This window comes from Lissotriton vulgaris, chromosome 9 (assembly GCF_964263255.1).
Source record: "Lissotriton vulgaris chromosome 9, aLisVul1.2, whole genome shotgun sequence".
NCBI lineage: Eukaryota > Metazoa > Chordata > Amphibia > Caudata > Salamandridae > Lissotriton > Lissotriton vulgaris.
This window is the reverse complement of record NC_141697.1, coordinates 616,439,407-616,727,764: the sequence shown is the minus strand read 5'-3', so window position 1 is coordinate 616,727,764 and position 288,358 is coordinate 616,439,407. Positions and strand designations below refer to the sequence as shown.

The 288,358-nt window shown below is 45.5% G+C and overlaps 1 long non-coding RNA gene across 1 annotated transcript; it reads right to left on the bottom strand.

Annotated features, from left to right (window-relative positions):
* Positions 1-53,198: 53,198 nt before the first annotated feature.
* LOC147691964 (uncharacterized) lies at positions 53,199-212,177 on the bottom strand. The gene is made up of 20 exons (XR_015299979.1): positions 212,085-212,177; positions 208,051-208,141; positions 203,856-203,946; positions 199,690-199,780; positions 193,866-193,956; positions 189,970-190,060; positions 184,075-184,165; positions 179,472-179,562; positions 173,658-173,748; positions 168,014-168,104; positions 162,207-162,297; positions 157,640-157,730; positions 151,828-151,918; positions 148,062-148,152; positions 145,960-146,049; positions 143,394-143,484; positions 132,355-132,444; positions 129,802-129,903; positions 128,718-128,815; positions 53,199-53,548 (listed from the first exon to the last, which is right to left on the bottom strand). It is a non-coding gene; the product is annotated as an uncharacterized LOC147691964 (long non-coding RNA).
* Positions 212,178-288,358: the final 76,181 nt, after the last annotated feature.

Sequence of the window (288,358 nt, the reverse complement as noted above, 5' to 3'; positions counted from 1 at the left end):
AGTCTTACGCTGTTAGTGCGACTCCATCATGCACCACTGTGTCTCTGGAAGCTTCTTGAATAGCACTCGCCATTTCAGCCCTGATGGTAGGCAAACTCGGTCGTTGGGATGCCGCTGATGTTCTGCGTCTTGAAACCCTGTGCCAGCCGTCCCCAGAGGTGCGTCTCCTGCAGGGTGTGGCGGAGGCCTCCTCTTCCGCGGTGATCCCCAACACCTCGCACGTATCCTGCAGGGACCTCAATTGATGTAGCACACCGTTCCAACGGAAAATAAGCCTGAAAGGGTGACCCCAGGAGTACGGCGTTTCATGTTGTTTCAAGAAGTCCGTTGCGATTTTAAACGCTTTCCTCTTCTGGAGGGTGATGACGGACAGATCTTGATACAAGGCTACAGGGTGTCCTCTAAACGTCAACGAGGGTTTTTTCCTGGCCTCCGCCATGATTCTTTCTTTCAGGGGAAAGTCAGGGAGAAACGCAAGGATATCCGGCGGTGGGCCCGAGGCACGCCTACGAGGCCCCACTCGATGAGCTCTGTCAATCCGCACTGGAAAGTCCGCTGCTTCGCCCAAGATGTCTCTGAAGAGTTCCCTTAGATATTCCGCCACATCTGTCCCCTCTTCCGTGGATGGTACTCCCCGGACCCTGATGTTATTCCGTCTAGAACGGTTCTCCAAGTCTTCGTTGTGGGCCTGGAGGTCCAACTGTTGGTCCCTCAAACGCAGCACCTCCTGTTGTAGTTGCGTGATCTCCTCGTCCTGCCTCTGAGCAGAGCCTTCCACCGTGACCACTCTCTCGCCAAGGCCGTCCACTTCTCTCCGGATCTCTCTGACCTCCCGGGCCACCTCTTGCTTCAACGCCTGGAAGTCGTCTCTCAGAGTCCCAAAAAGCGACTCCAGAAAGGACCGAGTGACTGGGGGATCACTGCCGCCCGTAGCATTGGAGACACTCGCTGCGTTTGGGGACGGTTGGCTCCGGTCGCCCCTGGTTTGAGACCTTCCAAGCATCTCGGGGAGCGTGCGGTCGCCTCGTTTATTGCCCTTCTGACTCGTCATTCTGTCGTCCAGGCCACCTTGCCAAGAACTGGCACCTCGTCGACTGGGCACCGGGGCTCCGCTCGTCTCGTCCGGCTAGAAGGGCTCCACTTCGTGTCGATTCTCCGGGACCCTCCTCGTCTGAGGGGCGACCACAACGACTGGGCGCTGTCACTTCCGGTTTCGCTACAACCAGGGGCAAAAGGTCGGTCCCAGCCGTGCAAACCGGGTCTTCTGGCCCGTTTCTTCCTCGGTCACTGCCCAGTGAGCTACGGTGAAGCGATCATCCCCGACGTAGGTCTCACAGGCTCAACTCTACGCCGTCCGGAGCTTCATCATCACCGAGAGCCAAAATGGCGCCTCCGAGTGATCCTGTAGGCCATTGTTCCCCTTCCAGCGAGGGTATCAGCTATGGACGTCACCCAGCCCGTCTCAAAGTTAGTCACTAGCCGGCCAGATGCGGACTCCTTCACCACAGCAAGAGGGTCCCGAATTCCATCTCGTCACTGCAACACCGTCGCTGCTTATGCGTCCAGCGACCCCGCCCTTCCGGCTCGTGGGTCTCCGATCAGCTAGGCCGAAGCGGCGGCCTCAATTTGATAGGGATCAGCAGCTAGGGGCGCGTCGTCTCCGTCAGCAGCTCGTCCCCTTTCCAGGTCGCAGGTCTCGTCACGGCGCTCAGTGTGGCGCCCTCCGCCGTACCACCACCGGCTTCGACGTGCTTCGGGGAAGAAACTTAGGACAACCGCAGCCAGGACGCCATTTCTCCCTCGCGTCCGGTCTCTGCGTTGTTCAGTGCTCCGGGCCGATTCCTGGGCACTCCAAGGCTAGAGCACGGCTCTGGTGCAGCCCGAACCGTTCCCGCACCTTTCCCCACCCGGTTTCTCACCGATGGGGGGGAGAACAAGCTATATTAAAGGCTCAGGGCCCGGGCCGGGTCAGGAGCTCCGGGAGAAAGCGTCTCCTCACTCCGCCATCTTGGCCACGGCCCCCCGTATTGATGTTTTTTAACGGGTCCAATGAAACGCCACACCAAACCAGTATTGCCTTTTACTGGCTGCCACGCGGCCGGCCCAACATGGGTTGTAGGCGACATGCTGTGTATAAATTACCGCATTATCGCTCCTTTTTAGTTATATGTTTTGCGGCCGGCCCTGAATAGGGTTGTGGGCATAGCACTGTGTGTATCTGACCCGGTGTTCTGTTCCTATCTAGTAAAATAAAAACAGATTTGAAATAAAAATAAGTTATCCCCTGTTTATATTTCTTCATCACCTCCCCTGAAGGAGCTCCTGTCTTTTGGTCTCTAAGGTACTCCTCACTAGGCCAATCTACAGTGATCTTGCACTCAGACCACAAATCAGCTGGAACAATATCAAATAAACCATTTAAATCTTTTAACAATACTTTCGACACCTTCAGGAACCTTTCGACTTCTTGGTACCATTCTACAGGTTTTTCTCTAAGCTTTGGGAAATCATTAGTAAATGATAAAATATCCTGTCGGGACCATGGGACATGTACATAACCTCCTCCTGGTACTTCTCTCATCGGACACAACCTTTCAACCTTTTCTGCTTCTTTTAATAAGTATTCAGAAGACGTTTTATTTACCTGTGCCTCTTCCTTTTTCTTTGTCCATCTAACTTTTCATTTGTCTAAATCTCCCCATTTTCGCAACAACGACAACAATTCCTTTATCTGCAATTTACAACCTGACACATTCATGTTTTCCAGATCTTTGTCAGAAAAATTAGCTCTATATGGTTTCTGCAATACCTTTGATTTGCCAATGTCAATTCCCATTTCCAAAGCCAAATTCATTAACTTTTCATGATATATTTTTGTATTGAGAGTAATACTTCTGCACATAAACAATAATTTGTCTTCATCAAATGAGTTCAGTCTGTCCAATCCCACATTTCTTGCTACCATTTCCTCTAATTCCACCCTTAATTTAAATATGTCCAATACCTTCGGTTGCGTTTTAGGCTCCTCTATGTTTTGAGTCCATCTGTCTAATTCTTCCGGACTTACTACAGTTGCATGCCTCATTCCAGAGGATGTTTCAATATGTACCTCTTTTGAACCTGTAGGTGTAATTTTCCTGTTTGAGTCACTTACTGGTTCTCATATGGGTAAATCCATTAAGAAAATTACTGACTCACATTAACTTGCTTGATCATCAACTATTAGGGTTTCTTTTCTTGGCTGTACTACAGGTGTAGTCAGGACAGGAGTTTTACGATTAACTTGCTTATCTCCATACAAATGAACTACAGGACCTATTGTTACAGGTAACGTCAGGGCTTCAGGACATGTATTTAATTGGGAATTTTTCTGAATTAATTCACTACGCTGTTTATTCAATGTTTCCTTTTCTCTCTCTTGAAGTACCTTTTCTAATGAGGAACTAAAGGTGGGTGTAAAACTGTGCACTAGGAGTAACTCTCTGAGTTTCTTCTTGATAAGGTGGTGGATTTCTAATTAACAAGTCATCTGATAAATCATCATCCGAATCACCACTAGTCATTACATTTTTCATTTTCCCTGTATCTTTACTTCCTGATGGGTTCTCTGTGGTAAAAACAGGATATAATCCTTCCACTAGCATGGACTGTCTCCACCTTTTCATTTGCTTATCTCGTGTCTCTTTTAGGAATCTGGGATAAAACTTACTCCAATTGCTGTCACTTCTGGACCTGTCTCGCTCAAACGCCTCTGTCTCCCATTCTTCTAGAGCTTCATATTGCGTTAATCTTGGTCTGGGATCTAATTTATTCATGCTATTTCTAAAGTTGTACAAAATTCTACCATTAAAGGTACCATATTCTGGAAATGCCAAAATACCGTCTTCCTTAGTGTACTCTATACAGTTCTCTAACCACACACATGTGTGATAGCCCCTTTCTACCATCATGTATGATGCAGGCGTATTAGGTGGTGGAATAATAATCCCTTCTCTAGTTTTAATAACTTTGTCTTTTTTTAAATAATTCTTTATTCTACTAAAAAGTGACATCTTTCTTCTTTCTCCGAACATGATTAAGGTCTTCCTCTAATTTGTTGTTCTCTTGCAAATCCTAAATATTTTCTATCAGGACGGTTTCCTATAACTGCTGGATCTAAATTCCACATATACCGCTATTTCATTTTGTACGTAATGTCAGCGAATTTAATTAACTCAGTATGTTTACTTTGCAGAAATAATTCTCCAATACCGGCGCGTCTCTTAAATTTTTAACGACCAATGAGGTTTAGACTTACAAGCAGCATTAACTAATAATTCCGCAGCTTTTCTGTGACGTGAATCTCACTCTCTGCACTCACCCCTCCTTTAAAATTTTCTCACAACTACACACCCGCTGTTTCTACCAATCCCAGTGCAGCTCTCTATGACGTCAGTGCAGCACCGCGACTGACTCCCTCCTTTGCAAGGTAATACGACAATTCAATTTCTTTCAAAATTCAATTATACATTTCATCAATTGACAACATAAAACATTCGCTACTGTGCCTGATTGACTAAAAGAAAAGATAACTTTTTTTCACAACGAGTAAACCTAATTTCGCCTACTCTTCAGACACTGCGAGTAAAACAACCTTTCATTTACTCTTCACTTAAGCAAAAAGAACCTGCTACTTCTTCAGGATTACCCTTTCTAGGTGATATAAAACCAAAGTTTCACCAGTGAACTTCTCTGCTACCAATCACTCACAATTATACTTAGGAAAAATAAACCCTAACTAGTGCTTCAAGTTTCACCTAACTTTACGAACCTATTCCTTAAGGCAAGTAACCTCACTACAGTGTGGCTTCTATTTACCACCCACTTCCTTTATCCCGGGATATACCAGACAACATTTAACAATACAAACAGATATTGGTTAGTACATAAAAAACAATAAACAATCAATATTCAATAGTCGATACACAACTAACTACCTATTATTAACTAATCCCTAACCATACCACTGCTACCAAGAAAAGTATACTGATAGAGCGCGCAGGTACCAACTAGCTCAATTTTACCATACTCACCTTGGGCCCATATAACATTCCACACATTGAACTAGTAGTCCTGCCTAACCAATTTACTAATTTAATCACTCTATCAGTTTGCCCAGAGGTCTGATTTAGGACTTATACCTGAAACCATGACTTACCAATCCTTGTCACCTTACTATAAGTCCTGTGGATCAGAGAGTTAGCATAGACAGGTAATATTTAAACACATTTACTTTTCTTATAATAACCACAGACTCTGGGAAAGTATTAAAACCTTTATCTAAGAGAGATTTTCTGAGTCAAATGGAAAAGGGCCACAATCTCGTGACCATAAATTTTACAAGCAAGAATATATTCAGCAGGACATAAAGTTTGTAAGAAATCACAGTATCACCTTTAGACATTGGTACCTGGGAAGGGTAAGAAACGGAAATAGCACAAGGACATACCACATTGATTATATTTACCTAGAATGGTGCAATGACCAATCCTGGCCAGGGGCTGGGGCAATGACCAGGACAGACACCCAACTAATCAGGTGCCCACGGGAAAAGACAGGTGCAGATCAGAACAGGTGACCTCAGCTAAGTGCAACACCAGCGTCACACCCATCTGTCTAGGAAAGCCAATTACATGTTTTCCAACTACCAGTCTAAGAAACATCCTATGTTTTTTACCACAGGGATGTAAAAATGTGTCCTGAAGATTTATTGCGCATCTTGCCAGAGTTAAGGAAAGATTTAATGAAGCATCAGTATGCAAAATATTTCTCTTTTGATCCATTTGCTGGAAAGATAAAGGACATTCTTCCTAATAAGAAAGTAACTTGAATAGATGCCTTTCCCCTTTGGTGGTGGGGACAGGTTATATTACTCCCCTCCTTAGAATCAACATTGTCTCCTTTCACAGTTTGGCCATTGAATGTTTGTGGAATTGAAGATGGTAGAACTTTGAAAGGAAAAGAGTATCCACCTCGCACAATGTATAGCACCCAACTGTCATTTTTTGACACTCTTGTAGATGTTGAGCCAAACACACACCCCAACAGGTATGGAGGACAGCTTGGTGGGGATAAGTAAGTTGCTTCTGAGACTTGTACAGTGGTATCCTAGCTGAATTTGTAGGCTGATTTTGCACAGCAGACTTGGAACCATGTCTCTGATGGTACGTATAGTGTTGATGTTGCTGCTGCAGTTCACGCTGATGCTATGCCCACATAGGTCTGTTGTAATAAAGGAATTTTACTGCTAACTTGTTTTGTAGACTCTTTTGGGTTCTACTAGATCTACTGCTTTTAGGGTTTCCTTCTCTGTCATCACATGGAGCATCTCGTCCTCAGTGTGCTAACTCAACATGATGCTATCAGTCAATGGCAGATATGAACAAGTTACTTACCTTTGATAACGACTTATCTGATAGAGACTCCATCTACAAGGAAACTATTGCAATCAGAGAAGACGAACTTCTCTTGCACCGTAATGGCCGAGAGGGATTCTCAGGTGGGACTACGTCCTCCCGAAAGAACGCGATCTGGTGTTTAGATGCACCACAGGACTACAATTCCCTGAATCTGGCAGGTCTCCCTAATACGCACATCTGCTAGCCGGGTGTACCGACATGCTGACACACCAGTGGGCATGGTCTCCTCCTGGAACAACGCGGAAACGCCAGCTTTAAGAACAAGGACGAGACGTTCCTTCGGGGCACAAGCCCGTAGATGCAGATCAAGTAGGTGTTTTTACGGGGCAGGACCCTTGAAGGAGTAAGTACAATAGGGGCAGACTGCTGAAAATTCTGCAAAACAGGTATGCATTGACACTGTAATGCTATTACGAGTGACTAATGGCAAAAGCGGTGCAGTTTTCTTCTTCTTTTGTCTCCCTCCTCATTTGGATTTATAATGGGCACACAATAACCAACAGAGTATGACTACAAGGCTACCCCTGACACGCTGCAGTCCCCAGTGATGTATACACTCTTCCAGTGGGGTAAGGGAGAGAATAGTGTGTGAGAAATATGTGTGTGCATAAAACAATGGTGACTGATTGTAATGATGTGCGGTTTGATGCGAGTGATACTGGAGTGGTTTTTGAATTGACTACACAAACACTAAGGTGTGAATAGTGGCAGAATGTGATTTTTATTGCCACTTCACTGTATATAACACAAAGCAAATTGCTGAAATTGAAGATAGTTCTGGTAAAACGTACCAAGCTGGTATGATGTGTGATATCCTCTACACACCCTCCCTGTTTGACAAGCATGGGTGTTAAAAAGCACTTCACCAATTGGAAGTGTTTATAGTCTAAAAGCAAAGTTGCGCTATGGTTTTCTTTTCTCTGTTTTTTGCATTTACAGATGGAGTAAAGACACATATAAAGGGCAAGATAACTAATCTGGTGCTTTTAATAAGGAGCAGCTATCTGCCCTTATAAGGTAGCAGTGGATAGGTATTTTTCTGTCCCCGAAAACCAGGGAGGATAACCTTTGTATGCTAATGCAGTGGTCACAGCCTTAGTTCTTGTGGAACGAGTACGCACACCCTCAGGGAGTTGCTTCCTGGCCAGTGCATAGCAGATTTAAATGCAGAGGCGATTCCTCAGAAGATGGTCTGTTTCTGCACAGACTTCCCCTTCTTCGCTCTGACTTACTTCACGAAGAGTTGGTTGTCTACTCGGAACTCTCATGCAGTCAAGGTGGAACAACAATTCTATTGTTGGGTTGAGTCGGTGGAGTTGCTTCTCTTCCTTAGAGGGATGTGGCAGAGCATAAAAGGTAGGCAGGGTGATGGGCTGGCCTACATTAAAGGGACTGGCACCTTTGGCAGAAAGAAAGCTCTAGTGTGAAGAACCAGCTTGTCTTGGAAGATGTTTAGCTGTGGAGGCCTTAGGTAACAATGCCTGGCGCTCAATAACCCTCCAGGCAGATGTTATTACCACTACGAAGGCTGTGTTGATGGTAGGGAGCCTGAGAGGACAGTTGTGCAGTGGCTTAAAAGGACCGCATTTCAGAAAGTTGAGTACTAGATTAATGTCACACTGAGGCAGTGAAGGTTGAAACATATGTTGAAGACCTTTCATAAACCTATTTACAACAGGGGATTTGAACTTAGATGGCTGATCTGGCAACTGCAAAAAGGCTAAGATGGCAGAAAAGAAAGCCATTTAAGTGCCCAAAGCAGAGCCCTGCTGGGCAAGAGAAAGAACAAGGATTGGTGGGAAGGTTGAGGTGGTACGATTGGCGCCAGTCCGGATCCATTTGGGGATCCAAGGGGCTTGACTGGTGCCGGAGGGACCTTCCAGAAGGTTACCAGTAAGTGCCCCTCCCAAATGTCCTCCAGTGGGCACAGGCCACCCAAAAATGAGGTGAACGGCATCATAAAACTCTCAAAACTGGACTGCAGTTGTTCCATCCCCCGGAACTGGGCGAGGCACGGAGACAGCCCAGATGTGGTCTCAAATGCACAGTCAAGCCTTGAGTGACAACGCTCCCTTGTCTCATCAGATTACTTTGACAGATGGGGCTAAGTCGAAGACCTCTTCAACTTCTTACTCTTTTTTTATTCTTGTGGGACTTACCATAGGACAACTTCAGCTGGGATGAAGATCGATGGCTCTGTGACCTACCTCATGACCTTCCTATCAACTGGGATCAAGACCATTGTGGCGTCAAACATCGAGTAGCAAGGAGCTTGAGGGATCGCTCCCTCAAGGCCTTGGGGTGCATGGTGCAACAATTGATGCAGGTCTTGTCATTGCTCTCGCTCTCAAGACACCGGAGGCAGACAAGGTGTGGCACCCTCACTGATATTTACCGGTGACAGGTGCCATCCACAGGGCTAGAAGCCAGCATTCCTTGTGGACATCGCTACAACACCATGAGAAAAATCTCAAACAAAACTTCAAAAAAAGCAGAAAAAAGGTCAGTCAAAAAATGACTGGGGGTAGCTGACAGGACTGTAAAGAAAATAATTGACGTCAGCAAGCTGGGTGGAGAAGGTACCGCACAAGTCACTTCCAGCGCAGACGATGATAAAAATGCCACACAAACTGAATGATGCCACCTACCGGCGTGCAGGGGCTACTGCTCACAAAAAATTCTGGAACCAGTCTGAAGCCTGAGGATAATTCGAAGGCAAGGAATCTGCAAGTAAAAGTATCTATCAGATAAAATCTTCAGCAGAGTCTCTGGACCTAGAGCTGCAAGTTAAAGCCAAGGTGTATTTTGCAGGATAATCTCATTGCAAATGAAATTCCAGTGGGCACAGCATCAGGGGAATCTCTCCAATATGGTCCAGATGGTAAACAGTCAAAATATCGAGTAAAAAATATCGAATGGACATAATATCGAGTTTAAAGTATAGAATGGACAAAATATCGAATGGACAGAATATAGACATCAAAAATATCGTTTTTAAGGTAAGTAATGTAATATCGAATAAAAAATATAGAAAGTTAAAATATCGAAGTATATAATATAGGTTATTAAAATTATTGAATTTTTAATAATATCGAATTTTTTATAGTGTTTTTTATGTTATTATATGTGTGAAAAGTGTGTATTTATGTAATAATTTATTTTAATTAATGAATTTTGTTATTTAATTTTTGCGTAACTTAATTCTGTAGCGGGTTGTGGGTTTATAGGGGAATAGGGTGGGAAGTAATTTAATTATAATTAATTAAATATGTAAATGTATTTATTGGTGTTCATTTTTGATTAATTGCTAATTAATTTATATTTGGTAATTAATTACATTTTAATTGGCAATTAATTTTAATTAATTGATTAATTGCGAATTATGTTAATTTTACTAATTTCTTCTCTGTAGCGGGTTGTGGGTTTATAGGGGAATTGGGTGGGAAGTAATTTATTTATAATTAATTAAATATGTAAAATTATTTATTGGTATTTATTTAGAATTAATTGTTAATTAATTTTTTAATGGGTAATTAATTAAATTTTAATTGCCAATTAATTTTATTTAATTGATTAATTGCTAATTATGTTAATTTTACTAATTTATTTTCTGTAGCGGGTTGTGGGTTTATAGGGGAATAGGGTGGGAAGTAATTTATTTATAATTAATTAAATAACTCAATGTATTTAATTGTATTTAATTTGAATTAATTGTTAATTAATTTTTAATTGTTAATTAATTGTTAATTTGTGAATAATTTGTATTAATAGGTAACTAATTGTAATAATTAATTTTAATTTGTAATTTTAATTGATTAATTATTATGGTTGATAGCTTTATTTCGATATGCAGATATATCTTAAAAGCATTACATACATGTATAAAACTGCAAATCATCAATTTAAAAACACATTCAAGAATTAAAACAAGTAAAAAATGCCATTGATACATACAATAAATTAGTCAAAAGTGAATTAAATTGAAATAGACAGTCTTTTAGAGCGAATCAACCATGCCCATTTTAAAAATTTTGAGACACCACAGACTATAGGGGGGGAAGTGTCAGTTAGTAAAATACATTGCGCCACCATGTGCTGGCGTGTCCCCAATAGTCTGAATAGAGGTTTGAGCCAACACCTCCTTGGTCGGGAATAATCAGGGCACTCGAAAAGGATATGTGCCACCGTCTCGAGCCTTGTGGAACAAAGGGCACAATAAGGCGATACTTGCACAGGCATTTTCCATCTGGAAAGGAGATCCCCTATCGGAAGAGTGCCCACTCTGAACTTGAAGTAAAGAGCCCTATCGATTGGCATGGTAATCAAATCCAGATAGGGTTCGTAGGCCACCACGTCCTTGATTCTTAGAAAGGCCGCGGTGGAATTACAGTGACGGGGATTACCGATAAGTTGAGAGGAGACCCATTCCCAATACAGTTTTTTCAGGATAGCCTTAGGTGGGGCAGATTTTGTAGCCCAAGAAGCCCCCAGACCCAGTTCCCCCAAGAGGTTTTTAACATCCCTTAACCACTTGATCTTGTGCCAGCCCCCCATTTCCATCACCTCTGACAGCCCATCGGCATATGATTTCAGTTCTGGGACCCTCCATAAGCGGGCCCATAAAAGCAGCGGCCGGAGGCGAGCCTGATCCTTGATCGATTTACAGCCCACGTCCAAGAGCACCGGAACTGTGGGGGTGCTCAAGGGGAGAGCCAGCAGGTCTTTCAAAAATTTGCTCTCCGACTTGGATAGAGCCTCCAAGTTGCAAAGCCCCCACAGCTCCGCACCGTATAACGCTGCAGTGACTCCTCTTGCTTTGTAAATGTCAATTGCAGGTGCCACGGACTGTTTAGATGAGGCGCGATACTCCCTTAACAGCGCACCCCCCACCCTTTTATGACTAAGAACCATCTTGTTAATATGGGGTGTCCAGCTCATAGTATCGCTCATACGTATTCCCAAATAGTCAAACTCAGAGACTTTCTCGAGAGGGACAGAGTTCAGGACTGGAGCACGTCCTAGTTTCCGTGGTGGGTGCATGATCAGGTATTTTGTCTTATCCACATTGATCACCAAACCCCTTGCCAAACAAAATTCCTGGAAGCGATTCAGAAGCTTCTGGAGACCCTGGGGAGTCTTGGCAATGAGGAGGGTGTCATCTGCAAACAGCATGGTAGGGATCCGTATGCCCCCCCAAGGAGGGTGCATCTGCTGGTTCTTGAAGCAGGTGCTCTACCACACCATTTACGTACAAGGAAAATAGTGTGGGAGCTAGCACACATCCCTGTCGGACGCCCCTGCAGACCGGGATCCTATCAGTCTTTTCCCCATTCTGGCCCCAACGCACCTGGGCATAGTTATCTGTGTGGAGTTTGATCAGGAGCGACAGAATGTAAGGGGGCAGCCCAAGACCCTGCAGAACCCTCCAGAGTTCCTCCCTAGGAACCAGGTCAAAGGCAGTCTTCAAGTCAATGAAGGCAGATAAAGACTGCCTTTGCCCAGCTCCACCACCTTCCAATGCAGTAGCATCAGTCTGAAGACCTGTTCAATGGTCCCCGTTCCTGAGCGGAATCCCACCTGGAAATCAGGGGATTATATATTATATATTAAATTGGTAATTATTTTTAATTAATTTTTTATAGATATTAATTTATATTTTTTTAAATAATATATGAAGTATTTACTTTCCCTACTGTTGCACTCTCTGGAGTGGGAATAGTAATGTTTACTCCTACGCTATCCAACGCTTTTCCTACTGTTGCACTCACTGGAGTGGGAATAGTAATTTTTACCCCTACGCTATCCAACGCTTTCCCTACTGTTGCACCCACTGGAGTGGGACTAGTAATTTTTACCCCTACGCTATCCAACGCTTTCCCTACTGTTGCACTCTTTGGAGTAGGAATAGTCAATTTTACTCCTACGCTATCCAACGCTTTCCCTACGGTTGAACTCTGAATAGTAATTTTTACCGCTACGCTATCCAACGTTTTCCCTACTGTTGCACTCATTGGAGTGGGAATAGCAATTTTAACACTCTTGCTATGCTACGGTAATATTATTGTATATTTTTTTAATAATAATATGTTAATATATATATATATATGTTTTAACAAATAAAATTGTTTTTTTTGTATAACTTAAATTAATTATTTAATAATTTTAAGGTTATTTAAGTATTTTTAAGTATATTTTAGTTATTTATTTTTAATTTTATACTAATTTTAATAAATTCGATATTTTTACAAAGTACATATTTTTAAACGATATTTTTGATTGGATATTTTTGTACTTACCTGTTTGTAGATAGCACTTCGATATTTTTGTAGTCGATATTTTGGAGTCGATATTTTAAATGCCTATATTTTTGTAGTCAATATTATGTCAGTGATCCGGTCCAGATCTCTGAGGGAACTGCAAAAGATATGCAGTGGTGGTTAACAAACACAATTGGGCCAGAGGTAGACCCTTCTCCTATCCCCAACCAGATTTGGCAGTAGTGACAGGCACCGCAGGGTTTGAATCCAGCCTTCCTTGTTAACATCCCTGCCACACCAGGAGACAAGCCTCAAAAAAGCTTTGACAAAAAGTTGAAAAAAGAGAGTAAAAAAGTGACTGAAGTTAGCTCTCGCCGGATCTGTGCTGATTGGCAGAGAAAGAAAAGAACTGACATAAACGCCCATGTGACTTCCAGAATGGACGATGCCATACAGAGCCGAATGACTCCACCTATCGGCATGTAGGTGTACTACTCACAAAACAATTCTGGATCCAGTCAGATGGTTGGGGATAATTCCAGGTTAAGGAATCTGTGACTAGAACTCTCTATCAGATATGCTAATCCATTTGTTTTGCCAGTTCAATCGTTTTTCATTGTATCAATTATGAGGATCCATTTTAATTCCTCCTTAGTGAGTAGCTGCTCCACATTGTAAACTCTTCAGGTAATTTCACAACACTGATCACCTGCCATCTTGTCATTCTCTGTATGGCCTTCAGCAATTAAATGTACTACAGGGGGGCATTGTGGACATTGCAGGAGATACGACTCCGATGTTGACAAATACGTATTCTAATTTATGGGGTAGTTTGCCCAATATACAGTGTAGGAAGCTGGCCTTCTAAGTGATATCAATTAACCTATATACCGTGTAAAGAGTCCAGGGGTTGCCTTACTAATAAACAGGAGCTTGCCATGCAATTCCAAAGTGCTCTATTAGGGAGTAGTGTGGTTGAGAAGTCTTAGGCTTAACTCAGATGAGTGCAAGACATTTATAAAATACACACAGTGATTAATGAGGGACACACAACTCAAGAAGGAGATCCACTGCAATTTATAAAAATACCAACTACCTATAAATATGTTTAGGGATCATAGAAAAATCATCCAGGTAAGTACGTTTTTAAATGTGAATTATTTTCACTTTAAAAGTTTGACAGTGCAATTTCTGAGTTCTGCAATGTTATCCTATGGAAGGGAGAACAAGTTCTGCAAACATGCACAGTACATTCACTTACAGGACCAATCTCCAGGAGTTAAGATGGGTGGTGGGCAAGGTCCAGTTGAAGCATCAGCAGTACACCATCAGCGGCACGAGGTTGGCCGGGTGCAGGGTGCAAATCAGCGTTGGGAGCCCAATGCGTTTCAAGGGGGATCAGTCATTGTAAAAAAAAAGTCTGCAGGTTCTGGCTAGGAAGCCATTCGGGCTGAACCAGCAAATGGGCTCAGGCCTTGTGATGCTTGGCAACACGGGGACACCTTTGGTCATCTTCTGTAAACCGTTGGAAATGGGTGCAGGGGTGTTTTTAGGCATCAGGTTTGTCCTTACCGGAGCATCTTGGTTGAGGAGGCCTGCGTGCAGAGGCTGCCAGCGACGTCATAAGTCCAGAGGGGTGAAACCACAATGGACTCGAACTCTGGAGGGTTGGGGAGCTTTGTTGGCACTGGTGGCCCTCTTCAACTCGGCGCGGAGGCGATGGGTGCAGTGGTGGCTTTGGGTGTCAGGTTTTGGTGGTTCTGCAGGCCTCTAAGTCTTCTCTTTTGGGAATTCTTTAGAACAGGTCCGCTTCTAATGGGAGGTCTTGATTCTTTTTTAAAGGCAGGCAGTCCTCCCAGATTTATGGAGTCAATAGCTGTAGAAAGAGCCGACTTTGGTGCAGTTTTCGCCGAGGGATGCAAACAGACCGGGGGGGCTGGTATAAGGTCAGGTGCTTCTTCTCTCCTCTCTGCTTTTGCAGCTCTTCAGTGTCTTCTCTCTTCTTAGGTCACCAGGATCTGCTTCTCTAGTGCCAGGGACTCCCCTAAACACTGGATTTAGGGGCATTAGGGGAGTGTAGGGTAGTAGCCAATGGGCCTCTGACCTTTGGGGTCACTACGCCCCCTATATGACCACTTCCTTTGGAATGTGGCATAACCCTTTCCCAGAATTCCTAAGCATGCCAGCACAAAGATGGCTACTTCTGAAAAATCATGTCCACCTCATAGAATCCCACATTAGGGGGTAGTACAAGCCTGGAGGTGGCACGCCCACCAGACTAGATAATTTTCCCATCTGTTCAGCTGCCAAGGGGGCTCTGGACAGGGGGCTCCTTTGAGGAGAGCCAGATTTGCATTCCAAAAGCGGCAGCCTCTTTGAAGTTTGCCGGCCCAAGGAGGCTAATCAGCAGTTCATCCTGTGGTAGGGGGTGTTACACCCTCTTACTGAACAGGTTTTTGTTCTGGGTATCCTGAGAGCAAAGGCTCTCAACCTAGGAGGTTAGAACAGCATCTCGGGTGGCAGGCTGGCAGAAAACAGCAAGCACACCAGAGGCTGGTAGGTTTTCAGGGGGCATCAGTGGCATCAGTGTGGGTTTACCAATATGAGATGATGATTACAAAACATCACTATTTTAAGTGAATCCATCATGTAGCTGGGGAACTCATTTTCACCAGTGTCCTGGATCCCTTCCTGTTGTGGTATGTTAGTGTATAGAGACTCAATGTCAATGGTTACTAATGGACATTCTGATTGTGAGAAAGGCATTTCTTCAAATAATTCAATAAAGTCCATAGTGTCCTGTATGTATCAAAGTGTCAAGGGAGTAAAATGTTTTATAAAGACATCTATATATTGTCCTTTGGTTTCCAGTATAGAACCACACCTAGATGCAGTAGGTCTGCCCAAGTGATTGGACTGGTTTTTATGCACTTTTGGCAAGGTGTAAAATCACCGTGGGACAAGGGTTCTTTATATCAGGAAAAGGAATTAATTTTGGCTGAGGATCCCCTCTTCTTTAGCAATTGTTTTGAGTTTAATAATTTCTACCTGGATATCACTGATGTGCTCATTATTTATTCATATATAATGATCCTTATTAGATAACTGGCGATCTGACTTATAGGTATCTATATCCTGTAATACTATGCTGCTCCATTTGTCAGCTGGTTTGATTATCAGAGATGTATTGGTTTTGAGATCATATATAGGGCCCGATTTTGATCTCGCTTGGAAAGCCCTACGGCCGAATCGCGCCTGCAGAGCTTTCCGAGCGACTCAGGCTCCTGCGAGCCCCATTGAAGTCTATGGGAGCGGTATACGCTGCGTACAAAGGCTCCCAAAGACAATAAATGCACGTCTCAGACATGGGCGCCCCCTGTCGCGGGGACACCTCAGTCTCGCCTGCATCATGCATGCACGTGTAGGGGAGACCCTTGGGTCCCACCCAGTGATCGAGTCTTAGGGGCCCGGGTTAAGGAGGGCTCGCTATGGACCTCAGAAGTCCACTTCCAATAACTTTTTTCGAGTCAGAGCCTCTGACTCGATACAGCTGCTCAGCGCGCGCATCGTACTTGGCCATCCGGGAATCCGCCCCATTGCGCTGTGTGTGTCGGCCATGGCAGAGTCGTCTGGAGGGGATCGCTGGCGCGTACGAGTCCCACGGAGTATGAGGCGATTATCGCATCGCACTTGCTCGCTCGTACAGCTTTACGAGTTGCACGGAAATCACGCATACGATTCAGACTCGCTACTGACGGATGCCGCCAGGAGCGTTTTCGAGCAAGATCGGAATCGGGCCCAAAGTCTCACATTCATGTTTGGAAATATATGGTGTGAGGATTTTTCTTTGCTGAAGTTCGTGAATGTCTTAAGACAAGCTTCTCAGAAGTAAGGATTTCACGGGGTGCTATGGGGCGTTGGCGTGGAAATGTAGAGGCAGGTCGCGGTCCTGCGGTATCTGTGCAACCACTTGGTTCTGTTTCGTGATAGAAGTCTGATCTTTCTTGAAAAACTCAATAAGTCAGTTTGTAAATCTAGAAAGTCTACTCATTCCATAGAGACATATGAGAGTACCCGGTTGAGTAGGGAAATAAAAGGGGATGACAAATTATGTGTTGAAAATTCAAATTGGGAATTGGCTGGGGTTCCATTAATCCTGCAGAGAACCCCATTGATAAGGCTTCTGTTGTGTATGTCTCTACCCAGGTGTGTTGTTGTGCCATTTCTAATTTCAAGGACAGTGCACTGAGGTCTGCTAACCAGACCTCCGTGCCAGTGCTCTGTTCCCTAAAAAAAGTTAATGTCTAATTGTAACCCAACAGGCAAGGGCTTTAGCATCCCTATAAGTCCCTAGTAAATGGTAGTCCTGGTACTTAGGGCATTGTTACTAAAGAGTAAGGGCTATAGCCTGACTTATGCCACCCTAAAGGACCCACACACAAATTACATGCAGACTGCCAGTGCAGACTGCATGAAATGGTCCAACCATTCTGAAAACATGATATGGCACACTCACCCTGTGCCATGCCAAAGTGTACTGTATGCACTATAAGTCAACCCCCCCATCAGGTCTTAGAGCCCTAAGGAAGAGTACATTATAGTCAATGTGAGGACATATCTGCATATCTGGGATCTCTAGTCATATTACTAGATATTAAAAGTGCTCCGGGAAGCCATTTTAAGACACTGGCCACTGATCAGCATGAGTTACCCAGCTACACGATGGCTTCACTGACGATACTGGTGTTTGGTATGAAACACCTTGTCTTAATAAATCTGTACTGTTTTTTTCCCTGGAGTTTTATATAGCGCAAGCTTGACCCAAAGGTATTGGGTATCAGAGCGCTTTACATAAGCACCAGTTACGTTACACAAGGACACATTCATTTTTTGTTAGGCACGGGGAGATCAAGTGATTTGCCCAGAATGTTAAGCATCATTGCAGAGACTCGAACTCGGTTTCCCAGATTTGAGATTGACCGCTCTGGCCTGTTCAGCCACATCCTCTCCCCATGTTCCCAGTACTTGATTTATTATAACAGACGGGGATCACTGACAAAATATCGAATGACAAAATATTGTGTTCCCAAAATATCGGGACATAAATATTGAAATCAAAAATATCTACATCCTATCTTCATAATGGTAAATACTAAAATATCGAAAAAAATATAGGAGGTGATTAGTATAGCGGGCGGATCGCCGCCGCACGTATGGCAGTGGTGATCCATACTCCAAAAGTCACCGCCTGCATGACTTTTCCCCGCCACATTAAGATGGCGGGGGGGACCACGGCGGATGGGAAGACCGTCCACCGGTTTTCCGCTGGAAGGCAATCCACCCGATTGCCTATCAGGCGGAAAAGAACAGCAATATAGTGGCGAAGGCACCGCCATCCATATTACTATGATGTCGGAGAAGTGCCTTTCCATGGCGGTGACTCCGCCATGGAAAGGCATGCGGTTTTTCTGTGGGGGACCGTTGCGAGCATCCAGGGTGTTGGGGCGGTGGGGTGTGCACAAGGGGAAATTTGCATGCACAAGGTGACAGGCAACGCACGGGCATGCCACGTTGTGCATGCAAATGCTAAACATGCATATATTGCATTGTGGCGGGTGCTTCTTCCAGCACCCCCTGCCACAATGCAATGTATGCAGGATGCCACCGCCACCGTGGCATCCTAATTGCCGGTGCGGGACCGCCGCACCACTGGCAGCCGTTCCGAGCACCGCTAGGGTGGCGGGCGGAAGTAAGTCCGCCCGCCATCCTAATAGGCCCCACAGTTTTTAAAAATATTGAAGTACAAAACATTGTTTTTTTAAATATATGAAAATAATGTAAAATAAATTAAATAATACATATAACAATTTTTTTTAATAATTATTATAAAATGTTAACAATTATAAGTGATAAATGTAATGTAAAAATACATTAAACATGCATATATAAAATGTAATCTATATATTTACTTAATAATAATTAATAAATAATTATTTTAATAAATTAAACAATGTTAGAAATATATTAAAAATTATACATACATATATATATTACCTACTCGCGGTCGCTAGTAGGTAGTTATAGTTAGGACCTAGTTACCATAGGAAAATCGCAACATTCTATTCCCTATAACTTTGGTGTCGGTTGACGAATCTTCGCAAAATGTTCAAAACTCGTGGCCCGCTCCTATCTTCAAATTGGACTGATTCATCACGCGGTGGCCGAAAAAAAGGGGGGTCCCAAAACGTGTTTTCCCTATGCAATTTTCCATAGGAAACTTTAGACACAGCTAGAAGCCCGAACTGCTGAACGTAATTACACCAAATTTGGCAAAAAGGTGGCCCTTGGTTCAGAAAGATCCCTTTTTGTTAAATTGTGTAAATCCGTTCAGTAGTTTCTGAGAAAACCAAAATTAAAAAAGTTTCAATATCTATGGCCGCGGAGGATCCGCGCACCCTCACGATCACGAGCTTTATGCTAATATGCTATCAACACTCCAAACCAGGAAGTGTTGGCAGCCATCTTGTGCCTCGGTAGAACCGAGACACAAGAAAAGAGAAAAAAGTGCGCAAAACACGAAAAGGGGGCAGGGTTGAAACACCCTGACCCCCTAGGCCTGCTCAGGGGGTCCTAGAAGGACCCTCAGGGCCAATAAATGCGGGATGCGTGGAGAATCCGTGGATCAGGGCAAAAATTTTATAAAACGAAGCGCGGACTCCCGTGCTTCGTTTATTAAAGCCCCCGGGTGGGCCAGGTCCGGGGGCTTGCGGCTCATGCCCTGTCATTGCAAACTCTGCTTTGCTCCATTGAAGCGAGAGCAGGGAAACCTGCTCTCGCTTCAAGGAAGCAAAGCAGATTGCTTTTCCATAAGGGGAGCTGCATGTCAGCAGCTCCCCTTGTGGAAAAGCAATGCCTGCTCCTGCAGGAGGTGGGGAGCCGGCAGGACCGTGGGGGAATTGGGGACCCCCCAATGGTCCCCAACAGATAGGGCCGGACCCGGGGGATGGGGTCCTCAGGGCCAATAGTGGCCCGGGAGAGGGGCCACGCAGCCCCCCTCCCCTTATTATAAAAAAAAGTAAAGGCAGCCCGGCCCCAGGGGATGGGATCCCCGGGGCCATAATAGGCCTGAGGAGGGGGGCCACGCGGCCCCCCCTCCTAAAAATAAAAACAAAAAAGCAATGCCTAGGCCCCGGGGGCTGGGGTTCCTGGGGCCAATAGAGGCCTTAGGAGGGGGCCACGCAGCCCCTCTCCATGATAATAAAAAAATAATTTGGCCATGCACCGGGGGATGGGGTCCCCGCGGCCAGAATCGGCTATGGGAGGGGGCCCACGCGGCCCCCCTCCTGTAACATTTTCATTATTTTTTTTAAATGGGGTGAGGCCCTGGGGGATGGGGTCCCCAGGGCCCATAACATAGAAAAGGAAGGGGAGCTACATAGTCCCCCTTCTTAAAAAAAAAGACCGGCATCGCCCCGGAGGCCCCGCCTCCTCCCTGCAGCACTCTGCAAACGCGACCCCATGTGCGTTGTAAGATGGGGAAGTGTTTCCCCTTGAATACTGGGGGTCCTTTGGGGCCAAATAGCCCACCAGGAACCTCCAGTATGCGCCAGGGAGCTGCTTTGCAGAGAGGTGTTCAGAGGCCACGCCCCTTTTAACACCTCTCTGCAACGCAGCTCTGTGGCAATTACTGGAGGTACATGGTGGGCTTTTTGGACCCCAAGGACCCTCACGATTCAAGGGGCCCAACTAGCCCACCAGATACCTCCTGTAATCGCCACAGAGCTGCATTGCAGAGAGTTGTAAAAAGGGGCATGGCCTCTGAACACCTCCCTGCAACGCAGCTCCCTGGCATATACTGGAGGTTCCTGGTGGGCTAGTTGGCCCCCAGGGTCCCTCAGGGTTAAAGAGGAATTAATTCCCCAACTTAAAACGCACCACAGGCCATGTTTGCACACATGTCACCTTAGGCCCCGGCCACAGAGCGTGTTTACACAGTGGTGAAGGGAGGGGACAGGGCCTGAGGTGACTTGTGCAAACACGCCCTGTGGCGCGTTTTAAGTTGGGGAAATAATTCCCCTTCACTCCTGAGGGCCCCTGGGGGCCAACTAGCCCACCAGGTGCTTCCAGTGAGCGCCACTGCGCTGCGTTGCAGAGAGGTGGACTAGGCTGTGCCCCTTTTTACACCTCTCTGCAACGCAGCTCTGTGGTGCTTACTGGAGGTACCTAGTGGGCTAGTTGGACACTAGGGACCCTCAGGATTAAAGAGGACTTAATCTCCCAAATTAAAACGGCCACTGAGCGTGTTTACACAGTGGTGAAGGGAGGGGACGGGGCCTGATGTGACGTGTGTAAACATGCCCTGTGGCACGTTTTAAGTTGGGGAATTAAGTCCTAATTAATCCTGAGAGTCCCTGGGTCCAACTAGTCCACCATGTACCTCCAGTGAGCACCAAAGAGCTGCGTTGCAGAAAGGTGGTTCGAGGCCATGCCCCATTTTACACGTAACTGCAGTGCAACTCTCTGGCACTTACTGGACATACCTGATGGGTTAGTTGGCCCCAGGGACCCTCAGGATTCAAGGGGACTTTATCCCCCAACTTAAAACGCCCACAGGTCCTGTTTGCACACTTCTTCTCAGGCCCCCCCCCTTCAACAGTGTGCAAACGCACCCCATGGCGCATTTTAAGAGGTAGTTTTAATCCCCCTGCCCTATTATATACTAGGGGCTTACAGAGGAGGTCATGCTAATCACAGGGGTACCCCAAAGCATAGTGTTATCTAGTGTATGTAGGTGTTTCACTGTATTCTAAGCGTCTTTTAGCATACCACTGGCTCTAGGTCTGGTTAGTCAGAGTCAGTTACCACCAGTATCCGTCTGAAAAAGTTGTGGACACAGGATGATTTTGTAACAAGGCCTCTTTCTGCTCCTCTGTTGGTTCTTTCTGCACATGTCTTTCTTCTTCCTGCACCTTTCTTCGTCTTTGAGGACTTTGGTTGCTTCTTCCTACATTTCTTTTGCTTCTTTCTGTGCTTTTTTTCTTCTTTCTTCACATATCCTACCTCTGTAGACATAGTTAGAAAGTAGTATTTAAAAAACCTTTGAAATTCACTTAAAAACCATAGGTTTCAGGCACTTTATAGTTAGGAATTAGCATTTAAAAAACCTTAGAAATACACTGAAAAAAACATAGGTTTCAAGACTGTTATAGTTAGCTGGACATTTCACTCGTACACAACCATTGAAAATCCTCCGTTATAGTTAGTTCTGCTAACTATAACTTCCGCGCCCGCAATGCACTGCTGATAATGTCACATATTACATCATTCATGACATGGTCAGTGACATCACTGATGACATCTCAAATGACATCACTGATCACATCACTGCTAACATCATCCAGTGAATGTTGTTTTGTTTGATTTTTAAATATGTATTATATATATATATAGCAATCTGCATTGAACAATGAGTGGATGTATAGAACAAGTTACTTACCTTCGGTCACGATATATCTGTAAGAAACAGTAGTTAGTATTAGATTCCTTACCTTAGAATATCCCCAGGCGTCAGTCTGGATCCGGAAACTTTTGCATAGCAGTACCCCTGCGCGTCGGTAGGCGTCGTCTGCAGGCGTCCCCTGCGGCTCCGCGTCCTTCGTCGGCGTCGTGCGCCGTGATGACGTCGTTGGAGTATATAGACGCCGCCTCCGCGCGCTGACGTCAGTTTTTTGTACACAGCTTTTCCGCGCCAGAACACGCAGAGCCATGTGAGAACCAACACTGGTGCCATTTGAAACTAGGGCCCTGAAAGGGATGTCCTTAACCCTAGGTATCAGTTCGCAGAACGGGGAGGATGGGTGGGGCGGTAAGGAATCTAATACTAACTACTGTTTCTTACAGATATATCGTTACCGAAGGTAAGTAACTTGTTCATCTGAAAGAAACAGGTTAGTATTAGATTCCTCACCTTAGAATAGATACCCCAGCAATACCAACCCCGGTGGTGGGTCTGCGAACCAATACAATCCTACACCAGAAAGTCCTGGAGGACAGAACGGCCAAAGAAGCCATCCCTCCGGACTTGACTGTCCAGGCAGTAGTGCCTCGCAAAAGTGTGCAGCGAGGCCCACGTAGCCGCCTGGCAAATGTCCTGCAAGGGGACTCCCTGGCCCAGGGCAGTAGTAGCCGCCGTGGCCCGAGTGGAATGGGCCCTCAGCCCAACAGGAGGCTCCTTCCGAGCCAAAGAGTAGCACGCTTTGATGCACAGAACGACCCACCGAGAGATGGTCCGTTTATGTACCGCCCGTCCCTTCTTCGCACCCACGTAGCCAACAAACAGTTGGTCATCCACCCGGAACTGGCATGTGCGATCCATATAAAATGAAAGCGCACGTTTTGGGTCCAGACGATGGAGCCGCTCTTCATCCTTTGAAGGATGCGGAGGCGGGAAGAAGGAGGGGAGGGTGATGGACTGCCCGATGTGAAAAGCAGAAACTACTTTGGGCAGGAAAGAAGGTCTAGTTCTCAGAACCACCTTGTCTGGATGAATGGACAAGAAAGGAGGTTTGACAGAAAGAGCCTGGAGCTCACTCACTCTCCTGGCACAGGTAATGGCAACCAGGAAGGCCGTCTTTAAAGTCAGGAGACGGAGAGGACAGGAATGAAGTGGCTCAAAGGGAGCACACATCAAGAAGGTTAGAACCAGGTTCAAGTCCCACTGAGGCATCACAAACGGAACAGGAGGATACATGTGTGTGATGCCCTTCAAGAATCTTGTTACAATGGGGGACTTGAACAAAGAAGGTTGATCAGGCAGCCTCAGAAAGGCCGAAAGGGCAGAAAGGTAGCCCTTGATAGTGCCCAGAGCAGAGCCCTGCTGGGCAAGGGAAAGAAGGAAGAGAAGAACCTCAGACAGAGGGGCAGAGAGAGGATCCACAGCCTTTGCTGTGAACCATGCCACAAACTTGTTCCACCGACAGGCGTATACCGATTTCGTGGAGGAACGCCTGGCTGCCAGAATCACATCACAGACTTCAGGAGGCAAGTCAAATGGCCTCAACTGCCGCCGCTTAATCTCCACGCATGGAGGTGGAGGCTGGACAGGTTCGGGTGGAGGACCGTCCCCTGCTGCTGCGACAGAAGGTCCTCCTGAAGGGGCAGGCGGATCGGGGGACCGACTGACATGCTGAGTAGCTCGGGCTACCAGTACCTTCGAGCCCAGTCCGGAGCCACAAGGATGACTTGGGCCCGGTCGCGCCTGATCTTCTTCAGCACTCTGGGCAGAAGTGGTATAGGCGGAAAGGCGTATAACAGACCGCAACTCCACTCGCGCCGAAAGGCGTCGCCGTGCGAGTGCCATCTTGGAAACTCCAACGCGCAGAACTGATGACATTGCGCGTTCTCTTCTGTGGCGAATAGATCTAACCAAGGCTCTCCCCATTGCCGAAAGAGGCCTTGCGCCACGTCCGAGCTCAGACGCCATTCGTGATCCATCGAGCACCGACGGCTGAGTTCGTCCGCCCTGGCGTTCAGAGAACCTGCCAGGTGTTGAACCGTCAGAGTCATGCCCTGACGTTCCAGCCATTGCCAGAGGCGCAGAGCCTCCTGGCAAAGGGTCCACGACCCCACCCGCCCTGCTTGTTGCAGTACCACATGGCGGTGGTGTTGTCCGTGAACACCTGCACTACACTCCCGTTGACAAAGGGGAGGAATGCTTTCAGTGCCAAACGAATCGCCCGTAGCTCCAACAGGTTTATATGGAGCCGGGACTCCGCCGGAGACCAGATGCCTCTGATCTCTGCCTCTCCCAAGTGGCCTCCCCAGCTCTGGAGGGACGCGTCCGTCACAACAACGTGCTCCGGTTGGGGAAGGGAGAGGGATCTGCCTCTGACCCAATCGCGGTCCGTAAGCCACCATTGCAGTTGTCTTGCAGTGCCCTCTGAGATCAAGACATGGTCGGACAGATTGCCCTGATGCTGGGCCCACTGAAACTTCAGGTCCCACTGCAGAGCCCGCATCCGCCACCGGGCGTGATGCACCAGAAGGATGCAGGAAGCCATCAGTCCCAGCAGCCGCAGCGTCAACCTGACCGAAACCCGGGATAACGGCTGAAAGATGGGAATCAAAGCCTGTATATCCTGGACTCGCCGTTCCGGAGGATAGACCCGAAACTGCGCCGAGTCGAGAACCGCTCCGATGAAAAGGAGCTTTTGAGAGGGACACAGGTGTGATTTCGGCACATTGATGGAGAACCCCAGCTCATGCAGGAGGTCTGCCGTCATCTGAAGGTGGTGGACGACTGTCTGGGGCGAGCCCGCCTTCAACAACCAGTCGTCTAGATAGGGGAAGACTGAGACCCCCAATCTGCGCAGATGAGCTGCGACCACCGCCATCACCTTGGTGAACACCCGTGGGGCGCTGGTAAGGCCGAAGGGGAGCACGATAAACTGAAAATGCTCGAGGCCTACCGTGAACCGCAGGTAACGCCGGTGGGCCGGCAGGACGGGGATGTGAAAATACGCATCCTGCAAGTCCAACGCTACCATCCAGTCTTGCGGGTCTAGAGCAGCCAAGACCTGAGCTAAAGTCAACATCTTGAACTTCTCCTTCCGGAGGAAGCCGTTGTCGTTCCTTAGATCCAAGATAGGACGTAGGCCCCCCTTGTCCTTCTTGGGTACCAGAAAGTAGTGGGAATAGCAACCAGGACCTACTTCTGGCCCAGGAACGCGCTCGATGGCCCCCTTGGCCAAGAGGGCCGTAACTTCCTCCCTCAGAAGTGCCAAGTGGTCCCCCGACACACAGTGGTTCTGCGGTGGCATGGCTGGAGGAGTTGTCTCGAAGGGGAGGGAGGGCCCCTTCGGACGAGCTGCAGCACCCACCTGTCCGATGTTATTGTGCGCCAGTGGGAGAGGTGATGGCGAACCCTGCCTCCCACCGGCGTCACATGGGCCTGAAAGCACGGACTAGGAGGATTTAGTGGCAGATGCTGCGGGGTAGGTGTGGCCTGACCTCGCCGCTGTCCCCGACCGCCACCACGGCAGTTTCCACGGCCGCCACCGCGTTGATAAATCTGTTGCGGCGCGTGGCTGGCAGCACGTGTGGGACCGCCCCTTCCTTGGCCACGAAAGGAGCGAAACAAACCCGTTTGCTGGCGCTGAGTCGAGAGACCTAAGGACTTGGCCGTGACCCTGGAGTCCTTGAAGCGCTCCAGCGCGTGGTCCGCTTTGTCGCCAAACAGGCGACTGCCATCAAACGACATGTCCATTAAGGCATTCTGGACATCAGCCGAGAAGTTGGCGGATCTCAGCCAGGCGTGGCGACGAATCGCCACCGTCGTTGACATCGCTCTGCCCAGCGAGTCGGTCGTATCAAGACCACACCTGATGAAGTATCTTGCTGCGTCTCGGCCTTCAATCATAGCCTTGCCGAGCTTAGCCCGTACCTCCGGCGGGCATTCAGGCAGCAGGTCCGCGACCGTATCCCACAGAGAGTGGGTGTAGCGGCCCAAGAGGCACGCGGTGTTGCAAGACCGCAGTTCCAGACTCAGGGATGAGAAGACCTTCTTGCCATACTGGTCGTACCTCTTTGATTCCCTGTCGGGCGGAGCCGACGGGAATGCGATCTGGGAGGTTGAGGCCTGGAGCACCAGACTCTCAGGGGTGGGGTGGGTGGACAGAAACTTGGGGTCGTCCGAACACGGACGGTGGCGTCTGGCCACATTCCTATCAACAGGCGAACCTGAAGCGGGCCTGGACCACGTGCCCAAAAGAACGTCAGTTAAGGCCTCGTTGAACGGCAGCAGTGGCTCCTGTGGGCATGACTGCGGTTTGAGTACCTCAGTGAGGATGTTAGTCCTCATGGCCGCGACGGGGAGCACAAGGTTTAAGGACTTGGCAGCCCTCATCAACACCACTGAATAGGCAGCCCCCTCCTCCGTAGCCACGGTAGGTGAGACAAAGCCAGGGTTGGGGGAGTCATCCAGACCACTGGCGTCACCCAAGTCACCCGTCCAGTCCATGTCGTACTGACACTCGCGTGTCAGAGGGTCCTCAGACCCCTCCCAACCCTCTCCGTATTCTACATCCTCACCATACTCGGAATCAACAATGTAGACCGGCTCCTCGTGGGGTTCACAGGCCCCATCGGCGTCGAGCCCGGCGTCGAGCGACGCCGGTCCGACTCCGCGTTCGGATTCGGAGAGGGATTGGGGACGGCGCCGCCCGGAGCCGGCGCCGGAGCACAGGCGCCGGCCGGAGCCGGCGCCGGGGAACCTGCGCCGCACGGGGGCCGCGCGGGGGCGGCGCCAGGGGTTGCCCCGATGGAATCGGCGCCGGAGAAGCCGGTTGACCAGCCGGCATCGACCCCGAGGGCCCCTGCGGCGCCGGGATCGGAGCCGTCGGTGGCGCCGGGGCCGGAGCACCCGACGGCGTCGAGGCAGGGTCACCCGAGCCGCTGGGGCCCTCGGACGGGTTCACAGGGCCCGAAGGCACCGCAAAATCCACCTGAGGAGAAAGAGCCCTCATGGCCACGAGGAACGCTTCTATCTCCTCGGGCGAAGCGCCCTGCCCAGGGACCGCAGGGTATGGAGCAGGCCGCAACGGCGACTCACATGGAGCCGCGGGGTTGGGGCCACCCGAACCCCCGGCCGCGTCGTGCGAGCGTCGGGGGGAGTCGGGGGTACGATGACGACGCCCCGACTTTTTGTGCTTCCTACCTGAGGAACCAGATGAATGGTGACGGCTCCGCGACCGCTCCCTCGATCGCTCCCTTGACCTCCGGCCAGACCGGGACCGCTCTCGACGCAGGGCTGACACCCGGAGCTCGAGCAGCTTGCGGGACCGCTCCCGCCTAGCTTTATTCGTCAAGGCCCGGCAGTCGACGCAGGCGTCCACGTCGTGGTTGGGGCCCAGGCACCGGAGACAGAGTCGGTGATGATCCGTGACCGACATCGTCCGGTGACAGTCGTCACAGTTCTTAAAACCGGGCATCCTACCGGCACCGTAGAAGATTCAAAGATCAAAAAAGATTAAAAAAAACTTGGTCAAAAGACCGGAGTACTGCTCTTCGGAACTGCGCTAACTGGCGCGGAAAAAAGAAGAACTGACGTCAGCGCGCGGAGGAGGCATCTATATACTCCAGCGACGTCATCACGGCGCAGGACGCCGACGACGGACGCGGAGCCGCAGGGGACGCCTGCAGACGACGCCTACCGACGCACAGGGGTACTGCTACGCAAAAGTTTCCGGATCCAGACTGACGCCTGGGGATATTCTAAGGTAAGGAATCTAATACTAACCTGTTTCTTTCAGATAGTGTCTGCATGGAGGATTTAGTAGCTGTGTGATTAACTGTTTAAGTGAGTGCAGATTGCTATATATATAATATATATTTAAAAATCAAACAAAACCGCATTCACTGGATGATGTTAGCAGTGATGTCATTTGAGATGTCATCAGTGATGTCACTGACCATGTCATGAATGATGTAATATGTGACATCATCAGCAGTGCATTGCGGGCGCGCAAGTTATAGTTTGCAGAACTAACTATAACGGAGGAATTTCAATGGTTTTGTACGAGTGAAATGTCCAGCTAACTAATAACAGTAATAAAACCTATGGTTTATTCAGTGAATATATATATATACATACAAAAGATATATGTTGTAAATTAAATATTTGAAATATTTATTATTTTTTAAAACTCCATTTTACACTACATTAAGCACAACAGTAGGGAAAGTGTTGGATAGTGGAGGTGAATAAATTACTATTCCCACTCCAGCAAGTGCAACAGTATGGAAAGTGTTGGGTAACAGAGGGGTAACAATTACTATTCCCACTCCAGCGAGTTCAACAGAAGGGAAAGCGTTGGATAGTGGAGGGGAATAATTTACTTTTCCCACTCCAATAAATGCAACAGTAGGGATTGTTTTGGATAGTGGAGGGGAATTATTTAATATTCCCACTTCGATGAGTGCAACAGTAGGGTAAGTGTTGGATAGCGAAGGGGAAAAAAATTACTATTCCCACTTAATCAAGTGCAACCCTAGGGAAAGTGTTGGGATAGCGGAGACATAAAAATGATTATTCCCACTCCAGCAAGTGCAACAGTAGGGAAAGTGTTGTATAGCAGAGGGATAAAAATTACTATTCTCACTCCAGCAAGTGCAACAGTAGGGAAAGTGTTGGGTAGCGGAGGGGAATAATTTACTATTCCCGCTCCAGCAAGTGCAACTGTAGGGAAAGTGTTGGATAGCGGAGGGATAAAAATGACTACTCCCAATCCAGCAAGTGCAACAGTAGGGAAAGTGTTGGGTAGCGGAGGGGAATAATTTACTATTCCGACTCCAATGAGTGCAACAGTAGGGAAAGTGTTGGATAGCAGAGGGGAATCATTTACTATTCCCACTCCAATAAGTGCAACAGTAGGGAAAGTGTTGGATATCATAGGGGATAACATTACTATTCCCACTCCAGGGTGTGCAATAGTAGGGAAAGTGCTGGATAGCAGGGGGGTAAAAAATACCATTCCCACTCAAGCAAGAGCAACAGTAGGGAAAGTGTTGGATAGCGTAGGGGTAAACATTACTATTCCTACTCCAGCGAGTGCAACAGTTGGGAAAGAGTTGGATAGCGGAGGGTAATAATTTACTATTCCCACTCCAATAAGTGCAACAGTAGGGAAAGTGTTGGATATCATAGGGGATAAAATTACTATTCCCACTCCAGGGTGTGCAACAGTAGGGAAAGTGTTGGATAGCAGGGGGGTAAAAAAATACCATTTCCACTCAAGCAAGAGCAACAGTAGGGAAAGTGTTGGATAGCGTAGGGGTAAAAATTACTATTCCCACTCCAGCGAGTGCAACGGTAGGGAAAGTGTTGGATAGCGGAGGGGAATAATTTACTATTCCCACTCCAATTAATGCAACAGTAGGGAAAGTGTTGGATAGCGGAGGTGAATAATGTACTATTCACACTCCAATGAGCGCAACAGTAGGGAAAGTTTTGGATAGTGAAGGGAAAAAAATGAATATCCACACTCCAGCAAGTGCAACAGTAGGGAAAGTGTTGAACAGTGGAGGCATAAAAATGACTATTCCCACTCCAAGGAGTGCAACAGTAGGGAAAGTGTTGGATAGCGGCGCGGTAAAAATTACTATTCCCACTCCAGCAAGTGCAACAGTAGGGAAAGTGTTGGATAGTGCAGGGGGAATAATTTACTATTCTCACTCCAGCAAGTGCAACAGTAGGGAAAGTGTTGGATAGCTGAGGCATAACAATTACTGTACTCACTCCAGGGAGTGCAACAGTAGGGAAAGTGTTGGATAGCGGAGGGGAATATTTTACTATTCCCACTCCAGCAATTGCAACAGTAAGGAAAGTGTTGGATAGCGGAGGGATAAAAACAACTATTTCCACTCCATCAATTGCAACAATAGGGAAAGTGTTGGATAGCAGAGGGGAATAATTTACTATTCCCACTCCAGCAAGTGCAACAGTAGGGAAAGTGTTGGGTAGCGGAGGGGAATAATTTACTTTTCCCACTCCAGCAAGTGCAACAGTAGGGAAAATGTTGGATAGCGGAGGGATACAAATTACTATTCCTACTCCAGTGAGTGCAACAGTAGGGAAAGTGTTGGATAGCGGAGGGGAAATTCCCACTCCAATGAGTGCAACAGGAGGGAAAGTGTTGGATAGCGGAGGGGATAAAACCAAACATTACGGGGGCGGAGCTAGCTCGCAACCAAGCTGCTTGAGCCGAGAGCTCCCCCGCTTCCAAGAACATCCTGATAATAATCTTGCTGGAAGCGGTGACTGGACAGATCCTGCTGGCCAGTTTCGGTTTATGGAAAGTCTGGGGCGAACTTCGGCCAATTTTCGCCCCCACAGCTTGTCTCCCGGAGCTGTGGCGACCTGCGGTGACTGAGAGTGCGGTGTGGATATGCCAGGATCCATTGGCCAGAGGATTGCAATGGGAGAGGGGGTCCATGGGAAGATAGAAAATCACTGTATGCGTGCGCCATGCATCTTTAAATCGCCGACCCAAAATTAACGATGGCTAGATTGATGCAGATCATCACTAATTTTAGTAAATATTTCGGATATACTATCAACTAGCACAAGTCTTTAATCTACCAGCTCTGGAGTGATGTTCCGCAGCTGCCACTGGGCTGTGCAGCAACCATGGTGCAGACTGGCTTCCGCAACTCAAAGATATATATTACACCTGATGTGGAACGTTTCTTCAAGCGCAATCTGCCCGCTACTTGCCAAATTAAGAAGGGATGTGAGGTGCTGGCAGAGCAGTGCTATTTAAAATGTCACTGTCATGTTTCTTGTACACTTTACAAGACACCACCTATAAGGTCCCCAAGATTAACTTTAAGGCGGTCAAGGCAGAGGTCCAATCGCTGCTGTGAGATGGAGGCCCAGCAAGAATGGTACTGCCCAAACTTACAAGAGGTTGGTATGATGGAGGCATTGCTCTGCTGGATATTAAGAAATATTGCTGGGTGGCTCAGTTGAGCAAGTTTAATGACTGCGCGTTCCTACCGCAGACAAATGGGTGGTCGAGTGGCACCCAGAGAGAGGCCCTATATGGCGGTAGGAAATTGACCGACTTGCCTGACCCTACCAGGGTAGTGGTTAAACTCTGGAAAGCTGTTACAGCATACCTGGGGTGAAAGAACACTGCTACGTAATCAACTCCACTTTGGGATGTGGAGATACTAGGTATCCTATTGAGGCAACTGGGGTTTACCAAGTGAGCCCTTATTGGTATTTCCACAGTGGGGGTTGTCTGGGTTCTAGGAGATGTCGCACTCCTGCCCGACTTAGAGCGAGAATACCATTTAGTGCTTTCTGAGGCTTGTAGATATTAGCAACTCCGGCACGCACTTAGAACAATGCTGCTGAGGGTTACAGAGCTTGCAGAATCCTACCCTTTTGAGGACAGGTTGTTGGGGGATCCCATGCCCAGGAAAGTCATGTCACTGACATTTAAAGAGATTGTAAACCATACCCCTGGTGTCCTACAATACTTGCGGGGACAATGGGACTGGGAGCTTGGGAATTGAAGGAGGCCCTTCGTGCCTCAAGAGAGGTAGCCATATGATCAGGTTTCAATTTAGTGCAGGTTTGGTTTCTCCACCACTCATACAATTCCTGGGCGACCCTGGTTAAGATGGGGAGGGCTACCACTGAGCTGGACTTATGAGATTGTGGACAAACTGGATCCTTCTTCCATATCCTATGGGACTACCCTATAATAAGTGACTTCTGGTCTAACATTGTGGAATCTCTGGTGAGGGAGGGTGGAGGGAGACTAAAGGTCTCTGACAAACAATGTGGTCTGAATATATGAGGTGAAGTGGGGATCGGCAAAGCACAGTAGACATGGATTATACTGGGCATGATGGTGGCGAAGAGGTATGTAGCGAAAGCATGGGGTGCCAGACAGGTCCAGGACCTCGAAGGCATGGAAGTGAGACATGGATGGCCTGGTGCATGTTAGTTGAAAAACTAGGTAATGAGGGTAAGGGACGTCCCCGCGAATGGAAGAAAATATATGGAGTAGTTGGAACTCTGGTAGGGGACTGATCCAAAGGGACTCTGACTTTACTATTGGGAGTGCGACAAGTCAGCAGAGAGCTGCGAGGTAACAGTGAAACAAGTGGGGAGTGCAGATTGTTAGTATGTGGGGCTACAGACAATTCTTGAATGTATCCTAAGATGTGAGACAGTGCTATTGATAACTGATGTTGACGTGATCATAAAATTCTTAATAAAAAGATCTTTAAAAAAAAAAGTTGATCAGAAGTGAATAATGTTATTTCCGGTACTGATCCACCACCAAATTTACTGTAAGTACTGACCCCTCAGTGAAGTTTCCTTTTTCTCCTAAGTGTGATGGTCTGCATTCTGAAGGCTGTAGCTGGTGTCCAAATTCTCACACAGTACATGAGGAAGAGTTCAAGGCCAGGGTGTGGGCTGCATTTAAGTTTTCCAATCTTAAGAGTTGTTAGGCTTGTATGATTTTCCTCTGGTGATGGCTGTTTTCGAATTTTTTTCAATTCGTAAATCTGTATAGGCTAGGATATCTTCACTTAGAAATATGCATGTCGGGGCGTGGCTTGAGCGCCGAGGCGTAATGGCAGACATTGCCTGAGCTCCGCGAGTCGGCGGAACTCTTCTTCACCCTGTAGCCGCTTTACTGCCGTGTTTTTGTCAGGGATGCTGGGCATCGACTCCTGATTCTGCGTTGAGTCATCGGACCGCATTTGGAGCATCTCTCTACCTTGTGCTGCAAGATATGAGCTTTGATGTCTTTTCCGTCAGTTGAGCCGCGGGTGGCCGCCATTTTGGATCGCGGCACCCGCAAATTCTCCTCATTCATTCCTGGTATTTCTTTTTCTCTGCCTTACGCTGCCCTTTTCAAGAGTCTCAATGTTCTGGCAACGCCTTTCTACTGTTTCTTTGTGGGTATGCGTTTTTTTTTGTTTTTGTTGTAGCATTATTAAGCTGAGGCGCGGACGGCCGCCATTTTAACCAGGTCCTATTTCTTCATTGCTGTCTTTTTTGGACATTTCGGATATCGGCAGTGTCTATATGGAGCTTTCTGGGCAATCTATCCCTCAGTGGCATTAATTATTTGGACAATTTTTATCTGATCTTATTGTGGGGAAGGCTGTTGTTGCTAAACAGAGTGCTGTATTTACTGTATTGGTGTTGTGCATCGATTTGGGTATGCACTGACCCTGCCTTCTCTGTTTCTAGCCTGCCCGTGGTAGTATGGCCTTTTTTATCTTCTTTTGAAGCGTGCGTGGCCGCCTCTTTTGGTCGCTGAGCCCATGTTTTGCTATTCACTCATTTGTTATTCCGTCACCATGGTCCTGTTGCAATAATGCTATTTCCTCTATTGTATATTTTATGCCGCTTTCTCCCTACTATGCCACTATCATCTGACGATTTTTATGGTGTTTCCTGAAGAGTGGTAATGCTGATTTTTGAACTTCTTTCTTAACTTTTGCTTTCCACTCCAGTCATACTGACAGTTTGAGTTTGCCAATCTGTTACCATGCCCAATGAATCTCACTTAATCAGATCTTCTGTTACGGGTACGAAACCAAAGAGACACAAAAATGACCTGCCATCTCCGATTCACTCTTCTCCAAACCCAGTTTTCGACTCTATTCTGGAAGAAGTTCGAGGTCTCCAACCGTTTATGTCTGCAACAAACGAAAAACTGCACTTAATAGAGGAGAGATGGATTGTCATAGAGGGCAACGTTTTGGAATTGGAGCAACGTTTTAGTGATATTCAAGATATTTCTACAAAGATTCCATTGCTTGAACAGGAAATTCATAAACTGAAACTACACACAGAGGATCTTGAAAATAGAAATCGTAGAAATAACTTACGCCTTTTTGGCCTTCCGGAAAATGTTGAGGGCTCTAACGTGATACTGTTCCTTCAGAAGTTCCTGCCTGAGCTTTTAGGTCTTCCATCTACTTCTACTCCTCTCAATATACAGAGAGCTCACCGTGTGGGTCGCCTTTCCGTCAACCCTACGAAACCTCGTGGCATAATCATGCTTTTTCTGGAGTTTACTGAACTAATGACTATTTTGAAGGCGGCCAAGGTCAAGCGTCGTCTTGTTTGGTCTGGTCATAACATTTACATCTCACAAGATATCTCCAATGCAACTAATGCCCGTCATAAGGAATTCCTTGCTCTACGCCCTCAGATGAGACAGCTTAATATTCAGTACAGAATCCTTCATCCATGCCTCTGCCAGGTTACTTATGATGGGCGCTCACACTCTTTTGATGATCCTGACGAACAAGTTACTTACCTTCGGTAACGATATATCTGTAAGAAACATTAGTTAGTATTAGATTCCTTACCTTAGAATATCCCCAGGCGTCAGTCTGGATCCGGAAACTTTTGCGTAGCAGTACCCCTGCGCGTCGGTAGGCGTCGTCTGCAGGCGTCCCCTGCGGCTCCGCGTCCGTCGTTGGCGTCGTGCGCCGTGATGACGTCGCTGGAGTATATAGACGCCGCCTCCGCGCGCTGACGTCAGTTCTTTGCACACAGCTTTTCCGCGCCAGAACACGCAGAGCCATGTGAGAACCAACACTGGTGCCATTTGAAACTAGGGCCCTGAAAGGGATGTCCTTAACCCTAGGTATCAGTTCGCAGAACGGGGAGGATGGGTGGGTTCGGTAAGGAATCTAATACTAACTAATGTTTCTTACAGATATATCGTTACCGAAGGTAAGTAACTTGTTTATCTGAAAGAAACACGTTAGTATTAGATTCCTTACCTTAGAATAGATACCCCAGCAATACCAACCCCGGTGGTGGGTCTGTGAACCAATACATTCCTACACCAGAAAGTCCTGGAGGACAGAACGGCCAAAGAAGCCATCCCTCCGGACTTGACTGTCCAGGGAGTAGTGCCTCGCAAAGGTGTGCAGCGAGGCCCACGTAGCCGCCTGGCAAATGTCCTGCAAGGGGACTCCCCGGCCCAGGGCAGTAGTAGCCGCCGTGGCCCGAGTGGAATGGGCCCTCAGCCCAACAGGAGGCTCCTTCCGAGCCAAAGAGTAGCACGCTTTGATGCACAGAACGACCCACCGAGAGATGGTCCGTTTATGTACCGCCCGTCCCTTCTTCGCACCCACGTAGCCAACAAACAGTTGGTCATCCACCCGGAACTGGCGCGTGCGATCCACATAAAATGAAAGCGCACGTTTTGGGTCCAGACGATGGAGCCGCTCTTCATCCTTTGAAGGATGCGGAGGCGGGAAGAAGGAGGGGAGGGTGATGGACTGCCCGATGTGAAAAGCAGAAACTACTTTGGGCAGGAAAGAAGGTCTAGTCCTGAGAACCACCTTGTCAGGATGAATGGACAGGAAAGGAGGTTCGACAGAAAGAGCCTGGAGCTCACTCACTCTCCTGGCAGAGGTGATGGCAACCAGGAAAGCCGTCTTTAAAGCCAGGAGACGGAGAGGACAAGAATGAAGGGGCTCAAAGGGAGCACACATCAAAAAGGTTAGAACCAGGTTCAAGTCCCACTGAGGCATCACAAACGGAACAGGTGGATACATGTGTGTGATGCCCTTCAAGAATCTCATTACAATTGGGGACTTGAACAAAGAAGGCTGATCAGGAAGCCTTAGAAAGGCTGAAAGGGCCGAAAGGTAGCCCTTGATAGTGCCCAGAGCAGAGCCCTGCTGGGCAAGAGAGAGAAGAAACAGAAGAACCTCGGAAAGAGGGGCAGAAAGAGGATCCACAGCCTTTGCTGTGCACCATGCCACAAATCTGTTCCACTGACAGGCGTATACCAACTTTGTGGAGGGACGCCTGGCTGCCAGAATTACATCACAGACTTCAGGAGGCAAGTCAAATGGCCTCAACTGCCGCCGCTCAATCTCCAAGCATGGAGGTGGAGACTGGACAGGTTCGGGTGGAGGACCGTCCCCTGCTGCTGCGACAGAAGGTCCTCCTGAAGGGGCAGGCGGATCGGGGGACCGACTGACATGCTGAGTAGCTCGGGATACCAGTACCTTCGAGCCCAGTCCGGAGCCACAAGGATAACTTGGGCTCGGTCGCGCCTGATCTTCTTCAGCACTCTGGGCAGAAGTGGTATAGGCGGAAAGGCGTATAACAGACCGCAACTCCACTCGCGCCGAAAGGCGTCGCCGTGCGAGCGCCGTCTTGGAAACTCCAACGCGCAGAACTGATGACATTGCGCATTCTCTTCTGTGGCGAATAGATCTAACCAAGGCTCTCCCCATTGCAGAAAGAGGCCTTGCGCCACGTCCGAGTTCAGACGCCATTCGTGATCCATCGAGCACCGACGGCTGAGTTCGTCCGCCCTGACGTTCAGAGAACCCGCCAGGTGTTGAACCGTCAAAGTCACGCCCTGATGTTCCAGCCACTGCCAGAGGCGCAGAGCCTCCTGGCAAAGGGTCCACGACCCCACCCCGCCCTGTTTGTTGCAGTACCACATGGCGGTGGTGTTGTCTGTGAACACCTGCACTACACTCCCGTTGACAAAGGGGAAGAAGGCCTTCAGTGCTAGACGAATCGCCCGTAGCTCCAACAGGTTGATATGGAGCCGGGACTCCGCCGGAGACCAGATGCCTCTGATCTCTGCCTCTCCCAAGTGGCCACCCCAGCCCTGGAGGGACGCGTCTGTCACGACAACGTGCTCCGGTTGGGGTAGGGAGAGGGATCTGCCTCTGACCCAATCGTGGTCTGTAAGCCACCACTGCAGTTGTCTCGCAGTGCCCTCCGAGATCAAGACGTGGTTGGACAAGTTGCCCTGATGCTTGGCCCACTGAAACTTCAGGTCCCACTGCAGAGCCGCATCCGCCACCGGGCGTGATGCACCAGAAGGATGCAGGAAGCCATCAGCCCCAGCAGCCGCAGCGTCAACCTGACCGAAACCCGGGATAGCGGCTGAAAGATGGGAATCAAAGCCTGTATATCCCGGACCCGCCGTTCCGGAGGATAAACTCGAAACTGCGCCGAGTCCAGAACCGCTCCGATGAAAAGGAGCTTCTGAGAGGGACACAGGTGTGATTTCGGCACATTGATGGAGAACCCCAGGCCGTGCAAGAGGTCTGCCGTCATGTGAAGGTGGTGGACGACTGTCTGGGGCGAGCCCGCCTTCAACAACCAGTCGTCTAGGTAGGGGAAGACTGAAACCCCTAACCTGCGCAGATGGGCTGCGACCACCGCCATCACCTTTGTGAACACCCGTGGGGCGCTGGTAAGGCCGAAGGGGAGCACGATAAACTGAAAGTGCTCCTGGCCTACCGTGAACCGCAGGTAACGCCGGTGGGCCGGCAGGACGGGGATGTGAAAATACGCATCCTGCAAGTCCAACGCTACCATCCAGTCTTGCGGGTCTAGAGCAGCCAAGACCTGAGCTAATGTCAACATCTTGAACTTCTCCTTCCGGAGGAAGCCGTTGACGTTCCGTAGATCCAAGATAGGACGTAGGCCCCCTTTGTCCTTCTTGGGCACCAGAAAGTAGTGGGAATAGCAACCACGCCCTACTTCTGGCCCAGGAACGCGCTCAGTGGCCCCCTTGGCCAAGAGGGCCGTAACTTCCTCCTGCAGAAGTGTCAAGTGGTCGCCCGACACACGGTGGTTCTGCGGTGGCATGGCTGGAGGAGTGGTCTCGAAGGGGAGGGAGTAGCCCCTTCGGACGAGTTGCAGCACCCACCTGTCCGATGTGATTGTGCGCCAGCGGGCGTGGTGATGGCGAACCCTGCCACCCACTGGCGTCACATGGGCCTGAAAGCACGGACTAGGAGGATTTGGAGGCAGATGCTGCTGGGGGAGGCGTGGCCTGACCCCGCCGTTGACCCCGACCGCCTCCACGGCGGTTTCCACGGCCGCCACCGCGTTGAAAAGATTGTTGCGGCGCGTGGCTGGCAGCACGTGTGGGGACGCCCCTTCCTTGGCCACAAAAGGAGCGAAACGAACCCGTTTGCTGGCGCTAGGTCGAGAGACCCAAGGACTTGGCCGTGACCCTGGAGTCCTTGAAGCGTTCCAGCGCGTGGTCCGCCTTGTCACCAAACAGGCGACAGCCATCGAACGGCATGTCCATCAAGGCATTCTGGACATCTGCCGAAAAGTTGGCGGATCTCAGCCAGGCGTGGCGACGAATCGCCACCGTCGTGGACATCGCTCTGCCTAGCGAGTCGGTCGTATCAAGACCACACCGTATGGAATATTTTGCTGCATCTCGGCCCTCAGCCACAGCCTTGCCGAGTTTCGCCCGCACCTCCATGGGGCATTCTGTCAGCAGTTCCGCGACCGTATCCCACACAGAGTGGGTGTAGCGGCCCAAGAGGCAAGCGGTGTTGCAAGACCGCAGTCCCAAACTCAGGGACGAGAAGACCTTCTTGCCATACTGGTCATACCTCTTAGATTCCCGGTCGGGCGGGGCCGACGGGAATGCGGTCTGGGAGGTCGAGGCCTGGATCACCAGACTCTCAGGGGTGGGATGGGTGGACAGGAACTTGGGGTCGTCCGGACAAGGACGGTGGCGTCTGGCCACGTTCCGATCAACAGGCGAACCTGAAGAGGGCCTGGACCACGTGCCCAACAAAACGTCTGACAAAGCTTCGTTAAACGGCAGCAGTGGCTCCTGTGGGCATGACTGCGGTTTGAAGACCTCAGTGAGGATGTTAGGCCTCACGGCCGCGACGGGGAGCTCAAGGTGTAAGGCCTTGGCAGCCCTCATCAACACCACTGAATAAGCAGCTCCCTCCTCCGATGCCACGGAAGGAGGAGAGACAAAGCCAGGGTTAGGAGAGTCGTCCAGACCACTGGCATCCCCCAAATCACCTGTCCAGTCCACGTCATACTGGCACTCACGTGACAGAGGGTCCTCAGACCCCTCCCAACCTTCCCCGTATTCTTCATCATCTCCATATTCGGAGTCAACGATGTAGACCGGCTCCTCGGGGTTCACAGGCCCCATCGGCGTCGAGCCCGGAGTCGAGCGACGCCGGTTCGACTCCGCGTCCTGAGTCGGGGAGGGTATGGGGACGACGCTGCCCGGAGCCGGCGCCGGAGCCCCGGCGCCGGCTGGAGCCGGCACAGGAGAACCGGCGCCGCGCGGGGACGGCGTCGGGGGTAACCCCGATGGAATCGGCGCCGGAGCGGCCGGCACACCACCCGGCGTCGACCCCGAAGGCCCTTGCGGCGCCGGGGTCGGAGCCGTCGGCGGCACCGGGGCCGGAGCACCCGATGGCGTCGAGTCAGGGACACCCGAACCGCCAGGGCCCCCAGACGGTAGCACTGGGCCCGAAGGCGCCGTAGGCCCCGTCGGAGAAGTGAGCGCCCTCATGGCCATGAGGAACGCCTCAATCTCCTCAGGCGTCGCATCTTGCCCAGGGACCGGAGGGTATGGAGCAGGCCGCGCCGGCGACTCTCGCGGAGCCGCGGGGTTGGGGTCACCCGAACCCCCGGCCGCGTCGTGCGAGCGTCGGGGGGAGTCGGGGGTACGATGACGACGCCCCGACTTCTTGTGTTTCTTACCTGAAGAGCCCGACGAATGGTGACGACTTCCGGAGCGTCCGGCGCGGCTCCGCGACCGCTCCCTCGAACGCTCCCTGGACCTCCGGCCGGACCGGGACCGCTCCCGACGCGGGGCCGACACCCGGAGCTCGAGTAGCTTGCGGGACCGCTCCCGTCTAGCCTTATTAGTCAGAGCCCGGCAATCGACGCAGGCGTCCACGTCGTGGTCGGGGCCCAGGCGCCGGAGGCAGAGTCGGTGATGGTCCGTGACCGACATCGTGCGGTCACAACTGTCACAATTCTTGAAACCGGGCATCCTACCAGGCACCAAAAAGATATAGAAAGTTGACAAAACTTGGTCAAAAGACCGGTGTACTGCTCTTCGGATCTGCGCTTACTGGCGCGGAAAAAAGAAGAACTGACGTCAGCGCGCGGAGGCGGCGTCTATATACTCCAGCGACGTCATCACGGCGCACGACGCCAACGACGGACGCGGAGCCGCAGGGGACGCCTGCAGACGACGCCTACCGACGCGCAGGGGTACTGCTACGCAAAAGTTTCCGGATCCAGACTGACGCCTGGGGATATTCTAAGGTAAGGAATCTAATACTACTGTGTTTCTTTCAGATAAGCTCAAAACCTTTCTTCGTGACTTCTCCTCCAATGGAATGGATACAAACTCCTGATTTCTCTCTGATGCTTGTCTCTTTTAACTCTTCAGGAATGGTTCTTTAAATTTATTTGTTTCGCTTACTCACGTCTTTCTGACATTGATTGTATTTCTTTCCTTCTGATTCTTTGTATTATTCTTATTTTTGTATCCTTCTTTGGATAATCCTCTCTAATCTTCTTTCCTTAGTACTCTCTTTTGCCTTGACGCTCTTCTTTATGAGTCTTTACCTCCTATATCTTATTTCTCTTGTGATCCGCCTTGCCTTGTGCCACCATGCTTCCTCTTCATTATCTTCTCTTCCTACAGGTCTGGCTGTTTTGCCTTGATCTGTCTGTTCATCTTTCTTTTTTTGCTTTATTCTCTTCTTCCTCCTCTTTATCTTTTTCCGATCTCTCTTTGATTGTAATCTTTTTGTTTTTCTGTATTTCAATTTATTCCTTAGTGTTCTTTGTTATTGCCTTTGGGTTCGTGTATCCTAGTACTGTTTTTTTTTTGCTGATTTGTCCTCCTGCAATTTCTCTGTACGGTGTGTTCTTTTTTGTTTGATATGTAATTTTTTTGTGGTGTATTTTCCCTTACAGTTTTGCCCTTGAGATGTGTCACCTCCAACTGTGTTCTACCCTCCTTTACCTCCATTATGTGTAATTTTGTTACATGGAACGTACGTGGTCTTGGGAATCCAATCAAGCGACAAAAGGTACTGTCTCAACTTGATTCAGACATTTCTTTTCTTCAAGAACCTCATTGTAATGATGGGGAATCTCTTAAACTAAAAAGACAATGGGTGGGCCAAGTTGTTTTTTTTCCTGCTATCCGCAAATAAGTATGTTGCTATACTGTTCCATAAAGCTTTAGCAGTACACATTTTATCCTCACAATGTGATGATGATGGACGATGGGTAATGGCTAAGATTGTGATACAAAATAAAACGTTGGTTCTATTAAATATCAATGGCCCTGTTAAGCCTCATCCCAAATTTTGGAACGATATTAAAGTCCTCCTTTCTTCAATTGATTGTCCCAATATTATTGTTGCCGGCGACTTTAACCAATGGTTAGATCCCTTTTCAGATAGAGTATCCAAATGTAAATTTCAACCCGATAAATCTCACAAAGCTTTTCAGTCAGCCATTGCCTCTCGTCCATTATATGATGTTTGGAAGACTTGTAAATCTGCTCCGGTTGGGGTAGGGAGAGGGATCTGCCTCTGACCCAATCGTGGTCTGTAAGCCACCACTGCAGTTGTCTCGCAGTGCCCTCCGAGATCAAGACGTGGTTGGACAAGTTGCCCTGATGCTTGGCCCACTGAAACTTCAGGTCCCACTGCAGAGCCGCATCCGCCACCGGGCGTGATGCACCAGAAGGATGCAGGAAGCCATCAGCCCCAGCAGCCGCAGCGTCAACCTGACCGAAACCCGGGATAGCGGCTGAAAGATGGGAATCAAAGCCTGTATATCCCGGACCCGCCGTTCCGGAGGATAAACTCGAAACTGCGCCGAGTCCAGAACCGCTCCGATGAAAAGGAGCTTCTGAGAGGGACACAGGTGTGATTTCGGCACATTGATGGAGAACCCCAGGCCGTGCAAGAGGTCTGCCGTCATCTGAAGGTGGTGGACGACTGTCTGGGGCGAGCCCGCCTTCAACAACCAGTCGTCTAGGTAGGGGAAGACTGAAACCCCTAACCTGCGCAGATGGGCTGCGACCACCGCCATCACCTTTGTGAACACCCGTGGGGCGCTGGTAAGGCCGAAGGGGAGCACGATAAACTGAAAGTGCTCCTGGCCTACCGTGAACCGCAGGTAACGCCGGTGGGCCGGCAGGACGGGGATGTGAAAATACGCATCCTGCAAGTCCAACGCTACCATCCAGTCTTGCGGGTCTAGAGCAGCCAAGACCTGAGCTAATGTCAACATCTTGAACTTCTCCTTCCGGAGGAAGCCGTTGACGTTCCGTAGATCCAAGATAGGACGTAGGCCCCCTTTGTCCTTCTTGGGCACCAGAAAGTAGTGGGAATAGCAACCACGCCCTACTTCTGGCCCAGGAACGCGCTCAGTGGCCCCCTTGGCCAAGAGGGCCGTAACTTCCTCCTGCAGAAGTGTCAAGTGGTCGCCCGACACACGGTGGTTCTGCGGTGGCATGGCTGGAGGAGTGGTCTCGAAGGGGAGGGAGTAGCCCCTTCGGACGAGTTGCAGCACCCACCTGTCCGATGTGATTGTGCGCCAGCGGGCGTGGTGATGGCGAACCCTGCCACCCACTGGCGTCACATGGGCCTGAAAGCACGGACTAGGAGGATTTGGAGGCAGATGCTGCGGGGGGAGGCGTGGCCTGACCCCGCCGTTGACCCCGACCGCCTCCACGGCGGTTTCCACGGCCGCCACCGCGTTGAAAAGATTGTTGCGGCGCGTGGCTGGCAGCACGTGTGGGGACGCCCCTTCCTTGGCCACAAAAGGAGCGAAACGAACCCGTTTGCTGGCGCTAGGTCGAGAGACCCAAGGACTTGGCCGTGACCCTGGAGTCCTTGAAGCGTTCCAGCGCGTGGTCCGCCTTGTCACCAAACAGGCGACAGCCATCGAACGGCATGTCCATCAAGGCATTCTGGACATCTGCCGAAAAGTTGGCGGATCTCAGCCAGGCGTGGCGACGAATCGCCACCGTCGTGGACATCGCTCTGCCTAGCGAGTCGGTCGTATCAAGACCACACCGTATGGAATATTTTGCTGCATCTCGGCCCTCAGCCACAGCCTTGCCGAGTTTCGCCCGCACCTCCATGGGGCATTCTGTCAGCAGTTCCGCGACCGTATCCCACACAGAGTGGGTGTAGCGGCCCAAGAGGCAAGCGGTGTTGCAAGACCGCAGTCCCAAACTCAGGGACGAGAAGACCTTCTTGCCATACTGGTCATACCTCTTAGATTCCCGGTCGGGCGGGGCCGACGGGAATGCGGTCTGGGAGGTCGAGGCCTGGATCACCAGACTCTCAGGGGTGGGATGGGTGGACAGGAACTTGGGGTCGTCCGGACAAGGACGGTGGCGTCTGGCCACGTTCCGATCAACAGGCGAACCTGAAGAGGGCCTGGACCACGTGCCCAACAAAACGTCTGACAAAGCTTCGTTAAACGGCAGCAGTGGCTCCTGTGGGCATGACTGCGGTTTGAAGACCTCAGTGAGGATGTTAGGCCTCACGGCCGCGACGGGGAGCTCAAGGTGTAAGGCCTTGGCAGCCCTCATCAACACCACTGAATAAGCAGCTCCCTCCTCCGATGCCACGGAAGGAGGAGAGACAAAGCCAGGGTTAGGAGAGTCGTCCAGACCACTGGCATCCCCCAAATCACCTGTCCAGTCCACGTCATACTGGCACTCACGTGACAGAGGGTCCTCAGACCCCTCCCAACCTTCCCCGTATTCTTCATCATCTCCATATTCGGAGTCAACGATGTAGACCGGCTCCTCGGGGTTCACAGGCCCCATCGGCGTCGAGCCCGGAGTCGAGCGACGCCGGTTCGACTCCGCGTCCTGAGTCGGGGAGGGTATGGGGACGACGCTGCCCGGAGCCGGCGCCGGAGCCCCGGCGCCGGCTGGAGCCGGCACAGGAGAACCGGCGCCGCGCGGGGACGGCGTCGGGGGTAACCCCGATGGAATCGGCGCCGGAGCGGCCGGCACACCACCCGGCGTCGACCCCGAAGGCCCTTGCGGCGCCGGGGTCGGAGCCGTCGGCGGCACCGGGGCCGGAGCACCCGATGGCGTCGAGTCAGGGACACCCGAACCGCCAGGGCCCCCAGACGGTAGCACTGGGCCCGAAGGCGCCGTAGGCCCCGTCGGAGAAGTGAGCGCCCTCATGGCCATGAGGAACGCCTCAATCTCCTCAGGCGTCGCATCTTGCCCAGGGACCGGAGGGTATGGAGCAGGCCGCGCCGGCGACTCTCGCGGAGCCGCGGGGTTGGGGTCACCCGAACCCCCGGCCGCGTCGTGCGAGCGTCGGGGGGAGTCGGGGGTACGATGACGACGCCCCGACTTCTTGTGTTTCTTACCTGAAGAGCCCGACGAATGGTGACGACTTCCGGAGCGTCCGGCGCGGCTCCGCGACCGCTCCCTCGAACGCTCCCTGGACCTCCGGCCGGACGGGACCGCTCCCGACGCGGGGCCGACACCCGGAGCTCGAGTAGCTTGCGGGACCGCTCCCGTCTAGCCTTATTAGTCAGAGCCCGGCAATCGACGCAGGCGTCCACGTCGTGGTCGGGGCCCAGGCGCCGGAGGCAGAGTCGGTGATGGTCCGTGACCGACATCGTGCGGTCACAACTGTCACAATTCTTGAAACCGGGCATCCTACCAGGCACCAAAAAGATATAGAAAGTTGACAAAACTTGGTCAAAAGACCGGTGTACTGCTCTTCGGATCTGCGCTTACTGGCGCGGAAAAAAGAAGAACTGACGTCAGCGCGCGGAGGCGGCGTCTATATACTCCAGCGACGTCATCACGGCGCACGACGCCAACGACGGACGCGGAGCCGCAGGGGACGCCTGCAGACGACGCCTACCGACGCGCAGGGGTACTGCTACGCAAAAGTTTCCGGATCCAGACTGACGCCTGGGGATATTCTAAGGTAAGGAATCTAATACTACTGTGTTTCTTTCAGATAAGCTCAAAACCTTTCTTCGTGACTTCTCCTCCAATGGAATGGATACAAACTCCTGATTTCTCTCTGATGCTTGTCTCTTTTAACTCTTCAGGAATGGTTCTTTAAATTTATTTGTTTCGCTTACTCACGTCTTTCTGACATTGATTGTATTTCTTTCCTTCTGATTCTTTGTATTATTCTTATTTTTGTATCCTTCTTTGGATAATCCTCTCTAATCTTCTTTCCTTAGTACTCTCTTTTGCCTTGACGCTCTTCTTTATGAGTCTTTACCTCCTATATCTTATTTCTCTTGTGATCCGCCTTGCCTTGTGCCACCATGCTTCCTCTTCATTATCTTCTCTTCCTACAGGTCTGGCTGTTTTGCCTTGATCTGTCTGTTCATCTTTCTTTTTTTGCTTTATTCTCTTCTTCCTCCTCTTTATCTTTTTCCGATCTCTCTTTGATTGTAATCTTTTTGTTTTTCTGTATTTCAATTTATTCCTTAGTGTTCTTTGTTATTGCCTTTGGGTTCGTGTATCCTAGTACTGTTTTTTTTTTGCTGATTTGTCCTCCTGCAATTTCTCTGTACGGTGTGTTCTTTTTTGTTTGATATGTAATTTTTTTGTGGTGTATTTTCCCTTACAGTTTTGCCCTTGAGATGTGTCACCTCCAACTGTGTTCTACCCTCCTTTACCTCCATTATGTGTAATTTTGTTACATGGAACGTACGTGGTCTTGGGAATCCAATCAAGCGACAAAAGGTACTGTCTCAACTTGATTCAGACATTTCTTTTCTTCAAGAACCTCATTGTAATGATGGGGAATCTCTTAAACTAAAAAGACAATGGGTGGGCCAAGTTGTTTTTTTTCCTGCTATCCGCAAATAAGTATGTTGCTATACTGTTCCATAAAGCTTTAGCAGTACACATTTTATCCTCACAATGTGATGATGATGGACGATGGGTAATGGCTAAGATTGTGATACAAAATAAAACGTTGGTTCTATTAAATATCAATGGCCCTGTTAAGCCTCATCCCAAATTTTGGAACGATATTAAAGTCCTCCTTTCTTCAATTGATTGTCCCAATATTATTGTTGCCGGCGACTTTAACCAATGGTTAGATCCCTTTTCAGATAGAGTATCCAAATGTAAATTTCAACCCGATAAATCTCACAAAGCTTTTCAGTCAGCCATTGCCTCTCGTCCATTATATGATGTTTGGAAGACTTGTAAATCTGACTTAACTGAATTTACTTTTTTTATAATGTACATCACACCCGCTCCAGAATTGATTATATTTTGACCAGTAAATGTTTGCTCCCTTCTCTCCAAAAATCTGAAATTGGTTCCATTTCATATCAGATCATGCTCCTGTTTATGCTGTTTTGGACCTTACACATATCTCCCCTCAATTTAGCCGATGGAAACGTAATACCTTTTTGTCGAATGACACAGTTTTTCTCAAAGAAGCTTCCTCTTTCATTAATGAATTTTTTAGTCCTAATGAACCATCAGACACCTCTGTTCCTAACAATTGGGATGCTTTTAAGGCTGCTTTTCGAGCATTTACCATCTCTTTTGTATTGAAGAAGAAGAAATCCACCAGAAAGAAATATGAAGATCAACTACCACAACTCAAAAACGTAGTACATACATACTTGCTCTCCCGCTCCTCTAATGCCCTTCATGATTTAATTAAGGCTAAATCTGAGCTTAACAAATTGGCAACGACTGATGCATGTCACATTTTGCTTAAGATTAAATCCAAGTACCATGGTGGGCAAAACAAAGCGGGGAAAATGTTAGCTAACTATTTAAAGATTAAATCTGAACGTAAGACTATTGGCCCTATTCTTAATTAATCTACTAATAAACTAGTATCATCGGACAAAGATATTGCTGAGGTTTTCCATTATTACTATAAATCTCTTTATTCCGATGATACATTGCCCACTGATTTGAACTTAAACACCTTCTTTTCAGGCCTCCCCTCCCCTCCACCTATACCTGATGAATTTAATGCGTTAGAAAAAGATATTACTCCTCAAGAGATAACTAATGCCATTAAAGCCCTAAAGAAATCAAAAGCCCCGCGTCCTGCTGGCTTATCTGTTGAATTTTACAATACCTTTAATTCCATTTTTGGCCCTAAACTTCTTCAACTTTTTAACTCATTTATTGCTGACGCAAAAGCGTCTGGGTCTTTTATGGATGCTTTAATTGTTATCATACCCAAACCTGATAAGGATCATTCCTATTGTAAAATTTGTCGTCCTATATCGTTAATTAATTATGACTGTAAAATCTTTGCCAAAATTCTCGCATAACGACTTGACACTATTATTCCTTTCTTGATTAAGACTGATCAAGTTGGATTTATGAAGGGCAGATTAGCATCTGATAATGCTCGGATGTTTGCTAATATCATTTCCTATGGCAAAAAATATAAATCTCCCCTTGCATCTCCCCTTAGATGCCGAAAAGGCCATTGAACGTATTACTTGGCAATTTATGTTTCACACTCTTAAATGGTTTGGTTTTGGACCCTCTTTTATTTCTTATATTAAGCTTTTGTACTCTTGTCCTCGAGCCAGCATTTTTGTTAATAATCACTTCTCTAGTTCATTTTCTCTTACCAGAGGATCAAGGCAAGATTGCCCCCTTTCCCCTTTACTTTTTATCCTCTGCCTTGAACCTTTCCTAGAACACATCTGTATTAATTCTCAGATTGCTGGTTTTAAACATAACTCTGTAGAAACTAAATTATCTGCTTATGCAGATGACATACTCATTTATATGTCCAATCCCACTGACTCCCTTCCTCATTTTTTAAATGAGGTTCGATTTTATTCCAGTGTCTCCGGATAGAAACTTAACCTCTCAAAACTTAAGTGTTACCCCTAAATTCCTCATGTTATCAATTTATGTTCTGTGATACTAACTTTGCTTGGTGGCCCTCTAAAATTAAATACCTTGGCATTTGGTTTTCGTCTTCCCTACACGACACACTTAAATTCACTCTTGATGCATTACTAAATAAAATTCAATCACTCCTCCTCATTTGGTCACCCCTTTATCTATCCTGGTGGGGCAGATTAGATACTATTAAAATGATGATTGTGCCTCATGTTTTATATACATTGTCTATGCTTCCTGTTAAAATTCCCAATACATATTTTTCTAAAATAAATTCTATTTGCATAAAATTTTTATGGAATAATAAACATCCACAAATTGATCTACACAAGCTTATACGCCCTAAGGATGAGGGTGGTGTGCGTTTTCCAAATTTTACTGCTTATCATTCTGCTTTTTTGATTAAACAATCATTTTCATTAGCGTATGATTTTGTGGACAGCCCTGTTCCCAATTGGGTTCATTTTGAACGCTCGCTCTTGAAAGATTTCTCTTTTCAACAGGTAATTTTTATGTCAAATTGTACCATATTGTCTACAAATCCCAGTTTAAAATACTCCTGAGCTTTGCTATACAATACTTTTTCTAAGGATTTTACTGCTCTCCAATGCTTTTAGTCTTCCAGTGTAAATTACAATACATTTCTCAAATATAAAGGTAAATCATTTTACTACAAATACTGGAAGGAAAAGGGTATTGTTTTTGTTCATCAATTATTGCACAACTTCTCTATTATGTCCTTCTCTACCTTACAGGTACATTATCAATTACCTGATTCCTCTCTTAATGAGTATGATATTATTCTTAATGCCATACAATCTCATCTTTTTACTTTTTCCTCCCATCTCATGTACCGTCTATATCCCCTTCCACACCTTTATATTCTTTATTATCAACTCACAGACCTAAAGCCGCTATTGTATATAAGTTATTATTGTCAATTGTTGTTGAACGCCCTAAGTCTCCAATTGAGAATGCATGGGTAACAGATTTATCCGTTTCTTTATCTGTTATTACCTGGGACAAACTATGGTCCAAATTATTTAAAGTTTCTGCTGCTGCTCGTATAACTCAATCTTTGTATTTTATTTATCAAAGGGCACTTATTACTCCTATTAACATTTGTAAATTTTCACCTCCATCATCTCAATTATGTTGGTCATGTTCCACTGAAACGGGCACGTTAATAATAATAAATAATAATAATAATAATAATAATGATAATAATAATATAATAATAATAATAATAATAATAATAATAATAAAAGATTTGTAAAGCGCATGGCTGCACAACTGTGTATCCCCGCGCTAATTGCCAACAAAACTCACAGAGAATACATATGGGGCGGTCACAGAAAACAATTATTGAGGAAAGAGGTGGGTTTTTAGTTTGGCTCTGAAAAGAGTCTCTGAGGGTTCCATTCTTAAATGAACAGGTAGAGCATTCCAATGTTTTCCTCCAAGATATCGAAAAGAGCGGCCGCCTATTTTTGCTCTGTGGACACGTGGGATTTTGAATTGTGACATTCCTGAGGACCTAAGGTCTCTGGTTGGGCGGTGGATAGTCAGAAGATCTCTTAGATAGGTGGGACCTTTGTTATGGGCAATTTTATGGGCATAGCAAAGGCTCTTGAATTTGATTCTTTCCCTAACAGGGAGCCAGTGCAATTTGGACAAGGCCGCCTTGGCAGATGTTCTTTTGGGAAGGCCCAGTACCATGCGTGCGGCCGCATTTTGTAAGCATTGAAGCTGGTGAAGATGTTTTTGGTTCAGTCCTAATAGGAGAACATTCCCATAGTCCAAATGAGGTGTAATAAGCGCATGTACGATGGTTTTTCTAGCTTCAATAGGGATGAGATCAATGATTTTTCTTAAAATTCTTAGCGTACCGATGCATTTGCCTATTATTTTGTTAACTTGGGATTTTCCTGACAAATCAGAGTCGATCATAATCCCAAGGTTTTTCACCTTTTCAACAGGGTGTGGAAAATTGCCCAATGTTGTGGGCCACCACGCCTGCGACCATAGAGAGGTTTTATTTCCTACTACCAACACCTCTGTTTTATCTCCATTCAGCCGGAGGCAGTTGTTATCCATCCACATGGCGACAGCAGCCATGCATTCTGAGAAATTGGAGGCATATTTCTCGGTGTCAGGAGTGAGCTTAAACATGAGCTGGGTGTCATCGGCGTAACTAACAATGCCCACCCCAAAGTTCTTTACGACCTGAGCCAGGGGCTCCATATAGATATTGAACAGTGTGGGGCTCAAACTGGAGCCCTGTGGAACCCCATAGCTCACGTCTCGAGAAGATGATTTAAAGGGTGGGCAGTGTATCTGAAAAGATCTTTTCGTAAGGAAAGATTTAATCCACGCCAGAGCATGGTCTTTCACTCCGATGTCTGAGAGTCGGGACAGCAGCGTGGCATGTAGCACAGTGTCAAAAGCTGCGCTTAAGTCTAGCATGACCAACGCTGCTGTCTCACCCTCGTCCACCATCTTGCGGATGTATTCTGTGGAATACAAAACAGCTGATTCCGTGGAATGGTTAGATCTAAAGCCGGATTGAGTAGGGTGGAGTACGTTTTCTGATTCTAAAAAAGCCATCAGTTGTTTATTTACTACTTTTTCAATTATCTTGGCACATTGTGGCAAGAGGGAAATTGGCCTAAGATTTTGAAATTGGGTAACCGGGATGTTGGGCTTTTTTTTGAGAGGGATAACTTGAGCAGTTTTCCAAGTTTCCGGAACATAGCATTCTTTAAAAGAGAGGGTTATCATCTGACTTATTTGATCCATGAGGGTGTGATCCATGATATCCTTGCTTTTTTCTAGAGGGCACACATCGTTAGGGGAGCCAGAGTGGAAACTATTAATTATGCTAGACAGGTTTTTTTTGTCAGGTGTGTTAAATTGGGTGAGAAAGGTTTTTTGAGAGGGGGACGTTTCCTTTCCGGATGTAGAGGGGATGGGAAAGGTAGCGTGAATTTTCTCTACTTTTTGGACAAAGAAATCCGCTATTTGTTCGCATAAATTGTTGGAGTATGTGTCCTGGATATCTAATCTAGAGGTATCTGTAAGTTCCTTATATATCCGGAATAGTTCTTTTGTAGGATTGGTGGCTTCTTCGATTCTGCTTTGATAAAAGAGACTTTTTTCCTCTCTTATTAATCTCTGGTAAGATTTTAGTTCCAGTTTATAGGTTTCCTTAAGTTCAGTAGAATAATTTTTTCTCCATTTTCTTTCAATCGCTTTGCAGCGGGCTTTAGCTGTCTTTAATTTTTCTGAGAACCAAGGTTCAGATTTTGTTCTCCTGACTGGGGGCTTGGAAGTCCATGGGGCAATTTTATCTAGTGCCATGCTCAGCCATAGTTCATAATTATTCCAGGTGTCTTGTAGGGATTGTCCTGGTGGTGGGGGATGAGTCTTTAATTCGTTGATAAAACGTTCAGGGGTGTAATTTTTCCAGTTACGACGCTTAGTGTACAGGGGTTTGTTCACACTATTCGTAGTCTTATTGGTAGGTATGTTAAAAGTAATCATGTAGTGATCAGACCAAATTATTGGAACGGGGGGATGTATTTCGACACCTTCCCAGGTGGCAAAGACAGGGTCAAGAAGGTGACCATGTTGGTGTGTGGGAAGGGTAGAAAGCAGTGTTATTCCCAGTGCATGGAGAGCTGTCTTGAGTAATTGGGCTTCCTTAGCATGAGTGTCTTCGAAGTGAAGATTCAGGTCACCTAGAATCATAAAGTTGTTATATTTTATGGCTAATTGCGTGGCTGTTTCTATGAGCTGGTTACAGAAAGTGGTAGCATTGCCCGGGGGCCGATAAATGAGAAGACCAATAATGGTCATTGACGGATTCACTTTTATAGAGAATGTTCCACTTTCACTATTAATAATGGCTCTATTAGTGAGGGTGCACTCCAATTCCTTTTTGAAAATCATTGCAAGACCTCCGCCCCGCTGTTTGGGTCTGTCGATTCTCAATAAGCTGTAATTCAAAGGGACTGTCTCTAGTATATCGGGGGATGATGATTCCTCTAACCAAGTTTCAGTAAGAAACAGAACGTCAAAGTCTTGTTTCTGTAGTAGTTCACGTAGTTCCAATTTATGTTTTATCATGGATCTACAGTTTAATAGCATCAATTTTAGGTTAGGCACATGGGAATTGCAGTATGGAACAGTCTGAAATAGATGATTACATGTAGTACATTGTGGTGGAAGCGCATTAGGGTCCGCGGAGTGCCAACATGGTTTAATAGGGGTCTTACCTATTTCTAGTAGAGTAGCGCGTGTGTAATGGGTTCGCTGTTGAGAGTTCGCCCTATTAGTTGCCAGAGCTAAGTCATTGGGTCCAGGGTGTCCTGCCCCGCGCCCCGGTCGATCGCGGACGGGCGCAGACGGGCAGGACTCTGGCTTGACTCCGGCGTTACTAGTAGTCAATTTATGGGCATGTTTTCAGTCATTTATGTCTCCTCTCCCACCTCTTCAATGTAAATGAGGGAGGGATCTGAAGATCAGCATGAATGAAAATATGCCTATACTGAAAATAAATCTCCATCATAGAATGGCAGAACTTAGATTTGCACCCAGAAATGTATGTGTACAGATATTTCTCCATGTAGATTTACCTTTGTGAAACTGGCCCACTGTGTTTAGAATTCCTCTAGTAACTGCAAACAGAACCTAAAATGTTCCTTGGACAAGCAATGACTTTTACATCTTGATATAATGGCCGCATAAGATTACAGATGTCTCAGCAGTGTTAACAGAACATTTTCCATGAAAAATCTTCCAAGATTTTTTCTGGCACTAGATCAAGATATCTGCCAACCACATAGTTTTTTTGCACATCACTGGCAATTACAAGGTGCTGGCTATAACTAGGTGCCACATACAGTTCTCCAGTTAGCCTTGAGTAGCATATATCTAGTTGCATTGATCACACTGCAATGCACTATGAATAACATAGAATAGGAAACAATAAAAACAGTTGTACTGTGATCTTCTGTGCCACCAGTGTATGAGAGAGAACATAATAAAAACTGAATTAAGTTAAAACCAACAGAAAGCAAGCACTATTTTGAGATTGAATTAAGTGCTTTCCCAATGTGTTATTTAACTGTTCTTAGTGCATCTAACACTGCTAAGGTATACACTGGTTTTAGGAACATAAATTGCAATAGATAAAGTAGAATACCCTTTCACAAATAGTAAAGTCATATTATGTAAAAGGACCAGTGATTTTTTACTTACATTTACAGAAAATGAAAAATAATGTACATAGAAACATTTATTTATAAAGGCCAATACATAATGCATCATGTACAGCAACAAAAGGCAGAAGGACAGTGAGAAATAACTATTTCTTCTTTCAGCAGATCAATCGTTACGAAAGCTGCTGATCACTCTTTCTGGAATTCCAATGCACTTCTGTCCTCTGCCCACTGGAAGGTTTCAAATCATTGTGGGACAACTGATTCCAAGAGATGTTCTGCCAAAATTTTTCCGCAATCCTCAAATGTCAGTCCAATGCTTTCCTTGAGCTGTATTAATAATTTGCCATCCGATCTTCAAAACACTATTAAAAAGAAACACAGGTAAGCTTCAGCCATCAAAAGTAGCAATATATTTAGAAGATTGATGAGGACAACGCATGTGTCCGCCTCTCGGAACATGGTGAATCAACTGCTTTATTTAGTGACTTGATTTATTTGTAGGTTGTGTAATGCAAGAATAACAAACTGTGTTCAGGAACTTGAACCTTTTAAAAAGTGTACGTAAATATATCTGAAAGTAGAGATTTGTAGACAGATAAAGGGAAATCATTTCCAAGACTGAGAAAGTGTTTAGAACTGAAGAATTTTCCTACATGCATAGGCATGGTACATGGGTTGCAACAAGAGTTTAATATGCAGACACATCCATTAGTTTTCAAAGAATATTAAGGAAATTTACTTTAATTAAAGAATGGAATATTCATGTGGTATTTCAAGAAAAATATTTTTAAACAGCTAAACGAGATGGTTATGTAAAATACCCTATTTTACACAAAATGGTACCTATTAAACAAATTTCAACACAAACCCGGACCCATACAGATTGTCTGCCATTGCTCCTTACTTATCCTGCAATAGAAGAATATCTGCCAGACCAGGGATATCCAGAGGGTCAGAAATCTGGATGTACATCAATTGCTCCTCTTAAGCCCCCTGATGATTAGATTCTCTAAAACACTACTTGATGTGTGCAGTTATTGGTAAAACTGTTGATGAGAACTTCAAAAATGGACCCACTCCACGTAGTGACAAGTCTGACTCTCAATCATGTCTAGGGGTGCAGGTGAAATATTTGCAAACTGACTGTTATCTGAACATCATTATCCAGTTTGATATGTTAAACATTACAAGAGGTATTATGCCGATGGTAGAAGTAATGCGCTCCACTACCCTCTGGAAAGTTGCCTCGCCTGAGCATGTTCAGTGTTGGAGTGATAGAAGGGAACTTCTCTGGGAGGCAGATTTTTGTTGGACGTGTGTCTGAAACAATCTTTACAGAGATACATCTTTAAGAAGGAATTTGAAATGTACTGGTGATTCGTTACTCGTACCTCGAGCAAATAATTGACACCTACTGCAATAAACTGTGTCTGCCAAATCATGATATTGAGATAAGAAATGCTGAAAAATTACTTGACAAAATATTCTCTTTTAATTTGAGAAGTCAGGGGAGATCAAATGTTGCCTACGTCGTAGGACGTTTGCTGGACAAATAAGAAGGCACAGTTGAGGGCAAGTTCCATGTGTGATCATTTAGTGGTCATTGATTTCAATGCTGATATACCTTCATCTACAGTTACTTTTATCTTTGTGCGGCATGCAGTACGTTTGGATAAAGCTGGGGTAGACTATGTAAAATTGTTGTATAGGATTTTAGGACCCCAGTGTATTTTTCCCAATTCATACCCCCTTATATAGGTATAAATCACCCTATCCTTATATAGGCATAGAAATCATAACCATATTTATACATTGCTCATGCAGTCCAAATACGGCATGGCTACTTCCACTAGTTCCGAAAAGCCACAACGATTTCTTGGAAAACTCGCCTTCAGCAGTCAGGGACTTCCCCTTGCTTGAATATTGATTTGTCCAAGAACGTATGGAGTTTTCAAAGAACTGAGACTCTTTGATGACGTTATTATGTGCAACCTTATGTCAAACTCGGCACCTTCAAGGTTTAAATATGCCCACACTTGCCCTAGCAAGCACACGGTGGTTTGGAGCAGTTCGACTATCTACTTGCCCCACGCAGCTCGCTACAGCAAGTGCCGAAGGAAGTCGACCCTCCAGCAAACGCACTGAGAGAGAGGCGCTGTCTTTTCTCTTGCCGAGAAATCCAGCTCCAGTGTTTCCAAGCTACCCTTGCGGGTTGTTGGGAAATCAAGTCCTGAGACAGAGAGATACCAAACCTCCTTCATTCTAAACGAAGATACGGAGCTGAATAGACCCTAAGAGAAATCTTGGATAGATTCTTGGCAAAAAGAATACTAAAACTATGCTACATCACACTTACTTCTTCCCTCGTACTAGACCTAGGTTAGGTACCTCGGGGTAGGCGTATTTTAGAAGCACCAGTTGAGTACTTTTAGTCTTAATTTATTCATGTATGTATTCTATGTATTTTATGGCTTAGAAACCATAGCATGTTTTTACAGTATTATTTCATAATACTCTTCTTGCTGTACGCATTATACTTTGCAGCCAGTATTACGATTGTAGCAGTTAATTTCTTCTGCATGAGAAAAAAGACTGTTCAATAAATACCTTTGATAGAAAACGCCCGTCTCTCTATTCCTCTGCACCTCTGGTGAAACGAAGCATGCACGATTGACTGAGTAAAATATCTATCTATTGTTTCCACAACTCTGAAGATACGTTTTATCTTGGGGAAACAAAGTTGTCATGTTTATGCGGTTGTCAGCGACTAATCCCTTCTTGTTAATTCGAGAAAGTTTCTAGTGACCTCTGAGCTAGCTGGCAAGCACAATTAAGTCTAATATATTCAATAGAGACCTAGTCGACCTCAGTCCTACGTCTAATCTATAGGATATATTATTCCAATACGCAGAGCCTATTGGGAATATAGGAACTACACTACAACATTGTTATGATTGCTGTTGTTATTCTTAGAAGTAGAAGTACAAGCGGCAGCATTTCTATTAATGTTATTACAGGTTTGTTGTTGCAGCAGCACACCGAGTGAGCAGGGTAGTCCAGTGAGAGTAAAGCTTGCTGTTGAAACAGAAAAGTCAACTCACCCTTCAGAATTTTTGAAATTGAGTCGCATTGGTTTCAGTGGTAGTAACACCGTTGTGTGCTATGCTACTAAAAAAGGCAGAAGTGCTGTATAAAGTTCTGCAGATAAAAACAAGCTATTGATATTAGGGCATCCAATTTATGTGTTATATACTATAGCACATAAGCCTCTTAAGGTAGCATGGTACAGCTGAATATGAAAGATGTCACATATGCATTTATTCCTGAAAGCCTCTATAAAAGAGTGCCTCACTTTTTGCCTCTATACCAGGCCAAACAGCAGGTCATGCGCAAGATTTCTCCAGCATCACTCTACCTGAGACATTTCGCATTTTCACACTGGCAATGTTTATGACCATGAAACCCATACTGGAGTAGATTTTGAACCACCCACAACACAATGGAACAGAATATGACGCGATGTAAAATAAGAAATATTCCCCACTCAACACAGGCACCCTGCTCCCATTGAGTCACTTAGTTAACATCCTATACACTAACTTCCTTTTGATCTGTTTAAAATGTGAGACCTCGAGTCCGAAGCATCCACTAAATTTTAAGGGATGCCAAACACAACTTGAGATACAACCTGGAATGCAGAGTCACTTTCTTTCTCTGCTTCCCTACAATAACTCCAAGTGGGGGCAGTGTTTGCACAAACTTTGGCCCCATGTGAGGGCAAGCTGTAGATCTGTGGGGATCCTGAACAAAGGGAGAGTGATCATGATTAATGAATCATTGTGCATCATCTTATACAAACCCATCCATCTAACATCAAGCAGATATACTGCAGACCTACCACCTCCGACTCCACCCTCTCCAATGCCAACATCAAAACAGGACCAATTGTTTTGCAAGCTCCTGTGGGTTTCTGTCACCTCCAAACACATCTCCACTTCTATGGCATCCAGATGTAATAATTCATTGCTAGTGCACCATGCTGTACTGCCTACTCTGATATTTCACTGAGGTGCATCCAAAAATCGTAGTGAGTGAAATGGCAGTAAGAGATGTTCTGGCAAAACTTTCAGTCTGAGCTTTGCCACACTGTCCATCTCTGAAACTGGACCATATTAAAGAATATTTACCATTTTCCAAAGGCTTTAACTCTGTCTCTACCAGGTTAGATATTTCCTCCAGCATTTGCAGAATCTCCCTTTCAATGTTTGCATTATTTAGCCAGTATACTCTTAAATGTTGCTATGATTGTGAGGTTGATACTGCCTTTGAGAGCAGCCTAAACCGTTCAGTAGTTGTCTATATCTGCATCCAGCCATTACTTTGTGCTTATAGCCCTCGAGCTGATCAGCTGACCTTGCTAAAGTAATGATCTAGCGGTTGCCTTTCAGGAGATAAGACTGTTCGCCTGATTGTAGTGCTTATGAAAAGTACCTGATGAAAAACGATCTCAGATGCAAATAATGTTTCTTTCTACAGTTGTATATCCTCAGATTGTTGTATCCAATCTCAAAAAATCATCCTCTGTAGTCCAATGAAAATTGACCTTGACTCAAAAATGTAGGGCCTGATTTAGATCTTGGTGGATGGGTTACCCAGCCACAATGGTGACGGATAGCCTGTCCTCAGAAAAAATATAAATCCCTTAGGCTATAATGGGATTTATGTTTCCACGGAAGGGCTATCCGTCACGATGGACCAACCTGTCCGCCAAGATCTAAATCAGGCTCTTAGTTGTTGCCTCTTCTTTTCTTCCAAATAATTATCTTCTTACGTTTCATCCTCTACATGCCTTCTTTCTGAGCACAGCTTAATCTAAATCACATGCATGTCTGCATGTCTGCCTTAATCCAGATCATTGTATTTCTGGAAATTGCCTACACCTCAAATCAAAGATCAAAATCTCTCTATTTAAAAGTCAGACCCCTGCAATCTAACAATAGCCAATCACCTTTAGCCCATATACCAATATAAGCAACACTTTGCATAAATTCACATACCCCTCCCCCACAAAATAATGTATGTAACTCTTGTTAATTTAATCCATAACATAGAAACTGGAGGAAATGCATGGAATGGTACCTTAAGAGCAGAAGTCCAGTCCCAATAACTAACAAAACTGCTGAAAAACCCAGTATTAACCTCTGGTCTCGAAGCACGTGCTGCTCTCCATGAAGTTTTTCTGTGCCTCATCAGGGATAGTAAGCACTGAACACATACAATTACAATACAATAGACAACCCTCCTGGCTCACTAATACCATAATCCTCATCACCTGGGCACTCGACTTTAGCTTTTACAGCCTAAGTATTAATTCCCTTATACTGCTTGATACTCCTGAACTCTTTTAAGATACAACTGCTATGAGACATGTCCATTACCCAGTCCTGTAGCAGTCTATAGCAATTAAACCACCCATCATCACCTAAATAGACATGGAATAACTGAAGACATATGCCACATGCCACTGACAAAAGGAAGACTAGTTTAGTTCCCCACCGCAGGCCCCAACAAGCTACTGCTTCTTGACATCTCACCATGATGAGCAACCTACTTACCTCTGGTAACACTCTTAACGGTGGATTCACATAATGCTGTCTAGTGTTTTTTGTATCAAGCAAACAATTGAGGATGATGTCATGGTAACTGAGAAGTGTTTTCCACGAAAGATTGTGTATATTAGATTTATACAATGTTTCGAAAGGAGGGTCCATCAACCCTGAAAGGACTACATTCAGAACCAGACGCGAAGATGTGCTTGTAGAAGGGTGGACTTTGATTTTAATGACCTCAGAAAAAAAATCTATCAGTGCAGAAATAGCAAAACAGTGTTTTTGAAAAAGGATATTTGAAACTTAATGGATCAATGCATAGCATGTATGAGGGTAACTCTTCTTGCCCAGGTATCATATACACTTTTACTTCCATTCGAAGACTTAGGAAATCTTGAAGCAGGTCAGTTGCCCTCAGAGGACAGGCAGCCAAGTTCAGCAAAGGAAGGCAGTAATGCAGGATGTGTGCTTTGAGTCTGGATTGGAGATCAAGCCTAGATGAAAATCTCATGTACAGCAATAATGAAAATAGGAAGATGTCTTGAAAGTAATATCAGAATATTCACAAAATATCAGAGGGAACAGGACCATATCTAATCTGGATTCTTCCAACCTGAGAAAGGACAAATAAAGTTGGCGGTGATCTCAGAGGGGGAGGAGGGGCGAGCTAACATAAAAACTTTGACTAGCTCTTCAAAAGAACATTCTTCTTGGAGTTGGGTTACAGTACCTGGACAGGTCTCATTGTTATGTGTGTTGCTGCTGGAATGAAGCAAACTATTGTGATCAGAAGGCCTTGCAGCAGATATAGTTGCTGCTTTATTTGGTTCGCTGTGGATGGTCCTTTAATTAGCTCCACCCCGCTTAATTGGGCAGCAGTAAATGTTAGTGTTTTGAATGTTTAAACCATCACTTTCATAACTATTACTAAAGCAATAAAAAGACTTGGAATCTATATGGGCAAACTTCGGATCATATCATGTTACTATGATAGGTATTTTCCTTGAAATATGATAGATTTGTCAGGTGATCCATGTGAACTCCAACCCTAACTGCAGAGTCATGTTAATACTAAATGAAGACGAAGTTGCTTCTGGAATGTTATTCCACAGATCATGTGTTAATCTGAAAACACCAGCTAAGATATTAAACCATCCTGGGTGTTTTCCTTAGGTTTTCATAATATCTCTCAGATGTTATCATCAGTAAACAGAGAGAAAAAACACACTTGTAGAGGTCTTCTGCAGCTACACATGAGACAGACAATGTGATAATAAAGAAAGCCACAAATTCAAGAAAATACAGGAGCTGTCTGGCTGAAGTCCAACAACTGGCTTCAAGAACTATATCATTTTGGTGGCTAGAAGTGTCTTTATAGAGAACACTCAATTCCGAAACTGGTCTCCCATCCTGGCTATTCTGCACTAAAAGGGATTTGACTTTCTCTGGCATACATGAATTATAAATGTTTGAAACGTTCAATGACTGTGTGAAAATCCCATGGAACTTTCTGGCAAGTGTTTGATTCCAGGATCTGGTCATCCACCATAGGTCTCTGAGGTAGGCCACTGGAAGTGCCTTGAATTAGAAAAAGGCAACTTGGAGAACATACTGCAAAGTTGATATGGAGTGCTTCCTCAAAACATCCTAGCTTGACTGTTACCAAAATCCTTCCGTCATCATCAGACTTCTAAATGACATTTCCTAACACAATGGACACTTAGCTGTGGGATAAATGTCAGCAAGGCAAGTTGTGCAGAAAACGTTTGTTTTCCTCAGTTTTTTTCTCCACCAGAGGCGGCGTATCAGAAAGATCTGAAAATAAGCCACCCGAAGAGAAAGCCTGGAAAAATAAACTTTACTTCTACGGAAAATGGTTTTAATAAAGTACAATCTACATTGTTAAAGCAAGGGAAAAAAACGACTTCAAATATGGTTGAAAGTAAAAAACTGAAAAGAGCAAAGCCTGGTGTTCAATGATCCTTGCTCCCCGGGGTGAAAAAAGATATGAGGAATATTTATGCTGTAGCTGAACTCTCAAGCACTCTGCCCAACTTAAACTCACAATGTAAAATGACCACTCCATGAAGCAAATGCATAGTTATCAAATAACTTTCTCCTTTCAGAAGGTAGAGTATAAAAAGCCCTAAACAGATCACGAGCTTATCTGAATTTTCACATATACCAAAGAAAAAGAATTGGTACCATCATGTATGTACATGTAAAATATTTAGGGAAAGGTTTTTGTTTTTATAACATATATCCTGGGATCTACAAATAGGTGGAGATATGATAGAGTTACGAACATTAATTAAGAACATAAATGATGTGGAACAGAGCTTTAGATCACTGCAGACCTACATCATTCACAAGTTATGCGCCAAGAAACACCTCTAGATTCTGCAAAGTCTTAAGATTTATGGACATCAAGTGGGTGACAAAGGTCTAAGGCCTCTAATACAACTTGAAATCATACCCAGTGAAAGGGGTTCTACACACCTTGAAATCATACCCAGCGAAAGGGGCTCTAGCTAGTTCTGTTGTATAATGTGGCAGAACTTTAAACTAGGACTTGCTCTTTAAAGAAAAAAAACAAAAAACCTGCAAAAGGTATGAACATACATACTGCTTGTTCACAATAAAATTTCGAAATTGACAAAGTGAGCACACCTAGATATAGCAAACTGTTCCTTGTAGAAAGAAACACAAACTACAGGCGTGGACAGGATGTTGTGAGCTTATAAACCAGAGACACCAGCAGTTTGGGTCAGCCTACTAGTGCTGAGATGTGCACACATTTGTTTACACCAATCTGCAACACAGAGAGGAGCAAACAAACCCAGAGAGGAATCTGAAGGAAAAGAAAAACTCCAGCTTAGGATTTGAGAGGAAAAAGATCAAATAAAAAAAGAACTGAAGCAGATATATGGGTCGGGGAAATGTCGGGGTCAAGCGTACACTTAAGCTTCCAAGGTATTTCTTCTTTGGTTTGCAAGATACTGTAGTCCATAGTCACAGCACAACATTTACGATACACGTAGAGAAAGGCGCACTGAGAAGAAGTGAATCCACCAGATCCAATTCTTCTCTCTTTTTTACTGTGCATCTTTGAGATACACCACAATAGGTCTGACCACCAGCTACCAGGTCAAGGATTGCATGTGGTCGGAGAAGTTAGTAGTGAGGTTAACCGTCCATGTAGTTTCTCGAAAGCATAGAAAGATCATTACATTCTTAGAACGACTGGCATGATTTCACAAATAAACACTGTGCTCCAACTATTTTGGCTCGGGATAAAGCTATAAATGCTATTAGATGCACTTGCCTATCCTTCCAGAAACTGCAAGGAAAACTCTGTTCGACCAAAACCCACTGCAACCAATGGTAAGTGAAGTAGACGATACCCCTTCAAAATTCACGAGTGTGAACAGTACTCTACTAACTGCACAGGTACACAAAACTAAACCAGACTCTGATCTACAATACAAATCTTTAGAAAGTCATACCCTGGACTAATGAAAACCAATGCAATGCCATATGACAGATTGTGCGTTACAAAAGTGCTAACTACTAGTAATAGCAACTAACCACAACAGTAAAGACGTGTGCACAACAGAGCCCCAATAACTGGGTCATTTGCTTCAATCAGAAAGCGGATGTCCAGATGTAAAATAACTCCTTGACAAATATCTCCCCTCCACTTAGCTGAATTAATCATTTAATTATGTTTTCCCAATAGTGGACAAAATCGTAAATTAGCTCCCTTTGAATGTGGGTCAATACTAAATAAACGGGGAAAAGATAATTAATTACCTCCTGGTCAGTTACACTGCAAACTCAAATCCCGACTTTCTATAAAACGTATTGTGTGCGCTATCAAGCTGGATATTTTATTTCTGGTCCTCTGATAGATATTTCAGAGGGCCTGCTGGTTCTACTCTGAACTACAGGACAACATTCAGTTTCTTATTTTTACTATGATCATTTAACATAATCCTCTTTCTTTAAGTAAATAAAGTAAAAATCACGAATCAAAAGGGCCAGACAAGATTAATATACAGTGGATGTAAAGTCTGCAATATCAAAAGATATATTAAGCAAAATATAATTAGTATTAGAAAACTGTGGAAAAATCAGGAGACGATCTTATTATAGAAAGTACATCTCTTTTTTTCTGTACTATGAACTGTAAAAAAACACAAATTAACATTACTGCTCAAGAGGTGCTTCTAATGTTGCACTTGTACATGATTCCCCTAAACCCTGTCAAAATATCTAACTCTGCAGTTAGTCTGCCACATGCTTTGATGAAAAAAACTGTGCCAAGCAGAAAATAAATGCAATATGTTCCCAACATCCACCGATACCAACGCCTTTGTTTACGTACAAAAGAACAAAGGCAGCTCATTTATGTAACATCAATATTATGTTTTCATTATACAACTTCTCAGCTTTGCCATACTACTGGATAAGAACTGGACCAAAAGACTTCAGCATTAAAAACGTAACAAGCATTGGCTAAGCCAATAGGTCTCAGCAAAGCCCGAGCTATTGGCCTTGTCAATGTGAATGTCTTTTAGCCATGTTATCTAGCAGCACATCTGCTGTTCGGTACTTTTGCACTAGTTTCAACCAATCCGATTTCTCCCTCCAATTCTTTAGGTCTCGCCTACGCAGCGCACATGCACTGCAAAGGAGGGCCTTTAGCCGTTGTTCTGGTCATTTTCAAGCACACACTTATGCGTGTGGCGGCATCCACCTTGCGGGAGCGCGCAGGGGCGCGCCACAAGCACGAGTGCAGTGCTTGAAAATGAGCTGACTGCCGTTCCAAGTGCGTGCGCACACACCACTCGCGGGTGCACCCCTCCGCCTCCCCGCTGCAGCCTGCACGCTTTAAAAAAAAAAACCTTTCAGCGTGAGGAGCGCGCGCTTGTTGTTGCTATGCATTGTGTGCAGTCTTTGGACGGTGTCTGTAGCAGTATTGCCTGGTTGATTCAATAGGGATTCCTTGTTATTCTGCGACCTGGTGTCGACGAGATGCTGTCAAGCTGTTTAATTAGCAGGATTCGGGTTCTTTTAATGAAATGTTGGATTTCCGACGCACCAACATCCTGGGTTGCAGCTCTAACCTAAATTGAACGTAAAGTGGGATCAGCAGACAGAAGCGGAGGCCTAGCAAGCTTCTGTGTTAACCTCTTGTGTTCCGAGAGCATCGATAGGAGCACGTGGCTTTCAACAGATATATTACGAAACCCTGATGCGTAGCAAGCCGCTGCCTCTGTGTGGGAAAATCCGATCAGCAAGACATTACACGGGAGCTGCGATTCCATTGCCGAGCAGCCTTCTTTCACCCCATCACCGAGCAGCCTTCTTTCATCCCATCACCGAGCAGCCTTCTTTCAAAGCATCACCTGCAGCCTTCTTTCATAGCATCGTTCTCCTTCACTCCATCGTCTCCTCCACCTCCCTTTCCTAGGAAAGATCCCTTTGAGCCCGCCAGCTACCAGCCCGCATCTGAAATCAGGTTGATAGCTCTAGTGGTTAACATCCCTGCTGCTAAGATATTTTTAAATATAAGATAGATCAGACCCGTAGGATAGGACCTTAAGTGGGATGAAACTACTGGAGGTCTCACATAGGGGTGTGGTCTCTGTAATTAAGGGCGGGCTTGGAACACTAAGCTAAAAATCTGTGCTTAGCATAGTGTGCTGCTGCCCCAGAGATATTTTGCTGCTTCTGTCCTTTCATCCAGATATATAACACAACAAGTAACATTATACCTTCAACAAGCAAGGGGCTTTGTAAATGGTTGCAATTTGCATAAGATACATAAGCAACTATCACTTCGTTTGTAGATAATATTCAAAATGCTGCTCGCTCTTGTGGGGGAGGTTGTGGCGTAAGGCTAGTGCAGCAATCCTTTGAGCTGAGATACAGGCATGAGCCTGACGTCGTCATTCAAATAATGAGCATGCTCTTGTGTAATGTAACAGGTGCTCATGTAAAGCGCTCCAAGTTTGCGCTATATAAATATGAACAACAGGTCTCTTTGAAGTTACATTAAAGGCAGAAAATGGAGAGCCCGATAGTGACCCGCCTCGGCACCTGCTTTAAAAAACTGCCAGAGCCGAGCAGGGCAGGACCCGGCCCACTTAAAGCCCTGCAGTAGGGCCAATGTGCGTTTCTGCGCGTGACTTGCCTTTTTACAGTTTTATTAGTGTTTGAGGCAGTGACATTTCCTATCGGAACATAGTACACAAGGACAAAATCGTGGTTATGTAAAGCAAGGGTTTTAACAAAGCGAAGTGGCTTCCTGTTGTATTGCATATATGACCCCGATATAGCGTCTTTACTTTCTAACATGTCTGACACACCCGTTCTTTCTTCTGAGGCAGCTGAAGAGCTCAATTGACTCGGGTAAAAGGCAGCAGCTAACGGACTTTAAAAATAGTGGGGTAGAGAAGCAGGTTTGGTGGGGTGGGAGGCTTTAATTACCTTTCAAATAATCTCTGTTAGAGGTGTTTGTGGTAGATGGCTCCCAGGATCGGACTAAGACAGAAAATAGATCAAAGCACCAACATAAAAGTGGCTCCCACCAGTGAATTAGAAAGCAAACAAATGGTCTTTGTTTGCAAACTGGGATTGTTTCTAAACGTGTAAACACACGGTATATTACTGTTTTGCAAAAAAATAAAGACTGCATGGCTTTGAGCTTGCAGCATGCAATGTTTGTGGTAATATCAAGTAAAACAACAATAAAAACCGTCCTGCTGGCCATTAAAATGTCGATAAACAGCCCACAAAGTCCCACTCACTGGCCTGTCAGACTAGCCCTTTGGATATTTCCTGATTGCCCTGGTGGTCTCCTCCACAAAAGAATAGAACAAGCATTTGGAATGCAATAGGTCTCGCAGTTACCCGAGTTTAAGCTAATGACAATGCCTTTTATTTATGTTTTTAAAAAGGCATTATTTGCAATGTCAATAGCTCAAACACGCATTAATGCGGGACCTATTGCATTGCAAATGCTTGTTTTTAAATGTGAACACTAAGCCCCACGCTGCCTAATGTCTCAATTTGTTTACAACTATAGCAGAAATATGTAACTGAAGTGCAAATGTATTCCTTCTGTTGTGTGTTTCCAGCACGGCCCATTGTAGTTTTACCTATGTTAGCCTAATTGTGCATTTTGTGGGCCACATTTTCTCTTGTACATGTGACTATATAAACATGCTTGCTTTTGTGTCACACTGTACTTTCACACGGATCCTGCAAATGTTTTCGTGTTCTGTTCTTTTCCTGGGATTTAGTCTGAACACCATGAACAAGGTCAAACAACAATACCCCTTCTAACTCTCTGGTCAGACATTAGCCCCTAGACATAACACGAGAACACAGCTGCAGTTTGTGAGAACACGTCATAAAGCTGACCACAAGAGTTTATGTACACGCACGGAGCAAGGGTTCTGGGACAAGATTTGTCAGCTGAGATGTAGAATGTCCATCTTTATATGCTAAGGTATGGGGTCTGCCGCTAATCTCAGTGTTCTTTGATAAATAATCATTCAGCTTCAGTAGAAAGAGAGGGGGGTTTAGGATATTATGTCTTATAACATGACAGGGCTTTTTATGGTATATGGTTTATTGACCATGCTAACAGAATTTTCGGTATGCATATGTTTTCTAATTGTGGCACGAATACTGCATTTTAGGACAAAATAGTTTAAATAACTGTTCTAAACTTCCTTTGTGTCTCTTTTTTATCTTAGTGTGGACGAGTCCGAGTGAGAGGGCGAAAGGGTGTGTTCGGTTACTGTGATCCCTGAGAGGGTCGTGAGTGTTGTGCTCTGGGGTGCCAATTCACTTGCTTCTCTGGTAAGGTTAGGAAGGCAAAAGAGGCACTACAGCGAGTCGGACTCGGGTCATAGGTACTGAGGTGGTACGGTTACTCAGTCCCTAAGAGCTTGAGTCTCACTAGCTATAGTGCCTGAGCAGAATCCCTGCAACACTTCTATTGAGCAAGCTACATCAAATGGCTACTATTACCTCACAGAAATAAGCAGGCGGATATTGCTTCGCCATCTAATAATAAACCATGCATATCGGACAACTCAATTATAGGGGCAAGTCTACCAATGCACTTACCCAAAGCCATCTGAAATGCTGCACTGGAAAACTATCTATACCTGGTTAAAGTGGTCTCAAATCTGAGCGCGACGCTTGATTTCAATTTATGATTTAAGCTGGAAGAAGCAGTATTTTGGAAAGGTTTCTTTTTTTAATGTGAAAGTACCAGTCGGGTACATTCAACCATGGCCCTTCTTTTACCTCAACAAAGCAAACAGCACCATTCTTGGCCTACACAAATGCTTAATTTACAGTCTAAGATCTCCAGATGGGACATAATCTACCTGTTATAATAGTTATTTAGCTGCAAAGAAGCATCACTGGTTCATGGATTTCAACAAGTGCAGACTTCAAGAATGCTGCCTGACCCACAACGAATACCTCAAAATAAGGACATATTTTTCTTGTTGAATTATATATTAATATTCCAAACTCAGGGATTCAAAACTTATTCCAGACCCACAGCCATTACCAATGCCCTATGGCGTGTTAAGGGGGAGACTACAGTCTTTGTCTTATATTTAATGTGGTACTACAGGTCGGGACAAATCCTGATTGAGTAGGGTGCACAATATCCTACAAGTAGGGCTGTAGTCTGTTGACCAATATTATTCTGAGGATTTTATAATCCACATTCAGGATGGAGAGAAGTCTCTAGGACAATACCAGATCCCCCTCCAGGGTTTTAAGAGTGGTAATAGTGGAGCCTCCCGCATTGTGAGAGAAAGAGTTCCCCCATCCCACACAGCAAAGCACATCTCCTATAAACAACCCCACTCTCCACGGGTCTCCATGCGGTCCAAGCATTCATAACATATGTATGCATTGCCTGGAGCCCACGACTGGGAACAGCTCTATAGAGTCGGGCATAATAGTCTTGAAATTCTGAATTGATATCTGCCTGGGTATATGCCAGAGTCCCATAGGCTTGAACAAGAGACAGTATTTGCTGGCAGCCACAGCTTGTCCCCTTTGCTCTGGGTTTTCGTGATATACTGTTGACAGTCAAACCCCCTCAGCCTTCCCAGGAGTTCCAAAAGTATCTCCTACGCCTCCAATATCTGCTGACTGCCAGCAAGGTCACAGGGCTCTCCCTCTTTATTTGATTAAGTATCCATCCTGACTAGTGATTTAGTTCAGTAATTGCACCTGGATCACTTTCGCTGGCACCAGGAAATGGCCTCTGACCACCATCTTAAAGGCCTCCCACTCCACAATGGAAGAGGAGCAGTCCCTTCGTTCACCAAATTTTGTTTCACATAATGAACTCCACTGAGACGTGAAACACAGGCCATTCAAGAATTTCTGCTGACATTCACTAGGTCAGGAAATGTGTTCAAGGGGAATCCCACTGGAAAGCGAGAATGAAAGAGTTATGATCTGAGTTTGTTTTGGCAAGGTTTTCCATGTGTAGGACCCTCTGGCGGAGTGAACCCCTGTAAAGGAGTACATCTAGCAGCACAGAGAGGTTGTGTGTCCCTGAGTAAAAGGAATATTCTCTAAGTTGGGGATTATACTTTCTGCAGACATCAACAAGGTCCTACTCCCTTATCCGGTCCCAATAGGCCCTTGCCACTGTGTATGTCAATGTGGTGGGAAGGGGGGATGTGCCATGTCTGAGGATGGGTTCGATATGCAGGTAAAGTCCCTTCCCACCACCAAAGGCTAAGGGTGGGGAGATGTGGGGTCATTGAAAAGGTAGGCTGATCAAAGTTAGAAGCATACAAGTTTATGAACGCCACATCGCTCCATTCAAGCTTGCCTCCCAGTACAATATAACACCCCTAGGGATTGAGGATCGTATGTTGTGGAAGAAAGGGCACCCCTGTTAGGATCCAAGTGAACACTCCACGAGCAAAGGCAGAATAAGTAGTATAGAACACCCTCCCCTGCCAACTTTCCTGTAAGGGCAGACCCTCAGATTTGGTGAGGTGGATTTCCTGCAGCATCGCAACCTCCACCTTGCAGCACTTGATGTAGCCCTGAACTTTATATCATTTAAAAGGGGAGTTAAGACCCCGTACATTCCAAGTGAGTAGCCTTATATCAGAGTAGGTGTCACCTATCAAACATTGTTTCGATCCACCGCATCAGGGGGTCCCCATCAAGTTAAATAAATAGCTTAGCAGGAAACAGTAGGGCATGCTGAGTTCTCAGTTGTCTGAGCTTCCCCTTCGCTGCCATAAAAGAATTCCTCTGTCACTGCGCAGCCATTGTGAAATCAGGGAAAATGGAGACTCTGGCATTATCCACAATATAGGGCATAGCAGTACATGCTTGTTGAAGTATAAAGTCTCGATGCCGCTAGAACAACAGTGAAGCAACGACAGGGCATGGAGGTGCATTTGGTTTTGCAGGAACCCTAAGTGCCCTCTCAATGGCGAATTCTTAGACAGTCCCTCTGGTGCAATGGCCTCCTGTAGTCAGTCCTTCAGGTAAGTGAGCATCGATGAGCCCTCCACTCGCTCTGGCAGGCCAATCACCCAAATGTTGTTCCTCAGAGCCCTGCCCTCCTGCTCCTTAATGCTTGTTTCCAGTACCCTGATCCCCTTGTCAATGCATTTAGGTCGGTTGACATGGCCTAGACATGAGGCCTAGTGTCTTCAGCTCCTCCTTAACCTATTTTAGACGGTCTGTAATTTTGCAATGATCATCCCATAACAGGCCATGTCCACCACCAACGTGTCAATTTTGGACTCCAAGACATCTCGTGTGGAGTCATTGGCGGACTCCATAGTGTTGAGCTTGTCCTTTTGAGTGGAGGGCATGCTCCTCCCCGGGGCACAGCTCTTGTCACTTTCACTATGGTGTTGGGTTTTCCCAATTGCTAGGCCTGTGGTAGGTGGGCAGGGCTTAGAGGCACAGTGCACCGAGAAATCGCTGCTGGGGAGAAGAAACACAACTAATCTCAAACGAGGGCAAAGGGGAGAACTAAGGGGTGACAGAGTCTAACTTAAGCGGGAGGCATGTCTCAGCATTACAGATCGCCACTTGCGGGGAGGATTTATGTATGGATCAGCAAACGGGTGAAGGGGCAAAGTTAGGGCAAAATGCTGGGGCACAGCAGCAACCATAGGTGGGCCCTGATACTCATCTCCATCCTTAGGACCCCTACAGGGACAGCAGCAACCTCAAGGACATACTCTAAGAACCCAGCCACACCAAACCTCCTCTGGACACTAATGGAGAGGGAGAGGAGGCTATATTAAGAAGGGCCCGTCATTGGCCTCCACGCCAAACAAGTCCGGTAAGGCAGCGGTCAGAGCTCCAATGCCAACAGACCCAGCCTCCAGCCGCCAGGGTGCCTGTCTCTCACCAGCCAGCTTATATCCCCAGTAAGCTGTACAATAAGTCAAGGGTGGTGACACAGCCAGCGAAACGCAGCCGCAGGAAGCCACAAACCCAGGCCCCAGTCCCATAGTGTGGTGAGAGGCTCCTTAAAACAAGCAGGACCTGTGTGAGGCATTGACCTCAGCAGGCCGCCCTCTGAGCCGTGCCAGCACCCTCTGCGCGTTGTGTGCTCATCTGTTCCCCAACTTCCCCTGTGCAGCAAGGGAGGGTCCAATTGGGTTAGGCAGCACATCCAGGGGCCCTAGGGTACTTCTGGGGTATCAGAATGAGGTTAAAATTCCAGGCCTGATAGAGTACCATTCTAGATGTGGCTATCCTGCATGGCGGCTAGCTCCGTCCCCACGGTGTTTATTTATTTATTAATTTTTCAAAACCTTTATTGACAAATTCACTATAATCACAATACATTTTGCATCAGATCAGAGCATTGTACACAGTAGGTTATTAGTCGAATATCATGAATGTAATGACAATACCATCAAGAGTCGAATTCCGTGAGGCACTGCTATGGCACCATAACTAACATATTTGTTAAAGGAGGTAGGGGACACCACTATAGGGATGGGGGCAAGCACGATCAGAAGGGGAAGCAGGGGGGATAGAGGGAGGTATTTACTGACCAGCACCAGCGGCTGCCGCATGAGTGCCGGCGGGGAGCGCGGGGGAGGCAGCGCGGCTCAAATGGGGCCAGGTATTAAGATATGTCACTAAGGGCCACCATATATCAATTGGGAGAGATCTAGTGGGAAGTAAGTCCCAGAATTCAGATAGCAAGGTCTGACATCTCGAGGCATCTTCAAGCCAGTGAGCGAACCGGGGCGCTGGTCTGCGACCCCAGCACATGGCCGCCCTACGCCTAGCCCGGACGAGCAGCATTGCGATCAGGTGGCGAGAAGCATTCGGGCAAAATCTAACAAAGCCTAGCAGACCCAACGGTTGGTCGGGCTATTCCAGTGCAGAGGTAATCTCTGAAATGGTGGTGCATACCGCCTGCCAGAAATCTGACACCATAGAGCACAACCACGCTAGATGAACAAAATCCGCCGCAGGGGCGGCGCAACGCATGCAACTATTGTTAGGTATGAGTCCCAATTTGTGGAGCTGAGCATGAGTGCGATATAGTCTATGCAAATATTTGAAATGGATAAGACGGAGCCGATAGTTGGGTGACAGTTTCTTCGTCTGATTGCAGCAGTAGAGCCGTTAGCCTGGGCGATTTCCATGCCCAAGTCCTCGCCCCGTGCTATGCATGCACGATCCGTGGAGATGGTGGTGTATTATAACGTGAGGGCGTTTTATTTAGTGACTATTTTATGAGAAGTAGGGGATGTATATTTGAAATCAAGAGCAGGCATCGACGGTGGAGGGTGGGGGAACGCTGGATGTAAATTCATACATATAGCATGTAACTGATAAAAGAGTAAAATGTCCAACGGACCAGAAGAGGTGGGAAGAGGGAAGAAAGTGTCACCGGGATAAAGATCTGCCAATGTCATCAGACCCAATCGGGAGGCATGTTTAGACATACCGGTTGGTTGGAAAGGGGAAAAGCAGGATGCCGTACAATCGGCAAGGCGTTAGCCGAGAGCATCGGGGCGTTGGAGAGTTGGCGCAGTCTGGACCAGGCCCAGCGCAGGGTCTCGACCGTGTCCACCTCTGCATGCGGGCGACTCGCCGGGGCAAACAGGGCATTAGTCAGCGGGCAGGGAGATGTGATGTCAGTCTCCAGAGCCATGTGTGGCTGATAAGGAGAGGGGTGAAACCAAAAATGCAGAAAGCTGGCCTGGGCACTTAAGGCGTGAAGCTTAAAATTGGGAGCGCCCATACCTTCTACCGACATGGGGAGAATGAGGATATCGTACGCAATCCTGAGCTGCTTGCCGGCCCAGACAAGAGAGATGATTAAGGAGCGAATTTTACAAAAGAAATGGGCGGTGAGGAGAATGGGGATATTTAAAAAGAGGTAAAGGAACTTCGGGAGAACCACCATCTTGGCAATGGCTATACTGCCAACGAGGGACAGCGGGAGCCAACTCCAATGCAGAATTTTAGACTCCAGCCAATCCACTGCACGCCCAAAGTTGGCCCTCCAGAGGTCATCCAAGTCCCTGCTCAATCAGATACTTAGGTAGCGGGTGGGGCCAGAGGCCCAAACAAAGGGAAAATCTGGCGTAAATGGTTTGGTGGCATCCGTAAGCGGGAACAACACTGACTTGCTCCAGTTCACCTGTATGCCTGACAATCCACCGAAACGTATTATCTCACGCACAAGAGGGCTGAGAATGTCTTGGGGGTGCCGAACATACAATGTGATGTCGTCAGCATACAGGGAGACCAGGAGGAAGCGGGCCGAAAAATCTATACCCCTCTGAGTATGATGCTGCCGGAGTCTGGCCGCGAGAGGCTCCATTGCAATGGCGAAGCATAGGTGATAGAGGGCATCCCTGCCGCGTTCGATCAAGATAGGATCCGAAACCTGACCATTTCTACGAAGACGAGCAGAGGGGCGAGAGTAGCGAAGAGATATCTTTCGTATGAACATATTGCTAAATCCAAGGCGTGGTAAAAGAAAAAATAGAAAGGGCCATTCAACCATATTGAACGCCTTAGTGGCGTCGAGAAGTGCGACCACAGCAGGGAGACTGGGATTGATTTGATGAAGAACCGAAAAAAATAGTTCTGAGGTTATGGAAGGTGACCTGGCCAGGGATGAAACCAGGCTGGTCAGGTAGTGCAATGAGGGGCATGAGGAGGAGAAGGCAGGAGGCCACTAATTTTGCAAAGATGTTATTGTCAATATTAATGAGTGAGAGGGGGCGGTAGGATTCGCAGCAGTCAGCTGGTTTATCCGGCTTGAGTAGTAGCCTTATCATTGCCTCACGGAGGGACTGAGGGAAGAGCCCATTCTCGAAAGAATTGTTGTACATGGCAGCCAGATGTGGTTCTAAGAGCAATGTGAAAGTCTTATAGAAAGAAGCAAGGTATGCGGTTTATGGCAGCAAGTATCTCCTCCTTGGTGAAGGGCGCGTCTAAGAATTTCGGATGATAATCCTCCAACCAGACCAACGCGATGGTTTCAAAATATTGTTCGAAGGCCTCACGCGCGGAGGGGGGAACTGGCGGTGTATAGTTGCGAGTAATAGTCCGTGAAACTAGCCTTGATTTCCTTAGGAGAGTTGGTTCTAGTGGGGCCAACATCTCGCAGAGCCGTAATATACGATGCGGCAAGTAGGTTGGCTATGGTCTTTCCAGGCCGATCACCTTCCCTGAAGCAACGGGCTCGGGCCTCTCTGCCCAGGAAGACGAGTTTTCTGTCGCCCTCTTCAGTAAATTCAGTATGCTTTTGCCTTAAGAGCACGAGGGTCTCAGGCCTGGGGAGGGCCGATTGAGCAGCATCCCGAGCCCTAATTTCAGTTTCCAGCTTATCCAATGTGGTGCGGATGGAACGCAGGACCCCGGCCTGTTTGGAGATGCACTCGCCCGTATTACTGTTTTGAAGCCATCCCACAGGGTGGAAGCCGAATTCACTGAACCAACATTTAAATCAAAATAGTTGGTGATCGCTGTTTGGATTTTGTCGCAAAAGACGGTATCGCGGAGTGCATACGGAGGGAGCCGCCATGTGAATGCTCGCTGTGTAGAGTGAGGGAGATGGAGACAAATTTTAACCGGAGCATGATCCGAGAAAGAGCGAGCCATATGAGTAGCGGAGGTGAGGCAAATGAGGACATCCGGAGAGGTGATCCATAAATCAATGCGTGACCAGCAGACCCGAGTACCCGTGACACAGGTGCCCTCTCGGGCATCTGGCCACACATGACGCCAGGCATCATGTAAAGAGTTGTCCGTAAGAAAGGACTGAAGTAAAGTGGTGGCGTGAGGATGGGAAGAATGGGGGCCAGAACGGTCCAAGGCCGCCGAAAGGGTAACATTAAAATCCCCCTTCCCCAAAGAAGGGCCGCCAGGCCCAGGGAAAAATAAGGTGCCATATATGGGTAAAAAGATCAGGATCGTCCGAGTTAGGGCCGTACACTGCAGCGATCGTCATGGGTTGGGACAACAAGGAGAATCATATATCGACCGCCAGGATCCGTAAGTACCTGAATAGTATGCCAGGGGAGACCCCCACGTATCAGAATGGAAACCCCGTTTGTGTAGGAGTAATAATACGAGGAATGAGATTCCCCCCAATAGCGCGATTGGAGTCTGGAGGAGGTCTCAGGCAGAAGGTGGGTCTCCTGCAAGAGACAAAAGTCTACCTTGTGCCACTGCAGGTGAGAATGGATGAGCCTGGCTTTTCGGTGATCATTAAGACAACAAAATTGTGTCAGTCATGTTGTGCTGTGCCTAGGTGAAATGAGGCACAGAGCAAGAATGGCAGGAATGGGATAAGACCAGTTGGTGTGCTGCAGCAAATTGGTTCCAACCGAAAGGGGGGCAGGATTGACGCCCTAAGCAGATAGTTGGACAAGTTGGAGGCAAGCAGCATGAGAAGGCCCATGCATAGGGGAGACCTCCGATGCGCAGATATCAGAGAACAAATAAAAGGGGGGGGGAGCAGAGCCAATCGGACAGAGGAGTAAAACGTACACATTCTTGCTGCAGAAGAAAACAATTATAGTGATGAAGTGATGCATTTGGGTTACAAAAGACGAATAAAGACAAAACAACAAAACCCCAACCCCCATAAAACGGTGGGTAAACCTGCAGAACCCCCCACCTCGACCCCACCTGCTCCACCGAACCTTCAGCGATCTTGAGTCAAGAATCTGCCAGAGTAAGAGTAAACAAAGTGTAGGCAATTGTAGTTGAAAAACCCGCTGCCCAACTGATCCTCCCACCTTTGCAGCCCAGAAAACGTTCCCAGAAGACCGGCCACCCGCACACCCACTCCAACCCCCCAATCAGGCAGAGATTCAACCCCACCCCAGCAACCCAAAAAGCAAACCCAAAAGGACCGCCAACCCCGCACCCACTCCAACCCCCCAAACAGGCTGAGATACCACCTCAACCCACCCCAGGAACCTGCAACTGGGAAGAAAGGAAACAACATTAAGAGAGGGAATTATCCCGTGAGGGCATGGCAGGACTCAGCGTACACCCCTGCAGTAAAGCAGGGTGGTCAAGCTAGAAGAACATCAGACAACGTTTAGGAGAAATGACAGTTTACATGTCACAGCATTTTAATCATTATCACTAAGGTGTCCAGTAGTGGCAAGCTGAGAGCTAGATGGAGAAGAGCGTGATGATTTGTTGAGTTTCTTGGCAAAGGCTAAAGCATCTCTGGGGTCAGGGAACACAAGTATTTTTGCGCCTGCCTGACTCTCAACTTTGCCGGATAGGCCAGTGGATAAGAGACCTCATGTTTTTGAAGAATCCGCTTTGCAGGAAGGAACTCACGCCGGGCAACCTGGACAGTAAGAGTGTAATCCGGGTAAAACAAAAATGAGTTACCTTGGTGAGTGATTTTGCCCATGTCGCGTACTTACCGGAAAATAGCATCCCGATCTCTAAAATTTAGGATTTTTGAGATGATGTGGCGAGGCGGCAGTCCGGGACCAGGTCGTGGGCCAAGGAAACGATGTGCGCGTTCAACAATAACATCTGAGGAGAGAACGTCACTGAAAAGCTCCTTGACAAGTTGCTCCACATAGTCCTCCATGCTGGAGATATTGGTAGATTCTGGAACACCAGTTATGCGGAGATTGCTCCGACGAAAGAGCGCTCCAAATCTTCATTTTTCTCACGAATGACCGCTAGAACTTTGTCCATTTGCAACAGTTTCTCGTGATCTTGTGTGGTGACATCCTCGACATCCGAGACCCTGGATTCGACGGGGAAGAGACGATTGTCGTGGGAGTCAACACGAGCCTTCACCGAGTCCAGGCAGTCGGAGAGTTGGTCCAGTTGAGTTGCAATGCCGGTGACCGTTGATTTCACATCAAGCATGATTGCCTTTAGGTCGTCATCCCAAGCAGGAGTCACATCCATGATAGGTACAGAGTCACCACCATCCGAAATTGCTCCGTCTTGGCGAGTCGACCTGCGTTGTTCAAATGCAATTTTAGGCTGCTTTGGATCTGTCCTCACCATGATAATAAAAACCAGAAGACAGGCCGCACCAAGTGGCAGAAGAGATGTGGAGCCACCTAGATGAGCTACAGAAGTGAGTACGACAGGCGGGCTTCCCCCTCACAACGGGTGTGAACCAGACCAGGAGAGACAGACAAAGTGTCAAAGGGTGAGGACAGCCACGGCCGGCTACTGGGAGCAGTAGGCACAAGAATAATGACGGAGAGGTGTGACTCTGAGCATAGTCGGAGGAACTCCCGCAAATACAGTGAATGTCCCCACCAGCGCTGTGCTTCACTGGATCAGAGGACACAAAGGAAGGCTAGCAGGCATACCAAACACCTCAATGATCCCGCAGCGTAAAAAACCTCCCCGGAGAGCCAGTGACGGCGGGGTTGTGCGGATGGCTGAAAAGACAGGAAGAAGTGCAGGATGGCTCCTCAGTGCCAAAAACGTCTTCTGTGAAAGCGCTGAGCGAACAATGCGCAGATGTGCAGTCCAAGGGCAGCAACACGTCTAGATCTACCAGGTGCGGCCCAGGCCCCCAAGCAGAAACAGGTGTGAAGGACTGGGTTCTTTGGACCCAGCGGTGCCAGGGCACAACACCTGAAACCTTCGTGGGTAACCTGCTCCGGCGTACAAATCACAGAGACACGGGACACTTCCTTCGGCGTCAAAGAGTCAAGGTTTATTTACTGCAGGGAACACAGAAGTCACAAGAAGTACATCGAGTGTAGTTCGGGGAGACTGCTTCAAATTGTATTTGTGGATCGCTCCTTTTATACAGTTTCTACCCATAGGATAACATGATACACAATAGTTTACAACCTGGTTCCCACAAGTCGCTCTCAGAGGGGTCGCTTAGATCACTTTGAAACACACAAGATCCGGAACATAAGTGCGGAAACATTTGGCGGTTCCCAACTGTAAAAACCCATCTTCCCACCATTAGCAAATTCCAATCAGCAGTAAAGTAGATCGAAACAGGAACGAAGACAGGTGCAGAGGAAGACGGAGACAGTGGGGAGATCGGAAAGGGTGTAAAAGGGGAGTGTCGAGAAGCACGAGATACAGGCATCAAAGGGACGTGCCTAATGAGATGCACAACTGAGACAATAAGCCCGTGCGGCAAGATGAGCCTCGAGCGGCGCCATCTGTTTTACAGTAGCATCCCCCTCGTCATAAAGACACTTTCAAAGAACATGTGTCTTCCGCAAATATCTTGGGAGTCCCAGGGTCGCGAAGCGGACAGCGTCCGTTCGCTGGCTACTTGAGGGCAAGAGACAAAATGGATGCCGTATCTAAGATGGAACCCGTGGGTACAGATGACAAACCCACATAACAAACGAACGGTTTAAGTTAGCACAGCGAAACTGCGCACACTTGCTAAACTCGTCATTTGCGGTTCATAGATACTAGACTCGACCATATTCGTGTGAGTCGAAAACACCACTTACAATTGTCACGGAACCTCAGACGCTCCTTTTGCCCTCATGTAGGCAAGCACTAGTCGGAATCATACTCGATATTCATCAGACCATCAAGATGTCGTTGTAGCATAGCTCTGTCCAACCGAGTCCCCTTGGTAACAGATGGTTGTCTCATACACGTTGTAGCACAGAGGCCACATAAGGCAGGACCACACTGCACACAAAGGCAACACGTGAACAGGAACACTACCACAACCCCGATGATCATCAGAATCTTCCAACCCCAAGTCGACACCAGGCCCCAAAACCAACCAAGTAGCGTCCAATCCCCTACATCCACGTGTATGGATTCGGAGATCTTGTGCAACTTCGAGATGGCTTGATAGACAGTAGGAGCATTATCTGGAATGAAAATGCAACAGCTCGAATGGATCACTTTACATACCCCACCGCGATCTGCTAAGACAACATCTAAAACCATACGGTTTTGTAATGTCATAAGTCTCTCCGCCTGAAGTTCTGTGGTGATATTACCAAGGGCACTGGCAGTAATGTTAGCTGTCGATTCTACCACTCGAGTCAAATGTCTCAGGTTCCTACTATTAACCATAGGTCCCCAAAACGGGAGGAAACCCTTGAAAAAGTCTCCTGCCTCTTGACCGGCAGTATCCTCTTCACTAATTACGCCTCGTACAACTCTAGTCTTATGATAATCGGCATCTACAGTAAACGTCGGAGGCAACAGATTTGCAACAAAACATGAGCCCATGAAGTCTGCGGGCAACCATGTGTATGCACGATCATGACAGATGAAGTACGTACCCTTGGCAGCCAGAAGCACAGGGATCGGGGACATTGACAGAACGTAACTTTCAGTGCAAGCACTTACTCCAAGTGAGGCTTGCGAGCCACGACCCACAAGACAAAGATTACCAGTGTGGGGTACGACCCATATTGGAGACGAGCTTTTAAGCTGCTTTTCATTAGTGAACGTACTATATTCCCCTTTATTCGGTGCCCTATAGGCTTGTACCTCTGCCTTAGGGATGAGATAAGCATCATAGATCTCATCTTCCAAATCCTGTATTATCATCGATACCACCCACTGCCATGAGGTAGGACCCGGTTTGGGGGAACGTTCTGGAGAGGGGTGGAAACCTAGTGCGCTTCGAAGCATTGTTTGGTATGCTCGAGCTGACCCTTGGGAACTATACGGTAACACCAGATATGGAATTCCCTTACCCGTAGTATGTGGCATCAACCCACACACCCAACAATTAGTAGTGTTAACCACTAACTGATGCTGATGGAGGAGCTGGATAAAGGAATTGTTGCGGAATTCTACACGTCTAGCCTGTTCGTGTTCTGGTAACATATGAAAGGAATGAGGAGAAGCAGTAGAAGTAATGTTAGGGTAAGGAGTAGGAGTAGGGGTAGGAAGTAAGAAGTAAGACATAGTGTAATACACCCCACCCGCCAAAAATGCAGAAGCAGTTAAAAACAGTACAAACAATTGGAATACAAAACATTTAGTACGACTAAGTTTCTGCAGTTTGACTCTATACGCCTGCGTTCCTTCCAAATCGTTCAGCTTTGAAAATGCCATTTCCCTACGACCGTCCGCAACGTTTCTTGACGCACTTCGTTCTGTGCAGCAATAGTCAATTCCCAGGAGTTCCTAGGAACCGACGGCCTTTAACCTAGCGTCAAGACCTACTGTCCAGAAGGAAGTACGCGCGCGGCCCTACGGCCCTCAATACACAATATGTATTTATTTAGCACAATAATTCAGCTGTGGAAGGAAAAAGATACAAGGAAGAAGCTTGATATATATATATATACAAAACAATTTTCAATGATACGAATGTTCAAAGTTGATCATGGGAAACGAAGATATTGCAGTTATCAATTTCAGCAAAGCAAGCAAAAATTTTTATTTGTCCTTAGTGTGAGAACGCAAAGAATATCGATGTTTCCCGGGACGTGTCTGCACGTCGAACAAAGGATCTGTCGAAGAGACAGCGTCCTGTTGATTAGTTTGCTGATTTGGTCTTGAGTCTTTTGCTGACAATGTTCCAACAATGGCTTTCTGCTGCACTGAGTGTTCACCAACAAGTTGTGCGTCACTGAAAGGTACAAACGCCGGCAATGTCGCTGCTTCTGTTGACGCAATGCCTTTCCTCACCCACGGGTCTGCCGGCAAAGGAATAGGGACTCGCTTACAATGGGTAGCATGTACCCAGTTCTTCCGTCCCTCAAGACGAACGGCAGTCCTCGTGGCCAAAAGCACCTGGTGAGGTCCAACAAAGCGGGGGTCCAGATTCTTCTTGCGCGAAAAATTTCGGGTGACAACCCAATCACCAGGCTGGAGCTGGTGGCCTGGACCCTCCGTCTGCGTCGGCAAGGCGTCGTAAACCTGTTGATGAATTAACCTCAGTTTAGCAGTCAAGTCATGTAAGTAGTCAATCAACATCGGGTACTCAAGATCAACGAATATACCTGGCCTAGGAACCCCCCACACATTCGCAGGACGGCCGAACACTATTTCATAGGGACTAAGCCCTATTCGGGAGTGTACAGTCGCCCTAGTTGACAGTAATGCTAGAGGCAAAGCGTCAGGCCACGAAAGTCCAGTCGTAGCCTGGATCTTCGCTAATTTTAGTTTAAGGGTGCCATTGTACCCTTCAACCAATCCAGCTGACTGGGGATGATTGGCGCTATGGAATTTCTGATTAATTCCAAGGCCCTTACACACACTCCTCATCACACTTCCAACAAACTCACTTCCGTTATCTGACCACACGACTCTAGGCATTCCATACCGAGGAAAGTATTCCTTCAGTAGGATTTTCGCAGTAGACAAGGCAGTATTATCTTTGAGGGGATAGGCCTCGATCCATCGGGAGAATGCGCAAACCACAACCAAAACGTATTTCAGGTTATTGCATCGCTCCATATGGATGAAGTCCAATTGGATCACCTCAAAGGGATACGAAGGAGGAGCAAAACTGCCAGGGGGAGTTGGGGTTCCTTTGCCAGGATTGTACATTATACACACCATACAATTCTTCACCAAACGTTCAGCACACTTAGTAATTCCATCATTCTTCCACACATCAGCCAACAACTTGCAAATACCTTTCGCGCTAATATGTGCTAACCCATGTGCCATTTGCACAACGGCCAGTACATACGCATCAGGCAACATCCATCTTTTCTGATCTGACAAATCAATCCAGCAACCATTCACATCCAACCTTCCCGTACTTTCTTTCCACTTCATCTTTTCAGTGTCGGTGGCCTCATTCTGAATTGCTTTCACACTCTCTATAGTATTCTCACACATACTTGATTCTGTAGGCCACCTAACCGAATTCGTCACATACATTCGAGTGCTAAGGTTCCGGGCAGTCTCCTTAGCAATCTCATCTGCAAACGCATTACCACGACCAACATCATCCGTCGCCTTACGATGCGCACTACATTTAACAATTGCAACTTGAGCAGGCAAAGTCAATGCATCCAAAAGATCGTTCACAAGCTGGCCATGCTGTATTTTCGTGCCATGTGACGTCAAGAAACCACGTTCTCGCCACAATCGTCCGAAACTATGCGCTACACCGAAAGCATACTGACTATCGGTGTACACATTCACACGTTTACCTTTTGCTAATACACATGCTCTAGTAAGAGCGATCAGCTCTGCAGCTTGGGCAGAATTCTGATTCAATCTCGCAGTCTCAACAACAGTATTCAATGTCACCACAGCATAAGCAGTAGTCACATCACCATTCGGCAATTTAAAACATGACCCATCCACATACAGGATGCCATCCGGGTCTTCCAATGGGGTGTTTTTAAGGTCCACACGACCTTTTGTTTCCTCCTCTGTACGCAAGTAGCAGTCATGTTCTGCTACTACATCTGACTCTGCACTAATTGGTAACAAAGTTGCCGGATTTAGGACATTACAACGTTTTATCTGAATGTGGCTTGCCAAGAGCGTCAATTCGTACCCAGATAACCTCGCACTCGTCAAGTGCTGAGTTTTCGTACGGTTCAAAAGAGTATCGACTGCATGCGGAACCATCACCGTAAGCATATTATCCATGACCAATCCTGCTGATTGTCGGATGGAGACCGCAGCTGCCGCAGTTGCTCTCAAACAACTCGGCAATGCTCTAGCTACTGGGTCTAAGGTCGAGGAAAAATATGCACATGGACGTTGCTTACCACCAAAAGGTTGCGTTAAGACGCTTAAAGCACAACCTTCCCTCTCGTGAACATATAACGTGAACGGCTTGCTGTAATCAGGGGTACCTAACACAGGGGCCGAACACAATGAATCACGTAATTCAGAAAAACTTTTCTGACATTCTTCCGTCCATGGTAAAGGAGTCGAAACATCCTTGCACGTAAGAGCCACCAATGGTTTCGCTAGCAATGAAAAATTAGGAATCCACTGCCTGCAGTACGATGTGATACCTAGAAAGGCACGCACATCTCTTTGGGTTTGTGGCACAGCCATGCGCGCAATCGCTGCAATTCTCTCTGGGGTCAATCTCCTTCCCTCCTTTGACAATAAGTGACCTAGATAGGTTACTTCTTGACAACAATATTGGAGTTTAGAAGGTGACACCTTGTGATTTAACTCACAGAGATGTTGCAGCAACGACACTGTAGCAATTTTGCAAATGTCCTGAGTATCAGCAGCCACCAATAAGTCGTCGACGTATTGGATTAAAGCCGCACCAACCGGCAACCTAAACGCATCTAGTTGACCCTTCAAAGCTTGACTGTAAATCGATGGACTTTCACAGTAGCCCTGAGGAGCGCGTTTGAACCGGAAGCTACGTCCACCAAGAGAGAAACCGAAAAGGTCCCTGCTCTCTTCGGCAATCGGGATGCTGAAAAACGCATTTTTCAAATCAATCACCGAAAACCATGAAGCCGTAGCTGGAATCAGAGTCAGTAGCGCCGTAATGTCAGGCACAACAGGGAATTGAGGAACCACAATTTTATTCACCTCCCGTAAATCAATAACAAAACGATAAACAGGCGGTTTGGTAGGATCAGTACGTTTAAGAATGGGCAGTACAGGACTATTGCACACGTTTCCCCGAGTTTCTTCAATGACATCTTTCTCGATCAAATCATAGATGATCGCTAACAAAGCTCGTTCACCATCCAGGGAGATACGATATTGGGGAATACGTGGCAATCGCACATTCGATTTCAACTGAACAACATAAGGGGAGATATCAAGTAGGCCCACGTCGTTTGGACCCGTCGCCCACAAAGATGCAGGAAGAGAACTCAATTCCGGTGGAAGCTTATCGAGGGACAAATACATGGGAGAGACTACCCTCTCTCCTAACGTAAGCTTTATACCCGCAGGAGAACAATACAAAGTCGCATACAAGCGTTTAAGCAAATCCAGACCCAAAAGATTTTCACCACAACCAGTGGTTAAAATCAACGGAGCTTCGAGCTCACGAGGCCCAATTTTAAGGGGCAAAGGGCGCGAAACTGGATTGCTAACGGGGGCGCCAGAGAATCCAACAGATACATTTGTTAAGCCAGACAAAGGTGCGCCAGGGAGTTTCGAATGCATGATAGAACTTTTCGCTGCACCAGTGTCCAACAGAAAAGGCTCAACGACGCCCGATGTAGCAACTGCGACGTAAGGCCCTCTCTGATCAACCGGAACTGATACCACTCCCTCTCCTTGTCTTTGGCTGTCCTAGTAATTACTATCGTCAGTTCCCTGATCGACGTAATAATCGTCTACATTGTACTGCGCAGATCGTCCTTGCGATGATCCACGTTGGTCGAAACAATTATTAGAATTTGACGAGTTATCAGAACAGTCGTTCTGAGCACCACGACCTCTACCACGTGATGCGTGCTGTGCACCACCACGACCTCCTCTAGACGAATTACCACCACTACGGTCATTTAAAGCAGGACAATTGAATTTAATGTGTCCCTCCTGTCTACAATAAGCACATTGGTTGTACCCCAATGAAGATCTCTGAAAAGATGAATCATTACGCGGCTGCGATCGATTTGATTGCGACTGCGATCTATTCTGCTGAGGCGCATTCTGATTAGAACGCGGCGGATATGCTTGTTGTAACAACACTTTAGTTTTCAGCTCTTTCGTCTTTTTATCGGCACGGTCATTTTCCTCTTTTTCTCTATTTTCGTAATATTGTGCCGTAGCCAGAATCTGAGCTGAGGTAGAAACGGCCCATGAACTTTCTGAATTTTTCAATTTATTGCACAAGTCGGGCAATAAGTTCGATACAAATTTATCCACAAACAACCTCTGTCCACCCTCAGTACCCATATCCTGCCCACTATGATCGACGAATGTTTCCTCGAACCTCGTAAAGAAGTCTGAAACACTCTCATCTTTCTTCTGCTTACAGGCTGACAACTTGTCCCAATTTACCCTCATAGCTGGCATAAGCGTTTTCATTAACGTAATGATTCGCTGGGGAAGAAGTTCAATCAACTGATCGGGTTTAGTAGCAGCCACTTGTCCAGCGTCTGCCGCTGTAATGGCAGCCCAATCACCACCTAATTCATTCGCGTGATCTTGGTGACGAATCTTGGCCCATACCGGTTGCGGTACGACATTGCCAAACAACATGTCGATATCGGCCAGATTCATTATCGTAGCGTCTACGAGCTGCGATAATTCTTTGTAATACCCCGCAGGATTTTTGCGAGGATCAGGCAAAGTTTGTTTCACCTGAAGCACTTCCGATCGTTTCCAAGGGAGGTGTATCCACACTCTCTGGAAATGTGCTGGTATTGGAGCATTAGCATTAGTATTATCAGCGGGTACCCAAACTGGCGGAACTTCTCGCATAGGATATTGGCCAGACCCATCTCGTTGTTCAATGTCCTCAACGAACAATGCATGAGGAATAGGAGCAGGACGAAGAGATAGCAACCGTTCAATAGCACGTCGGACATTAGTATCGACTATCAGTCCAGTTGCGAACTGAAGCCGAAGATTAGACAGGGCGGTCAGCACCTCGTCAGGCGCAACAGCCGCTATCTGATCATGTAAGAACTTGCACATTTCATCAAACACATATCTCTGAGTAGGTATGTTGAATTGATCAAACGTTTCGAGGACAACACGAGGTGGATTTCTAACAGGGTTTATCATCCAACCCATCGCCATATTGTATAGCGCAACACGTTCTCTATTACCAGGAAGCTGGCTACGTCTCTGTGGACCATCAGAACCTGCAGACCCAAAAACAGGTCCGAGCGACTGAAAGAAGTTTGTCGCAAGGGGAGAATCACGATTACGAGTAGAGGGAGAAGAGTAAGACACAGGACTAACAAGAGAAGGAGTAGAGACGTTAGCAGCAACAGGGGTTAACAACACAGGAGCAGTAGCGTGAGCAGTAGCGGGAACAGGAGTATGTGGAAGCGGAGGAGCAGTAGGAATAGAAAGAGGCAAAGGAGCAGGAACAGTCGGAAGAGCAAGTGCAGGTTGAGGAACTGGTGGAACAGGTACGGCAGGGACCACAGGAGCTGCGGTACCCTGTACGTACGGAGGTGGCGACTTCATAAGATAGGACATTAAAGAATCCTCAACTGCCTCTTCCTTCTTATCCGACTCCGTAGACAAAACAGGATAGCATTTGTCTATGGACATACGCTGTAATCTCTCAAACACTTCCTTATCCTTATCCTCCTTATCACGCTGAAACTGCTCAGCTTTCTTCACTATAGTAGCAACAGTATCTCGCTGACTACGTTTATTTTGTCTGATCTCTTTCTGTCGGGCTTCTTTGCGCCAGAACCGAAAGGCATCAAACATGGCCGGCCTTGATTTACGTTCGAACAACTTTATTTCCAAATTATCTAAGATCGACGCTTCGAAGCTACCGTGAGGTGGCCAACGAAGATCGCCGTCTTTCTTTGTATATTTGATCCAATAATCGTTAAAAGCAATCGGGCCTAGCCCATGTTTGCTATATAGGTCATAAGTAGGAGTTCCAACCGGAGGTATCGGACACGAGTCCTCCAGCAGGGAATCCGCACCACAAGGTCTAAAGCAACTGAACAAAGTACTGCGACCAGGCATCTTGCACACTAGCCGAGTTTCACAAACTTCAAGGGTTACGGGATTTACCAAGTCCCAGCAAGAACAAAACCCTCGGTCTTTGGCGGCTGCAGTCGTCAAACAAATACAACAACAACAAAGTACGCTAGCAAAGTGTCACCGACAAAAACACTCACACAGCGTGTACAACAAAGACACCCGCTAAAGTGTCTACAACAAAAACACTCGCTAAAGTGTTTACAACAAAGACACTCGCTAAAGTGTCTACAACCAAGAACTCTGGGAGCGACCCACAAATACTTAACTCAAAGATCAATGGCGTCCTCAGGAAGGCCCGTCAATCGTCTCGCTATACCAAGGTCTACGCCAGGCGCCAAAACAGGTCTACAGTCAGGGTAGCAGTCCGTCGCAGCCGTTAGGAGGCGGGAATCTTCGCGGGAAAAGTCTTCGGGCCACTTATTTCGACAACAGGATCGATGAAGCGGGGTGCACCTTCCCTCGGAGATTTCACACGAAGTTCCTCACGATCGTCAGGCTTGGACCGGTACCACTGATGCAGCCCCACGTTGGGCGCCAACTGAAGGACTGGGTTCTTTGGACCCAGCGGTGCCAGGGCACAACACCTGAAACCTTCGTGGGTAACCTGCTCCGGCGTACAAATCACAGAGACACGGGACACTTCCTTCGGCGTCAAAGAGTCAAGGTTTATTTACTGCAGGGAACACAGAAGTCACAAGAAGTACATCGAGTGTAGTTCGGGGAGACTGCTTCAAATTGTATTTGTGGATCGCTCCTTTTATACAGTTTCTACCCATAGGATAACATGATACACAATAGTTTACAACCTGGTTCCCACAAGTCGCTCTCAGAGGGGTCGCTTAGATCACTTTGAAACACACAAGATCCGGAACATAAGTGCGGAAACATTTGGCGGTTCCCAACTGTAAAAACCCATCTTCCCACCATTAGCAAATTCCAATCAGCAGTAAAGTAGATCGAAACAGGAACGAAGACAGGTGCAGAGGAAGACGGAGACAGTGGGGAGATCGGAAAGGGTGTAAAAGGGGAGTGTCGAGAAGCACGAGATACAGGCATCAAAGGGACGTGCCTAATGAGATGCACAACTGAGACAATAAGCCCGTGCGGCAAGATGAGCCTCGAGCGGCGCCATCTGTTTTACAGTAGCATCCCCCTCGTCATAAAGACACTTTCAAAGAACATGTGTCTTCCGCAAATATCTTGGGAGTCCCAGGGTCGCGAAGCGGACAGCGTCCGTTCGCTGGCTACTTGAGGGCAAGAGACAAAATGGATGCCGTATCTAAGATGGAACCCGTGGGTACAGATGACAAACCCACATAACAAACGAACGGTTTAAGTTAGCACAGCGAAACTGCGCACACTTGCTAAACTCGTCATTTGCGGTTCATAGATACTAGACTCGACCATATTCGTGTGAGTCGAAAACACCACTTACAATTGTCACGGAACCTCAGGTGCAGCTAGCAAAAATGAGCAGGTCCCCCTCCAGGGGAAGGCGACAAGTGAGGCGCCTGGCCGGCGCAGTTTATGGATCCGCAACAGTTTTCAGGCACCAGCGGCGGGGGCCCAAGAATGGCTGGCAAGGTGGGCTGCTGAGAGGCGTCGCAGAGAAAGATCCCAGGGTCCCGAGTCAAGGCCCGACCCAAGGAGCCGAAGCAGTGTTGCACCACAGGAAGGTCCCACCAGGCAGTGTAGGAGGCCCAGAGGCCAGCACCCCCGAGCAGGGAATGATGTACCGGCATTCAGTGATGATTAGGCCTGTGTCACCCGGGCCGCTGACGGAAGGATCAAGGGAGAAGTGGAGGTGAGGGCACCCTGCACACCACAGCAGGTGGGAGGCTGGTGGACGCGCGCCAACCGAGGGCCTTACCAGCAGGGAGACACAGGGGGTTCACCGCCCCCGTCACCCGGCCCAGGCACGCACGGCCACAGTGGAGTGCGACCGGGTTGAGGGAGAAAATAGCACCTTAACCGCAGTGTCTGGGGCCGGGCGGCGCAGCCCGCGAACACCCCATCCTGCCAGAGAATGCCAGCATGGCGGCGTCACTCACCGGATCTCGCGGCGTGGAGTCCACCATCTTCCTGCAGGCGGTAGGGAGTTTTGAGAGCCCCGCTCGGGAGACGATGGAGGAGGGCCAAATCCTGTCAGCCTCGGCGCGCAGAGCAGGTGTTGACGTCGGGCAATGTTTCTCGATCTCTAGTTAACACCAGGAGACCGGAGCAGGAGCAAACGGCTACACCAGAAACTCTGAATCAGGAAATGCAGTTAGAAACCAGGTTAAATAAAATTGTCTGCAGGATGGTGTTGAATAATGAAGCTTGGCCGGCAGAGCCCAATCAGAGTGCGGCCATCTTGCAGCCAGCCAAGCCACGCCCCCACAGTGTTCATTTACTTTATAGTATGAGGACCTCAGTGAAATTTGACAATTTATTTATTTATTTGCAGTTACTTAAAAGCATTTAAATAATAACACCAATGGTACAACCTTAAGTACATTAGTAGTACTGTATTGCACATATATTAGGATAAAATTGTTACTCATAAAAGAAGTATTCACGCTATGTCCTTACTAAGAATAAAACCATTGATATCAATGTTAAAATATAACTTACACTAGCAGCTAGTAGTCGTCTTTTCCTTGTCAAAATGCCAATGCGAGGGTTTGAGCAGAATCGGGTCAGCTCCTAGGAGAAAGAATGGCAAAGGCAAGTTTGTGGTTGGGATGCTAAGTGCAAAGCCAAAGCTGAGGGTCGAGTAGGGGCTGATCGAGGGCTGCTCCGATTCGGTGAGGACCAGTATCCTTTGGACATGTACAGCAGATGCTGTTGATCGGGGGCCCAAAGTACGTGGTACCCTGCTGTTACTTCTGTATTGGCCAGACTGGCCTGGTGTGTCAATGGATTGCTCAACCAACAGCTGGTAACTAGCATTGTCAAAGTGGTTTCTTGCATAGATGTTCAAGGTGCGCTTTAATGAAAATAGATTAGAGCAAGGAGTGGTTAAGCAGCATGCGGGTAGGTGGCTGCCCAATCCCCATGGGCAGACTAGCGAAGAAAAAAGTACGGGGTGTACAGATTGGTAAACCTGTCTAACAGGGTTTCGTGTGTCAGTAAAACTCTGGGGCGTGCCATGAAATAGTCAGTCGGTAGCAGATGTGGAAAGGGCTGAGCAAGGGAATAGTAGGTCTTCTAGGTTTTTCACATATATGCCACACCTTGCTTGAGTATGAATGTCTGTTTGGGAGAAACATAGTGCTGACGCCACCGGGCATGTATGGATGCCCCTTTTTAAATAGAGTGGCTTCGGAAGAGATGTCCTGGGGACGTCAAGGGAAGGACAGATGCACATGAGGTGGAGCCATGATTCAGTCATATAGTTGCATAGTCTGCAGACCCCCTCCTCTCCACATGGGGCCCATTGGTTAAGGTCCGTGATTCACAGGCCTAGGAGGTGCATAAACATGATATTCCTACTGGCCAATTGGTTTAGGCTGTCTGAGAGGTATGGTTGAGGCATCCCTGGTAAATAAGAATAATTCAAGGCAGACAAAATAGTTGAGATTTTTAAGGACCGAATGTCCTGTTGATATGAAATTTGTCTCACGTTCTTGTTTATAACCCCTTTCCAGGCTATGTAGGGGATGGAGTCCGATTTTAGCGCTGTTTTTTAAATTTGTAGAGATGTAGCTTTTTGTATTTGTTGGTTCCATGGGTTCCCAGGGCTCTCGAAGGTTTCTTTTAAGTGGGCTTTGAGAGCGTTATTCGGGGCTCTTATGTAGAATTTCAGGTTATCAGCCTTGCATGTTAGTGAATATAGGGACGGCTCAGGCACTGCGCAGAGCCTGGTTAAAGCTTGTCAGGCTGTGTGTTATAGCTCCGGCTCTCTTTTCCAGGTGCAGCTAGATGGACTAATGGTCTAAAAGACTTGCTAAACTATATCCCCAAATAGTTGTACTTCGGTGTAGTTTTGATTGTGGCAGCTCCAATACTCCAGGTTAAAAATGTATTTTGTGGCAGCGTCCGATAATCAGGACCTTGGTCTTGTCCTGAATAATTTTAAGAGTTGCTTTGTAATTTTCGTAGAGCCTGCTCAGGGCACGTTGGAGTCCGGATTTGGAATGGTCCATTATGACGATATTGTCAGCATATTGTAAGATGGGCAATTTCGAGTAGCCCAGTTGTGGAGGGAGCAAGCTGCTATTTTCCAAACATCTTCTAAGATCAGCTGTGTAGATGTTGAACAGGAGGGGTGCAAGAACGTATTCTTGCTTCAGGCCATCTGAGGTGGTAATTTTTGTAGAAACGGTCGAAGGGCCAACACCTATCTATTTTTGTCCAGAGGGATGAGAGTTCTAAGCAGGCTCTTCCGCCAGAGAGTGGACTACTTTGTCAAAAGCAGCACTGTAGTCTATAAACCAACAGCAAAGAGGAAGTCAACTTTTTTGGGATGCTCGATGACTCAGGATTGCTAGCACAGTGATGTTGTCGATTGCGGAGGTGGCTACGCGAAACCTAGTTTGGAAATAGGATAGGATGTTTTTTTCCACAACCCATTCTTCCAACGATGTGAGGACACACCGAGAATAGACCTTCGTGTCTAGATCTAATAAGGCAATGAGTCAGTAGTTGGAAGGAAAGGTGGGGTCCCCCTTTTTGAAAATTGGGCATAAGGTCAAGCCTCTTCACGAGTCGGGGATCCGTGCTGCGATGTAGACATGGTTAAAGAGGGAGGTTAGCAACTTAGCCCAGTCTTCCAGGGCACATTTGAATGTAATAGCAGGGAGGCCGTTGGTGCCGGTGGGTTCGTTATTTTTCATGTTTTTCAAGAATCTGCGTTCATGGCCCGGGGTGGTCAGAGCGTGGGTTTCCACTGATGTGTTGTCGTTTGTCCCTCTGCTAGTAACGTAGATGGACCTTGGTGAAATGCTGTTGGAAATGCAATGTCTAATACTGAGAAGAAGTTCCCTTGAATGAGATATTCAATAAAACAACTTAATTAACAAATCAATTAGGACAATAAAGTTAAAAAAATTGTACACAATTTATTAATATTACAAAATATATTAAGAAACACAAGTGGGCAAAAGCGCCATTGTACACAAATAAAAACAAATAAATTGGAGGAAAAATTGTTAAAACCGTTTTTTGACATACATGGAGATCAAAATCGACCAGCAATATTGATACATGGAAAGGGGAACAGACAACAGTACGACATCCAATTGTTACAGTACTAGGTGTACATTCAAACTCAATGTGATACCCATGTGCTGTGCACAGTTTTTATATTGTATCAACACGGGTATCCGAGTCTAGGAATTGTACTTGAAAATGCGTCGACGCGTTTCGGTGGTTGAAATAGTTTTGGACCACCTTTATCAAGACTCTATCTTTTGTCTGTCGTGTATCTGGGGTCAAGAACGATCACCCTTTAAATTCTTGTTTGGATAAACTCCCTGTACGTTCAGTTGTGGAAATGTGCGCTTAAGGATAAGTGGGTTGACATCAGTTTTCCTTCACACTTTTATTTGACTGACTTCAGTTTATCGGTTTAAAAGTCCTGCAGATAAACGTGACGCGCTTGGCGATACTGCTCGTTAAAGAGCGTCTTTTCCTGTTTAAAAGAAGTGGAAACCAGGGGCGCTTTCGTCTTGTCCTCCCGGCGAAAACAATTGTTTCCCTATTCGGCCGAAGAGAACTGCCTGCTTCTCTGGTTTCAGTCCGGAAATGCAATGTCCCCAGCATGATGTACAGTAGTTTTCTCCTGCACGGTCTACTAAATGTGTGTGTCTGGTATCATGGTTTTTAATTTTTGTCTCTGGTGTTAAGCTAATCTAGTGGGTGCGCATAGGCCTAGGCCTGTTCCTTGACATGAGTTAGACTCTGTGATATACAGAGGACGCCAAGCCACTCTCATTGATACACAGTTTACTAGTGGCCCAGCCAGGGTTTTAGCGCATACAGTAATGGCGACAGTGTACTATGTTGTGTGAATCCATAGTTGTGGCTAGAACTTTTTAACTGTATCACTGGAGAGGAGGCCTGCTAGCCCACTCATTTAAAGTTCTGCTTCTCTGTCCTTACTCAACTCTTAGCGCACACAGTGAAAATATATTTCTGACACTACTGAACCTAGAAGGATGAGACTTAGACAGTAAAGTGACGGAAGAGGAGACAAGGCTAATTTAGAAATGTGATTAGGCCTTTTAGTGGGAAAGGAGCCTCTGATTCGTCTTCCTGAAATACTGCCATTGGTAGATGGTGGGGGTGAAAGGTGGGCTGCAAATTATGTTGTGCTGGGTGAAAGGGGTCTTTAGGCCCAGCCTTTTCTCTTTACTTGATCATACTTCTCGTTTGGCTGCGGACATCCAAGTGAAGATACATCACACCTATGTTCGATGTGTGTTGCCAGTACTCCAGCCTTGAGTACCCAAATGCTGTGCCTATAGAGCAGCCTGGAAAGGACACTTAAAAGGAGAACCATCCCAAACTGGTTCTGAAAGTTCAGACAAAAGATACACATCTCTTGTCAGAAGTTATTCTATCCAAGAGGTAGTCACTGCCCCATGTGTTGTTCCAGTTCCATGTTCTCTATACCCATGGGAGGGAGTGCTTCACAGAGTACACGTAGGACTGCTGTGCAAACAGAGCTGGTGTCTGCCTTACATCCCTCTTACCAGACATCACCTGAGACTATCCCTTGCTAAAAGTGTGATTTAGCTTTTCTGAAGTGCCTAGAAGTCAGCCTATCTGCTGAGAGAGGGAAGTAGTCTGCAAACTCTACAGAACGAGTGACTGTTCAAGAGGGGCAATTTATAATGTGAACCCGATACTGGTGGGGTCTGCCAGAAGGGGAAGAATGAGGAAAGCAATATATGTACCCCTGTGCCAGCAGGCAACAAATTCCACCAGCAGTTCCTGGCTGAAACTGTGATTGACCAGAGGATTGTCATAGCAAAGTTAGTAATGGGATCTGAGTTTGTAAGGCATGTACCTCCATTGTACCTAGGGATAAACTGCATGCACCTGCCAGCTGAGCCTGGAAGAAACCGCGGCTTGACTTTACCTGTCATGCCAGTATTAACTATGGCCTGAAATGAGCAGCCTTGCCCGAGAGTGTCATCGCAATGCCCTTGAAAGCCAACCTGCATGTGGGCAGGAAGAGAGTGGCATCAGTGTTGTCACACTGAGAACATGTCCAACACTTCCATATGTGATCCATCCTTTTGAGGGGACTGCCATCCCTGTCTGCGAAACTGCTTTCTAAAGTTATCAGAGAAGTGAAACAGTAGCCTCAGAAAAACGTCTCTTCTGCTAAGCAGGCGATAACAGACAATGAGGTGGCTCTGCGACAGCTGTCTGTGCGCGCTCTCAGAATGGGAGAAAAATTGCACGGAGAGCATGCCAGGCAACTGCCCACTTGAACCAAATCCAAACTGGAGTGAGCAGCCTCGCCTCAATGATGAGAGCTGTAAATGTAAAACTGTGAGAGACTGACCACACATTGTACTGGACTAAACTGCACCTGATCCCAATCAGGCTATTACTTTGGCCTTTGGGGTGATCTGCCTATGACTAGAAAATGGATCTGGAAAGAAGTAACAGGTAGAGGTGCCACCCGGCCTCATTGCTCAGACCACTAAATCTGTGTGTAGTATTTAGCTCTAGTGTGCATTAAAGTACTTTCTGCTTGGAAGTAAAGCACTAGATTGGATAATCATCTATTGCGAGGCTGTATCTTTAAGTTGTGAGCTCGAGCCACTCCACGCTACCTGAGAAGCCTGAAACTGCTCACCATCACTTCTGCTGAGAGTCAAGTGTTGGAGTTGTACTTGACCCATCGTTTGCAAAGTCATTGTAGGGCGGACTACAGAAGATCAGAGGCAAATTACCTCAAACCCCAGAGTCAAGGCTCAATAGCCCCTGCTTGCCCAGTGCCCCCACCCCACCTCCAAAAATGTTGGAGAGAACCCAAACACAACTTTTACCTTCAAATTTGCAAATGTCGGAATTCCACCAATTTTCCAATACTGCTTAAGATACTCATGGCTGAGATTTGAATTTGCAAATGCCTTCATTTGCTTCGCATAAACAAACTAAAGGGTGAAAATGGTTTATCTACAGCAGGCAGAGTTCCAGGCAGCCTTAATGTAATGTAAAATATCAAATCAAGAGTGAACGCTGTATATTCAACAGTGCTATGACATGGACCAATTCTGCCACCACTGCTCCTCGATTCAAGCAGGAGACTAAGGGCCAGATGTAGGTAATCCTAATTTACCGATTGTAAAATACCGAATTTTACCGATTCGGTATTTTATAATCCGTAAATGCTATGTAGGAAATAATTCTGTGTGTATTACCGAATCGGTACGATTCAGTATTTACCGAATCGGTATTTACCGATTACGTAATTCCCATTCATTCCTATGGGCCTGGAGGCCCATAGAAATGAATGGGATTTACCGAATCGGTAAATACCGATTCGGTAATGGGGGAAACACATTTAAGAGTGGCAGTGTGTCACATTGACACCCTGTTGCATCCCTGAATCGTGCATGTGAGCACATGTGGCACACATGTATGTCTGCCACATGGCACTTTAGGAAATGCACAAAAATGCTTTTCCAAAGGTTTTCGATATTTGCCACCAACTTTTAGTTGGTGGTAAATACTGAATCCTTAACTATGCAATTCACTCATTTGAGTGCTCCCTACATTGCAGATTCGGTAATTTACCGATTCGGTATGTTAAGGAATCGGTAATTTACCGATTCCTTAAAATACCGATTCGGTAAATTACTGAATCTGTCAATTGGCCACCTACATCTCAAAAGCCTAATACCAGTCGGTAACAGCCGAAATTCAGTAATTTCGGCCGTTACCGACCGGTATTAGGCTACCTACATCTGGCTCTTACGGCCACATGCATCATCCCGGCCTTTTGCGAATTCCAAATTGCGAAAAATAGGGAATCGCAATTTGGAATTCGCAAAATGGGATGCATGTATATTTTCGCAAAATATTTGCGATTCGGTAAAAATAGCAATTTTTACCGAATCGCAAATACTATGGGAATTCCAAAGTGCGAATTCGCAATTCCCATTGATTCCTATGGGCCAAAAGGCCCATAGGGATCAATGGGAAGGCTTTAACAAATTGCGATTTTCTTTTTGAAAATCGCAATTTGTTAATGCATTCCAAGGGTGCAGAGGGGGGACCCCCCCCTGCACCCCAGAAATGTAATTTGAAGTGCATGTTTCACACACACATGTCCTAAGGACATGTGTGTCTGAAACATGAAAGTTTAAAAAATGCATTTTTGAGCATTTTCAAAACTTTTCGCAAATTACCACGAGGTTCAACCTCGTGGTAATTTGCACCTTCTAATTGCTAATTCACAATTAGAAAAACAATCATGCATTGCTTTTAAGGAATCGCAAATTTGCGATTCCTTAAAAGCAATCGCATATTTGGAAATCGCTAAAAATAGCGAATTTCACAAAAATGCATGATGCATCCCAAAAACTTATTTAGGAAGTGCAAAGGCCGAATTTACCGATTCGCACCGTTTGCACTTCCTAAATAGGTTGATGCATGTGGGGGTTAGTTTCTTACATCGCTCAAGTTTAATGGGTCTTCCCTGCATATACTTCTATTTTTCAGTCTATCCTTCACTCTTCTGCTACTATCGAATTGGTCTAACATAATGTCCACATAACCTTCAATCTTTATCTGTTCACTCATTCCGCTCTTTTTTACTGGCTTTGTTGCTATTTTGAAATGTATCCACTTAACTGCCCACTCCCCTACCTCTTCTTTAATCTTTTCCCATAAGCAATTATGCAACTTTCGCTCAGCATCTGTTTTTCCTCTTTGCAGTATATGTCCCTGTGTACCTTCCAGGTTTGGTATTTTGTCCCCCCCCCCCCCCCTTCTCCCATTCCTCATTTATTAAATACAAAATTGGTTTCTATTATTTTCAAGTATTCCCCCCTTCCTTCCCTTAGGCCCACATTATGAGTTGGCCAGTAAAATGGGGCCTGATTACATCCGTTATCAGCATCGATTTACAAGTTATTTCGAGATTTTGGATGAGAATGGGGAATAACATATGGATCATGACATTACCAGATACTTAACAACATGAGACTCACGAATTCGGGGGCCCTTTCACTCTAATTTCCACCTTCTCACTCTAACTTCCACCTGCTGAAATGGATATAGAGAGTTTTGTTTTCTACAGGTAGAAATCTGTAATTATTGTAATAATTCCATAGAAAAAGCAGGAACATGACTCCGCAAAACTCTGAATGAGGATCCAAATGTTTATCCACAAGACTCTTGGCTTCCATAATTTTGTATTGGCATGATAGTAAAAATTTAAAGTCGCTGTGACCACAAAGACGACAGATTAAACAAAATTCGAAAGTGGTCAGAACTCATTGGACAACTTTACACACGATACGTTAATGATGAAGGTAGAGGTTTTTGAAGTCTGTGTGATTTTATGTGTTCAAAAAACACAAGGGTACCACAAAAGATGGAGAGACTAACAATGTGATTGTTAGGCGGCTGTAAGATCCTCTTTCCCTCGAAACGTGGGAGAAAGTACACTTTAAAGGGTACTGAAAGCTATGAAGCGCAAGAAAATCACATTCTAGGGGAAAAGTCGCCCACAAATTATGTAGTCCTGGAATACAGACAAATTCTTCACAGGTCAAATTACCAACAAACTTATAGTTAAAGAAAAAAGTAGTTGCCACGTGGAGACGAACATTGCATAACGAGGAAAGAATGCTGAGGCCAGACCACTGGATTTGAATCATTTCACTCTGGAACCAACAGTCCGAATCCTCTTTAGTGACAGGAAAAAAGAATAGGGGACTTGTAAAAAGATCAAACGAGAAAAAGTTACATCCATGGACCCCACAATAACGGCTTCATTTAAGGATGGGAGGTATTGCAAAAATGGAGGCGAATTAATTTGTGCCAATTTTTGCACAGATACTGCTTCAGAGTTGAGACAATCTCGTTTGCTCTCGTTACAGCGCTGCGTTTTTACACCATCTGTCAAAAACCAAGCGTTTAACATTCAAAAAGTAGTAACAAGTTCCCATCCGGTGAGATGAGTATTTTTTGGGATTTTTGGGATGCTGCCCCCCCCCCCCCCAAGTGCTCCCCCTGTAACCCCACCCCTCGCCAACTCCCCCTGTGCCCTACCCCCCCATGAGGAACCCTCCCTTCCAATAGGCAAAGCCTATTTGGCTAGGCTCCCTCACCTGGATGCAGTTTTATTTTCAATTTAATTTTGTGGATAATCTATCATGAAATAATCTCTATATTGCGGCTTTGGCGCATATTGCCAACCAAGCAGCATACTTCAAAAAGAGGAAGAAAAGAGGGGAAAAAGCGAAATGAAAGGAAGAGAAAGGGGAAGAAGGGCCAGGGAAAAGAGAGCTTCTATCCACTGCCTATTCACCTATTCCCTGCCTATTCGCTGCCAAGTAAAGCGTGGGCAGCCAGGTGGCCTACAGAGAGAGAGTACGGCTGTAAATGTTCCACAAAGACGGTGAGATGAGGAGTAAAAAAAAAAAAAAACAAGTTCCCATCCGGTTTGCTGCTCCAGATAGGCTTAATTTTATCTGCAATAGCTTACATCGGGTCGAAAAGCTGATCGATGGTGCAAGCGTTATTTACGCCTTGGAATTTATGTACCTGAAATTACCATCAAATTTCAAATAAGCTCCAATAATTTCTACGCCATGGGCAGCTTCTTGCCCCTTCGCCATTTGATTCAGGTTTGTTTCAAAGAGGCTTTTCGAATGTCAAAATCATCCAAATAGTTCATTTCAATGTGCAAGCAGCAGGTAGCTCGAAGTAGCAAAGCCGCCATTTGAAAATATGCAAGCACTAAAGCCGTGTCAAGGTTTTCAGGATGCCTCAATGTCAAAAACGATTTTTCCTGTGCTCAGCAGTTCACAATTGAACCTTCTGCATTCTTTGTCAGATCAGCTGTCTGAAAAACTAAACAGAGGTTTATACCATAAACTTTTCCATAGTATTAATCACTAGATATGGATAAACCCTGAATCTGTGATTAGCAAGCTCTGCACTGTCACTTGTGAGAGTGAGATGTCTGCTGACTTTCAGTACAGTTTTCCATTCTCGGCTCTTGTACTACAATTGCTCACAAATTATGTGAAAGCATACCAACATACAGGCCAAGGCACAGATGTTACACTACAAAAAAAGCATGACTGCAATTCTCAAACGGGGAACCGGGTCTAACTGTGGATGGAACCCCAAAAGTCAGTTTGCAGGACTCAAAATGAGAGGCACTGCTTGTAAATTGACACTTAATTATTGGGCTATTTCATTAGTGCCCCTTCAGAACCTACATTTTGCTAGCTGTGAAAACTGTACTGCAAAATTAAAGATTTGGCCACACCTTTATTCAATCTTTCCGAGTGGGCACACACCCAACAGTGGCGGCTCCTCTGCTAAGGCAGAGGAGCATTGCCCCACTGCTTTTCAGCAGTATAAAAAATATAATGATACTAACACGATTTTATTATCATTTTAATTTTCCCTGCTGAGACAGTTTTGCGGGCCTGGGCTTCTCTGCTCACAGAGCAGGGGGAGGAGTGGAGGGCATGACGTGTTGGCCCGGCCATACAGTCATGCACACTTAGCATGTTCTCCCCCAGGCTGTATTGCACAGCCAGGGTGGAGAACATGCTCCCAGTCCCTGTCTGAGCGCTGATCCACGGCGCTCAGACCAATCAGGACACTGCTGACAGCAGCGTTGTGATTGGCTTATGGGAGTCTGGGGGTTATTATTTCCGTTCCAGTCGAACTCGTCGGGTAGAGACACGGAGTGATGATGGAGGAGAGACGCGGTTATGAGGTAAGTTTATTTTTATTTTTAGACCCGCCCCCCCGCCTGCCAACACCTGATCCATGCCAGCCGCCAGTGACACCCAAACCCTCATAAAGAAAGTTGGTTTCGAATGGCCAGTGCAGTTGGACGCCCATATTTACATTTCACCAGCTGCCACTACCCTCTGGATAATAGCGAATTGGCTAAGGTTTGTACAGAAGACTAGAATCAGTGGGAGCTTCTCTGTCCCACACCATAGGATGATAAGAATCCAGGGAAATCCAGATACGTCAGCCTTCTAAAGTAGGTTTGTGTACAATCCACCCTGTGACGTGATTGCACCTGAGACGACCTAAGAGAGCCATGTGAACACGTTACTTTTTTTAAAGCAAACCTGGGCTTATGACTCAAAGACTTCTTACATTTGTTTTTTATTGTTTTGAGTATATTTTTGGATTGAGTTTTCCAAATAAACATACAATTGACATTATTACATCTGCATCATACTATTGTCTACCTTATTTTCTATGAAAGTAAACCCAGAGTAAAACAAACCAATAATAGACAACTATATCCAAACACAGGATATTTCCTTAATCAGTAGGCGAGCTCTCCTCTTTTTTTCCCCACAACACTGCAACTATATCTTACAGAGTCGACAAGGGGCCAGATTCACAACTGTAGTCTAGGTGCAGCCATTCAGTTTTCCCAACAAATCCAATCCATGTAATGGCTCATAATTTGCCCAATAAACCCTTACCCTTATATCTACATTAGATTGTTCGGTAGCAGTCCATTACCAAATTTCCTCTGTGCCTAGACCACCCCGAGAGATGTGCAGCCACCCCAGTTACTGTAGATCATATTGTTTATTATCAGGTAAAAGTTTTCCTCATGGAGACCTGGTTCCCAATGGGTCAGAGAGAGCCTGTATAATCTCGCCATATTCTATCAAATCTTGTGGTAACTTATCTCATATCACTATTTTCATTTGTCCATTCTATTATATCGTGGAACCAACCAACCATGAGCCCTGCCCTAAAACTCGTCCAATGGATAATAATTTGTTTACTATCTATAATTGAACCCAGTCTGAAAAAACTTCTTATATTTGTAGTAATAAAGCCTTCTAGTACATCTTTTGTTTAAGCGTGGGATTCTTAACCCAAGGCTTTCGCATGGGATTGTATGAAAACATCTTTGTTCATGGAGTTGAGGCTTTCACATTCAGCTTCACAAAATATAACTGCCTGTCGCTTCTTTCCTTGGTTCACCCTCTTTCCCCTTTCTGGATGGAGTCTGAGGTTGAACGCCATGGGGGAGACAACTTCAAAGGATGCTGTTGGCATCTTTTTAAACTTCTCGATGTCCTGGTATCAGTGAAATTGCTGGGGTCTGTCTTTCCATACTTTGAGGCATTTACTTTGCCCATGCAACCCCAATGCCTACTAATGCAATACAGAAAGTATTTTACTTTATAACACACAGGAGTTTAGAGAAGATTCTTTCTAATGGAGACGACAAAGCCTCCTCTATCTGCCATGATCCCAAAGGAATATAGCTGGCCTACTTGTTGGCTCCAGGTCCAAATTCAGCCACAGTGATGTTTTAACCTTCAACCCAGGGAGACTTGACCTAAGTTACTTCACTATTAAATCCCTCACTGCAGTGTACTCTTTCTGCCACCTGGCAATCACAGGGAGTGTCCACAATCATGTGGGAAGTCCTTGGGCCTCTTAGGCACATTAGTATCCAAAGTACTCTTTTGAAAATTCCCTCTTATGAGAAGCCTCCTTTTTCATGCTTCTGTCTCAGATGTCCTGCAATGCTCTAGCAATAATGACTTGGGGCAGATGGGTTGACATGGATGATATTTCAGGTACCCCCAAATTTGAAGTTCCCCGGGTTTTCCTTATCATTTAATGGTGTATGGTATAGTCGCACCTATAGGAACTGATCCTGCCATGATGTAAGAATGCTTTATACTTTTCACTGATAAGAACAATGGTGGAAATGTATACATTGAAGCTCTAATCTGTGCAGAGGTGAGTGGGCCACAAAGATGGCATCCATCTGTATCATTCTAGATCAACAATCCATTGGCATCAGGCCTCCAGAAGTGCCACAGAAATTAGCAGAGTGTTCAGTGTTGGTCACTGAACCCCTTAGGCCTCGTCACCTACCCAAGTCCACCTCCGGGGACTTGTTCTTTTTAAATGAAAGGGGAGGTGGCAGTATGGCTCTCTTCCCATGGGCTTGTGAGGCCCTGGGGACCAGATCCTCCAGGGCCATTTATTTTAATCAGAGGGGACGAGGGCAGCATGGCCCCCCTCCTAGAGCCTTGTTAGGCCATAGAGACCCCATAACCCGGTGCCCTCATTACTTAAAGGTGGGTGTCCTAGGGCCCAACCAGGTCACACACCATATACTTGTTGGGGCCCTGGGGGAGCCCTAAGGCCCCTCCAGCCCAAGACAGCTCCTCACATGTAGACGGGCCCAGCGCTGCTCCCACCTGGAGGCAGCAGCTATTAATGCTGCTCACCCACGGGCGGGAGCAATATTTTGATCTGTTTTTATGCCCGCATCAGTGCAGGCAGGGAAACAAACCAAAAGTCTGCTGCCAGGCGGCGGGAGCATTTTCAAAGAACCCGCTGGCTGCAAGAATACTTTGTGTTTGCTCCAGTGTGGCAGGAGATTTGAAAATGGTCCCGCCAAGGGGAGAAAGCACAGGCTTTCCTGTCCACCCTGGTGAGGGCAGGGAAACCGCTATGTCCCAGGGGTGAGCTACCCGGGATATAGCTTGTGAGCCAGCCCCAGAGGATGGGGTCCCTGGGGTCATTAATGGCTTTGGGAAGGGGGCGAAGCAGCTCTCCTCCCTTTTAAAAATGTTAGCAGCCCAGGGAGATGGGGTTCTCTGGGCCCTTAGTGGCTCGGGGAGGTAGCCCCTCCCTTTAAAAATACTCCAGACCCTGGGAGATGGGGTCCCCAAGGCCGAAAACAGCCCGGAGAGGAGAGGCACATGTCGCCCTCCGACAAAAAAACATCGGTCGCACCAAAAGCGGCTCTGTGAGGTTGGCCACATGCACCCTCCTCTTGAAGAATATGTAGGCCCTTGCCTACCAGCAGACCTGGGGCAGGGGGGGGGCGGGGCGGTCAGGGTATCCCTACACTGTCCCCTCCCCATACTTTTTAGGACTCAGGATTGAATCCTAAGATGGCTGCCACCACTTCCTGGTTGATGTGGTGGCAGCCAATCAGATCTCAGCTTGAGATCTGTTGTCTGTTGAGCTACCTACAGGTACAAAGTATTTGAGAATGAATGCTCAAAAACTACTGAAACAGATTAACTCCAAAACACAAAAAGCACTCTGACTGGACCAACATCTAGCTTTCTGCCAAATTTGGTATATATCCACTCCGCGTTTTAGGATTTGGCCGTGTCTGAACTTCCTATGGGAAAATGAATGGGGAAAACGCATTTTGGGACCCCCAATTTTTCTCTGCCACCGTTTGACGGATGCGCAAACTAGTCAAACAGTGCACTTCTTGGGAAAGTTTCATGGAGATTCGTCCTGTATGCAAAAGTTATTAGCAATACAAAAAAAATGCATTTCCTGTGGAAACATGACTCTTACTATAACTACCCAGTGGCGACTGCTATTTGGTGTTATATATATATATATATAAAGGGTCAAATTCTTAAGGGATGAGAGACTATAGATATATGTAGAGTATACACATATGCTAAAAAATGTAACGGTGCGATGCACAAGGACTCTAGTAAGAGTAAAAGTACCAGGGAGGAGGTTACTATTGTGAGTGGAGCTTCCAGTGCTGCTCTTTGCAGTAGTGAATCTGACTTGGACAATCCATCCACGTTTAGACAATTTAATGAGTCCAAATCACCATCTATTTTACAGGAGCTCAAGAGAATAAGAATGCTCCAGTTTCAATTGGGAGGCAGTGATCAAGAAAGGGAAACATTTAGAAAAGAACTAGCGGACAGAAGGGTGGAAGAACAAGGAACCAACATAGACAAAGACAAAGAGGGAGTCAGCTCCAGGGCAAAGAGAATGAGAAAAACCAAGACATAGATAATATAGTAGTGAATCTCTCAGATCGAGTACTGACCGAAGAGGACATGTCAGTTCTTAATCAGGGACTTAGTTTTGCTCCAACCAACAAATTTAATGATCTTTTGGCTAAGGAGGATTTGGTGAAATTTGTTTGTCAGCTTGAGTTGAAAAAAAAACTCCTTCTTGATAAACCTAGTAAGAAACAAGCAGTACCCATAGTAAAGGAAGCCAGTCACATATTGATTAATAAATTGTATGACATTGCACTCGTTATGACCTTAGAATAACAACAAGAATGTGACATTTAAGATTTGGAATTACAATTGGAAATTGATACAGAGGCTGTAAATCTAGTGGTCCGAAGCACAAATTTAACTTCATGCTTCAGGCAAAGCAGATCATGTGATGGATTTTTCCCAGAATCTTATTAGTAATGATTTTGATTTGCACAAAGTGACTGCTGATAAATCTAATTTGAATACATATGAGTTAAAAGCTTTATGTGATCTGAGGAATGATAGATCTATCATTATTAAGGAAGCTGGTAAGGGTGGCAATGCTGTAATGCACAAGTTACTTACCTTCGTTATCGATATATCTGTAAGAAACATTAGTTGGTGTTAGATTCCTTAACTTAGAATATCCCCAGGCGTCAGACTGGATCCGGAAAGTTTTCGTCAGCAGTACCCCTGCACGTCGGTAGACGTCGTCTGCGGCTCCGTGTCCGTCGTCGTGATCGCAGGGATGACGTCGCTGGAGTACTTAGACGCCCCCCTCGCGCGCTGACATCAGTTCTGTACATAGCTTTCCGCGCCAGGAACACAGAGCCATGCAAGAAACCGACACTGGTGCCATGAAACTAGGGCCCTGAAAGGGATGTCCTTAACACTAGATATCGGTTCGCAGAACGGGGAGGATGGGTGGGGCGGTAAGGAATCTAACACTAACTAATGTTTCTTACAGCTATATCGTTACCGAAGGTAAGTAACTTGTGCATCTGAAAGAAACACGTTAGTGTTAGATTCCTTACCTTAGAATACATACCCCAGCAATGCCAACCCCAGTGGTGGGTCTGCAAACCAAAATCACACCAGAAAGTCCTGGAGAACGGAACAGCCTAAGAAGCCGTCCCTCTGGACTTGACTGTCCAGGCAGTAATGCTTGGCAAATGTGTGCAGCGAGGCCCATATAGCTGCCTGATAAATGTCTTGCAAAGGGACTCCCCGTCCCAAGGCAGTAGTAGCCGCCGTGGCCCCAGTGGAATGAGCGCGCAGCCCCTCAGGAGGATCATTTTTAGCCAAGAATAACAGATCTTTATGTACAAAATGACCCACCGAGAGATGGTTCGTTTGTGCACCGCCCGTCCCTTCTTAGCGCCTACGTAGCCAACAAAAGTTGGTCTTCCACCCGGAACTGTTGTGTGCAGTTTAGGTAAAAGGAAAGCGCACGTTTTGGGGCCAGACGGTGGAGCCTCTCTTCCTCTTTCGAAGGATGTGGGGGCGGAAAGAAGGTGGGCAAGGTAATAGTCTGGCCGATGTGAAAGGCAGTAACCACCTTGGGTAGAAAAGAAGGTCGAGTCCTCAGAACAACCTTGTCCGGATGGACAGAGAGGAAAGGACGCTTAGAAGAAAGAGCCTGGAGCTCACTCACTCTCCTGGCAGAGGTGATGGCAACCAGGAAAGCAGTCTTGAGAGTCAGAAGACGAAGAGGACAGTTATGAAATGGCTCAAAGGGAGAACATATCAGATAGGTTAACACCAGATTCAAGTCCCACTGAGGCATTACAAAGGGAACAGGAGGAAACATGTGAGCAATGCCTTTCAAGAATCTATTTACAACAGGGTACTTGAAAAGAGAAGGCTGATCAGGAAGCCTCAAGAAGGCTGAAACAGCTGAAAGATATCCCTTAATGGTGCCCAGAGCAGAGCCCTGCTGGTCCTGGTAAAGAAGAAAGAGGAAACCTCAGAAAGAGGGGCGGAAAGGGGATCCACAGCCTTTGCTGTGCACCATGCCACAAATTTGTTCCACCTACAGGCGTATACAGATTTTGAGGAGGGACGCCTGGCTGCCAGAATGACATCACAGACTTCAGGAGGCAAGTCAAATGGCATCAACTGCCGCCGCTCAATCTCCACGCATGTAGGTGGAGGCTGGACAGGTTCGGGTGGAGGACCGTCCCCTGTTGCTGCGACAGAAGATCCTCCTGAAGAGGCAGTCGAATCGGGAGATCGATTGACAGACTGAGTAGCTCGGGATACCAGTATCTTCATGCCCAATCTGGAGCCACTAGGATGACTTGGGCCCGGTCGCGCCTGATCTTCTTCAGCACTCTGGGCAGAAGTGGTATAGGCGGAAAGGCGTATAACAGACCGCAACTCCACTCACAACGAAAAACGTCGCCGAGCGAGTGCCACCTTGGAAATTCCAATGTGCAGAACTGATAACATTGCGCGTTGTCTTCGGTGGCGAATAGATCTAACCAAGGTTCTCCCCACTGCTAAAAGAGACCTTGCGCCACGTCCGAGTTCAGACGCCACTCGTGATCCATCATGCACCGACCTGAGTTCGTCCACCCTGGCGTTCAGAGAACCTGCCAGGTGCTGATCCATCAGGGTGATGCCCTGATGTTCCAGCCATACCCAGAGGCGCAGAGCCTCCTGACAAAGGGTCCACAACCCCACCCCGCCCTGTTTGTTGCAATACCACATGGCGGTGTTGTTGTCCGTGAACACCTGCACTACACTTGCCCGGACAGAGGGAAGGAATACCTTCAGTGCAAGTCAGATCGCCCGCAGCTCCAGAAGGTTGATATGGAGTCGGGACTCCGCCGGAGACCAGAGGCCTCTGATCTCCGCCTCTCCCATGTGGCCCCCCCATCCCAGGAGGGATGCATCCGTCACCACCGTGTGCTACGGTTGGGGTAGGGAGAGGAATCAGCCACTGACCCAATCGTGGTCCATGAGCCACCACTGCAACTGTCTTGCAGTGCCCTCCGAGATCAGGACGTGGTCGGACAGGTTGCCCTGATGTTGTGCCCACTGGAACTTCAGGTCCCACTGCAGAGCCCGCATCCGCCACCTGGCGTGATGTACCAGCAGGATGCAGGAGGCCATCAGACCCAGCAGCCGTAGTGCCATTCTGACCGAAACTCGGGATAAAGGCTGAAAGATCGGAATCAGAGCCTGAATATCCCGAACCCGCTACTCGGGAGGATAAACCCTAAACTGCACCGAGTCCAGAACCGCTCCTATGAAGAAGAGATTCTGGGAGGGACTCAGATGTGACTTCGGCACATTGATGGAGAACTCCAGTGAATGCAGGAGGTCGGCCGTTGTCTGGAGGTGGGGGATGACTGTTTGCGGCGAGCCCGCCTTCTACCACCAGTCATCGAGATAGGGAAAGACTGAAAACGCTATTCTGCGCAGATGAGCTGCGACCATCGTCATCACTTTCGTGAACACCCAAGGGGCACTGGTAAGGCCGAAGGGGAGCACAGTAAACTGAAAGTGCTCGTGGCCTACTGTGAACCGCAGGTAACGCCAGTGGGCCGGCAGGACGGGAATGTGGAAATAAGCATCCTGCAAGTCCAACGCGCTACCATCCAGTCTCCAGGGTCTAGGGCAGCCAAAACCTGAGCTAACAACAGCATCTTGAATTTCTCCTTCCGGAGGAAGACGTTGACACTCTTGAGGTCCAAGAGAGGGCGTAGGCCCCCTTTGCCCTTCTTGGGAACCAGAACCCCGTCCTACTTCTGGGCCAGGAACGCGCTCAATGGGCCCCTTGACCAGGAGGGTCGTAACATCCTCCTGTAGAAGTTGCAATTAATCCCCCCGACATGCGGTGGTACTGCGGTGGCATGGCTGGAGGGGTCGTCTCGAAGGGGAGGGAGTAGCCCCTTCGGACGATTTGCAGCAGCCACCTGTCCGAAGTGATGGTATGCCAGTGGAGCAGGTGATGGCAAACTCTGCCTCCAACTGGTGTGGAATAGGCCTGAAAGCTCGGACTAGGAAGGCTTTGAGGCAGATGCTACTGGAGCGGTTGTGGACTGACCGGCTTTCTGTCCCCCTGTGCCGCGGCAGAATGCACATCCACGCTGAGGTTGGTTCTGCCGCCTGTGGCTGGACGAAAGTGCGGGGGATGCCCGTTCCGTGGCCACGAAAGGGGCGAAAAGCAGAAGTTTGCTGGCGCTGGGCCGACAGGCCCAAGGACTTGGCCGTAGCCCTGGAGTCCTTAAAGCGCTCCAGCGAGCTATCTGCCTTGTCGCCAAAAGGCGACGGCCATCAAAAGGCATGTCCACGAGAGTGCTCTGGACACCCCCTGAAAAGTTTGTGGACCTCAGCCAGGAATGACGACCAATCGCCACCATCATTGCAATCGCTCTGCCCAGCGAGTCCATGGTGTCAAGTCCACATCGAATGGAATACCGTGCAGCGTCCCGCTCCTCAGCAAGAGCCTGGACGAGCCGTGTCCTGGGCTCCTCTGGACACTGGGGCAGCACGTCTGCCTCCTTATCCCACAGAGAGTTGGTGTAACGGTCGGAAAGGCATGCAGTATTAATGGACTGCAACCCTAGACTGATGGAGGAAAACAGTTTCTTGCCAAACTGTTCCAGCCTTTTGGATTCCCGGTCCTTAGGTGCGGTCAGGAAGGCGGTTTGGGACATGGAGGCCAGGATAACCAGACTTTCAGGGGTGGGGTGGGTGGACAGAAAGCAGGGGTCGCTCGGAGCAGGCGGTGGGGCCGGGCCACGATCCGATCCACAGGAGGGACTGTGGTGGGCTTGGACCAAGTACCCATCAGAACGTCAGTGAGGGCCTCATTTAACTGCAGCAGAGGCTCCGAACAGCTTACTGGAGGTTGAAGCACCTCAGTGAGGAGGTTAGCCCTCAGGGCCGCTGCAGGGAGCTCAAGGCCCAAGGCCTTGGCCGCCTTGCGCAGCACCACAGCATAAGTAGCTCCCTCCTCCGTAGCCACGGATGGAGGAGAGAGAAAACCAGTGTCAGGCGAAGTGTCTAGACCACTGGCCTCCCCTATATCATCTGCCCAGTCCTGATTTAACTGGCACTGCTGTGCCAGAGGGTCCTCAGACCCCTCCCAGTCCTCCCCTTTATCCGTGTCCTAATAAACAGGCAGAAATGACGGAGCCAGGGCATAGGTAAAGAACTCACCAGTCGGCGTCGGAGCCGGCCGACGATGGCACGGGGCGGAGGAGTCGTGAGGTCAACCGGCGTCGACCGGGATACAGGCCGAAAGAGAGTCCTCATGACCACGAGGAAGTCTCGAATCTGCTCCGGAGTCACATTGAGCTCAGGGACCGGAGGGTGTGGGGCTTGATGCGACAGTGCTGGCTCCGCCGGAGCCTCAAGGGCGGCACCACCTGAACCGTCGGCCAAGTCGCGGGACCGGTGAGGTCAAAGAACGATGGTGTTTCCTCGACTTCTTTTTGACATGCCTCGACTTGAGTGCGAGGACTTGGATCCTGACAATTGGTGATGACTTCGGCTTCGCGACCGGTCCCTCGATCTCCTCCTCAACCGGGACCTCGAGCGGCACGGAGCCGACTGCCAGAGCACGAGTAGCTTACGGGAACGCTCCCGCCTAGCCTTCGACGTCAAGGTCCGGCAGTCGGGGCACGACTTGTCATCGTGGTCGGCCCCTAAACAGTAGAGACACTGGCGGTGGGGGTCGGTAACTGACATCAGTCGGTGACAGGCGTCACACGGCTTGAACCCGGGCATTCCTACCGGCACCAGGAGTCGAGTCGAAAATGTCCAAAAAGTTAGTAAAAAAAAATGACTTAGGGTACGCTCTTCCCGGATTTGCGCTTGCTGGCGCGGAGAAAAGGAGAACTGACGTCAGCGCGTGAGGGCGGAGTCTAAGTACTCCAGCAACGTCATCCCGGCGATCACGACGACGGACACGGAGCCGCAGACGACTCCTACCAGACGCAGGGGTACTGCTGAAGAAAACTTTTCGGATCCAGTCTGACGCCTGGGGATATTCTGAGGAAAGGAATCTAACACTAACGTGTTTCTTTCAGATAATGAACTATAAAGAGTATGATCATGAGGCACATCGACAACTTAAAGACAGAACTAACTATGCCATGGTAGAAGTAGGAGGCCGTGATCAATCTAAAGCCATGATTAAAAGTAAATTGAACATTTATGCAGATTAACAACTTATTGACATTGAGGAATTTAGCTATCTATGGGTTGAGAATGCCAAAACGCCTGTGATACATTTCTTGCCCAAAATTCATAAAGGTCGGAACATACCACCTGGCCGTCCGATTATTGCTGCCACTGGGGGACTAAATGAGCACATTTCTGAATATATTGATATGTTTCTAGCTTCATTTGTTAAAACTTTGCCTTCGCACACCAAAGACACTAAGGGATTTCATAAACTAATGAATGATGTCACATGGGATCCAGATTACTATATAGTAATCATAGATATGAACGGTCTATACATACTAGTAAAGAACATACGTTTGGATTGGAAGCTATAAGGGACTTTCTGTATACTAAATCAGCCAGCTTTCTTTTACACTCTTGTATGTTAATTGATCTGTACCAACAGTTTCTGTTTGTACCAAAATTACCTGTATCAACAGCTGCGGGGTTCATCGATAGGGTCCAGTTTTGCTTCCTCCTATGCCAACCTATTTATGGGGTGGTATGAGAGGAAGGACACCTGGACTGGTCCATGACATGAAAGTGATAAAGTTATTTACTGGGGACGATATATTGATGACATTTTTTGTAATTTGTAAAGGTGATGAGAAGGATCTTACTGCTTATCATAGTTTTCTGAAAAACAATGTATTTTTATTTTTATACTTCTCTTTATTAAACATGCACTAGAGCATACATAAGATTTCATTGTCAAGCAGCCAAATACATTTGAAGTGTCATTGGTATATAGTAATAAATGTATCTAATTCACTAACTAGAAATCTATTTCAAGCTGTATTGTTTGGTCTATAATGTGTGGTCATTCTTGAGGTCTCCCACCCGTGTATAGAGGGAGGGGGTGCATACATTTCCCATGTAGGTATTCCATTTTACCTAGATTTTCTCCCATTTTTTTAGGGCAACCCCTTCCTTCATAGACCGCCCTCTCCGTCACAAATCACCAGTCCATGTCCTTCTTCCCTTCTGCTAGAGCTGGTGCAGTCGACCCCCCCATTTACGAGAGTCCGGGGATCCGAGTTGTAAAGCTGAGTATAATCTGCGTAGGTTATACGAGGTGTTGCCGGAGGGGATGAGTCAGTTTTGGGCTGGATGGACCAGGTGGTTCATATGTGGGAGTAGTCGATTTGCTTGGAATTTACTTAATAATTTAAAGTCAGTGTTAAGCATGGACACGCTTAAAATCTTTCACCCCAGTATCAGGGCCCGTTGTTTTAGGGAGTGGTATCACCAATGCTGATTGCGTAGAGGCTGGCAAATGTCCCAGTCGGAGAGCCTCGTTATACATAGTCACCAGGTGGGGGGCCAGTCCTGCTCCATATTTTGCGTAGAACTCGGCCGGGAGGCCATCAGGGCCCGGCGTTTTACCGCCCACCATCAAAGCATTGGCGCCCCTGACTTCTTGTAAAGTAACGGGGCCATCCAACTCCTCCGCAATTTTGTCATCAACAGCACGAAGATCTAGTGGGGCCAGGAAAGAGCTAAGCCCCGCCTGTGGGGCACCCTGTGGGGTGGTGTATAATCGTTCATAGTATCTCTGGAAGAGATCATTAATCTTGCCCAGGTCAAATTTAGTTGTGCTGTATCGGTCTTAATGCGAGTTATTGGGGAACCCCGGGACTCAGGCCTAATTAGCCACACCAGTAAGTGTCCAGCCTTCCCGTCCTCGTTCTGCACTCTATCCATATACGCCCTATTGTCATGGGACCGCAGTTGCTCCAGAACCTCATCATATTGTTTCAGTGTGGTCAATAGCTGCGCATGTGCCTGTGTGCCCGGACCCTGCATATTGTCCAGTGTATGCAATTCTCCCTCCAAGCCCAAAAGCGCCCGGTGCAGCTCCCTCTGTATTCCAGTCGTCTGCCTCATGCAGTGCCCCCTCACCACCATCTTAAATGCCTCCCATTCTACCAATAAAGTAGACGCTGTGAGTGCGTTCTTGGCAAAATATGTATCTATCATGGATCACAGGGATTCCGCAATCGGTGGATCCTCCAGTGACGTGGGGATAAGCTTCCACATAGGGATTTGGGGCCTTTGCCCATAGGGTTGGTATGACATTAACAGAGGCTACGGTCTGAGAATGTCCGACCAAGATATTCAGTATGTTTAACAGAACGACCGATTGTTAGGAAGCACCAGAATGCATCCAATCTCGTATGGAGATGGTGTATGTGGGAGTAAAAGGAGTGTTCCCTGTCTCTACTATGTTGAAGCCGCCATATGTCTTGTAGTTCCAAGTGTGCCATCCACTCCAGCAGTCCAGCCGCTGTCCTGTGTACCTGGGACCCCAAGAGGGGGGTGAGTTCGGTCCAGCTGTACATCAGCTACACAACTGAAATCCCCCCCAACACCATCTGTCCCACTTTTATGTCAGCTACGCGGGCAGAGAGGGAGGATAAATAGGCAATTTAGTCTTGGTTGGGGGCATAGCAGCAGCCCAGTGTAATCTCCTGGCCTAGTAATTTCCCCATAAGGAACACATATCTTACCCCTGTATCAATTGATGTGCGTGATGCATTGAAGGGTACTCCTGGACGGATCCATATCAGCACCCACCGGGCGTATGCTGAAAATGTAGTGGCAAAGATCTGCCCTCTTCATCTCCTGCACAAGTTTCCCATCTCTCCCTGGGTGAGATGTGTCTCCTGCAGGAGCGCTATCTGTATACCCAGACGTTTCAAGTAGTTATGGTATGTGTGGCGCTTGAACATGGACTCCATCCCCCTAATATTCCTTGTAAGTAGCTTCAGGTCCTGGTGTGTGCCTGCCATCTTGTATGTTCCAAGCTCCCTCCCATCTGGTGTTTCCCACCCCATCTAGGTCATTAAAAAACGGAAGTGAGGCATCCCCGCATGCATGAGGAACAAAACAAATCAAACACAAAAGGTCCCAACTTACAACAACTCCCTGGCCCCAGAGCACCAGAGCATTCTGGCAATGGCCAGCTTCCCAAACTCCAAATACATCATAGTGCAAAACAGTGTAGGCCCAAACCAGTCACAGTAAGAGCCTTCAGGGAGTCGTGGTTGCATAAGACAGCGCACTGCGATGAGTACAGCAATATTATAAAGAACATTGTGATGTGTAGCAGTGCCCAAGGTATGTGACCAGTCATAGCAGGCTGTCCCTTATTATATGATTTAATCTGCAGTGTTCGGGGTCACCACTGGGATCTCCAAACTATTCCTGTCGGAAGTGTCTGATTCTGAGCCCTCGGTCCCCTTCATGGATCTCGATCCCGCCTCTGAAGGGGAACCACTATTCTGGGCGATCTCAGCCACCGCCTGCAGCGCCGCGGCGCTCTGTCGCTCCGTCTGTGAGGAATTTGGTTTCTTTGCCCCTAAGCGATCAGATCTTCGCTGGGATCATTTCCTGGCTCTTGTCACCCGATGGGGTTTTGGTGCCGGCCCCGGGGGGGTGTCTCCGTTCGATAGACCTCCATCTAATCCCAGGACATTTTGGGATCATCACAGAAGTGAGTCTTACCATCTAAGACAATGCGGAGCCGGGCAGGGAACAGAAGAGAGTACTGGAGGTCCTCATCTCTAAGTGTTTTGTTGACCTCCAGGAACAAGGCACGCTTCCGCTGGACCTCCTGGGTGTAGTCAGGGAACATCAAGACTTTGGCATTATTTATCACAAAGGGGCCATCTGTGCGAGCTTTCTACAATAGGATTTCTCTATCCCTATAATGCAATAGTCTAGCCACCACCGGTCAAGAGGGCGGGCCGGCACCTGATGCGCCCTTTCCAGGGTGAAGATGATGTCAGAGCCACCGGGGCCACCACCTCCCTGAGCCACGGATCCAAATACGCCACCATATAACCATTCTCGATCCCTTCCGGTAGACCAAGGATCCGTACTTTATTTCGACAACTGCGTCCTTCTCCATCCTCAGCTCGACGTTCTAGGATCCAGTCCCTGTCAGTAAGTTCCGCTACCTGCTGCGTGAGGGCCTTTGGTGCAGGAGATAGCTCCTCAAGTCCAGACTCCACCTCTTTCACCCTTTCACTTAACTTTTGATGCTCTGCGCTGAGGAGTCCGAAGCCCACCATCACTGTGCTGATGTCCTGGTGTAGCATAGCATTCGTGTCTGAAATGGCCTCCAGAATCTTAAACAATTGCAGATGAATAGGGTCTGATTTTGATTGGGGCTCAGGGCTGCCCATGCTTGTTCCTGAAGATCCTCCTAATGCTCTGGGGTGTTCCCAGTGTGTTTCACTTGTGATTTACCCATTGCCACGGCTACAGCGACCCGCAGCTCGCCTGTGGCCACCAGTTCCTGTGTGTGCCCGTTGTGTGTGTGGGGGGGATCACCCAGCCTGTTGAGTGCAAAAGGAAATGATTCTACCCCCAAGTGTAGTAGGAGTGTTGGGTCTCAGGCTGATCACTACACCCTTATATGGCGCCACGGGCTAGCAAATATACCATGGGCATCATACCTCTGCCCCATCCATGCCTCAGGGCCCAGTTCCATCGCGCAGCCTCACCACCCTTCCACTAAGCTTCAAGTCAGGCCTCAGGAGCCAGAGGCGCTCTCATTTCAACTCCCAACAGCTTTGGGGAGATTCACAAGTTGGGGGCCAGATTTGCCCTCTCCTCCAAGACCTCCGACTCCAGCAGTCCCAGGGCCTACGCACTGATTATAAAGCAGGAGCCTTCCCAATCCTCATGCGCCGGTGTTAACAAATCGCTGTCTTGTGTGTTCACCAACGCCGAGTGCAGGCAGTGTCTCGGGTTATTGACAGAAGGAAAGGGAAACAGCGTTTACAATGCTATAAACACAACGCGGAAACTTTACAACATGGTCATTACAACAACCGCGTTGTTACCACGCTGGCCACTACATCACAAGTCGTATCAATGACTTTCTGTAGGGGCGTGCAACACCAGGGAATGTGTTGGATTTTAAATCCAACACCTTCCATGCTGTTGCTGAAACTGGAGTAGGAATAGTAATTAATACTATTTCTAAGTCCAGAGCTCCCCCTACAGCAAGCCATTGATACGACTTGCGATGCAAAAACACATGTGGAAACAACGCGGTCGTTGTAATCACAGCATTGTAAAGGCATGCGTTGTAAAGGCATGCTTTGCAACATCACATATTCGAAGAAAAGTCTTGCAGCCTAACTCCCCTCCAATTTGTGCATGTCTAGTCCGGCTCACTCTATAGTAGGCATCACTTTGTGAGGGTAGTAGCTTAAGAGATGCTGCAGCTGTTTCTGGACTCTTTGTGGCTTACGGTTGTTGTCATGCCTTTTTTTCGCTACAGATTGCCGAGGGCAACAATGGCGCAATCAGATGAGGAAGGTCACAAACAGCCCACCACTCTGCTCTTCAAATGCCACACTCCAGGAAGGCAGACCACCACAGGGCCCTGCTGTTTGGAGTTTCTCTCTATAGGCCCGAATGTGGCTCAAGTCGGTGTGCACAGTCCAATGGAGAGTTGATGTTGATTCAGGAGGTCTGCTTCATCTGCTTTTGCCACGCTGCCAGCCACCCTGGGCCGTTGAGGTGTCTAATTAGCAATGTTAACAGGATAGCTTAAGATTTTTAGGCACTGACCAATGAACTTCGCAAGATTACGCCCATCATATTGGCTGTTCTGGTCATGCCTTCATTTTGTTCTGTTTTTTTAGCTTTTTGCAAGATACCAAGCAGTTCACTGACAACAGGAGTGGAGACAGGCTGGATGGTGACAAATAAGATGAAGATATCCAGGAAACTTTACTCCTACTGCTGCCTAATAGGTTCTTCATCAGTTTGGCACAGGGCAGCCACTAACTGCCTAAGAAGATCAACCTGTTAGTCTGTCACCTAGCTTGTCAAAAATATTCCCCTGACTCCCTTTCTAACACCAGCCAGGATTAGTATCAACATGACTCTTGAATGCTCTTGACATACCCATGTATGCTGACCAACGGCATGTACACAAATGTTAAAATGATCAGAGGAGCAGTAATAAGGTCCTCCCTCAATCCGTGACCAGAATCTAGCAGCCTTGATCCTAAAAAAAATATGGCAAATTTCAATTCCTTCCCATAAATGCTGTTATTACACCAGCATCTCTATCACCACCCTCTGTGTCTCATTTTAGAACCCCCCCTATAAGAAACATATTCAATTAATTATTTTCCGGTGGTCACAGACTTGACAAATAGGGTTGAATAAAGGCCTCAGCGCAGTATCTAAGCATGTCATCACGTACAGGCTAAATAAAATGGTGGAACTCCCTCATTGGGTGGCATTATTAGATATGTTTGACATTTTACCACCCAAGCTATTTATAAATGGAATGATTATCAGGTATGCATATACCCAAAACAACATGTGGGCTCTTGTTGATGTGGGGGGACACCTAATCAGTAGTGTTATCACAACAGCGTTTGGCCGACACATACATATACATGAAAAAGTAAACAAATGACACAAACAGGAGAATTTACTCCACCGAAGAACATACTGGTGTTGATTAAAAATACATCTACCTGCATGAGACAATTAGTGGGTGAGGCCACAAGGGGCTTTGAGCGACATCCCATACAAGGAGTTTTTTTAGAGGTCCATTATATGTCTTTGTATCTCCGGAGAGGTGAATGATACCATTCTTCACACAGATTGTTCACTATCGAATTGGATGCAGGATTAAGAGATATTACTACTAAGGGTCAACAGGGCAGGCTGAGGTAATAAATTGTGATGTAAAATCAACCCTTGTACAGATATAGTCTGTATGAATATCGGTATTCCTTATTTCTTTTTTGAGGTAATAGTCATGTATGGAGGGATTATTTAGCGTGTACTTCTTTCCCTTAAGTGTGTAGCGATGGGGTATTTACTGCATCCAATAAATATCAATACGTCAGGGTGGGGTATTTACCAGGTGTGGCAAATATCTCCTATTCTGAGTTTTGGCATGAGATTGAGGCATTGCATGCAGGATTGGTATTTAATGCACAAAATTCCAGATGTTTATCTTTTTTTTTTTAAATCTTTCTCTAATAGATTTAGATAGCAAACCACCAAAGAAAAAACCTCTTCCACTTAAACGAGTATGACGTACTTGTGGAGGGTCTTTTTGCTTCTTTTAAAATATGCATACAATCAGGAGGCAGATTTAAATGTCCGTATTGCAGGACCTCAGGAGCCATGCTGTCAAGTTCAGTGAGGGAAGGTTGGGATGAAGAATCCTCTCTCCCATCTTGGTCAGCAGGTCCAGCCTGCAAGGTAGTCTGCTGTGTGGAAGTACCAACAGATGTAGAAGGTCCGGGTACTACCACTGCCGTGGCCAGTCTGGAGCTATCAGAATCATGGTCATGTTGGATCTTAGTAGCTTGGACACCACCTTCGGGATCAGTCGCAGAGGAGGAAAGGTGTAGGCATATGTCCATGACCAGTCCATCAAGAGAGCATTCCCCCTGGACGGTGGAATCTGGACGCGAAGGCGTGGCATTTTGTGTTTTTGTCGTCCGCGAATGGATCTATTTCCGGACGACCCCAACGATGGAAAAGGTCCGCCACCACCTCGTCGTGTAGCACCCAGTCTGGCTGATCTTCGAAGTGCCTGCTGAGTGCGTCTGCCTTGACATTTAGCTCTCCTGGAAGATGCACCGCTACCACCGAGAGGTTCCAGGCGAGAAGCCAGTGCCAGATCGCTTGTGACTCCAGGGAGAGAGGACGGGACCGAGTTCCACCCTGCTTGTTCAGGTAGAACATGGTCGTCGTGTTGTCGGTCTGGACCAGGACTGAATCGGACTCGATTGCAGGCAGGAAAGCTTTCAGAGCCAGATGGACTGCTCGTAACTCCAGCATGTTGATGCGGTAGGCCTGTTCTTTCGCCGACCACCGTCCTTGAATCTGAAGGTACCTCATGTGTGCCCCCAGCCTTGCAGAGACGCGTCTGTCACCACCGATTGCACTGGTAGTGGCTGGTGAAAAGGGACTCCCACCATCAGATTCTGCTGCTGAGTCCACCATGAGAGGGAGGATCTCACCGCCTCGGAGACAGAGATCTGATCCTCCCAGCGACCTGTCGAGTGATCCCACTGGTCCTCCAGAGTCTGCGACAAAGGACGCATCCTCAGCCTGGCGTTGGGAATGAGAAAGATGCAGGACGCCATGGATCCTAGCAGGGATGCTACCTGTCGGACTGTCGGATTCTGCACCTGGAGCAGAAGCCTGCATCTCTGTCTCATGGAAGACAGTCTCTCCTCCGAAGGATACGCTCTTCCCACGCTTCTGTCCAGGACAGAGCCGAGGTAGTGGATGGACTGGTTGGACTGCTGCACTGACTTGTCCATGTTGACATGCAGCCCGAGGTCGTGCAGCTGCTGCAGACAGACCTGGAAGTTGTGACTCACTTGCAGTGGGGATGGACCTTTTAGCAGCCAGTCGTCCAAGTATGGATAGACGAAGAGTCCTTTTCTGTGAAGAAAGGCTGCCACCACTGCCATGCATTTGGTGAAGACTCGCGGAGCCGACTTCAGTCCAAAGGGCAGGACCTTGTACTGATAATGTTTGTGGCCGACCACAAACCGCAGGTACTTCCGATGACGTTTTGTAATGGAGATGTGGAAGTACACATCATGGAGGTCCACCGAACACATCCAATCCCCTACTTGCAGATGTGGACATATTTGGTGAAGGACCAACATGTGAAACTTCTCCTTCACTATGACCTTGTTCAGAAGTCGAAGGTCCAGAATTGGTCAAAACTTGTCCTTCTGATCATTTTTGCGGGACAAGAAAGTATCTGGAGTAAACTCCTTTTCCTCTTTGAGAGGATGGAACCTCCTCTATTGCCTGCTTTTGGAGAAGAGCTCTCACCTCTTTTCGAAGCAGCTTTAACTGATGAGGACGAGAGTTTTTTTGTGGTATGTCCTTCGGAAGCGCACTGAAACGTAGCGCATATCCATTGCGTAGTATATTCAGCACCCAGCGATCTCCTGTGATGGTTGCCCACTCTGCTAGATGTTGAGAAGCACTTCCTCCCAATGGAGTGGGCAACGGCGGCGGAGGAAGCCACTGCTCATGACTTCCCGCCTCTCGTCGTGGTAGAGGACTGCTGATGGTGACCACCTCTACCTCTGTTGGACTTTTCCTCTCAAAACTGGGTCTTCTCCTGGTTCTTGTTTTGGGACCACTGAGAGGTTTGAACCCTCTGTTGAGGCCCCTTGCGTTGGTTGGATTTGTAGCGGCGCTTAAACTCCTTCTTTTTCTCCAACCCAACCGCCTTGACCGTGTCCAACTCGGTTTTCATCCTATTCATCTCTTCGTCAGCGTGAGTGCCGAAGAGAGAAGAGCCAGAGAACGGGAGGTTCATGATTCTTTGCTGAGCATCTGGCTTCAGACCTGTTAATCGCAACCAGGACGATCTCCTGGCGCATACTCCATGCGCGAAAGAGTGCGCTGATAGCATTGCACCATCTGCCGCCGTGCTTATCACCTGGTTAGCCACCAAAGATCCCTCTGTGACTATTTCAGCGAAATCCTTTTGGTCTTCCTTTGGGAGCTTGGTTTTGAAACACTCCAAAGAGTCCCAGAGAGCTCTATCATACCTGCCAAGCAACGCAGCCGCGCTGGAGATTTTAAGGGATGCAGCAGCAGAAGTGCAGGCCCTGCGACCCCACGAGTCCTGGGACCTGCTCTCTTTGTCTGGTGGAACAGAAGAAGTGGCCGAAACAGTATGTGTCTTCTTCGCTGCCGTCACAATGACAGAGTCTGCAGGAGGATCCGTCTTGACGAAGACTGGATCCGAGGAAGCCGGCTTGTATTTCTTCAAGAGACGAGCCGGCACCGCCTTAATGGTTGCTGGAGTTAAAAAAGTGTCCATGACCGGTTCAAGGATCCCAGGAACCAATGGTAGCAAAGGTCAAGATGCTGTCTTCTGATGGAGTCTCAAAAATCACTGTTGTCGTGACTTGCGGGACAGACATCTCAATATTGAGCTTCTGCGCCCCTCTCTGCAGAACCTCATGGTAGGTGTTAATGTCATCTATGTGAGAGACCCTGGAAATCGGGCTGTCCGATAGTGTGGGGGAGTAATCCTTCCTGGGGGATCGGGTAGAGGAAGTCGAGGAAGTAGATGGTGTTCTCCTACTTCGTCTGTGTGCACTACTTCTCCTTTCCCTCGATCTCACAGTGCGTTCCTCGCGTCTCGGAGAACGTGACCTGTTGTGCCTTCTCTCTGGAGACCTCTCATGCCTGTGTCTAGGAGGGCTCGCTCTGTCCGCTTCGTCTACCAGTCTCTGAAGAGGAGACCTATGCACAGAACTGGCATACTCCTGCATCCGCCTTGCTGCCCCAGAGTCCTGCCAATGACTTACAGGTAGATACCATCTTGGGGACAACTGAACCGCAGCAGGAGCCTCTTTTAGTCTTGAAGGAGACTTGCGGACGCGTGTAGCAGGTTCCGAGGTGGCAGACCTGGAAGAAGCCCTTCTGGAAGAATTAGAGGACGAATGGCGCGAGGCTGATACCGTCACCAGGACCACCGATCCATCTCCAGACCTCACTGAGGCTTGTCTCGACGTCGAACGTGCTCTCGACGTTGAACCTGCACGCACTCCAGACGTCGATCTAGGTTCCTGCCGTGTTCTCGACGTCGAACGCCATCTCGACGGCGACCGGTGCCAATGAGAAGCATGCGAGTGCTGTCTCGACGTCGAACGGCGATGAGAAGCCGACGACAGAAGACGTCTCTCACTCGACACAGAGTGTCTTCTAGACGACGGCAGAGCTGTATCCAGTCTCGAAGTCGAAGGTCTGTGAGACGACGGCGGAGGGGTTTTTCTCGCCCTCGACGCTGAACACCGTTGAGACGACGACAGAGACCTCATCCTCGACGCCGATCGTCGCCCAGTTGACGACGGCGGAGGGGTCCTAGTTCTCGACGTCGATCGCTCATGGGACTGTGATGACAGAAGAGAGCCTGCCCTCGGCACCGAACGCCTTGCCGAAGCCGACGGAGGAACTTTGCACTTCGACGCCGATCGTCGCCGAGTTGATGACAGCGGAGGGGTTTTGATCCTCGACGCCGATCGTCGCCAGGTTGACGACGGCGGAGGGGTGACATTCCTCGACGCCGATATGACGACGGTGGAGGGTCTCTGCTCCTCGACGCCGATCGTCACCGGGTTGACGCCGGCGGAGGGGTCCTGTCTCTCGACGCCGATCGCCACCGGGTTGACAACGGCGGAGGATCTCGAATCTTCGACGACGATGACGTACCTTTTCTCGACGGGGAGCCCGCTGTAGAGGGTCTTTTCTTCAATAAATGACCCACTTGAAGATCTTCTTTCAGCGCCGAGCCCGACGCTGAGGCTGAAGGACGCCAGGACTTACTTCTAGAAGATGTTCTAGACCTCTTGGAGCCCTTCCTCTAGACTTCTCTGCCAGGCCATAAATGCGAATTCTTTCCGTGTCCTTCAAAGTTCTTCTGGACAGGTTCTGGCAGTGAGGGCAGGCCTTTGGGTCATGATCTTCAGGGAGACAAAGAACACAGACTTCATGAGAGTCTGTTTTGGCCTTCTTTTTACTACAAGAAGGGCAGGAGTCAAAAAGAGATGGCATTTTAAGGTGTTAAAAATGCCCCAACCTGTCAAAAAAAAGACAGCCTCTTACTTCTACAGATGAAAAACGTCGAAGTAAGGAATAAAAGTTGTCAAAAGTGAAAACTGACCTAACTGTCACCCCTGAGGCATGATGGGAAGCTGGGGCTCAGGGGTGCCTTTAAGGCACGGTGTCAGTTTATTGCATGCAGTTACAGGTTAGCTTTTCAGTCTTTTTTAGACTGTGTGTTTGCAATGCAGCCTGGGAGCTTCCTATGCTTTCAGTGTTTTATAAGAATTTCTACTGCTTTCTGAGCATTAAAACAGTTTTGAAAACAAACTGTGTTGTTGTTTCTCATGTTTCTAATGCATGTTATTCATATATGGTGGAAATTCTTTACAGCATGTTTCAGCTCTGGTGTTTAGTAGGCTGCAATTGCTTATTTATACATATATATATATGGATATATATATATGGATATATATATATGTGGGGCACATATAGTATAGTGTTTCCGGGGTCCCGCGCATGGGCGGGAATATTCTAATGCTTATGACTATTGATGAAGATCCCCTGGAAGAGAAAATATTTTTACTTGTAAGCGCTGTTGGACAAATTAAAAGCCTAGATCCTAAATATATATTTATTTGATGTGTTTGTGTAGTGTAGAGTTAGTCAAGCGGGTAGAGAAGCAATTAATAGATAACAAGGAAAACATTCATAACAATACAAATATTCAGAAACGGTTAATGCAAACAGAAGCAGAGGGAGAAAGTTAAAGTTTTAGGTGGAGCTAGGTTGTAAGTTCGCAATTTTGGGGCTGATTAGGATGGCCACACCTATTGGAAACGGTACGCCTGACAGGCTGTCGGCGGTCCTGATATAGGCATTACAATGTGACCACCACTGCGGCGGTCGCGATGCCTTATTTTGTTTTGCAACGGGTGCTGCTCGCTTCAGCACAAGCGGCAAGACAAAAAGGGGTCACAGCACATATCCCTGCACTAAGTGGCAGGAACCACATGGTGCAGGTATGTGTCCGGGGCACCATAGGTGCCCCCCAGGGCCCATGTCTGAGGTCCAGGGGGAAGGGGGCTCGCTACAAGCCCTTAAAGTCTCTTTCTGCCTGCCTTTTCATGGCGGGTTACCTGCCATGAAAAGACGGACGGAAAGGGACATCATAATTCCTCCGGTAGTGCCTGGTAGGCACCGCCACCGTTGTAGGGATATTATTCCCGTGCGACACACCGGCAGGCTCAAGGAGCCCATCGGATGTGTGGCGGTCAGTTGTTCCGACCGCCAACAAACCGCCCACCATCCTAATGTGGTGGGCGGGAAGCTTGCTTAGGATGGCGGTGTGTCGGCCACCGATGGGCTGTCGGTGGCGGTCTCACTGCCATCCAATTCAGACCCTAAGTGAGATGACTTGTAGTGAGAAAGTTAAAATAAAAAATGGGTACTTTTAAATGTTAAAATGCAAAAAGCAAGAAATAGAAAAAGTTAGAAATCTAACAGAAACGCAAGCCCTGAGTGAGGCCACTGGGGCTCTGATGTAGTATGAATATTTAACAAAATGAACAGAAAACGTAATGTAAAAAAATGTCTATCCAGATGGGTGAAGAAATTCTTCCATGTCCATAAATACACGATAGCCATAGAGGTTAGTCTTCAACAAAGTTTATTCTTCACATAGAGAACATCCAGCCCAGCCATAGCGTTTCGTCCTTTAAAAAGGATCTCCATCAGGGAATGATTAAAGGTTTCTTTTTAGGTCGAGCTAGAGTTGCGCATGCGTAGTATGCGGTCTAGCTCGACAACTATTGTATTCAGTTTCCTGGGAATCTGAGACAGGAGATGGGCGCGAGCGCCGATTTCTCCTCGTGGGCGCGCACGGCGCCGTGCCCATCTCCTGTTTCACATTCACAGCCTCTCTCAATCACACACAGCCACACTCAGGCATGCGCCCAAACACACATGCCGGCACAATGCATCATGACGCACTTACAGACACACAGCCCCACATATACACACGCACAGCTAACAGACATGCAATCACACATATACATACACACGCACAGCTACACCCACACACGCGCACACCCCCCCACTCCCCCCTCCCCTGCCGCCACCCCCACTACACCTAAACCCCACTTACCGCATCAGCGCAACTCCGGACTTCAGCCGCCACCGCGGGGCTCTTCCTCGGGCATGGGAGCCCCGCGTCTCCACTGCTCCTCTCCTCGCCAGCCACTCCGTGGGCGCGAGCTTCCAGCACAAAACGGAAGTTCCACCCCACGGCCATTTTCGTAATGCGCACGTCTTGTTCTTTTAATGTGAGAGAGTCTGTGCTTAGTAGGCCATATTAACATCAAATTAAACAGGGTGGAGGCATTCTTTATGGGATTCGACATTTTGTTACTATTCATATATGAGACACATAGGCCCTCAAATACGGAGGAAAGAGAGAGAAAATAAGTGCTCTTATCCTTACATTGGAAGAGACTAACTAGAAGCTACGCCCTTCCAAGATGGCACCTACTTTAGTTACATTGTCTGGTACCTCTTCCATGACTGGCAGCTGGTAACCTGTGCATGCTAGACTTTCGGGACGTCTCCAGATGGGCGCGTGCGCGCGGAGCCCCCGTTCGTGGCCACTCTTCCCGTCTCGCGCTAGGGCGTGTGCCGTCTGCGCCAGGGCAAGGGAGTCAGCGCACGCTGCAGGTGGAGCATTGCACCCCAAGGTCCTCTCCGGCTGCAGCATGGCTGTACTCAGCTCCCGGGCACTGCGGGCAGCGCTGGCAGCCCTGGCCGTGGTCATTCAGCTGCTGCAAACGTGGCTGAGCTCCAAGACCTACCTCTTCAGCCAGAAGGACATCGCAGAGCTGGCCAAGCAGCATGCAGGTGAGAGCCCGCTGTAGCCTGTAGGAGGGAAGCTGCACAGATGGGGGTCCCAAAGGCAGCATGAGAATAGTTGACAGTTCATCTGGTTTACAGGGCATCACAGTTCCAGTCCTGGGTTTCATTTAACATTTGATTTCTAAAATCAGTGAATTCTAGAGGATGTAGTGTTATTTTACTTCCTTTAAAATGGCGAGAATTAACTGTCTACATAACTGGCAACTTTCAGCACACGACTCTGATACAATGGCTGGTATTAAAAACTGAAGAAAACTCTGAATTAATTTACCGAGCTTAAAGATGTAGCGCTGTTCTCGCAGATCTGCCCCGCTTCCCCAGTCTTTACTTCTTTGCATGATCCAAGCTCAGCGACCGATGCACATATCTTAAACGTAGCTGTTGTGCCTGTTTACTCCGCGGAGACATGTACATGTCAATCAGCATTTAAAACTAGAATGAATACGGCTTTAAAAAAAATATATATATATATATATATTTCTGCATGGAGTAAATGCCGGATGTGGCTAAAAATATAGCTCAAGATGTAGGGACTGTAGATGGCATGTGGAGAGAGGGGATCCAGAGAGTTCTGAGGCTAAGGGGTGACAAAAGTAAGTGAAACTGATGACATTTATACAGATTGTCCTGCACCTGAACTACCTGTTTGCATGTCTCTAGGCCCAAATTTAGGTGCTCAGTTGTAGACCAGTGGCTGCATCTCCTGTTTCTTTATTAGTTAGTACAGTTGAATTGAGTCAATGTCTTTGTAATTTGTATCCGTAAACATAATCTGTCCGATTACACCATGAAATACACAGTATGTCCTATCTTGATGGGACAGCACCTTTCTTTGAAAAGGTTAATTTGGCCCCAAGGCCATTGCTATTAGCAGATCATCTTGTTTTCTTATTAAATTCCTTCATCCACTCATGACTTACTTAAGGAACCCTTCATAGACATAGGTATTTTGTGGAGCTTAAGTTGACTGTATTAAAAAAAGTTGCTACTTTAAATGTTAGATGCTGCTGCTGCTTGTCTGCAATGAGGTGTCCTGCTAGGTCTTGGTTTTCCAAGAAATCCAGGCTTGTTTGGCTCTCCCTGAGCATTTTATTTTGTACTTCCTCACCACATGGCCAGGGCTGCAGTGCTTTTTTGAGTGAGTGGAAAAGTAATTGAACTTGTTCATAGATCATTTTGTTGATCAGTAAAATTCCTTCATTTAGCGAATATTGACTTGGTCGAAACTTAATGCCAACTTAGCTCAGTTGAAAAGGGATTTGAAGCAGGGTCCATTTTGTTATTTGACCATGTGTTGTCTGACCTTGAATATTTGTACAGTGAGATCATGTCTTTCTGAAGCTTGATGCTTTTAAGCAGTGATTCTGTTGCCCCTGTGTCTAACGTGTTTTGGTCTTGCAAGGCTCAGTGAAAGCATGGGAAATTGTGTTATCTATTCTCTTTTGAATCATAACTTACACTACATTTTTATTGGATTTCATCTTGTCTAGAAACTTTAAATAATGAAACCAAATTCAAAATTACTTAATTCCTTCCTCACCGAATCAGATGTAGGTTCTCCACCTATGAGGTGTAGGGTTTTGCTGCAATTTTACAGTATATCTACGGGTGTCCTATTGTCCTTGGCCCCGTCATTAGAATTGGGGCTGAATATCACTTTCACAGATCCCTTTCCACGGGACACTGAACAGTGACTCCATGTGCCTTTCCCTGCTTTCCCATAAATTCTTTGTTCCTATTATTAGATGGCCATTAAGTGTTGGCCACATTCTTTCGGGCTAGTATCTACAGCAAAGCCTCTTCTGTGATGTCTGTGGTTTCTTCCTGTCCAACTCAGCAGAGGTACTTTGTTGATGAGTTATCCTTTTTGTTGCATGCCTGTGAGTGGCACGCCTTTCTTTAATTTCTGCGTCTGTGTGTGCGCTTCCATGGTTGTGTTGCGGAAGGCTTGAGATAGTTGCAGCCATTTTGTTCAAGCCTTTCTCTGGCTTTGACCAAAGATTCTAGTATCCCATACAGAGGCCACTACTTCGTTACTCACACACCCTTTCACCCTCACACACCCTCTCACCCTCACACACACTCACCCTCACACACACCCACCCTCACACATACTCACCCACCCTCGCCTCACCCACCCCTACACACCCTCACACCACCTCACCCTCACACCCCTACACCCCGTCACACCCTCACCCTCACACACCCTCTCACCCTAACACACCCTCGCCCTCACTCACCCTCTCACCCCCTCACCCTAACACCCCCTCACCCCTCACACACCTTCTCACCCTCACACTCCCTCACCCTCACACCCCCTCACCCTCACACCCCCTCACCCCTCACACCCCCTCACCCCTCACACCCCCTCACCCCTCACACCCCCTCACGCCTCAAACCCCCACACCCTCACCCCCCACACCCTGTCACCCTCACACACACTCTCACCCTCACACACACTCTCACCCTCACACACACTGCTGCACGCCACACACTGCTGCACGCCACACACTGCTGCACACCTCACACTGCTGCACGCTGCACACTGCTGCATTACTCATACTACTGCATGCTGCACACTGCTGCCCGCCTCACACTGCTGCCACCACCACATCACTCACGGACACCACCACATCACTCACAGACACCACCACATCACTCACGGACACCACCACATCACTCGCGGACACCACCACATCACTCACGGACACCACCACATCACTCAGGGACACCACCACATCACTCAGGGACACCACACATCACTCAGGGACACCACCACATCACTCAGGGACACCACACATCACTCAGGGACACCACCACATCACTCAGGGACACCACCACATCACTCAGGGACACCACCACATCACTCAGGGACACCACCACATCACTCAGGGACACCACCACATCACTCTAATACACCACCACATCACTCAGGGACACCACCACATCACTCTAATACACCACCACATCACTCAGCCCAACCACATCATCACTCAGCACCACAACAGCATCACTCAGCACCACAACAGCACTGTCCTTGCTTGCTACCAACAAGCATTTCCATAGCCAATAGGAATCGCATTAAGAAAGTGTAAGCTATTGGCTTTGTAGAGAACAATGCTATTAATTTATATATTTTCAAAACCAACACATATTAAAATAAATTGTAATTTACAGTACCAATAGCACACACTTTCCTAATGCGAGACCTATTGCATTGCAAATGCTTGTTATGATTGTCACCATATGTGGAGTGCTGCCTGTACACTGCTAGATGAACAGATTCTTGCAGACCATTGCTGAAAGTAACACTGAGAAGGGCTAGGAATTGCAAATTGATACGAATGTTTTACAAGTAAATAGCACGGGAATAGATATGTATTTGTGCAGAAACAAAGAACTGTAGGATAATATTGGTTATAGTTAAAAGGTAAGGTAACATTTGCACTGTTAAGCCAGACCTAAACATCCATGTAGGTTGATGACTGCCCTCCTCGCATCTGTGCTGCTGCCAGAGAAAAACACCATAAATTATTGAGACGCTTTAATAAAATTACCACTGGGGTGTGCCCCTGAAAGTTCAAGCTCAAGCAGACGGATAAATAAACATCATGATTACAGCTGTGTGTTGGGCAAGCATATTTTTGTGGAAGCACACAACTCTGCCCAATCAAAACATGTACTCCTGGCTCTCCACAAGTGGAAGGAGCCAAGGCACCTCTCTAGTGATGCTCACATATTTGTTTGGCGAAAGCTACGCTGTTAAGCCAGGCCATAAAAAATAGGAACTCAAATTCAGAACGTCTTTGTAATAGCGATAGTTGACGTTAGAAATGGACAGAACAAGTGGCTATAGATTAATCATTTTTTATAAGAATGCACATGAGAGATAGAGATGTGAGCACCTTTTGTAGCCAATTACATTATCACAGTAGCGCTTTGAAGAGATGCCATTTATTGTATGCAACCTCATCAACACCCTGCAAACAGAAGGTCTGGTAATTAAAGTGCAATTTAAACATTCACAGGTTACACAATACTTCACAGCACCTACATCTTGCGGTTTAAACATTTAAATAGTCTTTGATTAATGAACATCATTGAAAACCAACCTCTTGACCACTAAGAAGCCCCGATACTGAAAATTCTACTAGAAAATATCTAGTGGTTTAAAAACAGTTATTGTGAAAATAATCTAGTGGTTTAAAAACAGTTATTGTGAAAATAATCTAGTGGTTTAAAAACAGTTACTGTGAAAATATCAGCCACAGTAAATTCAAAGTATCATTCACAGTAAAATGCTCTGAGGACAAATAAAAGAAGATACATTCTTTAAGCAATTGAATAGAAATGTGAAGATATAAGGGCAGAAAGGAAACCCAATTTCATTAAATACAAAAATATTGAAAACAATTCCTACTTTACTGGCACTTTTCCTCTCTGGCAGAGTGAGAATTCAGCACTAACGCCCCCACTACCAGAAATGTGCCTCTTAAACTTGCAAGGTGAGAAGGATTGTACAAAAGTGGCCTATGGAAGCCTGAGTTTAGGCTCAGAAACCGCTATGAACCACTCTGAATAAAATCTAGTAAAGAAAGTCCACTCTAAGATGTCCACCGATGTGAACATTATGAGGCACCTATTTTTGATTTACAGTTCTAACATGGTGGGTGGCTGATATAGTTAGAACGATTACATGAAATGTTAAAAGAAAAATCAGCAACAATCAAATCAGCAGCAGTTTGTAGCTTCCGGGCCCTCAAACAAATATACAAATATTGGAACATGGGAGCGGGGCCTTTCAAGGGAGTGAAAAGTGAGCACATGCAGGAGGAGGAAGGGCGGGTAAGGTGGAGGGAGAAGGCAAGTAAACACAGTTGCTCAATATTAAATTAAAAAAGAAAGTTCCCTCAAGTTTGCAATAGAAGGATACAAGTCATCCAATACGAACACTGTGAGACGCATGCTTCTAGGCAGGACAAACACAAGAAAAGGGAGGAAACCCATTGTATCATGAGCAGACAATTGAGCAGACAATTTAGATGGACAACAAAGCTATCCAATCACGAGAAAGAGGCTGACCCAAACCCCACTCAAAGTATATCTTATGTATTGGAAAAATTATTCTTGTTGCCCGTCTAAATACAAATGCTACAATACAATGCGAACATTAAAAGTACCTGTATGTTGAAACTGGCTCACTGATCCTTCCTCTCCCATCTTCACCGCTGTTCGGTCTGGAACTGAACTTACTCCGAAAGCAGGTCAGAAACTGCTCCTGAAAAAAGACATGCACGTGCTTTAGATTAAAACTGAGGCATTTCAGTGTGCGTGATCACTTTTCTGTTGGCCTGCACAAAACAGAGTATGCGGCAAAAAAGTTACAGTTTTTGCTTCAGACAAAAATGTTCAAACTTTAAGGGAATTCTCTTCGTGAGCATTCAAATCCATTGTTTGTAACTCTTGTGTGCGCTGTAGCACATGGAAACACGCCACGGCCTAATTATACTCTAGATGCTATAAGAGTTTAAGGATGAAACAGGATTACAAGCAAAATCATGAGGACAACATGTTTGCACACGACTGAACGGGTAGAGCATGGGCAATTACTTCTTTTCCCCTATATGGAGGTCAGCAGATTGGTCTCCGTAAATACCGAAGCCGAGAAATCAGCATTTACGCAATAAACAATTTTCCCCCAGGGTGGCAGGGATATTGTAATCCCTTGCACCACAAACAATTGCCATACAATGAAATCTCGGGCTATACCTCGGACATTAGCTATCTGGAGGACAATCCTACATAAGAACTCCAGGTATTACCTGACACCTTAGGCCAGATCTGAGGTTTTATACAGCGGCACTTTGAAACGCAGGACCTGTTAAGGATGTCTGGCAGGTCACCAAGCTACCTGGTGGCTATGGGCTGCAATCTCTCTGGAGGAAAATTAACAGTAATTCATCTGAATGTTTAATATGACAATGAAGAAAAAAGAAGCCAGTGTCTAGTTCATTAAATAATACCCTGAAACTAAGAATCGCAGCAGTGACATTTCATACAACATATGTTCACGATGCTGTGAAATACCAACAGTCAGATAAACAAAGGAGACTCCAAAAGGAATTTACAACAGCATTTACAGGAGATAGAAACTAATAAAGCATAGAATATGGTATGTTTTCAGGTCAGGCTGTAAATATTAAAGCAACACTAAAGTTATTAGAAACCAAAAACAACCAAAACACTAGCACTGAAGGGAACTACCTTGTGTGTGGATGTGCTCACTGTGACAGAGCAAAATGCAGTCACTCAAAGTGACAATAGAAGGTGGCTGAAGTAGGCTGACCGACTGCCCCACGCTGCATGCTGTAGTGGGCTGAAGCAAGATGTGAATGACAACAGAACATTAAATGAAGAAAGGTGGCTCAAAATACCTTTAAGTAAATACATTATACATATCATTTTAGAAAATTCAAAAGGTCTTGGCTAACACCAAACCAAAAATTGCAGCCAGAGTCCAATTCATTAAATAAGAACCAAGAACGAAACACATTTTAGCAGTGACATTTCATGCAACAAAGGTTCACAATGCTTCAATTTGTCATTTGACCTTTTAACAACACACCCTGCCTTAATGTTGGAATCTTTTATCGCCAATCCAGATTGGCCTTACTGAAAAGCTGTGAAGATTCAATTCAACACCCTGCAAGTGGCTGATCTCACAAGGTGGTAATTAAAGTGCAACATAGTCACGTGAAAGAGATGGTGTACTTTACAATGCCTGTCTCCAAAGTCAAGGTTCTCAAAAAGTATATATTTATTAAAATCGAAGTCTATGGCAGAGAACCCCTGGGATACCCGGTCCTCGATTTCACCATTCTGGTAAGCATTGCATGCTTTCCTCTGGTGGAGGCTCATCCGAAAAGTCCCCTGAGCGGAGCTCAATATGCTTTGCATCCCCACCAGTTACAGGGGGACACTGTATCGGTATTCCCACTCCCAACATTACCAATACCATTGGGACCGCAATTTAGGATACAGGAATACCGCAGAATTACAAACTGTACCCCGAGACTCCACTGAAGAATTGGTAATTACTGTGGTGCTGGGAAATACAGTGTTTGACGACCTCTGATAACTCCCCATTTTCCACCCTTCCATACACCAAATTTCACCAGCTTTTACCTCGTGAAATGTCTGGGTGTAGGAGTGCTGCAGAGATGCTGTATTCCTCGTCCCTTGCATTTTCCAATACAGTGTTTCAGGCCGAAACAGGAATCACACTGAACTCATAAAGGAGGCCAAAGTTTTCACTCATTTAACGAAAAGACTAAGGCCTAGATGTAGGTAATTTTATTTTACCACTTCTTAAATACCGAATTTTACCGATTCGGTATTTAAGAAGTGGTAAAATAGAGGGGGGGGATGTAGGTATTACAGAATCGGTAAATACAGAATCGTTAAGATTCGGTATTTACCGATTCTGTAAATACCGAATCGGTAATGCCCATTGATTCCTATGGGCATTGAAGCCAATAGGAATCAATGGGCATTTACCGATTTGGTAAATACCGATTCTAGCAAGGGTGCAGGGGGTGTCACTTTGACACCCTCTAGCACCCCAAATACAGGCATGTGTGCCATGTGGCACACAGACATGCCCTAAGGGCATGTCTGTCTGTCACATGGCATAGGTGTGCATGCACACCTGGATTCGGTATTTTACCACCAAATTGGATTGGGTGGTAAAATACCGATTCTGAAAGGCCTCTTGGACTCAGAAGAGTCCCACCTACATCTAGAAGTAACCGATTCGGTATTTTACACATTCAGTAAATTTACCGATTCGGTAAATTTACCGAATCAGTAAAATTGGCCCCCTACATCCAAAAAACCCATTTACCGGTCGGTAACTACCGAAATCGTCCGACCGGACGGTAAATGGTCACCTACATCTGGCCCCTAGTCCCATATTAAAATGATATGATGTGAGTGGGGTTGGTAACAACTGTTACATTCAGAGAATGGTTTCTTTTTTAAGTTTAAAAGTTTATTAAAGAAGAAGTTGTGATAACAAAATAATATAACATCAAATAAGCGAATTCACAATGTAATATAACAGCAAATAAGTGAAGCCACAATATAAGAATATTGTAAGTATAAAATAAATTGAAAAGTATCAGAAGAGAGGGAAAAAGGGGGGGAGTGAAAAACTGTAATCATCATTGCATAAATCAGAAAAAATGGGAAGCATATTGAAACCATAAACAGTGGAAGATACAATAGTTAATAGACTATATAAAAAGGAGTATTACTGATTGACTAAGGAATCTAGGACTATGCTTAAGTAAAAAGACAACAAACAAAAACAATCAAGGAGGTTTTCTAACTTCATCCGAAGAGTTAACTGTACCAGTGGCAGATGAGGCTATATCCGTTAGGTAAGTGGATAAAGGGAGCCATAACAGGTCTCTTTTAATCAATACTGATATAGGCACATTATTGCTTGCATCCAGTCTATGATGAAAACAAACAGCTTTCCACCAGGCTCTAAAAGTAACTTTATCTGCTTGTTTCCAATTGGAGGTTATTAAATGAAGGGTGATTGCTATTAATAAATCAATTAAAGAAGGGTTAGGAGTCGGATGTGGCCATGAAGGTGATAAGTGGTTTCTTTTTTTAACTCTACATTGAACATGCAGAAAGAAAAGTAGCACAATCCGATTCAGTAAGGCAGGTTTACTTTCAGATGGTGTCAAGCAGTGTGAATGTGATCCCAAATGCTACAATTCCATACAATGCAAACTTCTAAAGTACCTTCTGTAGGAAGGTCCTTAGTCCTTTCTCTTCCATCTGCACTGCTATTCGGTGGGAAACCGTGCCCCTCAAGCAGGTCAGAAACGGCTCCTGAAAAAAGACAAGCACATGCTTTAGACGTGAACGGAGGCCTCTCAGCCTGTTATCACTTTCCTGTTCGCCTTCATAAAAGGTTTTGATCATTATGACACAGGCGTAGAGTCCGGGGCAAAAAACAAGTGACACACCTGCTAGAAACAAACATTTTACATTGAAGGGAATTCGATTTGTGAACATTCGATTCCACAGTTTTTAACTCTGTCTGTGCCACAGCACAGGGAGACACAGCTTATACTCTAGACGCAGAAAACATTTATGGATGAAACTGGATTATGAAAAAAATAATTAATGAGGACATAAGTTTGGACACACTTTAACAGGAAAAACATGGGCAAGTTCCACTTCATCCCTGTGACAAGGGCAGACTGGCCATGAGCGGGACATGAAGCGGTAAGGCCGGATGTCATGAAAACGCAAACAAAACAGGTGATGGACCGAATGTGGATCAATGTCACACATTCATCCCAGTCCAAAGATCTGGGCCCAAATCCATCGTTTTTTTGCACTCCACACCACCCTGGGTTAGACAATGGCGATATGCAAATCAGCTCTGACCCTGTGCCCCATGGGAACAGTCCAGTCCGAACTACAAAAGCCATGTCCTTCCCAGAACGGAATCAAGCATCCGAGGACAGGACCGGTTTCGAGGTAACACCTCTCATCAGCCCGGCTAGCTTGACTCCAGTGGTGTGGAGTGCCTGGGACCCACGTCTGAGCATCCCCAGCGCACTTATGGCGGAATTTGCAAACAAAACAGGTGATGGACCGAATGTGGATCAATGTCACACACTCATCCCAGTCCAAAGATCTGGGCCCAAATCCATCGTTTTTTTGCACTCCACACCACCCTGGGTTAGACAATGGCGATATGCAAATCAGCTCTGACCCTGTGCCCCATGGGAACAGTCCAGTCCGAACTACAAAAGCCATGTCATGAAAACAACACAGTATCTCCTTTTCTTTTCCAACAACAGGATAACTGGACTGACCCGGGTTTTCCACCCTATTCCGAGGACGACGAAAAAGAACACTGTTTCTTTAATTGGGGAGAGCCCACTCTGAACCTCGCCTGGAATGATGACGAGGAAGGGGCTGGGCCGTCAAAACCAGGAAGCCGGGAGAGAACTGTGTGTGTGTACACCGGAGGAATCGGAGTAGGCGAGAGCGTGGAGATCAGCCCGAAGCAGACAGAATACGGAGGAGGAGGAGAGGAGCTTGAAGACGTGTCGGAGCCAGGAGGCCAACGTCCCCGTGGGTCGCCCAGCCACGTTCCAGGAGGAGCGTGACTAGCGCATGTATGCAAACATTTCAAGGGTTGGGTGGGCAGAAGGGGAAGACCTCTGCGGTAGATAACCCCCTTCCTTCTATCCTGGTATCCCCGCCCGAGCACACACCCCACTTGTAGATACTGACGGCGCACTGAGTGTTTCCTCACTTACCCTCCTTCATCACAGTTTAAGTTGTTGAGCACCATACTCAAACCGAGCCCTTTTGTTTGTTTTCCTACATGCCTCCCTAAGATGGATCCTCAACCTGACGGCCCTGCACGGGAGTGCAGAAGGAGAGGACGGATCTCACTGAGGGACAGGGAGCCGCCCGAGAAGACATCAGAGCCCCCTCTACCCTATTACAGACCAGTGCCTTATCAAATAAGGGTGTTTAGGCCAATAAAACACTTGTCAACCCCAAGTAAAGTCCCTGTGCTTCCTCCCGCCTTACCACAACTGGTGGAGAATGCGGGCAGCCTGACCGCCATCTGCGACACCAAGATGGATATCCTAATCCAACACCTGGTGAAGGGCCAGGAGCAGCTCGGATGGGCATTAGAGCAACAACTTGACTCTGCCAGGCAGATAGAGACACGTTCAAAAATACCATCTCGGCCCAAATCGAGGGCTTACATGAGATGATGACAGATCCCTCCCACCCTGCACCTCCGGAACAGCGAAACCCCACCTCAGGAGCCTCTGGTATTTCACTACAGAAGTACGTGTCAGGGGAGGAACCTGACGCTTTCTTGTTAAACTTTGAACGAGCTGCCCGGGCCTGTGGATTGCCACTGGAGAAATGGACGTTCTTTCTAGCACCCTTGTTAACCGTGGAGGCACAAGCCGCCTACCAGGTGGCCAATGCAGATGGAAACACCCCATATAACGAGATAAAAATGGTGATACTTGATCACCTAGGACTGGACGCAGAAGCTTGTCGGGTGCGTTTCTGCAGGGAGCGGGGCTTGCCTGGGGAAAACCCCCAAACCCTCTTTTTCCGCTTGAAGATGGCAGCGGATAATTGGCTAATGCCAAACACAAGCAGCAAGGAAGAAATCATGAACAAAATCTATCTAGAGCAGTATTTAGACCCTCTTCCTTTCAACACTCAGAAATGGTTGCGTCAGCACTCGCATCTTACGCCGGAACAAGCAATTGACATGGCCGCCACCTTTTCTCGAGCCCAGCCAAAACTATATGGTGGAGAACTTGAAAAACCAAATAAACCCCTAACCAGCAAATTTGAGAAGAGACCTCGCATAGCAACGGAAGCCATCAATCCACGGGCAAATAGACCGGAAATCCCCTTGTTTAAAGGGCCCCAATGCTTTGAATGTGGGGCCGGGGGACATATCGCCAGACTCTTCCCCCAGAGAAAACCAGCTGAAGAACCGATGGAAGTGGGATACATACCCAAGACAATTCTTTACACCGCTGAGCTGGGGAATGCATTTCACGTGAGTGTACGGGTGAATGGAAAAGAGATAAAAGCCCTTCTCGACTCAGGTTGCCGGCAATCTGTAATACAGGGGGTGCTTATAAAACCCAACCAGGTGGTCCCCGATACCATGGTACCTATTAGATGTGTTCATGGCGATGTCAAGCCCTACCCGGTTGCGTCTATATCCCTAGACCTGTCAGATGGTAGGACTTATGTGATACGGGTTGGGGTGATGGAGTTGTTGCCCGAAGAATTGATTATAGGGACGGACAATCATATGTTTCTAGACCTGTTCATACATACCTTACAGGGCCAGACTAAATCTCATCCCCAGGTTCCCTTGAGACAGAAAGCCAACACTCCCATGCCAGCGCTGATAACCCCTGAGCCCTTGACAAAAGTTTCAGATTCGCCCAAGCGAATGATGCTTCCTTATTCAACGCTTGGGAACAGGCCCACAGTACACAGGAATGCAATAACCCTGTTTATCCCCGGTTTCTCATCAAGGATGGTCTCTTGTACCGTCAGGGCAATAAAGAGGAACCCCATCAGCTCCTAGTACCCTTGACATTCAGGGAACAAATCATGTTCTTCGCTCATTCACACCTAACAGCAGGACATGTGGGGAGTGAAAAAACTACTCAAAATGTCTGAAGACATTTTTTTGGGCCTGGGATATATAGTGACATAAAGACCCATTGTCAAGCATGTGACGTCTGTGAGAAGAGGAACCCTCATCACCCCCAAGCGGTGCCTCTACAGCCTCTCCCCATAATTGGGATCCCATTTGAGAGAGTAGGGATGGACCTGATAGGACCCCTACCGAAGACAGGACATGGGAATCAATACGCGCTGGTCATCATAGACTATGCCACTAGATTTCCAGAAGTATTTCTGCTGAGAGCACCAACAACGCGATTGATTTCCGAAAAATTCCTAGCACTGTTCTCTTGAGTAGGGTTCCCCAAAGAGATCCTGACTGAACAGGGCACCCCATTCGTGTTAAAACTAATGAGGGAAGTTTGTGGATTGCTAAACCTTCGGCAGATTAGAACATCAGCCTACCACCCCCAAACCGACGGCCTCGTCGAAAGGTATAATGGGACCCTTAAGTCCACCCTAAGGAAAATGCTTGAAGTAAGCGGAAGAGAGTGGGACCAACTGTTACCTCTCGCCCTATATGTCATAAGAGGTCAAAAACAGAGAAGCTAGGATGTTCGTCCTTTGAAATGCTGTATGGGCTCCAACCACAATCATAATTGGAAATGACTAAAGAAGCCTGGAAAAGAGAGGAGGGAGAGGAGAAACATAGTATGTTAGAATATACCCAGGTACTTAAAGCAAAACTAGGAAAACAGAGATTTGGCGTATTCCAATTTGGAGAGAATCAAGGAAAACAGAAAATGTATTATGACCGAGGGAAGAAATGGAGAAAGTTGGAAATCAACGATTGGGTCCTGGTGTTGTTACCATCAAGCACCAAGAATTTCCAAGCTGAATGGATGGGACCCTACAAAGTCGTCGGAACCATAGGGAAAACCAGTTATAAGATACAAGTGTTGGCACGGAAGATTCAGACATACCACATAAACCTATTGAAAAAGTGGTTGGGACCCCTTCCAAAAGCAACCCATCTCACCCTACCAACCCTCCCCATCTCTTCATCTACCCTAGGCGACTTAGTGATCAATGAAGAACTCAGAGAACAAGAAAAGAAGGACCTACAGAATACCTTAAGACCATTTGCCTCATTGTTCTCCAATACACCTGGAAAAATCACCTTGATCGAACATCGGATTGAAACAGCCCCGGGGAAAATCATAAAGCAACGCCCCTACCGCATACCCAAGGCAAAGAGGGCAGCAATCAAGAAGGAGGTACAAGAGATGTTACACCTGGGCGTCATAAGACCATCAAGGAACGAGTGGTCTTCCTCAATCGTTATGGTGCCAAAACCAGACGGGAGCACCCGATTTTGTATGGATTTCCGCGCCCTGAATGACATATCTTCCTTTGACGCCTATCCTCTCCCTAGGATAGATGAGCTCATAGAAAAACTAGGAGAAGCAAAATATATAACCACCTTGGACCTGACCAAAGGTTATTGGCAGGTACCCCTGAGAGAGGAAGACCGGATGAAGACCGCTTTTGCCACCCTGGATGGACTATTCAAATTTAATGTGCTCCCCTTCGGACTTCATGGGGCCCCGGCAACGTTTCAACGACTCATGAACACAATCCTTCGAGACCATCAGTCATTTACATCAGCCTACTTGGACGACATAGTCGTGTTCAGCCCAGATTGGGAAACCCATATACGCCACCTCCCAACCATCTTGGGTGTATTAGAACAGGCCGGATTACTCGTACACTCAAAAAAATCGAGGGTTGCATATCAAAAAGTGAAATACTTAGGCTACATGTTAGGACACGGTATGATAGAACCCCAGATTGAGAAAATCATAGCCATCGCAGAAACCCCCTTTCCTGGCAGTAAGAGAGAAATTAGAGCATTTCTAGGTTTGATTGGGTACTATCGCTGTTTCACCCCCCAATTTTCCGAAGTAGCAGCCCCTCTGACAGACACCCTTAAACAAAATGTGAAAGCCGAGGTCCTCTCACATCCCACTCCGGAAATGTGGAAAGCATTCAATGCGTTAAAAAAGGTCATAACCACCAGTCCCGTGCTATCCTCCCCTGACTTCAACCGGCCCTTCATACTCTACACTGATGCCTCAGACTATGCAATAGGGGCCGTCTGCCACAGCTATCTCCTGAGGGTATAGACCATCCCATTCTATACATAAGCAGGAAGCTTTTTCCCTGAGAATTGAAATATCCTACGATCGAGAAGGAGTGTCTAGCAATAAAATGGGCTGTAGACAAGCTGCAATACTATCTCGAGGGACACCCATTCACCCTTTACACTGATCATGCGGCCCTCCAGTGGATGAGTAGAAACATCTCTCTGAATCCAAGAGTACTTCGCTGGTTTCTTTCCCTTTAAGCCTTCTCATTCACGCTGAAACACCGCAAAGGTACAGAAAACGGTAGTGCAGACTACCTCTCCAGGTTTCCTCTCCCCAATCGGGAGAATCCAGGGGTGGTGGTGTGTGACAAGGGCGGACTGGCCATGAGCGGGACACAAAGTGGTAAGGCCGGATGTCATGAAAACAACACAGTATCTCCTTTTCTTTTCCAACAACAGGATAACTGGACTGACCCAGGTTTTCCACCCTATTCCGAGGACGACGAAAAAGAACACTGTTTCTTTAATTGGGAGAGCCCACTCTGAACCCCGCCTGGAATGATGACGAGGAAGGGGCTGGGCCGTCAAAACCAGGAAGCCGGGAGAACAGTGTGTGTGTACACCGCAGGAGTCGGAGTAGGCGAGAGCGTGAAGATCAGCCTGAACCAGACGGAATACGGAGGATGAGGAGAGGAGCTTGAAGAAGCGTGGGAGCCGGGAGGCCAACGTCCCCATGGGTCGCCAGCCACGTTCCAGGAGGAGCGTGGCTAGCGCAGGTACGCAAACATTTCACCGGTTGGGTGGGCAGAAGGGGAAGACCTCCGCAATAGATAACCCCGTTTCTTCTATCCCGGTATCCCCGCCCGAGCACACACCCCACTTGTAGATACTGACAGCGCACCGAGTGTTTCCTCACTGCATCAAGATGCAAGAAAATTACTGGCATCATTTCTGAATGACAGGACCTTTACAGTGGAACTGGGAAAATTCAAATCTAAGTCGTTCAGCTCCCCGTGTGGGGTTCCACAGGGGTCGTCACTGAGCGCGACACTTTTTAACCTTTATGTAGCACCATTACCTGGGATCATCAGAGCATGTGGGTTCTTTCCAGTATCCTATGCAGATGATACCCAAATCGTGGTCTCAATTACAGATGACACACTAGACACGGCAAATAAGTTTAAGAACTGTATGGAGCAGGTTAGTCTATGGATGGAGAGAAACTGCTTAAAACTCAATGGGGAAAAAAGTGAAGTGATGATGCTGGGCTCAAAGACAAATATATGGTCGCCAGATTAGTGGACGGACAATCTTAGTGACTGTCCCTCACTTGCTGAGAAAGTTAAAAACCTAGGCATTATGCTGGATAACAGACTTATATTTAACACTCAAGTCAACAAACTGGTAGCCACAATGTGGTTTATTCTAAAAATTATTAGGAAGCTGCTGCCCTACATACCTAAGGACTCTCGGAAAACGGTAGTTACCACACTAGCTTTGTCTAGGCTTGATTATGGGAATGCACTATATGCCGGGTTGCAGACCCAATATCTATCCAAACTACAACGGCTGCAAAATTCGGCGGCAAGGCTAATACTAGATATCCCGAGATCAGAGCACATTTCCCATCACTTGGACACGCTTCACTGGCTCCCTATGGCGAAGCGGATAAGATTTAAATCTTTATGTCTCACGTACAAAGCACTCTAGGGTTCGGGCGCACTATTCCTCAGATCTCACCTTAAGCCATACGTTCCAAAGAGGGAGCTACGATCCAGCCAAACAAAACTAATACAAATGTCTCGGTTCAAGCAGGCTAGGTTGGGTGGCAGAAGCTTCCTACTGCATGCCGCTAAGGACTGGCACCGACTCCCCCTTGTTATTAAGAACAGCACCTCCCTGCTATCTGTTAGGAAAGAAGTGAAAACTTGGCTGTTCAAGTCCAGATAGGCAGCCCAGCATCCACTTTCTGCCTCACGCTCTGCCGCAGTTATTTCCCCAGCGCCAAGACACCCATGGGCATACGAGCGCTTTATAAAACCATAAATCAAGTCAAATCAAAATCACTTACCCTCCCTCATCATAGTTTAAGTTGTTGAGCACCATACTCAAACGAGTCTTTTTGTTAGTTTTCCTACACGCCTCCCCAAGATGGATCCTCGACCTGAGGACCCTGCACGGGAGTGCAAAAGGAGAGAACGGATCTCGCCGAGGGACAGGGAGCCGCCCGAGAAGACATCAGAGCCCCCTCTACCCTATTACCGACCAGTGCCTTATCAAAAAAAGGTGTTTAGGCCAATAAAACACTTGTCAACCCCAAGTAAAGTCTCTGTGCCTCCTCCCACCTTACCACAATCCCTTATTAGGAGATCAACAGCTTTGCTGGAGTAAACTCATAGTGAAGTCAGCCAATAGCTGGAATATTGCCCCTTGATGTATGCGTGTGGAAAAATGTGAATGATACAACCACAGACGAATGGATGAATTGTGGCTAAAACTAAAAGTAACTATGTTACACACATATTTTTTGTAAAAACCAAAGGTTTTGGGTAACACAAACCTAAAAATGGCAATTATTCTGCCGAGTGAGGGAGAGAGAGAAAAAAAGGAGTGTTAGGAAAAGAAAGGAAAGAAGAAAGAATAAGGAAGTGAAGAAAAAGGAAGTAAAAAAGAAAGAAGGAAAGAAGATGAATATAGAAATGACAAAAAGAAATAAAAAAAGTAAATAAAGTAAAGAAGAAATGGACAAACAAAATAGGAAATTAGCAGAGGAAATAAAAAGGAAAAAGAAAAGAACGAAGAAAGGAAAACAAGCAAGAAATAGGGAAGGAATGAAAGGCTAGATAGAAGGAAGTAAAGAAGACAAGAATAAAGGAAAGAAGAAAAGAAAGAAGGATAATTAAAGGAAAGAAAGAACAAAAGAAATGAAGAAAGGGAAAGAAGTAAAGAAAAAAGTAACATAATGAAGAAAGCAGAGAAGAAAAGGAAGGAAAGGAGTCAGAAAGAAAAAGAAAGACTATGAGAAAGAAGGAAAGAGAGAAAACGGAAAGGCAGGAAAGAATGCAAGAAAGGAAAAAATCAAACAAATCTCAGAAAGAAGAAAAGTAGGAAAGAAAGCAAGACAGAAGGAAAGTAAAAAGGAAGGGAATAAGACAGGAAAGAAAGGCAAGAAAGAGAGGAAAGAAATAGTAAGATATAGGAAAAAAGGAAAGAACGCAAGCATTTAGGAAAGAATGAATGAATGGAAGAGGAAAGAAAGGAAAGGAAGCACAAACAAAAGAAGGAAATAAAGAATGAAAGAAAGAAGGATACAATGGAAAGAGGTAGAATGACAAAGGAACGAAAGAAGAAAAAAGCAATAAGAGAAGGAAAGCAGAAAGAAAGAAAAAAGAAAGGAAATGGTGAAAAGGAAGGAAAGACAAAAGGTGGGAAAGAAATAAAGAAATATAGAAAGAAAGAAAAAAGAAAGAGAGGAAATAAAAAAGAAGATATAGGAAAGCAAGCAAGAATTAGGAAAGACCGAATGAATGAATGAAAGAGGAAACAAAGAAAAGAAAGGAAAGAAGGCATGAAAGAAAGCACAAACAAAAGAAGGAAAAAAGGAATGAAAGAAAGAAGGATACAATGGAAAGAGAAGTAGAATGACAAAGGAACAAAAGAAGAAAAAAGCGATTTGAGAAGGAAAGCAGAAAGAAAGAAAAATGGTGAAAAGGAAGGAAAGAAAGAAGGCGAGAAAGAAAGACATATGAAAAAGAAAGAAAAAAAGACAGAACAAGGGTCACCAATAAAATACAATAAAGTCCTGTTTTCTTTCTGGGCAACGGTTGTTGAAGAACCACTTGTGAAATTAAGTCCAGAATAAATGTGTTCTGAAGAATTATCCGCTTATGAATTCCCATCTATAATACTGAAGTTTTTCGGTTTGTATACTGCATGCATAGTAAAAAGAGGCTATCTTATAGTTCCAATGGATGAAATCTGTTATGCTGTGAAATACCACCAGTGAGATAAACAAAGGAGACGCCAAAAGGAATTTACAACAGCATTGGCAGGAGACAGGAACTAATAAAGCATGGAATATGGCCTGTTTTCAGATCAGGCTCTAAAAACTAAAACATAACTTAAGTTATTATAAAGCAAAAATAAGCAAAACACTGGCACTGAAGGGATCTACCTTGTGTGTAGGTATGCTCGCTGTGACAGAGCAAAATGCACACACTCAAAGTTGAAATAGCCAGTGGCTGAAGTAGGCTGACCGACTGCCCCACGCTGCATGCTGTAGTGGGCGTATGCAAGAAATGAATGACAAAAGAACAATTGACGAAGAAGTGTGGCGGAAAACCCCTTTAAGTAAATACATTATACATATACTTTTAGTAAAATCAAAAGGTTTTGGCTAACACCAAACCTAAAATTGCAGCCAGAGTCCAATTCATAAAACAAGAACCAGAAACGAACAACACCTTAGCAGTGACATTTCATGCAACAAACGTTCACAATGCTTCAATTTGCCATTTGACCTTTAATGACACACAGAGCCTTAGTGTTGGAATCTTCTATCGCCAATCCAGTATGGCCTTACTGGACAACTGTGAAGATTCACTTCAATGTATGCACCCTCGTCAACACCCTGCAAGTGGCTGATCTTACAAGGTGGTAATTAAAGTGCAACGTAGTCAAGTGTAAGAGATGGTGTACTTTACAATGCCCGTCTCCAAAGTCAAGGTTGTCAAAAAGGTTCTCAAAAAGTATATATTTATTACAATCGAAGTCTATGGCGGAGAACCCCTGGGATTCCCGGTCCTCGATGTCACCATTCTGGTAAGCATTGCATGAATTCCTCTGGTGGAGACTCACCGGTAAAGTCCCCTGAGAGGAGCTCAATATGCTTTGCATCCCCACCAGTTACAGGGGTACACTACATCGGTATTCCCACTCCCAAAATTACCAATACAATGGGATCCGCACTTTGGGATACAGGAATATGGCAGAATTACAAACTGTACCCTGAAACTCCCCTGAAGTATTAGTAATTACTGTGGTGCTGGGAAATACAGTGTTTGATGACCTTTGATAATACCCCATTTTCCACCCTTCCATACACCAGATTTCAACAGCCTTTACCACGTGAAATGTCTGGGTGTAGGAGTGCTGCAGAGATGCTGTATTCCTTGTCCTTTGGATTTTCCAAAACAGTGTTTCAGGCCGAAACAGGAATCACACTAAACTCATAAAGGAGGCCAACGTTTTTACTCATTTAATAAAGAGACTGGGTCCAATATTAGGATTATATAATGTGAATTGGGTTGGTAACAACTGTTACATTCAGAGAATGCTTTCTTTTTCTACTCTACATTGAACATGCAGAAAGAAAAATAACATCTTACTATTCAGTAAGGCAGGTTTACTTTCAGATGGTGTCAAGCAGTGTGAATGTGATCCCAAATGCTACAATACCATACAATGCAAACTTCTAAAGTACCTTCCTGTACGTAGGTCCTTAGTCCTTTCTCTTCCATCTGCACTGCTGTTCAGTGGGAAACCGTGCTTCTCAAGCAGGTCAGAAACTGCTCCTGAAAAAAGACAAGCACATGCTTTAGACGTGAACGGAGGCCTCTCAGTCACTTTCCTGTTCGCCTTCACAAAAGGTTTTGATCATTATGACACAGGCGCAGAGTCTGGGGCAAAAAAGTACCTGCTTGAAACAAACCTTTTACATTGAAGAGAATTCGATTTGTGAACATTCGATTCCACAGTTTTTAACTCTGCCTGTGCCACAGCACAGGGACGTAAACGAAAAGATTTTCCTTTCTGTGCAAACCGCTACTATTAGACTCTAAACCTTATAATACATTTAAAGTGGAACCTGAAATATATACCTCAACACAAAACTATTAAAATATTTGTTTTGATTTTATTAAAAACTGGCAGTTTAATGCCAAAATGTCATGATCATTATACACATACAATACAAGATACAAATGTAAAAAAAAAAATCTTATTACATACAATACAAAATATACATATCAATCAATGGTAAAGTAGTCCTTTTGTCGACGCGTTTCGGTGTCTTGATCTTATTTTGTGAACACCTTCCTCAGGACAGGTAAGTAAAATCTAAAAACATTTCAAATTTAAAGAAGCATATATCTTTAATTCTTCTAGTTATCCTTAGACTTGAACCATTTATTGCCTTTAGGTTATTCTTTTAGAATGTTCAATGGGGAATGGACGTGTTTGTCTCACGCAGGGTTTATTTCAAGCAATAGGGGTCATCCTTCTCTGATTTAGATGCTCTTGGAGTTTTCAATTCTCCTTCTAAGTTTTATTCCAGACGTTCTTTATTCCGGTTATACCACCATGCAATTATGGATATGCATTAGTAGAAGTACCCCTTGCGTATGGTGAAACAGCGTCCTCATCGGCCTCCTTCCGTCTTCTTACACAGCACAGGGAGACACACCTTATACTCTAGATGCAGGAAATATTTATGGATGAAACTGGATTATAAAAAAATAAATTAACGAGGAGATAAGTTTGGACCCGCTGGAACAGGGAAAATATGGACAAGTTCCACTTCATCCCTTATAAGGAGATCACCAGCTTTGCTGGAGTAAATGTTACATTTGTGCAAACAGCATTTACACAGTTCACAATTTGCCCCAGGATGTAAGGCATGTTGTAACCGGAGCTCATGCCCCATAAACACTCAGCACACAATGAAATCTGGGGTAAACCTCTCACATTAGTTATCTGAAGGGCAGTCATAATACCTAAGCGCTCTAGGTATTGTGTGACACTTTAGGCCAAACCTAAGGTTGTACACGCAGCACTTTAAAATGAAGGACCTGTTGTGGATGTCAGACATATCATCGATATACGTGGGGGCCTTGGGCGGCGAAATCTCTGTAGAAAAATGTATATTTAGTGGGATGAATATTCAACGTGACAATGTGAAACAAGCACTGGCAAAGCCATTAGGTCTGGCATTGTCCAACAGTTTTTTGTAAAATCTTGTTTTGCTATGATTTTTGCAAAGATTTGTTGTTCGGGAAGCTGCTGTGTATTCATCAATCTAAGAAAAAAAACCTTGACTAAAGGCAAATATATTTTTGGTCTAAAAAAACACATTACCATGTTACTCGCTGGCACTGAAGGGAACTACTTTCTGTATGGCTGTGATTCCTTTGTGAAAGGGCAGCATGCTGTAACTCATAGTGAAGTCAGACAATAGCTGGAGCATTGCCCCTTGATTTATGCTTGAGTGGATTGTAGAAAAATTTGAATGATACATCCACAGACAAATGGATGAAATATGGCTAAAACCCCCTAAAAGTAACTACGTCAAACACTTCATTTTTGTAAAAATAAAAGGATTTGGGTAACACAAACCTAAAAATGGCAATCGTTCAGCCGAGTGAGGTAATCAGGGAGAGCGAGAAAGAAAGGAGTGGTAGAAAAAGGAAGGAAAGAAGAAAGAACAAGGAAGTGAAGAAAAAGGAAGGAAAAGGAAAAAAGGAATATAGAACTGAAAAAAGAAAGCAAATAAAGAAAAGAAGAAATGGAGGAACAAACTAAGAAAATATATAAAGGAAATAAATACTGTGGTGCTGTGAAATATAGTGTTTTACGACCTCTGATAATTCCCCATTTCCACCCTTCCATACACCAAATTTCACCAGCGTTTACCTCGTGAAATGTCTGGGTGTAGGAGTGCTGCATAGATGCTGTATTCCTCGTCCCTTGCATTATCCAAAACAGTGTTTCAGGCCGAAACAGGAATCACACTGAACTCATAAAGGAGGCCAAAGTGTTCACTCATTTAACGAAGAGACTAGGTCCCATATTAAAATGATATGATGTGAGTGGGGTTGGTAACAACTGCTACATTCAGGGAATGCTTTTTTTATTTAACTCTACATTGAACATGCAGAAAGAAAGGTAACGTTATACGATTTACTAAGGCAGGTTTACTTTCACATGGTGTCAAGCAGGGTGAATGTGATCCCAAATGCTACAATACGATACAATGCAGACATCTAAAGTACCTTTTTGTATCAAGTCCTTAGTCCTTTCTCTTCCACCTGCACTGCTGTTCGGTGGGAAACCGTGCTTCTCAAGCAGGTCAGAAACTGCTCCTGAAAAAAGACAAGCACATGCTTTAGACGCGAACGGAGGCCTCTCAGTCTGTGTTATCACTTTCCTCTTCGCCTTCACAAAAGGTTTTGATCATTATGACACTGGCGCAGAGACCAGGGCACAAAACAAGTGACAGACATGCTTGAAAGAAACTTTTTACATTGAAGGGAATTCGATTTGTGAACATTCGATTCCACAGTTTTTAACTCTGTCTGTGCCACAGCACAGGGAGGCACATCTTATACTCTAGACACAGGAAACATTTATGGGTGAAACTGGATTATAAAAAAAATAATTAATGAGGACATACGTTTGTTTGGACACAATACAACAGGGAAAACATGGGCAAGTTCCACTTCATCCCTTATTAGGAGATCAACAGCTTTGCTGGAGTAAACTCATAGTGAAGTCAGCCAATAGCTGGAATATTGCCCCTTGATGTATGCTTGAGTGGGGAGTGCAAAAATGTGAATTATACAACCACAGACGAATGGATGAATTGTGACTAAAACAAACTAAAAGTAAGTACGTCGCACACATAATTTTTGTAAAAACAAAAGGTTTTGCGTAACACAAACCTAAAAATGGCAATCGTTCTGCCGAGTGAGGGAGAGAGAGAAAGAAAGGAGTGGTAGAAAAAGGAAGGACAGAAGAAAGAATAAAGAAGTCCAGAAAAAGGAATTAAAAAAAGAAAGAAGATAAATATAGAAATGAAAAAAAGAAAGAAAGAAAATAAAGTAAAGAAGAAATGGGCAAAGAAAATGAGAAAATAGGAGAGGAAATCAAAAGGAAGAAGAAAAGAACGAAGAAAGGAAAAAAAGTAAGAAAAGGGGAAGGAATGAAAGGCCAGATAGAAGGAAGTAAAGAAGACAAGAAGGATTAATGAAGGAGGATAAATAAAGGAAAGAAAAAACAAAAGAAATGAAGAAAAGGAGAGAAGTAAAGAACAAGCATTTACAATGCAATGGTCTCGGCATTGTTAAAGTTAGAGCTATTGGCAATGCTCATGACATTATTTTTATTTATGTTTTTGTTTTTAAAACATAAATAAATGGCATTGTCATTTACCATGCCAATAGCTTAATGGCTCGCAAATGCGAGACCTATTGCATTTGCACTCACAGAGCCACACACACAAAGCCACCCACCCACACATAGAGAGCCACCCACAGTCATTCACATAGAGCCACCCACCCACACACAGAGCCACTCACTCACAGAGCCACCCACCCACACACAGAGCCCCCCACCCACACACAAGGCCACCCACACACACACAGAGCCACCCACACACACACAGAGCCACCCACACACACAGAGCCACCTACAAAAAAAGCTACCTACAGAGCCACACACACAGACAGAGCCACCCACACACAGACAGAGCCACACAGAGACAGAGCCATCCACACACAGAGCCACACACACAGAGCCACACACACAGAGACAGAGCCACACACAGCCACCCACACACACACCGAGCCAACAACACATACACAGAGCCACCCACACACACAGAGCCACACACACAGAGCCACCCACACACACATACAGAGCCACCCACACAGAGCCACCCACACACACACACAGAGCCACCCTCACACACACCGAGCCACCCACACACACACAGAGCCACCCACACACACAGAGTCACCCACACACACAGAGCCACCCACATACACATACAGAGCCACCCACAGAGAGCCACCCACACAGAGCCACTCACACACAGACCCGCACACACACACACCGAGCCACCCACACACACACAGAGCCACTCACAAACACACAGAACCACCCACACACACAGAGCCACCCACCCACACACAGAGCCACCCACACACACAAGCGAGTGGAGGGGGGTGTTAAGGTTGGCAGAGGGCACAGAAAGGACAGAGGTTACTGGCACCCATGCTCTAGGCGAGTGTGGCGGATGCTAGTGTTGGCAGAGGGCACACAAATGCTAGATCCCAAATGCTAGAATACCATACAATGCAAACTTCTAAAGTACCTTCCTGTACGTAGGTCCTTAGTCCTTTTTCTTCCATCTGCACTGCTGTTCAGTGGGAAACCGTGCTTCTCAAGCAGGTCAGAAACTGCTCCTGAAAAAAGACAAGCACATGCTTTAGACGTGAACGGAGGCCTCTCAGTCACTTTCCTGTTCGCCTTCACAAAAGGTTTTGATCATTATACTCTAGATGCAGGAAATATTTATGGATGAAACTGGATTATAAAAAAATAAATTAACGAGGAGATAAGTTTGGACCCGCTGGAACAGGGAAAATGTGGACAAGTTCCACTTCATCCCTTATAAGGAGATCACCAGCTTTGCTGGAGTAAATGTTACATTTGTGCAAACAGCATTTACACAGTTCACAATTTGCCCCCAGGATGTAAGGCATGTTGTAACCGGAGCTCATGCCCCATAAACACTCAGCACACAATGAAATCTGGGGTAAACCTCTCACATTAGTTATCTGAAGGGCAGTCATAATACCTAAGCGCTCTAGGTATTGTGTGACACTTTAGGCCAAACCTAAGGTTGTACACCGCAGCACTTTAAAATGAAGGACCTGTTGTGGATGTCAGACATATCATCGATATACGTGGGGGCCTTGGGCTGCGAAATCTCTGTAGAAAAATGTATATTTAGTGGGATGAATATTCAACGTGACAATGTGAAACAAGCACTGGCAAAGCCATTAGGTCTGGCATTGTCCAACAGCTTTTTGTAAAACCTTGTTTTGCTATGATTTTTGCAAAGATTTGTTGTTCGGGAAGCTGCTGTGTATTCATCAATCTAAGAAAAAAAACCTTGACTAAAGGCAAATATATTTTTGGTCTAAAAAAACACATTACCATGTTACTCGCTGGCACTGAAGGGAACTACTTTCTGTATGGCTGTGATTCCTTTGTGAAAGGGCAGCATGCTGTAACTCATAGTGAAGTCAGACAATAGCTGGAGCATTGCCCCTTGATTTATGCTTGAGTGGATTGTAGAAAAATTTGAATGATACATCCACAGACAAATGGATGAAATATGGCTAAAACCCCCTAAAAGTAACTACGTCAAACACATCATTTTTGTAAAAATAAAAGGATTTGGGTAACACAAACCTAAAAATGGCAATCGTTCAGCCGAGTGAGGTAATCAGGGAGAGCGAGAAAGAAAGGAGTGGTAGAAAAAGGAAGGAAAGACGAAAGAACAAGGAAGTGAAGGAAAAGGAAGGAAAAGGAAAAAAGGAAAGAAGATAAATATAGAACTGAAAAAAGAAAGCAAATAAAGAAAAGAAGAAATGGAGGAACAAAATAAGAAAATATATAGAGGAAATAAAAAGAAAGGATAAAAGAACGAAGAAAAGAGGGAAAGCAAGAATAAGGGAAGGAATAAAAGGCCAGATAGAAGGAAGGAAAGAAGAAAAACAGAAGGAAAAATAAAGGAAAGAAGGAATGGAGGGAAAATAAAGGAAAGAAAGAACAAAAGAAATGAAGAAAAGGAGAGAACAAAAATAAAAAAGTAATGAAATGAAGGCAGCAGAGAAGAAAAGGAAGGAAAGAAGGAGACAGAAAGATAAAGAAGGATTACGAGAAAAAGAGGAAAGAAAGAAAACAGAAAGGCAGGAAAGAATGCAAGAAAGGAAAAAATGAAAAAGCCTCAGAAATAAGGAAAGCAGGAAAGAAAGCAAGAAAGAAGGAAAGGAAAAAGGAAGGAAATAGGACAGAAAAAAAATTAAAGAAAAGCAAGAAAGAAAGAATGGAAAGAAAAAAGATATAGGAAAAAAGGAAAGCAAGCAAGATTTTAGGAAAGAATGAATGAATGAATGATAGAGGTAAGAAAGAAAAGAAAGGAAAGAAGGAAAGAAAGAAAGCACCAACAAAAGAAGGAATGAAAGAAAGAAGGATACAATGGAAAGAGAGGTAGAATGACAAACAAAAAAAGAAAAAAAGCAGTAAGAGAAGAAAAGCAGAAAGAAAGAAAAAAGAAAAAAAAAAGTGAAAAGGAAGGAAAGAAAGAAGGCAAGAAAGAAATATAGAAACAAAAAAAAGAAAGAAAGAACAAGTGCTGCCAATAAAACACAATACCATCCTGTTTTCTTTCTGGGCAACAGTTGTTGAAGAAGCACTGGTGAAATTAAGTCCAGAATAAATGTATTCTGAAGAAATGTCCGCTAATGAATTCCCATCTATAATATTGAAGTTTTCGGTTTGTGCACTGAATGCATAGTAACATGAGGCTATCTTATTACAGAACAGTTTTCAGTGGATGCAGTCTGTTATGCTGTGAAATACCAGCAGACAGATAAACAAAGGAGACTCCAAAAGGAATTTACAACAGCATTGGCAGGGGACATGAACTAATAAAGCATGGAATATGGCCTGTTTTCAGGTCAGGCTCTAAAAACTAAAGCATAACTAAAGTCATTATAAAGCAAAAACAAGCAAAACACTGGCACTGAAGGGAACTACCATGTGTGTGGGTATGCTCGCTGTAACAGAGCAAAATGCAGACACTAAAAGTTAAAATATCCAGTGGCTGAAGTAGGCTGACCCACTGCACCACGCTGCATGCTGTAGTGGGCGTAAGAAAGATATGAATAACAACAGAACAATGGACGAAGAAAGGTGGCTAAAAACCCCTTTAAGTAAATGCATTATACATATCCTTTTAGTAAAATCAAACGATCTTGGCTAACACCAAACCTAAAATTGCAGCCAGAGTCCAATTCATTAAATTAGAACCAGAAACAAACAACGCCTTAGCAGTGACATTTCATGCAACAAACGTTCACAATGCTTCAATTTGCCATTTGACCTTTAATGATACACAGAGCCTTACTGTTGGAATCTTTTATCGCCAATCCAGTATGGTCTTACTGGACAGCTGTGAAGATTCCCTTTAATGTATGCACCCTCGTCAACACCCTGCAAGTGACTGATCTCACAAGGTGGTAATTAAAGTGCAACGTAGTCATGTATAAGAGACGGTGTCCTTTACAATGCCTGTCTCCAAAGTCAAGGTTGTCAAAAAGGTTCTCAAAAAGAATATATTTATTACAATCGAAGTCTATGGCGGAGAACCCCTGGGATACCCGGTCCTCGATTTCACCATTCTGGTAAGCATTGCATGCTTTCCTCTGGTGGAGACTCACCTGTAAAGTCCCCTGAGAGGAGCTCAATATGCTTTGCATCCCCACCAGTTACAGGGGGACACTACATCGGTATTCCCACTCCCAAAATTACCAATACCAGGGGGGACCGCAATTTAGGATACAGGAATACCGCAGAATTACAAACTGTACCCTGAGACTCCCCTGAAGAATTGGTAATTACTGTGGTGCTGTGAAATATAGTGTTTTAGGACCTCTGATAATTCCCCATTTCCACCCTTCCATACACCAAATTTCACCAGCGTTTACCTCGTGAAATGTCTGGGTGTAGGAGTGCTGCAGAGATGCTGTATTCCTCGTCCCTTGCATTATCCAAAACAGTGTTTCAGGCCGAAACAGGAATCACACTGAACTCATAAAGGAAGCCAAAGTGTTCACTCATTTAACGAAGAGACTAGGTCCCATATTAAAATGATATGATGTGAGTGGGGTTGGTAACAACTGCTACATTCAGGGAATGCTTTTTTTAATTTAACTCTACATTGAACATGCAGAAAGAAAGGTAACGTTATACGATTTACTAAGGCAGGTTTACTTTCACATGGTGTCAAGCAGGGTGAATGTGATCCCAAATGCTACAATACGATACAATGCAGACATCTAAAGTACCTTTTTGTACGAAGGTCCTTAGTCCTTTCTCTTCCACCTGCACTGCTGTTCAGTGGGAAACCGTGCTTCTCAAGCAGGTCAGAAACTGCTCCTGAAAAAAGACAAGCACATGCTTTAGACGCGAACGGAGGCCTCTCAGTCTGTGTTATCACTTTCCTCTACGCCTTCACAAAAGGTTTTGATCATTATGACACTGGCGCAGAGACCAGGGCACAAAACAAGTGATAGACATGCTTGAAAGAAACTTTTTACATTGAAGGGAATTCGATTTGTGAACATTCGATTCCACAGTTTTTAACTCTGTCTGTGCCGCAGCACAGGGAGACACATCTTATACTCTAGACACAGGAAACATTTATGGGTGAAACTGGATTATAAAAAAAATAATTAATGAGGACATACGTTTGTTTGGACACAATACAACAGGGAAAACATGGGCAAGTTCCACTTCATCCCTTATTAGGAGATCAACAGCTTTGCTGGAGTAAACTCATAGTGAAGTCAGCCAATAGCTGGAATATTGCCCCTTGATGTATGCTTGAGTGGGGAGTGCAAAAATGTGAATTATACAACCACAGACGAATGGATGAATTGTGACTAAAACAAACTAAAAGTAAGTACGTCGCACACATAATTTTTGTAAAAACAAAAGGTTTTGCGTAACACAAACCTAAAAATGGCAATCGTTCTGCCGAGTGAGGGAGAGAGAGAATGAAAGGAGTGGTAGAAAAAGGAAGGACAGAAGAAAGAATAAGGAAGTCCAGAAAAAGGAATTAAAAAAAGAAAGAAGATAAATATAGAAATGAAAAAAAGAAAGAAAGAAAATAAAGTAAAGAAGAAATGGACAAAGAAAATAAGAAAATAGGAGAGGAAATCAAAAGGAAGAAGAAAAGAACGAAGAAAGGAAAAAAAGTAAGAAAAAGGGAAGGAATGAAAGGCCCGATAGAAGGAAGTAAAGAAGACAAGAAGGATTAATGAAGGAGGATAAATAAAGGAAAGAAAAAACAAAAGAAATGAAGAAAAGGAGAGAAGTAAAGAACAAGCATTTACAATGCAATGGTCTCGGCATTGTTAAAGTTAGAGCTATTGGCAATGCTCATGACATTATTTTTATTTATGTTTTTGTTTTTAAAACATAAATAAATGGCATTGTCATTTACCATGCCAATAGCTTAATGGCTCGCAAATGCGAGACCTATTGCATTTGCACTCACAGAGCCACACACACAAAGCCACCCACCCACACATAGAGAGCCACCCACAGTCATTCACATAGAGCCACCCACCCACACACAGAGCCACTCACTCACAGAGCCACCCACCCACACACAGACCCCCCACCCACACACAAGGCCACCCACACACACACAGAGCCACCCACACACACACAGAGCCACCCACACACACAGAGCCACCTACAAAAAAAGCTACCTACAGAGCCACACACACAGACAGAGCCACCCACACACAGACAGAGCCACACAGAGACAGAGCCATCCACACACAGAGCCACACACACAGAGCCACACACACAGAGACAGAGCCACACACAGCCACCCACACACACACCGAGCCAACAACACATACACAGAGCCACCCACACACACAGAGCCACACACACAGAGCCACCCACACACACATACAGAGCCACCCACACAGAGCCACCCACACACACACACAGAGCCACCCTCACACACACCGAGCCACCCACACACACACAGAGCCACCCACACACACAGAGTCACCCACACACACAGAGCCACCCACACACACATACAGAGCCACCCACAGAGAGCCACCCACACAGAGCCACTCACACACAGACCCACACACACACACACACCGAGCCACCCACACACACACAGAGCCACTCACAAACACACAGAACCACCCACACACACAGAGCCACCCACCCACACACAGAGCCACCCACACACACTCACAGAGCCACCCACACAGAGCCACCCACACACACACAGAGCCACCCACACACACAAGCGAGTGGAGGGGGGTGTTAAGGTTGGCAGAGGGCACAGAAAGGACAGAGGTTACTGGCACCCATGCTCTAGGCGAGTGTGGCGGATGCTAGTGTTGGCAGAGGGCACACAAAGGACAGGGGTGACTGGCACGAGTGGTGGAGGGAGGATGCTAGGGTTGGAAGAGGGCACAGATGACATTAAGGGGATGTACGTGTGCGGCTGGGTATGTGGGACTCGGCCTGGTGACTCTGCCAGCGGCCAGCCCCCTCCGGCCTCCCTCGTGCCACAGTTAGCAGGCACACACTCTCCTTCCGTCCTCCCCCCACGGCGGCGCCCTCAGCGGTGACAGTGTTAACGCGCAGAGGCCATAAGGAAAGGCCTGGAAAGCCGAGCCCCGGCGTGTTGCGGCACAGCAGGCCCCGCTTTATTTATAACCACAGGAACATTTGAAATATGTGTGCACGCTGCTTCCTCGCACCCCCGCCTGCTGCGCTCCAGAACGCAGCACTGGACCCAAAACAACAAACACACCAGCAGAGCTGCAGCAGTCCGCGGGCACACCTATGCACGAGTCCTGGCACAGCGTGCACACCTATGCACAAGTACCAGCACAGCGTGCACACCTCTGCACAAGTACCAGCACAGCGGGCACACCTATGCACGAGGCAGGGGCACCGCCTGCACTGTAGGAGCCTGCGTGCACTGTAGGAGCCCGCGTGCACACCTCTGGGGACTTCACCTGTGGACTTCCTGCCTCGAGGTAAGGAAGGCTTGGTAAATCTACAATAAAGTTTTAAACGTGGCAGCGCATTGCAGATTTTAAGACCCTCACCTGCATGTTTCAGAACCTCCTTAAGTTACTTGTGGCTGAGACGAGCGACACTGCATACTGATTGAAGCAACACGTGGGGCGCCTTGAAGTTACGATTCTGCTTTCTAGGTGCTTCAGGGCTTTAGATGCTGTTTCCCGATTAGCTGCTGGTACAATGCCTTGCGTAATGGTATCAGAGATTTTAGATTCCTCAGAAATTAAAATGGCTTTCCTTAGATTTATAAAGTGCATAATATTATAGTGAGACTATAGGAAGCGAATGTGAAGGGGGTTTGATTCAAAGTCATTTGCACATGCATATCTAACTATCTGACCACTAAAAGAGAACTTTCAAGACAGAAGGACAGAAGGCCCGACTCACGGATCAAAGTGACCTCATGCCAGGCCACGTCTATCACTGAATGCTCCTTAACGAGTGAACATCACGCGAGGGATACGGGTCTGCTCACGCTGCCTGCACGTGCCAGTCGGCCCTCTGACTGGTTAATAAGGAACACCAATCAGAGAGCCAACATGCACGTGCAGGCCTTGTGATGAGGGGCGTGCTCTCTACCCATGACGTCAGGTAGAGAAAGTACAGCAAAAACACACCCCTCTAGCTCAAAAAGACGGGGCTTGAACGGAGTGACGCCGCTCTCCTCCAATGGCTGGCCTCCGTTTAGGAAGCCAGCCAATGGAGAAGAGGGGCGGGTTCAAGCCCCCTATACTGTAAACATAAATTCTCGACTGCGCGACACTGCTGCGCAGTGCACGCTAGGCCGAGACCTAAAAAAGTAACGAAATGAAGGAAGCAGAGAAGAAAACGAAGGAAAGAAGGAGACAGAAATAGAAAGAAAGACTATGAGAAAGAAGGAAAGAAAGAAAACGGAAAGGCAGGTAAGAATGCAAGAAAGGAAAAAATGAAAAAATCTCAGAAAGAAGGAAAATAGGAAAAAAAGCAAGACAGAAGGAAGGCAACAGGAAGGGAATAACACAGGAAAGAAAGGCAAGAAAGAAAGAGAAGAATGAAAAAAGAAGATATAGGAAAAAAGGAAAGCACACAAGCATTTAGGAAAGGATGAATGAATGAAAGAGGAAAGAAAGGAAAGAAAGCACAAACAAAAGAAGGAAATAAAGAATGAAAGAAAGGAGGATACAATGGAAAGAGGTAGAATGACAAAGGAACAAAAGAAGAAAAAAGCAATAAGACAAGGAAAGTAGAAAGAAAGAAAAATGGTGAAAAGGAAGGAAAGAAAGAAGGCGAGAAAGAAAGAAAGAAATATAAAAAAGAAAGAAAAAAAAGAAAGACAGAACAAGTGCTACCAATAAAACACAATAAAGTCCTGTTTTCATTCTGGGCAACGGTTGTTGAAGAACCACTGGTGAAATTAGGTCCAGAATAAATGTGTTCTGAAGAATTGTCCGCTTATGAATTCCAATCTATAATATTGAAGTTTTCGGTTTGTATACTGCATGCATAGTAAAAAGAGGCTATCTTATATTTCCAATGGATGCAATCTGTTATGCTGTGAAATACCACCAGTCAGATAAACAAAGGCGACGCTAAAAGGAATTTACAACAGCATTGGCAGGAGACCGGAACTAATAAAGCATGGAATATGGCCTGTTTTCAGGTCAGGTTCTAAAAACTGAAACATAACTAAAGTTATTATACAGCAAAAACAAGCAAAACACTGGCACTGAAGGGAACTACCTTGTGTGTGGGTATGCTCGCTGTGACAGAGCAAAATGCAGACACTCAAAGTTGAAATAGCCAGTGGCTGAAGTATGCTGACCGACTGCCCCACGCTGCATGCCATAGTGTGCGTATGCAAGACATGAATGACAACAGAACAATGGACCAAGAAAGGTGGCAGAAAACCCCTTTAGGAAAATACATTATACATATCCTTTTAGTAAAATCAAAAGGTTTTGGCTAACACCAACCCTAAAATTGCAGCCAGAGTCCAATTCATGAAATAAGAACCAGAAACGAACAACACCTTAGCATTGACATTTCATGAAACAAACGTTCACAATGCTTCAATTTGTCATTTGACCTTTAATGACATACAGAGCCTTAGTGTTGGAATCTTCTATCGCCAATCCAGTATGGCCTTACTGGACAGCTGTGAAGATTCACTTCAATGTATGCACCCTCGTCAACACCCTGCAAGTGGCGGATCTCACAAGGTGGTAATTAAAGTGCAACGTAGTCAAGTGTAAGAGATGGTGTACTTTACAATGCCCGTCTCCAAAGTCAAGGTTGTCAAAAAGGTTCTCAAAAAGTATATATTTATTACAATCGAAGTCTATGGCGGAGAACCCCTTGGATTCCCGGTCCTCGATGTCACCATTCTGGTAAGCATTGCATGAATTCCTCTGGTGGAGACTCACCGGTAAAGTCCCCTGAGAGGAGCTCAATATGCTTTGCATCCCCACCAGTTACAGGGGTACACTACATCGGTATTCCCACTCCCAAAATTACCAATACAATGGGATCCGCAATTTGGGATACAGGAATATGGCAGAATTACAAACTGTACCCTGAAACTCCCCTGAAGTATTGGTAATTACTGTGGTGCTGGGAAATACAGTGTTTGATGACCTTTGATAATACCCCATTTTCCACCCTTCCATACACCAAATTTCAACAGCCTTTACCACGTGAAATGTCTGGGTGTAGGAGTGCTGCAGAGATGCTGTATTCCTTGTCCTTTGGATTTTCCAAAACAGTGTTTCAGGCCGAAACAGGAATCACACTAAACTCATAAAGGAGGCCAACGTTTTTACTCATTTAATAAAGAGACTGGGTCCAATATTAGGATTATATAATGTGAATTGGGTTGGTAATAACTGTTACATTCAGAGAATGCTTTCTTTTTCTACTCTACATTGAACATGCAGAAAGAAAAATAACATCTTACTATTCAGTAAGGCAGGTTTACTTTCAGATGGTGTCAAGCAATGTGAATGTGATCCCAAATGCTACAATACCATACAATGCAAACTTCTAAAGTACCTTCCTGTAAGTAGGTCCTTAGTCCTTTCTCTTCCATCTGCACTGCTGTTCAGTGGGAAACCGTGCTTCTCAAGCAGGTCAGAAACTGCTCCTGAAAAAAGACAAGCACATGCTTTAGACGTGAACGGAGGCCTCTCAGCCACTTTCCTGTTCGCCTTCACAAAAGGTTTTGATCATTATGACACAGGCGCAGAGTCTGGGGCAAAAAAGTACCTGCTTGAAACAAACCTTTTACATTGAAGGGAATTCGATTTGTGAACATTCGATTCCACAGTTTTTAACTCTGCCTGTGCCACAGCACAGGGACGTAAACAAAAAGATTTTCCTTTCTGTGCAAACCGCTACTATTAGACTCTAAACCTAATCATACATTTAAAGTGGAACCTGAAATATATACCTCAACACAAAACTATTAAAATATTTGTTTCGATTTTATTAAAAACTGGCAGTTTAATGCCAAAATGTCATGATCATTATACACATACAATACAAGATACAAATGTAAAAAAAAATTCTTATTACATACAATACAAAATATACATATCAATCAATGGTAAAGTAGTCCTTTTGTCGACGCGTTTCGGTGTCTTGATCTTATTTTGTGAACATCTTCCTCAGGACAGGTAAGTAAAATCTAAAAACATTTCAAATTTAAAGAAGCATATATCTTTAATTCTTCTAGTTATCCTTAGACTTGAACCATTTATTGCCTTTAGGTTATTCTTTTAGAATGTTCAATGGGGCATGGACGTGTTTGTCTCACGCAAGGCTTATTTCAAGCAATAGGGGTCATCCTTCTCTGATTTAGATGCTCTTGGAGTTTTCAATTCTCCTTCTAAGTTTTATTCCGGACGTTCTTTATTCCGGTTATACCACCATGCAATTATGGATATGCATTAGTAGAAGTACCCCTTGCGTATGGTGAAACAGCGTCCTCATCGGCCTCCTTCCGTCTTCTTACACAGCACAGGGAGACACACCTTATACTCTAGATGCAGGAAATATTTATGGATGAAACTGGATTATAAAAAAATAAATTAACGAGGAGATAAGTTTGGACCCGCTGGAACAGGGAAAATGTGGACAAGTTCCACTTCATCCCTTATAAGGAGATCACCAGATTTGCTGGAGTAAATGTTACATTTGTGCAAACAGCATTTACACAGTTCACAATTTGCCCCCAGGATGTAAGGCATGTTGTAACCGGAGCTCATGCCCCATAAACACTCAGCACACAATGAAATCTGGGGTAAACCTCTCACATTAGTTATCTGAAGGGCAGTCATAATACCTAAGCGCTCTAGGTATTGTGTGACACTTTAGGCCAAACCTAAGGTTGTACACCGCAGCACTTTAAAATGAAGGACCTGTTGTGGATGTCAGACATATCATCGATATACGTGGGGGCCTTGGGCTGCGAAATCTCTGTAGAAAAATGTATATTTAGTGGGATGAATATTCAACGTGACAATGTGAAACAAGCACTGGCAAAGCCATTAGGTCTGGCATTGTCCAACAGCTTTTTGTAAAATCTTGTTTTGCTATGATTTTTGCAAAGATTTGTTGTTCGGGAAGCTGCTGTGTATTCATCAATCTAAGAAAAAAAACCTTGACTAAAGGCAAATATATTTTTGGGCTAAAAAAAACACATTACCATGTTACTCGCTGGCACTGAAGGGAACTACTTTCTGTATGGCTGTGATTCCTTTGTGAAAGGGCAGCATGCTGTAACTCATAGTGAAGTCAGACAATAGCTGGAGCATTGCCCCTTGATTTATGCTTGAGTGGATTGTAGAAAAATTTGAATGATACATCCACAGACAAATGGATGAAATATGGCTAAAACCCCCTAAAAGTAACTACGTCAAACACATCATTTTTGTAAAAATAAAAGGATTTAGGTAACACAAACCTAAAAATGGCAATCGTTCAGCCGAGTGAGGTAATCAGGGAGAGCGAGAAAGAAAGGAGTGGTAGAAAAAGGAAAGAAAGACGAAAGAACAAGGAAGTGAAGAAAAAGGAAGGAAAAGGAAAAAAGGAAAGAAGATAAATATAGAACTGAAAAAAGAAAGCAAATAAAGAAAAGAAGAAATGGAGGAACAAAATAAGAAAATATATAGAGGAAATAAAAAGAAAGGATAAAAGAAAGAAGAAAAGAGGGAAAGCAAGAATAAGGGAAGGAATAAAAGGCCAGATAGAAGGAAGGAAAGAAGAAAAACGGAAGGAAAAATAAAGGAAAGAAGGAATGGAGGGAAAATAAAGGAAAGAAAGAACAAAAGAAATGAAGAAAAGGAGAGAACAAAAATAAAAAAGTAATGAAATGAAGGAAGCAGAGAAGAAAAGGAAGGAAAGAAGGAGACAGAAAGATAAAGAAGGATTACGAGAAAAAAGGAAAGAAAGAAAACAGAAAGGCAGGAAAGAATGCAAGAAAGGAAAAAATGAAAAAGCCTCAGAAATAAGGAAAGCAGGAAAGAAAGCAAGAAAGAAGGAAAGGAAAAAGGAAGGAAATAGGACAGAAAAAAAATTAAAGAAAAGCAAGAAAGAAAGAATGGAAAGAAAAAAGATATAGGAAAAAAGGAAAGCAAGCAAGATTTTAGGAAAGAATGAATGAATGAATGATAGAGGTAAGAAAGAAAAGAAAGGAAAGAAGGAAAGAAAGAAAGCACAAACAAAAGAAGGAATGAAAGAAAGAAGGATACAATGGAAAGAGAGGTAGAATGACAAACAAAAAAAGAAAAAAAGCAGTAAGAGAAGAAAAGCAGAAAGAAAGAAAAAAGAAAAAAAAGTGAAAAGGAAGGAAAGAAAGAAGGCAAGAAAGAAATATAGAAACAAAAAAAAGAAAGAAAGAACAAGTGCTGCCAATAAAACGCAATACCATCCTGTTTTCTTTCTGGGCAACAGTTGTTGAAGAAGCACTGGTGAAATTAAGTCCAGAATAAATGTATTCTGAAGAAATGTCCGCTAATGAATTCCCATCTATAATATTGAAGTTTTCGGTTTGTGCACTGAATGCATAGTAACATGAGGCTATCTTATTACAGAACAGTTTTCAGTGGATGCAGTCTGTTATGCTGTGAAATACCAGCAGACAGATAAACAAAGGAGACTCCAAAAGGAATTTACAACAGCATTGGCAGGGGACATGAACTAATAAAGCATGGAATATGGCCTGTTTTCAGGTCAGGCTCTAAAAACTAAAGCATAACTAAAGTCATTATAAAGCAAAAACAAGCAAAACACTGGCACTGAAGGGAACTACCATGTGTGTGGGTATGCTCGCTGTAACAGAGCAAAATGCAGACACTAAAAGTTAAAATATCCAGTGGCTGAAGTAGGCTGACCCACTGCACCACGCTGCATGCTGTAGTGGGCGTAAGAAAGATATGAATAACAACAGAAAAATGGACGAAGAAAGGTGGCTAAAAACCCCTTTAAGTAAATGCATTATACATATCCTTTTAGTAAAATCAAACGATCTTGGCTAACACCAAACCTAAAATTGCAGCCAGAGTCCAATTCATTAAATTAGAACCAGAAACAAACAACGCCTTAGCAGTGACATTTCATGCAACAAACGTTCACAATGCTTCAATTTGCCATTTGACCTTTAATGACACACAGAGCCTTACTGTTGGAATCTTTTATCGCCAATCCAGTATGGCCTTACTGGACAGCTGTGAAGATTCCCTTTAATGTATGCACCCTCGTCAACACCCTGCAAGTGACTGATCTCACAAGGTGGTAATTAAAGTGCAACGTAGTCATGTATAAGAGACGGTGTCCTTTACAATGCCTGTCTCCAAAGTCAAGGTTGTCAAAAAGGTTCTCAAAAAGAATATATTTATTACAATCGAAGTCTATGGCGGGGAACCCCTGGGATACCCGGTCCTCGATTTCACCATTCTGGTAAGCATTACATGCTTTCCTCTGGTGGAGACTCACCTGTAAAGTCCCCTGAGAGGAGCTCAATATGCTTTGCATCCCCACCAGTTACAGGGGGACACTACATCGGTATTCCCACTCCCAAAATTACCAATACCATGGGGACCGCAATTTAGGATACAGGAATACCGCAGAATTACAAACTGTACCCTGAGACTCCCCTGAAGAATTGGTAATTACTGTGGTGCTGTGAAATACAGTGTTTTACGACCTCTGATAATTCCCCATTTCCACCCTTCCATACACAAAATTTCACCAGCGTTTACCTCGTGAAATGTCTGGGTGTAGGAGTGCTGCAGAGATGCTGTATTCCTCGTCCCTTGCATTATCCAAAACAGTGTTTCAGGCCGAAACAGGAATCACACTGAACTCATAAAGGAGGCCAAAGTGTTCACTCATTTAACGAAGAGACTAGGTCCCATATTAAAATGATATGATGTGAGTGGGGTTGGTAACAACTGCTACATTCAGGGAATGCTTTCTTTTTTTAACTCTACATTGAACATGCAGAAAGAAAGGTAACATTATACGATTTACTAAGGCAGGTTTACTTTCACATGGTGTCAAGCAGGGTGAATGTGATCCCAAATGCTACAATACGATACAATGCAGACATCTAAAGTACCTTTTTGTACGAAGGTCCTTAGTCCTTTCTCTTCCACCTGCACTGCTGTTCGGTGGGAAACCGTGCTTCTCAAGCAGGTCAGAAACTGCTCCTGAAAAAAGACATGCACGTGCTTTAGACGCGAACGGAGGCCTCTCAGTCTGTGTTATCACTTTCCTCTTCGCCTTCACAAAAGGTTTTGATCATTATGACACTGGCGCAGAGACCAGGGCACAAAACAAGTGACAGACATGCTTGAAAGAAACTTTTTACATTGAAGGGAATTCGATTTGTGAACATTCGATTCCACAGTTTTTAACTCTGTCTGTGCCACAGCACAGGGAGACACATCTTATACTCTAGACACAGGAAACATTTATGGGTGAAACTGGATTATAAAAAAAATAATTAATGAGGACATACGTTTGTTTGGACACAATACAACCGGGAAAACATGGGCAAGTTCCACTTCATCCCTTATTAGGAGATCAACAGCTTTGCTGGAGTAAACTCATAGTGAAGTCAGCCAATAGCTGGAATATTGCCCCTTGATGTATGCTTGAGTGGGGAGTGCAAAAATGTGAATTGTACAACCACAGACGAATAGATGAATTGTGACTAAAACAAACTAAAAGTAAGTACGTCGCACACATAATTTTTGTAAAAACAAAAGGTTTTGCGTAACACAAACCTAAAAATGGCAATCGTTCTGCCGAGTGAGGGAGAGTGAGAAAGAAAGGAGTGGTAGAAAAAGGAAGGACAGAAGAAAGAATAAGGAAGTCCAGAAAAAGGAATTAAAAAAAGAAAGAAGATAAATATAGAAATGAAAAAAAGAAAGAAAGAAAATAAAGTAAAGAAGAAATGGACAAACAAAATAAGAAAATAGCAGAGGAAATCAAAAGGAAGAAGAAAAGAACGAAGAAAGGAAAAAAAGTAAGAAAAAGGGAAGGAATGAAAGGCTAGATAGAAGGAAGTAAAGAAGACAAGAAGGAATAATAAAGGAGGATAAATAAAGGAAAGAAAGAACAAAAGAAATGAAGAAAAGGAGAGAAGTAAAGAACAAGCATTTACAATACAATGGTCTCGGCATTGTTAAAGTTAGAGCTATTGGCAATGCTCATGACATTATTTTCATTTATGTTTTTGTTTTTAAAACATAAATAAATTGCATTGTCATTTACCATGCCAATAGCTTAATGGCTCGCAAATGCGAGACCTATTGCATTTGCACTCACAGAGCCACACACACAAAGCCACCCACCCACACATAGAGAGCCACCCACAGTCATTCACATAGAGCCACCCACCCACACACAGAGCCACACACTCACAGAGCCACCCACCCACACACAGAGCCCCCCACCCACACACAAGGCCACCCACACACACACAGAGCCACCCACACACACACAGAGCCACCCACACACACAGAGCCGCCTACAAAAATAGCTACCTACAGAGCCACACACACACAGAGCCACACACACAGACAGAGCCACCCACACACAGACAGAGCCACACACACAGAGCCATCCACACACAGAGCCACACACACACAGACAGAGCCACACACAGCCACCCACACACACACCGAGCCAACAACACATACACAGAGCCACCCACACACACAGAGCCATACACACAGAGCCACCCACACACACATACAGAGCCACCCACACAGAGCCACCCACACACACACACAGAGCCACCCTCACACACACCGAGCCACCCACACACACACAGAGCCACCCGCACACACACAGAGTCACCCACACACACAGAGCCACCCACACACACATACAGAGCCACCCACAGAGAGCCACCCACAAAGAGCCACTCACACACAGACCCACACACACACACACCGAGCCACCCACACACACACAGAGCCACTCACAAACACACAGAACCACCCACACACACAGAGCCACCCACCCACACAGCCACCCACACACACTCACAGAGCCACCCACACAGAGCCACCCACACACACACAGAGCCACCCACACACACAAGCGAGTGGAGGGGGGTGTTAAGGTTGGCAGAGGGCACAGAAAGGACAGAGGTTACTGGCACCCATGCTCTAGGCGAGTGTGGCGGATGCTAGTGTTGGCAGAGGGCACAGAAAGGACAGGGGTGACTGGCACGAGTGGTGGAGGGAGGATGCTAGGGTTGGAAGAGGGCACAGATGACATTAAGGGGATGTACATGTGCGGCTGGGTATGTGGGACTCGGCCTGGTGACTCTGCCAGCGGCTAGCCCCCTCCGGCCTCCCTCGTGCCACAGTTAGCAGGCACACACTCTCCTTCCGTCCTCCCCCCACGGCGGCGCCCTCAGCGGTGACAGTGTTAACGCGCAGAGGCCATAAGGAAAGGCCTGGAAAGCCGAGCCCCGGCGTGTTGCGGCACAGCAGGCCCCGCTTTATTTATAACCACAGGAACATTTGAAATATGTGTGCACGCTGCTTCCTCGCACCCCAGCCTGCTGCGCTCCAGAACGCAGCACTGGACCCAAAACAACAAACACACCAGCAGAGCTGCAGCAGTCCGCGGGCACACCTATGCACGAGTCCTGGCACAGCGTGCACACCTATGCACAAGTACCAGCACAGCGTGCACACCTCTGCACAAGTACCAGCACAGCGGGCACACCTATGCACGAGTAGGGGCACCGCGTGCACTGTAGGAGCCTGCGTGCACTGTAGGAGCCCGCGTGCACACCTCTGGGGACTTCACCTGTGGACTTTCTGCCTCGAGGTAAGGAAGGCTTGGTAAATCTACAATAAAGTTTTAAACGTGGCAGCGCATTGCAGATTTTAAGACCCTCACCTGCACGTTTCAGAACCTCCTTAAGTTACTTGTGGCTGAGACGAGCGACACTGCACACTGATTGAAGCAACACGCGGGGCGCCTTGAAGTTACGATTCTGCTTTCTAGGTGCTTCAGGGCTTTAGATGCTGTTTCCCGATTAGCTGCTGGTACAATGCCTTGCGTAATGGTATCAGAGATTTTAGATTCCTCACAAATTAAAATGGCTTTCCTTAGATTTATAAAGTGCATAATATTATAGTGAGACTATAGGAAGCGAATGTGAAGGGGGTTTGATTCAAAGTCATTTGCACATGCATATCTAACTATCTGACCACTAAAAAGGCAACTTTCAAGACAGAAGGACAGAAGGCCCGACTCACGGATCAAAGCGACCTCATGCCACGCCACGTCTATCACTGAATGCTCCTTAACGAGTGAACATCACGCGAGGGATACGGGTCTGCTCACGCTGCCTGCACGTGCCAGTCGGCCCTCTGACTGGTTAATAAGGAACACCAATCAGAGAGCCGACATGCACGTGCAGGCCTTGTGATGAGGGGCGTGCTCTCTACCCATGACGTCAGGTAGAGAAAGTACAGCAAAAACACACCCCTCTAGCTCAAAAAGACGGGGCTTGAACGGAGTGACGCCCCTCTCCTCCAATGGCTGGCCTCCGTTTAGGAAGCCAGCCAATGGAGAAGAGGGGCGGGTTCAAGCCCCTATACTGTAAACATAAATTCTCGGCTGCGCGACACTGCTGCGCAGTGCACGCTAGGCCGAGACCTAAAAAAGTAATGAAATGAAGGAAGCAGAGAAGAAAACGAAGGAAATAAGGAGACAGAAATAGAAAGAAAGACTATGAGAAAGAAGGAAAGAAAGAAAACGGAAAGGCAGGTAAGAATGCAAGAAAGGAAAAAATGAAAAAATCTCAGAAAGAAGGAAAATAGGAAAGAAAGCAAGACAGAAGGAAGGCAAACAGGAAGGGAATAACACAGGAAAGAAAGGGAAGAAAGAAAGAGAAGAATGAAAAAAGAAGATATAGGAAAAAAGGAAAGCACACAAGCATTTAGGAAAGGATGAATGAATGAAAGAGGAAATAAAGGAAAGAAAGCACAAACAAAAGAAGGAAATAAAGAATGAAAGAAAGGAGGATACAATGGAAAGAGGTAGAATGACAAAGGAACAAAAGAAGAAAAAAGCAATAAGACAAGGAAAGTAGAAAGAAAGAAAAATGGTGAAAAGGAAGGAAAGAAAGAAGGCAAGAAAGAAAGAAAGAAATATAAAAAAGAAAGAAAAAAAAGAAAGACAGAACAAGTGCTACCAATAAAACACAATAAAGTCCTGTTTTCATTCTGGGCAACGGTTGTTGAAGAACCACTGGTGAAATTAGGTCCAGAATGAATGTGTTCTGAAGAATTGTGCGCTTATGAATTCCCATCTATAATATTGAAGTTTTCGGTTTGTATACTGCATGCATAGTAAAAAGAGGCTATCTTATATTTCCAATGGATGCAATCTGTTATGCTGTGAAATACCACCAGTCAGATAAACAAAGGAGACGCTAAAAGGAATTTACAACAGCATTGGCAGGAGACCGGAACTAATAAAGCATGGAATATGGCCTGTTTTCAGGTCAGGTTCTAAAAACTAAAACATAACTAAAGTTATTATACAGCAAAAACAAGCAAAACACTGGCACTGAAGGGAACTACCTTGTGTGTGGGTATGCTCGCTGTGACAGAGCAAAATGCAGACACTCAAAGTTGAAATAGCCAGTGGCTGAGGTAGGCTGACCGACTGCCCCACGCTGCATGCCATAGTGTGCGTATGCAAGACATAAATGACAACAGAACAATGGACCAAGAAAGGTGGCAGAAAACCCCTTAAGGAAAATACATTATACATATCCTTTTAGTAAAATCAAAAGGTTTTGGCTAACACCAACCCTAAAATTGCAGCCAGAGTCCAATTCATGAAATAAGAACCAGAAACAAACAACACCTTAGCATTGACATTTCATGAAACAAACGTTCACAATGCTTCAATTTGTCATTTGACCTTTAATGACATACAGAGCCTTAGTGTTGGAATCTTCTATCGCCAATCCAGTATGGCCTTACTGGACAGCTGTGAAGATTCACTTCAATGTATGCACCCTCGTCAACACCCTGCAAGTGGCTGATCTCACAAGGTGGTAATTAAAGTGCAACGTAGTCAACTGTAAGAGATGGTGTACTTTACAATGCCCGTCTCCAAAGTCAAGGTTGTCAAAAAGGTTCTCAAAAAGTATATATTTATTACAATCGAAGTCTATGGCGGAGAACCCCTGGGATTCCCGGTCCTCGATGTCACCATTCTGGTAAGCATTGCATAAATTCCTCTGGTGGAGACTCACGGGTAAAGTCCCCTGAGAGGAGCTCAATATGCTTTGCATCCCCACCAGTTACAGGGGTACACTACATCGGTATTCCCACTCCCAAAATTACCAATACAATGGGATCCGCAATTTGGGATACAGGAATATGGCAGAATTACAAACTGTACCCTGAAACTCCCCTGAAGTATTGGTAATTACTGTGGTGCTGGGAAATAGTGTTTGATGACCTTTGATAATACCCCATTTTCCACCCTTCCATACACCAGATTTCAACAGCCTTTACCACGTGAAATGTCTGGGTGTAGGAGTGCTGCAGAGATGCTGTATTCCTTGTCCTTTGGATTTTCCAAAACAGTATTTCAGGCCGAAACAGGAATCACACTAAACTCATAAAGGAGGCCAACGTTTTTACTCATTTAATAAAGAGACTGGGTCCAATATTAGGATTATATAATGTGAATTGGGTTGGTAACAACTGTTACATTCAGAGAATGCTTTCTTTTTCTACTCTACATTGAACATGCAGAAAGAAAAATAACATCTTACTATTCAGTAAGGCAGGTTTACTTTCAGATGGTGTCAAGCAATGTGAATGTGATCCCAAATGCTAGAATACCATACAATGCAAACTTCTAAAGTACCTTCCTGTACGTAGGTCCTTAGTCCTTTCTCTTCCATCTGCACTGCTGTTCAGTGGGAAACCGTGCTTCTCAAGCAGGTCAGAAACTGCTCCTGAAAAAAGACAAGCACATGCTTTAGACGTGAACGGAGGCCTCTCAGTCAATTTCCTGTTCGCCTTCACAAAAGGTTTTGATCATTATGACACAGGCGCAGAGTCTGGGGCAAAAAATTACCTGCTTGAAACAAACCTTTTACATTGAAGGGAATTCGATTTGTGAACATTCGATTCCACAGTTTTTAACTCTGCCTGTGCCACAGCACAGGGACATAAACAAAAAGATTTTCCTTTCTGTGCAAACCGCTACTATTAGACTCTAAACCTAATCATACATTTAAAGTGGAACCTGAAATATATACCTCAACACAAAACTATTAAAATATTTGTTTCGATTTTATTAAAAACTGACAGTTTAATGCCAAAATGTCATGATCATTATACACATACAATACAAGATACAAATGTAAAAAAAAATTCTTATTACATACAATACAAAATATACATATCAATCAATGGTAAAGTAGTCCTTTTGTCGACGCGTTTCGGTGTCTTGATCTTATTTTGTGAACACCTTCCTCAGGACAGGTAAGTAAAATCTAAAAACATTTCAAATTTAAAGAAGCATATATCTTTAATTCTTCTAGTTATCCTTAGACTTGAACCATTTATTGCCTTTAGGTTATTCTTTTAGAATGTTCAATGGGGCATGGACGTGTTTGTCTCACGCAAGGTTTATTTCAAGCTATAGGGGTCATCCTTCTCTGATTTAGATGCTCTTGGAGTTTTCAATTCTCCTTCTAAGTTTTATTCCGGACGTTCTTTATTCCGGTTATACCACCATGCAATTATGGATATGCATTAGTAGAAGTACCCCTTGCGTATGGTGAAACAGCGTCCTCATCGGCCTCCTTCCGTCTTCTTACACAGCACAGGGAGACACACCTTATACTCTAGATGCAGGGAATATTTATGGATGAAACTGGATTATAAAAAAATAAATTAACGAGGAGATAAGTTTGGACCCGCTGGAACAGGGAAAATATGGACAAGTTCCACTTCATCCCTTATAAGGAGATCACCAGCTTTGCTGGAGTAAATGTTACATTTGTGCAAACAGCATTTACACAGTTCACAATTTGCCCCCAGGATGTAAGGCATGTTGTAACCGGAGCTCATGCCCCATAAACACTCAGCACACAATGAAATCTGGGGTAAACCTCTCACATTAGTTATCTGAAGGGTAGTCATAATTCCTAAGCGCTCTAGGTATTGTGTGACACTTTAGGCCAAACCTAAGGTTGTACACCACAGCACTTTAAAATGAAGGACCTGTTGTGGATGTCAGACATATCATCGATATACGTGGGGGCCTTGGGCTGCGAAATCTCTGTAAAAAAATGTATATTTAGTGGGATGAATATTCAACGTGACAATGTGAAACAAGCACTGGCAAAGCCATTAGGTCTGGCATTGTCCAACAGCTTTTTGTAAAATCTTGTTTTGCTATGATTTTTGCAAATATTTGATGTTCGGTAAGCTGCTGTGTATTCATCAATCTAAGAAAAAAAACCTTGATTAAAGGCAAATATATTTTTGGTCTAAAAAAAACACATTACCATGTTACTCGCTGGCACTGAAGGGAACTACTTTCTGTATGGCTGTGATTCCTTTGTGAAAGGGCAGCATGCTGTAACTCATAGTGAAGTCAGACAATAGCTGGAGCATTGCCCCTTGATTTATGCTTGAGTGGATTGTAGAAAAATTTGAATGATACATCCACAGACAAATGGATGAAATATGGCTAAAACACCCTAAAAGTAACTACGTCAAACACATCATTTTTGTAAAAATAAAAGGATTTGGGTAACACAAACCTTAAAATGGAAATCGTTCAGCCGAGTGAGGTAATCAGGGAGAGCGAGAAAGAAAGGAGTGGTAGAAAAAGGAAGGAAAGAAGAAAGAACAAGGAAGTGAAGAAAAAGGAAGGAAAAGGAAAAAAGGAAAGAAGATAAATATAGAACTGAAAAAAGAAAGCAAATAAAGAAAAGAAGAAATGGAGGAACAAAATAAGAAAATATATAGAGGAAATAAAAAGAAAGGATAAAAGAACGAAGAAAAGAGGGAAAGCAAGAATAAGGGAAGGAATAAAAGGCCAGATAGAAGGAAGGAAAGAAGAAAAACAGAAGGAAAAATAAAGGAAAGAAGGAATGGAGGAAAAATAAAGGAAAGAAAGAACAAAAGAAATGAAGAAAAGGAGAGAACAAAAATAAAAAAGTAATGAAATGAAGGAAGCAGAGAAGAAAAGGAAGGAAAGAAGGAGACAGAAAGATAAAGAAGGATTACGAGAAAAAAGGAAAGAAAGAAAACAGAAAGGCAGGAAAGAATGCAAGAAAGGAAAAAATGAAAAAGTCTCAGAAATAAGGAAAGCAGGAAAGAAAGCAAGAAAGAAGGAAAGGAAAAAGGAAGGAAATAGGACAGAAAAAAATTAAAGAAAAGCAAGAAAGAAAGAATCGAAAGAAAAAAGATATAGGAAAAAAGGAAAGCAAGCAAGATTTTAGGAAAGAATGAACGAATGAATGATAGAGGTAAGAAAGAAAAGAAAGGAAAGAAGGCAAGAAAGAAAGCACAAACAAAAGAAGGAATGAAAGAAAGAAGGATACAATGGAAAGAGAGGTATAATGACAAACAAAAGAAGAAAAAAATCAGTAAGAGAAGAAAAGCAGAAAGAAAGAAAAAAGAAAAAAAACGGTGAAAAGGAAGGAAAGAAAGAAGGCAAGAAAGAAATATAGAAACAAAAAAAAGAAAGAAAGAACAAGTGCTGCCGATAAAACACAATACCATCCTGTTTTCTTTCTGGGCAACAGTTGTTGAAGAAGCACTGGTGAAATTAAGTCCCCCTAAAAGTAACTACGTCAAACACATCATTTTTGTAAAAATAAAAGGATTTGGGTAACACAAACCTAAAAATGGCAATCGTTCAGCCGAGTGAGGTAATCAGGGAGAGCGAGAAAGAAAGGAGTGGTAGAAAAAGGAAGGAAAGAAGAAAGAACAAGGAAGTGAAGAAAAAGGAAGGAAAAGAAAAAAAGGAAAGAAGATAAATATAGAACTGAAAAAAAGAAAGCCAATAAAGAAAAGAAGAAATGGAGGAACAAAATAAGAAAATATATAGAGGAAATAAAAAGAAAGGATAAAAGAACGAAGAAAAGAGGGAAAGCAAGAATAAGGGAAGGAATAAAAGGCCAGATAGAAGGAAGGAAAGAAGAAAAACGGAAGGAAAAATAAAGGAAAGAAGGAATGGAGGGAAAATAAAGGAAAGAAAGAACAAAAGAATGAAGAAAATGAGAGAAGAAAATAAAAAAGTAATGAAATGAAGGAAGCAGAGAAGAAAAGGAAGGAAAGGAGGAGACAGAAAGATAAAGAAAGAAGGAAAGAAAGAAGGAAAGAAAGAAAACAGAAAGGCAGGAAAGAATGCAAGAAAGGAAAAATGAAAAAGTCTCAGAAATAAGGAAAGCAGGAAAGAAAGCAAGAAAGAAGGAAAGGAAAAAGCAAGGAAATAGGACAGAAAAAAATTAAAGAAAAGCAAGAAAGAAAGAATGGAAAGAAAAAAGATATAGGAAAAAAGGAAAGCAAGCAAGATTTTAGGAAAGAATGAATGATAGAGGTAAGAAAGAAAAGAAAGGAAAGAAGGAAAGAAAGAAAGCACAAACAAAAGAAGGAATGAAAGAAAGAAGGATACAATGGAAAGAGAGGTAGAATGACAAACAAAAAAAGAAAAAAAGCAGTAAGAGAAGAAAAGCAGAAAGAAAGAAAAAAGAAACAAAAAAAGTGAAAAGGAAGGAAAGAAAGAAGGCAAGAAAGAAATATAGAAACAAAAAAAAGAAAGAAAGAACAAGTGCTGCCAATAAAACACAAAACCATCCTGTTTTCTTTCTGGGCAACAGTTGTTGAAGAAGCACTGGTGAAATTAAGTCCAGAATAAATGTATTCTGAAGAAATGTCCGCCAATGAATTCCCATCTATAATATTGAAGTTTTCGGTTTGTGCACTGAATGCATAGTAACATGAGGCTATCTTATTACAGAACAGTTTTCAGTGGATGCAGTCTGTTATGCTGTGAAATACCAGCAGACAGATAAACAAAGGAGACTCCAAAAGGAATTTACAACAGCATTGGCAGGGGACATGAACTAATAAAGCATGGAATATGGCCTGTTTTCAGGTCAGGCTCTAAAAACTAAAGCATAACTAAAGTCATTATAAAGCAAAAACAAGCAAAACACTGGCACTGAAGGGAACTACCATGTGTGTGGGTATGCTCGCTGTAACAGAGCAAAATGCAGACACTAAAAGTTAAAATATCCAGTGGCTGAAGTAGGCTGACCCACTGCACCACGCTGCATGCTGTAGTGGGCGTAAGAAAGATATGAATAACAACAGAACAATGGACGAAGAAAGGTGGCTAAAACCCCCTTAAGTAAATGCATTATACATATCCTTTTAGTAAAATCAAAAGATCTTGGCTAACACCAAACCTAAAATTGCAGCCAGAGTCCAATTCATTAAATTAGAACCAGAAACAAACAACGCCTTAGCAGTGACATTTCATGCAACAAACGTTCACAATGCTTCAATTTGCCATTTGACCTTTAATGACACACAGAGCCTTACTGTTGGAATCTTTTATCGCCAATCCAGTATGGCCTTACTGGACAGCTGTGAAGATTCCCTTTAATGTATGCACCCTCGTCAACACCCTGCAAGTGACTGATCTCACAAGGTGGTAATTAAAGTGCAACGTAGTCATGTATAAGAGACGGTGTCCTTTACAATGCCTGTCTCCAAAGTCAAGGTTGTCAAAAAGGTTCTCAAAAAGAATATATTTATTACAATCGAAGTCTATGGCGGAGAACCCCTGGGATACCCGGTCCTCGATTTCACCATTCTGGTAAGCATTGCATGCTTTCCTCTGGTGGAGACTCACCTGTAAAGTCCCCTGAGAGAAGCTCAATATGCTTTGCATCCCCACCAGTTACAGGGGGACACTACATCGGTATTCCCACTCCCAAAATTACCAATACCATGGGGACCGCAATTTAGGATACAGGAATACCGCAGAATTACAAACTGTACCCTGAGACTCCCCTGAAGAATTGGTAATTACTGTGGTGCTGTGAAATATAGTGTTTTACGACCTCTGATAATTCCCCATTTCCACCCTTCCATACACCAAATTTCACCAGCGTTTACCTCGTGAAATGTCTGGGTGTAGGAGTGCTGCAGAGATGCTGTATTCCTCGTCCCTTGCATTATCCAAAACAGTGTTTCAGGCCGAAACAGGAATCACACTGAACTCATAAAGGAGGCCAAAGTGTTCACTCATTTAACGAAGAAACTAGGTCCCATATTAAAATGATATGATGTGAGTGGGGTTGGTAACAACTGCTACATTCAGGGAATGCTTTTTTTATTTAACTCTACATTGAACATGCAGAAAGAAAGGTAACGTTATACGATTTACTAAGGCAGGTTTACTTTCACATGGTGTCAAGCAGGGTGAATGTGATCCCAAATGCTACAATACGATACAATGCAGACATCTAAAGTACCTTTTTGTACGAAGGTCCTTAGTCCTTTCTCTTCCACCTGCACTGCTGTTCGGTGGGAAACCGTGCTTCTCAAGCAGGTCAGAAACTGCTCCTGAAAAAAGACAAGCACATGCTTTAGACGCGACTGGAGGCCTCTCAGTCTGTGTTATCACTTTCCTCTTCGCCTTCACAAAAGGTTTTGATCATTATGACACTGGCGCAGAGACCAGGGCACAAAACAAGTGACAGACATGCTTGAAAGAAACTTTTTAGATTGAAGGGAATTCGATGTGTGAACATTCGATTCCACAGTTTTTAACTCTGTCTGTGCCACAGCACAGGGAGACACATCTTATACTCTAGACACAGGAAACATTTATGGGTGAAACTGGATTATAAAAAAAATAATTAATGAGGACATAAGTTTGGACACAATACAACAGGGAAAACATGGGCAAGTTCCACTTCATCCCTTATTAGATCAACAGCTTTGCTGGAGTAAACTCATAGTGAAGTCAGCCAATAGCTGGAATATTGCCCCTTGATGTATGCTTGAGTGGGGAGTGCAAAAATGTGAATTATACAACCACACACGAATGGATGAATTGTGACTAAAACAAACTAAAAGTAAGTACGTCACACACATAATTTTTGTAAAAACAAAAGGTTTTGCGTAACACAAACCTAAAAATGGCAATCGTTCTGCCGAGTGAGGGAGAGAGAGAAAGAAAGGAGTGGTAGAAAAAGGAAGGACAGAAGAAAGAATAAGGAAGTCCAGAAAAAGGAATTAAAAGAAGAAAGAAGATAAATATAGAAATGAAAAAAAGAAAGAAAGAAAATAAAGTAAAGAAGAAATGGACAAAGAAAATAAGAAAATAGCAGAGGAAATCAAAAGGAAGAAGAAAAGAACGAAGAAAGGAAAAAAAGTAAGAAAAAGGGAAGGAATGAAAGGCCAGATAGAAGGAAGTAAAGAAGACAAGAAGGATTAATAAGGGAGGATAAATAAAGGAAAGAAAGAACAAAAGAAATGAAGAAAAGGAGAGAAGTAAAGAACAAGCATTTACAATGCAATGGTCTCGGCATTGTTAAAGTTGGAGCTATTGGCAATGCTCATGACATTATTTTTATTTATGTTTTTGTTTTTAAAATATAAATAAATGGCATTGTCATTTACCATGCCAATAGCTTAATGGCTCGCAAATGCGAGACCTATTGCATTTGCACTCACAGAGCCACACACACAAAGCCACCCACCCACACATAGAGAGCCACCCACAGTCATTCACATAGAGCCACCCACCCACACACAGAGCCACACACTCACAGAGCCACCCACCCACACACAGAGCCCCCCACCCACACACAAGGCCACCCACACACACACATAGCCACCCACACACACACAGAGCCACCCACACACACAGAGCCACCTACAAAAAAAGCTACCCACAGAGCCACACACACACAGAGCCACACACAAAGACAGAGCCACCCACACACAGACAGAGCCACACAGAGACAGAGCCATCCACACACAGAGCCACACACACAGAGCCACACACACACAGACAGAGCCACACACAGCCACCCACACACACACCGAGCCAACAACACATACACAGAGCCACCCACACACACAGAGCCACACACACAGAGCTACCCACACACACAGAGCCACCCACACACACATACAGAGCCACCCACACAGAGCCACCCACACACACACACACACACACACACACCGAGCCACCCTCACACACACCGAGCCACCCACACACACACAGAGCCACCCACACACACACAGAGTCACCCACACACACAGAGCCCCCCACACACACATACAGAGCCACCCACAGAGAGCCACCCACACAGAGCCACTCACACACAGACCCACACACACACACACCGAGCCACCCACACACACACAGAGCCACTCACAAACACACAGAACCTCCCACACACACAGAGCCACCCACCCACACACAGAGCCACCCACACACACTTACAGAGCCACCCACACAGAGCCACCCACACACACACACAGAGCCACCCACACACACAAGCGAGTGGAGGGGGGTGTTAAGGTTGGCAGAGGGCACAGAAAGGACAGAGGTTACTGGCACCCATGCTCCAGGCGATTGTGGCGGATGCTAGTGTTGGCAGAGGGCACAGAAAGGACAGGGGTGACTGGCACGAGTGGTGGAGGGAGGATGCTAGGGTTGGAAGAGGGCACAGATGACATTAAGGGGATGTACGTGTGCGGCTGGGTATGTGGGACTCGGCCTGGTGACTCTGCCAATGACCAGCCCCCTCCGGCCTCCCTCGTGCCACAGTTAGCAGGCACACACTCTCCTTCCGTCCTCCCCCCACGGCGGCGCCCTCAGCGGTGACAGTGTTAACGCGCAGAGGCCATAAGGAAAGGCCTGGAAAGCCGAGCCCCGGCGTGTTGCGGCACAGCAGGCCCCGCTTTATTTATAACCACAGGAACATTTGAAATATGTGTGCACGCTGCTTCCTCGCACCCCCTCCTGCTGCGCTCCAGAACGCAGCACTGGACCCAAAACAACAAACACACCAGCAGAGCTGCAGCAGTCCGCGGGCACACCTATGCACGAGTCCTGGCACAGCGTGCACACCTATGCACAAGTACCAGCACAGCGTGCACACCTCTGCACAAGTACCAGCACAGCGGGCACACCTATGCACGAGTAGGGGCACCGCGTGCACTGTAGGAGCCTGCGTGCACTGTAGGAGCCCGCGTGCACACCTCTGGGGACTTCACCCGTGGACTTCCTGCCTCGAGGTAAGGAAGGGTTGGTAAATCTACAATAAAGTTTTAAACGTGGCAGCGCATTGCAGATTTTAAGACCCTCACCTGCACGTTTCAGAACCTCCTTAAGTTACTTGTGGCTGAGACGAGCGACACTGCACACTGATTGAAGCAACACGTGGGGCGCCTTGAAGTTACGATTCTGCTTTCTAGGTGCTTCATGGCTTTAGATGCTGTTTCCCGACTAGCTGCTGGTACAATGCCTTGCGTAATGGTATCAGAGATTTTAGATTCCTCACAAAATTAAAATGGCTTTCCTTAGATTAATAAAGTGCATAATATTATAGTGAGACTATAGGAAGCGAATGTGAAGGGGGTTTGATTCAAAGTCATTTGCACATGCATATCTAACTATCTGACCACTAAAAAGGCAACTTTCAAGACAGAAGGACAGAAGGCCCGACTCACAGATCAAAGCGACCTCATGCCACGCCACGTCTACCACTGAATGCTCCTTAACGAGTGAACATCACGTGAGGGATACGGGTCTGCTCACGCTGCCTGCACGTGCCGGTCGGCCCTCTGATTGGTTAATAAGGAACACCAATCAGAGAGCCGACATGCACGTGCAGGCCTTGTGATGAGGGGCGTGCTCTCTACCCATGACGTCAGGTAGAGAAAGTACAGCAAAAACACACCCCTCTAGCTCAAAAAGACGGGGCTTGAACGGAGTGACGCCCCTCTCCTCCAATGGTTCAAGCCCCCTATACTGTAAACATAAATTCTCGGCTGCGCGACACTGCTGCGCAGTGCACGCTAGGCCGAGACCTAAAAAAGTAACGAAATGAAGGAAGCAGAGAAGAAAACGAAGGAAAGAAGGAGACAGAAATAGAAAGAAAGACTATGATAAAGAAGGAAAGAAAGAAAACGGAAAGGCAGGTAAGAATGCAAGAAAGGAAAAAATGAAAAAATCTCAGAAAGAAAGAAAATAGGAAAGAAAGCAAGACAGAAGGAAGGCAAACAGGAAGGGAATAACACAGGAAAGAAAGGCAAGAAAGAAAGAGAAGAATGAAAAAAGAAGATATAGGAAAAAAGGAAAGCACACAAGCATTTAGGAAAGGATGAATGAATGAAAGAGGAAATAAAGGAAAGAAAGCACAAACAAAAGAAGGAAATAAAGAATGAAAGAAAGGAGGATACAATGGAAAGAGGTAGAATGACAAAGGAACAAAAGAAGAAAAAAGCAATAAGACAAGGAAAGTAGAAAGAAAGAAAAATGGTGAAAAGGAAGGAAAGAAAGAAGGCGAGAAAGAAAGAAAGAAATATAAAAAAGAAAGAAAAAAAAGAAAGACAGAACAAGTGCTACCAATAAAACACAATAAAGTCCTGTTTTCATTCTGGGCAACGGTTGTTGAAGAACCACTGGTGAAATTAGGTCCAGAATAAATGTGTTCTGAAGAATTGTCCGCTTATGAATTCCCATCTATAATATTGAGGTTTTCGGTTTGTATACTGCATGCATAGTAAAAAGAGGCTATCTTATATTTCCAATGGATGCAATCTGTTATGCTGTGAAATACCACCAGTCAGATAAACAAAGGAGACGCTAAAAGGAATTTACAACAGCATTGGCAGGAGACCGGAACTAATAAAGCATGGAATATGGCCTGTTTTCAGGTCAGGTTCTAAAAACTAAAACATACCTAAAGTTATTATACAGCAAAAACAAGCAAAACACTGGCACTGAAGGGAACTACCTTGTGTGTGGGTATGCTCGCTGTGACAGAGCAAAATGCAGACACTCAAAGTTGAAATAGCCAGTGGCTGAAGTAGGCTGACCGACTGCCCCACGCTGCATGCCATAGTGTGGGTATGCAAGACATGAATGACAACAGAACAATGGACCAAGAAAGGTGGCAGAAAACCTCTTTAGGAAAATACATTATACATATCCTTTTAGTAAAATGAAAAGGTTTTGGCTAACACCAACCCTAAAATTGCAGCCAGAGTCCAATTCATGAAAAAAGGACCAGAAACGAACAACACCTTAGCTTTGACATTTCATGAAACAAACGTTCACAATGCTTCAATTTGTCATTTGACCTTTAATAACACACAGAGCCTTAGTGTCGGAATATTTTATCGCCAATCCAGTATGGCCTTACCGGACAGCTGTGAAGATTCACTTCAATGTATGCACCCTCGTCAACACCCTGCAAGTGGCTGATCTCACAAGGTGGTAATTAAAGTGCAACGTAGTCATGTGTAAGAGATGGTGTACTTTACAATGCCCGTCTCCAAAGTCAAGGTTGTCAAAAAGGTTCTCAAAAAGTATATATTTATTACAATCGAAGTCTATGGCGGAGAACCCCTGGGATTCCCGGTCCTCGATTTCACCATTCTGGTAAGCATTGCATGAATTCCTCTGGTGGAGACTCACCGGTAAAGTCCCCTGAGAGGAGCTCAATATGCTTTGCATCCCCACCAGTTACAGGGGTACACTACATCGGTATTCCCACTCCCAAAATTACCAATACAATGGGATCCGCAATTTGGGATACAGGAATATGGCAGAATTACAAACTGTACACTGAAACTCCCTTGAAGTATTGGTAATTACTGTGGTGCTGGGAAATACAGTGTTTGATGACCTTTGATAATACCCCATTTTCCACCCTTCCATACACCAGATTTCAACAGCCTTTACCACGTGAAATGTCTGGGTGTAGGAGTGCTGCAGAGATGCTGTATTCCTTGTCCTTTGGATTTTCCAAAACAGTGTTTCAGGCCGAAACAGGAATCACACTAAACTCATAAAGGAGGCCAACGTTTTTACTCATTTAATAAAGAGACTGGGTCCAATATTAGGATTATATAATGTGAATTGGGTTGGTAACAACTGTTACATTCAGAGAATGCTTTCTTTTTTTACTCTACATTGAACATGCAGAAAGAAAAATAACATCTTACTATTCAGTAAGGCAGGTTTACTTTCAGATGGTGTCAAGCAGTGTGAATGTGATCCCAAATGCTACAATACCATACAATGCAAACTTCTAAAGTACCTTCCTGTACGTAGGTCCTTAGTCCTTTCTCTTCCATCTGCACTGCTGTTCAGTGTGAAACCGTGCTTCTCAAGCAGGTCAGAAACTGCTCCTGAAAAAAGACAAGCACATGCTTTAGACGTGAACGGAGGCCTCTCAGTCAATTTCCTGTTCGCCTTCACAAAAGGTTTTGATCATTATGACACAGGCGCAGAGTCTGGGGCAAAAAAGTACCTGCTTGAAACAAACCTTTTACATTGAAGGGAATTCGATTGGTGATCATTCGATTCCACAGTTTTTAACTCTGCCTGTGCCACAGCACAGGGAGACACACCTTATACTCTAAATGCAGGAAATATTTATGGATGAAACTGGATTATAAAAAACATAAATTAACGAGGAGATAAGTTTGGACCCGCTGGAACAGGGAAAATATGGGCAAGTTCCACTTCATCCCTTATAAGGAGATCACCAGCTTTGCTGGAGTAAATGTTACATTTGTGCAAACAGCATTTACACAGTTCACAATTTGCCCCCAGGATGTAAGGCATGTTGTAACCGGAGCTCATGCCCCATAAACACTCAGCACACAATGAAATCTGGGGTAAACCTCTCACATTAGTTATCTGAAGGGCAGTCATAATACCTAAGCGCTCTAGGTATTGTGTGACACTTTAGGCCAAACCTAAGGTTGTACACCGCAGCACTTTAAAATGAAGGACCTGTTGTGGATGTCAGACATATCATCGATATACGTGGGGGCCTTGGGCTGCGAAATCTCTGTAGAAAAATGTATATTTAGTGGGATGAATATTCAACGTGACAATGTGAAACAAGCACTGGCAAAGCCATTAGGTCTGGCATTGTCCTACAGCTTTTTGTCAAATCTTGTTTTGCTATGATTTTTGCAAAGATTTGTTGTTCGGGAAGCTGCTGTGTATTAATCAATCTAAGAAAAAAAACCTTGACTAAAGGCAAATATATTTTTGGTCTAAAAAAGACACATTACCATGTTACTCGCTGGCATTGAAGGGAACTACTTTCTGTATGGCTGTGATTCCTTTGTGAAAGGGCAGCATGCTGTAACTCATAGTGAAGTCAGACAATAGCTGGAGCATTGCCCCTTGATTTATGCTTGAGTGGATTGTAGAAAAATTTGAATGATACATCCACAGACAAATGGATGAAATATGGCTAAAACTCCCTAAAAGTAACTACGTCAAACACATCATTTTTGTAAAAATAAAAGGATTTGGGTAACACAAACCTAAAAATGGCAATCGTTCAGCCGAGTGAGGTAATCAGGCAGAGCGAGAAAGAAAGGAGTGGTAGAAAAAGGAAGGAAAGAAGAAAGAACAAGGAAGTGAAGAAAAAGGAAGGAAAAGAAAAAAAGGAAAGAAGATAAATATAGAACTGAAAAAAAGAAAGCAAATAAAGAAAAGAAGAAATGGAGGAACAAAATAAGAAAATATATAGAGGAAATAAAAAGAAAGGATAAAAGAACGAAGAAAAGAGGGAAAGCAAGAATAAGGGAAGGAATAAAAGGCCAGATAGAAGGAAGGAAAGAAGAAAAACGGAAGGAAAAATAAAGGAAAGAAGGAATGGAGGGAAAATAAAGGAAAGAAAGAACAAAAGAATGAAGAAAATGAGAGAAGAAAATAAAAAAGTAATGAAATGAAGGAAGCAGAGAAGAAAAGGAAGGAAAGGAGGAGACAGAAAGATAAAGAAAGATTACGAGATAGAAGGAAAGAAAGAAAACAGAAAGGCAGGAAAGAATGCAAGAAAGGAAAAATGAAAAAGTCTCAGAAATAAGGAAAGCAGGAAAGAAAGCAAAAAGAAGGAAAGGAAAAAGGAAGGAAATAGGACAGAAAATTTTTTAAAGAAAAGCAAGAAAGAAAGAATGGAAAGAAAAAAGATATAGGAAAAAAGGAAAGCAAGCAAGATTTTATGAAAGAATGAATGAATGAATGATAGAGGTAAGAAAGAAAAGAAAGGAAAGAAGGAAAGAAAGAAAGCACAAACAAAAGAAGGAATGAAAGAAAGAAGAATACAATGGAAAGAGAGGTAGAATGACAAACAAAAAAAGAAAAAAAGCAGTAAGAGAAGAAAAGCAGAAAGAAAGAAAAAAGAAAAAAAAAAGTGAAAAGGAAGGAAAGAAAGAAGGCAAGAAAGAAATATAGAAACAAAAAAAAGAAAGAAAGAACAAGTGCTGCCAATAAAACACAAAACCATCCTGTTTTCTTTCTGGGCAACAGTTGTTGAAGAAGCACTGGTGAAATTAAGTCCAGAATAAATGTATTCTGAAGAAATGTCCGCTAATGAATTCCCATCTATAATATTGAAGTTTTCGGTTTGTGCACTGAATGCATAGTAACATGAGGCTATCTTATTACAGAACAGTTTTCAGTGGATGCAGTCTGTTATGCTGTGAAATACCAGCAAATGAATTTGGAAGGGCAACTGCACTCTTTTAGATCAGTTTTAGAGCATTAAATCGGTATGTGTGCTGTGTTGGTATATAGCCTGCAAACTATGACTTGTGAAGTATTTTAGGCCTGGTTGAGAACCAGGACACCAGCACGCACTACTCAATGTACAATTTGAACGTTAATACATTTATTTAAAGTTTCATCAGTAAGTCAACTTAAATCAGCATAACATTTATATCCATGTTACATTTGTTGGAAGCGCATATTGATTAATCAACATATACAAAACTGTAGTTAATTATGTGTTATACATCACAATGACAATATATTTGATATCCACCCAATGCATTTCGGGGCACGAGCCCCTTCGTCAGGGGTCGCAAACTAGGTGGAGAAGTATAGCATATTACATTTCTGAATGAAGATGGTTATCATCTGTGCGCTTGGGTTAAAGAAGGGGCTTATATATGCTGACTTTAAAACAGGGAGCCTGCGAGTCCTACCGGTGGCGCGTCAGACTCAGCTAGTGCTCAAAAAAGTAGAGAGACCGAAATCGAGTGTTTGAGGATCCCGTCTCGGCGTCTTGTCCGCTAATGAATTCCCATCTATAATATTGAAGTTTTCGGTTTGTGCACTGAATGCATAGTAACATGAGGCTATCTTATTACAGAACAGTTTTCAGTGGATGCAGTCAGTTATGCTGTGAAATACCAGCAGACAGATAAACAAAGGAGACTCCAAAAGGAATTTACAACAGCATTGGCAGGGAACATGAACTAATAAAGCATGGAATATGGCCTGTTTTCAGGTCAGGCTCTAAAAACTAAAGCATAACTAAAGTCATTATAAAGCAAAAACAAGCAAAACACTGGCACTGAAGGGAACTACCATGTGTGTGGGTATGCTCGCTGTAACAGAGCAAAATGCAGACACTAAAAGTTAAAATATCCAGTGGCTGAAGTAGGCTGACCCACTGCACCACGCTGCATGCTGTAGTGGGCGTAAGAAAGATATGAATAACAACAGAACAATGGACGAAGAAAGGTGGCTAAAACCCCCTTAAGTAAATGCATTATACATATCCTTTTAGTAAAATCAAAAGATCTTGGCTAACACCAAACCTAAAATTGCAGCCAGAGTCCAATTCATTAAATTAGAACCAGAAACAAACAACGCCTTAGCAGTGACATTTCATGCAACAAACGTTCACAATGCTTCAATTTGCCATTTGACCTTTAATGACACACAGAGCCTTACTGTTGGAATCTTTTATCGCCAATCCAGTATGGCCTTACTGGACAGCTGTGAAGATTCCCTTTAATGTATGCACCCTCGTCAACACCCTGCAAGTGACTGATCTCACAAGGTGGTAATTAAAGTGCAACGTAGTCATGTATAAGAGACGGTGTCCTTTACAATGCCTGTCTCCAAAGTCAAGGTTGTCAAAAAGGTTCTCAAAAAGAATATATTTATTACAATCGAAGTCTATGGCGGAGAACCCCTGGGATACCCGGTCCTCGATTTCACCATTCTGGTAAGCATTGCATGCTTTCCTCTGGTGGAGACTCACCTGTAAAGTCCCCTGAGAGGAGCTCAATATGCTTTGCATCCCCACCAGTTACAGGGGGACACTACATCGGTATTCCCACTCCCAAAATTACCAATACCATGGGGACCGCAATTTAGGATACAGGAATACCGCAGAATTACAAACTGTACCCTGAGACTCCCCTGAAGAATTGGTAATTACTGTGGTGCTGTGAAATATAGTATTTTACGACCTCTGATAATTCCCCATTTCCACCCTTCCATACACCAAATTTCACCAGCGTTTACCTCGTGAAATGTCTGGGTGTAGGAGTGCTGCAGAGATGCTGTATTCCTCGTCCCTTGCATTATCCAAAACAGTGTTTCAGGCCGAAACAGGAATCACACTGAACTCATAAAGGAGGCCAAAGTGTTCACTCATTTAACGAAGAAACTAGGTCCCATATTAAAATGATATGATGTGAGTGGGGTTGGTAACAACTGCTACATTCAGGGAATGCTTTTTTTATTTAACTCTACATTGAACATGCAGAAAGAAAGGTAACGTTATACGATTTACTAAGGCAGGTTTACTTTCACATGGTGTCAAGCAGGGTGAATGTGATCCCAAATGCTACAATACGATACAATGCAGACATCTAAAGTACCTTTTTGTACGAAGGTCCTTAGTCCTTTCTCTTCCACCTGCACTGCTGTTCGGTGGGAAACCGTGCTTCTCAAGCAGGTCAGAAACTGCTCCTGAAAAAAGACAAGCACATGCTTTAGACGCGAACGGAGGCCTCTCAGTCTGTGTTATCACTTTCCTCTTCGCCTTCACAAAAGGTTTTGATCATTATGACACTGGCGCAGAGACCAGGGCACAAAACAAGTGACAGACATGCTTGAAAGAAACTTTTTACATTGAAGGGAATTCGATTTGTGAACATTCGATTCCACAGTTTTTAACTCTGTCTGTGCCACAGCACAGGGAGACACATCTTATACTCTAGACACAGGAAACATTTATGGGTGAAACTGGATTATAAAAAAAATAATTAATGAGGACATAAGTTTGGACACAATACAACAGGGAAAACATGGGCAAGTTCCACTTCATCCCTTATTAGATCAACAGCTTTGCTGGAGTAAACTCATAGTGAAGTCAGCCAATAGCTGGAATATTGCCCCTTGATGTATGCTTGAGTGGGGAGTGGAAAAATGTGAATTATACAACCACACACGAATGGATGAATTGTGACTAAAACAAACTAAAAGTAAGTACGTCACACACATAATTTTTGTAAAAACAAAAGGTTTTGCGTAACACAAACCTAAAAATGGCAATCGTTCTGCCGAGTGAGGGAGAGAGAGAAAGAAAGGAGTGGTAGAAAAAGGAAGGACAGAAGAAAGAATAAGGAAGTCCAGAAAAAGGAATTAAAAGAAGAAAGAAGATAAATATAGAAATGAAAAAAAGAAAGAAAGAAAATAAAGTAAAGAAGAAATGGACAAAGAAAATAAGAAAATAGCAGAGGAAATCAAAAGGAAGAAGAAAAGAACGAAGAAAGGAAAAAAAGTAAGAAAAAGGGAAGGAATGAAAGGCCAGATAGAAGGAAGTAAAGAAGACAAGAAGGATTAATGAAGGAGGATAAATAAAGGAAAGAAAGAACAAAAGAAATGAAGAAAAGGAGAGAAGTAAAGAACAAGCATTTACAATGCAATGGTCTCGGCATTGTTAAAGTTAGAGCTATTGGCAATGCTCATGACATTATTTTTATTTATGTTTTTGTTTTTAAAACATAAATAAATGGCATTGTCATTTACCATGCCAATAGCTTAATGGCTCGCAAATGCGAGACCTATTGCATTTGCACTCACAGAGCCACACACACAAAGCCACCCACCCACACATAGAGAGCCACCCACAGTCATTCACATAGAGCCACCCACCCACACACAGAGCCACACACTCACAGAGCCACCCACCCACACACAGAGCCCCCCACCCACACACAAGGCCACCCACACACACACATAGCCACCCACACCAACACAGAGCCACCCACACACACAGAGCCACCTACAAAAAAAGCTACCCACAGAGCCACACACACACACAGCCACACACACAGACAGAGCCACCCACACACAGACAGAGCCACACAGAGACAGAGCTATCCACACACAGAGCCACACACACAGAGCCACACACACACAGACAGAGCCACACACAGCCACCCACACACACACCGAGCCAACAACACATACACAGAGCCACCCACACACACAGAGCCACACACACAGAGCTACCCACACACACACAGAGCCACCCACACACACATACAGAGCCACCCACACAGAGTCACCCACACACACACACACACACACACCCACACACACACACACACACACAGAGCCACCCTCACACACACGGAGCCACCCACACACACACAGAGCCACCCACACACACACAGAGTCACCCACACACACAGAGCCACCCACACACACATACAGAGCCACCCACAGAGAGCCACCCACACAAAGCCACTCACACACAGACCCACACACACACACACCGAGCCACCCACACACACACAGAGCCACTCACAAACACACAGAACCACCCACACACACAGAGCCACCCACCCACACACAGAGCCACCCACACACACTTACAGAGCCACCCACACAGAGCCACCCACACACACACAGAGCCACCCACACACACAAGCGAGTGGAGGGGGGTGTTAAGGTTGGCAGAGGGCACAGAAAGGACAGAGGTTACTGGCACCCATGCTCCAGGCGAGTGTGGCGGATGCTAGTGTTGGCAGAGGGCACAGAAAGGACAGGGGTGACTGGCACGAGTGGTGGAGGGAGGATGCTAGGGTTGGAAGAGGGCACAGATGACATTAAGGGGATGTACGTGTGCGGCTGGGTATGTGGGACTCGGCCTGGTGACTCTGCCAGCGACCAGCCCCCTCCGGCCTCCCTCGTGCCACAGTTAGCAGGCACACACTCTCCTTCCGTCCTCCCCCCACGGCGGCGCCCTCAGCGGTGACAGTGTTAACGCGCAGAGGCCATAAGGAAAGGCCTGGAAAGCCGAGCCCCGGCGTGTTGCGGCACAGCAGGCCCCGCTTTATTTATAACCACAGGAACATTTGAAATATGTGTGCACGCTGCTTCCTTGCACCCCCGCCTGCTGCGCTCCAGAACGCAGCACTGGACCCAAAACAACAAACACACCAGCAGAGCTGCAGCAGTCCGCGGGCACACCTATGCACGAGTCCTGGCACAGCGTGCACACCTATGCACAAGTACCAGCACAGCGTGCACACCTCTGCACAAGTACCAGCACAGCGGGCACACCTATGCACGAGTAGGGGCACCGCGTGCACTGTAGGAGCCTGCGTGCACTGTAGGAGCCTGCGTGCACTGTAGGAGCCCGCGTGCACACCTCTGGGGACTTCACCCGTGGACTTCCTGCCTTTAGGTAAGGAAGGGTTGGTAAATCTACAATAAAGTTTTAAACGTGGCAGCGCATTGCAGATTTTAAGACCCTCACCTGCATGTTTCAGAACCTCCTTAAGTTACTTGTGGCTGAGACGAGCGACACTGCACACTGATTGAAGCAACACGTGGGGCGCCTTGAAGTTACGATTCTGCTTTCTAGGTGCTTCAGGGCTTTAGATGCTGTTTCCCGACTAGCTGCTGGTACAATGCCTTGCGTAATGGTATCAGAGATTTTAGATTCCTCACAAAATTAAAATGGCTTTCCTTAGATTAATAAAGTGCATAATATTATAGTGAGACTATAGGAAGCGAATGTGAAGGGGGTTTGATTCAAAGTCATTTGCACATGCATATCTAACTATCTGACCACTAAAAAGGCAACTTTCAAGACAGAAGGACAGAAGGCCCGACTCACGGATCAAAGCGACCTCATGCCACGCCACGTCTACCACTGAATGCTCCTTAACGAGTGAACATCACGCGAGGGATACGGGTCTGCTTACGCTGCCTGCACGTGCCGGTCGGCCCTCTGATTGGTTAATAAGGAACACCAATCAGAGAGCCGACATGCACGTGCAGGCCTTGTGATGAGGGGCGTGCTCTCTACCCATGACGTCAGGTAGAGAAAGTACAGCAAAAACACACCCCTCTAGCTCAAAAAGACAGGGCTTGAACGGAGTGACGCCCCTCTCCTCCAATGGCTGGCCTCCGTTTAGGAAGCCAGCCAATGGAGAAGAGGGGCGGGTTCAAGCCCCCTATACTGTAAACATAAATTCTCGGCTGCGCGACACTGCTGCGCAGTGCACGCTAGGCCGAGACCTAAAAAAGTAACGAAATGAAGGAAGCAGAGAAGAAAACGAAGGAAAGAAGGAGACAGAAATAGAAAGAAAGACTATGATAAAGAAGGAAAGAAAGAAAACGGAAAGGCAGGTAAGAATGCAAGAAAGGAAAAAATGGAAAATCTCAGAAAGAAAGAAAATAGGAAAGAAAGCAAGACAGAAGGAAGGCAAACAGGAAGGGAATAACACAGGAAAGAAAGGCAAGAAAGAAAGAGAAGAATGAAAAAAGAAGATATAGGAAAAAAGGAAAGCACACAAGCATTTAGGAAAGGATGAATGAATGAAAGAGGAAATAAAGGAAAGAAAGCACAAACAAAAGAAGGAAATAAAGAATGAAAGAAAGGAGGATACAATGGAAAGAGGTAGAATGACAAAGGAACAAAAGAAGAAAAAAGCAATAAGACAAGGAAAGTAGAAAGAAAGAAAAATGTTGAAAAGGAAGGAAAGAAAGAAGGCGAGAAAGAAAGAAAGAAATATAAAAAAGAAAGAAAAAAAAGAAAGACAGAACAAGTGCTACCAATAAAACACAATAAAGTCCTGTTTTTATTCTGGGCAACGGTTGTTGAAGAACCACTGGTGAAATTAGGTCCAGAATAAATGTGTTCTGAAGAATTGTCCGCTTATGAATTCCCATCTATAATATTGAACTTTTCGGTTTGTATACTGCATGCATAGTAAAAAGAGGCTATCTTATATTTCCAATGGATGCAATCTGTTATGCTGTGAAATACCACCAGTCAGATAAACAAAGGAGACGCTAAAAGGAATTTACAACAGCATTGGCAGGAGACCGGAACTAATAAAGCATGGAATATGGCCTGTTTTCAGGTCAGGTTCTAAAAACTAAAACATAACTAAAGTTATTATACAGCAAAAACAAGCAAAACACTGGCACTGAAGGGAACTACCTTGTGTGTGGGTATGCTCGCTGTGACAGAGCAAAATGCAGACACTCAAAGTTGAAATAGCCAGTGGCTGAAGTAGGCTGACCGACTGCCCCACGCTGCATGCCATAGTGTGCGTATGCAAGACATGAATGACAACAGAACAATGGACCAAGAAAGGTGGCAGAAAACCCCTTTAGGAAAATACATTATAAATATCCTTTTAGTAAAATCAAAAGGTTTTGGCTAACACCAACCCTAAAATTGCAGCCAGAGTCCAATTCATGAAATAAGAACCAGAAACGAACAACACCTTAGCATTGACATTTCATGAAACAAACGTTCACAAATGCTTCAATTTGTCATTTGACCTTTAATAACACACAGAGCCTTAGTGTCGGAATCTTTTATCGCCAATCCAGTATGGCCTAACTGGACAGCTGTGAAGATTCACTTCAATGTATGCACCCTCGTCAACACCCTGCAAGTGGCTGATCTCACAAGGTGGTAATTAAAGTGCAACATAGTCATGTGTAAGAGATGGTGTACTTTACAATGCCCGTCTCCAAAGTCAAGGTTGTCAAAAAGTTTCTCAAAAAGTATATATTTATTACAATCGCAGTCTATGGCGGAGAACCCCTGGGATTCCCGGTCCTCGATTTCACCATTCTGGTAAGCATTGCATGAATTCCTCTGGTGGAGACTCACAGGTAAAGTCCCCTGAGAGGAGCTCAATATGCTTTGCATCCCCACCAGTTACAGGGGTACACTACATCGGTATTCCCACTCCCAAAATTACCAATACAATGGGATCCGCAATTTGGGATACAGGAATATGGCAGAATTACAAACTGTACCCTGAAACTCCCCTGAAGTATTGGTAATTACTGTGGTGCTGGGAAATACAGTGTTTGATGACCTTTGATAATACCCCATTTTCCACCCTTCCATACACCAGATTTCAATAGCCTTTACCACGTGAAATGTCTGTGTGTAGGAGTGCTGCAGAGATGCTGTATTCCTTGTCCTTTGGATTTTCCAAAACAGTGCTTCAGGCCGAAACAGGAATCACACTAAACTCATAAAGGAGGCCAAAGTTTTTACTCATTTAATAAAGAGACTGGGTCCAATATTAGGATTATATAATGTGAATTGGGTTGGTAACAACTGTTACATTCAGAGAATGCTTTCTTTTTTTACTCTACATTGAACATGCAGAAAGAAAAATAACATCTTACTATTCAGTAAGGCAGGTTTACTTTCAGATGGTGTCAAGCAGTGTGAATGTGATCCCAAATGCTACAATACCATACAATGCAAACTTCTAAAGTACCTTCCTGTACGTAGGTCCTTAGTCCTTTCTCTTCCATCTGCACTGCTGTTCAGTGTGAAACCGTGCTTCTCAAGCAGGTCAGAAACTGCTCCTGAAAAAAGACAAGCACATGCTTTAGACATCAACGGAGGCCTCTCAGTCACTTTCCTGTTCGCCTTCACAAAAGGTTTTGATCATTATGACACAGGCGCAGAGTCTGGGGCAAAAAAGTACCTGCTTGAAACAAACCTTTTACATTGAAGGGAATTCGATTTGTGATCATTCGATTCCACAGTTTTTAACTCTGCCTGTGCCACAGCACAGGGAGACACACCTTATACTCTAGATGCAGGAAATATTTATGGATGAAACTGGATTATAAAAAACATAAAATAACGAGGAGATAAGTTTGGACCCGCTGGAACAGGGAAAATATGGGCAAGTTCCACTTCATCCCTTATAAGGAGATCACCAGCTTTACTGGAGTAAATGTTACATTTGTGCAAACAGCATTTACACAGTTCACAATTTGCCCCCAGGATGTAAGGCATGTTGTAACCGGAGCTCATGCCCCTTAAACACTCAGCACACAATGAAATCTGGGGTAAACCTCTCACATTAGTTATCTGAAGGGCAGTCATAATACCTAAGCGCTCTAGGTATTGTGTGACACTTTAGGCCAAACCTAAGGTTGTACACCGCAGCACTTTAAAATGAAGGACCTGTTGTGGATGTCAGATATATCATCGATCTACGTGGGGGCCTTGGGCTGCGAAATCTCTGTAGAAAAATGTATATTTAGTGGGATGAATATTCAACGTGACAATGTGAAACAAGCACTGGCAAAGCCATTAGGTGTGGCATTGTCCTACAGCTTTTTGTCAAATCTTGTTTTGCTATGATTTTTGCAAAGATTTGTTGTTCGGGAAGCTGCTGTGTATTCATCAATCTAAGAAAAAAAACCTTGACTAAAGGCAAATATATTTTTGGTCTAAAAAAGACACATTACCATGTTACTCGCTGGCACTGAAGGGAACTACTTTCTGTATGGCTGTGATTCCTTTGTGAAAGGGCAGCATGCTGTAACTCATAGTGAAGTCAGACAATAGCTGGAGCATTGCCCCTTGATTTATGCTTGAGTGGATTGTAGAAAAATTTGAATGATACATCCACAGACAAATGGATGAAATATGGCTAAAACCCCCTAAAAGTAACTACGTCAAACACATCATTTTTGTAAAAATAAAAGGATTTGGGTAACACAAACCTAAAAATGGCAATCGTTCAGCCGAGTGAGGTAATCAGGGAGAGCGAGAAAGAAAGGAGTGGTAGAAAAAGGAAGGAAAGAAGAAAGAACAAGGAAGTGAAGAAAAAGGAAGGAAAAGAAAAAAAGGAAAGAAGATAAATATAGAACTGAAAAAAAGAAAGCAAATAAAGAAAAGAAGAAATGGAGGAACAAAATAAGAAAATATATAGAGGAAATAAAAAGAAAGGATAAAAGAACGAAGAAAAGAGGGAAAGCAAGAATAAGGGAAGGAATAAAAGGCCAGATAGAAGGAAGGAAAGAAGAAAAACGGAAGGAAAAATAAAGGAAAGAAGGAATGGAGGGAAAACAAAGGAAAGAAAGAACAAAAGAATGAAGAAAATGAGAGAAGAAAATGAAAAAGTAATGAAATGAAGGAAGCAGAGAAGAAAAGGAAGGAAAGGAGGAGACAGAAAGATAAAGAAAGATTACGAGAAAGAAGGAAAGAAAGAAAACAGAAAGGCAGGAAAGAATGCAAGAAAGGAAAAATGAAAAAGTCTCAGAAATAAGGAAAGCAGGAAAGAAAGCAAGAAAGAAGGAAAGGAAAAAGGAAGGAAATAGGACAGAAAAAAAATTAAAGAAAAGCAAGAAAGAAAGAATGGAAAGAAAAAAGATATAGGAAAAAAGGAAAGCAAGCAAGATTTTAGGAAAGAATGAATGAATGAATGATAGAGGTAAGAAAGAAAAAAAAGGAAAGAAGGAAAGAAAGAACAAACAAAGGAAGGAATGAAAGAAAGAAGGATACAATGGAAAGAGAGGTAGAATGACAAACAAAAAAAGAAAAAAAGCAGTAAGAGAAGAAAAGCAGAAAGAAAGAAAAAAGAAAAAAAAAGTGAAAAGGAAGGAAAGAAAGAAGGCAAGAAAGAAATATAGAAACGAAAAAAAAGAAAGAAAGAACAAGTGCTGCCAATAAAACACAATACCAGCCTGTTTTTTTTCTGGGCAACAGTTGTTGAAGAAGCACTGGTGAAATTCAGTCCAGAATAAATGTATTCTGAAGAAATGTCCGCTAATGAATTCCCATCTATAATATTGAAGTTTTCGGTTTGTGCACTGAATGCATAGTAACATGAGGCTATCTTATTACAGAACAGTTTTCAGTGGATGCAGTCAGTTATGCTGTGAAATACCAGCAGACAGATAAACAAAGGAGACTCCAAAAGGAATTTACAACAGCATTGGCAGGGGACATGAACTAATAAAGCATGGAATATGGCCTGTTTTCAGGTCAGGCTCTAAAAACTAAAGCATAACTAAAGTCATTATAAAGCAAAAACAAGCAAAACACTGGCACTGAAGGGAACTACCATGTGTGTGGGTATGCTCGCTGTAACAGAGCAAAATGCAGACACTAAAAGTTAAAATATCCAGTGGCTGAAGTAGGCTGACCCACTGCACCACGCTGCATGCTGTAGTGGGCGTAAGAAAGATATGAATAACAACAGAACAATGGACGAAGAAAGGTGGCTAAAAACCCTTTAAGTAAATGCATTATACATATCCTTTTAGTAAAATCAAAAGATCTTGGCTAACACCAAACCTAAAATTGCAGCCAGAGTCCAATTCATTAAATTAGAACCAGAAACAAACAACGCCTTAGCAGTGACATTTCATGCAACAAACGTTCACAATGCTTCAATTTGTAATTTGACCTTTAATGACACACAGAGCCTTACTGTTGGAATCTTTTATCGCCAATCCAGTATGGCCTTACTGGACAGCTGTGAAGATTCCCTTTAATGTATGCACCCTCGTCAACACCCTGCAAGTGACTGATCTCACAAGGTGGTAATTAAAGTGCAACGTAGTCATGTATAAGAGACGGTGTCCTTTACAATGCCTGTCTCCAAAGTCAAGGTTGTCAAAAAGGTTCTCAAAAAGAATATATTTATTACAATCGAAGTCTATGGCGGAGAACCCCTGGGATACCTGGTCCTCGATTTCACCATTCTGGTAAGCATTGCATGCTTTCCTCTGGTGGAGACTCACCTGTAAAGTCCCCTGAGAGGAGCTCAATATGCTCTGCATCCCCACCAGTTACAGGGGGACACTACATCGGTATTCCCACTCCCAAAATTACCAATACCATGGGGACCGCAATTTAGGATACAGGAATACCGCAGAATTACAAACTGTACCCTGAGACTCCCCTGAAGAATTGGTAATTACTGTGGTGCTGTGAAATACAGTGTTTTACGACCTCTGATAATTCCCCATTTCCACCCTTCCATACACCAAATTTCACCAGCGTTTACCTTGTGAAATGTCTGGGTGTAGGAGTGCTGCAGAGATGCTGTATTCCTCGTCCGTTGCATTATCCAAAACAGTGTTTCAGGCCGAAACAGGAATCACACTGAACTCATAAAGGAGGCCAAAGTGTTCACTCATTTAACGAAGAGACTAGGTCCCATATTAAAATGATATGATGTGAGTGGGGTTGGTAACAACTGCTACATTCAGGGAATGCTTTCTTTTTTTAACTCTACATTGAACATGCAGAAAGAAAGGTAACATTATACGATTTACTAAGGCAGGTTTACTTTCACATGGTGTCAAGCAGGGTGAATGTGATCCCAAATGCTACAATACGATACAATGCAGACATCTAAAGTACCTTTTTGTACGAAGGTCCTTAGTCCTTTCTCTTCCACCTGCACTGCTGTTCGGTGGGAAACCGTGCTTCTCAAGCAGGTCAGAAACTGCTCCTGAAAAAAGACATGCACATGCTTTAGACGCGAACGGAGGCCTCTCAGTCTGTGTTATCACTTTCCTCTTCGCCTTCACAAAAGGTTTTGATCATTATGACACTGGCGCAGAGACCAGGGCACAAAATAAGTGACAGACATGCTTGAAAGAACCTTTTTACATTGAAGGGAATTCGATTTGTGAACATTCAATTCCACAGTTTTTAACTCTGTCTGTGCCACAGCACAGGGAGACACATCCTATACTCTAGACACAGGAAACATTTATGGGTGAAACTGGATTATAAAAAAAATAATTAATGAGGACATACGTTTGTTTGGACACAATACAACAGGGAAAACATGGGCAAGTTCCACTTCATCCCTTATTAGGAGATCAACAGCTTTGCTGGAGTAAACTCATAGTGAAGTCAGCCAATAGCTGGAATATTGCCCCTTGATGTATGCTTGAGTGGGGAGTGCAAAAATGTGAATTATACAACCACAGACGAATGGATGAATTGTGACTAAAACAAACTAAAAGTAAGTACGTCGCACACATAATTTTTGTCAAAACAAAAGGTTTTGCGTAACACAAACCTAAAAATGGCAATCGTTCTGCCGAGTGAGGGAGAGAGAGAAAGAAAGGAGTGGTAGAAAAAGGAAGGACAGAAGAAAGAATAAGGAAGTCCAGAAAAAGGAATTAAAAAAAGAAAGAAGATAAATATAGAAAAGAAAGAAAGAAAATAAAGTAAAGAAGAAATGGACAAACAAAATAAGAAAATAGCGGAGGAAATAAAAAGTATGAAGAAAAGAACGAAGAAAGGAAAAAAAGTAAGAAAAAGGGAAGGAATGAAAGGCCAGATAGAAGGAAGTAAAGAAGACAAGAAGGAATAATAAAGGAGGATAAATAAAGGAAAGAAAGAACAAAAGAAATGAAGAAAAGGAGAGAAGTAAAGAACAAGCATTTACAATGCAATGGTCTTGGCATTGTTAAAGTTAGAGCTATTGGCAATGCTCATGACATTATTTTTATTTATGTTTTTGTTTTTAAAACATAAATAAATGGCATTGTCATTTACAATGCCAATAGCTTAATGGCTCGCAAATGCGAGACCTATTGCATTTGCACTCACAGAGCCACACACACAAAGCCACCCACCCACACATAGAGAGCCACCCACACAGTCATTCACATAGAGCCACCCACCCACACACAGAGCCACACACTCACAGAGCCACCCACCCACACACAGAGCCCCCCACCCACACACAAGGCCACCCACACACACACAGAGCCACCCACACACACACAGAGCCACCCACACACACAGAGCCACCTACAAAAAAGCTACCCACAGAGCTACACACGCACAGAGCCACACACACAGACAGAGCCACCCACACACAGACAGAGCCACACAGAGACAGAGCCATCTACACACAGAGCCACACACACAGAGCCACACACAGCCACCCCCACACACACCGAGCCAACAACACATACACAGAGCCACCCACACACACAGAGCCACACACACAGAGCCACCCACACACACACAGAGCCACCCACACACACATACAGAGCCACCTACACAGAGCCACCCACACACACACACACACACACACACACACAGAGCCACCCTCACACACACCGAGCCACCCACACACACACAGAGCCACCCACACACACAGAGTCACCCACACACACAGAGCCACCCACACACACATACAGAGCCACCCACAGAGAGCCACCCACACAGAGCCACTCACACACAGACCCACACACACACACACCGAGCCACCCACACACACACAGAGCCACTCACAAACACACAGAACCACCCACACACACAGAGCCACCCACCCACACACAGAGCCACCCACACACACTTACAGAGCCACCCACACACACACAGAGCCACCCACACACACAAGCGAGTGGAGGGGGGTGTTAAGGTTGGCAGAGGGCACAGAAAGGACAGAGGTTACTGGCACCCATGCTCCAGGCGAGTGTGGCGGATGCTAGTGTTGGCAGAGGGCACAGAAAGGACAGGGGTGACTGGCACGAGTGGTGGAGGGAGGATGCTAGGGTTGGAAGAGGGCACAGATGACATTAAGGGGATGTACGTGTGCGGCTGGGTATGTGGGACTCGGCCTGGTGACTCTGCCAGCGACCAGCCCCCTCCGGCCTCCCTCGTGCCACAGTTAGCAGGCACACACTCTCCTTCCGTCCTCCCCCCACGGCGGCGCCCTCAGCGGTGACAGTGTTAACGCGCAGAGGCCATAAGGAAAGGCCTGGAAAGCCGACCCCCGGCGTGTTGCGGCACAGCAGGCCCGCTTTATTTATAACCACAGGAACATTTGAAATATGTGTGCACGCTGCTTCCTCGCACCCCCGCCTGCTGCGCTCCAGAACGCAGCACTGGACCCAAAACAGCAAACACACCAGCAGAGCTGCAGCAGTCCGCGGGCACACCTATGCACGAGTCCTGGCACAGCGTGCACACCTATGCACAAGTACCAGCACAGCGTGCACACCTCTGCACAAGTACCAGCACAGCGGGCACACCTATGCACGAGTAGGGGCACCGCGTGCACTGTAGGAGCCTGCGTGCACTGTAGGAGCCCGCGTGCACACCTCTGGGGACTTCACCCGTGGACTTCCTGCCTCTAGGTAAGGAAGGGTTGGTAAATCTACAATAAAGTTTTAAACGTGGCAGCGCATTGCAGATTTTAAGACCCTCACCTGCATGTTTCAGAACCTCCTTAAGTTACTTGTGGCTGAGACGAGCGACACTGCACACTGATTGAAGCAACACGTGGGGCGCCTTGAAGTTACGATTCTGCTTTCTAGGTGCTTCAGGGCTTTAGATGCTGTTTCCCGACTAGCTGCTGGTACAATGCCTTGCGTAATGGTATCAGAGATTTTAGATTCCTCACAAAATTAAAATGGCTTTCCTTAGATTAATAAAGTGCATAATATTATAGTGAGACTATAGGAAGCGAATGTGAAGGGGGTTTGATTCAAAGTCATTTGCACATGCATATCTAACTATCTGACCACTAAAAAGGCAACTTTCAAGACAGAAGGACAGAAGGCCCGACTCACGGATCAAAGCGACCTCATGCCACGCCACGTCTACCACTGAATGCTCCTTAACGAGTGAACATCACGCGAGGGATACGGGTCTGCTCACGCTGCCTGCACGTGCCGGTCGGCCCTCTGATTGGTTAATAAGGAACACCAATCAGAGAGCCGACATGCACGTGCAGGCCTTGTGATGAGGGGCGTGCTCTCTACCCATGACGTCAGGTAGAGAAAGTACAGCAAAAACACACCCCTCTAGCTCAAAAAGACGGGGCTTGAACGGAGTGACGCCCCTCTCCTCCAATGGCTGGCCTCCGTTTAGGAAGCCAGCCAATGGAGAAGAGGGGCGGGTTCAAGCCCCCTATACTGTAAACATAAATTCTCGGCTGCGCGACACTGCTGCGCAGTGCACGCTAGGCCGAGACCTAAAAAAGTAACGAAATGATGGAAGCAGAGAAGAAAACGAAGGAAAAAAGGAGACAGAAATAGAAAGAAAGACTATGAGAAAGAAGGAAAGAAAGAAAACGGAAAGGCAGGTAAGAATGCAAGAAAGGAAAAAATGAAAAAATCTCAGAAAGAAGGAAAATAGGAAAGAAAGCAAGACAGAAGGAAGGCAAACAGGAAGGGAATAACACAGGAAAGAAAGGCAAGAAAGAAAGAGAAGAATGAAAAAAGAAGATATAGGAAAAAAGGAAAGAACACAAGCATTTAGGAAAGGATGAATGAATGAAAGAGGAAATAAAGGAAAGAAAGCACAAACAAAAGAAGGAAATAAAGAATGAAAGAAAGGAGGATACAATGGAAAGAGGTAGAATGACAAAGGAACAAAAGAAGAAAAAAGCAATAAGACAAGGAAAGTAGAAAGAAAGAAAAATGGTGAAAAGGAAGGAAAGAAAGAAGGCGAGAAAGAAAGAAAGAAATATAAAAAAGAAAGAAAAAAAAGAAAGACAGAACAAGTGCTACTAATAAAACACAATAAAGTCCTGTTTTCATTCTGGGCAACGGTTGTTGAAGAACCACTGGTGAAATTAGGTCCAGAATAAATGTGTTCTGAAGAATTGTCCGCTTATGAATTCCCATCTATAATATTGAAGTTTTCGGTTTGTATACTGCATGCATAGTAAAAAGAGGCTATCTTATATTTCCAATGGATGCAATCTGTTATGCTGTGAAATACCACCAGTCAGATAAACAAAGGAGACGCTAAAAGGAATTTACAACAGCATTGGCAGGAGACCAAAACTAATAAAGGAATGGAATATGGCCTGTTTTCAGGTCAGGTTCTAAAAACTAAAACATAACTAAAGTTATTATACAGCAAAAACAAGCAAAACACTGGCACTGAAGGGAACTACCTTGTGTGTGGGTATGCTCGCTGTGACAGAGCAAAATGCAGACACTCAAAGTTGAAATAGCCAGTGGCTGAAGTAGGCTGACCGACTGCCCCACGCTGCATGCCATAGTGTGCGTATGCAAGACATGAATGACAACAGAACAATGGACCAAGAAAGGTGGCAGAAAACCCCTTTAGGAAAATACATTATACATATCCTTTTAGTAAAATCAAAAGGTTTTGGCTAACACCAACCCTAAAATTGCAGCCAGAGTCCAATTCATGAAATAAGAACCAGAAACGAACAACACCTTAGCATTGACATTTCATGAAACAAACGTTCACAATGCTTCAATTTGTCATTTGACCTTTAATAACACACAGAGCCTTAGTGTCGGAATCTTTTATCGCCAATCCAGTATGGCCTAACTGGACAGCTGTGAAGATTCACTTCAATGTATGCACCCTCGTCAACACCCTGCAAGTGGCTGATCTCACAAGGTGGTAATTAAAGTGCAACATAGTCATGTGTAAGAGATGGTGTACTTTACAATGCCCGTCTCCAAAGTCAAGGTTGTCAAAAAGTTTCTCAAAAAGTATATATTTATTACAATCGACGTCTATGGCAGAGAACCCCTGGGATTCCCGGTCCTCGATTTCACTATTCTGGTAAGCATTGCATGAATTCCTCTGGTGGAGACTCACAGGTAAAGTCCCCTGAGAGGAGCTCAATATGCTTTGCATCCCCACCAGTTACAGGGGTACACTACATCGGTATTCCCACTCCCAAAATTACCAATACAATGGGATCCGCAATTTGGGATACAGGAATATGGCAGAATTACAAACTGTACCCTGAAACTCCCCTGAAGTATTGGTAATTACTGTGGTGCTGGGAAATACAGTGTTTGATGACCTTTGATAATACCCCATTTTCCACCCTTCCATACACCAGATTTCAACAGCCTTTACCACGTGAAATGTCTGGGTGTAGGAGTGCTGCAGAGATGCTGTATTCCTTGTCCTTTGGATTTTCCAAAACAGTGTTTCAGGCCGAAACAGGAATCACACTAAACTCATAAAGGAGGCCAACGTTTTTACTCATTTAATAAAGAGACTGGGTCCAATATTAGGATTATATAATGTGAATTGGGTTGGTAACAACTGTTACATTCAGAGAATGCTTTCTTTTTTTACTCTACATTGAACATGCAGAAAGAAAAATAACATCTTACTATTCAGTAAGGCAGGTTTACTTTCAGATGGTGTCAAGCAGTGTGAATGTGATCCCAAATGCTACAATACCATACAATGCAAACTTCTAAAGTACCTTCCTGTACGTAGGTCCTTAGTCCTTTCTCTTCCATCTGCACTGGTGTTCAGTGTGAAACCGTGCTTCTCAAGCAGGTCAGAAACTGCTCCTGAAAAAAGACAAGCACATGCTTTAGACATCAACGGAGGCCTCTCAGTCAATTTCCTGTTCGCCTTCACAAAAGGTTTTGATCATTATGACACAGGCGCAGAGTCTGGGGCAAAAAAGTACCTGCTTGAAACAAACCTTTTACATTGAAGGGAATTCGATTTGTGATCATTCGATTCCACAGTTTTTAACTCTGCCTGTGCCACAGCACAGGGAGACACACCTTATACTCTAGATGCAGGAAATATTTATGGATGAAACTGGATTATAAAAAACATAAAATAACGAGGAGATAAGTTTGGACCCGCTGGAACAGGGAAAATATGGGCAAGTTCCACTTCATCCCTTATAAGGAGATCACCAGCTTTGCTGGAGTAAATGTTACATTTGTGCAAACAGCATTTACACAGTTCACAATTTGCCCCCAGGATGTAAGGCATGTTGTAACCAGAGCTCATGCCCCATAAACACTCAGCACACAATGAAATCTGGGGTAAACCTCTCACATTAGTTATCTGAAGGGCAGTCATAATACCTAAGCGCTCTAGGTATTGTGTGACACTTTAGGCCAAACCTAAGGTTGTACACCACAGCACTTTAAAATGAAGGACCTGTTGTGGATGTCAGACATATCATCGATCTACGTGGGGGCCTTGGGCTGCGAAATCTCTGTAGAAAAATTTATATTTAGTGGGATGAATATTCAACGTGACAATGTGAAACAAGCACTGGCAAAGCCATTAGGTCTGGCATTGTCCTACAGCTTTTTGTCAAATCTTGTTTTGCTATGATTTTTGCAAAGATTTGTTGTTCGGGAAGCTGCTGTGTATTCATCAATCTAAGAAAAAAAACCTTGACTAAAGGCAAATATATTTTTGGTCTAAAAAAGACACATTACAATGTTACTCGCTGGCACTGAAGGGAACTACTTTCTGTATGGCTGTGATTCCTTTGTGAAAGGGCAGCATGCTATAACTCATAGTGAAGTCAGACAATAGCTGGAGCATTGCCCCTTGATTTATGCTTGAGTGGATTGTAGAAAAATTTGAATGATACATCCACAGACAAATGGATGAAATATGGCTAAAACCCCCTAAAAGTAACTACGTCAAACACATCATTTTTGTAAAAATAAAAGGATTTGGGTAACACAAACCTAAAAATGGCAATCGTTCAGCCGAGTGAGGTAATCAGGGAGAGCGAGAAAGAAAGGAGTGGTAGAAAAAGGAAGGAAAGAAGAAAGAACAAGGAAGTGAAGAAAAAGGAAGGAAAAGAAAAAAAGGAAAGAAGATAAATATAGAAACTGAAAAAAAGAAAGCAAATAAAGAAAAGAAGAAATGGAGGAACAAAATAAGAAAATATATAGAGGAAATAAAAAGAAAGGATAAAAGAACGAAGAAAAGAGGGAAAGCAAGAATAAGGGAAGGAATAAAAGGCCAGATAGAAGGAAGGAAAGAAGAAAAACGGAAGGAAAAATAAAGGAAAGAAGGAATGGAGGGAAAATAAAGGAAAGAAAGAACAAAATAATGAAGAACATGAGAGAAGAAAATAAAAAAGTAATGAAATGAAGGAAGCAGAGAAGAAAAGGAAGGAAAGAAGGAGACAGAAAGATAAAGAAAGATTACGAGAAATAAGGAAAGAAAGAAAACAGAAAGGCAGGAAAGAATGCAAGAAAGGAAAAATGAAAAAGTCTCAGAAATAAGGAAAGCAGGAAAGAAAGCAAGAAAGAAGGAAAGGAAAAAGGAAGGAAATAGGAGAGAAAAAAAATTAAAGAAAAGCAAGAAAGAAAGAATGGAAAGAAAAAAGATATAGGAAAAAAGGAAAGCAAGCAAGATTTTAGGAAAGAATGAATAAATGAATGATAGAGGTAAGAAAGAAAAGAAAGGAAAGAAGGAAAGAAAGAAAGCACAAACAAAAGAAGGAATGAAAGAAAGAAGGATACAATGGAAAGAGAGGTAGAATGACAAACAAAAAAAGAAAAAAAGAAGTAAGAGAAGAAAAGCAGAAAGAAAGAAAAAAGAAAAAAAAAGGTGAAAAGGAAGGAAAGAAAGAAGGCAAGAAAGAAATATAGAAACAAAAAAAAGAAAGAAAGAACAAGTGCTGCCAATAAAACACAATACCATCCTGTTTTCTTTCTGGGAAACAGTTGTTGAAGAAGCACTGGTGAAATTAAGTCCAGAATAAATGTATTCTGAAGAAATGTCCGCTAATGAATTCCCATCTATAATATTGAAGTTTTCGGTTTGTGCACTGAATGCATAGTAACATGAGGCTATCTTATTACAGAACAGTTTTCAGTGGAAGCAGTCTGTTATGCTGTGAAATACCAGCAGACAGATAAACAAAGGAGACTCCAAAAGGAATTTACAACAGCATTGGCAGGGGACATGAACTAATAAAGCATGGAATATGGCCTGTTTTCAGGTCAGGCTCTAAAAACTAAAGCATAACTAAAGTCATTATAAAGCAAAAACAAGCAAAACACTGGCACTGAAGGGAACTACCATGTGTGTGGGTATGCTCGCTGTAACAGAGCAAAATGCAGACACTAAAAGTTAAAATATCCAGTGGCTGAAGTAGGCTGACCCACTGCACCACGCTGCATGCTGTAGTGGGCGTAAGAAAGATATGAATAACAACAGAACAATGGACGAAGAAAGGTGGCTAAAAACCCCTTTAAGTAAATGCATTATACATATCCTTTTAGTAAAATCAAACGATCTTGGCTAACACCAAACCTAAAATTGCAGCCAGAGTCCAATTCATTAAATTAGAACCAGAAACAAACAACGCCTTAGCAGTGACATTTCATGCAACAAACGTTCACAATGCTTCAATTTGCCATTTGACCTTTAATGACACACAGAGCCTTACTGTTGGAATCTTTTATCGCCAATCCAGTATGGCCTTACTGGACAGCTGTGAAGATTCCCTTTAATGTATGCACCCTCGTCAACACCCTGCAAGTGACTGATCTCACAAGGTGGTAATTAAAGTGCAACGTAGTCATGTATAAGAGACGGTGTCCTTTACAATGCCTGTCTCCAAAGTCACGGTTGTCAAAAAGGTTCTCAAAAAGAATATATTTATTACAATCGAAGTCTATGGCGGAGAACCCCTGGGATACCCGGTCCTCGATTTCACCATTCTGGTAAGCATTGCATGCTTTCCTCAGGTGGAGACTCACCTGTAAAGTCCCCTGAGAGGAGCTCAATATGCTTTGCATCCCCAACAGTTACAGGGGGACACTACATCGGTATTCCCACTCCCAAAATTACCAATACCATGGGGAGCGCAATTTAGGATACAGGAATACCGCAGAATTACAAACTGTACCCTGAGACTCCCCTGAAGAATTGGTAATTACTGTGGTGCTGTGAAATACAGGGGCATATTATCAAGCCTGTGCGCTAAAATTATCGCCGCTTTATCGGCCGAAAACGGCCGATAAAGCGGCGATAATGGGCTTGATAATATGCTCTATCGAATTCCAATCGAAGCACATGTTAGATGTGAAGACATCTAACATGGGCTTCGATTGGAATTCCACAGAGCATATTATCAAGCCCATTATCGCCGCTTTATCGTCCGTTTTCGGCCGATAAAGCGGCGATAATTTTAGCGCACAGGCTTGATAATATGCCCCACAGTGTTTTACGACCTCTGACAATTCCCCATTTCCACCCTTCCATACACCAAATTTCACCAGCGTTTACCTCGTGAAATGTCTGGGTGTAGGAGTGCTGCAGAGATGCTGTATTCCTCGTCCCTTGCATAATCCAAAACAGTGTTTCAGGCCGAAACAGGAATCACACTGAACTCATAAAGGAGGCCAAAGTGTTCACTCATTTAACGAAGAGACTAAAGTCCCATATTAAAATGATATGATGTGAGTGGGGTTGGTAACAACTGCTACATTCAGGGAATGCTTTCTTTTTTTAACTCTACATTGAACATGCAGAAAGAAAGGTAACATTATACGATTTACTAAGGCAGGTTTACTTTCACATGGTGTCAAGCAGGGTGAATGTGATCCCAAATGCTACAATACGATACAATGCAGACATCTAAAGTACCTTTTTGTACGAAGGTCCTTAGTCCTTTCTCTTCCACCTGCACTGCTGTTCGGTGGGAAACCGTGCTTCTCAAGCAGGTCAGAAACTGCTCCTGAAAAAAGACATGCACATGCTTTAGACGCGAACGGAGGCCTCTCAGTCTGTGTTATCACTTTCCTCTTCGCCTTCACAAAAGGTTTTGATCATTATGACACTGGCGCAGAGACCAGGGCACAAAACAAGTGACAGACATGCTTGAAAGAAACTTTTTACATTGAAGGGAATTCGATTTGTGAACATTCGATTCCAAAGTTTTTAACTCTGTCTGTGCCACAGCACAGGGAGACACACATCTTATACTCTAGACACAGGAAACATTTATGGGTGAAACTGGATTATAAAAAAAATAATTAATGAGGACATACGTTTGTTTGGACACAATACAACAGGGAAAACATGGGCAAGTTCCACTTCATCCCTTATTAGGAGATCAACAGCTTTGCTGGAGTAAACTCATAGTGAGGTCAGCCAATAGCTGGAATATTGCCCCTTGATGTATGCTTGAGTGGGGAGTGCAAAAATGTGAATTATACAACCACAGACGAATGGATGAATTGTGACTAAAACAAACTAAAAGTAAGTACGTCGCACACATAATTTTTGTAAAAACAAAAGGTTTTGCGTAACACAAACCTAAAAATGGCAATCGTTCTGCCGAGTGAGGGAGAGAGAGAAAGAAAGGAGTGGTAGAAAAAGGAAGGACAGAAGAAAGAATAAGGAAGTCCAGAAAAAGGAATGAAAAAAAGAAAGAAGATAAATATAGAAATGAAAAAAAGAAAGAAAGAAAATAAAGTAAAGAAGAAATGGACAAACAAAATAAGAAAATAGCAGAGGAAATCAAAAGGAAGAAGAAAAGAACGAAGAAAGGAAAAAAAGTAAGAAAAAGGGAAGGAATGAAAGGCCAGATAGAAGGAAGTAAAGAAGACAAGAAGGAATAATAAAGGAGGATAAATAAAGGAAAGGAAGAACAAAAGAAATGAAGAAAAGGAGAGAAGTAAAGAACAAGTATTTACAATGCAATGGTCTCGGCATTGTTAAAGTTAGAGCTATTGGCAATGCTCATGACATTATTTTTATTTATGTTTTTGTTTTTAAAACATAAATAAATGGCATTGTCATTTACAATGCCAATAGCTTAATGGCTCGCAAATGCGAGACCTATTGCATTTGCACTCACAGAGCCACACACACAAAGCCACCCACCCACACATAGAGAGCCACCCACACAGTCATTCACATAGAGCCACCCACCCACACACAGAGCCACACACTCACAGAGCCACCCACCCACACACAGAGCCCCCCACCCACACACAAGGCCACCCACACACACACAGAGCCACCCACACACACACACAGAGCCACCTACACACACAGAGCCACCTACAAAAAAAGCTACCCACAGAGCCACACACGCAAAGAGCCACACACACAGACAGAGCCACCCACACACAGACAGAGCCACACAGAGACAGAGCCATCTACACACAGAGCCACACACACAGAGCCACACACACACAGACAGAGCCACACACAGCCACCCCCACACACACCGAGCCAACAACACATACACAGAGCCACCCACACACACAGAGCAACACACACAGAGCCACCCACACACACTTAGAGCCACCCACACACAAATACAGAGCCACCCACACAGAGCCACACACACACACACACACACCCACAGAGCCACCCTCACACACCGAGCCACCCACACACACACAGAGCCACCCACACACACACAGAGCCACCCACACACACAGAGCCACCCACACACACATACAGAGCCACCCACACAGAGCCACTCACACACAGACCCACACACACACACACCGATCCACCCACACACACACAGAGCCACTCACAAACACACAGAACCACCCACACACACAGAGCCACCCACCCACACACAGAGCCACCCACACACACTTACAGAGCCACCCACACAGAGCCACCCACACACACACAGCGCCACCCACACACACAAGCGAGTGGAGGGGGGTGTTAAGGTTGGCAGAGGGCACAGAAAGGACAGAGGTTACTGGCACCCATGCTCCAGGCGAGTGTGGCGGATGCTAGTGTTGGCAGAGGGCACAGAAAGGACAGGGGTGACTGGCACGAGTGGTGGAGGGAGGATGCTAGGGTTGGAAGAGGGCACAGATGACATTAAGGGGATGTACGTGTGCGGCTGGGTATGTGGGACTCGGCCTGGTGACTCTGCCAGCGGCCAGCCCCCTCCGGCCTCCCTCGTGCCACAGTTAGCAGGCACACACTCTCCTTCCGTCCTCCCCCCACGGCGGCGCCCTCAGCGGTGACAGTGTTAACGCACAGAGGCCATAAGGAAAGGCCTGGAAAGCCGAGCCCCGGCGTGTTGCGGCACAGCAGGCCCCGCTTTATTTATAACCACAGGAACATTTGAAATATGTGTGCACGCTGCTTCCTTGCACCCCCGCCTGCTGCGCTCCAGAACGCAGCACTGGACCCAAAACAACAAACACACCAGCAGAGCTGCAGCAGTCCGCGAGCACACCTATGCACGAGTCCTGGCACAGCGGGCACACCTATGCACAAGTACCAGCACAGCGTGCACACCTCTGCACAAGTACCAGCACAGCGGGCACACCTATGCACGAGTAGGGGCACCGCGTGCACTGTAGGAGCCCGCGTGCACACCTCTGGGGACTTCCTGCCTCGAGGTAAGGAAGGCTTGGTAAATCTACAATAAAGTTTTAAACGTGGCAGCGCATTGCAGATTTTAAGACCCTCACCTGCACGTTTCAGAACATAACTAAAGTTATTATACAGCAAAAACAAGCAAAACACTGGCACTGAAGGGAACTACCTTGTGTGTGGGTATGCTCGCTGTGACAGAGCAAAATGCAGACACTCAAAGTTGAAATAGCCAGTGGCTAAAGTAGGCTGACCGACTGCCCCACGCTGCATGCCATAGTGTGCGTATGCAAGACATGAATGACAACAGAACAATGGACCAAGAAAGGTGGCAGAAAACCCCTTTAGGAAAATAGATTATACATATCCTTTTAGTAAAATCAAAAAGTTTTGGCTTACACCAACCCGAAAATTGCAGCCAGAGTCCAATTCATGAAATAAGAACCAGAAATGAACAACACCTTAGCATTGACATTTCATGAAACAAACGTTCACAATGCTTCAATTTGTCATTTGACCTTTAATAACACACAGAGCCTTAGTGTCGGATACTTTTATCACCAATCCAGTATGGCCTTACTGGACAGCTGTGAAGATTCACTTCAATGTATGCACCCTCGTCAACACCCTGCAAGTGGCTGATCTCACAAGGTGGTAATTAAAGTGCAACGTAGTCATGTGTAAGAGATGGTGTACTTTACAATGCCCGTCTCCAAAGTCAAGGTTGTCAAAAAGGTTCTCAAAAAGTATATATTTATTACAATCGAAGTCTATGGCGGAGAACCCCTGGGATTCCGGGTCCTCGATTTCACCATTCTGGTAAGCATTGCATGAATTCCTCTGGTGGAAACTCACCGGTAAAGTCCCCTGAGAGGAGCTCAATATGCTTTGCATCCCCACCAGTTACAGGGGTACACTACATCGGTATTCCCACTCCCAAAATTACCAATACAATGGGATCCGCAATTTGGGATACAGGAATATGGCAGAATTACAAACTGTACCCTGAAACTCCCCTGAAGTATTGGTAATTACTGTGGTGCTGGGAAATACAGTGTTTGATGACCTTTGATAATACCCCATTTTCCACCCTTCCATACACCAGATTTCAACAGCCTTTACCACGTGAAATGTCTGTGTGTAGGAGTGCTGCAGAGATGCTGTATTGCTTGTCCTTTGGATTTTCCAAAACAGTGCTTCAGGCCGAAACAGGAATCACACTAAACTCATAAAGGAGGCCAACGTTTTTACTCATTTAATAAAGAGACTGGGTCCAATATTAGGATTATATAATGTGAATTGGGTTGGTAACAACTGTTACATTCAGAGAATGCTTTCTTTTTTTACTCTACATTGAACATGCAGAAAGAAAAATAACATCTTACTATTCAGTAAGGCAGGTTTACTTTCAGATGGTGTCAAGCAGTGTGAATGTGATCCCAAATGCTACAATACAGTACAATGCAAACTTCTAAAGTACCTTCCTGTACGTAGGTCCTTAGTCATTTCTCTTCCATCTGCACTGCTGTTCAGTGGGAAACCGTGCTTCTCAAGCAGGTCAGAAACTGCTCCTGAAAAAAGACAAGCACATGCTTTAGACGTGAACGGAGGCCTCTCAGTCACTTTCCTGTTCGCCTTCACAAAAGGTTTTGATCATTATGACACAGGCGCAGAGTCTGGGGCAAAAAAGTACCTGCTTGAAACAAACCTTTTACATTGAAGGGAATTCGATTTGTGATCATTCGATTCCAAAGTTTTTAACACTGCCTGTGCCACAGCACAGGGAGACACACCTTATACTCTAGATGCAGGAAATATTTATGGATGAAACTGGATTATAAAAAAAAAAAATTAAAGAGGAGATAAGTTTGGACCCGCTGGAACAGGGAAAATATGGGCAAGTTACACTTCATCCCTTATAAGGAGATCACCAGCTTTGCTGGAGTAAATGTTACATTTGTGCAAACAGCATTTACACAGTTCACAATTTGCCCCCAGGATGTAAGGCATGTTGTAACCGGAGCTCATGCCCCATAAACACTCAGCACACAATGAAATCTGGGGTAAACCTCTCACATTAGTTATCTGAAGGGCAGTCATAATACCTAAGCGCTCTAGGTATTGTGTGACACTTTAGGCCAAACCTAAGGTTGTACACCGCAGCACTTTAAAATGAAGGACCTGTTGTGGATGTCAGACATATCATCGATCTACGTGGGGGCCTTGGGCTGCGAAATCTCTGTAGAAATATTTATATTTAGTGGGATGAATATTCAACGTGACAATGTGAAACAAGCACTGGCAAAGCCATTAGGTCTGGCATTGTCCTACAGCTTTTTGTCAAATCTTGTTTTGCAATGATTTTTGCAAAGATTTGTTGTTCGGGAAGCTGCTGTGTATTCATCAATCTATGAAAAAAAAACTTGACTAAAAGCAAAAATATTTTTGGTCTAAAAAAAAACACATTACCATGTTACTCCCTGGCACTGAAGGGAACTACTTTCTGTATGGCTGTGCTTCCCTTGTGAAAGGGCAGCATGCTGTAACTCATGGTGAAGTCAGCCAATAGCTGGAACATTGCCCCTTGATTTATGCTTGAGTGGATTGTAGAACAATTTGAATGATACAGACAAATAGATGAAATGTGGCTAAAAACCCCTACAAGGAACTACGTCAAACACATCATTTTTGTAAAAACAAAAGGTTTTGGGTAACACAAACCTAAAAATAGCAATCGTTCTGCCGAGTGATGGAGAGAGGTAATGAGAGAGAGAGAGAAAGAAAGGAGTGGTAGAAAAAGGAAGGAACGAAGAAAGAATAAGGAAGTGAAGAAAAATGAAGTAAAAAAGAAAGAAGGAAAGAAGATAAATATAGCAATGAAAAAAGAAAGAAAGAAAATAAAGTAAAGAAGAAATGGACGAACGAAATAAGAAAATAGCAGAGGAAATAAAAAGAAAGAAGAAAAGAACGAAGAAATGAAAAAAACAGCAAGAAAAGGGGAAGGCATGAAAGCCCAGAAAGAAGGAAGTAAAGAAGACAAGAAGGAAGGAAAGAAGAAAAGAAAGAAGGATAAATAAAGGAAAGAGAGAACCAAAGAAATGAAGACAATGACAGAAGTAAGTAAAAAAGTAACGAAATGAAGGAATCAGAGAAGAAAAGGAAGGAAATAAGGAGAGAGTAAGAAAGACTATGAGAAAGAAGGAAAGAAAGAAAACAGAAAGGCAGGAAAGAATGCAAGAAAGGAAAAAATGAAAACATCTCAGAAAGAAAGCAAGACAGAAGGAAAGTAAAAAGGAAGGTTATAAGACAGGAAAGAAAAAAGAAGATATAGGAAAAAAGGAAAGCATGCAAGAATTTAGGAAATAATGAATGAATGAAAGAGGAAAGAAAGCACAAACAAAAGAAGGAAAGAAAGAATGAAAGAAAGAAGGATACAATGGAAAGAGGTAGAATGACAAAGGAACGAAAGAAGAAAAAAGCAATAAGGGAAGGAAAGCAGAAGGAAAGAAAAAAGAAAGGAAATGGTGAAAAGGAAGGAAAGACAAAAGGTGAGAAAAAAATAAAGAAGTATAGAAAGAAAGAAAAAAGAAGATATAGCAAAAAGGGAAAGCAAGCAAGAATTAGGAAAGAATGAATGAATGAATGAATGAAAGAGAAAACAAAGAAAAGAAAGGAAAGAAGGGATGAAAGAAAGCACAAACAAAAGAAGGAAATAAAGAATGAATGAAGAGAGGATACAATGGAAAGAGGTAGAATGACAAAGGAACAAAAGAAGAAAAAAGCATTAGAAGAAGGAAAGCAGAAAGAAAGATAAATGGTGAAAAGGAAGGAAAGAAAGAAGGTGAGAAAGAAAGAAAGAAATATAAAAACGAAAGAAAAAAAAGAAAGACAGAACAAGTGCTACCAATAAACACAATAAAGTCCTATTTTCTTTCTGGGCAACAGTTGTTGAAGAACCACTGGTGAAATTAAGTCGAGAATAAATGTGTTCTGAAGAATTGTCCGCTTATGAATTCCCATCTATAATATTGAAGTTTTCGGTTTGTATACTGCATGCATAGTAAAAAGAGGCTATCTTATATTTCCAATGGATGCAATCTGTTATGCTGTGAAATACCACCAGGCAGATAAACAAAGGCGACGCTAAAAGGAATTTACAACAGCATTGGCAGGAGACCTGAACTAATAAAGCATGGATTATGGCCTGTGTTCAGGTCAGGTTTTAAAAACTAAAACATAACTAAAGTTATTATACAGCAAAAACAAGCAAAACACTGGCACTAAAGGGAACTATCTTGTGTGTTGGTATGCTCGCTGTGACAGAGCAAAATGCAGACACTCAAAGTTGAAATAGCCAGTGGCTGAAGTAGGCTGACCGACTGCCCCACGCTGCATGCTATAGTGTGCGTATGCAAGATATGAATGACAACAGAACAACGGACGAAGAAAGGTGGCAGAAAACCCCTTTAGGAAAATACATTATACATATCCTTTTAGTAAAATCAAAAGGTTTTGGCTAACACCAACCCTAAAATTGCAGCCAGAGTCCAATTCATGAAATTCTAACCAGAAACGAACAACACCTTAGCATTGACATTTCATGCAACAAACGTTCACAATGCTTCAATTTGTCATTTCACCTTTAATGACACACAGAGCCTTAGTGTCGGACTCTTTTATCGCCAATCCAGTATGGCCTTACTGGACAGCTGTGAAGATTCACTTTAATGTATGCACCCTCGTCAACACCCAGGTCTCCAAAGTCAAGGTTCTCAAAAAGTATATATTTATTACAATCAAAGTCTTTGGAGGAGAATCCCAGGGACACCCGGTCCTCGATTTCACCATTCTGGTAAGCATTGCATGCTTTCCTATGGTGGAAACTCGCCCGAAAAGTCCCCTGAGAGGAGCTCAATTGCTTTGCATCCACACCAGTTACAGGGGGACACTGCATCGGTATTCCCACTCCCAAAATTACCAATACCATTGGGACCGTAATTTAGGATACAGGAATACCACAGGATTACAAACTGTACCCTGAGACTCCCCTGAAGAATTGGTAATTACTGTGGTGCTGGGAAATACAGTGTTTAACGACCTCTGATAACTCTCCTATTTCCACCCTTCCATACACCAAATTTCACCAGCTTTTACCTCGTGAAATGTCTGGGTGTAGGTTTGCTGCAGAGATGCTGTATTCCTCGTCCCTTGCATTTTTCCAAAACAGAGTTTCAGGCCGAAACAGGAATCACACTGAACTGATAACGGAGGCCAAAGTTTCCACTCATTTAACGAAGAGACTAGGTCCCATATTAAAATATGATGTGAGTGGGGTTGGTAACAACTGTTACATTCAGAGAATGCTTTCTTTTTTTTTTAACTCTACATTGAACATGCAGAAAGAAAGGTAACATTATACGATTTAATAAGGCAGGTTTACTTTCAGATGGTGTCAAGCAGTGTGAATGTGATCCCAAATGCTACAATACCATACAATGCAAACTTCTAAAGTACCTTTCTGTACGAAGGTCCTTAGTCCTTCCTCTTCCATCTGCACTGCTGTTCGGAGGGAAACCGTGCTTCTCAAGCAGGTCAGAAACTGCTCCTGAAAAAAGACAAGCACATGCTTTAGACGTGAACGGAGGCCTCTCAGTCTGTGTTATCACTTTCCTCTTCACCTTCACAAAAAAATGTGATCATTATGACACAGGAACAATGTTCGGGGCAGAAAAGTGACAGACCTGCTTAAAACAAACTTTTTACATTGAAGGGAATTCGATTTGTGAACATTCGATTCCACAGTTATTAACTCTGTTCGTGCCACAGCACAGGGAGACACACCTTATACTCTAGACGCAGGAAACATTTATGGATTAAACTGGATTATAAAAAAATTATAATTAATGAGCACATAAGTTTGGACCAGCTGGAACAAGGAACACATGGGCAAGTTCCACTTGATCCCTTATTAGGGGATCACCAGCTTTGCTGGAGTAATTGTTACATTTGTGCAAACAGCATTTACGCAATAAACAATTTGTCCCCGGTGTAAGGCATGTGGTAACCGGAGCTCATGCCCCATAAACATTTAGCACACAATGAAATCTGGGGCTAAACCTCTCACATTAGTTATCTGAAGGTCAGCCATAATACCTAAGTGCTCTAGGTATTGTGCGACACTTTAGGCCAAACCTAAGGTTGTACAATGAAGCACTTTAAAATGAAGGACCTGTTATGGATGTCAGACATATCATCGATCTACGTGGGGGCTATGGGCTGCGAAATCTCTGTGGAACAATTAATAATTACTGGGATTAATATTCAACGTGACAATGTGAAACAAGCACTGGCAAAGCCATTAGGTCTGGCATTGTCAACCAGCTTTTGGTCAAATCTTGTTTTGCTATGATTGTTGCAAAGATTTGTTGTTCTGGAAGCAGCTGTGTATTCATCAATCTAAGAAAAAAAACCTTGACTAAAGGCAAAAATATTTTTGGTCTAAAAAAAAAAACCACATTACCATGTTACTCCCTGGCACTGAAGGGAACTACTTTCTGTATGGCTGAGCTTCCCTTGTGAAGGGGCAGCATGCTGCAACTCAGAGTGAAGTCAGCCAATACCCTGAACATTGCCCCTTGATTTATGCTTGAGTGGATTATAGAACAATTTGAATGATACATCCACAGACAAATAGATGAAATGTGGCTAAAAACCCCTACTAGTAACTACGTCAAACACATAATTTTTGTAAAAACAAAAGGTTTTGGGTAACTCAAACCTAAAAATGGCAATCGTTCGGCCGAGTGAGGGAGAGAGGTAATGAGGGAGAGAGAGAAAGAAAGGAGTGGTAGAAAAAGGAAGGAACGAAGAAAGAATAAGTAAGTGAAGAAAAATGAAGTAAAAAAGAAAGAAGGAAAGAAGATAAATATAGAAATGAAAAAAGAAAGAAAGAAAATAGAGTAAAGAAGAAATGGACGAACAAAATAAGAAAATAGCAGAGGAAATAAAAAGAAAGAAGAAAAGAACGAAGAAATGAAAAAAAAGCAAGAAACAGGGAAGGCATGAAAGCCCAGAAAGAAGGAAGTAAAGAAGACAAGAAGGAAGGAAAGAAGAAAAGAAAGAAGGATAAATGAAGGAAAGAGAGAACAAAATAAATGAAGACAAGGAGAGAAGTAAGGAAATAGTAACGAAATGAAGGAAGCAGAGAAGAAAAGGAAGGAAATAAGGAGACAGAAAGAGAAAGAAAGACTATGAGAAAGAAGGAAAGAAAGAAAACGGAAAGGCAGGAAAGAATGCAAGAAAGGAAAAAATGAAAACATCTCAGAAAGAAAGCAAGACAGAAGGAAAGTAAAAAGGAAGGTTATAAGACAGGAAAGAAAAAAGAAGATATGGGAAAGAAGGAAAGCTTGCAAGAATTTAGGAAATAATGAATGAATGAAAGAGGAAAGAAAGGAAAGAAAGCACAAACAAAAGAAGGAAATAAAGAATGAAAGAAAGAAGGATACTTTGGAAAGAGGTAGAATGACAAAGGAACGAAAGAAGAAAAAAGCAATAAGAGAAGGAAAGCAGAAGGAAAGAAAAAAGAAAGGAAATGGTGAAAAGGAATCAAAGACAAAAGGTGAGAAAGAAATAAAGAAATATAGAAAGAAAGAAAAAAGAAAGAGAGGAAAGAAAAAAGAAGATATAGGAAAAAAGGAAAGCAAGCAAGAATCAGGAAAGAATGAATGAATGAATGAAAGAGAAAACAAAGAAAAGAAAGGAAAGAAGGCATGAAAGAAAGCACAAACAAAAGAAGGAAATAAAGAATGAAAGAAGGAAGGATACAATGGAAAGAGGTAGAATGACAAAGGAACAAAAGAAGAAAAAAGCATTAGAAGAAGGAAAGCAGAAAGAAAGATAAATAGTGAAAAGGAAGGAAAGAAAGAAGGCAAGAAAGAAAGAAAGAAATGTAAAAAAGAAAGAAAAAAAAGAAAGACAGAACAAGTGCTACCAATGAAACACAATAAAATCTTGTTTTCTTTCTGGGCAACGGTTGTTGAAGAACCACTGCTGAAATTAAATCGAGAATAAATGTGTTCTGAAGAATTGTCCGCTTATGAATTCTCATCTATAATATTGAAGTTTTCGGTTTGTATACTGCGTGCATAGTAAAAAGAGGCTATCTTATATTTCCAATGGATGCAATCTGTTATGCTGTGAAATACCACCAGGCAGATAAACAAAGGCGACGCTAAAAGGAATTTACAACAGCTTTGGCAGGAGACCGGAACTAATAAAGCATGGATTATGGCCTGTGTTCAGGTCAGGTTTTAAAAACTAAAACATAACTAAAGTTATTATACAGCAAAAACAAGCAAAACACTGGCACTGAAGGGAACTATCTTGTGTGTTGGTATGCTCGCTGTGAGAGAGCAAAATGCAGACACTCAAAGTTGAAATAGCCAGTGGCTGAAGTAGGCTGACCGACTACCCCACGCTGCATGCTATAGTGTGCGTATGCAAGATATGAATGACAACAGAACAACGGACGAAGAAAGGTGGCAGAAAACCCCTTTAGGGAAATACATTATACATATCCTTTTAGTAAAATCAAAAGGTTTTGGCTAACACCAACCCTAAAATTGCAGCCGGAGTCCAATTCATGAAATTAGAACCAGAAATGAACAACACCTTAGCATTGACATTTCATGCAACAAACGTTCACAATGCTTTAATTTGTCATTTGACCTTTAATGACACACAGAGCCTTAGTGTCGGTATCTTTTATTGCCAATTCAGTATGGCCTTACTGGACAGCTGTGAAGATTTACTTTAACCCCTTGTATGCTTGTGACGGAACCGCTCCGTCACAAGCCACGGGTGAGCTGTGCTTGTGACGGAACGGTTCCGTCACGGCCCGCTCGGCGCGCCTGCGCAGCGCTGATTTCGCACCTGCGCTGCGCGTTCCATTGAGCGGGCGCGTTCGTGACGGAACCGTTCCGTCACAAGCACAGCTCACCCGCGAGCCGTGACGGAGCGGTTCCGTCACAAGCACGTGACCACCGTGCGGCCGCCCTACCCCCTTAGCGCTGCGGCAGAATAGCCGCAGCGAAGGGGTTAATGTATGCACCCTCGTCAACACCCTGTAAGTGGCTGATCTCACAAGGTGGTAATTAAAGTGCAACATAGTCATGTATAAGAGATGGTGTACTTTACAATGCCTGTCTCCAAAGTCAAGGTTCTCAAAAAGTATATATTTATTACAATCGAAGTCTTTGGAGGAGAATCCCAGGGACACCCAGTCCTCGATTTCACCATTCTGGTAAGCATTTCATGCTTTCCTCTGGTGGAAACTCGCCCGAAAAGTCCCCTGAGAGGAGCTCAATATGCTTTGCATCCACACCAGTTACAGGGGGACACTGCATCGGTATTCCCACTCCCAAAATTACCAATACCTATGGGTCTGCAATTTAGGATGCAGGAATACCGCAGAATTACAAACTGTACCCTGAGACTCGCCTGAAGAATTGGTAATTACTGTGGGGCTGGGAAATACAGTGTTTGACGACCTCTGATAACTCCCTATTTTCCACCCTTCCATACACCAAATGTCACTAGCTTTTACCTCGTGAAATGTCTGGGTGTAGGAGTGCTGCAGAGATGCTGTATTTTTCGTCCCTTGTATTTTTCCTAAACAGGGTTTCAGACCGAAACAGGAATCACACTGAACTGATAAAGGAGGCCAAAGTTTTCACTCATTTAACGAAGAGACTAGGTCCCATATTAAAATGATATGATGTGATTGGGGTTGGTAACAACTGTTACATTCAGAGAATGCTTTCTTTTTTTAACTCTACATTGAACATGCAGAAAGAAAGGTAACATTATACGATTTAGTAAGGCAGGTTTACTTTCAGATGGTGTCAAGCAGTGTGAAAGTGATCCCAAATTCTACAATACCATACAATGAAAACTTCTAAAGTACCTTTCTGTACGAAGGTCCTTAGTCCTTTCCCTTCCATCTTCACAGCTGTTCCGTGGGAAACCATGCTTCTCAAGCTCCGCCTGGGAGTTGAGAGAGCCCGGTAGATGAATGGCCACTATAGACAAGTCTCTCGCTAGAAGCCAGTGCCATATGGTTTAAGACTCTATGGAGAGTGTTCTTGATCGGGTATCGCCCTGTTTGTTCAAGTAATACATTGTTGTTGTATTGTCCGTTTGAATTAGAATGGACTGAGACTTGAACGACGGGAATAGTGACTTGAGAGCTAGATGTACAGCTCTCAGCTCTAGCAATTTGATGTGGTAACTCTTTTCTGAGTGGGACCATAGACCTTGTACTTGTAGAGGACGCATATGAGAACCTCATCCCTGGAGAGAGGCGTCCGTGACTATCGTCTTTGTTGGAGGGTCCTGGTGAAAAGGGACTCCCTTCATCAGGTGTGATCGCTTCATCCACCACCGGATGGAGTCTCTGGCTGATTGGCGGAGAACACATGATCCTACCAGCACCCTAATACTTGCATCCACTGGTCTTCCAAGCATTGTTGCAATGGACGCATGTGTAATCGTGCGTTTGGTACTATAAAGATGCATGATGCCGTCGAGCCCAGCAGTGATGCCACCTGTCGAACTGTCAGGAGATGCGCGTGAAGGAGGTTCAGGCATTTTTCTTGGATTGTGGACAACCTCTCCTCCGAAGAACACACGCTTGCTTTTTCGGTATCCAGGAAGGAGCGTTGAGTTGGATTTAGTATGGATTTCTTGAAATTGACATGAAGGCCCAAGTTGTTGAGAAGCTGAAGGCAGCACGACAGATGATCCTGCAGCAGTGTAGGAGATGAACTCTTCAGGAGCCAGTCGTCCAGGTATGGATATATGAAAATGTTCTGCTCGCGGAGAAAAGCGGCCACCACAGCCATACATTTGGAGAATGTTCGGGGGCTGATTTGATTTCGAACGGGAGAACTGAGTATTGGTAATGTACTTGAAACCGTAGAAATGTGCGATGTTTCTTTGATACTGGCACGTGGAAGTATGCATCCTGTAAGTCGATGGAGCGCATCTAATCTCCTTGATGAAGCTGTGGGAATATTGATGGAGTGCTAACATTCGAAATTTCTCTCTGCGAATGTATTTGTTCAATAGTCTCAAGTCCAGTATCGGTCTATATTCTGTGGTGGGGCCTCTTTTCTGCACGAGGAAGTAGCGAGAGTAGACTCCTTGACTTTGTTGATGGATGGAAACTTTTTGTATTGCTCCTTTCCTTAATAAGGTGTTTACCTCAGTTTGCAACAATCGATGGTCGTGGTGAGAAATACATCTCGGAGGTATAGATGGAGGAGGAGTTCTGAACCCTCGAAGATAGCCGTTTTTTACAATACTGATGACCCATTTGTCTTTTGTTATACGTTTCCACTCCTCCAGATGTAACGAAACACTTCCTCCCACCAGAGTGGACAACAGCTTTGGAGGAAGACACACCTCATTGCTTTTGTGGCTGCTTTGGTGCTGTTGACTGTTGATTGTTCGCATCTCTACCTCATCCCGGTCTACGTTGTTGAAATTGGGACATTTGCTGCGTCTGACCGTGGGTCTGCGAGGTCCAGTTAGAGGTTTGAACCCCCTGCTGGAAAGGGCTTTTGTCATAAGAACGGAACCAACAACAGAATTTCTTCTTTTCGAGGCCTACAGCCTTGAGGGCATCTAACTTAGTTTTCATTTTTGCCATTTTGTCGTCTGCATGTGAATCGAACAACGACGAGCCATTGAAGGGCAGATTGACTATCTTTCTTTGAGCATCAGGCTTGAGACCTGTGAGTCGAAGCCATGCTGATCTTCTAGAGCAAATACCATGTGCGTATCCATGGGCTGCCAAGTCTGCAGAATCGGCAGCTGTACTAATGATCTGGTTTACTACCAGCCCTCTTTCCTGTAAAATCTCTTGGAAATCCCGTTGGTCGTCTTTGGGTAATTTCTCATATCGTCCCAGTAGAGCGGCTGCCCTAGCCACTCTCATGACAGATCCAGACGTACTGCACATTCTGCTTCCCAAAGAGTCCATGTTTTTGCTGTCCTTCTCTGGAGGAGTAGATGAGATGGAAGTATTGGAATGAGCCTTTCTGGCGGCGGCAACTATAAGGGAGTCTGGTGGCGGGTCAAACCAAAGGAGCAAAGGATCTTGGTCTGGGGCCTTGTACTTTTTTAAAATTCTTGCGGGACCCGAGCCCACTGTGGCAGGTCTCAAAAAGGTTTTCATCGCCAGCTCTAACAATCCTGGCACCAAAGGAAGAAGAGGCTTTGCGGAAGCTCGGTGGTCCAGAGTTTTAAATATGATAGAAGTAGTCACCTGAGGAACAGTCATGGTTATATTCAACTTGCTGGCACCTCTACAGAGCACCTCGTTGAATGTCCCAATATCATCAACTGGGGAAACCCTGGTTGGTGGCATTGACAAGATAATTGGTGAGTAGTTTCTATACAAAGACCTTGTTGATAGGGTCGTTGTAGGTGACCTCCGTCTTCTCCTTGGTGTATGCGATCAGCTGGACCTTGTGTGCTCTTTTGACCGTGAACGCTGTCTTAAAGGAGATCTGGATCGCCTCGGGGACCTACCAGCAGAAGGTCGTGAGGATTCCGTGGAAGGAGGTCTCTCAGAAGGCCGGGGTTGGATTTTCCAGTGCCTTATGTCCTCGAACCATCTTGGTGACATGTTGATAGGAGGAGACTTGTTTCTGTTAGTCGGAGAGCCCTCCGTGTAATCTGTTTAATAGTGATATCAGGCGAGGAAGAAGCTTCCCTCGACGTCAGGCGCTGTGATCTCGACGTCAGTCTTTTTATGTCTTCAGCAGGAACAAATTGTCTGTCTCTCAACGTCTATCGTATCGACGTCGAACAAGAATGAGCTACCATCGACGAAGACCGTGGCGGCGACACACTTGACGGTGGAGACCTATGAGAAGAAGCTCTCAACGTCAGTCTCTTCGACGTCGACCGCTGGTGTACATGCGGCATCTTCGACGTCGATTTTGTCAAAGGTGATTGTGACCTCGACGTAGACCGCTGATGGGTCCGAGAGGGTGATCTGGAGTGTCTTGATGCCGACCTTAGAGAAGGAGGTGGAGATCTCGACGTCGACCTTTGACTTGATCTCGACGGGCGCTTTGACGTCTATCATGCTTCGAGCCCGAAGCATGTCTCAACGTTGACTCACTGTAACGATTGCCGACATCACGCCAGGCAAGATGGCGGCTCTGGAACACGCATGCGCAAGGAGGTCAGGCAAGCTTAAAGCCTGACTCTCCTCTGATACCAGCGCTTCTCGTTCTAGTTGAGATCCGCTTCCTGTCGTCTCCACTTCCGGGGACCGTTGCTTCCCTTCACTCCCTACGTCGGGTCTTCCAAAGCTGTGCTTCCTCGCTGCTTGCACCAGACGCCCGTCTTCGTGCACTTTTGACTCGTCTCCTTGCTGGTTTTGTACGCCGCCCGCACCTTTGGATCCTGTAATTCCCGCTCCATTGGATATTTGTACTTTGCTTTTCACTATTACTCCTGAGTTGGACTGGGACACTCTCATTCCCCGCACCCCTCTGGCTGACCAAACTTTCGAGTCCTTGCTCTCATTGGTGGACCGGACACTGGGGTTCGGCGTTCCGCTGACTGGCCGGACTATTGGGTGCCTGGTTCCGCTGGTCAGCCGGATGTCTGGGCGGTTTGTTTCGCCTTCTGGCCAGACTCCTTGGCCTCTGTTCCCGTCGGCCAGCCGGACCTGGAAGCTGTCTCTAACAGGACACTCTGGGACCACCAGACCGTGGACACGGTAACAGCGCTGCATTTTGTGTTATTTCTTTAATAACGTTATTTGGGTACTGCTTAAGAGTTTCCTGAACATGACAAGAGGGTCTCTCATCCCGTAATGTTCCGGATGCTGTCAGATGCACAGGGAGAAATCCACAGGATATAATTTATTCCATAGTATTGAGATAGTGCAGGTGGGCTGCTTATTTTTAGTACTAGATATATACTGGAGTGTAGCATATTTGTATATTCACAACTTTATTTCTTTCTATGCAGTCAGACACTCGCTCAACACTACACCTTTTATCTTCATTTCTACGCAAGAGAAGGGACCAGTAAGGTAATCATAGAGATAATCCTTTGAGTATAGTCCATAGAGTGAATAAATAAAAAATTATCTTCTAACCTATTGTCCGTATCTTTCAGCCTTTTTGTTTATGACGAGAAGACCTTTGGAGTTTGCTTTGTGTCAAGGGCTCTCTACCCCATCTTCCCTTGTTTTGTTTCCCTTCTTTCCCTGGATTACCATTGTTGATTGGCAATAGTCAATCCCAATAGGGGATTGGGGGAAGTTGTGGACCTTTCTTCAGTTCTGTGGCGTTTCCGCAGAAACTAAGGTGAGAACCTGACACTCATTCTCGACGGTGATCTTGTCTTTGACGTCGATCTCACTTGCGTCGTTGGTCTCGACGACGTGATGTGATATTACTTCTAGCATCTGGTGATGTAGATCTTTGCTGTTTTTTCTGAGAGGAGGGCTCTCAAGAGGTATGCCGACTTTCTGGGCCGCTTTTCTGAAGTTTTCCTCTCTCCATCAAACCAAGAAGTCTGATCTTCCCTTTGTCTTTCAATGTTCTTCTTGAAAGTTGAAGGCAGTGGTATTAGGTCTTTGTGTCGTGAAAAGAAGGTAGGCCCACGAGGCAGACCGAATTAGGGTCAGATTTGGCCATTTCTTCCCACAGGAAGGACATTTATAAAATAAAGGTGTCATTTCTGACTTAAATGAATGACCATTTTGTCAGAAAAGGCTGATAAATACCACCAGTAACTAGAAATGTCGAATAAAGTATTTAGAAAATAAATTCAGACTGGAAAAACTCAAAATCAGCTAAGCTAAAGCTCAAGATTCCTCACAGAAAGAGCCGGAAAAAAGAACTAACCTAACTGTCTCCTGTGATGCATTATGGAAGCAGAGGGTTCCTGGAGGCCTTAAAGGCAAAGTGCTCAGGGTCTCTGAGGCCTTAAAGGCGAGGTGACAGTTTTCTTTTCTGTACAAGGATGTTATTTATTTACGCAGACTTTCTTATGCTAATTGTCTGCCATTACCTGTTTTCTTTTATGAAAATAAAAGGTTATTGCAGAATGCTATTACTGTGCATGTCCTTCCCTTACATTATATGTATATGTGTTATTTTCATACTAGGGAAATACATGAAACTTTGGCTTCTTAGCCTATTGGATATGTATGGGGCTGCATATTTTTATGTTATACATGTATATGCGTGTGTGTTTATTTAGTACTATGTACCCCTTTTCTAAACATACACATATATATGTATTTTTTTGTATATGCTCCGGGTTCCCGCATGTGGGCGGAGATAATTCAGTGCTTATGACTATTGATGAGTATCCCCTGGAAGAGAACATGAGACTATCATTAAATTAGAATACAAGATCATTCAATTATCCATCCTTCATAAGTACATTACAGTCAATTATGTTGCCATATTTTCTCGCCATTCCAGTATGGCCTCACTAGACAACTATGAACAGATGCCATTTAATCTATGCACCCTCGTCAACACCCTGCAAGTGGCTGGGTTGCAAGCTGGTAATTAAAGTGCAACTTTCACTGCCGTTTTTACAGTAAAACTATATTTTCCAAAGCTTAGCAGAATCTTATGTTTATGTAGGTAGGGAAAACTCTTGAGCAGTACCTCATTCTGCCCTACCCCAGATCTCATCATTCAGGCACACCAGGTAGATCTGTCAAACTTCCTGAGAGGAAATCCATGATTTCTATGTTTCTATAACAGAGAATTATACCCTGAAAGAAAATGACTTTTGCACAAAGTGCAATGCCTTTAAAAGGTGAAACTGTGTCCTTCTGATGCAGCTGTGTGCCTTTTCCTAGTGGTTGATGGCAGCCGATCCATAAATTAGTTAATTCAACAGAGGCCCTTTTACGAGTAGGCATATTAAGAGGGCCAGCCTAATGCTCTCTCTGCCTCTCACCCTGTTTAAAATCCTGACTACTTTTTCTTAACTCCACCTCTCACTTACCTCTTAAGGTGTGAGGAAATAAGTCTGAAAGTATATGTGTACATGAGATGTTACATTGTTTCACCCATTTTCAGTCCCTGTATGGACGGGTACGTAGCCCAGTGTATCTTAGTATTTTTAGTGCCTGAATGAGATGTGCAACATTACAATGGAACAGAGCAGAGACCTTCCATGTTTTAACTTACTGAATAGAGTGAGTACAAGCAGAGCAGCTTGTGGCCTGTAAGCAGATCTCACTTCACACAGGAAGGCCAATGCCACGGCGTCGTGCTCACACCATGGTTAGAGAAAATGTTCTCTTTGCCAAGCCCCTGCAACCTGATTTTGTCAGGACCGGAAGCGAAGATTAGGCATTTGACTTCATTTAGTTCCATACTCTGGCAGTGTTACAAGTCCCAAAAAAATGTACTAACAGCAGATTAAAACAAACAGAGTAACATGTGAAATAACTACAAGTCCAGAGGCATGAACATACTCCCCAACATCCACCAATCAGAAGCACTTTCCCACATAACCTGAGCTGTTACCCTGGAAAAGTCCTCATTTATTCCTACTTTGGCGGCATTTAAGTACCTCTTGGGGGACTTTTACAGTTTGTGTTATTGGCTTGACTTCCCTTGTTGTTTGTTTGACTATTGTTTTTTGTTTCAGTGTGTCCTCCACCGGGACAGCTCATCAGTGTAGTTCTTATTCTTAGTTGTTGCGGTGTGGTCCTCCAACAACCAGAAGGCACTCGGATGCGGGTCTTTAAAAGCACCACTCACATGGGAGACAGAGGTTTGCCTTCGGCAGTGGTTTTCCCCACGTTTACACTCCTCTGTTCTGTTTTACGCTCAGGAGAGTAACAATAACCTGAGATTAGCGCAGTTCACGTTTGGCGACCAGTGATGGTCCCCTGGTTCTGATCTGGAGTTTCCTTATTGAGCGTCAAAGTAGACTGCAAAATTGGTAAACCACTTTTTTTTCTATTTTTTTTTTTTTTACTTATCTTAGTTCTAAGCCCTATGGTAGAGATGTATGAAGAAGAATTCTACGAGGAGGGCACTTAGTACCCTGATAAAGGTCTCTCTGAGGTCACAGACTCTTCAGTGAAGAGGACGGTTTTTGAGGCCCTGCAGTTCCTGACCAGACTTTTGATGTTCTTCGAAGCCTACCATCCCAAACTCTTCTCTAGGGTGGGAGAATCACCTTAGTAGGTTCCTCTCAAACTACAACCACAGGCGCTGACAGTTCAACGGAAACAACCAGAAAGGCTAAGTCAAAGGCCAAGCATGTAGGAGAAGAACAGCATGATGCCTTAGCACATCTAAAAAATGCATTTCTGAAACACACCCTGCCAGCAGATAGTTTACCCTCCTTCATGGACACTGTTAAGGATTCTTTCAATAAGGGCCAAGGGATTGACACTAGTTTGAAAGGAGGGATCTCTGATGAAGAGTTTGGTCTTAGTCGCCCCCGGCGACCGTCCACACCATGTAAGCATCTATGAGTAGTGAATCTAGCTTTTAATCACTAAGAATTTGTATATGTTGGACCCAGAAGATTTCTACCACCCCAGGTCCTCAGAGCGGTCCTCCAAAACAGAAAGTTGCCAAAAACATGGGGCACAGACTAAGAAAATCACTCTATAAGGGGTCACAGGCCATCTAAGGGTGGAGGGCCTGCACCTTATTCTAGAGAGAAAGATGGTGGCAACTCTCAAAACTGATAGCAAGATCACCACTTTTTCCCCAAGTTCAGTAAGGATCCCAAAAAAGGGATCAAGATCAGCAAATTGTGGATGGCTTGTCAAGGCAAGTTACCTGCTATGTTGGGCATTCTCACTAAGATCCCGGACATGGCTGAAGAGGCTAAGGTTTCTGGCTATCTCACTTCTACTGATATCCTATGTGGCGGGGCGCCATGTGCTATATACTTCCTCAGCAATGTCAACTGAAAACAAGTGCTACCTTCTGATCAAAATAGACTTCAAGATGAGGGAGGTCGCGACTGCAGGGGCTGGCCCAGTAGTGAATGGGGACCTTTTAAGGGAGTCTTTCTTAAGTCTGGCATGAAGAGGGTCACTTACCCAAAAATGTCTGCACTAGCCAGCAGATGTAGAGGTGTTTGGCCAGCCACCCCTTTGCGTGAGGTTTCCAGAAGGTGCAGTAGTTCAAAGAATCCAGACAGTTTTAGTTCCAGACCACGTTTGGACCCTTCCTCCCTTCCAAGAGAGGTTGAAGTAGAGCCAGGGATGCCTTTAGAGCTGCGGACAATGTCCTAGGCAGTGGTAATGGTAAGAGTTGCTCCTCCTTCCCATATAAAGATAGGGGGAAGTTCCTTCCAGCTTAGGGGGTTTTCACTCTGAAAGCTTGGATTTTGCCGACCATAACAGGCTTTCACATAGTTCTATTGTGCCCCAAAACAGGTATTTCAACCCAGACCACTGCTTTTTCTAAGGAACAAAGTAGGGTGATGGATGCAGAAATTGCAAGCTTAGAATCCAAACGGGCTATTGTGAGGTCGGGCCTTCTTCCCAGGGGATTTCAAAGCAACACTTTCCTGGTACCGGAGAATGGTTTTTGTCCCAAAAAACATTCTCAGGGAGTTCAATGGCTCGGTTGCCTATCATCATTTCAAAATCTGAGGGGATTCATCTCCTTTGGATATCCTTCAGCAAATCAACTGCATGTTGAGGGCATACTTGAAGGCCGTCTACCTAACCATCCGATATTTAAACATCAGCCTTGGCTCTTACAGTCTGCTGGTGGAGTCAAATCTTTAAATTCACTGTCTTAACCTTCAGCAGCTTGGTGTTTCACCAAGCCCCTAAGATAATTGGTGGGGATACTTCAGAACCAAGGGTGTCAGGCTGACAGTATATCTAGACAACTTGCTTCTGATAGACCAGTTGCAAGAGCCTGCAACCTCAACTTGGTGTTGCAGTTGACAGTCTCCAGAGTGTTAGATTTGTAAACAACGAGAAGAAATGTGATCTCACTGCCAGTAAAACCATCCCCTTTCTGGGTTTCTTGATCCATTCACTGACTGCAACTTTGCACCTCCAGGACCCACATATATTGGCCATCAAGAGGGATTTACAGAAGACTCTTTCCCTAACACAAGCTGAAATGACTGGTGGGTCTCATATCGTCCTCTATCAAGGAAGCCTTCCTGGGGCTCCTCCACTATTGAGTGCTCCAACGAATGAAGGCTGCAAGCCTGTGGAGAGGCTGCCTACCTGTGGAGTGAATCTACTTTTGGATGGCTAGATCACATGAAGGCCTGGAACAGGATAGCAATATTGAAGAACATCCCAGACATCATAACAGAGTTGGATGCCAACCATTCAAGTTGGGGCACCCGTTACGGAGACACCTCCACTGGAGGACAATGGTCAGTGAACAAGCTGGAGTTCCATGTTAACTGACTGAAGGCACTGGTTGGCTCTTTTGCAGTGAGGTGGATAGCAAAGTTCTGGACATCCTGATGCGTTCTTCTGAGAATGAGCAATATGACCATAGTCCGCAACATCAACCGCCTGGGTGGGACAAAGGATATAGTGTTGACAAAATTAGGCAAGGATTACAGGCATTTTTGACTGTCCAAATGAATCTTCACGGCATCTCGAATGTACTGGCAGCTTGGAATGTCAGATTCCTGGAGGACCCAATCAACTGGATGCTGAACTGCACCAACTTCCTAAAGTTGATAGACACATGCAGGCATTGCAAAATTGAACTCTTCGCCTCTCATCTGAACTAGCAACTGCTGAAATATTTCAGCTGGCACCCAGACCTAGGTGGCTGGACCATTAATGTTTTTCTCAAGGAATTGGGGGAAGTCATGCAGTGATGAATTTATCCCATTCACCATGAACACGAGAAAGGCAAACAAGGGCAGGAGACAGAGGGAAGTGGTGATTTTGGTTACACCTCTGTGGAAAGCCCATGTCTGCTTTCTCGCTCTTGTGGGAACTTTTTGGGTTTGTTCAATCCTTCTTCCCCCACATCAAAAATAACGGCATCCGCATCCAAATCATCCCATCGTGAAGGGTTCTCGCTACTTCGTGGCGTGGAGGATTTCAGGGAACACTGGTCAGCATTTCGAGACAGGCTAAGGCTCTTATTCCAAGAGCTTGAGCAGGCAGAAAAAGTAAGAGTCACAGATCTGCTTGGAGAAGGTGGTCTAGTTGGAGTGTGTAACTAGGTCTTAATACTACAATGGCTGGGTTTGTCCTCATTGTAAATGTTCTCAAGGAGCTGTCTAAGGAGGGTTTGGCGTACAGGTTGGTGAATGTGGCTCGCTCAGCTGTTGCCGCTAAGAACACCCCTCAGTTAGCAAGCTTTTGCAGGGAGTCTGGCATTCAAGGGCTCTAGAACTTAGGTACCCCTTTCTGGAATGCGAAGTTGGTTCTATACCTTTTCTTATCCTGGCCCTTGAGTGAGTTCCTCTCCAGGAAGGGACTTTCACCAATGCTGCAATTTTGCTCTGCCTACTTTCCTACAGACGGGTCTTGGAGGTAAGAGGATTTGTAAGGGCGATTGTTGACTCCTGATAGGGTAACTTTCATGGCTGCAAGTCGAATTAAGTCTACAACCAGGTAAATAACCCAACCTTCTTTTACAGACTCCATTAAAGTTTATGCGGTGAGCTGTCTTAAGGCTTATGAGGATTTCCGCCAGCAGGTATTGACTTCGAGGTAGACTTGAGGACATTTTGAATGGTGTAGAGTGGTCAGCTGAATCTAACCTTCAAGAAGTTTTATTTCAAACTAGAGGATGATGAGGCTTCGCTGGTAGTGAGTAAGCTTTGTTCCTACAATACTTCTGCATTCATATATTAAGTTAGGCTGCTGAGGTCTGGTCTGCTCTTTGGGGCAATTGCCTTCATCATCTTTTCCTGTTGTCGAAGGGTCCGAGTCCAGACAAGAATAAACGGAGAGGTAGTTGAGTTAGGAGGTGGTTGCACAAAGACATGATTAAGGTTATGGTGAAAGGTGCTCCTGATTGGTGGAAGTGAGAGGGTACGCTAGCCTCTTGGACTTGTTCTTTCACATGCTGCATAGAGATTGTTTAAATCTGGCGTTCATATGTTTTGCTGGGCTTGTAACATTGCTAGAGTATGAAAGCAAAATAAGTAAAATGTATACTTCTGATCTCGGCACCCTTAATAGAATTAAACATTTCTGAAGCGATAACTAGATACTTTCACGTTGTAGCTCACAATTTCCACTTACATTGATACTCTGTACAATGTTTAGACCAGTTTCTCTGAGCAATCCTGGATGTCCAGAATCTACAAATCTGGCCCAGATCCATCCTATTTCCCACAAGCTACTACAGAAGAACGTGACCATTTCCATCTCAAGATGGCCTTCTCAACTCTTGATTGAATCACGGTAGAGTTCACATCCTCTCCCCCTGTTCAGGCTACCATCGTAGATATTAATCCTTCTTCCCTCATACTCCTACCCTTCTATATTTCACTACCTCTCTACAGCCGCAAGCAACTTACAGCCTGATTCATGAAGCTAAATTGCGCTCGCAATAGCTGCGAAAATGCTATCGAGGGCGCAATTCCCATAATCGGAATTCACCACGAAAATTGCGAATTCGCAAACACAGAATTGCGAAATCGCTAAAAGATTTGCAGAATCCCGGCAGTAGACCATTTGCGAATCGGAAATAGCGAGAAATCACGGATTCTGCGAAAAAATAGCGAAATCGCAAATTCCTCGCAATCGGGATTCATGACAAATCGCAATTAGCGGAAAAACCCCAAAATCGCATTTTGCGAGGCACAATTTAAGGACAACCCAAAGCAGGTGGTAACCATCAAACCCATAGTAAAAAAAAAATTTTTAAAACCGTTGGCCAATCAGCAACTGGTGCTGGCCTGCCCAAACACACTTAAGGGGAAGCAGCATCAGCATAAGGAGCGTCACAATGCCAGGAATGAACATGGTGGTCAGGCGGCGAAGGCTACAGTGAGCAGCACGGAGGAGACGCAGAATCCAGGCCAGGATCTTCCGCCAGCGGGTCACCCTGCTGGGCCAAACCCGAGAGCAAATTTACGCAAAGTACCGCCTGAATTGGGCAATGATCATCAAGCTAATTCAGGACCTTGACCCCCTGATGCAGCACCCAACATGGCGGACCAATGCCGTGCCAACACATGTCCAGGTATTGTGTAGCCTGCACCTCCTGGCCTCTGGGAGCTTCCAGGGGATAGTTGCGGCTGCTGGGGGGATATCCTAGCCCTCCATGTCCCGCTGCCTAGGGAGTTTCCTTGACGCAATGCTGACCCAGCTACACCACCACATCAAATTTCCAACAAGCCAACAGGAATTGGATGAGACCAAGCTTCAATTCTACAATGTTTTTTTTTTTTTTTGTAAGACCTTTATTGATAGAAAATCGCATATACAACAAATCAAAGGTCCAAACAGGAACACGGCCGTCGGATCCGGACGCTTTTCATGCCGCTTCTCCGCTTGACAGAGCTGGGAGCGCTAGATACATCGACAGACACCACGGCTTTTGAACTTATCCTATACTATTGGAGTATCATCCTACTCGCCGTGGGCAATAATAAATAGAACACCATAGAATTCTGATATCGTCAAGCGGACACTATATGATATACTTCAAATAATAACTATTCTCATATTGGATACTCGACCGGAGTATCTATGGTCAAGGGCCCAGCTGGGTTGGAAGTATCACCAGCTGAGCGACCTTCTGACTGGATTACAGCCATTTAGCCCTGAGGAATCGCGAGTGCGATGAAACACGTGTCGGCTGGCTGTTCATCACATTAAAGACTCCAAGATCTACTTATTGAGAGTTCTTTTGTTTTGATAATTCTGTCATATATGCTTGTTTTATTGTGTTACTTAACACTATATACACTGTCTTGAGTGCAACGGCAACCAATTCTCTTCAACAAATCAAAGAGCCCAAGGGCTCACAGAGACAGTACGTTGCAACACAGGAAGCGCAAAGGATCTGGTCCAGGAGTATTAAGGTCTAATTTTAAGGTTTTTGTTCCTAAGGATAGACAAGAACAGGATATCATAGCACAACAGGTTGATTCCGGCCTATTACAATCAGGATAGACAAATGCACAATGCAACAAAAATGCCAGAATCGCTGCGCACCACCTAAAAGATAAACGTCTAAACCCAGAAGAAGAAAAAGAAAAAGAATAGAAGGCCCATAGAATCAAAAATAAAAACAACCCCCCCCCCCCATCCACCCCCCACCCTGCACCCCTGCAGCTGGCTACGGCCTAACCCCCCCTAGCAGTGTGCCTGTCGCCCAATAAAAGGAGTCCCGAAATATAGAGAGTAAGAAAAGAATCCTAATCTAAAACTCTCATTAAAGAAAGAAAGGCGGGGAGGAGTCCACCACCCGTCCCTCGGCTCCACCCTCCCGTGAGGCCAATAGCAGCGCAAAGCATGGTGTCCAACGGTGGTAAGCATTACAAGCAAAGGAAGTTGAAAGCACAAAAACAGCCCACAGCGCAAGCAAGGGTAGCAATTCACATCCCACATGTCAGTCCCCCGGTATCACCCTCTCGTAGTTTCAATAGTAGCGTAAAGTCCGGTGACAAGAAACGTTACTAGCAGAGCAATTTACAAAGCACGAAACCGGCACATTGCACAATCAGAGAAATCAGAACATCGCATATCTGGCTCGGTCAGCAACGAGGAACCCATCAGTCAATAATAGGAAGCGTTCATCCCTGTCCCGTTTTGGCTCGTTCACCACAACTTACCAAAGTGTCCCAAAAGAACGTGAACAGCAACCCAAAAATGTCAAATCGGTTCAACCACCCAATCGCGTCAGCTGCGCGCAAACCCAATGAGCCCAGCCCAGGCAAGAAATGAACCATCCCCATGGTAGATTGCGGGGCCGAGTCAGGAAGGAAATTGTCAACATCCAACAACATCCGAGGCGGCCCCCGGGCAATGGGGAGTATGGCTTGGGGCGAGCACTCCCGTCGCGATTCCAGTCCGAGGTCTTCACGTCGTCCCAGGCATGCAACATCCTCAGCATGGTATGTTTCAAGGTTCGGAGTCACAGATCCGCCATTGTAATGTAGGGCAGCCATCTTGTTGGAGACAGACGTGGAGAAAGGAAAATCGATATATACCTGCGAATTTTCCATTTCCAATCTCCCCAGTGCACACACGATATCATCCACCTTGTTGGTCAGGGTTTGAGCAGAGTGCGCCATAGCGTGACGGAGGGAGAGAGCAGCTGCCAGAAGAGCGCCATAACCCAGGTCTCCTCTACTCTCCCCTTCGAGTGCGTCCCCCTGCACCACAGTTCCGCCATCACACTGTAGCTCAGACCCCCCCAGGCTGTATTCCAGCATGTCTGCTGTATGCGTGGGTGTAGACACTCCGAGTCAGGCCAGGGTACTCAAATTGGGAAGCCAAAGATCCGTGCACTATTATAGTGGCAGACGATGCCAATATGTTGCCACAAGCTAAGACTCATAGAGACACCTTCCTGTGAAATGTAGCGGGAGCAGAAATTCGGGAGCCTCCCGCCGATTGCGGGACACTACGCAAGCCGTTTCTCGGCAGCCAGCAAACAGGGCACTTGCAGCCGTGTGGTTGCCCCAAACAAAGCGCCAGGCACGATTAAATCCGTACCTGCAGTCAAGGGGGGCGTGCGTGCTGAAGTTCGTTCGTCTCGCACTAGAAAGGATCCGACCGGCTCGCCGCGATCGCTGGCATCCCGTGTCGTGTACTCGGCAGCTGGCCTCACTGTCTACTCGAGACCCCGGTCTCAGAGCTGCTGCGGGCCGCAAATTTCACTCGGTCGTTTCTGCCGCTTGCGAAGATGTTCCAGCCTCAGGATTCCTCCGTGGGTCGCCGGAAGTAATCATCTTCTACAAATCGCCACTGCGGTTCAGGATAGCCGGCAGGATTGCTGTAAAGGAGGAGATGGTCCTCGGAGCCGAGGGACTGGGCGTCCTACCCGGACGCCATCTTGGCTCCTCCCCCCAATTCTACAATGTTGTGCATTTCCCACACGTGATAGAATGCATTGACTGTACCCACATCCACATCTGCCCACCAGCTGCAACGGAGTACATGTACCGCAATCGCAAGTCCTACCACTCCCTCAACATCCAGATGGTCTGCAATGCAAAGACATACATCACAGACATAGTGGCACAGTACCCGGGGAGTACACATGACTCATTCATATTCCGGCACAGCGGCCTCCACACACGACTGGCCAGGGGAGACTTTGGGGAAGGACACCTACTTGGTAAGTACACTTTGCCCACAATGTCACAGTGCAATGAAGTAGCTGCGCTGCACAGGCACTCACCCTCTGCTCCTCTCATTCAGGTGACAGTGGCTACGCCCTGCGTGAATACCTCCTCACCCCATACCTCAACCCTGCTACACCACAGCAACGGCGTTACAACGTATCACACATACGCACAAGGAATTGCATTGAGAGAACTTTTGGGCTACTGAAGAGCAGATTCTGCATACTTCACAAGACAGGTGGGGCCATGTACTACAGTCCTGATGTGTGCTGCCGCATTGTGGCTGTGTGTGCTATACTACACAACATTGCTACCAAGCGCCGGATAACTGTCGACATCTCTGGCAGTGAATCGGAAGAGGACGACCGGCCACCTGCACATGCGCGCCATGCACGCGGGGAGAACCCAGCTGAAGGCCACAGACGCCGCAACCACATCACAATGAACAGTTTCTAGTGCACCCACTCCCCTCACCCCACAAATCACAATTGCATGCAAAATTTAATGATGACACTACGCCAATGTGTGATGCTAAATTAAATATTATTGTTTGAATCACAATAATGGTTCCAGTTGCCATCCTTCCATTGCAAATAGTATTGCCCCATACTGCTGCGTCCAATACACAGGGCAGGCTTATGTTCAGCCTGTGCCTGTACAAGTACATTTCAGTCAGGTGCGCCTCCGGCGCGAAGCACCCAAGCGCCTCTCCGGCTCCTCCTCAGCCACTGCACGTGACCCTGCAGTGGGCCTGGTGCTGCGTCTCAACGCCCCTACGTGTGAGGCAGAGTGGCTGCTCACACTTGATGTGCCCTCGCTAGCATCGTCCCCCCCGACAGTGGCAGGTAGAGCAGGATGAATTGCCATCACGGCAGTGGTGAGGTGCTCTAGTACCCTGGCCACATCCTCGCAGCATTGAATGAGCTGCTGCTGCTGCGCTAGGGACCGGCGTGATAGCTGCGACGTGGCATTGCCAATCACATAGTTTGACCGAGTGTAAGCCGTCAGCCGCGTCAGTAGCTGACGGTGGCGGCGGCGGGCCGTGTTGCGCTGTGAAATCATTGCAGCTGTGTTGGCCTCCATGGCTGCAGTCATGCGGGCCACCCCCTCCCCCACACCTGCCATGGCTGCCGTCATGCGGTCCATCCGGTCCCCCACACCTGCCACATTGCGGCCAATGTTATACAGCTGCAACTGTATGGCCCCTTGCCGGCGTGCCTGCAGCTGGTGAATCCGTAGCATGCGACGTTCGATACTCATGCTCGGCAGGCGCTGTTCATTCCCCCTCCTGGCGCTGGGAGCATTGGTCTGCAGGCGAGCCCTGCCACGCCTGCTCTGCTGGCTGGCCACAGTGGGTGGCCGCTGTGTCACCGCTGGACCTGATGTGGATGCGCCAGCTGATGGTGGAGGCGAGCTGGCCATGGATGGTGCGGCAGACGCTGGAGGCACTGTTGTAGTGGGCCGGGCTGCAGGGGTTGGTGCTGCGGCAGACGCTGGAGGCACTGTTGTAGTGGGCCGGGCTGCAGGGGTTGGTGCTGCGGCAGACGCTGGAGGCTGTGTTGTAGTGGGCCGGGCTGCAGTGGTTGGTGCTGCGGCAGACGCTGGAGGCTGTGTTGTAGTGGGCCGGGCTGCAGTGGTTGGTGCTGCGGCAGACGATGGAGGCTGTGTTGTAGTGGGCCGGGCTGCAGTGGTTGGTGCTGCGGCAGACGCTGGAGGCTGAGTTGGTAACGGCACCTCCTCCTCATCCTGTGCTTGCTCCTCTATGAGCAGCCTCTCACTATCGCTGCTGTCTGTGCCACCTGTGAGGGGAAGTGGACGTTCATTAGTTGCATGTATCTGTCACACGTCCAGTTGCTACATGCATGCTGGGTGACATTCCCTGACTGGCTATGGCATTGAGTACTTTTGAACCTGTCTGGCTGCATTGGGCTACTTGTACATTGTGGCCACACTACATGTCCCACAATGCTTTAGGGCATTACCTAATGTGCACCGATGGCATGACATTGGAACATTATGGGAGGCTATAGGGTCATGGCCATTCATAGGGGACAGGGTCGCAGTCGCATACCACTTACCTTGGCTCTCTTGGGTGGGGCGGGATGAGTCCAATCGGGTGACTCCAATGCACGCCTCAGCCTCCAACGTGTCTTCGACTCGATCCTCCATGGGGGTGTTTGGAGGGACTGTAGGTCCTCCCCCTCCAGTGGCCAGGGACTCTCCAAGCCTCTCGGCTACCTTCTCCTTGGCACGACCTCGAAGGTCGTACCACCTTTTCTTCAGTTCATCAAGTGACCTGTCGGCCACACCCACAGAGTTCACTGCGGCCGCTATCCTGACCCAGATCCTGCGCTTCTCCTGCTCGGGCACCCTCCTTGATTCCCTCCCGAATAGTTTGGAGTGGTTATCCACCACCCCTTCGATTAGGTGCTCCAACTCCTGCTCGGAGAACTTAAGTTTTCTCTTGCGCCCGGTGGTGTTGCTGGGACCAGGTACTGCCGCCTCAGCCATTGCTGCATGGAATTGCAAGTGGTAGTACAACTTGCTGGTGTCCTTGCAGGAGCTGTCTCTGTTGCTGCCTCGAGGTCTGCCTCACTGTGGTGAATGGGGGTGGGAACTGGCTGCTTCCTGGTTGTGATGTCATCACTGTGCTCGAAATGCGACTTCCCGTTTTCCCGATCTCGCGATTTTGCGATCTCGCTTTTTGCGATATCGCAATTAGCGATATTGCAAATCCGACACGGATGTTGCTGAAAATTGCGATTTTTCTGCGATTTTCGATAATCGCTAACAGGTTTTGCGGCCGCATGCAAATCGCTTATTTTTCTCGCTAAACATCATGAATGCCATTCTGCGATTTCTCAATTGCGATTCGCAGTTAATCGCTATTTGAGAATCGCAGATTCCGATTTTCATGAATCAGGCTGCATGTGCTCTAAAATAGTCCCTGCTCTCAAGAAGATTGCTTTCCGCTCAAATATACTATAAAAGAACAATTAATAAATCTATAAATAATATGGGTAATTTATTCTTCTGAAACATTATAATATCATTGATGGACTGTTTTGAAACAAGTGGCTTCGCTAAGGGCTGCTAAATAAACAAAATACACTAAGCTTTATGTGACAAATTAGGTATGTATTTATCTTTTAACAAAGATCTAACAAATATATATGATTAACTTAACCTATTGTTCTATTAAAAAATCCCCACTACTGGAGAGACTTGTACAGGAAGCAAAGCAAAAATGTCTCTCCTTGCAATATGCGCCCTCAGGTGACATATTCATTTGTCTTTAAACAGATGCTCCATCAAACCTATAGATGCCCACTAGAAAAAATGGGAGGAGAAAGAACATCTATCTATCAATAAACGGGAAAGAACTGTTTTTGCTCTTCACCTTAAAGAATATTCATGAGATAGTTTTTCAGAAAAGAGTACTGAAGTTGTATTCGTGGACATCAAATACATATCTATGATTTTGCTCTGAACACTTGTATTAGTTGTTTTATCATTCCTCTCTGTAATATCAGTGTTTGTCAAGTCAAGTCAAGTCATAGCATTTATATAGCGCACTACGTACCCAGAGGGTTTCAAGGCGCTTAGGAGGGGAGGAGGATTATTTGTCAAATATCCACGTTTTAAGCTGCGTTCTGAACGCTAGGTGATTCTGGGTGAGGCGAAGGTAAGCGGGGAGTGAGTTCCCCCATGTCCTCATGCCACCACCCGTCATTATATTACAGCTAGTTGGGAGTGTCCTGCGTCCAGCTCCCAGTTTTTTAAATGCTAAGTATTTTCTATCGTTTAGTGGAGTAACAACAAAAGGAAAACTGCTGCTGTTTGGCTTTCGGACAACTACAGACACCAAGTGGACCCGGCAACATGTGAAATCTTCCTCAAGGCCTGTTTTTCGATCTGAAATTATAAGTATAGGTTTACCATTTCTGCCGTGCAAAATGTGGTTTGGATGGCTAAAGAGCCTAGACAGGCCAAGGATTTCACTTATGACATTGGTCCAGTGGCAGCTATAGGTACAGAGAAACACTACCCAGGAAAAAAACTCTTGCTTGAATTCCCAACATGAGGATGAAAACTCAGTCCCTAAAAACAGGAACATCTTTTCCGACGGGTGGCCAAATTAAGAAATTATAACCTCTAATTAGGAACACCTTCAGATCAGAGATATCTCATGTGCCTATCTTAAACCGTAGTTGAGTTCGTCGTTTTTCCATTAAGGGTACATTACACACCCTTATGTTGGCATTCTTTTCTCGCCACGCCAGTGTAGCCTCACTTGTCAGCTGTGAAAAGATGCCATTTAATATATGCACCCTCGTCAACATCATGAAAGCGGCTGACCTCACGAGATCATAATTAAAGTCCAACTTTGTTATGTACATGCCACTTATACAACAGTACAGCTTTCATCTCCCAAATATCAGCACAATTGTGCCCAAAATAGGAAGTGCTTGTCTAGATTACTTTCAGTGAAACAAATGAGCGTAATGCTAAAGTGACAATTTTGGCTCCAGCCCAGTGGAGTAGTGTGTTGTGACTTGTGCTATATGTGTTGAGTAATGATGACGGTATGTTGTGCTTGGGTGGGCGGTGCAAGTGAAGGGGTGCAGTGAAGTACTGATGCTGCAGAAAGATTGTAGCTTTCCTTTTGTATTGGCAGATGCAGCGACTTGAAAGCGGGGATCGAGGAAGAACCGGTACGCTCCTGTGATGTGTAACAAACAATCTATCTACTTTGCAGGAATATAAATATATACTTTAAAAATCAGCTGAGTAGATACTGCTCTATACTGCCTCACTTTCCAGCCATGATTAGATGCCATAAGGAATATGCTGGGTTACGCATGGTCGTAACTATGATAATCCCATTAAAGTCTTTGGCAACACCAAGCTATAGAGGAGTACGTTGAGAATTCTATGTCAGGCCTCGGAGGTGAAGATTAGGCTTTCCTTCTTCATTTTCATGCTCAGCATCCAAGTAAACATTTAAACAGTATAAACGTAATTTCTCATAACCACTAGGGTATATGAAGGCTAAGTTTAGTTAAACAGCGTCCAAGGGTTGTCATATCCTTCTTAGACCTCCCCCACTCTCACTATTTCTTCGCTACTCCTCAGCTGACAATGAGTTAAGTACCGGACTTCGGGCCCTTGGTGGAACACTCTAACAAAGGGTTTTTAGTGGTCAGGGAAATTACTTGGTGCTCTGCTTAATAGACGTAAATGTCTGAATGGAAACTAAGTCAGTATGGTGCAGCTAGGTGAGGGGATTAGCCCTATAACCCCTCAATTAAGTGTGGATAAAACCCTCACAATACAACATAAAACAACAACCTAGGCACACATATTAGTGGGTAAACAGTATGTAAGTAAGTACACGAACTACCGTATAGTAGCCATCAATGGAAGAAATATGTTCGGATGTGTTGAATAATGTTCTGTCTTTTAATTTTTCTTTAGTCAAGAACCAACGAACAGAAGAAAAACAGCTGACACGTGTTTCGTCGCATTTTAAAAATAATTTTGCGACATCCTCAGGGATGTATATAGAAGATGAATGTCTTGGTCGTCGCTCAGCCGGTGATCATTCCAACCCGGCTGGGCCAAAACATTCAAGTAGACTTGGGTCGCTCTATAGGTATCAGACGTGCCATGAAAAGGAACATCCTGCACGTTCTGACACAGATCTGGATCGGTTGACTATAGTTTATAATTCAGAATGTACAAGAATCAATGTAGACGAGCAGGGTATCTGTGGCCTGCGTAGCGGGGCGTGGTGAGGGAGATTCAGTTGAGGAATGGATAATTCCAAAGATGTGGGTGATCTTCAGGGGAGTAAGCCAGGGAACCCTCACGGCCGATCATTGTGTTCCGGGTTGTGGACACCTTTTTTTTCGGGCCCTTGGTGTTTTCTTGTGTTTGATGGCAACTTCTGCCATTTCATTTCAGGAGAGGCTATCGAGTCTCAATTGTAAACCGTGGGTACACCTGTGGCTCCCCACGCGGTCAATAAAGCTGCATTTGCAGCACCTTTTTTTTTGTAAAACCTTTTTATTGGATTTTGTAATCATGCATGTCATACAATAATCATACATATCTGCTGCAGTATTACAAGTGATGTCAACATGTCTGTGTTAAAGAGCCGTTTATCATTTAATCAATTATTTATTTAATTAATTAATGGAGTAGCACCTCTACCGCCTCCGTCGGAGATGCCAGGGACACCGTGGAAGCGGCCGTTGGTAAGTTTACCGTGTCTCCCATACCCGTATGAGGTATACAACCTTTACAACAAATCTTTTACCACGCACTACCATTACAACGCAGTCATTACAACGCAAACCATTACAACGCATTGCGCTGGGGGGCGCTCTAGGATAGGGAATAAGTTTAATTTACTATCCAACACCTTCCCTAGTGTCCACGGGGACTGGAGTTGGAATAGTAAATTAAACTATACACTATCCAGCACCCCAAAGTGCTAAGCGTTGTAATGGTATGCGTTGTAAAAACCGCGTTGTAATGGTATGCGTGGTAAAAGTATGCGTTGTAACATCATACATCCCCCGTATGACAGTCACTCGTCCATTGTTCCCTGTAGAGGGTATCGCTAAATGGCAATCCAGGTTCTAAACTGAACTTGTGGATGCATAACTCGGGAAGTGAGGGATCGGGGGGGGGTGGTTGTGAAGCGCAGCTCCATGTTGTTTCGCTAACTGCGGGCACTGTTTTCTACCATGACTGATGGTGTGATTCCTTGAGGGTGGCCTAGGGGGTGAACTAGTGTGTTGGGGGGGAGATTGTGGGTGGATCAGTGTGTACTTGGTCCTGGTTCCGTCTGGGTGTCTTGCGGGCGTTCTGCACCAGCAGTGTGTGTTCGCTTGAATCATGTAGGAGCATCGCCCATTCTAATGAAAAAGGATGCCGCCATATGCCAAGGGCTTCCTCCTGGCAGATGAGATCTTCTTCGGCCGCGGCCCATTTCTTTACCGCCCCCCACCATGCTGCAAGTGGGGGGCCATCCGGTGCGCGCCAGTTCATTCGCTAGAAGTACGGCCAGCAAAGCAAATTGGGTCTCTACCTTCTTTCACTTGTTGCGCTTAAATATACCCAGGGCGCATACCTCCCACGTGTGGAAATCTGATAGACCTGTGACTGCTTGTAGTGTGGTGTGTACCGTTGTCCAGAGGGTTTGTATCACGGGGCGTGTCCAAAACATGTGTGTGAATGGGGCGTCTGGAGTATGGCAGCGGGGGCATTCAAAGCGGGATGTCGGGTAAAGGCGTTTAAGCTGCACCGGCGTTAGATAAGCATGGTGCAGCACGTTAAACTGGACATTTTTTAATCTTTGATTGCGCTACACTTTTTGGTGATGTTATAGGGCTATCAGCCACTCTCTATCATGGAGGAAGCGTCCGAAGTCCTCCTCCCAGCGGAGCCGTAATCATGTCAGTGGTACGTGTGTAAGTTCCATAATGGATTTATAGATCCATGTAATATGATGTCTACCAGTCCCCATATGTAGCAGTGTGTGCAACACCGGGTGGGTCTTGGGCTCTCCGTCCCCGAGGTCCCAGGTCCCTCTGCAGTCCGCCACCACCTACCGGTGCAGCAGGAATTGGCCGGATGGCAGCCTGCTTTCTTCGGCCAAACCTGGGAACAAAATCAGTCGTCCGTCGGTGAACAGGGCTTCAGCTTCGGTGAGCTGATGCGGTGTATTACCCATGCCCTTTGGGGATTCCTACTAGCGGCAGTAATGGGGAATACATAGGTGTCCCACTGGACGTACGGTGTATCCTCATGGTACAGATATGGCCACTTTGACCAATAATGGATGAGCCGGTTGGGTTTGTTCCCCGAGAGGAGTATTCGGGTCAGCTCCGGGACTGTTATCTGTCCGTCCTGAACGTCCGTTTCCCCGAGGTTGTGATGCGCTGTCCAGCGTGATAGCTACTGCAGTTGCGCTGCCAAAGAATAGGCTTCAAATGACGGGGCGCCCATCCCTCCCTTATCGCAACAACCTTTAGTGCAGTCAAAGAACTCTTAGAGTTGAGGCAAGGAAAGAGTGACTTGAGCACCTATTTGACAACCTTTAATCGGTTAGTGGCTGAGGCTGAATGGCCAGAAGAAAAAAGGATGTCCCTTTTTTATCAAGGGTTAAAGGATGACTTAAAAGATGTCGTGGCTCAGGTAGATCCGCAGCCAAATACAAGTGTGGACATGATTAATCTAGCGCTAAGGCTAGACGGTCGGATGATGGAGAGAGTGGGGAACAGGAGAAAATGGGAGAGCGGGACGTTCGGTTTCGATCGTACACCTCGAAAAATACAAGGAGGGTTGGATAATAGCCCTGAACCTATGGAGATAGGAGCACTCAGAGCTCCCTTATCCAGAGAAGAGAGGGAAGTCAGAAGAGCACAGGGTCTGTGCATGTACTGTGAGAAGAAGGGGCATTACGTCAGAGAATGCCCTTCTAAACCAAAGAATCCCAATACGGGGAATAGATACAAAAGAGTGGCAGTATCCTCCACTGTGACAGAGACAGGGCAGCCAGAGACCCATAGACAAGGAATAGAAGGAGGACAGGTCTGGAAACTTACTTCTCTAAGCACCACAGGGATAGGAGAAACAGAGTCCCATCTCCTAATCAGAATGACTCTCGAATGCGAGCAGAAGTTCCATCATGTCATGGTTATGTTGGACTCCGGGGCAACGGGCAACTTCATAGACAACGGCCTGGTCTCTCGTCTTGATATACCCCGAATTCCGAGAGAGAACCCCGAGGAGGTACTAGCAGTTGATGGACAGCCTTTGAAATCAGGCCACATCACAGAGAGAACTGCCAAACAACAAAAGAGTGTCAATATAAACATCAGACGCACCCCCCTGCTACATTGAGTGACACTAACTTCAGAAAGAAATCTAATTTCACTCCTCCAACACACCTGGTACCAGCTGATATTATAGCTTTCGAACTGGCAGTATCTCGAGAGGTTGAGGCTCTGACTGAGCCCGCCCCGTTCAAAAACTTAACAGCAGGGGAGTACAAGGCTATAAAATCTTTGCAAGAGAATCAAGAAATTGTAATCAAAAGCGCCGACAAGGGGGGTGGTATAGTGATTCAGGATGCCACGGCCTATGATGCCGAATGCAAACGTCTCCTGGGAGATACCATTAGCTATACCATCCTCCAACAAGACCCCTCTCCGTTTTTAAAAGATGAAATCCTGGAGCTGGTTACAACTGCGGAAAGAGACGGTTACATCAATAAACAAGAGGCTGATTTCCTGACAAATTCAGAAGAAAAAATCCCTTACTTCTACACCCTCCCCAAAACCCACAAAAATCGGGTTCCTCCGCCGGGAAGACCTGTAGTGTCGGGGATGTGGTCCCAGTTGGAACCACTCTCTAAGTATTGTGATTTTTTCTTCAAACCTTTAGTTCAATCAACAAGCACCTATATCAAGGACACGAAGAGTCTTCTTTCAATGTTACTTAATGTACAACTACCAGAGGAACCATGCTACCTAGTTTCCTTAGACATTGAAAATGTGTACACTTGTATCCCTCAAGATGCAACCCTTAAAGTTTTGGCTGACATCCTTGATCAAACTACATGGTCCTATAACACCTCTAAGGCTTTTGTGATAAACTGTGCAACCCTGGCTCTTAAACGGAACTTCTTTCAATACAAAGATACTTTTTATTTACAGAAGACTGGCACCTCGATGGGCAGTACTTTTGCCCCCAGTATAGCGGGGTTGTATGTTTACAACTTCGAGAAAACGCACATCCTAGCCAACTCCAACCCTTATGCTCTCAATGTTATCCTGTGGCAGAGGTACATTGATGATGTGCTTTTAATCTGGAAAGGGTCTGAGGAAAGTTTACTATCCTTCTTTGACTGGGTTAACACCTGTGACCCTCACTTAAGATTCACAAACCAATATGATGACAACTCCATCGTCTTCCTGGATGTCACACTTACGAGAACTGGTGATCGCCTAACAAGCAAAACCTATTATAAACCCACCAGTAGAAATAACCTCCTTCACTTCTCTAGTTTTCACCCGCGCTCCCTACGGGAAAATCTTCAGTTCGGCCAATATCTACGAGTACGTAGAAATTGTAGTAATCTTGTGGATTTCAACATCCAAGCAGACGACTTAACAAAAAAACTTGAACAGAGAGGTTATCCCAAGAAGATACTACAGAAGAGCCGAAAAAGAGCGAGAAACAATAACAGGGAAGCGTTGCTGGAAGACAATGTCAAAGACAATGAGGCTGAAGTTCCTTTGACATGTGTGACTACCTATAGTAACATTTCCAACTATGTAAGCCGTTGCATTGGAAAACACTGGCAAATTCTGACAAGTAATGGTCGAAATTGGCAGAAACCATTATTTTCATATAAGAAAGAAAGGAGTTTGCGAGATGCATTGGTACATACCCGCCCAAGAACTAATCAAGCCAAACAAGATCCAACTGTATTGAATGCCTGGGGTTTACCCTCTATCACTGGCCATTTCCCTTGCAGGGGATGCAGTGTGTGCCATTTAACAATAACCACTAAAACCTTACATCTAGAGGAGGGGAAAATATGGCATCTGCGATGTCATACTAATTGTAACTCGAGTAATGTCATCTACTTGATTACTTGCCCCTGCGGACTTAGATATGTAGGGATGACCACCAGGAGAATAAAAATGTGAATAGGAGAACATCGCAGTAATATCAGGTGCGGTAGAAACACCACGAAGCTGACCACCCATTTTCTTGAACATGGCCACTGTCCGAACGATGTAAAATGGGTAATAATTGAACAAATGAATTCGAGCAATGAAAGAACATTGTTCGAAAAAGAGCAACGATGGATATATCGTCTATCTACCCACATACATGGCCTCAACGATGATATCCCATGGGGATCGGTCATGCGTAGATAAACGGTCTATCCTTCATCTCTACCCACTGAGTTACTAAGCTCCAGTCTTTTCTGTTGGCTCTAGATTATAGAACAAGGGATCAGCCTCTTTTCCTTGATATTTGTAAAGGGATGGATACACCTTGTTGATTATCAACTATACTGAGATGAAACAGTCTTTTAGGTGGGCTCACCATAATTAGACTAACTTCTGTTAGTGTTCGTACATCACCTGAACATTGACTACAAGTCTCCATCGTTTGTGGTTCTTAACCACATGGCTGCTAGGCGTTTTCCCGTCCTGCGCTAAAAAAACAAAAACCCCATAAATCATGACGAGCTGGCCTTGTCATCCGCGCACGGCAGGTAAGCGCCATGACGAGCCCAGCTCGTCATTAGCTTCGAAGGGGTTAAGGTATTCTCTCAGTGTTTCATTAATTCGGGATTATGTTTTTCCCTTGCGCTTGTAAACAAACAGGCGCCTTTATGACTGTGATGTCATCACGCTGGACACGTGATCGGCAGCACCGCCTTACACGCACTTCCCCACTTTCTATGTTTTAAATTACCTACGGCATCTGAACCGCGTTTGTAGATACGGGCGGCGGATGTGGCTGTCGTAGGTCTTCTAGTGGGGAGTCGTTCAGAGACTAGTAAGTTTTCTCCAACCTTTAGTTACGAAAGTCCGTTAGCGTTTCAGTAACGGCAAGGAGATGACAGAAAAATATATCCCTTTCCTTTTCATGTTAGATCTGAACGTGAAGATTTCCTCCTGCCGCTATGCCCATGGGGCTCACTACACTACGATGTTGTGTAAGTGTCTGGCAGATTTTTCCTCTTTTGAAGTGCACTGTGCCCTTGATGCTCTTTGTTTCGTAAAGGTATTTCGTTTTATTTAATATTCTCAAGCCATATAGATGTTTGGACGAGCACTGTTTTTATGTAATCACAATTCTTTGTGAAACCCCAACGTGTAACGGACAGAGTTAACGCGTTGTTGCTAATGCTGTGTATAACAAACTATATGACAAACATGTTTCTTAATAGCAGTTTAAAAACATGTGTTTTTCGAAAGCATACGAAATGTGGTCATAGTAGGCTCATGCACATGATCAGAGACTATTAACGTAGATTTAATCTTACAAGGGCTTATAATGTGGACGCTTTTGTCTGTCTGTTTATTTTTACAGATTTTGTCGTTTCTCCTACAATGAGGAGGAATTTAGGGAAGAATTTCCTATAAGGAGCATCGACAACTCCAGGTCGTATCGTTCCTTGTGGCCACTCTTTAGGTCTGAACGCTTTAGGGTGCTCCGACCACAGAGTGGTATTGTGTTTTTTATTTGGTCCTGACGAATGCTGAGCTGATTCATTGCTCGTACAGCAGAAACATGTTGACCGTATTTTATCACTCTTCTTTTTCACACAATTAATGGGACTCACTGGTTCAAATTTACACAACCGTTTAGCAGTCCTGAAAAATTACTATATTTTTCGCACTTTGGTTTTAACAGAGTTAGAGCTACCCTCTCATTAAATAGTTTTGAGGAGTAGTCCATACTCTTTTTAACGCACTTTTCACCTTCCCTAGCAACTAAGGAGGACCCGATGAAGACAACTGGCTACCAGCTTTTAGCTGGGGCCTGAGGGTCCTTTTAGCTAGATCTCTGTACACGTGCACTCTATCATTTCCTACTGTATTAACAGTTTCTTCTGACGCTTCAAAATACTAATAATAAAAAATTCTCTGCTCACTGCGTCTGATGTTTATATTGACACTCTTTTGTTGTTTGGCAGTTGTATCTGTAAGGGGTATGAGAGTGTTTTTTCTGACCCTTTCTCTCTTGTTGTTGGAATTATTCACATCACAGAGAGAACTAGCAATGTAGTCCTATCCATGGAGCTACAGGGGGAACAGCACTCTGAGGTATTGTCCCTAAACATCATTGATGCTCCTCAATATGAGGTGATCCTAGGCATGCCATGGCTCTGCCATCATAATCCCGTCATAGACTGGACGTCTAAAACGATCCGGTTTCTGCCTGAATATTGTCAGGAACATTTTGTGCCATGTCTCACTACACATGTTGCTGTTTTGGCCACCCCTTATCTTGCGGCCACGGCGGTGGAAACAAATGTCCAACTCCCTGATGAATACGTTCTCTACAGAGACGTATTCAGTGAGATCAAGGTGGAAACATTACCTCCTCATAGGGAGTACGACTGCTGTATCGATTTGGTGGAGGGGGCCACGATCCCTACATGCAGGGTGTATGCTTTATCTGTGTCAGAGACTACTCATTTGAAAGAGTATATAGACCATTATCTTTGCTTGGGGTTTATCAGATCTTCTCGCTCCCCCGCAGCCTCTCCTCTATTTTTCATTGCAAAATCAAATGGGACCTAAGGGCTTGCGTGGACTATCGCGTCTTGAATAGGAACACCGTACGCAACTGGTACCCTCTCCCCCTCATTTCCGTCTTGCTTGATCAGGTGAGGGAAGCCAAGGTCTACACCCGTTTGGATTTACGGGGGGCTTATCACCTGGTCAGGGTGCGTGAGGGGGACGAGTGGAAGACGGCATTCAAGACACGATATGGTCTCTATGAGTATATGGTCAAGCCATTTGGGCTGTGTAACCCCCCGGCGGCTTTCCAATTTTTCATAAATGATGTGCTGAAGGACTATGTGGACCATTTTGTGGTAGTATACATAGACAATATTTTGGTATACTCACAGGATGAGTCTTGTCATTCGGAACAAGTGTGTAGAGTTTTGGAGAAGCTGCAGGAACACCGTCTGTATGTGAAGTTGAGTAAATGCGAGTTTGGTGTTCGCAAAGTAGAGTTTCTGGGGGTGGTCCTCAGCCCAATGGGATTGCAGATGTCAGAGAGGAAGGTCCAGGCAGTTCAGTATTGGCCAGCCCCAAAAAACGTGAGGGAGGTGCAGAGCTTTTTGGGGTTCGCCAATTACTACCGCCGTTTCATCTTGCATTTCTCACAAACGGCGGTTCCCATAACAAAATTGTTGAGGAAGGGGGCACCTTTTGTGTGGTCTAGGGAGGCTGATGAGGCATTTGTTACTCTAAAAGAGGCGTTCATCACGGCTCCGGTGTTGGCACACCCCAATGTGGAACAACCTTTTGTAGTGGAGGCTGACGCTTCTGATGAAGCGATAGGGGCAGTGCTCTCTCAAAGAGATCCCCTTACTGGGCAGCTCCATCCTGTAGCCTACCTTTCTAAAAAACTGAGCCATGCTGAATCGAAGTACACTATATCAGAAAAGGAACTCTTGGCCATCAAAAGAGCTTTTCAGGAGTGGAGGCAGTATTCGTGGGGGGCTTGTCATGCGGTGACTGTATACACGGATCACCGGAACCTCCAGTATATGTTTTCCGCTAGGCACTTAACACAAAGACAGATGCGCTGGATACTCTTTTTTGCGGAGTATAGTTTTGTGGTAACCTTTAGACCAGGTGTGGACAACAGAAAGGCAGACGCTTTGTCTCGTCAAGTGCTGCCCGCTGACGTTACGGAGGAGGTCCACAAGCCATTATCCCGGCTGCAAAGGTGGTGTGTGTGGTTCGAGCAGAGAAGTTTCTGAAAGAGGTGAAGGTTTCTAGGTCCTTGGTGGCTTGGAAGCATTGGGTTGCTAGCAAACCCGGACGAGTATTGAGACAAGGGCTGCCTTTCCAGGGAGAACGATTGTTTTTGCCTACGCATGAGTTACAGAAAAAGGCTTTTGCGTGGTGCCATGTAGCGCCATTGGCAGGACACCCAGGTATTACAGTGAAATTACTCCAGAGGTATTTCTGGTGGGATACTCTGGCCAAGGATGCTGCTTAATGGGTGATGGTTTGTGAGGAGTGTGCAAGAGCAAAAGGGGAGAGCACGAAGAAAAAAGGCCAATTGATGCCCATGCCTACGCCTGCTCGCCCGTGGCAGAACATAAGCCTAGACTTCATAACGGGCTTACCCATTGATCAGGGTTGTTCTGCTATCTTGGTGGTAGTGGACAATCTAACCAAGATGGGACATGTTATTCCATGTAAAAACCTCCCTACTGCGAGCCAAACCGCCCAGTTACTGGCTTCCAAGGTCATCCGGCTTCACGGTATTCCTCAGGTTATCGTATCAGGTAGGGATCCACAGTTCATTGCACTTTTCTGGAGAATGTGGTGTCAGGCTTTGGGCATTGAGTCAGCCCTCTCGACTAGTTTCCATCCGCAGATGGATGGTCAGACTGAAAGGCTGAATTAGACTTTGAAGAAATATCTTAGATGCTATTCCAAGGAAGCCCATGGGTTGAGTTGTTATGGATGGCGGAACTGGCATACAACAATGCATGGCATTGTTCTACAGGCATGTCACCCTTTAAGGCCAATTACGGTTACGATGCCAATACCTTGCCTGTCAATATCCCCAGAAACCTGAGTAACCAGCCCTCTGTGATGGAAAAGATCCATGCATTAAGAAAGGTGCATAAGGGCGTGCAGAGGCACCTGCTAAAGAAGTATACAAATGTTGGGAGGATAAACGCAGAATTCCCGGTCCCCAATACAAGGTTGGGACAAGGTATGGCTGTCCACCAAGTACATTCGCTTTAGGTTGAGAAGTGTTTTTCACCCGCGTTTTATTGGTCCCTATCCAATAGTGAAGCAAATCAACCCTGTTGCGTACAAATTGAAACTACCTAGCTCTCTCAGAATTCACCCCGTGTTCCACATGCATCTGCTGAAGCCGGCCCTCACTTCGTGCAGGAGAGCGCCGCCACCTGTGGATGGTGAAGGGGAGTGTGAGTATGAAGTGAAGGCCATACGTGACTCCAAACTGCGCAGGGGTGTACTTTGGTATCTTGTTTCCTGGAAGGGTTATTCTGTGGAGGACGATTCATGGGAGCCGTGGAACAATGTGCATGCTCCAAGGGCAGTTTGTTCCTTCCATCTGAGGTTTCCTTCCAAACCAGGTCCTAGGAGGCGCTTGGGAGGAGGGCATACTGTCAGGAGTTAGCTCTGAGCGCCTACCTGAGTAAAAGGCAAGAACTACATTACCCAGGAGCCTCTGCTGTGTCAACCGGATATAGCGAGGGCAGGCTGGGAAGACCTATTTTGTGACGATCCTTCGAGAGAGGCTGCTCTCGAACCGGAGTGTTCCTTGTTTGGTTTCATCGGAGTTTCGGAGTCTGGAAGAAGACGTTCGGTCACGGTACTGTACCTGGGGTCTGCTGCGGTGAGAGCGGGTGTTCTCTCGGGCCGCTGCGGTTATCTAATTACCGTTGGTCTCCACTTCAGTACTTTGCCCGCGATATTGGGTAGACTTTACTTGTTGGCTCCTTCACTCCTAATCTGTAAGCGGGCGGAATGACGGGGGGCTCCTCCGCATTACCGTCACAAAGACGTGACTCTTGGGCATTTTCATTTGGATTACAATTGCCAAAGCGGACGGTAGTGGTGAATCAACTACGCCCTCCCGTGTTTGGTTTTAGGTTAAGTGGTACTGTGGAAACGCTCATGGGCATTTTCATTTGGATTACAATTGCCAAAGCGGACGGTAGTGGTGAATCAACTACGCCCTCCCGTGTTTGGTTTTAGGTTATGTGGTACTGTGGAAACTATCTTTGTTTTCAACTATTGTGGATAAGGAATCTGTATTAGGTTCTATTATAGGAAACACTGGAGGTTTATTTCTCCTCTTCTTTGGATCTGATCGAAACTCAATAATAAGGATGCTGGTCATGTCAAGACGTATTGACATCCATGGAATGTTTTGTGTTTAGTTTCTTTATGTTTTGGGGTATGTACGATATATGAGTATCTCATACATGGTTGCTGCTACATACATATATGTGGGTTGCCTTATTTGTGATTCTTGTGTTGTTTAGGGAAGGAAGGCACGCTGAGAGTTTCCGCCACACTGATACAGAGGACCTTGAGTCAACACAGGTGAACACCTATCCTTTTAGTGAGAATATAATGAGAGTAGGGTTAATGTATGTGTAGTAACCAAAGTGTGTTCTCTTTTACAGCTTCCCTTCCCCGCTGTCCCCTTCCTTCCCTTCCCTGTTTTTTTTTCCCTCGCCGTATCACTTGAACACCCTGTGTATATACATATCAGGGTGTTTGGGAGGTCCGGAGGTGGAGCCATTTTACTGCAACCGGATCCTGCAGAGTGCGAACCTGACAGATATTGCCATGCCAGGGTGTTGAACGCCTTCTCGAGATCCAGCACAAGGCATGCCGCATGTGGCAACCTGCCCCACACCCCGTCCTGGATCTGGAACAGCCGACGTATATTTTGGGAGGTGTTTCTCCCAGGGACAAATCCGCTCTGGTCCGTGTGTATCAGTCTGGGGAGTACCTCTGTGAGTCTGTCTGCTAGGGTTCTCCCTAGAATTTTGTAATCTGTGGTCAGAAGGGTGATAGGACGATAGGAAGCCCAGAGCAGAGGATCCCGATCAGGTTTGAGGAACGTTACCAGCACGGATTTACGCATAGATTGAGTAAGTAGCCCCATTTCTATCGCCTCATGAAAGACCGCGCTGAGCTGAAAGACCAGCTGCTGAGAGAATATGGAGTATAATTCTACAGGGAAACTGTCATGTCCCGGAGCCTTGTTTTTGGCTAGGCGACGAATAGCGGATTTGATCTCAGCCGTTGTGAGTAAAGCGGCTAATGTTGTTCGCTCCTCGTCTGTGATTTGGGCTATGGTGTCTGTGGTTAGTATATTTTGAATATGTTCCCCCCCTGTTCAGCGTCGGCTCCTTGTATAGTATGGTGTAGTATTCGTGGAAGGCTGATAGAATGTCAGCTTGCGCGTAGACCACCTCCCCACCGGCATTGCGATTGCCGGTGATCGGCTGTGTGTGCATGTACTGTCCTGTTCCCTTCATTGTGGACTCTAGTGGTGTATGTGCGAAAATTATATCTTCGTAGGTCGGCACACGCCTCCTAGTATTTGGTTTTGGCCTTTGCTAGTTTCGCAGGGGGAGTTCCCGTTGATCTGCTGCTTTAGATAACTGCGCCACTTGTTGTTCTGTGGCTTGTACCGCCCTCACTAGTGTTTGCTTCACTCCTGTAATTTGCCGGATGCATGCTCCCCGTAAGACAACATTAAAAGTGACCCATTCTAGTGATCTAGCTGGTGTAGTGCCTGTATTTTCAGTAAAGTGGTGTTGAATGGTTTCTGACTGCTCATGTTGGAACACCGGGTCGACAAGGCAGTCCTTGGGGAGGCGCAATATAGGGATAGGTGGTATGGGTGGGCTCCATTCGAGAAACACGACATACGCCTTGTGATCCGATATAACCCTGCCCAAGTAGTCAGAGTGTCAAATGCGTGGGAGGATAGATTGTGTGCACATGAAGCGGTCTAAACGAACCCGCAAGTTGTGGGGTATAGAATGAAATTAATATATTTTAGTGGTCGGGTGTGCATGTCACCATGCGTCCGCTAAAGCCCAGTGGATAGCCCATGCGCGGAGTGCGGCTGAGTGCGCGTGGGCTCGGGAGTGTTTGGTGGGGGGGTAGGATCTATCTAGTGCGAGATCTAGGGAGCAGTTGTTTTCCCCTCCACGTATCCACGGGGAGGATGTGAATCTCGCCAGGGTGCTTGTTAGCGTTCCCCAAAATGGTGCCTGGTCTATGTTGGGGGCGTAGATGCTACCTATGAGGCTGGGCTGCCCATCTAGTAACCCCTCTAGTAGCGCGTAGCATCCCTCGGGGTCCACCTTTCTGCCGGTTTCGCGAAAGGGCACTCCAGGCCGAAACCAGACCAGCGCTCCTCTCGGAAGGACGGAGTAGGTTGTGGCGCAGATTGTACCATGCCATTTCTTCTGGAGTTTACGCAATTCCTCCAGAGTGAGGTGGGTCTCTTGTAGGGATCAGATCTGCGCTTGTTGTAGCTTAATATACGCATATATCGCATAGCGTTTCCTGGCTGTGTGCATCCCCCGTACATTTAGGGTTAAAAACTGGAAATCCGCGTGTGCCATGATGGATAAGAAGTTGTGCCGTGGCAGTGTTGGGTCTCTTAGGGTGTGGAGCCACCCATCCCTTGCCAATGGGTGTGGCTTGCAAAGCTGTGTGGAGCTGTGGGTGCGCGCCCCGCTCTTTACATGGGAGGTAACAAGAGGTCATGGTGCATGGGGAGGGTGAACTGAGAACTGGGGTCGGGAAACAGTCCCAATAATGGGGACCTATCTCTGGGAGCGATACGTCCAAACTGGCTCTCCTGGAGGAAGAGAGCGTCAAAACAAATATAAACATGGGTTAGTGGTGCATGCGTGTGAGGGTGGTCCTTGGACGGGTGTGTGAAGGATCAGTGTGCATCATCTGGTCCTGGGTGGTGTCGGGACGATGTTGCGTGTGTACCATGAGAGAACTGTAGGTTTGTAGGGGGGCCCGAACAGCTGGTAATAGGGATACCCTGAGTCTATTTGCTGCAGGAGACTGTGGGCAGCGTCTCCGTGGTAACCTCCCTTGTGCTACCTTGCGTGCTCATCAATTTATGAGATCCGCAGTCTGGGTGGTGACTTGGGGGTAGCGTGATTGAGTCTCCCTTAGACGAGGTCTCATCGCTATCTTCTTCTCCCGCCGAGGAGAACAGGCGCGGGGCTCTATCCATGTCGTCTGAGGCGGAGGCCTGCAGTGCTGTCACGGCCCACAGAGCGTCCCGGCGTTCCTGCATAATTTGCTCCAGATCCGGGGAGTCTAATGCGGCTCTCTGTGCCATAGTGTTCTCTTCATTTCGCCTCCTGTTTGGGTTTCGCTTCCTGGGTCGTGGTGCCCTGCGCCTCTGTCCTCGCCCGGTTTCTGTCCCAGATAGCTGCGGGTGCAGGTCCGCCCAGTCACTCGCCTCCTCCGCGCATGTAAAAAATAAAGCAGAGTCGTTGTGGATAATTTTGAGTCTGGCGGGGAATAACAGGGAATATTGAATATTACTCGCCCTTAGCCATCGTTTCACCTCCAGTAATAGCGATCTCTGCTGCTGCGACGCCCGTGCATAATCAGGAAAGATCATTACTTGTTTGTCCTCGATCCGGAGGGGGCCAGATCGTCTAGCGGCTCTAAGCATTGCATCCCAGGCTCTAAAGTGGAGGAATTCCGCTAACATCGGTCGGAGGGTGCTCCAGGCTGGGGTCTGCGCGCCGGGACTCTGTGGGCGCGCTCAATTGAAAAGAAGGATGACCAGTCGGCAGCTGGGGTAAAGGACTTCAACCACGCCTCCATGTGCCCCACCGGGTCTGGCCCCTCAATTCCTTCTGGCACCCTAGCACCCGTATGTTACAGCGCATCAAGCGTCCCTCCAAGGCGACCATTCGTTCCTCCATCGCGGATAGACGGGTCAGTACATTGCAGATTGTCTCTTGTTGCTCTTTTACTGCAGGTTGCAAGTCCGCTACAATCTTCCCCCCGTCATTGACCTTGTCGACTAGCTTTCGGTGGTCGTCCCTGATAAGGCTTATGTCGGTCTTAAGGGTGACAAGCCGCCCCTCCATAGACACCCTGGAAAGTTCAATAGCCGCCAAAACACTCGGTCCAGTTTGTCCGATATGGATAGATCGGGAGGGGTTGCCGTCAGCTTGGTCCCTGTCTTGGGATGTGGCATATTCTCCTGCGCTGTCTCTAGCACAGTGGTGGCTTGCGTGGCCCTAGGTTTCCCCGTCGAGCCTCCTGGGGTGCCTTGTCCCTTGCGGGTCAGTGTGCTGTGGTGCTGGGGTCTGGAAGACGCTGTGCAGGGCCTCTGCTCCTCTGATATTGGTTTCGGGTATGCTCTATTCCCCGCCTGCCCCACCAGGTAAGGCAGGTGCTCGAGTTGTCCTATCTGGGGATGTTTCTCCCCGACCGCGCTCCTTGGAGGGCACCGTATAAGTCAGTATGCAGGGCGCATCCGTCGTGGACGCGGGTCCCTTCTGTCTTCCCAGCCTGCCGTTCCTGTTGTCAGGTGACTCGTGAGGCCAGGAGGGCCCAGACCAATACGGCCTTCCGGTGCACTATGGGGCTGAGGAGGCGTGTGTTGCGCCGCACTCCCTGCGGCCGTTAGGTTGTTGTAGGCCAAGCACCGAGTTGGGCGCCAAGCGGGCTGCTAACCCTCCATCTTAAGGTCAGGCATTAGTCGAGCCGGGCCTCGATGTTGAGGGGGTATCATGCGCAGGTACCATGCGCACTCCCCGGTATAAGCAGTCCCGGGGAGGGTCCCACCACTCACCGTCTCCAAGTCTGTGTGGTCTACTCCCAGCCGGTCCGGATCTCCGCTCCCTCCCCAGGGAGTTTCAGCTGTCGCGCTCACCAGGTGCCATGTTGGAGTCAGGCAGTCCCGGCCTAGAGAGTACTCTGGTCTCTGGCGGCACATGAGAGGGAGTCGACCTAGTGTCGTCGGTCCTCTGCTGCCCAGCGTGTTTTCTCTCCTCGGCCTCTCGGCTGCGCTCTGCCCGATGCGTCTTTCGCTCATTGTCCGCTGCGTCGCATACGGCGGGGCTCTGGGCACCCGCACGGCGTCTTCCTTGGTGCCTTATCCGCCGAGCACTGCTGCAGGCACGTTGGACGCCCTGGTCCTTCAGAGCCCGGTCTCCCTGGTCTTGTGATCTGTGCTCCGGGTCTTATCTCCATCAGCAGACCCAGATCTCTTGATGTCAGGCGGGGGCGGGCGCCATCTTGCCGCCAAGCGCCAGGTCCTGTAACAGCGCGGAGCACCCCGCAGCCCCGCTCCGTTTCAGCAGGGTTAACACCGCCGGATGCCCATTCCGATTGCTAAATTTCAGTTTTGTTGCCAGGATTGCAGCACCTTTAGCGGGGGTGGGGATTGACGCATTCTTCCAGCTCCTAGAGGTAGCGCTCCCCTAACGCATCTATTAAGTCATTTCTGGCCACGGATCAGAGCACATTGCAGCATTTCAAATAAGAAGTGTAGGTTACCACCTCCGATTGAGGTGCTAGGGCCACTGTGTCTCTTGTATAGCCCCCACCACCTGGAGTATGAACGCCCCCAGGGGTCAATATTTCTCTGAGATTATATTTCTACCACTTGGTCTGTTGGCAGACGCGACCCAGGCGGCAGTAACCTGGTGAATCAGAGGGTTAAGCCGCCTGCACCGCCTATTGGCCTGTATTGTGCATTCCTTGCACAATAAGCATTGTAGTTCCTGCTGCCTTTTGATCCCTGTCTGCCCCCCTCAGATCATTATCTCTCTCACATCAACGGTACACACTAGTGTGAACATCTGCTCATACATTACAAAAATTACAACACTTATGGAGGAGTATGACAAATATTACGTGGAGGAGAAGGAAGGCTTCCACTTCCCCATCATAGATGAGTTCTGTGACGTGGCTGATGCCTAGGTTTTCAAAGCTGTCTTGGCAGCGGTGGCACCCTTGGAGAAGAAACTTCTCGATTATGCACAGCAGTGCTTCATACCACTCCCATCAAGTGAAGAACTACCAGGATTCTTGGGTCTCCTACTTCCAGGGCCAGGTCAGGCAGCCCCCCTACTCACCCCCCACACACACACAAGAAACCGCGCAAGCACCCTTCTGCCTCTGGCTTAGACCTATGCAAAAGCAACAGTTGATGGACAGAATGCAGAACAATGTCATACATTCACCCCAGTAGAGAGATCTGGGCCTAAATCCATCGTTTTTTTGCACTCCACAACACCCCAGTTCAGACATGGCCATATGCAAATCAGCCTTGACCCTGTGCCTCATGGGAACAGTCCAGCCCGAACTGCCAAGCCATGTCTTTCCAGGACCGGAATCAAGATTCTTAGGACCGGTTTCTGGCTATCAGCCGTCTTCAGCCAGGATAGCTTGACTCCAGTGGTTGTGGAAAGCATGGGACTCACGTCTGAGCATACCCATCCCACTCGGGGTGACAAATGCAAAAACAACAGTTGATGGACAGAATGCAGAACAATGTCATAAGGTAATCATCCTTTTCTTCACGAACCGCTGAGGGAAACAGAGACGTCTCAAGCTCCTTGAACTTTACAACGTGGGCGTGATACGTGTAACGGACATCCGATTTGAACTGCAGCCCCTTGTTTATGAAAGCGGAGGAAAAACCGCGAATAGTCGGCGATAATCCTCTTCTCTCCAGCAAGCAACATCTAGAACTGCCCTGAGATTATATTCCTAACGGAGGCAAACCCTAATGGAACCCTGTTTGTATCTGAAGCCCGTTCGTATCTGACCACGATACGATTCATCAGCCGACAGTCCTCCTCCTCTCCCACGTTTTTTGAAAGTCATCGATTGATAAGGATAACCAGCTTTAGCGATTACAACGCAATGTGGTGATGAAAATGACGGAGAACGCTTGATGTTTCCCTCCTTTTTTGAAAATCGATGAAAAGTAGAGGCAGGTAGAAGTAAGATGGGAGCAGTGAACACTGTTTAATCAGTTATCACATACCTACTCCAGATATCAAAGGAAAGGTGCCTTACTCCCTCCATCTACCCCGAATCAATTTTTTCATGATCTGTTTTAGAAAAAGTGGCTGAATATTCATTTGTCCTGATGAAGACAAAAGACTTTGTCGAAACGCGTTGACACACAGCCCCATTCTCCATAACCAGAGATTTAAAAATAAGGAAAAAGCCTTTTTTATTATATTGCTATGACTTCTTAATATGTGTTTAAGAAAGGTCACACAAAGAATCAAGAGTTTTTATCGTGTATATTGTGTATACAAAGCTATATGTATTTATTCATTTTTATATCGGAATTAAAAATTACCTTTTTGATGTCATTTCAGTCCATTGCACTAATTTTATTATTTATGTTTATATAATATGTTTTTCTAAATAGCCAGCCTCTTGTACTGTAAGTCTGTCTGGGTATATACCCTTACATAAAAAAAATACATTCACCCCAGTACAGAGATCTGGGCCTAAATCCATCGTTTTTTTGCACTCCACACCACCCCAGTTCAGACATGGCCATATGCAAATCAGCCTTGACCCTGTGCCTCATGGGAACAGTCCAGCCCGAACTGCCAAGCCATGTCTTTCCTGGACCGGAATCAAGCATCCTAGGGCCGGTTTCTGGCTATCAGCCGTCTTCAGCCAGGATAGCTTGACTCCAGTGGCTGTGGAGAGCATGGGACTCACGTCTGAGCATACCCATCCCACTCGGGGTGACAAATGCAAAAACAACAGTTGATGGACAGAATGCAGAACAATGTCATACATTCACCCAAGTACAGAGATCTGGGCTTAAATCCATCGTTTTTTGCACTCCACACCACCCCAGTTCAGACATGGCCATATTCCTTGGATGCTTGTTTCCAGTCCAGGGAGGACCTGGCTAAGCAGTTCGGGCTGGACTGTACCCATGGGGCACAGGGTCAAGACTGGTTTGCATATGGCTGGGTTCAAACTGGAATGGCATGGTGAGCAAAAAAACGATGGATTTAGGCCCAGATCTCTGTACTGGGGTGAATGTATGACATTGTTCTGCATTCTGTCCATCACCCGTTGTTTTTGCATTTGTCACCCCGAGTGGGACGGGTATGCTCAGATGTGAGTCCCGTGCTCTCCAGGCCACTGGAATCAAGCTATCCAGGCTGATGAGGGCTGAAAGCCCGAAACCGGTACTTGGATGCTTGTTTCCAGTCCAGGGAGGACCTGGCTTGGCAGTTCGGGCTGGACTGTACCCATGCGGCACAGGGTCAAGACTGATTTGCATATGGCTGGGTTCAAACTGGAATGGCATGGTGATCAAAAAAACGATGGATTTAGGCCCAGATCTCTGAACTGGGGTGAATGTATGACATTGTTCTGCATTCTGTCCATCACCTGTTGTTTTTGCATCTGGCTTATACCTAGACGCCTTCACCAGGCTTAAAAAAGCCTTGTTGACCACACTCTGCCCCCCCAAACCTGAGGTCCCTGGTGAGGTCCAAGTGGTCCTAAAGCCACCGTCCTCCTGCTCTTGGACGGCTCCGATGGCAATTCATACAGTGAGAGGTCCTCGAACCCAACAACAACCTCCCCTGAGGGTACCAATATGCCTGCAGAGACTCCTAAGGGTCACCATAGAGACTTGCTGGACCCTGAAGAGCTCATGCACCCCACTTTTAAGAATGGGCTCCTGGTGGAATAGTGGCCTCCTATTTGGGCAACATGGTGCGGAAACCCCTTGACAAGGAGGTTAAGCGCCACCTTCATGCATTATGCCTCCGCCAATCCCTGTCTGGCAAGGTGGCAGTCACCCCAGAGATCGATGCCAGGATGGCCACCTTCCTGGTCAAATACATCAGAGACCCCACAAAAGGGATTTACAGTTCCTGTTGATCATGCCACGATATACTCCTTGACATCACAGGCCCCCTAATGAAGATTTTCGATATGGTGGAGGGTGCCAAATCCTCGGGGGCTCTCATTTCTCCCAAACTATCTGTCCGTTTGGGACCAAGGAACAAATATTTTCCTAGGCAATGCCAACTGCACCATCTCTAATGAAGGGTTGCAGGTCCCTACTCATTTAGATTGACCCGAAGTTAGGGAATCTAGCTACATCAGAAGCGGTACAAGTGATACAAGGCAGATTCTTTGGCGACCCCTTCGTCAAGTAGCTCGGGAAGTTTGTGCCAACCTTTAGGTCACCGGAAAAAGCCCAGGCGTTGATCAAGAGGATCTTCAGACACCGGGTTTTCACTGGGGCACGTTGAAGCAGGGGGCGCAGCACCCGCCATGCCCAGGCATACGCCTCGTCTCCAGTCCAGAGCCCCATGACAAATCAGTGGAAGGTCTCTTCCCGCTTCAGGATTTTTTGCCAACCAGAGGCTAGCAATGCTGGAGAGGCCCCGTAACAACTCCAGAGCTGGCGGCGCCGCCCCCCAAAGCCCACAGTGAGTCTACTACTTCTTCTTTCACATAAACGTTTGGCTCTTTTCGTGGACAATGGAGGGAACTCACATCAAATGCTTGGGTAATAAAGACAATCCAGGGCTTCCACATCGAGTTTTATGGCTCACCACAACAGATATCCCCTCCTTACCCCCTCCATTTCTGGCCACAAATTGCTCCTCTCATCCAGGTAGAGGTACAGGATCACCCTCACAAAGGACCCATTCTCCCGTCCACTCCTTAGCCTTCAGACTTCCTAAGCAACCTCTTTCCGATGGACAAAGCAGATGGTGGTCAATGCCCAGTGATCAATAGCTGGGAATTCCATTTCAAGATGGAAGGCACCTCCTTCGTGAAATCCTTGGGAGGGCAATGTCAGACAGGAACCCATCTGCATGTACCGTCTGGACATCAGGGGATGCTACATATAAATCAGGGTAACAGATATATAAAGCCTGTAATATTTGTGTCTGGGAGCGGACTGTGGCCCAGCAGGGTTGATCACTTCAGTTATAGGCTGGGTCACCGATTCCTGGTGGCCAAGATATGCCAGGAGCCTGCAGGGTCTGTCCCTTTCGTGGAGGACCCTCGCGGCGTGGGCGGTGAAATTTTTGCATTTCAGGCTCATCGAGTGGGGAGCGTGTTCGGTGTTCACGTTTGCCAGTTGTACCGCAAGTGTAGGGTCTGTGTCCATCACCTTACTAAGAGGGTGCTTTCGGCCTACATCGTTCTCGAGAGCTTGGCTTACTCCCGAGATCTGTTGGATGCGCATGCTCCTGGTGACCACTTTAAAAGCGCTCCACTCCAGTATCCGGGAGGATGCTATGTTGTGGGTTTCAGCAAAGTACCGCTTAATGCAAGTTTCATGCTCCTTCTGGAATATCAGGATTTCAAGCCAATCCCGGGGTAGCTTCAACATGGGTTGGAGATAAAGGGGGCACCAGGCAAGGTCAGAGACTATCCAACCCAGATAGTCGGGATGCTCTACAAGGGGTACCAGCATAGAAGTGCAACGAAAGCGATTCAGTCGCACAGATAGGCTGTGGGGGATAGACTGGGAAGAGTAGAAGCGCGATGTTGGGTGACAAGAGTGCCATGCATATGCGAGTGCCCAGTGATTTACCCATGTGTGGAAGCATTCCGCCTGTGTGCCGGGAGGTGGGAGCGATGTAGTAATGGGTGTAATCTGTCTAGAGTGAGGTCCAGCAAGCAGTTGAAGTCCCCACCGAGCCTCTAGGGTATTGTTGTGGCAGGGGCGATGACATTGGTGAGGGCATCCCAGTAGGCCCCCTGGTCAGTGTTAGGGGCATAAATGCGACTCAGGAGAACAGGACATCCGTCCAGGCAGCCCTCAAGAAGAGCATAGCAACCCTCTTTGTCTATCAGCCTGTTTGTTTCTAGAAATGTCAGACCCACACCATGGCACACCTTGCGTATGCTGAGTATGTTGTGGCACACACTGTGCCTTTCCAGTGCTTATGCAAGAGGTCAGATTGTACTGTGGTAACATGGGTCTCTTGTGGGAAGACTATCTGTACTCGATGGCGTTTAATGTACTAGTAAACTCTGTCACGTTTCCTGGCCATGTGCATGCCCCGGACATTCAGGATGAGAAAGCGGATATAAGTGTTGGAGGTCATAGTGCGGCAGGTGTGGTTGCAGGTAGACTGTGGGCATTCCAGTCCATGGTCACTCCACCCACGCCTTGTGTAATGGTATCCGCCTACCTAGGGATATGTGTAGTGTGGAGTAAAACAATAGGAAGGTATATTAAAAACGAAGTTGAAATGTATTTAAAATACAGGGAGCATACCGCAACTGGCGATACACCCTAACGAATCGTGTCTGTCATTCTCTGGGGAATCTTGTGGGCAAGGCTTAGAAGAGTTTCAAGATGTACAGTTTTGATCCCCTTGATGCAAGAGCATCCATGTGTACCGCTAGCGATGGGGGACCACTTAGGAGAGGTGGGCGAAGGTGGATTCTGGTTCGGTGGTGTCATGAGGAGCAACAGGAGGATTAGAGGGGCATGGCCGCCAACTGCAGGGTCACCGAGGGGGGGAGATGGGGTAGGGGTCTGTGACCCCGTACGGGAGTCATTAGATTAAAGAGTGTCATCTTCCGAGGTGAAGATGTGAGGGCCACTCTCATCCTCAATGCCTGCTGGTGTAGGGCTCTGCTGGCCGCCTGCAGGGCTTTTCGGCAGTGTGCAATGATTTTTTCTAGTTTGGCGGAACTGGTTGGTGAGATACGAGAGGATGGCCTTGGTTGCGATACGCTTTTCTTTCTGTTCGTCGGGTGCCTTGAGCGTTTTGAGTACAGGCTGGGTGGTTGGTGGGGTTCACCGCAGGCTCACTTTCATGCTGTTAAGCCCAGTCCTAGGTTTCTTTGGGATCTGTGAAAAGTGCAGTATCGTTGGCAATGATCTTGAGCCGGGCGGGAAAAAGTAAAGAGTACTGCACCAACTGTTGGCGTAGAAGCCGCTAGACCTCCAAAGAGGAGGACCTCTGGCGCTGGACAGTGCAAGTATATTCAGGGAACAGCAACATGTGCTTGTCTTCCACTCGGAGGGGTCGCCAGCGGAGTGGCACGTTGTATTGCATTCATGTCCTTGTAGTGGAGTAGATTCGCCAGTATTGGGCACGGTGGGAGCCTGGGTCACTCTGTCTTTCAGGTGTGTGACCCGGCTTTCGAGATCTCGAATTGCATTTTGATTGTCTTTTGCAAGGGACTGCAGAGCAGACAAAGACTTCACGCTGTCTGTGACTTTGTCAACAAGCTTGCAGTGGTCATCTCGTAGGAGGTTGAGGTCGGTGGCTCAGGAGCCAAATCTAGCTTCCATGGTGACCCGCGAGCGTTCAATTGCTGCTAAGACTGTCCAACTTGTCAGATGCTGAAGGGGCCAGCTAGTCTCCTTCCCGCAGGGTCCCGGGACCACGGTGGTCGACAGCTGGGAAGTGGCAGCGGACCTCTGTCTACCCATGTTGGCAGGGTACTTTGACACACCACTCATGTGCCCGATGGCACTGAACCGACTGGAGGCTGCCAGCGTGTAACCAAAGCACCGTTGTCAGAGCAGTGCAGCATTCCTGAGGAGGGGCTTTCAATGCAGGCAGGCACAATAGCACGCATCTTGATCATGAGGCCGGGGCATTACCTGGTGTATGGATCAGCAAAGTGGGCTCAGTATCTCCTTACCGTAGCGGTGTCCTGGTCCGCAGGTGTAACCCAGTGCAGGTAGGCCCAGAGCCACTCTTCCGGGTCAATGACGCTGCGCAGGGTATAGGCCCACGTTGATGCCGCTGCGGTCCGGGTCCATCCCACAAGCCGCAGGGCCCCCGGCAGGTTGAATCCAGGAACGCGTGTGAGGGCAGTCGCAGATATCCTATTCTGCAATTCACCTCTCCAATCCAAACAGGGCTGTATTCAAGGCCCCTCGCTGGCCCCATCCAGTGTCCCTCCTTCATCAACCTTCACAAGGGGGAAGCCACTAAAGGGCAGTTTAGCATGCAAAGATGTGGAGCAAGCCTCCTGGGGGTGTAGGCGCAAGGATCCCGGAATAGCTGTGCATCTATAGAAAGCTGGAGCTGGCGAACAGAACTGCTGAGATGGACATGAAACTGAAATAGGCCACCCCTGCCTGGTTGGGAAAAAAGGCTGCATTAGCTGCATGCACTATAAGAACTGATGCTGGAAGCTAAGGATAAATCAATTGCCCCAGCAGCTATTGAGGAGAGAAGAACAGCCATTTCCTTGGAAGAAATGGGGTTGCTAGCTGAGGAGTCGAAGTCAGCTGCTACCTGTGGCTGCTGTGGAATAACAGACAGCAGAAGCCCTTTTCACTGGAGACGAAACAAATGCATTTGAAGGAGCAGGAAGGTCAGTTTGGCCCATGAAAGAAGCTCACATGACTTGAGTTATGACGCTGTACGAAGCGGATAAGCATCATCTTTGTAATGTCTTCCAGACATGCTGAGAACTTGGCAAATTGATTTCCAGAGCTATCTCCTCCCCACCATCTGCACAATTTGAAACTGCAGATCCAAACCGTAATAGATGTGACATAATGGGCATATACAGACATAACAGACACACACTACAACTAGATCGAATTGGGACTACACAATTAAGTGTACAGAGACTCACTTAGGGCCTATTGTAAGCACAGAACTGATTTGCAAGAAAGGTCTGACACCTTAAATGGAGAGGTCACTGATGCCTGTTATTAAAGCCAAACAGGACACAAGATGATCAACAGCACTGAGTATAAATGATAAATCTACAAGGATTAACACAAGCAAGATGTACTATGTCTATAATGCATATAATTAGACCAGTGACATCTAAAATGGTAGCTCCAATGACATGCCGGGATCGATAACTCAATTGATGAAAATAAAACGGAACCCCACGGAAATGCCTACATATTAGGAAGGCCAGGTTCCATGAAAAAAGGTGAGGAAAAGTCTCTCTCGTAAGGAGGTGTTAGTGATATTTTTGATGTTTAAAAGTTCAAAGCAGACAGACGACTCACTATGCAACTTCTTAGCTTAGCACTAAAGTGCAACAGTTGCCGCTCTAGCACTAGCAATGAAATCAAACCCCGAATGTGCACCTTCAGGAGTACAGCAGTTTTAGGAATATATGCCATCAGGAATATCAACCCTCTTAAGTGTATTGGTCTCAGACTCTAGCGATTAAGGATCTAAACCGCTATGGAAATCAAGAAAAAATGTCCCTTCAACAGAACTGCTGGCTGATTCTTTGTCATCTTAATATGCGGAATGTTCAGCTCTGATAACACAGCCAAAGGTACTTGTTTAAATTAGGAATAAAAGCAATAGTTTGAGGAATAAAAATCAAAGGGGTCAGCGGGCACCTTGGAGATACTAGGGGCACATTCAGTTATCTATCATCTTCTGTAAAATAGGGTTAGCCATGTAAGCACATCATGAAGGAAGCGATGCCCTTTGAAGGCTTTGCTCCTTCTCTCCATTTCCGCAGATGAGAGAAGAAGGTGGGATGAGGACAGAGACCAAGGGTAATTTACTGCAATTATCCTTTATTTTTGTTTTATATAGCGCAAGCTTGATCTGAAGGTATCAGAGCACTTTACATGAGCACCAATTGCGTTGCAGACGGACACATTCATTTTTTGTTAGGCACGGGGAGATTAAGTGATTTGCCCAGAATCACAGGATATTGAGCATCCCTGTTTAGACTCGAACCCGGTTCCCTAGCTCCGAAGTGGACTGCTCTAGCCGTTAGGCCGCGTCCTCTTACATATACACTGTTTTAACTGAACTGCTTTATGCAAAGGGCTGCTAACTAGTTCTCCCCCTAAAACATGGGAGCGTACCGCCCTCCCTCTGTGATCAGTCGACGGTCTCTGAGCATCAGGACCTATCCCATATGCACTGAAATTTTCAGGAATAAATTGTTAAACAGTCCTGGCAGATTCAGGATGCCTGGTCCCCCTATGATTGAGTCCACTGATTGTGGACTTTACGTGCCAAACTACATACTATAACCTATCATCAATACACTCCAAAAGGGGGACAAGGAACCTGATGAAAACTGGATCATTTTGCGGCCTAGTCAGTCAGTTTTATATCACTATGTTGAGATGAACAACATCTACTTCCAGAAATGTAACATTCACTACATGGCCTATCACTATATCGCAGCATAATAGCATATTTTTGCTACTCTTAACTCCACTTCCCCAGACATTATGCTTACCATTTGATGTCATGGTTAGGTTATGTACTGGTTGCAATATTTTTATCACGCTGTACATTACATGCCATCCTGTGATCCTGTGCCAGTTATAAGTATGAAGTACATCCTAAATTCAAAAATACAACTGCATCATGGAGGCCTCAGAAACTGTATGCTTATACAGTGATAATGCAGTATTCGCTTCAAATAAATACATTTTATGTTTTAGATTAATTGCTAGCAGAAGAGAAGTAGTACAAGTATTTTCCTATTAAGATTATAGGCCAATTACTACCTGGAGTGTGTGTGGTTTAATAGCCACGCCGAGTGGATCAATGAAATGATGAGCCTGCCTACATCCATAGCATGTATATATTTATATTGCGCGTACTACCATAGACGCCATATTTAGTTACTGAGAGTGATTATCATCTCGATCAGTTTACGTTTGAAATGAGAAGGCGTAGCTAGGGGGGGGCGAGGGGGGCGGTCCGCCCCAGGCGGCACTATTTTGGGGGCGGCGGCGTTATAATTTAATTGGACACTCTCTGACATAAATTATAAAGGATGCAGCCAGTGACGTGCAGCGCCTGCGTGAACAGCAAGCACACCTGCCTGTTAAGCGCCCTGTAACTAGTACCCTGTCTGTGGTCCCTGTCCCAGGGCCGTCAATCTTGTAGCGCGTGAAAGCGCTACCAATGACGGCCCTGGACATACTGTTTGGCCAGCCCTCGCACGCTGAAATGCAGCACAGCAGCAGTGAGGCGTCACATGCTCGCCTCTCTTGAGCCTCCTCCACTGACTGGCACTGTGCTCACAGTGCTGAAACGGCGCCTCTAACTCCTGTGTTCTTTGCGAGGGGCCGCAGCAGGTGCGGACAAGAGGCAATCAATGGCCTTTACAACGAGGCAACGCACAGGCTGGCCGTCGGCTGGCCAGTAGCACTGACATGTTAAATCCCAGCCTCACTGCAGCCTGTCAGGCTTTCTGTCCCCGCCTTTATTTCAAAACTTAAGTGATGCAAGGCAGCACGCGGGTTCGTGCACCACGGCAGCTTTGGTTCAGAGGGCGCTGCTGGCTCTGGGGTATTTTTGCCATTTCTGGGACAGGGGGTGCTGGGGGCGCCTTGTAATGCCACAAGCCTCTAAGTACTGCAATTTATTCAACATGTTTATATTCGTCCTCGTTTTCTTTACCTCTTTGTTCTGCAATTCTCCTCTTAATAAATGGTTACCATTTTCTTTACATTGTGGATTCAGTTTTTTTGTGCTTTTTATTTGTGCCTTCCCCTCCCTCTTTGGCTACCCATGTCTCTGTTCCTCTCCCCAGTCCTTCTGTGCTTCTCTGCTATGTCTCCTTCTCCTGCCTCGTCTTCCCTGAGTACCTTCCAGTTTTAGTTACTATTGTCAGCTTCCAAACTACGCAGTGACCTTCCCCTCCGAGATTTACTCCTTTTTGGTGATTTTTAATGAAAATGGTGATGGAGCATCTTGTTTTGCGCGCGCTTCAGATTCATCACACGCTGGTGTCACCAGTTGTAGCTTCCAATGGAGTGTACCCTTGTAGGGTTCACAAACGTAACGCACTTTCATGTACTACATTTAACCTAAACACACAACATTAACTATATTATAGTGGGTGCGTGTACAGTAACAACACGCAGCAAAGGCGAAGGAAGCTCATTGGCTCCGTCCAGGTCATCATGCTAAGCAGGTTTCTTTTCTTTACTTGTAGTGCTTATAGTGTTAGGGAGTTCACCAAGGGTGCGCACTCAGGGGTATTGCAGAGCTCATGAAATATCTTTGGAATAAAAGAACTTCGCTTTTGTTTTTTTCAAACTAAACTTACAATTCTATCCATTTTATTTCAGTACTACATCCCACTCTCCATGTTTTAGCAATCCCACCTTAAGAGGATAGCGTGTTGGAATGGGCTAGAACTGAAATAGATAACAGAGTGAGGTATTGGACTCGCTTGCACAACCTACTGCCCTGCCCAGGGAAAATCGGCAGAACAAACCTGCGGGCCATTAGTGGCTTGGAGATATTGTTCTGTTTGACAAACAGACGATTGACTGGGTAGAACTGGAGGAAAGCTGATAATTCTACCTGCAAACCAAGAGGTAATATACACAGAAGAGAAATAATTACCAATATCTATAAGCACCAGAGAAGCATTATGTGTGGGCCGTGCTAGCAAGGATTAGAAGTGTAACGCAGGCCCCTGCAGCGCTGGTGGTGCATTGGGGGAACCAAACCTTTAGGAGGGTCCCCAATCCTTCATAGGGCCCCGATTTAGCCCACGGCCAATAAATATCTGTGAGACATATGGGAGACTCAGATACCCCTTATTACCTTCTGTAGGGGTGCCCATCATGTTGGTTTACACGGCTAGCAAGGATCCTTAGAACTGTGCGCCCTGACACAAATTCCCCACCCCTCATGCTTCTTGGGCGCCCAGTGTTCATCTGGGTCACATTTTCCGGTGCCTCAGGTTGTTCGAGCTTGCTCGCTAGGGTGGTGTATGCCAATCATTTTACGCCACACCACTTTCAAATGTCACCAGCCGCCACTGAGAGTACAGCCCAGGCCTGACGTCACCATATCGAGACATGAGTGACACCTGCTGGGCGGTGCCTGCCCTCAGTGGGCCTGCCACCCCACCCACTCCCCATTATGCCACTGACAAACAGGATTTGCATAGCGCTACTTATCACCTGTGAGGGTATCTAGGCGCTGGGAGGTGGGGCGGTGCTGCTGATGAGGGATGTTAATCGAATAACCATGTTTTTAGGCCCTTCCTGAAATCCTGCAGGGTGGCAGCCTGTGTGTTCTCCTTTGTACTGCCGGTCACCGGTGTATTCACAACTGTGTAGCCCTAGACTGTGCCATGTATGTGTGCTTGTAACTTGAATGATCAAGGTAACTATTAGCGGCGGTACTACCCCCACCCCCTTCCTTCCCCCCAGGGGCGGTACTCTGAAGGATAGCCCCGGGCGCCACAAGCTCTAGCTACGCCTTATATTTCTTCATATACAGGAGTTTTTATTTTTGCGGAAAATGGAAAATAATAGCAGAGTGTTGTGGAAACGGCGATTTGAAAAGCAGCAGAGGAAGATAAACAGGATGGCCGGGCAGATAGCTAAATTATCTTCGCGGAGAATCTTTAGAACTGTTTAGAGTAGGGCGGCTATTTTTAGGCTCCATATTGTTGGGCCTGCCAGGCGAACATTGTTTGCTCAATTTCCATGTGAGTCGCTTGGTCAGAGGGAGGAGGTACAGCGAGGCCTATTAATCTATTGTAAACACAGGACATCCTTATCGTGAAAGGGCTTCCTCCGAAAGACAAGCGGATGGTCACTCGCCCTCCCTGCCTGCGCCGCACGTACTATCCTGAAATGGGGAGCGCCCGTGCGGCGGTTATCGGTCTGCGTTCGCAAGGACATAACGTTTATAGGATTTTGCAAACAAGTCTAGTCACATCTGAAATGATGTCTCTAAAAATACACAGTTTACCTACGCCCTCTATTCGAGCATCCCTTTCCCACGCTAAGGCCCTTCTCGTCAGGACCGGACTGGCCGTAGCGGGCACCAGGCGTTTTCCCAGAGGGCCGGAAGGGTGGGGGCCAGTTTTGGACCAGTGGGGGTTGGTTTTGGTACAGGGGGGCAGTTTTGCATCAGCGCTGAAAAAAATATCCCCACAGCAACCCCCCCCCCCTCCCATCGGTGGTGGTCAAAGTTAATTGCCAGTCCGGCCATGCTCCTCATGAGTGGGAAGCAATTCCTCCTAGTAACCCCACCCTGGAGTTACCTGGAGAGGGGTTTCGGGTGGACTTACTGGGAGATTGTATGGGGAACCTTGAGGGTCCCCTTCAGAATGACGAATTACTGGGGAATCCGCATTTTCAGGCCCAACTCCCCTGGTAATTCTTCATTTTGCCACAGAGTTTCACCCAGATATTTCAGGTGCTTTCTGCAACAGAAATTTCCAGATGAAAAAAAAAACAGGTCTGCGGTGCTCCCACATATCTCATATGCTTCATGGGGGCAGGTAACGGTTCTTATTGGCAAATCATAATTAAGAGGGTTCATCAAATGACCGTTCATGCCATAGCTGAGGGGAGGCATGAGGGCATTGCTGAAACATGTCACCCTTTTAAAAAGCGGCTCTATTTTTCACTTGAGGAGGGCCGGTTGTTCTTGGAAGACCGAGATGTATCCTGTACCCTCCTCCAGCCATGACTGTGTGAACTAGGGTAGATGTGGCCCACAGGCGGTATATCCCCCAAGAGGTTTCTTGCTCTGAGCCTGCATCTGTAATAAGGCGAGGCACAAAAACAAATTGTTTGCATGGAGCAATGCCTGGATTCATGCCCTCATGCCCTCATGCAAATGTCCCTTCATGGTCAGGTTAGTCTAAGATGTGCACTGGCATGATGCATTTTGTAAGAGGGGCTGCACAAGCAGCTGTGGCCTCTTCTACACTACTTAGGACCCAATTCCAATCTCGTTCGGAAAGCATACCGACCGACTCGGTTCCGGAATGCTTTCCATACGACTCGGATCAGAGAAGTCCGACCGAATGAGTCTGATGCATCCGTATGCGATTTGGTCAGACTCCCATTGACACAGGCTCCCACTGAAGAAAGGGGTGGCTGGGGGAAATCGAGCACCCTGTGGCGGGCACCCCATGGTATCTGCCACACTGTGCATGGTCTGAAAGAGGGGACTCATGGGTACCCCCACGTGCCCAATCCGGAGGGCCTCGGGTGAAGAGGGGCCTGCTACGGGCCCCAAAAGAGCGGTTCTTGCAGCCGGTTTGTACCGGGCAAACCTAGCTGCCTGAATCGGTCATCATACTCACTCATTCGGAAATCTAGTCCATAGAGCTGTATAAATTGGGTCTGGAAAAGCTCAACCTCTCCGAATGCCTTTCGGAACTGATTTGGTCAGCCCTAACAGTTGCTAGGCATCGTACTTGGTCATTCAGACCTGAATCCAATTCGGAGCCCTTCCGACCGAGAAGGGAATCGACCCCTAAGTGTCCAGAGCGGGGCTGGATCAAGTGCAAAAGCTTGCTGCACCCCTCGGGTGCTTTATGTAATAAGACCTCTGGTGTCAAGTGCACTTTTTGGGAGAGCAGATAAGGTGTATATCTCCCATTCTGCACCATGTGGCAGAAAGACTGCCTGAGCTTTAAGTGTACAGAGTGCATCCCATTGGCAAGACAGACAGCTCCACACCCTTTTTTTCCTTTAAGATCTACTGCTGGTATCTAGTGGGCACCCCCCACCCAAATCCACTTTGGGATGAGCAGTCTGGGGATAAATCTCCCAATTTACCCAACAGGCTGGGATTTGATTGGACAGGATTGCTTGGATTTTAGGACGGGGGGCACAGCCTGATGCCTGGATGGGCAAGCCCCAACACCATTCTTTACTTTAGTTTTTTTTTTTTACATAAATTACCATGGCAGCTAGCGAACTCTCTGTAAATTACCCAATCTGCCCACCCCCATTCCACTGGGAATAAAAGACAACTGACCTTTAGGTTTAGGGAGGTGGCCTGATGACAGGACAGTGGCTCCCACTACAACTGTTAAAAAAATACAATAAAATAAACAACATGGTGGCTAGTGGTTTTTTTTGCCACCCAATGGAGAACAGATTGGGAGGCAAATCCATATTCCCCCTAGTCCCCTGAGGGGGGATAAAAAAAGAGAAAATGGCTGGCCTTTGAGGAGTTGAAGGGTATGGCCCGATGCTAGGATGGGCAGGAGCCCACCCCATTTTCTTCATTCACAACTCCTTCTCAAGGCATGTAGAGGGCTTTCTGCCTTCCCAAGGAGAGCAGATTGGGGTTAATCCATCAATTTGCCCCCAAGGGGATGGAAACACTATTAGAGTTTAGGGGTGGGAGGAGCAGCCTGTTGTCTGGACTGAATAAAAACATAGCGGGCATCTAGCACTATATCCCCCACCACCCCAGGGTGAGAGCAGATTGCGGGTAAATTCCAGCATCTGCACTCTATGGTTGGTCAGAGAGACTGTGTGCCCTTTTGGGGTTGGCTATGGCCCACTGCAAGAAAGGCCAGCTCCCACCCTTTTATTCATAATAAAAACATCCTTGGCATTTAGTAGCCTCTCTGCCCAAACCAAAGGGGTAGAGTGGGGTAAAAACCATAATAAACCCTGAGTGGGGTCAAAAAGTCTGTATGCAACCTTTTTTGGGTGGGGGAGAAAGTGCCCATGCTTGCAGCAGCCAATCCACACCTCCACAATTAATATTCCCTGGTGTCAGGTAGGTAGATACCTGCTCAGGGATCGCCTTTTTGGTGCAATCCCCTAGCAGGAATCCAATAAGAGATTTTCTCATTGCGATCGGTGCTCTGGGGGGGGGCCTGAGCTGTGCTTTAAACACTGTGAAATGAAAAGAAGGCAAACGTCTCCTTTTACTTTTGATTTCCATACTAATAACGTCAGCCTGAGATGACACCATAAAACGGAAATCCACCGGTGAGAGAGCCATTGGGATATCCTTTCTTTAGTTGGAGAACTAAACATTCTCGTCTACCGCAATGTACAAGTAGGGTGGAGGACATGGAAGTCTTGTCCTCTGCACTAAAGAGGTCAATCCCATATGTGAGTCAACTGATATAAACTAAGTCTGCACAATTTAGAGGATTCACAAGTAGCTCTTGTGAATAGGTGCAATACCAGTTATGATCCTATAAAGGATGGCTCCACTGTACAGTGTTCGTGATTCTAGATAGAACGACTCAAATAACAAAGTGGAAATCAAAGTCTAAATCCATGGTCTCTAATGCTTATCCATAATCCTACTCTGTGAACAAGGTCCTTGCCAACTCTTGATGAAAGGGCAATGAATTCCACTCTCCAGGCAACACGATTACAGCTGTCGCAACTAAGTATAACAAAATGTTGGGCTCGCGTAGACATGTGCTAGATGTCAGGTGACATAGGCAGATTCTTAGGCTGAGCCTGGGCAGCGCATGCGCTGCTCTGCAAGGCATGCTGCATTCAGGTATAGACTTGAAGCTCCACCCACTCTCCGCCCATATTCTTCATTGGCTTGTGTCATTGTCCTTTGAAAACTGTGGCTTAGTTTAGTAGCCCCTCCTTAGTACCACCTTGTCTCATTTTGTAACCTCCTATGAGGCCACCGCCTTTTACATGTGTTCTTGCTCAGTAGGCTTTAATTACAGCCCCTGAGCACAATTTCATCTAATGGTTTTCACATGTCTGCTGTTGCAGGCAGGACACGCTCTATCGCAATGCCTTATTATTATTTTTTTACATAGCACGGTACGCCACGTTGATAGTGGCGGCCGTGCCTTTGCTTTACTTGGTGCTCAAAACTTGGATGCATGTTTTTTTTCTTTTTTCTTTTAAATTCTTTTTTTTTAATTGCCCCATGCCACACTTACACTTTAATGGCAGCTGCGCCCCTTTCCTTAAACGAGCTGAGTGTAAGGAAAGGGGTGTGGCCGCCATTAAAGTGAAAACGCGTCATGAGGCTCTTTTACAAGAAAAAGCATTTGTTTGTCACCTTGGCAAACAAACATTTTTTTGTCCCTTTCTTTAGACACGGCTTGTCTAAAGAATTATAGTTAAAGTTAAAGCACTCCATGCGTGTTTTAGTAAACAAGCATTTGCAATGCAAAAGGTGTCGCATTCACGAAAATCTCATAAATAGGAGACCTATTGCATTGCAAATGCGTGTTTCCATTTGGTGTGGGACTGTACATATATACAAGCTTATTGGAGAGCAATACTAGACTTACTAGTAGACCTTATGGGAAGACCATTACACATGACAGGAGAGGAGTGTCTATTGGGGAGAGTCGCAAGGCCGGGAAAGGTAAAATACGCAACTACATTTTTGGACCTGGCCCTACTCCTGGGAAAGTGGAGCACAGCGATAGGCTGGAGGACCGGAACAGCTCCTCCAGTCTTGAGATGGGTCCAGGAGCTGATAAAATGGTGCACCATAGAAATTAACGCACTGACTTGCATATATCAACAAAGGAGGAAGGGGGCTCCCACTACAGACTGGACCCGACTATTACCGGCAATGCAAGCTAAGTCGGATGAAATTCCTCCATGAATGCGACAGGGAGGCTGTAACACGCAAGTGGTCAATATAGATACAATCTGGCTAATAGTGGCCATGTATGACACACAGTATGGAGGACCAAGAACGTTATGGCCTTCGGGGTGACTTGTTAACATGCCTAATTAACAGCGTGGAATACCAAGTCCTTGCTATAGGAATGTATGAGAGGGGGAGACACAGTTGGAAAGGGGAGATGACATTATAATATATCAGACTATATACTGTGATAATGCGGGTAATACGAGTTTGTTATTGTTTCTTATTATTGATTCTGGCTCAGAACTGTAACCAGATGTGTATACTTAATGTACAGATGCCACTGAATATGTAAAGGTATAACTGTTTATCTTAATCTTTGTCTGCAAATGTATACCTATACCTCTGAAGAAATACCAATAAAGAGCTAGTTACAAAAAATATAACAAATGCTCAGCAACGAATCCTCTGAACCATGAGGAACTTATACTCATTACCAGCACCATCGTAAGTCTTGGGAGTTCTGCGACAACCCTGGGAAATGTTGTTTGTCTTGTTTCCACTTGCATGTTTCACATAGTTAAGGCATCACAACTGTAAAGTATCCCTCGAAGTACTTCTGACTTCCTTTGCAGCAGAATACAAGAGCACCATTGAAGTTGAAGGAGTGAACCTCTGGGCCTGCCCGGCATAAACAGGTAAGTCTGGGTCCACGCATTAAGACTGTTAATACCATTGTCTCCCCAGTTCAATCGGGCTGTCGCCCTGGTCACTATGTATTATATCCTTCTTTTAACGTCAAACTCTTTATTTCATACTCTGCATAATAAACATTCTTCATTTTCTTCTGTTTCTCAATCTTTCGGCTGCTTGAACATGGTTGATCACTTCTTTCTTATTGGTATCTCTGGTATTGGTTGGGTTGTACTCGTCTCTCAAATCACCACTCATCATTCCCCATTAAAAAAGCTGTATCTTCTGTCTACCCTGTTCTTTTTTTTATTTATTTTTTATAAATTTATTTTTGCGGCGAAAGTATCAAATAAGGCACATAGCATACAGTCATCAAATCAGTTGACAGGATATGGACAGGTAGGCCAGGTCCACGATGAGTACACAGCCATGTACAGCCCACATCCCGGAGGCAGGGCGGCGACAAGGTGAACCCATAATCAAGCAGGAGGACGTGCACTTATGCATCAAATATCAGTTAAACAGTATCAATGACTACGCCATTTTTTGATGTTACAATACCAAACTATATAACTATAAACCTTAACAAACCCCCCCCCCCCCCCCCCCCCCCCCATGAGTGGCAATTCTAGCGCTGATCCGAACACAGAAGGAGATAAATGCAAGGGCCAAGGAGGCCGCGGTCATAACAGTACACTGCGGTCAGCTTGGAACTACGGCTAAAGTCAAACATATCCAGCATGGAATGGAATGGAAGCATGGCCCAGGAGACTGTTACATCGCTTCCCGATCTCCCTCACCCAACCCCCCCCCCCCCCTCATCAGACTCCGAGGAAGCGGAGCAAAACAACTCAGCGCTGGTGGCGTCCGAATCGTCCTCCCCCATCCCCTCGATACACATGACTCTCCAGGCGAGCAGGTCTTACTGGAGCTTCACGTCTCTGCGAGTGCGCTGCATATGCGTCTCCTCCGCCAAGGCCCATTGCCTGGCATCTCGCAACCATAGAGGTATTTCAGGGGCCCTCTGGCCCCTACCCTGTTCTTTATGGTGTTTCCCTCCCCCTTTCATGATTCAGACCTCCACTTATTAGATAGTATATTATTCCTTTAGTTTCTAATATTTTGTCCTCTACCTTTAAAATTAATTTTTATGCTGATGAGGCTCAAATCTTTTTTAACTTTTTATTCCTTATCACTCCCTTCATGACTGTATCTCTGCCTGTGTATGTGCTATCAAAGCAAACCTATGAAAACAGACATCCTCCTTTTCACCTCAGCTTCCGTTACTATTTTACCCCCTCCTCCAATTTATTCTTCTCTACTACGATAGTTTTTTCCTCCTCAGTTACAGATATTTGTGTTATCTTTGATGCACCTCTGAATTTTTGTTCATCAACTTCTTTCTGTGATCTTATCTTGTCATATATGTCTCTAGAGAATATCCAGAAAATGAAATTTTTCAAAACCTTCTCCTCCATCAAACTCCTGCTGCAGTGTCTGGTCTTTGCCAAATTAAATATTGTTCTTCTTTATATGTTGGCATCCCTAAATCCCTACTCTCCCAATTACAAACTACTCAAAACTCTTGTGCCCATATTCTCTTTACCCCTAAACATCGCACTCATATGACTTCTTATATAGCTCAGCTTCATTGGTTACCACTCTCTTTTCAGCTTAGCCTCCACTACCTTTGTAATATTTGTCAGTGTCTTTAATCTCTTGTCCCATCTGATCTTTGTTCCTTGATTTATTTGTATACCCCAACTTGTTCTCTTTGTTCTGGTTCTATTATCTTCCTTTAATTACCACGTGCTCCATGTGCGTCTCCACACTTTATCTTCTTCACACTATTTTCTCCTCATTTGTGGAATGATCTTTCACTGTTTATTCGTTCTGCTCCTAACCTTTCTGTTTTCATTATTGAAAGACCATTGTCTGGCCACAGTTAGCCAAATGCAACTCTACACTAGTTACAGATTAACTGTAACATTATAATTGTTAAGCACCTTTGATAAATGCAGCAAAATAAACGTAATAAATAAATTGGTGCCACATGGAAGCTGGATTTACTTCTCTATTGTTTGTGTGTTAGGAAACAAATATAATACAACAGCTCAATACAAAATCTAAAGTCTTCCAGGGGTTGTTGTCAATGAGTCACTTCCAATGTATCAATTGGACTGATTTCTGATAACAATGACTTGTAAAAGGAAAGCAGATACTGGAAGGAAGGTTTTCTGACTACATCGAGCTAAGTAGTAATCCTACTGCTTGCAGCTCCTGTTGCTTATTTCCCACACCAGCAGACCAGACGCCTAAGTCTGGCCATTTACATTAGTGTTGCACTGTCTGGAGATACATAAGTATTTTGAGGAAGATCATAATATTAACAAGACTCCATTCTCCTCACCTCATTCTCCTCTCTACTCTTACTCTTTTCCATCCCTCCTGTCCCACCTCAGCACGTTAAGGTCCTCTTAGTGTGACATAAAGCACTGCACAAATAAACAACACAGCAAACCATATAATTCCCATTTAATTACATGCAATGAATAAGTACAAGGCACTTTGGCAAGAAGGCTAAACAGAAATCAATAGATAAATACTATGGGTGGTGGGGTCCTTAATGCAAACTACTGATTACTTCAGGCATTGAGGTTAACTATTGGGTAACCTTAATGTATCAGATGATTAGGGCTGCAGGGAAGTACTACCTTCCATTGCTTTAACCCCTTCCGTGCGGCCGCGATTTCCCCCGTGTGCGGCCGCCGGACGAACAGGGGCGGGCCGTGACGAACCCCAGCCGTCATCAGCACACGAGCACCGTAGTGCATGACGGCTGGGGTTCGTCACCAGCATGGAAGGGGTTAAAACACAGATTTGAAAACATAAACATATTATAAAAACAAATGTTCAAAGTGTACCATTTACTTCAACAGATGGAGAAAATACAACTAACTTAGGGAGATGCATTGTTTTTCTTTTTATAATGTTTGCCTCAAAAGGAACGCAGCAACTTTTAAGTTACTTGCTTTGACTTGGTCTCGATGTCAAAATGGCAATAGTATTGTCAAAATATTTCAATAGAAAAGCAAAGATGTCTGGCCCAAAGTGAGATCCTACCTCACTTCCGCTAAGGGTAAGAGGGCAGGGATTCAGATGCAACCATGGCCAGCTCTTACGAGGACTTCACCAGATATGTCAAGTTTCCATTACAAAGTAGCATCCGTTTCTGTCATCAGAAACATCCTGCTGGTCGAAACTTGGATGGCTGGCTGCCACATTGGCTTTTTTTCCATGAACCTTCACACTGGGGCGGATGCCAGGATTAGCGGAGCAGTTGTGCAGATCCATTGATTAATTAATTGATTAATTCAAGAGCTAATGCTGTGTAGTCGTCTGTTAAAGACATGCAGAAGTCATTTAGGAAGCTGAAGGACTGGTTCTATGAGGACAGGGGCCAGGGATACAAACACTGATGGCCAGATGTAGGTGATTCCGATTTACCGACTCTTAAATACCGACTCATACCGAATCGGTATTTAAGAGTCGGTAAATTGGAAGGAGGCAGATGTAGGACAAAAAAAAAACAGATTCTGTAAGAGTCGGTATTTACCGATTCTGTAAATACCGAATCTGTATTTCCCATTGATTCCTATGGGCCTTGAAGCCCATAGGAATCAATGTGAAATACAGATTCGGTATTTACAGAATCGGTGAATACCGAATCCTGGCAGGGGGAACGGGGTGTCACTTTGACACCCTGTAGCACCCCAAATGCAGGCTTGTGTGCCATGTGGCACACATACATGCCCTAAGGGCATGTCTGTGTGTCACATGGCATAGGTGTACATGTACAGATGTGCATGTACACTGGAATTCGGTATAAAATAAGAAAACCTAAGGGCCTGTGGCACTGCAAACTGTGCCACCTACATATGGATTTACAGAATCGGTATATTTACCGAATCGGTAAAATACAGAAGTGGTAAATTTACCGAATGGGTAAATATACCGATTCTGTAAATTCTGACCCACCTACATCTCAAAAGCCAAATACCGGTCGGTAACGGCTGAAATCGGCTGTTACCGACCGGTATTTGGCTACCTACATCTGGCCCTGAATGTCCCAAGCCGACGGGATGTGCCTAAATAGTATTTCTGGATTTTCTATAGAGATAAAACAAAGGTCTATCTAGCTTGTAAAGGCAGTGGATGATGTCATCCTAAACGGGGAGTTTTGATGGATGATGGAACAGCAATTCTATCCATCTACAGGATTTGTGACATTTAGGGTGTCAAAAACATAGTCAACACACTTTCACTTTAATAGCGGCCGCTGACCTTTCTTTAGATACCGCTTGTCTAAAGAAAGGGTTGTGGCTTCTATTAACGTGAAAAAGCAGCAATGGGTGCTTGTAAACAACAAGCATTTGCAATCCAATAGGTATCGCATTTTAGAAACTTTGACCTATTGGTATTGTAAATGACAATGCCTTTTATTAATGCAGATTTGTTTAAACACAAATAAAAGGCATTGTCATGTACAATGCCAATCGCTCAAAATCTCGCAATTGCGAGACCCATTGCATTGCAAATGCTTGTTCTCTAAAGAAACCATTTTCTTGCTTCTGTTTCATCTTTCTACGCTGCAATTTTTGTGCTTGGCTACCGCCAAAACAACATGGTGACAGAGGAGAAATAGCAAGCCAAACCTATTTGACAAGAAGACGACGACCAGGCCTATGGCTCTCATGTGACAGTTATGGTCACCAATGGAAAAATAACGCTCCTGCAAACAATTTAAAATGGTAATAAACGTTCATTTTTTGGTGGGTTATGATGCCGGAGTTCACCCATTTCAGTGGTTTTAAGTTTTTACAACTATTATGTACTACAGTCGCCATTAAAGCTGCTTGGTTAGGATAGAGACTGCTAATAACATAGATTAATTTGACAACTCTTCTTAAAACTTTCCAAAAAATATATACAAACAACTAAGATTGATTGTCACAAACTTTGTGAAAGATGATCAAGGGTGGAACGTTATGAAATAGGAGTACCAAACGTGATATTTTATATTCGAAGTCCTATAAATTAGATGTTTGTTTCCCAAAAACACCTAGCCAGAATGATAGCAAAATTAGCATGACTGCAGAATTGGATCGAGATTAAACCTTGTACTTTGCTAGGGTAAATGTGTGTGGCATTTCCTGGGCAAAATGAGAAAAGAAAATCGACAAAATTAATTTATATCTTGAATGTTGTATTCAGCAAGGTTTTAGTGAACAGAATGGAACAATTAGTAGAAAAGATTTTTTCCTACTATAATACTATTTTCAAGATTGGCATCCCAGAACCCAAACTAGACCTTTTACTGTTTAGTCCCTGAAAAGTCGTTAAAATGGATAACAAAAGAAAAAGCAGAATAAAGCTATGCAAAAAATAAAATAGTAAATATGTAAAAATGAGCAAAAATATTTAAATAGTTTCCTGATCAAGGAAACGGATCCACATTCCCTGATTGGTGGCTATGTTAGCATCTCTTACAAAAGAGGATCCAAACACTCATCACAAATACTCCTTAAGTCATGCTCCTCCCAGGTATCATATTAGGTGTTGCAATAGATTTTCAGGACAGACTAGGTTGCTGTTGATGAAACCTCTGCTGGCATTGCCAGCAGAAACCTTTGGCCAAGGAGCTACGTCGCCATGAGGCATCCAGGTCAAGATATACCACTGCTAGGCAAAATGTGCAAATAAATGAGCTTGTAAATTTGAAAATTTGGCAAATCGGATATATATGTTTTTTTTGGATGGTAGTCAAATAACACAGCCATTCAAGGGCTTTGGAATACTGTACAATAATTTCCCAAGGAATGTTACGTATTTCCTGTCGAGCTCTGCTTGTAGCAACACTTTATGAAAGGAATATATCCTGAGCCCAGTGCCGCCTAGGCCTGACTCCCCAGCTTTCTCTGTCGCCACACACTGGCGAGCATTGAAAGCAACTGCCAGAAGCACAGTTTGCTGCCAGATACCCTATATGAACTATGAGTAATGCCTCTTTTCAGATACCCCAATGTCATGGGATGGATTTGTCACCCTCCCTAGGATAAGCTCAAGAAGGTGAAGGAATAACCCATCCGCCACAAACAGCTGCCAACTTGTCCTCACGATCTGCGAGTTGAGGGTGCCGCACTTGTCTCCTGTATTACTGTCAGGCACCACCTGGAGCTCAACACCCCACAGCCCACTGAGGCACCATCAGTTCCAGCACACAAGGTCCCACGCTGCTCCTGTGCCTCTGGGGGCAAGCTGTGTCCGGGATATGAATTGTTACCAGACCCCAGAGAAAGAGTTGCCAATCATGAGCCAAGGTTACTCCGCCCCTCAATATAAGTTTTAAAAATAGTTCGAAATCGTGTAAACTAGATGTCATTTATGCAGTTAGAGGCATGAATTGATGCCTACCGGTGCTTCTTAGCAACCATGCACCTATTGTGGATTACTTTACAACCCCTGCACTTTAACCACTGTTACCACTGAGCTATTTAAAAAGTAAGAAAGTCCTTTGTTAGATGTCACCTTCAAGACAATGCAAGCAGTCTGGTTGCAACACTCCTTTGGGAACTTACCAATAACTTAAATTGGGCTTACAGCCTGCCCATTGCTTACCATTGGGTAGCTGCGCTTGCTTCTTATTCTGTGGTTTGCCTTCCATGTCTTGTGTTTGATATTCCCTAGAGCATATCCTCTTTACCATCCTTTTGAATAGCTTGTATCCTTCCACTGCTTACTTTTTGGGAACTATTTTGGTAGACATTTACAGCAAAAGCAGCCACGTGATTAGACAGATTTTTCCACGTTTTGGCCAATGATGCACAGCATTGGTAAATCATATTTTGCTTATTGTGGATACTGTTTTTTATTGATACTGCACAGCATTTGCAAAAAGCACTGGTATAGCCAAGACGTCTACGAGGCAAGACCTAATAGCTTTCCCAGTGCTCGTTTTTTAGTAGGTAGGTGGTTGTTTGTTTCAACAATCCCTGCTCATTAACATGTTGCAACCAAATGCGTAAAAAGTACAATAACCTGCATTTTGGGTTCAAATGTCAAATGGTTTCACTTTCTGTGATATCATCGCGGCGAAAGGTCATTCAGTACATATTCCGCTATTCTTTTACTGGATGATACCATTTCAGAAGTACTAGGCTTGTGTAAACAATGATGGGTTTTCTATTGGGGTTACTTTCCTAACTGCTCACTGGAGTTCTCCGTGAGGTTGTGTCAGCACCAAAGCACATTAATTTTGTTGCTCACATGTCCACTAATTAAAAAAAAAAATAGCCCCTTAAGAGGTTACTGCAGGGGGAAGAGACCCGAGATCTTATTTTGAGGGGGTGCAGGCTAACCCCTAAGGCCTGGGATGTCACTTCACTACACATTATGGGGGATACACAGGGGCAAGGGCCCGGTACCTCGTTACCCAGTACACCAAAGATCCATTTGAAGAGGAGGAGGGATGCATATAACTCTCAAATTACATTAGTCCTTGATTTCAAACGATATGGAGGAGTGCTGCTGCCCAGTTTTCGCTCCTTTCTTTTAATAGTTATGTGTTTATTGAGAACGGTATTGCTGTTACTCACATATTTTGGCTGCAATACATACTTAGGCATAAAAGTGTCACATGTTCAAAAAGAAAACAAAGAAAAAAAATTATGTACTGTATATATGTGATGTATGCTTGTACTGTATATTGCTGCTACGTGTATCTCGAAATGAAAACAAGTAAAAAAAAATAAGTGTCTGAAAATATGCTTGAAACTCAGGAAAATGGTGTAGGCGAGTTCAAGGGGCGGGACCCAAGAATTGGCAAACACACCATAATTGAACATTTTGCTGTGTAAGCAGGATAATAATAAGTAAGCTGTTGCAAGTGAGGGTACAAGGTATCCTTGCACAGTAGTTGATGGACACCACAGAGTAGCAGACACATCTCAGTCTCTTTGAATATGCCGAAGGTCGGAAAAAGGGTTGCGATGGGAGAATAACAAATGAAAAATTTGTCTTGTAAGCAGAATGATACTAAACAAACCGCTGTGGACGAGGATTTGAAACATCTTTGTACCCAAACTACTGAACATCTATGAAAGAGCAGCATTGAAATTCCAGCGACAAGAATGTTGTGTGGGTTAAGGGAAGAATTTGGAACAGATGCACAACAAGTGGGAACTGAATGACAAGCTCTTCACTGACAATACCGGCTTTGATGAACTTGGGCACCAACCTAAAAAACTAAATCAACAGCTTCATAAAAGAAGCTTCGACCTTTGGGGGCATTCAGCAACTGCTGAAGATGGCCTTGTTTGGCTTCAGTATAGCCATGTGATGACTGTTCCGTTTGTTTATTGCCGTTTGTGTACGACTAATGTGTTGCCTGCTCTTTGGCTGGTTAAGAGTGCTGCGTTTTCTGCAAAAATATGAACCTGCCATGCTTGCCGCACAACCCAACATCTGCAACTTCATTCGCAGGTTGAACAAAAAAGTGTTTCTTGCTCAAACAAATCGAAAGCTACTAAGGCGGGGTGCAAGCGGATGGGGTGCAACTCTGGATCTAATACTTTTTGTAAGTCGTCAGGTCAGGTCTCCTCTCTTGAATTTTGGTGTTCAGGAATTTAAAGAAACAATCATTACTACCAGATTTTGATAACTTTGACAAATGATGACTTTGCAGGAGCTAATTTATTTAGCAAGAAAACCATAATTTAAACAAGGTGGAATGATTGATTCTTTTGACATGGATAAACGGATTCATTATTGGCATAAATTCAGGATTCCAACACCATCCTCAAAGCAGTGGTTATTCAGCAGTGGCCAGCACAGGTAAATGCGGTGGGCGGTGAGGCGGGGCGGGGGCAAGATGGGAGCCGGGGAAAGTCGACAGAATAGGTATACATAAATAAATAAATAAATAAATAAAACATATTCCGTCATCTGTCGACTTCCCCCAGCCGCGTTTACCTACTCCGGCCGCCGTTAGCTTATTTCAAGACGACAGTGAGAGTTTAGAAGAATCCCAAACATGAGGTATGAGGTGTCAATTCCTACAGCGGCTCCTGGTGAGACACGTACAAAATCCATATGAAATATACCATACCCTTCTGCATAATGAGAAAAAGATGCGTTCAGATAACCTATAGTCTAACCACAGGGCAAATCTGAATTGAGGACCCATTTTAGAACATAACTGCGCTGTACAGAATATATGAGTTAATCCTATTACAAGAAGCATGCATGTGTACGCTTGTTTTCTGCAACGCTATGTAACTTTTACAGTAACTATTTTACTATGGAAGGTACTAAAGACTCCATTAATAAAATGGTACAAAAAGGGGTGGTGGTGATGGACGGAGCATCTGAACCATCTGAACCAATCAAACACTCACACCCAGTCAACAGGTCTGGGTTTAATCCATCACCGTTCCTTAGCCCACTCTGCCACTCCAGTTCAGACATGGCCATATGTAAATCAGTCTGACCCTGTGCCTCATGGGAACAGTCCAGCCCGAACTGCCAAGCCATGCCTTCCCTGGACCGGAACCAAGCTTCCTAGGACCGGTTTCTGGCATTCCAGCCGTCTTCAGCCAGGCTTGCTTGAATCCAGTGGCAAAGTGAGCAAGGGACTCACGTCTGAGCATACCCTGTCAACTTATGGCGAACGAAGCGGTATAAAAGGGGGTGGTGATGGATGGAGCATCTGACCAATCAAACACTCACACCCAGTCAACAGATCTGGGTTTAATCCATCACCGTTCTTTAGCCCACTCTGCCACCCCAGTTCAGACATGGCCATATGCAAATCAGTCTGACCCTGTGCCTCATGGGAACAGTCCAGCCCGAACTGCCAAGCCATGTCTTCCCTGGACCGGAATCAAGCATCTTAGGACCAGTTTCTGGCTATCAGAGGTCTTCAGCCAGAATAGCTTGACTCCAGTGGCTTAGTGAGCATGGGACCCACGTGTAGGCATACCCTTCCCACATAGAGTGAACAGCAAAACACACAAGATGATGGACGGAAGTTGCACAATGGCAAAACATTCACCGCCAGTCACAGATCTGGGTTTAATCCATCGTTATTTTGCTCACCAAGCCACCCCAGGTCAGACATAGCCATATGCAAATCAGTCTTGACCCTGTGCCTCATGGGAACAGTCCAGCCTGAACTGCCAAGCCATGTCTTCCCTGGACCGGAGTCAAGCATCCTAGGACCGGTTTCTGGCTATCAGCCGTCTTCATAAGGATAGCTTGACTCCAGTGGCTTAGTGAGCATGGGATCCACGTCTGGGCAGATGCTCCGTCCATCACCACCCCCTTTTGTACCGCTCCATTAATAAAATGGCAGACTTGTGCTTTCATGCAAGAGATTGGTGAATACAATTCTGAATAGAATCTTCTGAAAGAGTAGTTAGACTTCTTAACTATCCGATGCATTTTGTGTGGTTTGTAAATATGTTTGTATCTATTTCTGTTAAAATGTCAAATAGCTGAATAATAATGAAAGAAAATGTACCTCAAGATGGAATTCAATCGCATGATCAGCCAGCTAATTTCCCTTTCCTTGCTGCATGATTTAGTCAACATTGCTACACATCTTGGTCTTCAAATGCCATGCAATTTCAGTGGCCCTGCATGTAAACTACAGTAATTCAATTAAAAATGCAAAAATAATAGTAGCAGAATTCAAAAAGCGCAAACAGAGCATGCTTTGTGTGTCAAGGGTATAATGAGGCGCCTGTGATGGAGGTACCCTGCTGCACTTCAGAGTTATGCACATTGACAGAAAGGGACGGTAGAGAGAACACCAGCCTTCAACATGGATATGTTCCTACTATTGTGGCACTTGGAGCCTCATGGAACGCAAGTTTACCCAGGCTGTCTCCCAGATTCTGCTGCTTTCTGTACTGGAGTCTTGTGCTCTCTGCCACAAGAAATACTTTAGAAAAAACATAACGAGTTAGTGCTCTACACACTAATGTAGCAATGAATCCTATGAAAATAAATGTTCAAAGTTACATATTAAAAGCAGATCTCAGAATGGAAAAGAATACCCTATGAGGCTTGAACAAGCATTTGCGATGCCCTAGGTCTCGCATTTACTCGAGGTTAAGCTATTGGCATTGTAAATGAATGCCTTTTATTTATGTTGTTAAAACAAAAAGTAAAAGGCATTGTTATTTGCAATGCTATTGCTAATAGCTCCAACTCACGTAAATGTGAGACCTGTTGCATTGCAAATGTTTGTTTTAAGTGGCCTCCGTCGTTACGAGGATGTGTCCGTACAGCACCACAGCCTCGTGCCGCCACCACAGGTACCGAGTCTCACACGCATCCTTCAGATTGCACTTTCAAGACGCCACGCGCATCACGGAGATTTAAAAGACAGCATTATATTATTGCAGGCTTGCGGTTTAGCATTTATTGAGTGCGCTCCACATTGAAGGGGATCGTTAACCCTGTTTATGCTTTGATAGTGAGTACAATGACTGCTACATACCCAGCCTCGAAGAGTTGCATGCTGGGTAAGTTTGTACAGTCACCCAGTGTGACTCTGGCTACCACTTTCAGCATGGACTATTTTCCTTGCTTTTCTCGTTCTCTTCTACTTGCTCTACTTTGCCACCATCCGATGTTTTCACTAAATACCGATGATTACCTGACCTTCATGTCACTCATTTTGAACCTTTCTATTGGTCCATAGTTATCCCTGATGAAGGGTTTTCCACCTAAGATGCATTGGGTTTCTTAACCAAACACGTTTATCTGCAATCTTTAACCATGATAATCTACTAACCTTCTCTAAAAGTGTGGAGCAATATTTGTATCAACGTTGCAAGTTTCAAGTCAACTTGCTCTGAATAAATTGTTTATGACAGCATCAATATCTTCCCAAAACAAATTGTTGGGCATATTGTTAAGATGGAAATAAGGATTGTTTTGATTTCTTAATCCCTAGGGCACCCAGCTGTGCTTTCTGGGTCCAGTTCACCTACAGGTGAACTAGCTGATTGCTGCGTTGGCCATAGACCCTATCCCATGTTTTATCGGGTCTAAAACCATGTTAAATATGACATTATGCCTCCGACATTCAAATGTAAAAAGACTATCCTCAAAACCAATTTGAGCTTCATGCATCACAGAAGGAGAATATGTTATGTTATGTTTTGTTATGTTATACTTTATTTTTATAGCGCACGGCTACTCCAACGGAGTGTCCCGGCGCTTTAATTTGGCAGCTCAAGGAAAAGGGAACATAGCAGCAGAAAGACTTTCAGACAAACAGAATAACATAACTACAGAGTAAAAAGCCAAGTTTTTAAATCTTTCCTAAAAGACAGCAGATTCGAGGTACTTCGTAGAGCCAGTGGCAAGGTATTCCAGAGCTGGGGCGCCCTCATACTAAAGAAGCGCCCCCCCACACGGGCCTTCCTAACCCGGGGGACCACCGCAAGAGACAGAGACTCCGAACGAAGAGCTCTGGTTGGGCGATAAAATGCAAGCCTGCGCTGAAGGTATTTTGCTCCCGAGCCAAAGAGCGCCTTATGGGCCAGCGTCAGCGCCTTGAAAACTATCCGCTGTCGGATAGGCAGCCAGTGAAGTGACTGTAGCAGGCCGGACACTCTGGCTCACCTGCGGAGGCCAAAAATGGCCCACGCCGCAGAATTTTGCACGACCTGAAGCCGCAGCACAAGATAATCTGGGAGACCCAAGTAAAGAACGTTGGCATAATCTAATCTTGAGCCAATCAATGCTTGCACCATGATCTTCCTGTGCCCTTCAGTGAGCAAAGGGAGGAACTTTCGTAGCATCTTTAAGATGCCGAAACAAGTGCCCATGAGGCCCAGGATCTGAGATCTCAATATTGCACATCATTAAAGGCATTCAATCATACCTTTACACCCTGGCCCGGGAAACTCAAAAAATATAAAAAGATTTGTATACTTTCAAAAATGTCTCAAAACTTTTGGAACTTGTTTAGATGATCAGCAAACATACACCAAAAAGGAATATTGCAAGAGCGATAGGTGTTCATTCCTTTTGTGTTGACATTTATAAGACAAATTATAAATCTCTGTTTTTAGGATAGTAGTACCATGGGAAAGGATATATCTTAAGCTCCCTGGCAAAGCTGGCAATGATGTACCAAGGTAATATGTACTGACCTCCCTGTACATGTGCTAAAGCACTGTGAGCAGAGTACAGCAATCTTATCTGCAGATCAGTCTGTCGCCATGATGCACCGCTTAACAACATCTCACTTGACAGCAAACTAACTTTATATCCTCTACTAACTAATGTGAATGCAGTGAAACAAATCAGTGTACTTGATCCTCTGTGTTTACTCACTTTGAAGTGACAACTGTTTCATTACTGTAGAAAAGTGATGTGAGAATGCAGTAAGATTGCTTGCTTGAGGTCAAAGTCATGTTAGTGCAGCTTGTGAGCACAGTTGTACTGAGTTACTAGTAATAATGTATGGACTTGTCCTATAAGGCAGGTTCGCATTGGAATTTGCTAGGTGATGGGGAATTGTATTACTGTCTCCTTCCTCAGCCGAACCTATGATATCCGTAGAGTTAGTTGAATGCTTCTGCACCATGAGCGCCTCTCTCTTCTTTTATTTCATGTTCTCCTACCCGCCAAGGGTGACTGTGTGGAGAAACTGCCCTGTAGTTTTCCCCTGCCATTCCATTTGTGATAATGCCTCATTGCAGTCTTGAGTGGTGCCACAATGGCTTCCAGCTGGTTAGATCCTTCGCCTGTGTACCGTTTGCTGGGGTTTGCCATCGGTGTGTGTGGGCTGCATGTTTCCTGCGTCAACCCTTCAACATAGTCGGTGCAGCCCGTCCATTGTCCACTAAAACCTGCCTCCCTGTGCACTGCCGTCTCACACCGGGGAGTGCAGTGCGCATGTGTATGTATACATGGCTTTCTGTGTATCTCCCATGACTAACTCATGCCTTGGGTGGGGTTGTGCAGTGGGGGAAAGGAAGTACAAACTACTGGTAGCTGGTGGTCAGTGCAAGTAAGAGACACTGTACTTTACAGGCAAATAGTGACTTCATTTTGGGCACGACTGTGCACCACAAAACTACTCTGACCGTTAAAGTGTGCGTGGTAAAAGCTGCTTTAGTGGTGCAAGTGCACATCACAACCAATCAATCCTTGGCAGATAGTGGTACATACTAAATAAATACCTCACTATACATCAGTGTACCATGTGCCCACCCCCTAATTACCACCCAAAGCCATACGCGCTTCAATTCATGTCACTTCACAAACCCCTGCATCCTGTATTTTTATTCATATTGCTAATGATCTAAACCAGGGGGTCTCCAACCTTTTCTATAATGAGAGCTACTCCTACTCAAGGTAAATCACTCGGAGCTACTTACAAATGCTAACACTTTACAATAGTGACCACACCCATTAGCAATACGCTAGTAGTCTACCCTCAATTTAAGGCAGGTTGCTAGCAGAAACGTCAAGGAAAGCACTATCAATATGCAATGCCTCCCCGTGACTAATGAAATATTAACACCTTAAGTAGCACGTGCCCTCAATGTAAGACGGCGCACCAATGCAACTTGAATTAACTATCAGCTTTAAATATGTTTTGGAAATGCAACCACTTAGTCTTCATCAGCATATCAATTGCTGAAAATAAACGTATTTTTCTATCAAATACATGTTCTATTTATGGGCCAACAAACTGTATGAAAAAACCTAATTGTTTCCTTCATTTTCATTTTTAGCAAATACATGGTCTCCAAATATCAGCTAGTCATTGTTATCACGTGCTCAAATGTATAAATTCTTGACATGGCAGAATCTGATTTCAGTGTCCAAGCTTTATGATCATGTCATGGATACCTTCAATCACACTAAGAATGCTTTTAATATGCCACTAATGCTCAAGGGCACCACTGTGCCAAGGCTGGACACCATAACATTCACCAGTCGTCAGTCATTGCCAGAATTATGCCAGTGGCGGCCACTGTCAAGTCAGGGGTGCCACAAATTAGGTCAGTCATGCTCACAATATGTCAGTGATGGCTGCCAAAATTTACAGCTAGACCGGGAATGCACAGAATATGTTATTAGTGGCAACTATTATGCAAGGATCACTAATATGCGAGGGACCGACACAGTTATGCGTGGCACTTTTGTTCACACGGATATTGTGTATGATATATTTGAGCCTATATCTCCAATCTCCTTGTGACTTGAATACAGTGAGAGTGGATAGGTCTGTTCATGTTGCAGCCCTCGTAAATGTAAATGTAAATGTAATTGAGCTTATATAGCGCACAGCTACCCGCAGTGGGTGTCCCGGCGCTTGCTTAGGGAACCCGTCCTGATATTCCCCTGTGTGATAGCCCCAGCGGGTATCCACAAGGTGAAAGTCAGGCATCCCGCCGCGAGGGGCCGTTGTGGAGATTAAGCAAGCTATTGCCCAGAGTCGCAGAGTGTGAACCCGTGAGTCGAGAAGGCACCGGAGCGAGAATTATCGAGTCAGTGGAATTTTTAGCCCAAGACCCGCCGAGGCGGGGAATTGAACCCTGGTCCAGGACCAATCTCAGGTTCCGGGTCTGCCGCCGCTAACCCCTGAGCCACACTTCTCCACTTAGGTGAATACATTGTTTATTTGTATCGTAGAATGAGGCTCTTTCGTTGGTTTGGCTGGTTGCCATTCTATATGTCTTGAGATTAGCAAAGCTGTCTTCTTTAATGTGTATAAACCGTCTTAAGGATGCACTAGGCTGAGCTTCTGGAGAGCTACTTTAAAGGTGCTGGTGAGTTGGAGCTACTGGTTAGAGACACATGATCTAAACCTTCAACTTCATGTCAAAGGAAATGTAATAATTTCCCTCTCTGCACCTCCTCTCCCACCACGACCCCACAAGCTGATTTGTCCACCCCAAAATGCAATCAACCTCTTTTTAATACTAAAACATCCTGAAACCCCAGCAACAGCTGCTTCTATCCATAAGTGATAGTTAACCCCTTGCATGCTGATGACGGCCCCCAGCCGTCATGCACTACAGTGCCCGTGTGCTGATGACGG